Source organism: Ovis aries, chromosome 21 (genome assembly GCF_016772045.2).
Source record: "Ovis aries strain OAR_USU_Benz2616 breed Rambouillet chromosome 21, ARS-UI_Ramb_v3.0, whole genome shotgun sequence".
Lineage (NCBI taxonomy): Eukaryota > Metazoa > Chordata > Mammalia > Artiodactyla > Bovidae > Ovis > Ovis aries.
Window position 1 is genome coordinate 21,916,502 of NC_056074.1, and position 288,358 is coordinate 22,204,859.

The window sequence follows — 288,358 nt, forward strand, 5'->3', positions numbered from 1 at the left end:
GCCCTCCCGGCCCTGGGCTGACTTCCAAAAGACAGTCACGACTTCGAAGTCAGTTTTCGCAATTTGCATTTGAGCCGCCTCCGCCAAGTGCCAGATGCCAGCGCGCTGACGCTTCGGGGCGCACAGACGTCCCGACCCGGGCGGGAGAGAGGAAAGTGCGCAGAGGCGGCGGCGTGCTGCTGCCTGCCGCCCCGAGCCCTGGCTCAGCCCCCCACCCCCGGGTCTGGCCTTTCCCCCGCAGGCCCTCCCCGGCCAAGTGCGCACTCGGTTCCCGCGTGGGGCCGACGTGCGTCAGGCCCTTTGGAGGTGGTTGAAGTGGAGGTTGCAGTGCGTTAGCGGAGGCGCAGCTTTGGCTTCCAACCTCCTCCCCTTCCAGTGGCTAGACCCTGCAGAGGAGGGGCCGCGTGCAGAGGGGAGGGAGAATGCGGAGCGGGGAGACCTAGATGGGTCGATCTGAAGTCGACTGGGGTGTGGAGTGGCGGGCATCAGCCTAGCAGCAGGGCAGGGGTGCGAGGGCTGGGGAGAGCACGGGGCGGGCAGCGCCGAGGAGGGAGCCGCAGTATTAAAATACTCCGGTCCTGCCATTGCGGGCCTCCATCCCCCGCCCTCTGCCGCCGCCTGTTTGGAGTGATAATCTGGCTCTGAGCACCGCCGCCAAGCAGGCCGTAAATCCGCATCCATCAACGCGCAGCCATTCGGTCGGAATTAGCCAGTCACTATGGCCTTAATTACTTTGTCAAAGATGAAAAATAGTAATTGATTTTGCCCTCGATCGCTCTGCTCCCCCTCCTCCTCTTGCAGTTGAGCAAATAAATAGCTATTTTTGAAAACTCGTGTCTACCCAGCGGAATGTGGAGGTGGGGAGGGGGCAGAATTTAGTTAAAAAGAGGCCATCCAGTGGCAGCCCTTGTATCAGTCGCAAGGGGCAAACTGGGACCCAGGCAGGGGAGGACTAGGAGCCCAGCCTTTGGCATTCAAGATGCTGCCTTCAACCGCGCTAGAGGAGGAAAGAAAAGGGAGAGGAAGCGGTGTTTAACTACCCCTGGCTCTGGTGTTAGCCTGGCGCTTGCGGTGCCAGCTTCCTCGCGTCTGCAGGGCAGCAGGTGACAAACAGCTGCCCGGCCAGTTTGACAGAATGGCGAAGAAACTTGCCTAAGGTCAGAGCGCAGAGCCAGAATTTGAGCCGGAGTCAGTGCTGACTCTGGTCCATCGTCTGTATCTGTGTTCAGATGATTTTGCTAGGAGCCACAAAGACCTAAAACTTCTACAGATGACAGGTGCATGGGCTCAATGTGGGTTTCAGGAGACAGTGAGAAAGCTGCAGGAAAGCCGGGCGGTTATTTTCGTCCCTCTTGTCTGCTAGCGCCTGGTTCTACTGGAGTGTTGTTCTGTGTTAAGAATGTGGGTGCTGCCAGACACACTACACCACCTCCTGGCTTCTGTGACCTTGGGGAGGAATTCTCAATCTGTAAAATGACGATAGTAAGAATATGTATTAACCTCCCTAAAGGGTTGTTTGTGGATTAAATGGAAGTATGCCCGTGAAATACCTACCCTGAGGCTGGATGCCTGGTATTCTTTCAATAAGCAAATGGTCATTTTCCAGACTTCAAGAATTATCTGTTTGAAGCCCTTTAGGTTTAACAAATAAATCTTTCTTTGTTTGAAGCCCCTTAGATCTAGTAAATAAACCCAGTTCTTTCTCCCTGATCCAGAAGATTCACTGTTGGTAAACACGCACAGGATAGAAAGCCTAACAAGGGAGATAACCACTGTGCAACGCTTGGCCTCCTCAGTCAGTGGTGTGGTCACGTGACAATCAAGCATTTACCTCATTAAAAGACAATTGAGAGCATCCTGAGAAAGTACTCAAACACAGTGCCTGCTCTGCTCGGAGTGTGTCCTGTTTAGGTGAAGGTACATCTCAACTTACTCAGCAGAACCTTAGATCTCTGTAATCAACTTCACTGTCCAGTTCTCCCTTGAACCTTGGGTATCAGGGGGATGCCAACTAATCAGGGCATGCCTCCCTCACAAAAGCATTTCAGAGGAGCCTGGAAGCAACTAGTCTCTGTGTAAAATGTAGGTCCAAAATAACGAAACTCAGACAGGCAGGACGCTTGTTCCTGAGTCAGCAACAGTGGTCATTTTCAGTTCACTGCAGCAAAACACAGGACAGTGGGCACAGGCGCAGAAGCAGAGAAGTTTAAAACAAGATGCAGAGGACGTTCAAGGTCGTCATAGTCCCATATGTCTGCTTCACAGTGAGGAAACAGAGGTCCAGGGAGGAAAAGAGAGTGTTCAAGGTCACTTGCAAATTAAGAAACAAACTCTAGCATCATCTCTTTTTTTTTAAAGGATAAAAAAAATCCACATTAGATCAACAGTATGTCTAAAGCATGAAATGATTTTGTAGCCTTGAAAAGGATGGTTTAGAGCCATACAGTTGGTTTGGACAGATTCTCATAAATAAGAATGGCAGATACACTAAAGCGTGTATATCATTCCAATGTGTGTGTGTGTGTGTCTGTCTGTCTGTCTGTCTTCCAGTAAAATGTGGAAGCACACACACTATATAGTACCTAGGATTACTGGTGGGCAGTGTGGGCATTGACATGAACAGAGAGGAGAGGGCAAGAGGTAAAAAAAAAAGGAAGAAAAGGAAAAGAGTATACTTTGAAAAAAAATGGTTGTAATGGATCATATGTATAAATTTATGTTAAAATGTATATAAACAAGTTTTAAAAGAAAAAATTCAGTACTAAAACCTACTGCTTTAATTAATGAGACTATTCACCAGGCTACTTTCATTAGGAAGTATTAAGCCTACATCTATTTGACTGTCTTTCTCTAAGGAGTAGAACTCAGAAAAATGAATTCAGTTAATTAAGGATCTCAGCTACCGATATTTGGCTAATCCTCCTTCCTAAAGTCCTGCTGTTTGTCTCCTAGCTCTGCTGGGCTGGAACCAGGGTCTAATCAAAACCTTTAGGGGACATAGTTTTGGAAAATATGATGATTTTCTGCTCACCTACCCCCATTCTTGCAATGTCCATTAAGCTATAAGATAATTTAAACTCAAACAACACTAAACTGAAATTTTCTGATTGCTTATTCCATAATGACATTGATATTTTTCTGAACAACAACATATTCACTTCTTTCCCCTACCTTCCCACAACCACCTGCCCCTCTGCTTTTTTTAAATAATTCCTTTGGTAGACCTGCTTTGTGAAAAGTATGAAAGTGTTAGTCGCTCAGTCATGTCCAACTCTGTTGGATCCTATGGACTGTAGCTCACCAGGCTCCACTGTTCATGGGATTTCCCAGAAAAGAATACTGGAGTGGGTAGCCATTCCCTTCTCCAAGGGATCTTCCTGACCCAGGGATCAAACCGGGGTCTCCTACATTGCAGGCGGATACTTTACCTTCTGAGCCACCAGGGAAGCCCTAAGACCTACTTTAATGGTTGCATATGTTTGGGATAACTACTTAGTAATCAATATCCAAGTTTAAGTCTTCTGTGTTTATTCTGCTCTAAGTTCCCAACCAAAGTTGGGGAAACATGTTTTGAAAGAGACCAGGTCTCAAATATATTCACTATTAGAAAAAGAAATTTTCTAATACATGCAGTAGGCTTCTCTGGTGGCTCAGACAGTAAAGAATCTGCCTGCAATGTGGGGGACTCAGGTTCAATTCCTGGGTCAGGAAGATCTCCTACAGAAGGAAATGGAAACCCACTCTAGTATGCTTGCCTGGAAAATCCCATGGACAGAGGAGTCTGGGGGGCTACAGTCCATGGGTTGCAAAGAGTCAAACACAACTGGGCAACTAACACTTCACTTCAATGAATGGGACAAGAGAACTGACATTTTATTAAATGCTAATAAAGAAGAGTCTTTTTTCTTTCCTCTTGAATGTCCCTATTTCCCCTGGCCTTCTGTTGCTGTCCTAATTAGTGGGGATGGGGGGTGGTGGTGAGATTTGAGTTCAATGTCATGCAAACCTAGCAGGAATTCCCACAAGTAGAGCAGAACAGATGTTGGGAAGCTTTACTGAATAGGCAGTTGATGGAGTTAACTCAAGGCTATTGAGTCAAATCAGAGTAAGGTTCAAAAAGACACAATGGTGAGGACAGTGGCCCAGAAAGTGGGACATTGAAAATTCAAGATCTTTTACACCAGTGGGAGCTGCCAGGCAGCATAGATAGGTTTCTGAACCTTAGATTTTGTCATTTGGTAATGCCCTTGTAAATCAGGCCTAGGGGACATGGACATTGGCACTAAATTTGGTTCTATTGGTTCTAGTAATCTACAGCATTTGATATGGTATGAGATCATATCAAACAATGGCCTGGAAGAGTTCAGCTCAGTCTTGTCTATCTTTGATAGACAACTCAGAGTTAATTAATCATGATGGTAGTTGTCCCCTGGGATGTCACCATTAGGGCTTAGAAATGACCCATGATATGTTTAAAAATAAAGTCGTGGAGTCTGCATTCCACTAAAGAATGTTTCTATGTTCTATTTAAGCCTATTTCTGGGTGGGTTAACATGATATGCTCAGTGGTGTCCGACTCTTTGTGACCCCATGAACTGTAACCTAGCTGGCTCCTCTGTCCATCCATGGGATTTTCCAGGCAAGAGTCCTGGAATGGGTTGGCATTTCCTCCCCCAACAGTGAAAATAGGGCTTTAGAATTAGCTGAGTTAGAAGTTTGAATCCAAGTTAAGCTACTTACTAGCTGTGTGTTCTTGGGCAGTTACTTATCCTTCAAGCCTTGCTTTCCTTTTTAGTAAAATGTAGTAATTAAATGAGATTAAGCATATGAAGATGAACAGAGATCATTGCATCCAAGTACTGCATTTCGACTCTTTTGTTGACCATGATGGCTACTCCATTTCTTCATTCAATATCACAGTTATCCAAGTCTATGCCCCAACCAGTAACACTGAAGAAGCTGAAGTTGAACGGTTTTATGAAGACCTACAAGACCTTTTAGACCTAACACCCAAAAAAGACGTTCTTTTCATTATAGGGGACTGGAATGCAAAAGTAGGAAGTCAAGAAACACCTGGAGCAATAGGCAAATTTGGCCTTGGAATGTGGAATGAAGCAGGGCAAAGACTAATAGAGTTTTGCCAAGAAAATGCACTGGTCATAGCAAACACCCTCTTCCAACAACACAAGAGAAGATTCTACACATGGACATCACCAAATGGTCAACACCGAAATCAGATTGATTATATTCTTTGCAGCCAAAGATGGAGAAGCTCTATACAGTCAACAAAAACAAGACCAGGAGCTGACTGTGGCTCAGATCATGAACTCCTTATTACCAAATTCAGACTCAAATTGAAGAAAGTAGAGAAAACCGCTAGACCATTCAGGTATGACCTAAGTCGAATCCCTTATGATTATACAGTGGAAGTGAGAAATAGATTTAAGGGCCTAGATCTGATAGATAGAGTGCCTGATGAACTATGGAATGAGGTTCATGACATTGTACAGGAGACAGGGGTCAAGACCATCCCCATGGAAAAGAAATGCATCTGAATGCAGAGTTCCAAAGAATAGCAAGGAGAAATAAGAAAGCCTTCCTCAGCAATCAATGCAAAGAAACAGAGGAAAAGAACAGAATGGGAAAGACTAGAGATCTCTTCAAGAAAATTAGAGATACCCAGGGAACATTTCATGCAAAGATGGGCTCAATAAAGGACAGAAATGGTATGGACCTAACAGAAGCAGAAGATATTAAGAAGAGGTGGCAAGAATACGCAGAAGAACTGTACAAAAAAGATCGTCACGACCCAGATAATCATGATGATGTGGTCACTAATCAGAGCCAGACATCATGGAATGTGAAGTCAATTGGGCCTTAGAAAGCATCACTATGAACAAAGCTAGTGGAGGTGATGGAATTCCAGTTGAGCTATTTCAAATCCGGAAAGATGATGCTGTGAAAGTGCTGCACTCAATATGCCAGCAAATTTGGAAAACTCAGCAGTGGCAACAGGACTGGAAAAGGTCCGTTTTTATTCCAATTCCAAAGAAAGGCAATGCCAAGGAATGCTCAAACTACCACAGAATTGCACTCATCTCACATGCTAGTAAAGTAATACTCAAAATTCTCCAAGCAAGGCTTCAGAAATACGTGAACCACAAACTTCCAGATGTTCAAGCTGGTTTTAGAAAAGGCAGAGGAACCAGAGATCAAGTTGCCAACATCCGCTGGATCATGGAAAAAGCAAGAGAGTTCCAGAAAAACATCTATTTCTGCTTCATTGACTATGCCAAAGCCTTTGACTGTGTGGATCACAAGAAACTGTGGACAAATCTGAAAGAGATGGGAATACAGACCACCTGACCTGCCTCTTGAGAAATCTGTATGCAGGTCAGGAACCAACAGTTAGAACTGGACATGGAACAACAGACTGGTTCTAAATAGGAAAAGGAGTACATCAAGGCTGTATATTGTCACCCTGCTTATTTAACTTATACGCAGAGTACATCATGAGAAACGCTGGACTGGAAGAAACACAAGCTGGAATCAAGATTGCCAGGAGAAATATCAATAACCTCAGATATGCAGATGACACCACCCTTATGGCAGAAAGTGAAGAGGAACTAAAAGCCTCTTGATGAAAGTGAAAGAGGAGAGTGAAAAAGTTGGTTTAAAGCTCAACATTCAGAAAACGAAGATTATGGCATCCAGTCCCATCACTTCATGGGAAATAGATGGAGAAACAGTGGAAACAGTGTCAGACTTTATTTTGGGGGGCTCCAAAATCACCTAGATGGTGACTGCAGCCATGCAATTAATAGACACTTACTCCTTGGAAGAAAAGTTATGACCAAACTAGACAGTATATTCAAAAGCAGAGGCATTACTTTGCAGACTAAGGTCCGTCTAGTCAAGGCTATGGTTTTTCCTGTGGTCATGTATGGATGTGAGAGTTGGACTGTGAAGAAGGCTGAGCACCAAAGAATTGATACTTTTGAATTGTGGTGTTGGAGAAGACTCTTGAGAGTCCCTTGGACTGCAAGGAGATCCAACCAGTCCATTCTGAAGGAGATCAGCCCTGGGATTTCTTTGGAAGGAATGATGCTAAAGCTGAAACTCCAGTACTTTGGCCACCTCATGCGAAGAGTTTACTCATTGGAAAAGACTCTGATGCTGGGAGGGATTGGGGGCAGGAGGGGAAGAGGACAACAGAGGATGAGATGGCTGGATGGCATCACGGACTCGATGGACGTGAGTCTGAGTGAACTACAGGAGATGGTGATGGACAGGGAGGCCTGGTGTGCTGCGATTCATGGGGTCCAAAGAGTTAGACCCGACTGAGCGACTGAACTGAACTGAAGCATATGAAAGCTTCTAATACAGTGCTTGGCACAGAGTAAGAGCTCTTCCTACCTTGAGATTGTGGGTTTTGATTGACACTATTCCCCATGAGATGTAGCAAAAAGACTCCTTCCTCTAGAGCTTAATTTTTTAAGCTTGGCTTTATAAAAAGCTTTAAGCCAACTTTTTCTGTCTTTTTGAGAAAGACAGAAAACAAAAAGCAAATAAAAAACAATACCAGAAAAAGCTTAGAAAACAAACAACAAAGCAAAACAGAAAAGGACACCAGAAAAAGCTCATGTCTCCTTAAGACATGATGGGGAGAATACAATTTGGCTAAAAAATCCAGTAAGTGATGGACGTGAGTCTGAGTGAACTCCGGGAGATGGTGATGAATAGGGAGGCCTGGCGTGCTGCAATTCATGGGGTCACAAAGAGTTGGACATGACTGAGCGACTGAATTGAACTGAACACTTCTACTTGTACTGACATAGAGTAGGCCCTTCGTATTTTTGAATGAGTGACTTAAAAATCACAGGATAACCTCTTGATTTCTTATGTCACCTTACGGCATTCTCTAAATCATATTATTCTACATTTTTGCTTTTTCATTTTGTTTTTCTGATTATAAAGATAATACAGGCTCATTACAGAAAATCCAGAAAAGCCCAAAGAACATAAAAGTATATATTCCCCACACCCCAAAATACAGCCTATTAATATTTTTGTATAGGCCTTCTAGACTTTCATGTTATGAAGATTTTGTCTTCAGAAAATTGAGATCATGCCGTTCATGGCAAACAGGTGGAGAAAAAACGGAAACAGGGACAGATTTTATTTCGGGAGGCTCCAAAATCACTGTGGATGGTGATTGCAGCCGTGAAATTAAAAGATGCTTACTCCTTGGGAGACAAGCTATGACAAACCTAGCTTCTGCTGCTGCTGCTAAGTTGCCTCAGTCGTGTCCGACTCTGTGCGACCCCATAGACGGCAGCCCACCAGCCTCCCTCATCCCTGGGATTCTCCAGGCAAGAACACTGGAGTGGGTTGCCATTTCCTTCTCCAATGCATGAAAGTGAAAAGTGAAAGTGAAGTCGCTCAGTCGTGTCCGACTCTTCGCAACCCCATGGACTGTAGCCCACCAGGCTCCTCTGCCCATGGGCTTTTCCAGGCAAGAGTACTGGAGTTGAGTGCCACTGCCTTCTCCACGACAAACCTAGACAGTGTACTAAAAAAGGAGAAACATAATTTTGCCAACTAAGGTTGATCCATATAGTCAAAGCTATGGTTTTTCCAGTAGTCATGTACGGATATGAAAGTTGGACCACAGAGAAGGCTGAGAGCTGAGGAACTGATGCTTTCAAAGTGTGGTACTGGAGAAGATTCTCTTGAGAGTCCCTTGGACTGCAAGGAGATCAAACCAGTCAGTCCTAAAGGAAATCAACCCTGAATACTGATTGGAAGGACTGATGCTGAAGCTGAAACTCCAATACTTTGGCCACCTGATCCGAAGAGCGTACTCACTGGGAAAGACCCTGATGCTGGGAAAGATTGAGGGCAGGAGGAGAAGGGGAAGACAGAAGATGAGAGGGTGATGGCTTCCCAGTAATGGCTGGCATCATTGACTCAACAGACATGAGTTTGTGCAGAGTCTGGGAGATGGTGATGGAGAGGGAAGCCTGGCGTGCTGCAGTCCATGGGGTCACAAACAGCCAGGCACAACTTAGCGACTGAACAATCTGCCTTTTCTCTCACTTATATTGTAGATTTAGCTCTTCCCCATTGCCATGAAATCTATATTACTTTTAATTGCTGCACAGATTTTCATGATATGAATACACTACAATTGAACTAATAAGTAATTATTGTACATTTGAATTGTTTCCAATATTTATTATAAGTAATACTATTTATATATCTATCTATATCTATCTATATATCTATCTATATATCTTTGCTCACAGCTCTAATCTGGATTCTTAGTGCAGATTTCTAAATATGGAATTACAGTTTAAAGGAATTACACATTTTTGAGAACCAGAACCATCTTATCTGGACCAGTTTGATTTTGTTTCATTGATGCTTGCCTCCAGATACAGACATGGAGCTGTGTATGAAAACATAACTGTGCTCTGAGCAGAGAGTGACAGTACTCTGCGTTTTTCTCCATTCGTCTTCCCAGCAATACCCAGCAATCTGTGAACACCTCTGGCTATAAAAAAGCCACAGGAACATAAAGCCTTAGTATGTTTCTGTAAAGACTAAACCAGCTTTCTCTTTAGCATAAAGCATTTTTAAATGGAAAGAATATTACTTGGTAAATACAAATATTTGTAATTATCAGTATGCACGATATACAAATTTTATTAATATAACTCTTAGGACCAAACAAATAAGCCCATCTGTTTACACAGGATTTATAATGACTAAATAGTTGTGAGAAATAACACGTTGTTAAAACGTGCGGGATCAGTGAATGCTTGCTCTGCATTGGAAATGCCTGGTTCAGGGCTCTCCCTGGATTCTGCAGATTCCATGGATGATGACATGGTTTTCCAAGTCATTAACTAGGGCACAGCTTTGGGGCCAAATGAGAAGCAACATCCAAATCATTCTAAGAGCCGGGGTGATTGGTGGAGCTGACAAAGGAAACACGCTCTGTCATTCAGCACTGTGGGAGCATTTGGGGAGTGTGCTTGCCTGTGAAGACTCATGGTTCACTGAGTCCATTGTTTCACAAAGGCCTGGTTTCACTGATAGTAAGAGAAGAGGGTGAACTCTGCCCATACATGGGCTATTTAGGTGACACTGTCAAAGACATTTCCATTGTTTGTTTTTTTTTTTCCTTAGAACTTTATTCTGCCGTTTTTTGGCATACCACACAACTTGCAGGATATCAGTTCACCAAGCAGGAACTGAACGCAAACCATGGCAGTGAAAGCGCCGAATCCTAACCACTAGACCATCAAGGAGCTCCTCTATTCTGCCCACTTTTTTTTTTTTAATAAAAAGCTTTTGTGTATTGCATGAGAGAAAAACATATGCAAAAAGAAGAAAATAAACATCACCCCACCAGGACTCTTTTGCTTGCAAGAGACAGAAACTCAATTCAAAACTAGTTGAAACTCAAGATAACAAAGTAATGTAATGTCCAGGTCAAGGTCAGAGTGGAGTTGACCTCAAGGTGGGCTGAATCCCAGGATGCTCACAGCATGAGGGTTCTCTCTCTAAGTCTTGGAGTCCATCTGTCACATGTTCTCAGACTCAGATTGCAGAAGTCATGCCACCAGAATTCTAGATTTCGTGCTCATGGATTATCATCCAAGGGGAAAGAGACAGCTACATCTGTACCTCAGTTTGGGAAGTTTTCAGAAAAGAGCCTAATAGGTTAGACCCCAAGACAAGGCTTTTGGTGCAGGTAGAGTATTTGGGAAAGAGTACAAGGGAGCACAGATGAGGAGGCAAAGAAAGTTCACCAGATGGGAGAAGAGTCAACAGGGTGTTAATGAGTGAGTTACCACTGTGGGCAACTGGAGCGCAGGTCTGGTGGGTCCCTCAGAGGCACCATATGGAACGTAGGTCAGAATTCTCCCTCCAGGAGACAGGGGAGCCAGGAGGCAATTTGTCCACAGACTCTCATCCCTAATTGGCTGAGGATGGTCCCTGAGGGTGTCAATCCCCAGCACTTGTGAACACTCTGCACTTGGGTTGAGCCGGGTTTCTATAGCACTGGAAAAATGTTCGAGATAGAGAAACGAGAGAGACATGGGTGTCGGAGGTGGGAAGCCGTCAGTATTCTGGGAACTGCCCAGCACTGCTGCAGGTGAGCTCCGAGAAGGGATAGAGCAGTGTGGGTGGATATCAAGAGCACTTTAGTTTGCTGCCCATTGAGACCAGTCACACCAGACACTGATTGGTCCAGGCTTGGTCACACGTCCATTTCTTGGGTGCAGTGAGGCAGCATGCTGACCTCATGGAGGGGGAAGAAATTTCCCACCCACAAAAGGAGGACAATTACAGTTATCGATATAAGTGCAGGAGAGATGACGGACATCATTATAATTATAAAATATATTCACTTCCAAATTTTAATTCTATTATAGGATTATAGCCATTGAATGTCTTAGTAAATATCCTTCTAGATTGTACCTATTTATGCATTTTTCTTTCTAAACTGGAAATATGTCATCTATGTATACTTTCACTTTTTCTTAATAGGATGTAATCCTTTCAATATATAGTGAACACTTTTCTCTATATGAAGATATTGTAGAAATATAAAAAACATATCAGTCAATATATTAAAATTTTTTGTACTAAATTATTTGATTAAAAGTGGAGTTGAAGGATAAATACATGAAATCCCATCCCCAGTAAGCTCTCTACCCAGATGAAGAAGTGTTAGTGGTCAAACTGTATCAGAGGAAGCAATGCTAAAAAAGCACCAATTTTGGAATTATAGGGCTTGGGGTTTGAAGCCTAAATTTTAATATGGCCTTGGTCAATGTATTTAACCTTACAAAACCTCATATCTTAAATTACACATAGTAAAGGCCAAGTATTTAGCCTTTACTAACTTCCCTAACTTTACTAACTTGGGGCTTCCCTGGTGGCTCAGAGAGTAAAGCATCTGCCTGCAATGCGGGAGACCTGGGTTCGATCCCCAGGTCAGGAAGATCCCCCAGAGAAGGAACTGGAAACCCACTCTAGTACTCTTGCCTCGAAAATTCCATGGATGGAGGAACCTGGTAGGCTACAGTCCATTGGATCACAGAGTTGCATACAACTGAGCAACTTCACTTCTCAAAGGCTAAACAAAATGGCAGCTCTTACTATCATCATCTGTAATATAAGGTCCATCACTCCTTACTGATAGCATTGTTCTAAGGCTTGAATTAGGTCATTCAAATAATATGCCCAGAAGAGAGCTAGAGACATAGTTGGTCTTAATCAATGATAATGTGTTGCTGGACCCCTTGGTCTTACTTTAAGGCAGACTTTCCTGCCAGGAAAAGATTCTGGGCACCATAGCAATCAAAGGAGTTGTTGTTCAGTTGCTAAGTTGTGTCTGACTCTGCGACTCCATGGACTGCAGCACACCAGGGTTCCCTGTCCTTCTTCACTATCTCCTGGAGTTTGCTCAGACTCACGTCCATTGAGTTAATAATGCCATCCAACCACTCATCCTCTGTCACCCTCTTCTCCTCATGCCCTCAGTCTTTCTCAGCATCAGGGTCTTTTCCAATGAGTCAACTCTTCGCATCAGGTGGCCAAAGTATTAGGGCTTCAGCTCCAGCATCAGTGTTTCCAATAAATATTCAGGTTTGATTTCTTTTAGGATAGACTGGTTTGACCTCCTTGCAATCCAAAATACTCTCAAGAGACTTATCCAGCACTATAGTTTGAGAGCATCATTCTTTGGTGTTCAGCTTTCTTTTGTGGTCCAACTCTCACATCCGTATATGACCACTGGAAAAACCATAGCTTGACTATATGGACCCTTATTGGTAAAAGGAGTGCGTTATGCATAAAGAACCTTCCAAACTCAAAGATTTTTTACTTGGCTACCGACTCCCCTGAAATTCTACCAACTCAAAGTTCATTTAGGAGCATAACCAAGTTTTTTTTTTTAAACTTTAACATACTCCATGAACAACCAACTACACATTTACATCCTGGTGTAAACTTTATTATAGCGCTTTCCTCCTTACAGCTAGTTGACACCTGCAGTATCCATAAACAATAACCCTTGTTAACAAAGATAGCACTGGACAGACAGTGTTGTACCATAAGCTATCGTAGTGGAGGCCCCAAATAGTATACATATTTGTGCTGTCAGAAGAGAACATGATGTTTCTGATCCTTGTAGCTATTGGAAGAGAGGTATCAGGAGGTGCAAAGATGCCTTAGAAAGGTAAACTTTCTCTCTGGTTTTTCAACTATTTTCAATCTGAGAAAGGTAAACTTTCTGTCTTATTTTTCAACCACTGTCAATCCCATAAAATTACTAATAAGAATGAATGAATTTGTTCCAATTGAATTGAGTTCCAATTTTCCACCTTTTCCCCTAGCTGTGGATGAAAATGCTCTAAATTAGGTCAGATGCCCTGAGTCTAGCACCAGTGAATTGTGCTGCCTCGGATAAATTACACATTTCTCTGAGACTCACTTTCTGCAGTTGGAAGGAGATGATAAATCTTGTTGTGACTAACTCTCAAAGCTGAGATAAAGATCAAATAAGATAATGGAATGGAGCGAGCTAGGTGATTATAAACTACCATGCGATCGTGGGAACCTGAAGCTCTATATTCCAATATTCAAGGGCCTAATGCCCACACCTCTGGGCTGAATCACAGGTGTGTGTGTGTGTGTGTGTGTGTGTGTGTGTTTTGCAGGAGAAGAAAGTGAAAGTGAAAGTTGCTCAGTTGTGTCTGATTGTTTGCAACCCATGGTATAATCCATAGAATTCTCTGGGCCAGAATACTGGAGTTAGGCACAACAAGATTTATTATCTCCTTCCAACTGCAGAAAGTGAGTCTCAGAGAAATGCGTAATTTATCCAAGTGGGTAGCCTTTCCCTTCTCCAGGGGATCCTCCCCAAGCCAGGGATCAAACCCAGGTCTCCCACATTGCAGGTGCATTCTTTATCAGCTGAGCCAACAAGGGAAGCCCAAGAATGCTGGAGTGGGTAGCCTATCCCTTCTCCTGTGGACCTTCCCAATCCAGGAATGGAACTAGGGTCTCCTGCCTTGCAGGTGGATTCTTTACCAACTGAACTATGAGGGAAGCAGAAGGGTGTTTCTTAAACAGGAGCATAATCAAGGTTACTTACCTAAGGAATGGACCATTGTCAGGCCCAGAATGAGAAAAAGATGCCATGAGCTGCGTGAGGCAGTCTGCTAGGTGTATTCCTCTCTCTTCTTTTCCCGTAATAATTAAGTTTAGCTGGGCACATGGCAACCCAGCTAAAGACGGCATATCTAAGGGACTGCCCTGGTGGTCCAGTGGTTAAGAGTTTGCACTTCCAATGCAGAGAGTACAGGGAACTAGTCAGGGAACTTAGATCCCATATACCACGCAGTACAGCCAGAAAAAAAACAGCAACAAAAAGCAAACTGTACCATGTGTTTGTGTGACTGAATCCCTTTGCTGTCCACCTGAAACTGTCAGAACATTGTTAATTAGCTATACTCCAATAAAAAACAAAAAGCTAAAAATAAAAGAAATCCACCCCTCCCCCTCCCACCCGCTGCCATACACAACAGCAACAACAACAAAAAAGAATGTATCTAAGCCTTCCTTATAGCTCGGTGAGCCCTTGTCACTAGCTTCTGGCCAAATGAGATATAAGCTAATGATGGGTGAACCCAGGGTCTTAACTTATAAACCTTGAGCATACGCTCTCCGTTCCTGCTAGGTAAGAGATGATGGCCACCACTTTGCGCCTACAAGGAAGAGCCACATGTTAACGGCAGGGCTGCCCATTAACTTAGCACCCCTTCACTCATGCCTCTACTATGACATAAAGACAAACTCTTATCTAGTTTAAGGTACTGATATTTGGGGTCTGTTAGTTACAGCAGCTCAGACTTTACCCTAACACATTGGACATTCCATACAACATCAACAGGCCCCTGCCCCTAGTGGGAGCAAAAGTCTTTTGTCAGATTGAGGCAGTGTCCATGCAACTGACTGAAGGATTCCTTGCCTCCTTGATTTACTGGATGACCAATGAGACATTTTTCTTGAAAGCCATATCTGTCAGGATGGCCTGCCAAGGTCACATCCACGAGGCAAGCAGCATCTGTCTCAGATTGAAAGGAGAGCCTGAGTCGCCGCCTCTGCTCCTTTATTCTGTGCTGCTGTTGAGCTAGACTCCCAGGGGCAGAGTGGAGTATGTGTTCATTAATTGTATCCACCCATAATGATAATGGGTCTCTGCACGCCTCTCTGCACGCCTGCTAGGATCCAGACAGAGTTTGGTACTTTATATCCATATCATTCCCTGGTAGCTCAGCTGGTAAAGAATCCACCTGCAATGCAGGAGACCCTGGTTTGATTTCTGGGTTGGGATGATCCCCCAGAGAAGGGATAGGCTACCCACTCCAGAATTCTTGGGCTTCCCTTGTGGCTTAGACCATAAAGAATCAGCAATGCGGGAGACATGGGTTTGATCCCTGGGTTGGGAAGATCCCCTGGAGAAGGGAATAGCTACCCACTCCAGTATTCTGGTCTAGAGAATTCCATGGACTGTAATTTATCATCGTTTAAGCTTCCCTGGTTGGTCAGATGATAAAGAGTCTGCCTGCAATGCAGGAGACCCACATTCAATCCCTGGGTGGAGAAGATCCATAGAGAAGGAAATGGCAACCCACTCCAGTATTCCTGCCTGGAGAGTCCCAGGGACGGCAGAGCCTGGTGGGCTGCCGTCTACAGGGTCACACAGAGTTGGACACGACTGAAGCAACGTAGCAGCAGCAGCAGAAGAGTCCTATTTCCTGAAAACCTTCCAATGCCTACAGATAATACTACCAAAAACAAACAAAAAAGCATTTAGGCCTACCTTGATAATCCAAGATAATCTCTCCATCTCAAAACTCTCGATCATATCTGCAAAGTTCTCTCTTTCTCTGTTGTCATATGATAACATCCACAGGTTCCAGGAATTAGACAAGGGCATCTTTTAGGGGAACATCATTCAGCCTACTGTGATTTGTCTTCTGGGCTCCAAAGATGCATGCCTGTCCCACACAGGCAAAATGCATTGACCCCATCCCTACATTCCCCCAAATTTCAACCCATTAAAGCATCAGTGCATCTGAAACTCCCATCTAAATATCATCAATTCAGACTTCCCTGGTGGGCCAGTGATTAAGAATCTGCCTGCCTATGCAGGTGACATGAATTTGGTCACTGGTTCAGGTGTATCCCACATGCTGTGAGGCAAGTGAGCCCATGCACCATACATAACTATTGCCCGCATGCTCTAGCGCCTGTACTCTGCAACAAGAGACACCAAGAGAAGCCACTGCGATGAGAAGCCCTCACAAGGCAACTAGAGTAGCTCCTGCTCACTACAACCAGAGAAAGTCCACGTGCAGCAGTAGCAAAGACCCAGTGCAGCCCAAACTGAATACATAAATAAGTTAATTAAAAATATAAATATCATCAGCTCAAAATTCCCAAATCTCATCATTTAAATCATCTAAATCAAGCATGAGACTCTGTATGATAACATCCTAGGCCAGAATTCCCCTCCATCTGTGAACCTGTGAAATTAGAAAGCCAATCATCTGCTCCCAAAATGGTGGGGTGGACAGTGACAGATATTCCCATTCCAAAGGGAGGAAAGGCAAAGAAGAAAGAGTCAAAACCCAGCAGGGCAAACTCCACTGGGTTTCAAGGCTTGGGGATGATCCTCTGGGTTGGAAGCTCTGTTCTCAGGGCCCATGACTTGAGGCAGGTGCTATTATTATGTTCACTTTACAGATGAGAGAAAGGAGGTGAGGAACCTGGGGAAGATCCTACAGCTGGGGACAGCGGACAAAGGAGACGTTACCAGCAGTCTGACGGCAGGGCCTCCATCCACAGAGGTTCTGCATTTACAGAGGGCCCCAAAAAGGCATGGGCTGTTTGGCTGTTGCAACTTACAAACATTTGCCTAGACATAGAAAGCAGACTTGTGGGTGCAGTGGGGGAAGGAGAGGGTGGGACGAATTAAAAGAGTGGAGACAGATACATTACCATATGTATGGAGAAGAGCCAGCCAGTGGGAATTTGCTATATGACTCAGGGGTGGGAGAGGGTGGGAAGTGGCTGACTCATGCTGATGTGTGGCAGAAATCAACACAATATTGTGAAGCAATTATCCTTCAATTAAAAATATTTTTTTTAACTTAAAAAAAGCCCTGCCTAATTACATAGTCTTTAAAAATGGTTTTGAACTAAGCAAAGCATATGTGGAGCTGTACTTTGCCCTCTCTGCCTAAATACTTTGTTTGCAGCTATCATTTTGACCAAAACCAGGCTTTTCAAACCATGAGAACGTGAATGGGAGACCCCTGACAAAGTGGAGGCAGCTTTGCAATCATCCAGGAACCCTTCCCATACTGGTCATGCATGTTCTGAGTTTTCAGGCTGGTTGATATTGGAGGCTTTCGAGTCAGACCTAGTTTGGGGTCTGACTTTTTAGTTCCCTGACCATAGGTAAGTTATTTCTAACCTCTCTCAGCTTTGATATCTTTTTTTTTTTTTTAAGGTCAAGCCTTTTATTTTTATTTTTTTATTTTTTATTTTTTTACATTTCTTATTTTCCTGATTTTTTTTATATTTATTTATTTTTATTTTTTTTACTTTACAATACTGAATTGGTTTTGCCATACACTAACATGAATCCACCACAGGTGCACATGAGTTCCCAACCCTGAACCCCTCTCCCACTTCCCTGGTTTCATTTTTTGAAAGTGAGGTAATAATGGAAACTACTCCTGGGTTTTCTGGCAATGAATACTGTAATGACATATGGAGTACTTAGCACGATCATTAATAAACATGATCAAGTGCTAATATTATTACTGTCGTTGTCATTTCTCTGTTATGGAATGCTCTCTGGAGCTGACATCCTTCCAGAAGGATAGTTCAAAGTCTCTGGTCCAGAGACTAAAAATCTTTTTTAAATACTTTTTTTTTTTTCTTTTTCCTGGCTATGCTGCACACGTGGCATGGAAGGTCTTAGTTCCCTGACCAGGGATGAACCCAAGCCCCTGCAGTGGAAAAATAGAGTTTTATCGACATGGACCTTGAGGGAAGTCTCTAAAACAGATCTTTAGCAGTGTATTATTCAAAATATCAAAACAGATCTTTAGCTTTAGCAGTGTATTATTCAAAATATCAAATCCCTGTGCCCTTTTCACATTCTTCCTGAAAAACAGTAACTGGAAATATTAAATAAATTCAATTTTCATCCTTTTAGATTTCACGAAAATGTGTCCTTTCCCCACTTCCTCTTCTCTTTCCCTTGGTTCTATGTGTGATAAGGAAAAACACTTTCAGTGAATAAAAAGTTAGCAGACTTGTAAACCGGTCTTCCAATTACTGAGCTTCTATAACAACAACAAAAAAAAGAAGGCATAATAGCTCAAGGTGAGTGGAAAAGAAAGAGATAAGAAAGTAAATTATCATGAAGATCGATGATAGCAGCTTTCTGAAGACCCAGCTAGTACTTTTCCCATCTTACTTGTCAGCAGACATGAGGGGATAAAACTACACGCTCACCACAAAATGCACATATGCAATCATCCTTGCGCTAGATCTTGCTTCACTACTTTTACACAAACACACACACATGCAAACACACACTGCAAAGAATAGCTCGGTCATGTGGTTCCAGCCCAAGTGAAGGTTAAGGATGGACTGAAAGTCCCGAGAGTGGAAATGGCCCTGCTAACAGTGTGAGTGGCAAGAGAAAGCATCCTGAGTCAAAGTGAAAGAAGGAAGATCCTGGGGGAGTGATTATCTGGAATCAGCGTGCTTTGATTCATTGGTATTTTCCACGTTCCGTCTTTGATTACAGACTCCATCTTTAGAAGGCCAGATGTGGACAAGGACAAGGCAAATTGCTAAGGCCCAGCACTGACTGCTGAATAGCTCTTGGCGACTCTACTGACTATCTTCTTGACTAAGTGCATAGCCAGGGGCTTTGTGAGCACACGGGTATTTATCCTTTGAGCCAACTATGGGAATTTTCCTGCAGTAGCCCGCTAGACTAGGTATGACCTAAATCAAATCCCTTATGATTCTACAGTGGAAGTGAGAAATAGATTTAAGGGACTGGATCTAATAGAGTGCCTGATGAACTATGGACAGAGGTTCATGACATTGTACAGGAGACAGGGATCAAGACCATCCCCATGGAAAAGAAATGCAAAAAAGCAAAATGGCCATCTGAGGAGGCCTTACAAATAGCTGTGAAAAGAAAAAAAGTGAAAAGCAAAGGAGAAAAGGAAAGATATAAGCATCTGAATACAGAGTTCCAGAGAATATCAAGGAGAGACAAGAAAGCCTTCCTCAACAATCAATGCAAAGAAATAGAGGAAAAGAACAGAATGGGAAAGACTAGAGATCTCTTCAAGAAAATCAGAGATACCAAGGGAACAATTCATGCAAAGATGGGCTCGATAAAGGACAGAAATTGTATGGACCTAACAGAAGCAGAAGATATTAAGAAGAGGTGGCAAGAATACGCAGAAGAACTGTACAAAAAAGAGCTTTATGACCCAGATAATCATGACAGTGTCATCACTCACCTAGAGCCAGACATCCTGGAATGTGAAGTCAAGTGGGCCTTAGGAAGAATCACTACAAACAAAGCTAGTGGAGGTGATGGAATTCCAGTTGAGCTATTTCAAATCCTGAAAGATGATGCTGTGAAAGTGCTGCACTCAATATGCCAGCAAATTTGGAAAACTCAGCAGTGGCCACAGGACTGGAAAAGGTCAGTTTTCATTCCAATCCCAAAGAAAGGCAATGCCAAGGAATGCTCAAACTACCACACAATTGCACTCACCTCACACGCTAGTAATGTTCAAAATTCTCCAAGCAAGGCTTCAGCAGTACGTGAACCGTGAACTTCCAGATGTTCAAGCTGGTTTTAGAAAAGGCAGAGGAACCAGAGATCAAATTGCCAACATCTGCTGGAGCATCGAAAAAGCAAGAGAGTTCCAGAAAAACATTTCTGCTTTATTGACTACGCCAAAGCCTTTGACTGTGTGGATCACAATAAACTGTGGAAAATTCTTAAAGAGATGGGAATACCAGACCACCTGACCTGCCTCTTGAGAAACCTGTATTCAGGTCAGGAAGCAACAGTTAGAACTGGTCATGGAACAACAGACTGGTTCCAAATAGGAAAAGGAGTACGTCAAGGCTACATATTGTCACCCTGCTTATTTCACTTCTATGCAGAGTTTCATAGGTTGTGGTAGATTGTTGCAGTAATGAACCAGAGTATCTGTGACCTTGTGTAGATCCCTCCCATATTGAGTCTGGGCTCGTTCCCTGAATCTGTGACTTGCTAATGGGACATTTGCAAATGTGAGGCATGCAGAGGCTAGTGTACTGAGTTTTATCCTCTGGTTGCTGGGAACTGGGTGGAGAAGCAAAAGCCAGCATCCTGGATGGTGAGACCACATGGAGGGAGAAGTCAGATCATCCCAGCAGAGCCCAGCACTCAGTCATACCAGCTCCCAGCTGACTGCAAATAAGTGAGCTAGTTAATTCCAACAGAAGATCCACTTACCCGCTGCTGCTGCTGCTAAGTCACTTCAGTCGTATCCAACTCTGTGTGACCCCATAGACAGCAGCCCACCAGGCTCCCCCATCCCTGGGATTCTCCAGGCAAGAACACTGGAATGGGTTGCCATTTCCTTTCCCAATGCATGAAAGTGAAAAGTGAAAGTGAAGTTGCTCAGTCATGTCCGACTCTTTGCTACCCAATGGACTGCAGCCTACCAGGTTCCTCCATTCATAGGATTTTCTAGGCAAGAGTACTGGAGTGGGGTGCCACCGCCTTCTCTGCCACGCACCTGAGCCTAGCCCAAATCACTGACTCACACACTTGTGAGCAAATAAAATGATACTTATTTTAAACTATTAAGTTTTGGGGTGGTTTGTTACAGAAGTGATAGTGATACAGAGGTGTTACATCGAGGTTCTCTTTGGTTCCCTTTGCATTTGTAGATTTCACATATCAAGGCTATGCTGTTTTTGTTCTATGTGTCCCTGCAGGCTAAGCCTTTTTTTTTAGCTCTGTAATACGATTTTAGTGTGGTTTGCTAAAGGAGTAGGCTTCCCTGATAGCTCAATTGGTAAAGAATCCACTTGCAATGCAAGAAGACCCCAGTTCATTTCCTGGGTTGGGAAGATCCCCTGGAGAAGGGATAAATCATATATGTAAATTATATGACATTTAATTGGAAGTCTCCACTCCCACTTCATCAGCCCAACAGGTTATTTATTGAGCATCTAGTAGGTATCAGCAGCAATGGGCACTTGTAATGTGACTTTCACTTAATCTTTACAATAACATTCATTCGTCTCTGTTTTCTTCCTTAAACTGTTATGACCACATCTCAGAGTTAAGTGATTTGCTGGAAGTCAACAATTAGAAAGCAGCATTGTTAGGATTTGTGCCCTCGACTGAGTGTTGACAAAACTCCAATAGTTTTAGTAAACTCTGTTCATCTAGGAAATACACATTAGCAATGCACAGAGTGGGATGAACAGAAGACCCATTGCTGAGTAGACCTGACCCACAGCTGATTAGATATACTGGCTTCCCTTGAGGCTCAGTTGGTAAAGAATCTGCCCACAGTGCAGGAGACCTGCGTTCAATTCCTGGGTAGGGAAGATTCCCCGGAGAAGGAAATGGCAACTTACTCCAGTATTCTTGCCTGGAGAATCCCATGGACGTACAAGACCCATCGCTGAGTAGACCTGACCCATAGCCAACTAGATATGAGAGATGATAGTAACAATGTCTGTGATTCCAGCTCCTACAGATCTGCCTTTAACCCCGTGAGTGCTAAGGGACAGCACCACCAACAAAATGCAACCACAGAGGCCTGGACGTCTTAACTGGGGAAGATGGGGCATTTGCTGCTAAGGGGCTTCCTTGGGGCTCGCTGTCTGTTCTCCTCGGCATGTTCAGATCAAGGCCCCTCCGAGTACCACTGTCAGCGTTGCCTGCAGTCTGCCCTTATTGGGGGAAGATTGGTTGGCGATACTTACAGGGCATTTTCCCAGGGTAAATGGTAGTTCCTGATCGAGCTCCTCAGTGGTGGGTGGGGAGCTAAGCCCTGTGAGGCTCAATATGGTTAATGGCTGTCGAATGGTTAAAACCCCAGGCGTTGCCTGGGAAGTATTCCCAGAAGGCCGCCAAAATGCCTTCAGTGCTCCATGTAAGGGAAATTAAGTGCCGAGAAAAGCGTGTTCAATTTAGATCCATCTGGTTTGTGTTGTTTCTTTTCCTTCTTTTTCTCCAGGAAAGAGACCTATTCAAAGATACTTGTGATCACTCTAATCTGCTAGGAAGCTAGGGTATTGCCAGCCCAGCACAATGAAGAGCAGAGAGAGAAACTGCTCTGGTTCCAGATTAGCAAGGAGACCTCTCTGAGGCGTAGGGATGGGGTTTGAGCTGGGGGCAGTATCAAGCCTGTCTTGCTCACCACTCTAACCTAGTACCTAGCACCAGGTCTGGTCACATAATAGGAACTCCTAGGGGTTGATGTGGACTTCTATAAGCGCATTTTTCAGTGTCACAGTGATTCGAGGCTGCTTCTGGAATTTAGTGGGCAGGGCACAAGAATGTTAGATATCCTTCACAGTGAAGAATTATCCCATACCCAACACAGCTGTCACACGTGCTACTGGACACAGGGAGCTGAAGAACTTGTTCATAGTTCTCTGACTCTGGAATGTAGCTCTGCTTTAAATAATGGATGCAGGACTTCCCTCTGCCAATGCAGGGGACACAGGTTTGATGCCTGGTCTGGGAAGATTCCATACGCTGCCAGGCTACTAAGCCCATGTGCCACAACTACTGGGCCCACGCTCTAAAGCTCACCAACTACCGAAGCCCGAGCACCCTAGCGCCTGTGCACCGCAAGAAGCCACCGCAGTGAGAAGCCTGTGCCCCACAGCGAGGGAGCAGCCTCAGCTCGCCACAGCTGGAGGAAAGCTCGAGCACAGCAACAAAGCCCCAGCGCAGCCGAAAACCCACAAAAATAACTGCTGGGATTTAGAAATGAATCCATCTTTGAAAAATTAGGAGCACAATCCATGTTTTCACAACCTGTATACACTGAATTTTTTTTTAATGGAATTACCGTGTAAATCAAGGGTAAAGTACACTTACAGTATGTAAATCATAACTATTTTTCTTTCTAATTGAAATATAGTTTCAATTAAAAAGAAAAATAGAGAAACACAAAAGACAACATACTGTATGGTTCTATGTGAAACTCTAAAAAAAGAGAAGACAACTAAATTCACTCATTTTACATACTATAAAATCCACTCATTTTTAAAGCGTTAACAATTCAGGCAAGTTTTTAATCAATTCAGTGATTTGCTAAAATTGATAAGTTGGGCTACCATCACCAAAAGGCAATTTCAGAACATTTCCATCCTCCTAAAGTGTTCCCTTTGGTCTCTTTGCAGTCACCCTCAGCCCCAGGAAATCACTGATCTGATTACTGTCTCTATAGAGTTGTCTTCTTTTTTTTTCTTCCCCCAAGTCGTCTTGTCTAAAATTTCACATAAATAGAATCATACAGTATATATAGTCTTTTGCGTTTCTCTTCTTTTACTGAGCATATTTTCTTGAGGGTCATCCATACTGTGCCATGGATCATTATATATAAATAAGGATATAACAGTGATTTTTTTTTAAAATTATGTACACAGGTGGCTTATATGAGTTTCACTTCAGGATTGTAAGGAGGGTATTATAAAGAAAGAGTTTCAGGACTGGTGATTTTAAGGACTTTGACACCCGTGAATTTTTAAATCCTGTCCTCAGAAAGTCTTAATTAGAAGGGTAACTGGTAATCCAGATTTGAATCAAACAGCAAATCTAAGCAATTGTCTTGCACCAGTTGCTTTGATCATCAAACTGTGGCCTACATTCAGATTCAGGCCAGAGTCAGAGAGACTGAGAGGGATAAGCAAACCCATGAGAACCATCATGAAACTTACAGGAAGAGCTTCAGATTCTTTAACTCAACCTGGGTTTCAGCGTGAATAACAGCTCAGACAGGCTGGTGCAAAAGGTCCAACCCTGAGAGAGCCCTGTGGGGGTCTATATTCCACACATCAGAAAGGGAGGGCTGGAAAAGGAGTCGGGGTCGGGGAATAGCCAGACCAGGTCTGGGGGATCCAGGGGGGCCTGGTAATTAGCTGCCTCTTCAGTCAGACATTCTGCAGTCATCTAGAGAAGAGTCTGAGTGGGAGACCCAAGTTTGATCCCTGGGTGGGGACGATCTCCAGGAGAAGGAAATGACCATCCACTTCAGTACTCTTGCCTGAAAAAGAAGCCTGGTGGGCTATAGTCCAGGAGGTCGCAAAGAGTCAGACATGACTTAGCAACTAAACCACCAACACTGAGCCGTGTGGGGGATGGCTGAGATGGAGAACGCGGAGAGCAGAGCTGTGTCCCCTTCCTGCCTCAAGCAGCCCTGGCTCAGGCTTGCCTCTCCTCTAGTTAACCTGACCCACCTTTCCAGCCCGGAAGGCAACACTTATCTGCTGTTACTCCAGAAATGGTGTTAAGGTCTCCCCACCGGCAACCACTCTTGGTAATTTTTCAGAGTATGCCTGTGTTCCTTTACCTCCATGGAGTCCTGGAAGAATACACAGAATGTTCTCCATTCCCTTAGTTTATTGCCGCTTTCTGGGCACTCCTTGTTGCAGGGACTGGAGACAGTAGACTTGCCCTTTGACCTGGCTCTGCACCCAGTCAGGCACTTCTCTCTCTCTCCCGGCAGCCTCGACAGTTAAAGCAGAGATGAGCATTCATTAGAGCAGTAAATCTGACTCCGAGGAGATCAGGCCATGCGACAAGGTAGCTCGAGGGTGGCCTTGGAACCCTCTCTCGACCACCCCTTAAATCTGTGGTAGACAAGGAATCCCAGGGTTGGGCTCAGCCCTTCCCAGGGGGGTCCTCACTGGAAGTGAGGTGTGTGGAGACCCAGATACCTGTATGGAGCTGGCAGTCCCTGCCCAGGCTTGGGCACCAGCCTTCCATATAGCCACAGCAAGCTTCAAAGCTGGACTGGAGTTAAAAGCAGACACACAAGTCCTTTTGTGGGTTTAAGTCCTTTGTTGGGTTTAAGCTTTGGCCTGGGCCTCCTGGGTGAGCAGCAAGAGGTGAGCGGAGAGGCAAGCGCCCTGCAGCCTGGGCTCTGATGCCAGGACAGCCCACGGCAAAGGCTGGCAGCACAATTCCTGTCTCCTGCTGCTCACCACATTCCCAGAGTCATTTTCTGCGTGTTTATGATGGAGGAATCACTGGCTGTGGAACAGTCACTGTGTTGCAAACAAAGCATTATGGTTGGAGGTGAGAGGCAAAACAAACAGCAGGCACTTTAAAATCTGGCTCTTTTAAGGCGTCTGTAGCAAACTTCCCAGGTGTGGGGCGACTGGAGCTCCTGGAGCCCAGCAGGAAGCTGCTGAATTAAAGACATTTGCACAGGAAAGAGTATAGTCAGCCTGGTTTAGACAGAGCAGTGCACATCTAGCTCTGGGAAGCCTGGAGCGTGTGCCTTGCAAGCAAACAGCAGTGCCTGTCTGAGCACTGAGAAAGCTGAATGAAGGGCTTTTAAAAATGAAATGATCATACCCATTGCTGTCAAGAACTAGAGCAAGAAACGGTAAGGTTATTTTTAACTCAGCTATTTGCTCACTGCTGATGAAGCACACGCTTCCTTGCACCCAGGTAGATGTAGACAGACAGCAGTGGAGAGAAAGCTGGGCAGGATGGAGGGAGATTAGGACCACAGGCCTTGGGCCACCGGTCAAGCTGTCTGCATTTGCATCTGACCCCTCAACTTTCTATCTTTGTAACCCTCTGATATTGTTTCTCATCTGAAGCCTCAAAGGGCTTTCATGAGGATTAAATGAGATCCATAGAAAATGCTTCTGTGTGTGTTAGTCGCTCAGTCATGTCTGACCCTTTGCAACCCCACAGATTGTAGCCCACCAGTCTCCTCTGTCCATGAGATTCTCCAGGCAAGAATAGTGGAGTGGGTTGCCATGCCCTCCACTAGGGGATCTTCCCGGCCCAGGGGTTGAACCTGGGTCTCCAGCATTGCAGGCAGATTCTTTATCATCTGAGCGACCAGAAAATGCTTCAGTTCAGTTCAGTCACTCAGTCATGTCCCACCCTTTGCGACCCCATGAACCGCAGCACGCCAGGCCTCCCTGTCCCTCACCAACTCCCAGAGTCCACCCAAAGCCATGACCATTGAGTTGGTGATGCCATCCAACCATCTCATCCTCTGTCGTCCCCTTTTCCTCCTGCCCCCAATCCCTCCCAGCATCAGGGTCTTTCCCAGTGAGTCAGCTCTTTGCATCAGGTGGCCAAAGTATTGGAGTTTCAGCTTCAACGTCAGTCCTTCCAATGAACACCCAGGACTAATCTCCTTTAGGATGGACTGATTGGAACTCCTTGCAGTCCAAGGGACTCTCAAGAGTCTTCTCCAACACCACACTTCAAAAGCATCAATTCTTTGGCACTCAGCTTTCTTCACAATCCAACCCTCACATCCATACATGACCACTGGAAAAACCATAGCCTTGACTAGACAGACCTTTGTTGGCAAAGTAACATCTCTGCTTTTTAATATGCTGTCTAGGTTGGTCATAACTTTCCTTCCAAAGAGTAAGTGTCTTTTAATTTCATGGCTGCAATCACCATCTGCAGTGATTTTGGTGCCCAGAAAAATAGTCAGCCACTATTTCCCCATCTGTTTGCCATGAAGTGATGGGACCAGATGCCATGATCTTAGTTTTCTGAATGTTGAGCCTCAAGCCAACGTTTTCACTCTCCTCTTTCACTTTCATCAAGAGGTTCTTTAGTTCTTCTTCACTTTCTGCCATAAGGGTGGTGTCATCTGCATATCTGAGCTTATTGATATTTTCCCTGGCAATCTTGATTCTAGCTTGTGCTTCTTCCAGCCCAGCATTTCTCATGATGTACTCTGCATGTAAGTTAAATAAGCAGGGTGACAGTATACAGCCTTGATGTACTCCTCTTCCTATTTAGAACCAGTCTGTTATTCCATGTCCAGTTCAATCTGTTGCTTCCTGACCTGCATACAGGTTTCTCAAGAAGCAGGTCAGGTGGTCTGGTAATCCCATCTCTTTCAGAATTTTCGACAGTTTATTGTGATCTACACAGTCAAAGGCTTTGGCATAGTCAATAAAGCAGAAATAGATGTTTAGACCCAGGCAAATGGCAAGTAGCCCACCAAGCATTGGTGACTGTCAATCACGTGACCACTAGTTTGTATACTTGGCAGCTAGCTTGTGAATTATCTAATGCTTACAGAGGTGGGGTCCTGTCATGGACACAGGTGAAGTCACCCACTCTTTCTCCCTTCTTGATGCACTCACATGGCCAGAGACATTCTTTTCCAGTAGGGCCTGGCTCCATTCTAAGATGTGCTTCTCATCCAGAAAATGTTAAATTGGGCAAGATCCAAATGAATCATCATGTCTACACCATTTAGTTTTTTAAGTGTACAATTCAGTGGTTTTTAGCATATTTTCAGAGTTGATTAACTATTACCATAATCTAATTTTGAAACATTTTCATCACACCACCCCACAAAAATGGTACTTGGGAGCAGTCATTTTCTAGTTCCTCTCCCCACCAGCCCCCAGCCTTGGGCAACTATTCATCTACTTCTGTCCCTGTAGACTTGCCTATTCTGAACACTTGATAAAAACAGAATCATATAATATGTAGCTTTTTGTCACTGACTTCTTCACTTAGCCTAATGCTTTCAAGAGTCATCATCACTTTATACCCATCAGAATGGCTATAATAAAAAAGGCAATAACAAGTGTTGGTGATGATGTGGAGAAATGGGGACATTCATACATTGCCAGTGTGAAGTAAAATGTCTCAGCCACTTTTGGAAAAGTTTGGAAGTTCCTCAAAGGATGAACGTAGAGTTACTATAAGCCCTAGCAGTTCCAGTCCTGGTACCTAAGAGAAATGAAGACATACGCCCACACAGAACCTTGTACATGAATATTCACAGCAGCAATATTCATAATAGCCAAAAAGTAGAAACAACCAAATGTCCGTTGACTGACGACTACTCTTTTCATTTTCTTGATGGTGTCCTTTGAAGCACAAAATTTTCAGTTCAGATATAGTCCCAACTTGTCTTTTATCACTTACACACTTTTTGTCATATCTAAGAAATCATTGCCAAATCCAAGATCATGAAAATTTACTCCATTGTTTTCTTCTGGGAATTTTATAGTTTTAGCTTCAACTATTTAATTTAAACCAACAGGGAAACTAAGACCAAGTGAAGGTATGATTTACTCCACATTACACTGCTAGTAAGTGTCAGATAAGTAATTTTTAAAAATAGTTTAATTTTGTACAATCTGAAATCAATATAACTTTAAGACCAAAGAGGGTCTCAAGTCATGTGAAAAAAAAAATCAGAGTCTAAAACCCAATTTATATTCACCCTTAAATAGAATCAACCTTTTATTTGAGGCCAATAATGATAAGAACAGAACCCATTTCTTGAGCAATCAGTCTGGGTCAGGCACTGCGCAACATGTATTCTCTTTCTAATTCTCAAAGCCACATAGTAAGTAAGTGCTATTATTATCCTTATTTTAAAGATGGGGAAATGCATGCTCAGAAAGCTTTTTAAGTAAGCTTTCTTAAAAGTCCCACAGTTAATAGGAGACAGAGCTGGGTTTTAAACTCACGGCTCCTGCTCTTCTCGTAGGGTGTCCTATTAGAAAAACTAATGATTGTTGCTGAAACCCTAATAAGTGGCTTCTAACAAGACAGGAATCTCCTGATAACTTGAACTGGACCCCAACTGTCACGCCCACTCTTTGTCACATCTGCGGTAATTTCTCTTGGTGGGGTTGTGTTGATTTGTGGAGGTGAGAACCCAGACACAACAAGCATTTGGGTTGCCATGAAGTCTTGATCCTTTTCCTTTAAATCCAATTTTCCACTTGGTTTGGCCACGGCAGGAGGATGTCAAATTCTGTGGCAGAGGTCAGTCCTATAAGGTGTTTATCTCTATTTACGTAATTCATTAGAACATTTCATGAGGGGAAAATCCATCTTCCCTGACATGAGTCTTAGGATGAAGAGAAGCAATCCTAGGCTTAGCCGTGCACAGAGGTCTAGGTTTGCAGTTTCAATCAGGCATATTATTTACATGTGGAAATTCCCGGTGGGAAGCTGAAGAACACAACTTAGGAGTGGTCCCCAAGTGGGAAATTGAACAGTACACTGAGCTCCTTTTATTTCCATTTAATTTACCATCGGTATCATTACCATTATTTTCTTAATCATTTCGCTAGCAATGCTGTAACTTGGGACCAAGGTAATTGCAGTCAAATGGGGAAGATGCTTATCTGCAGTATTAGTTAGCAAAGGCTTTCATTCACCTTTTTAGGGATGGGTATTAGTTCTTTCCTTTATTCATGGAGCATAGAGCTGCCTGGAAATGCCAAAGATATTAAGAGCTCCCTGCAGCTTAATGAACTCTGTATTTGGTAGAAGAGAGATTTCTGTAATTTTTAGCTCAGTGCTGCCTGAAAATGTATCACACTACACAGGAAGAGGCTTCCTGAGATGCTAAGAAGCCTGTGTGAAATAGGTCAGGCCTGCCCCACGGTCAGAGCAACGTGGAGTCAATGATCATAACTTTGCCTTCAGTGATCTGACTCTACTATTTGACAGCTGTGTGACTTTGGGCAAGTGGCTTATGCTCTCTGAGTCTCTATTTTCTTGGTACTACTACTTATCTCACAGCTTGTTGGGCAGTAAATGAAGTAAGATGGGTGAAGGCTCAGAGCATTCCTTGGCCCATAACAGGTGTTCATTAAATGCTCTTTCTTTCCTGAGAAAGTGCTGGTGTGGAGGACTTTTCTGCTGAGTCTCAGGATTCTTTGAGAGCCAAAGGCAAGAAAAGTTTTGAGGACTGACTAGATAGGTGGTACCTTTCGGTGGGCAAGAATGAAGATCTTGGAGGGGCCACAGATGTGTTGGTGAGGGGACTTGGTCTCCATACTTACCATTAGATTCCAGGGATCATCTTGGCTGGGGAGCTGGAAACCCCATGGGACCCAGCCCAGCCCACTTCTGCACATCACCCTTGACCTCTCCTCCACGTGCTCCATGCATTCCCCTCCCTGTCCCCTCCCCCATTTCCTCTGATGTGCTAGACATCCCTTCTCAGGGTCTTTGCACAGGCCCTCCCTCAGCCTGGTCTATTCTCGTCCTTCACTCCCTCCACTTGGCTGGAGCCTCCTCATCCCCTTGGTCTTGTCTTCTTTGTCATGTCCTCACTGGACACGCCCCTGACGGGCTCTCATAGATCATCCTGTGCTTCTCAACAGGGCACAGATTGGGTTTGTAGCTAAATGGCTTCTGTTTGTCTGGGGTTTTTCATTTGAAACACCTTCACCACCACCTAGCACTCCGTTACTAGGCATATATCCTGAGAAAATCATAACAGAAAAGGACACATATGCCCCTCCGTTCACTGAAGCAGTGTTTACAATATCCAGGACATGGAAGTAACCTAGATGGCCACTGACAGATGAATGGATAAAGGTATGGTACATCCACACAGTGGAACATTACTCATCCATAAAAGGAGCAAATCTAGAGTCAGTTCTAAGAAGGTAGGTGGACCTACAGCCTATTCTACAGAGTGAAATCAGTCAGAAAGAGAAAAACCAGTATCGTATAGTAACACACATATATGGAATTCAGAAAAATGGTACTGATGAACCTATCTGCAGGGCAGGAAGAGAAACTCAGGCAGAGAGCACAGACTTATGGACACAGCAGGAGAAGGTGGGGTCAACTGAGAGAGTAGCATTGAAACATATACATTCCCACACGTGAAACAGATAGCTAATGGCTATATAGCTATACAGCACATAAAGCTACATAACACAGAGAGCTCTGCCTGGGGCTCTGTGACAGCCTAAAGGAGTGGGATGGGGAGGGGGGTGGGAGGGAGGTTCAAGAGGGAGGGAGCATATGTATATCTATGGTTGATTCATGTTACTGTATGGCAGAAACCAACATAACACTGTAAAGCAATTATTCTCCAACTAAAAATACATGAATTTAAAGTAAAAAAAATACCTTCACCACTAGCCAGTTAGTTCCTTGAAGCCTGGGTCTGGGAGGATTTTCCTACAACATCTCCCCTAGAGGTGTTCAGTCATATTCGTTGAGTGGCTAAGTTCAACATTGGGGAAAATGAAAAGGGGACTTCGATGCTGTTGAACCCTCACAGTCTTGGGCTAAGACTTTTAAGCAAAGGCGGAATGAAATTGTTGATATTAACGGACGCAGTGCCCTTTCCATCCAGCCAGGACTCTCCTAAGTACTTCTGGGCACTATCTTTGTCAGTCTTCATAACCATCCTATCGTTACTGCTCCCTCCATTGTAAAGATGAGGAAACGGGGACATAGATGTATTTCTCAGGTAATGAATGGCTGAGCCATGACTTAGACCTGGACACTCTGGCTGCCCAACACATGCGCTTCACCCCTACATTCTGCTGTTCAACAGGCATTCCTTCTCCCCTAGAATATGTTCTCCTCTAATTCTCCCCTTCCTACCACACCCACACATTTGAGGCCTCAGGTTTGAGGTGAAATAGCCCTTCCTCAGGGAGACGTTCTCACCTCCTGAATTTCCTATCCACAAATCCTGATCGGTTATTTCCTCGCCAATGTCAGGGCATGTCTTGTTTATCTCTAGGCTCTCTGTAGCGCCTAGAACAAAGCTCAGCACACAGTAGGTGCTCAGAAACTTGCTGTCAGTGTGCAGTGCTCCAGTGTTCCCAGAAATCAGCTGTTAATAATACTGTACCCACTTTTGGTGATAGGTCAACACATGTTTAATATGTGTAGGTTTGACCCAACGAGCCCACATCTAGGAATTTATCCTAAGGAGATAATCAAGCAAGTTCAAAAGGATGTGGATGCAGGAATTGTTGACACTGGGAAAAAACTAGGAACAATCTAAGATGGTGATCAACGGGGGACTCGTTGAATAAATTCTGTTCTCGCCATATGATGAAATCCTATGCAGCTATTGAAAAGGATAATATAATACAGGCGATAACACAGAACTTTACCCATGTTATACTGGTGTTTTAAAAAAAAAGCAGACTAACAACTAGTGCCAAAAGACTCCTGCCAGGAGCCATGCTGAGCCCTTTTATACACATTAGCTCATTCAGTCCTCACACTGGTCCTGTGAAGTAGGCTTGTTCTATCATGATCCCTAATTTATAAACCAATGAACTGAAAAGTAACTGGGGAAGCCAGATTTCAGTCCATAGTCATCTTCAGAGCCTGTATTCTCTATTATACTGTCTCCGTGATCCTGTTAAGTAATGCTGCATAAACAGTATGACAAAGACTGCAGGATACCCCTTCACATCCCACTTCTCCACTTCTTAGTAAGACGATTTCTAGCTGGGCACACGGCTGTCAGAGTAAGGACTACATTTCCCAAAGCCCCTTGCAGCTGGGTATAACCATGTAACTTAGTTCTTGACAGTGGGATATAAACAGAAATATTATGCATTCGTTTGGCACTTCTCTCTCTCAGTCTCTCTTCGTTTCTTCCTCTTCCTGCTTTCTAGAATGCAGATGCTGTCCTTTGGACCATGAGGTGGAGGCCATAAACAGTAGAATGAGAAGATGGCGCAAGCCTGTACAACTGACACCAGGGAGGACCTTGCCAGTCCTGAACCACCCACCGAGCGCTGCGCGTGAGAGACGAATGAGCTGCTATCCCAATTCCATCATCGATATTTTGGTTGTCCATCATTCGTAGCTGAGCATAACCTAACGTGTGCACACCCATGTGTGCACACGCCTAAAAACACTCCTGCAAGGATAGCTAAGCATAACCCAACGTGTGTGTGCACATGCCTAAAAACACTCCTGCAAGGATGTCCATCATCATGTTGACAGTGACTGCCTTAGGAGTGCAGGGTTTGTAGTGATTTTTACATTATCTTTACCATTCTCTGGACATATGGGCCACTTCTTACAAAAGCACCACATCAAAGGAAAATATAGCGTGATAACTTCTACCTTCTGCCCTACAGTTTTGGTTCAGTGGCCAAATTCTCACCTGCCCTCAGCCCATTCATAGCACTGTGACTCTGGCTGACAGCTCACCATGACTCTGGGTGACAGCTCACTGTGACTCTGGCTGACAGCTCACCGTGACTCCGGGAGACAGCTCACTGTCACTCTGGGTGACAGCTCTCTGGGGCACACTTCGGTCTTGCCTCTATTGAGGTTCAAGCTTACATGTGCAAAAATGCATTTGCAGTACACCATCATTTTAGGAGGGGGAAGAAATATTAGCTCCATGCCCTCTTCCCCAAAAAGGGAAAGAAAACCAGAAAATCAAGCTAATGTCTCCAAAGAGAAGACAGATGGAAATACGCCTGGAGTTCGTTCATTTATTCAATAAATATTGAGGGAGGGCCTATCTGTGCCAAGGTCTGCTCTAGGTGTAGGGATACAGCAGTGAGCAGGAAGGAGTCTTTGTTGTCATGAGTGCACAGCCTAGAGAAAGGGACAAATGTCACCCAGCGCACACTGAGAGGCCTCCATGTTACTCTGCCATGTCGAGCTGGTCAGTGTTTGAACCCATCTGTTAGTGACAGTTCCACCTTCCAGAAGATCTCAATGTCTCATTGCCTCCTTCAATCCTGGAAAAACCTTTTCTGTGTGCCTAGAAGCTCCAGGTTGTAAACGGAATTTAAAAGGCAAGCAGGATAACCTGTTCTCAAGATTCAGCCAGTCTGATGGGAGTGGCAGCACTAAAAATGGCAGCAGCTGGGCCTCTCCTGGTGGCCCAGTGGTTAAGAATCCACCTTGCAATGCAGGGGACAAGGGTTTGATACCTGATCAGGGAACTAAGATCCCACGTGCTGTGGAGCAACTAAGCCTGAGCACCGCAACTACTGAGCCCCCGAGTCACAGCTAATCTGTGCGCTGCAACATGAGACCCCACATTATGTAGTGAAGAAAATTAATTTAAAAATTAAAACATAAACGGCTGCCACCAAGTCAGACGGGAGTCAGATCTCCCACAGGCCTCTGTCTGGAGATCAAAAGGAGCCCTCCACTTGTCTGGAGAAGGGGCGCCAAGAAGGCTTTGGGGCACAGGGGCTGAGATAAGTTCTGAGAGTGAATGAAGGCCACTGGGCTATGTCTCAGGGCCGGGGAAAATGATTCCACCTGAAGCACAGGCATCAGCGGCAGTATGATGCCTGGGGCCCTTCATCGGCCAGGTATACCAGAAGACTCAGCTAACGTCTGAACGTAGGGTTCCGCCATCCATGAGGTGAACAGATGAGCTGGGCTTCCTAGTCCTGAAGTGTGGCTGGAGTTAAGGGGGAAAAGCAGGGTTGGAGGAGGGGGTCTGCTCAGCTGCTCATCCCCGCCTGGTCCCGCAGACTCATGTGTGAGCCCTACAAGGACAGGCAGAGGCTGGAGGAGTGGTTTTCCTGGGGCTGTGTGAAACCTGGAGACAAGAGGAGCCTGCTGAATGGACAAGCAGTGACCCCGCTGTGGGAGGGGGAGACAGTTTGGCAGTAGCTGTTAAAATGTAAAAACCTTCAAATATCGGGACTCAGTGGTTCTGTTTCTCAATATGTTCCTTAGAGGAGCACCCACACCGGCCTGTGGGGATACCCATAAAGCACGGTGACTCCAGCATTGTCATTTCTACACAAGCAAGACAAAACAGCAACAAATACAGAAGGAGAGGAAGCCGCTTCAGTGCTGGCCTCTAAATAAACCTGTTTGATGTTATGCAGTAATACGCAAAACACTCATGAAACATAAAAATAAAATAAGTTGCATATGTTACTACATTTCAAAAAAAAAAAGAAAAGTGTGGTGGTGTTATGTACCGACATGGAAAAATCCATCACACACACCCATAGGTGAAAAAAAGGGTAAGTTGTGGAATGAAAGAGTATGATACCATCACAGGAAACAGTAATCAATTGTTCCCATAGAAACTGTATAGAAGAGAGCCTGGAAACGTAAATGCCAAATTGACAGCATAAATTTGTGCTGGGGAAAGGGAGACAAGAATCACTGCTGGGGAACCCTTGTCTTTACTGCTCTGCCTTGTTTAGAAAGGCAATGTATTTGTGCATGACTTGTGTAACCTTAAAGATTTTTTTTCAAATATTAAAATATATTAGCAGTTGATGGCTGGCAGGCTCCCTTTTTCCTAGGCTCCAAGGAACAGAATTCCTACTCCATAAATTACAGGATCATCCCAAACCACCCCCTCCCGCAGCATGTGCCTCCCCCGGCTCTGCACTCAGTCCTCTGCCTTCCACGCCCATCCCAGGGGCCAGGCCCTCATCGTCCCCTTTCAAAGATTCCATTACAGTTGTTGGCAGTGCCTTGACATTTGTTCACCCAGAGCTAACTGCAGGGCAATTCTACAATTACAGCGCAGTCTTTTATTTTATTTTTTCAATCAAGAGAAAGGTTGAACTTGTAATGTTAACCTGGTGTAAAAACATTTCAACCCAAAGACTTTGGAAATTGATTTTTGTGGTGAGCAACCTGGGAAACATTTGTTAAAAAGTTGCTCGTGTTTTGAACTATGAACCAGTAAGAGGTGGTGGGGGTGTTCATTGAGCGCAGTGGTTCTCAAAGGGTGGCCCCCAGATCAGCAGCATCTGGGAATCTGTTAGATAAGCACATAGTCAGGCCCCACCCAGACATACAGAATCAGAAACTCAGAGAGGGAAGGCCCAACAATCGGCGTATTAACAGGCCCTCCCAGATGATTCAAGGGCACACCAAGTTTGAGAATCTCTGATTTATACAGTGAGATATAAATGGCCTCTGGGATCGCTGATCTGTGCATCTATGGAGTAATAGCCTGAGCTAAACTCTGCTCACATTTCTACTCTCCTTCAGATCTCAGCGGAATCATCACTTTCCCAGGAAACATTTTCCAGTTCTATGCTTCCATCACCTCCTGTATCACAGGCATATGTTACATTTATTTGTATGCACATTAGATGAATATTTGTCCCTCACTATGTCACACACACACACCCTAACCTACTTGAGACTAGTGTGCCAGGCACATGGCAAGCACTTCACACATCTGTGAATAAATGAATGAATGAACAAATGCTTCATAGAGAGTTTTCTCCTGACTTTTCAATACATTTCAACAAACAGATAATGAAGATCATCACTATTTTGCCTGGCCAGCATTCCCACTGCCAGCCATGAGCCAAGCTCATCACTACACTCACAGGTCAGGTGAGCAGGCTCTCAGTTGACTCCAAGCTCATGTCAGCCTACTTGGTCAATTCCCTTTAACTACTGTATTCACTCAAATTACAGATCACAACGATTAGTATCTGATTAGCATTTTACAATGGCACCCCACTCCAGTACTCTTGCCTGGAAAACCCCATGGACGGAGGAGCCTGGTAGGCTGCAGTTCATAGGGTCGCTAAGAGTTGGACACGACTGAACGACTTCACTTTCACTTTTCACTTTCATGCATTGGAGAAGAAAATGGCAACCCACTCCAGTGTTCTTGGCTAGAGAATCCCAGGGATGGGGGAGCCTGGTGGGCTGCCGTATATGGGGTCGCACAGGGTCGGACATGATTGAAGCGACTTAGCAGCAGAAGCAGCAGCATTTTACAGTTTCCAGAGTGCCTCTACTTAAAATATTAGCAATCATTTATTGGTATCTTTGGTGCCAGGTGCTGAAGTGATTCCTCTGAGTATGCGAGATACTTGTTATTTACTCTATGTCTTCATGGAAGGAGAAAGCCAGAGGTGGAGGGGCCGAAGTAACTGGCACAGAATTTCTCAGCTCTTAAGTGCAGGAATGGGATTTGACCTCTGACTCTGACTGATTCTGTGACCTATGCCCTGTGCTCTCATGTTCTCTACTTATCTCTTATTCACAGATCCTCAGGTATTTGGATTCCATAACTGCTGCTTTAAGGTCACTTCTCCATGTCACTCCTGCTCACAGCATGCAATGAGAAAAAGTGTGTATCCCAGAGAGAAGATGAGCTCTGGACACAGACTGGGTTTAAATCCAAGCTGTGTGAAAGTACAAGTCACTCAGTCGTGTCCGACTCTGTGACGCCATGGACAATCCACGGAATTCTCCAGGCCAGAATACTGAAGTGGGTAGCCTTTCCCTTCTCCAGGGGATCTTCACAACCCAGGGATTGAACCAGGGTCTCCCACATGGCAGGAAGATTCTTTACCAGCTGAGACACAAGAGGAGCCTGAGAATACTGGAGTGGGTAGTCTATCCCTTCTCCAGCGGATCTTCCGAACCTCGGAATTGAACAGGGGTCTCCTGCATTGCAGGCAGATTTTTTACCACTGAGTCACCAGGGAGGCCCCCTCAAATGGCTGCTATGAGAACCAAATGAGGCTCTGTATGTACTGGCATACTTAGCGTAAGCAATAATCAATGCTAACTATATTACTGTATCTACTTCGAGTTCTTTATACATCAACTCTGATCTCTAGACACCTTTCAAGGCTGCATGTAATCTAGGCTCCTCTTTTCCTAACATTTCTCTTTATTCTACAAAGGTTCATCTTTTTGTTCTCCCAGGACAGGGCATATGATAATCATTGCCATTGCCCTATTTCCAATTATAAAATGGGTGGTAAAATGGGTGGATGCACTTTGATAAATAAAATCAAACAAAATTTCCAGATTCCAGCCCCCCACCCACCCAAGAAATAACCTCTATAAAACATCCTTTCTTACTTCTGTGTGTCTATGTTCATGTGTGTAATTGTGCCTAGATTGTGTTCTGAAATCTGGTTTCTTTCACTTAATAATATTGAATAGACATCTTTTTACGTCAGTAAATATTGATCATATCACCATTTATAATAGTTGCATAGTATGGTTTATTAAAATATGTTCTACTGATAGACTGTATTGGATAACTAGTGCTATATAACAATGACTTAAAACAATTATAAGCAATATACATATTCTGTATAAATTATACATATTCTATGTAAATTTCATTTATATATCACATGTCTGCAGGTTGGCTGGAGTTTGGCTGACCTAGCCTGGCCTCAGCTGGGCAACTCTGCTTCCATCTATAGCTGCTCTATTTATAGTTAACAAGGATGGCTCTTCTCCATGTATCTCTTTATCCTCTCTCTGGAGCCAAAGAGCCAACTGAGGAATGCTAGAGAGAATACAAAAATACAGGAAGGAAAGCAGAAACACTTGAAGCCTCTTAAAGTTTAGGCTTAATGTCACTTCTGCCCACATACCATTGATCAAAGCATACCCATGGCCAAGTCCAAAGTCACGGGGTGGGGAAACAGATATTGCTTATAATGATGACATATACAGATGGAGGTGAAGAGGACTAACCATTCAGTCTATCATATAGATAACTAGTATGGTTGTTCAGTTGCTACATTGTGTACGACTCTTTGTGACCCCATGGACTGCACCACGCCAGGTTCCTCTGTCCTTTACTCTCTCTCAGAGTTTGCTCAAACTTATATCCACTGAGTCGGTGATGCTATCTAACCATCTCATCCTCTGCTGCCCCCTTCTCCTGTTGCCTTCAACCTTTCGCAGTATCAGGGCTTTTTCCAATGAGTCAGATCTTCACATCAGGTGGCCAAAGTATTGGAGCTTCAGCTTCAGTATCAGCTCTTCCAATGACTATTCAGGGTTGATTTCCTTTAGGATCGATTGGTTGAATCTCCTTGCAGGCCAAGCGACTCATAGTTTCCAATTTTTTCTTATTATGAGCCACTACCAACCTCTTTGAACATATATTTTTGTTTACGTGTTCAGTTTCTTGTAATAAATTTCTAAAGACAAATTGTTATGTCAAAGTGCACATGCATTTTGAGTACTGACACATATTATCTAATATTATTCCAAAAAGGTTGTATATTCCAAATAATACTGTATAAGGTGCTAATTTTCTCACTTGTGCCACTACTAGGTTTTATCATCTAAAAAAAAAACTTTGCTCTGATAGAGGAAATATGACATCTTAATTTTATTTCATTTCTTTGATGATTAGTGAGGTTAGACATATTTTTATGTTTGTTGGTCTTTTAAATATATATTTTTTGGATGACTTCTTCATGCTCTTTACTTCAATTCACTATTTTTTGAATAAAATCATTTTCACAAAACTAGGATGAAGTCACCACCAGCTTCTCTTAACGCAGCTCTTATGGAATTCTGTATACTGTCACCTCACCACCTTTACTGAGAAGAATGCAATCAGCCAAGTTGGCAAGAAGACAAAGCATTGGAGCGTTCATGCCCTTCATTTGACTGGGAAAAAGTCAGGGATATGAGATAGCTACGGGTCTGAACCTGGAACCAATCCTCTGAAGGGTAACAATTCTTGCTCCTGATGATGCTGACTCAGAAGGAAGAGGCCTACTAAAACTCACTATTTTATTTTTTTTCAAAGGAAGGGAAAATTCCTCTATAACCAGTGTCATGGGATATCTAAATGGTTTTCAGTTAAGGGCATTTTTATTTAAATATATGCACATCTAAAACCACAGTCCCAGTTGGCAGGTTCTAGAAAGAAACTGGTAAAACTCATATCCTTCTAGTGTGGTTAGAAATGCTTTGAACTCAGAAAAGAATGTCAAGAGATGCTTCCTTCCCATCCCTCTGCCTTCTTCCAGATTGCTTGACGGATCTGAGAGTTGGGGAGACCGGAATGACTGGGCTGGAAGCCGAATGGCATGAGAATAACAATACAAGCTTAAACCACACAGCACTTTTTAGATGCCTGGCATTGCTCTAAGAACTTTACCTGTATGTTAACTCATTTAATCTTAACAACCATATGCCATAGGTACTACAGGCAGACCTCATTTTTTTTCCTTCAAAAGTAGAATTTTGTGTGGTTCAGTTATACACATACACATTTATTATTTTTGAAATTATTTTCCATTATAGGCTATTAAAGATATTGACTGTCATTCCCTGTGCTATACAGTAAACCTTTGTTGCTTGTTGCATATCCATTTTCCTAAATTAGAAATCTAGCATTCTATGCATACTAAGTCAAACAAGTGGCATCAAAATGTCATAAATTTTTAGTTAGGCAAAAATTTATAAGTTTTCTAAAATATATTATCATACATATTATTTATATATATATATATATACACACACACACACAAAAGTTTTTCTATTATGCTTGATAAAGGCTTGAGAAAGAACATCTAATAAGAGAGATGGAGAAATTGGAAAACATAAACTAAATGAAATGGGAGCACTGAATATAAAATAGAAAAAGTGAAACAAACTAGATAAAAGTAAAAGGTTCTCATATAGTCCAGTTGTTTTTAAACATGGCTGCTCATTAGAAACATTTCTTGAGCTCTGGAGGAAAAAAGGCAATACCTGGGGCATTTGTACTTTGCAAAGAATTTCAAGATATTTCTGCTATGCATCTGGATTTTTAAAAGTGATTACAAGTTTTTCTATTGAATGATAATTTTGGCGATATAAAATTCTATTATTTTTTCATTGACCAATTATGATACAATGGCACTGAGTAACAGTTACATAATCACAATAGTAAAATCTTTTACTATTTAGTAATAGTATTTTACTATTTACTATCAGTTTTCATGTAGTCAATAGCCAGAAATAAAACAGATAATTACAATTGCAAGCCATGATGGGAACATGATTAACCTGACAATATAAAATAATCACATATAATTTGTGGGGGGCGGTCAAGCAGAGTGATGTGGTGAGGGGAAGCGTGTACACGCACATGGTTTCATCTGCTCAGCCAGTCTATGTCTTTTGGCTGCAGACCTCATTTCATTGCACTTCACTTTATTGTGCTTCGCATATAGTGCTTTTTTTTTTTTTTTTTCCAAACTGAAGGTTTGAGGCAGCCCTGCGCTGAGTAAATCAATGGGTGCCATTTTCCCAACAGTATTTGCTCCCTTCATGTCTCTGGGTGTCACGTTTTGGGTAATTCTCACAATATTTCAAACTTCACTATTATTCTATTTGTTATAGTGGTCTGTGACCAGAGATCTTTGACACTATTCCTTCAACTTGCTGAAGCCTCAGATGATAATTAGCTTTTTTAGCAATAAAGTATTTTTAAAGTATATACATTGTTTTAGACATCATACTGCTAAGTCTCTTCAGTCGTGTCCAACTCTGTGTAACCCCATAGATGGCAGCCCACCATGCTCCCTCGTTCCTGGGATTCTCCAGGCAAGAACACTGGAGTGGGTTGCCATTTCCTTCTCCAAAGCATGAAAGTGAAGAGTGAAAGTGATGTCGCGCAGTCGTGTCCGACTCTTCTCGAACCCATGGACTGCAACCTACCAGGCTCCTCCACCCATGGGATTTTCCAGGCAAGAGTACTGGAGTGGGGTGCCATTGCCTTCTCCGAGACATTATACTATTGCAATCTTAATAGACTACAGTATGGCATAAACATAATTTTTATGCCCTGGGAAACCAAAATATTCATGCAACATGCTTTTATTGCAGTGGTGTGGAACCATACCTGCAGCATATCTGAGATAAGCTTATAATTATTATACCTATTTTATGGCTGAGGAACTGAGACAAGAAAGTTATATTTGCCCAAAGATCCACAACTCGTAAATGATGGAGCCAAGATTCAAACTCAAGTTGTCTGGTTGGCTCGAGTCTATGCTTTAATCAACCTGCTAGATTTTGCCCAAATGCAAAGCCTGTCTCAAGGGGATTCTAAGGAACAGAAAGGAATCTTTGGGTTGGGGTTATCAGGCCTCTTTCCCTTGGCACTTCTTAGGACTCAGTGGTAGATTTTAAAGAAGCAAATTAACCTGGAAGCATTTCCCTAACACATTTGATCCTTTAAAATCTTGTTTCAGGAGACTCTTAAAAACTCATATTCCATAGACCACATGGTGTTAAACACTAGGATAGAGGGTTTTGGGGTCAGACACACGAGGCCACTGGAGCTGGTTGGCATCAGCTCATGAGAGCCAACTGTTAAATTTTCAGGAACTGTGAAAGCCAGTTGTTAAACTCAATCATTTTTAAAAATTAAACTGAATAAAGGGCTTCCTTTGTGGCTCAGCTGGTGAAGAATCTGCCTGCAATGCAGGAGACCTGGGTTCGATCCCTGCGTTGGGAAAATCCCCTGGAGAAGGGAAAAGCTACACACTCCAGTATTCTGGCCTAGGGAATTCCATGGACTGTATAGTCCATGGGGTTACAAAGAGTTGGACACGACTGAGCGACTTTCACTTTACTTTTTACACTTATATAACACAGGTAATGGATACTCAAAATTTACTACTTCCTAATTATTTTATTATACCTTAATCTGTGCTGTTAAGGTTATTTCTGTCTATATGTCTACTTATGTTGTTATATTTACAGGATAGAAATATCTGTGATCTCTTAGGTGTCTCTTCCCATCTCCAAATTCAGTGATGTCATGCTGATAGCTTGAAGTAAGCCATGGAAGAGTATCAGTAAAAAGCAAGAGAATTCCAGAAAAATGTCTACTTCGATTTCATTGACTATGCTAAAGCCTTTGACTGCGTGGGCCATAACAAATTGTGGAAAATTCTTAAAGAGACAGGAATATCAGACCATCTTACCTGTCTCCTGAGAAACCTATATGTGGGTCAAGAAGCAATAGTTAGAACCTTATATGGAACAACTGACTGGTTCAATATTGAGAAAGGAGTATACAATTCTATATATTGTCACCCTGTTTATTTAACTTATATGCAGAGCACATCACACAAAATGTCAGGCTGGATGAGTTATAAGCTGGAATCAAGATTGCCAAGAGAAATATCAAGAACCTCAGGTATGCAGATAATACCACTCAAATGGCAGAAAGCAAAGAGGAACTAAAGACCCTCTTGATGAGGGTGAAAGAAGAGAGTGAAAAAGCTGGCTTAAAATTCAGTATTAAAAAACTAAGATCATGGCATCGAGTCCCATCATTTCATGGCAAATTGAAGAGGAAATGGTGGAAGCAGTGACAGATTTCCTCTTCTTGGGCTCTAAAATCACTGCAGATGGTGGCTGCAGCCATGAAATTAGAAGATGATTGAGTCTTCAAAAGAAGGCTATAATAAATCTAGACAGTGTATTAAAAAGCAGACATCACTTAGCCAGCGAAGATCCATATAGTCAAAGTTATGGTTTTTTCAGTAGTCATGTACGGATGTGAGAGCTGGATCATTAAGAAGGCTGAGTGCCAAAGAATTGATGCTTTCAAATTGTGGTGTTGGAGAAGACTCTTGAGAGTCCCACTGACAGCAAGGAGGTCAAACCAGTCCATCCTAAAAGAAATCAACCCTGAATATTCATTGGAAGGACTGATGCTGAAGCTCCAATACTTTGACCACCTGATGCAAAGAGCCAACTCATTGGAAAAGACCCTGATGCTGGGAAAGACTGAAGGCAGAAGGAGAAAAGGGCGACAGAGGATGAGATGATTGGATGGCATCACCAATTCAATGGACCTGAACTTGGGCAAACTTTACAAACTAGGCCAGGACCATTTCTCTAGGCCATCTAGAGGGTGTGCAAATACACAGATTGGAAATTGTATTTAGTAATGTTTTTTTACTGTCAGGAGCTTTTTAACTTGTCTTGCAAACAAATCTCAACAGGGCAGAGACACCAGGATTTAAGTACAGGCCGCTCTAATTCTCCATGCATCATTCACACCGGAAAGGGAAAGTGCAAGTTGCTCAGTCGTGTCTGACTCTTTGCGACCCCATGGACTGCACAGTCCATGGAATTCTCCAGGCCAGAATCCTGGAGTGGGTAGCCTTTCCCTTCTCCAGGGGATCTTCCCAACCCAGGGATCAAACCGGGGTCCCCTGCATTGCAGGTGGGTTCTTTACCAACTGAGGCGTCAAGGAAGCCCCTGAACAAGGCCAAAAGCCAACCAAAGCGGATGTACTGAACCAGACCCCTGACCCAGACGTCCCAGAAACCATCCTACCTCTCCAGCCCATCCCAGCCTCACTTTCAGAGGGGTCACTAGTTTTGGCTCAATTTTAAAGGTTTTATCACCTAGACGATACATCTATATGACCATACACATTGGTTACAAAATTAAAAACTATAAGAGGTCATCATAAGTAGACTCCATTTTCCCATTCCTCTTCAACTCCACCCCTCCTTCCCAGAACTGACCTATTTTAACTTGCTAAACAATTTGCTTTAAATTTTTGCCATCACTTTTAAATCCTTAAATAATGTAACTGCTTTTTGACACCTCCATTTTAGGCAATATCTGTTACTGTCCTTCTCTACAGTAGGAGAGGACTTAAACCTTCACAGCATCTAGTATTCTTCCTGTGTCCATAACTGATTAAACACTTTACACATAAGCGTTTTTTGGCTTATCCCATTGACACTGGACTGTGTTCTGAGTTACTTCAGCAGAAAAATTTTAGTGTCCGTGCTTTCTTCTCTGCTTTCCTGCACACACTCCTTTCTGCTCCCAGCTTGTGGCTTGTCTTTCTACATTGTGAAGGCTAGGTGGGCTTTTGCGAGATATAACCTGCACAGCCACAGCTGAGATACGAGCTTAAGTAACCACTGTGATCTTCTGGGCTCAACATATTCAGGCCCGTCATCAAATAATGGTCACATATAATGGGAGAAAACAGAGAACATAATTTTGAATTTCCTCAGCTATCTATTTAAGGAAAAAGGCCTTTTTTTCCCTGGATCACAGGAGTTGACTCATTAAACCAAACATCATAGCACAGCATGAGAAGCCAGGGCAGATGAAGGTGTAAGGGGAAGAAATCCTATTAGGGTTCCCAGCAGGAGGGTCCTTGGAGAGACACACACACTAATGAAACAAAGACCTGGGGCTGCATTCACATTCACGCAGACTCAGCTCCAGTCATCGAGGAGGAAAAAAAGTGCTGCTTCCAAAAAGCATTCCAAAGACACTGCTTAAACCACACAAGACCTTTTGTCTTTCTAGGGGTAAACATCCTCTAAGGTAGAGATGGGGACAAAATTTTGACTTAAAAAATTCCTTGCTGTTACTACTGTTATAAACTCTGTAAGGTTTGGAAGAGATACCTGGTCAAAATTTCTCATTAGCTAAAATGTTCCTAATTATTAATGTCATTAGTTTATGTAGCTGTGTGCTGAAGAGATTTTGAGAGTCACTCATAATTGTGTCCTTATTTTCTTAACTATTAATTCCTAATGAAGAAAAACTGTATTGTTTTAGAAATAATTTATTGGATTTTTAAAAATGTTTTAAAAGAAGTTTAAACTACATCTGTGTGCCGTTTCCACACACTTACTGCAACACCAGAATTAGCCTTTGCCAAATCTAAATTATACAAAATTATCTACTTTTTGAAAAGGATCAATATATAAATCAATTACAAACAGTATTAATGTGTATATGTCGATTAAATGATTTATCCATTTGCAAACCCATGGTTCTGTGGGCTCAAAACCATGTGATGGTCACAGGCTCTGAAATTTTATTAAAAAAAATTATTTTTCACTTTACAATACTGTATTGGTTTTGTCATACATCAGCATGAATCTGCCACAGGTGTACATGAGTTCCCAATCCTGAACCCCCTCCCACCTCCCTCCCCATACCATCTCTCTGGGTCATCCCAGTGCACCAGCCCCAAGCATCCTGTATCTTGCATCAAACCTAGACTGGCGATTTCTTACATGTTGTTATACATGTTTCAATGCCATTCTCCCAAATCATCCCACCCTCGCCTTCTCCCACAGAGTCCAAAAGTCTGTTCTATACATCTGTGTCTCTTGCTGTCTCACATACAGGGTTATCATTACCAACTTTCTAAATTCCATATATATGTGTTAGTATACTGTATTGGTGTTTTTCTTTCTGGCTTACTTCACTCCGTATAATCAGCTCGTTTCATCCACCTCATCAGAACTGATTCAAATGTATTCTTTTTAACGGCTGAGTAATACTCCATTGTGTATATGTACCACAGCTTTCTTATCCATTCATCTGCTGATGGACATCTAGGTTGCTTCCATGTCCTGGCTATTATAAACAGTGCTGTGATGAACATTGGAGTACACGTGTCTCTTTCAATTCTGGTTTCCTCGGTGTGTATGCCCAGAAGTGGGATTGCTGGGTCATAAGGCAGTTCTATTTCCAGTTTTTTAAGGAACCTCCACACTGTTCTCCATAGTGGCTGTACTAGTTTGCATTCCCACCAACAGTGTAAGAGGGTTCCCTTTTCTCCACACCCTCTCCAGCATTTATTGCTTGTAGACTTTTGGATCGCAGCCATTCTGACTGGTGTGAAATGGTACCCTCATTGTGGTCTTGATTTGCATTTCTCTGATAATGAGTGATATTAAAACATCCAAGTGGTTGAGAAAAATAAACATTTAAATATGTAAAAATGATATGCAAGGTTTCCTAATTCAGAAAAGCAAAAAATAAATTCATAGATAATAAAATAATTAAGTAGAAGAAACTGGCATCATATCATTGGTTAACTGCAGTAAACCACTCGTCTAGATGATCGGCCAGCTAGATGATGCATTCCTTTGTTTGTTGATCTTAGTTTGCCAATCAGGGATTGAACCCAGGTCACAGCAGTGAAAGTACCAAGTCCTAACCACTGGACCACAAGGGAATTACTTGCATTCATTTTAAAATTCAGCAGATACTTATTGAGCTCCTATCATATGCCAGGGCACAATATAGCAGTTAATAAAATACATAAAAATCCTTTTTCCTCTGGAACTTCCATTTCTGGACTAATTATATTGAATAACAAACTCACACATTGACAGGAATAATTTTTTAATGAAAATAACTTAAAAAAAATAATGACCAGAGTGGTACTCTGTAACATGCTTACAAATCTCTATTATCAGGTTTAGAAGAGCACACAGCTGGATCGTAGTGGCTTCTGCAGGCAGTCTGCTATGATACACTGTTTTGAAGTATATGAAGAAAATATGTGGTATGTGCCTAGACACTCAGTTGTGTCCAACTCTTTGTGACCTCATGGACTGTAGCCCACAAGGCTCCTCTGTCTATGGGATTCTCCAGGCAAGGATACTGGAGTGGGGTGTCATAATTTTCAATACTAAAGCCAAACAGGACCAACAGTTTACCCTTTGAAAGAATATTTGTTAACATTATGCAATTTGGTGCTGGTGGGGGATATACTTTTAGCTCATCGAATGAATCATCTTCCAAGATTAACGTTTTATTATACAGCATCAAAAATCAGTTATTACACCATCATGACTGGTTCACCATATGTGACCTCCAAATATGGTACCTTGGCATAGTATTTCAAGCTGAAGAAATCTGAGAGATGGCACGTGAGGGGAAGAGTCTTCTTTTTTTTTTTTGCTTGTCTGCTTGACTCGTTGCTTCTCAGTAAACAGATGAACTGAAATCCAGTGTCCAACAGAGGCCATTAGAATAAGCATTGATTTGTTCTGGTGATTTGTTTCATCTTCAGGAAGGACTTCCTAGGCTTCCCCTGAAGCAGGTCATAACACCCTCACGTTGAGTTGCGCTCCCAGTGCCCAGAGGAAAGGCACATCCTTATCTCCAAAGACACTGGGATGCCAGGAAGAATAGGCATCAGTCAGGGCTTGCAAAGTGTCCCCGTCTACTAAGCTCAGCTCAGCTTTGTCCTATGACACCTTTCCAAGACTTTCCACTCTTCATTCAGCCTAACATAAAGCCACTTGGGCTTTTTTCTTCTTCAGGTCTTCACTCACTTCCTTGTGAAGCCTTATGTGTCACATAAAAACTTCTATTAGATACATCCATATGCTCTTCTCTTTTGTTACAGAGGTTTCAGTTGAGAACGTCAAGTGGTAGCTGCTGCTGCTAAGTCACTTCAGTCGTGTCTGACTATGTGCGACCCCATAGATGGCAGCCCACCAGGTTCCCCCATCCCTGGGATTCTCCAGGCAAGAACGCTCAAGTGGGTTGGCATTTCCTTCTCCATCAAATGTTAGAGGAAGAGGTTTTCCTTCCTTGTCCCACTTACCTCAGTCTGAAAGAATCAGGAAGCTGTCAAGCCCCTGGTGATGGATATACACTTTCCAAAATTATAACTTTAGCTTAAAAACTGGAAACTAGAAACAAATTGCATCAGTTGTCTTCACTTGAAGTAATGTCACTTTTTTTCTTTCCAGGACAATGTCTGTCATAGTTATTCTTTCCAAGTAAAAACGTTACATTAAAAAAGTGGCCAGATCAGCTTGCAACTCAGTGACACAAATGCTTTCGTGGAGACAGATATTGTTATTGCCATATACAATAAAAGTGCTTTATTAGTATATCATATAGAATCTTACAAGATGAGTACTCAAGATTTAATGAAAAAAAAATTTTTTTTTTAAATCAAGGACACTTTAAATAGAGTATGTGGCAATGAAGAATACAATGACTTAGTATAGTTTGGTGACTTGATCTGTGCTAGAGCCAGCAATTTTACCTGATTGCTTTTGTACCATCGGTATAAATATGAATACAGTGAAAAAGGCAAACAATACCTTAGTACTATTGCAAAAATAGTTTTGATTTCCTGGACTTCCTCTAAGAGGTTTTCAGGAACCATGAGGGGTCCACTGACCACAGTTTGCGAACCAGGGATCGAGGTTTAGACTGCTGTTGATTACCTTAATTTTAAATAACTCACTGATAGACAATCTTTATGTATGTATTTAACTATACTCTAGATGTAAATGAATCTTAACCATATTTCATCATTCTGCGTGGAAAAGTTTACCTTTTCAGGAAGGAAACAGACACAAGATCTTAAAGCAACACAGCTTTGGGTTTTCCCTGGTGGCCCAGTGATTAAGAATCCACCTTCCAACACAGGGACATGGTCTCAATCCCTGGTCCAAGAAGATTTCACATGAGGAGGAGCAACTAAGTCCATGCACCACAACTACTGAGCATGCACACTGCAAGTACTGAAGCCAGCGCACCTACAGCCTACGGTCCACAAGAGAAGCCTGCACTCCGCAACAAAGAGCAGCCCCTGCTCGCTGAAACTACAGAAGGCCCACGGACAGCAACGAAGACCCACTGCAACCAAAAATAAATAAATGAACACATCTTAAAAAAAAAAGCAAACTGGTCTTATCTGATAGCTAGGAAGGGACTTCACATACCTTCCCAGGATGCCTAGTATCTTAGTACAAAAGCAATGCCACATTTTAGGCTAAAACCAAGCAAGGAAGGCATCGAGGAGCCTCAAGTCATGTTGAAAAGCACTCATATAAGGCCATTCCCCCAACTGTCTTTCCTAAGGTTGACAGTTTCGGGCCCTAAGTCTCTTAAAAACCCAGAGGTTAATGAGCTGCATGCGAATTCTTTCTTTTAGGCTCAGAAGTCATTCATTAGCTGACTCTGCTTGAAGCTTGTGGGTAAGGTTCAATCATCTCTAACTGTGAAAATGTGTCCATTTCTCTACTCTTTTTTTAAAACTTTCTACATGAAGCTGATAATCAGCTAGTTTCAACTTAGATTCCTGTTGCAGATCATTAAAGGTTCAGTTTAAGACATCAGTCTCATAAATATTAATAATTTTAGGTACGTCTTGGTCAACCCTTGAAGTCTTCATAAATGGAAGGTCTCCATATTTTAAGAAATAGTCCTTATAAGCTATAACTTATTGTGTCTTCTTTGCCATGGCCATTAGTGAGTCATATGAAGAAATACAATTTCTAAAATATTGCCTATCTCAGGTTCAGTAAAATTTAATTTACTGAAATGAGCAACGTGGTGGAGTTGGCTCTGGCCTGTAGTTCACCAATCCAATAGTAGACAACACTTGACTTCAACTCTATTTTACTTACCTAACCTTTCATAATAGGCTGAAACTCCATGATAGTAACTGCATAAGAGATATGCATTTTGAGATATTTCATTACACAGAAAAAGTCTGAATACTGGGACGTTTAGATTTGCTGCGGTCCAGCAGCTTAATATATGGCCAGCAGAAGCTAAACAGGGCCTCATCCTGTTTTATTTTTTTCTGTTGAAGCTCTTAGCAGCACTGTCACCGTACTTCCTCTGCTTGATAGCATGGGCATGATCAGTGAGATTAGTATAAAGTGATCTCAAATCCATAAGGTCACATAGTACATTCTAAATATTCCATTCTAAGAAGTAATAGGGGTAGAATGCTGAAAAACACAGGTGAATCAGACTATAGATTAAGTGATAAGAAAGAAAAAAACTCAATATTTAAGCAGTATTACTTACTCATCTCCACTGAGAGGAATTATTTCAAAGATATCTGACAGCTCCCTGATTCACTTTGAAGTATGTTCCTAGCATTTAGGGCTACTCACTGGACCACCTTGTCTATGCAATGCTGTACACCCTCAGTTCTGTTTTCTTGGAACACTGATTCCAAAGTGCTCTGTTTAGAAAATACTGCTCTACCAGAGATGACTATTAACCTTGGATGAGCCCCGCACACTATAACATTAGTTTTCACAAAGGACAATAGGAGAAAAATGTATTTTCTTAATGGGAATAAGATTCCTGGGACAGAGCAAACTGCTATCCCTAAATGCCCATCTGCCACAGCGGGAAAGAATGCTGTACTTATCACTATAAAGAGCTATGAAGTAGTTATTTTCTATAGCAGTTTAATGGCTGAAATTCTAACCAAAGAGCTAATATTCAGACTCCTACATCTCAGAAAATGTTTAGGTACACAAATTAGGATGTTCCACCCTGGGGAGGCTACCAGGAGGAGAATATCAAAAGAGACACTGGCTGCAAACCCCCTGAAAATCAAGCAAGACTTTTAATGAGAAATCATTTTTGAGAAGTACTTTTTTAAATAGTAAAAACTACTTGTTAAGAAAGAAAAAAAAAATTAAATGTTTTCCGGTTACTTTAAAAATTTAATGGTAAATCTTCATATATGGTAAATCTGACATATATATACTACCACTAGATAGCTAGTGGGAAGCTGCTATATAACCAGGAGCTCAGCTCGGGGCTCTGTGATGACCCAGATTGGGACAGGGGGCGGAAAGGAGGTTCAGGAGGGAGAAGATAGACATAGAAGATAGACAGACACAGAAGATAGCTGATTCACGTTGTTGTACAGCAGAAACACAAGAGTGTAAAGTAATTATATGCTATTAAAAATTTTTTTAAAGTTAATGGTAAATCTTTTTACTTTTGATCCATCATCCCATTACTCAAATTGTTATATGAAATACCCTAGACAGAAATTTAAAATATTTTGAGCTGTATTAGCAACAGTACACATTTCCAGTAGTGGCCGGAATCCAAACCATGGTGAAAACAAGCTGACTAGTTTGGCTCAGTGAAAAAAGAAACCATGCTTACGAAGAACGAAGACTTACATTAAGGTCTGAAATACCATCGTTTGATGAGGCTATTTTTCCTATTGCTGGAACTCTAGTTTTCTACTGAAGACCAAAAGACAGCTTCTTTTTGATGTATTTTTTGCTAAATAAATATTAAATTCTCTTGTAATCTTCCCACTCACTCACACACTACAGTAGTATCTCATAAGGTTGACAATTCTCAAACTGACATAATGTAGATGCCACCACAGTCTTTGGAAGGGGTCCTTGACTGTATGCTGATGATGATATCACTGAGCAGGGACTAAGTGTTTTCTATGTGCCAGGCATACGGAAGTTGTTGAAATGCATCAGTTGAAATGTATACATTTCAGTAGTTTAAATGTATCAGCTCATGAATTGGCACATTTATGGAGGGAGAGAGAGGTTAAGGAACCTAGGATTACACAGCAAGTAACAGCTGCAGCCAAGGCTTGAACTGGCTCCAGAATTCATGCTTCTCAACACAACACTACGCTGCTTTGTGTGTGTCATCTTGTGAAAATGAACCAGCTGATGAATGGAAATGAACCACGTGATCCACCTCTTCTTAAAATTCCTATTTTCTTAAAAACGATTCCTTTGCTAAGACTTGTTTTAAATGTTTCTAATTTTGTAAACGGCTTTGGTATGTGGAAATGTCACTTTATAATATTAATGGCTGTTGTATATGTTTATTTGAATGTTTTCTGTATTTCAAACTGGGTCAATAATTGTAAATGACACAATTGTGCAGAGTGACAAAAGTATATTAACAGTTACATGTTTAACTTTGTACACAAAACTAGTTTGAAAAAAGTATTAGTAAATAAATACAATATATATCCCAATCTTTCAAATTTTTTTTTGAAATCTAGGGCAGATGTATTGAAACGATTTCCTGGGCAGTAGTAGAAAACTATATGACTGAAGAATATTTGCAAAGAGAGAAGCAGCTAAAAAATGGGAACAGAATTATATACATCAACTAAGCTGTCTTCAAATACAGTCTGTGTGGTCTTTTTTCCACATTTTAGTCCCTTATACTTGCTCTATATTATATCCTGATATTCTAGCAGATACAATTAAAACTATTTCTTAGAAAGGAAATTTTCAATAAAATGTGTAATACCTTGTGTACAGTTACTAGTTTCATAAAACATTATCCAAAGAACAATCAATTACTAGCGTTTAAAATTTATAGTAAGAAAATTATTAAAAACAACAAAAGATTATACCTCTGTTCCAAATTTAGGCCAATTTGAATGACTTTCAATAAAGCTAAACTCAATGCAGGGATTATATTTTGTTAAATCTCACCGGCCAGACTTTGAAGAATGTGATTACAGAGGTGGATCATGAGGATCAGTTCCCTCTGTAGCTAAATTACCAGATTCAAAGATTCAACATCCATGTGTTCACATAAGCTTCCTCCCCTACTGCCCGCCCCTCCCCGACCATAAAAGCTGCAGATTAGTTGGCGCTTTTGTAGCCTTTTCACTGGAGACCATAAGTTTGAGTTGTATTGTTCAATGTGAGGGTCACAATGAGAGAACGTGGATCTTTCTTATTCTTGTGCACTGTGATCTTTCCTTTCAAGGCTTCACCTAAAGAAGAAAGGCAAAAATTGGGTTTCAGAATTCAAGGAATACAGTGTAGCAGAAAAGCAACATGGTACACTTAGAATTGATACTTATTTTTTCTTGTGAGAATGTTTCACTTTTTTTTAACTTAAAAATTTTCAGGACAATTTTATGTTTAATTTTTGAAGAAAGCAGATCTATGGGTGTCAAATGCTTATGAAAAAGCATAACTACAGTGGTCACTGCAGTGTTGGGGACTGTTTATTGGACTCCTCAATATGAGGCCCTGAGGTATGTCCTGGGCATATTATAAAAAAGACATGGTCCCTGACCTCAAAGCATTCACAGTTCAGGGCGAAGAAAATAGAGGTACTGACAATTATCCAACAGGTCTAATAGGGTATGCTGGCACAGAGGACTGGGGATGGTTGGAAGGCAGTAAAAGGCAAGGTTTCACAAGAATTAATTCACATGCTAGTAAGGTAATGCTCAAAATCCTTCAAGCCAGGCTTCACCATTATGTGAACTGAGTATTATCTAGATGTACAAGCTCAATTTAGAAAAGGCAGAGGAACCACAGATCAATTGCCAACATCCGTTAGATCACAAAAAAAGCAAGAGAATTCCAGAAAAATATCTACTTCTGCTTCACTGACTATGCTAAAGCCTTTGACTGTGTAGACCACAGTCATAAACTGGAAATTCTTAAAGAGATGGGAATACCACACCACCATAACTGCCTCCTGAGAAACCTATATGCAGGTCAAGAAGCAACAGTTAGAATCAGAAATGGAGCAATGGACTGGTTCAAAATTGGGAAAGGAGTACGTCAAGGATACATATTGTCACTTATTTCACTTACTTGCAGAGTATCATGCGAAATGCAGGGCTGGAAGCAAAAGCTGGGAAAGATTGCTGGGAGAAATATCAACAACCTTAGATATGCAGATGACATCACCCTTATGGTAGAAAGCAAAGAGGAACTAAAGAGCCTCTTGATGAAAGTGAAAGAAAAGTGTGAAAAAGCTGCCTTAAAACTCAACATTCAAAAAATGAAGATCATGGCATCTGGTCCCATCACTTCATGGCAAATAGATGGGGAAAGAATGGAAGCAGTATCAGACTTTATTTTTTTGGACTCCAAAATCACTGTGGATGGTGACTGCAGCCATGAAATTAAAAAACACTTGCAGCTTGGAAGAAAAGGTATAACAAACCTAGACAGCATATTAAAAAGCAGAGATACTACTTTGCCGACAAAGGTCTCTATAGTCAAAGCTATGGTTTTTCCAGCAATCATGTACGGATGTGAGAGTTGGACCATAAACACTGAGTGTTGAAGAACTGATGCTTTTGAATTGTGGTGCTGGAGAAGACTCTTGAGAGTCCCTTGGACTGCAAGGAGAACAAACCAGTCAATCCTAAAGGAAATTAATCCTGAATACTGATTGGAAGGACTGATGCTGAAGCTCCAATACTTTGGCCACCTGACGCGAAGGACTGACTCCTTGGAAAAAGAAAAGAAAACAGCTACTAAAACTCTCAGAAGGTTTAGCAATCTCAGGACATAAGATCAATACAAAAAATTAATTGCATTTCTATACACGAGCAATGAAGAATGAGAAACTGAAATAAAAAACAATAGCATTTATAGTAGCATTGAAAAAGCATTTAATTCTTGAGATAAATGTAACAACATATATGCATCATTTAGTTATATCAAATTATGAAACACCGCTAAAGATGATCTAAGTAAATGAGACATCTTATTTGTGGATGACACTCAATACTGTTTTAAGATGTCAATTCTCCCCAAAGCAATCTATAGATTCAACAGTCTCAATCAAAATCCCAGCAGGACTGTATCATTTGGGCAGAATTTAAGTTGACTTGAAAACGCATATGCAAATTTAAAGAGCCCAGAATGGTGAGAGAACAGAATAAAGCAGGAGGATTTATATCATCTTACAGTGTCTTACTGGCATAAGAAAAGACACATAGATCAAGGAAACAAAGTTCAGAAACAGACATGCATACATGGTTAATTAATTTCTGGCAAAAGAACCAAGGTAATTAAACAGGAAAAGAAAAGTCTTTTCAAGAAATGATGATGAAACAACCTAATATAAATTTGGAAAAAGATTAATATTACTTTTAAATTCAACATGAAATAGTTTATAATCCTAAATGTACAGGCAAAAATATAAAGCTTTTAGAAGAACCGTATAGGAAAAGCTGTGATGTTAGAGTAGCAAAGATTTCTTAACTTAGGCCACAGTAGCACAAAGTTCAAAAGACCTTAAGAAAATGAAAGGACAAACTAGGATTGAGATAGAAATATCAGCAATGCGTATATCAGACAAACAACTTGTACCTTATTAAGATTCTTATAGCCCAGTAAGATGACAACCCAAACAAAAATTGAGAAAAAGTATCTTAAAGAAACCTCACCGAAGACATACAAATGACCAATGAACAATATGAAAAGATGCTCAACATCATTAGTCATGAGGTAAATGCAAATTAAAAACACAGCTGTCGCTACATACACTTACAACACAATGACATATTAAACCTTATATTAAAATGACTGCCCTTTTATGTAAGTGTCGACAAAGATGTGGAGCAAACAAACCCACAACAGTGTAGGAACCTTGAATAGTATAGTCATTGTGAAAAAGTTTGCCAGCTTCTTATGAAGTTAAGTATTTATTTATCATAAGACCATATAATTCCACTCCTAGATATCTGCCTAGGAGAAATGAAAACATATGTTCACACAAAAACTTTTATAAGAATGTTCATATTAATTTTATCCATAATGGTGCCTAACTGAAAACAATCCAAAAGTCTATCAGCAAGTGAAAGCCTACTTACAGTAAGTCCATACAAAGGAACACTACTTGGCAATAAAAAGGAACAAATGACTGACTCACACATGCACTTTAAAATATGCTAAAAGCAAAGAAGCTGGAGTATGTTCTGTATAACTCTGATATAAAATTCTAAAGAATACTAATGCCTTACTATTATTAATAGTAATATAATACGTAGTGACAGAAAGCAGATCAATGGTTGTCCAGACTGAAAACTGAAGATGGGGATGACTAAATGCACAAGGGATCAACAAGGAAACTTTTTAGGGTGAAGTAAATATTCTATATCTTGAAAGAGATGGGAATACCACACCACTTGACCTGCCTCTTGAGAAACCTGTATACAGGTCAGGAAACAACAGTTAGAACTGGACATGGAACAACAGACTGGTTTCAAATAGGAAAATGAGTACGTCAAGGCTGTATACTGTCACCTTGCTTATTTAACTGATATGCAGAGTACATCATGAGAAACGCTGGGCTGGAGGAAGCACAAGCTGGAATCAAGATTGCTGGGAGAAATATCAATAACCTCAGATATGCAGATGACACCACCCTTATGGCAGAAAGTGAAGAGGAACTAAAGAGCCTCTTGAGGAAAGTGAAAGAGGAGAGTGAAAAAGTTGGTTAAAGCTCAACATTCAGAAAACTAAGATCATGGCATCTGGTCCCATCACTTCATGGGAAATAGATGGGGAAACAGTGGAAACCATGGCTGATTATTTTTCTGGGCTCCAAAATCACTGCAGATGGTGACCGCAGCCATGAAATTAAAAGATGCTTGCTCCTTGGAAGGAAAGTTATGACCAACTTAGGCAGCATATTAAAAAGCAGAGACATTACTTTGCCAACAAAGGTCCATCTAGTCAAGGCTATGATTTTTCCAGTAGTCATGTATGGATGTGAGAGTTGGACTGTGAAGAAAGCTGAACGCCAAAGAACTGATGCTTTTGAACTGTGGTGTTGGAGAAGACTCTTGAGAGTCCCTTGGACTGCAAGGAGATCCAACCAGTCCATCCTAAAGGAAATCAGTCCTGGGTGTTCATTGGAGGGACTGATTTTGAAGCTGAAACTTCAATACTTTGGCCACCTGATGCAGAGAGCTGACTCATTTGAAAAGACCCTGATGCTGGGAAAGATTGAGGGCAGGAGGAGAAGGGGACGACAGAGGATGAGATGGTTGGATGGTATCACTGACACAATGGACATGGGTTTGGGTGAACTCTGGGAGTTGGTGAGGGACAGGGAGGCCTGGCGTGCTGCGGTTCATGGGGTCACAAAGTGTCGGACATGACTGAGCGACTGAACTGAACTGAATAGAGTGGAACATACATTTGCCAAAATTTATTAAACTGTATAAATAAAATGCGTAAATTTTTACTGTATGTAAATACAGAATAAAGTTTTTAAAAATGTGATGGCTTAGGAATAAATTCATAGATAAATGGAATAAAGATTCATTATAGAGATTCAGTAGATTCTAATTGGGGCATTTTACATCACTGAGCAAGAAAGGAGTCAACAGAAATGTATAAACATAGTTACACAATATTTCGTAGTATGGAAAAAAAGTTAGAAACCAAAAGGAAAGAGTTGATGATTTGTTTATACAAAAATGAAACAAATTCTATAAAGCCAGATACTTTAAAAAGGCATAAAATGTGTCCCATTTTTACATTCCAGCCATCTTCACCAAAATTTGGCTGTTATTAGAATCCAAGCAACAACAGATAAAGAACGAAAGAAACCGGTAACAACCAACCACCAGTATCTGACTGCTTTGATTTGCATTCTGGTGATTATCAGTAGTGATGCTATTATTTTAAATGTTTAACCACCATCTAAAAAGATTCTTTGAGCATTTTCTTTAACTCAGTGATTTTCTTGCTGATGTGCCCTAAGGGTAGTTGCTCTTTAAGTGGCTTTAGACACGTTAAAACTTGGCTTGTTTATAAATATCCTAGTTGATCCTTAGTGTAGGGTCAAAAAGGAAATGTTCCCTGGTGCCTATAAAGCAGGTTATCAAATACTGCATTTCAAGTTTAAAAAATATGTTAAAAAAGAATGTATTTAAGAGGTTTATGTATCCCTTAACTTAAAATACAGCTCAACATGTATGAGTAACAGACAATTAAATTTTCACAGAAGAAAAAATTTTCAGCATCAATATTAAATAAAATATTTGAGTAATTAAAAAGTCTTAACACTGTCTTATAAGCTAATATTGTAATTTTTGTGTTTTAAAACAAAAACAAATAACTTGCTGTAATAGTTATTTTGTAACCTTAATTTCAAAATGGAGATGCAAAACAATACTTATTTAAGTTAATTATACAGCACGAAGGGTCACAGTAATAAATCCACAGTCCACACTGCTGCACCCACTTCAATTGTTCAAGCCTGGCTGAAGTGCCAAGGTAACGGCTATAATGCAGTAGAGATAGGAGTAATTAATCAGTGTCAAGCAGATATAAAGTGACTGATGTTGTTAAGTGTGTAAACTGGTGAGAGCTGCACAGGACAGTCTCTATGCAGCTGAGCTGTATCACCTTGTTTTTGTCGTCAGCAGACGGCTATTAGTACATCACAAAGCAGCACTGCAGTTCAATCAAGAACAAAACTGATTTCATTCCAATTCGGTCCTAGTGGTTTTCTCAAATTAGTTTCTTCCAGAGCAATAAAATTTCATTCCCCACAAGGGGGATAAATAAAAATCAGTATTATCACTATCAAAGCTTAGAGTTAAAAAAATGAAAACAAAAAAGGATTCTCCATCACATAAAAGCTTACTAATAACATATAAAGAGAACTAAATAGTATGATTTTAATAGTATTTTTCAAAGCCAAACCACAAGAAAAAAATCTGGATCTTTAAAATAAATACTGTCACGTAGGTTTGTACAATAAAATTGCACATTATTTTTTAAAGAAAAAGGGGGGAAAAAACCACTCTGAATTTAAACTTTAAAAGTGATCTTTAAATCCTTTAAAAGTATTCATTCTGGGAGGCTGGTTTCTAACTCCCACAATGCTGGGAATGCTCAAATGTTGTAGAGTATTTCTTTGGAAACTATTGTTAGAACTATGTTGTGAAAATAACAACAACAAACAAAATCCCACACCAAAGCAAAAACACATTAGGTTCATCATCTTATAGTTACCTTGTGCTGTTGGTCAAATGTAAAATTCCTATTCTAAGAAATTTCCTATTCACACTGTCTTTTTCTTTGCTTTCCAAATATCCTGTCTGCCCCCAATGGTAGATTTTGTTGTTGTTTACTAGATAAGTTGTGTTCAACTCTTTGTGACCCCACCGACTACAGCCTGCCAGGCTCCACTGTCCATGGGATTTCCCAGGCAAGAATACTGGAGTGGGTTGCCATTTCCTTTTCTAAGGGATCTTCCCGACCCAGGGATCAAACCCAGGTCTTCTGCATTGTCAGGTGGATTCTTTACCACTGAGCTGGCAGGGAAGTTCAATGGTAGATTTACCATTACCAAAAAATGACTTATCATTATTCAAAATACTAACATGTACACATACACACACACACAAGTTGCATGGAAAAACTATATAGGTATGATCACAATATCTTGTCAAAAAAAATCTTGTCACATTACTATCTGGACAGTAAAATAAACTTGACATGCACAGCAAACTGTCATGATTAGACGCTTGGCTTTATTTAATTTTTTCTAAAAATTGTACACCATATTAAGTCAAAAAGTAGTTTTTGACTCAAGCTATTTTTCGACTCAACAGTACTCTCCTCAGCCATGCCACAATTTCGGAGAACATCAGAGCTGACAAAATGGGGCAACGAAATACAGCAACGAGATAAATGCCCCTGGCATGTGTCACCCACGGTGATGAAAGGAAGTTATATTTCAATGACAATGCATATTACTGTACTTATTCATTCATTCAGGAGCGTATTTATGACATGCCAAATACTGCACCAGATAAAAAAAGAAGTGAGAAAAGCAAATAACTCATCTATGAGAACCCCGTATCAGAGCACACTGGTATGTTATAACACAGATATACGTATGAATTATCTGGGAGAAAAAATAACAGAACAGTTAACTTTTTAAGACAATGAGGAAAGATGTACAGAAATAAACTGGGTTATAAAGGGAAAAGTGTAATTCATCAAGTGAAAGAGGTCAAAGTAGTTTCCTAGGTAGAAAAGTATCTCAGATAAAGGCAATGAGGAAGAAAAGACAGGAAAACTAGCTAAAAAATGAGCAGTACAGCTGGAGCATATCATGGGCTTCTGTGGGGTTCCGACAGGTCAGGGCTAGAAACGATGAAGAATGGTCAGACTGTAAAGGGTCATGGTAAAGAATCTGGATTCTACCCTGGATATACTGAGGGTCCAGTGAGGGCTTTTTTTAAATTTTAAATTAATTAATTAATTTTAATTGAAGGCTAATTACAATATTGTAGTGGTTTTTGTCATACATTGACATGAATCAGCCATGGGTATACATGTGTTCCCCATTCCTAACCCCCTTCCCATCCCTCAGGGTCATCCCAGTGCAGCAGCCCTGAGCACCCTGTCTCATGCATCAAACCTGGACTGACGACCTATTTCACATATGACAATATACACGTTTCAGTGCTTTTCTCTCAAATCACTGCACCCTGGCCTTAACTTTATTAAGGTGTAGGTTATATATAATAAAACTATAACATGTAAAATTGCAGTTCAATGAGTTTTACTTAATATTTCACTTTTGTAAACTTTCACCTACCTTAAGTATCAAGGTGCTCTCTTATGTTATTATCTAGAAATTTCACAGCTTTAAGCTTTTATGTTTATGTCTATTATCCATTTAAAGTCAGTTTTTATATATTTGGTGTCAGAGAAGAAGAGTCATTATTTTCCTTTATGAATATTCAGCTGTTCTAACACAATTTTCTGAGAAGACTATCCTTTTCCAATTAAATTTATACTGGCCCTCTGAAAAAATTTAATTGACTATACAAAAATGAGGCTATTTCTGCATTTTCTATCACTGTATTAATCTATATATCCATCTTTTATATGTCAATACTATACTGCTTGTGTTAATATAATTTTTAAGTTCAGAATTTATATAGTGTAAGAAGTACAATATGGTTCTTAAAATTGTTTGGCTACAATAGTCTAGATCATTTGTATATAAATTTTAGAATCAGCACATTAATTTCTCTCTTGCTAAATTCACTTACTAGCTCTGTATTTTTTGATAGATTTCCTAGAATTTTCTATGTATACATTATCTATAAATAATAACAGCTTTATTTCTTCCTTCCCAATGGTTTTAATTCTTTTTCGCTTCTTACTGCACTGGCTAAGACTTCCAGTTTAAGAGCGCAGGAGTGCAGACATAAACACTGGTCACAGTGTATTTTCTTTTTACACATCACTGGATTCAATTTGCTACTATTTTGTTGAGGATTTATTTATGAGGGACATTGGTCTGTAGTTTAATTTTCTTGTACCATCTTTGTCTAATTTTTGCTTAGGCTAATAAACAAATGAAAAGATGCTCAACATCACTTATTATTAGAGAAATGCAAATCAAAACCACAATGAAGTATCATCTCACACCAGTCAGAATGGCCATCATCAAAAAGTCTACAAATAACAAATGCTGGAGAAGGTGTGGAGAAAAGGGAACCTTGTTACACTGTTGGTGGCAATGCAAACTGATACAACCACTATGGAGAACAGTACGAAGATTCCTTAAAAAACTAGGAATAACACTACCATATGACCCAGCAATCCCATTTCTGGGCATATACTCTAAGGAAACCAGAACTGAAAAAGACACATGTACCTGAATGTTCAATGCAGCACTATTAGCCATCCATCAGCAGATGAATGGGTAAGTAAGTTGTGGTATATATACACAATGGAATATTACCCAGCCTTTATAAAGGAATGCATTTGAGTCAGTTCTAACAAGGTGGATGAACCTAGAGCCTATTATACAGAGAGAAGTCAGTCAGAAAGAGAAAGACAAATACTGCATATTAACGCATATATACGGAATCTAGAAAGATGGTACCAATGATCCTACATAAATGGCAGCAAAGGAGACCCAGATGTAAAGAAGAGACTATTGGAGTCAGTGGGAAAAGGAGAAGGTGGGATGATTTGAGAGAATAGCATTCAAACATATACATTGTCATATGTAAAATAGATAACCAGTGCGAGTTTGATGCATGAAGCAGGGTACCCGAAACTGGTGCTCTGTGACAACCCAGAGGGATAGGGTAGGGAGGGAGGCAGGATGGGGTTCAGGATGGAGGGAACACATGTATTACCTATGGCCAATTCATGCTGATACATGGAAAAAACCATCACAATACTATACAGTAATTATCCTCCAATTAAAATAAATTCTAAAAAAACAAAACAAAACAGTGTAGGAGTGGAGCAAGTAGACACATGGCCTTGTCTCAAATTTAGTCTTTCTTCATTCAGCGTGATGCTAGCGGTAGGCTGTATGGATGCCATCTGTCAGGATGAGGAAGCTCTCTTTTATTTCTAGTTTGCTATATTTGTCATGAATTGATATTACACTTGGTCAAACTTTTTTTTTCTGCATCCACTGATACGATCATGTAGCTTTTCTTGTTTAGACTGCTAGCATGGTGGACTACATTATATGATTTTAAAATACTGAATCAGCCTTGAATTCTTGAATAAAACCCATCTGGTCACAGTGTATTTTCTTTTTATGCATCATTGGATTTAATTTGCTACTATCTTGTTGAGGATTTATTAATGAGGGACATTGGTCTATAGTTTAATTTCTTATACTATCTTCATCTAATTTTTGATATCAAAGAAATACCGCCCTCACAAAATCAGTTCTTTTCTATTTTCTGGAAGAGACTGTGTAGAGTTGGTGTCATTTCTTTAAGTGGTTGGTTTCTTTCACTCAGGAATATGGGCTTAAGATTCCTCCATGTTTTTTCACAGGTTGATAGCTCATTTCTTTTTAGCACTGAATGAAATTTCATCTTCTAGATGTATGGACCATTTATATTTAATTATCAACATGTTCGATATTGATACAGAGGTCCCTAGAGCTCTTTTTTCTGACTAGCTTCTATCCCAATACTCTGCCCCACAGCTTCTGGCTTCTATTTATCAGCAATACCATCAGAGGCTAATGATTAGTTGAGTAAAAAAAAAATTCTTGTAACTGAGAATGACTATTTTTTCCTTTCTTTGAAATTTTGTTTCCACAAACTTTCCTCAGGTTGTACTCTTTCAGGGGAGCCTATTGGACTTACTATTTAAATGTAAGTACACACAATGGCAATAAAAGAAATACGGAATGTAGATGGTGCCCCAGGGCAACATTAGAATCATGTATCTTCTTCACAGTATTCTGAGAAATCAATTACTCAAAGGATTACTGTGTAAAGAATAGTTAGGACTTCAAAATTTCACTAGATATAAATAATATTGTGTTGCAATTAGGTAGGAGAAAACTCAAAGGCTATCTTAAATCTCTCTCAAGATTAAAACATGAAAGAATTAGTGTTGCCTTTAGAATTCTAGTAGTAAGACAACAAACGGTTACAGCGAGGGAAAAAGCAGTATTTTCAATTTTCCCAAAGTTAATCCAAATAGCAGAGTAAAAAAAAGCAAAGAAACATAAATGAAGATGTCTTTGCTTCATGTCAGTTTTGCTGTGCTATAGCTTTCCAGAGAAAGAGAAAATGACACCATCAAAGTTTTATTTCCATAGCATTACAACCTCAAAGTGAAAGAATGACAACACAGCGCTGCTTTACTCTGATGGTGTTTATTTGCATCTACTAAATTCCTTTATGCTTCAATAGTGAAATCAAAACTATATTACAATTTTATGAAATATTTTAAACATGGAGAATGATATAATAACCACTTGTTCAGTTTTGTCAAATCTTGACATTCTGCACAGTTCCTTCAGTTTTTCAAAGAAAAAGTTCATATATATGGCACTAAAGCCCCTTTCTGCAATCGTATTTCTATCCTCCTCTAGAGGTGACCATGTTGATGAATTCAGTGGTTATCATAAGTGTTGCTTCTTAATCTACTACGTGTGTGTATAGCCTGTTGTTTTACATGTTTTTAAAACTTCATGTAAATCAAACTCATATATTTTAGGAATCCTTCTGCAAATCTTTGCTCAATGTTGCTTTTAAGTGAAGTCACTCAGTCGTGTCCCACTCTTTGTGACCCCGTGGACTGTAGCCTACCAAGCTCCTCTGTCCATGGGATTCTCCAGGCAAGAACAGTGGAGTGGGTTGCCATTTCCTTCTCCAGGGGATCTTCCTGATCCAGGGATCGAACCCGGGTTTTCCACATTGCAGGCAGATGCTTTAACCTCTGAGCCACCAGAGACACACAAATAATCTGATGTTGAGTATCTCTACACTGAAGTTTGGTGTACATTCAGTTTTCCCACAGTCAAGAGGCTTTCAGTGAAGATGGGACAAGACATACATGTAACAAGCAGTTAAAAAAAAAGAAAGATTCCATAATCAAATTCTAACTTTTGGTGTTAAATGTGTAGAAATATAAGAACTATAGGTGCTCATGTAAGTGAACAATCAGTGAGATGTAAAACAAAGGAATGCAGCATCGGATCAGCCTTTAAACACTATGCAAGATCTGAGGAGCTGGACCCAGTGGAAAGCATTCTAAACAAATAGATTTTGAATATAATAACTACTGAATGACAGTCTTTTTAAATTTACACTTTACTTCTATTGGTGATATTTCTGTTTAGTCACTTGGGAAATTAAAATATTTTCTTTTAGTTATAGTTTCAACTTAGTATATACTAGTTAATGCTTAACAAAAAATTTTCTGAATTACTGTGTAGTACTCAACATAAGAGCTACACAATGGCATTGTAACTGGCAGACATCAGATTCAAATAAAAGTTTTCTTTAACTTACTTATGTAATGAAATGATATGCTACCTAAACTTTATGTACATGGTAAACTCTTAAGAACTACTTACCTTAGTATGCTATATTGCTTCAAATACAGCGGGCACAGAAAAAGCGGTTGTAGAATGGATGAATACTGTTCATTTCAGAATGAGTAAGACACCCACCCCTCTTTCTTTCTTACCTGCTTTAACTGAAAATGGCTTTTCCAATAGAAATATTGTTTGTTTCCAGTGTGTTTTGGTGCTCAGTGGGCCCGTAGAAAACACAACCTGCATTGGCAGAGTTCAAAAATGTCTGATGAAGTACAAGACTTTTAATATCACGGTACATTAATTTACTACATCAAATACAAGCTCCAACTACTCACAAAAGCAAAATGCTTATGATCAAATACCTTGGGGCACGAAAATAAAATACTTGCCTAGTTATGAGATAGTTACCTTGTTGTGGCAATTCTTCTCAAAATATATATCGAAGTAGCCAGCAATTGCCTGTTTTTTAAAAAGAAGTAATATAAATAATTATTAAGCTAATCATGTAACAATTGATTTCATGGTCTTTTAAGTCACGGCAAGTAAGAAACCATTTCAAAGATTAGACATTCTTAAACAAATGGCAGGTCACTATTTTCTCTAGAAAAAAAGATGTTAAAAATAAAGTAATGTAACTTGGCTTTCCCCCATATAAACAAGATAATAAGGGTAACAAGGCTAATCAGATACTCAATATGTGTTCAATTAGAGAAATAACAGTGCTGGACCACTGAAAAGTGAGAATCTACATGGAGCGAGGCTCATCCAGCCCCTTACTCATCCAGACTCTCCCACTGAGATGCTGCCATGTGAGTCTCATACAGCCACAGCAGTGTGAGACAGCCCAGGAGAGACCAGTAGAACTAGTACTGAACTAGACTAGCAGAACAGTCAAGACTATAGAAACACAGACAAATAAATCTATGTGATTTTGACATCAAACCACTAAGTTTTGGAGTGGTTTGCTACACAGAAATAAATAACTGACACATACTCTTTTGTACAAACCAGTTCATTTCATTTCTTCTGATTTAATTCATCCAATTTTAAAGCAAAGTAGTATGATTATGTTTGTGATGAGATAAATGAAATTTTTAAATATTATATATTTTGTTTCTGAAAATAAAAATTACACCATTCAAATAAAACTTATGTTTTAGGTATATACTCCCAAAGAAGAAATCTGATGTAACTCTTAAGGTTCACTATAATTGCATAAAAGGCTGCTAGAAGAAATTAATATGTTCAATCAAATATAAATTTTAATTTCTTTTTGTGTAAAATTTAAATGATACCATTCCTTTTTCTTTTACTAGTGGGACAGGCTTGACTCAACCTATTTTAAAACTGGCATTAAATAAAGCTTATAAAGTGTAAAAGTTAGAAACTGATTATCAAAAAGTCATATGAAACTAATTTGTGTACTTTCCTGCTTTTGTTAAAAACGTGGAGTTTTACTGATTCCACAGGGTTAATGCAGATTGAGCCCAAACCAAATTCAGTATTTAACCTTTAGGTTCATTATGCTTCAGATACCAAGAGAGAATCAAAATACTATTTATAATTCTGTCAAACAGAAAAAACCATGTAAGTCTCAGACCAATTCTTAAACTGCGTTCCTGCAGGAGAGAACTCAAAAACAGAACAGCACGCTCTCAAAGAACAGAAATGAGGTTTGAACCACTGCCTGCTGAGACACTGCTGACAGAACTTATGTTCTGACTTTCACTGGACTGACTGCCTGTTAACACCAAACATCAACATGGTCCAGATTAAGTCAGCAAAGAGTCCACAATATCCAGGATACAATGCAATACTACTCAGCATACAAAGTCCAGGAAAATGGAACCAACTGTCAAGAGGAAACAGTCAACAGATGTCAGTGCTGAGATGACCCAGATGCTGAATTATCAGACAAAGACGTAGAGCAGAAGCTATAACTATGCTGGTATGAGTTAACAGCAAAGCCACAACAGAGACACACTGAAATAAATCAAAGAGAAATTCTCAGTGGAGAAACAGAAATGACAAAAAGGGAACCTAAAGGGAATTTCAGAACTGAAAAACACAATTAACTGAAACAAAAAACTTCCTAGGCTGAGTTGCAGAATGGAGAAGACACAGGGGAAAAAGTCAGTGAATTTGAAGTGAAACCAATTGAAAGGAACCAATTTTAAAAAACAAGGGGAAAAGACTGAAATAAAATGCCCAGAGACTAGGGGACCTACGGAGCTAACAGACACCTGACTGGAGGTCTAGACTGAAGAGAAAAATATGATAGAACAGGAAAAAAAAAAAAAAAAAACCCAACACAATTCTATATCCGGAAAAATATCCTTTAGATAATGAAGGATAAAAATATTTCCAAGTGAAGGAAAATTAAAGAATCTATTGACAACAGGCTTTTTAGAAGATATTTTAAAGGAAGTTCTTTAGGCTGACAGGCAATTATACTGGAAGGAAACCTGAAATATCAAAAATAAGAAAACAACAGAAATGATAAATAGTTGGATAACTATAAAACACTATGTTCCTCCTCTGAATTTCTTTGATACCTATGATTATTTAAGGCAAAAAATTGTGACATCATCTGGTGGGGTTTTCAATGTAAGCACACATAAGCACAAAACTCAGTGCAGGGGCTAGAGGGTAGGAGGAAGAATGAAATCTAAACCATAAATAATGTCTATAAAGTCTGCAAATAAAGAAGGCTCTTCAAGCAGCATACACAAGGCAGAACCTTAATATAAGAAAATGTTTAATTTTAGTATCAAAACTAAAAGATAGAGATGAGAGAATATTTGCCATACATATAACAAATGGTCACTGTTCTTTGTACACTCAGTTCAGTTGCTCAGTCGTGTTCAACTCTTGGCGACCTCATGAATTGCCGCACTCCAGGCCTCCCTGTCCATCACCAACTCCCAGAGTTCACCCAAACTCTTGTCCATCGAGTCCGTGATGCCATCCAGCCATCTCATCCTCTGTCGTCCCCTTCTCCTCCTGCCCCCAATCCCTCCCAGCATCAGTCTTTTCCAATGAGTCAGCTCCCTAAGCTACTACAAATTAGGAAAACAGCAATGCATCAAAAGAAGCTAACAAAAGACAAAGCAAGAGAATTACAAAAGAAAAACAAATGATTAATAGACATATTAAAAAAAAGTTTCACCTACTTAGAAAAAAATAAGTAAATTAAGACAACTGGATACAATTTTCTTTGATTGTGTTTTTTAAATGACATTATTCACAGTTGGTGGAGAAAGCAGCATTCATGCTGGGAAAATAAAATGAAATAACTTTTCTACGGAAAATAACTAATACATATTAACAAGAAATCAGATGCAAAATAGCACACATGATATGACTCAATTTATATACAGAAATCCAAAAATAGCAAACTTAATTCATAGTGTTACAAGTCAGAAGAGGAGTTATCCTTGCAACAAGGATAGAAACTGGAAGGGGTTAGAGTTTCTAGTAATATTCTGTTTCGTAAGTTGAATGCTGGGTATATACACCTGAGGGAAAAATCACTTTGTGTAATTCTGTTAAACTATACTTATGACTTGTGTACTTTTCTGTTTTCGTTCACTCAACTAAGATTTTTTACAATGTAATACTGGTTGATCCAGTAATTCAAAACTTCCAAAAAGTTATTCTAAGGAAATTATTAAGTATGCTTGCAAAGATTTAACTATGTCAGTTTTAGCCCAAATTTTCAACAACAGGTAATCAGTTAATAAATCACAAAATCTACAAATAATAGAATACTATTTGGCCATCAAAAGTAAACCTACAGATAAGTATTTACTGATTTGGAAAAAGAGTTGTGGTATACTATTAAGAGAAAAGAATAATATGTATTTATTTGGGGCACTTATTCTGTGTTACACAAATGTGAATATATAACTATCTGGAAAGATTTGACCAAGCTATTGAAAGTAATAGATAGATTTGGAATATCGATATTCTTCATGTTTATCTATCCATTTCTCACAAATATGGAGAACTGTGGTAAGTTATTTTTAATAGGACTTGAGCTAAATAATCCATAGCATTGCATGGAGAGGCATTCAATTCAGCTGTTATCTGATTATTTCCCTTAGTGACTCTCAAAAAAATCTGTCCTCTTTGTACCCCAAAGGCTAGGGCAGTGTCTAACATGTAAAAGGAACTAAACTGATTTAAAGAATGACAAGTTTTACCCAGCTAGTAATTCTAGAAAAATAACATTTTCCAGGGCTTCCCTGGTGACTGAGATGGTAAAGAATCTGCTTGCAATGCAGGAGACCGGGGGTTGATCCCTGGGTCAGGAAGATCCCCTATGAAAGGGAATGGCCACCCACTCCAGTATTCTTGCCTGGAGAATTCCATGGATAGAGGAGCCTGGTGGGCTACAGTCCACAGATCACAAAGAGTCAGGTATGACTGAACGACTAACACACACATTTTCCAATGAGGAGAGTAGCAAAAGTGAAAGTTTAGTCACTCAGTCATGTCCGAAACTTTGCGACCCCATGAACTGTAGACTGACAGGCTCCTCCGTCCATGGGATTTTCCAGGCAAGAGTACTGGAGTGGGTTGCCATTGCATTCTCCAGAGGATCTTCCTGACCCAGGGATCGAACCCAGGTCTTCCACATCGTAGGCAGACACTTTACCGTCTGAGCCACCAGGGAAGTCCCTAAAGTTGCAAGTAGAGAAGAAAAGCTGCAAATGGGAAAGTAACAGCAATAGAAATTACTGAAACCCTCTCTATATGTATATATATTTTATTATAAAATCACTAAAAAATGATAAATTTTATTTGTATTGGTTTGTATTAATTTTTATTGAAGAATAGTTGCTTTACAATGCTATATTTGTTTCTGCTATACAGCAAACTGAAACAGTTACATGTATACATATATCCCCTCTTTTTGGATTTCCATCTCATTTAGGTCTCCACAGAGCACTGAGTAGAGCTCCCTCTGCTATGTAGTACGTTCTTATTAGGTACCTATTTTATACATAGTGTATATACGGGGATGGGCTTTCCAGGTGGCTTAGTGATAAAGAATCTGCCTGCCAGTGCAGGAGATGCAGGTTCAATCCCTGGGATGGGAAGATTCCCCTGGAGTAGGAAATGGCAATTCACACCACTATTCTTGTCTAGATAATTCCATGGACAGAGAAGTCTGTCGGGCTGCAAAGAGTCGGACATGACTGAACAACTGAGCAAGCACACAGTGTATATATTAAAACATTATGAAGACTTCTAAAAATTTTAATAAGTGGGTTCTAGAGGGAGAGGGTTACTTTATAATTATTCTTCAAGTTATACATATGTTGTATCCTCTATGTTACCAAAAATGGAAGTGAAGAAATAAAAACTTCAGTGACCTAATAAAACCTTTCGTGAAAACAACAAATTTGGGCTGAAAAGCAGCTGTTACAACGTTATCAGAAAATGCGACCAGAGTTTGAAATATATAAACTATATGAAGAGAAAGACCTATTTAACTCTGGTTTAAAAAAAAAAACTAAAAACAGGCTGGTAATGTTAATATAACAGAACATTACAGAACTATAATCATGGAGTATAGGTTTTAATGAACACAAGAGGCTGATACACAAGTTTACAAACAGTTAAAAAATAAAAAAGATCTGAGAATATAAAGGCATTTTAGAATTGTCTTTCAATCCCTAAATATAATTTCTATGAAATTTAGTTCTCAAAAAAGAAACTAACCTTCCCGCAGATACCCAAAAATACAGTGAAAGAAATACTGGGTAGTTTAGCATAACCAAAAAACAAATAGTTTATAAACCCAAAGACAAACAAATAAAATAAGAAAGAAAAATAGAAGACATATCTATATCATAGTTCCCTGTGAAGGACATTATAGGATCTCCAACTCTTCATGCAGATCTACCTTCCTAATGATGTTTGCTTAAGGGTAGTGTTAAGATCAGTTCCACGGCAAACATTAAGCAGAAGCATGAGAAGTCAGGAAAAAATTCACCTGGGATTTAAAATCACATGCACATAATGTACTCATCAGAGAACTAAATGGTATTTACCCTCTAATACAAGCAACGCCTAGAATGACACTTTAAGGAAAGAGCTTTTTCTTCTTTTTAATAAAGTGATCCTTGATAATTAAAATAGAGATTAGGAAAAAAGGAAAAAATCCTTAAACTTGAAACATCATATAAACTAGCTGAACTATGATCACTGTTTTTATTTCTGCAAAGATGTTATAAACAGTCAAATATGTCAGATGATTTGGGGACAAAACTATTCATTTCACTGCAGAATATAAACATGCAAATATTTTTCAATTACAGTTTAACCTCCTTGTTACCATCACTTTGACACGATATCTCTAGGTGTTTTAAATGTTAATTTCAATGAACTCTGTGGAAGTCATTCAAACACAAGAACAAACAACCAGCACAGGAAATTGAAAATGATGCCGAACAGGTAATGGCAATAAATAACTGGAGCACATCTTGACATGTGCTTTAAAAAGGTCAGATAGATTGGAAGACCTGGCCACAGAATGAATTTCCCTTTTGTTCCATATATATCTCTAATTAGGGGCAAGGGGAATGCTAAGGAGAGAAATAAGCTTTGAAATTAAGTATCTATAGGAGCTAGGTTAGTTTGCAAAGGCAAGGTCACAATGAAATAAATAAAATTCACTGCCTTATACCACAGGCAGAAAAATACAGGTATAAAGTCACTAAGACTGAGAGAAAGTTAATGGTAATTAAGAACAACAGTAACGACATGAACAGAATGAAAGGAAAATATATGCATACAGTAAATTTCTGGGATAGTTTGATCATGCTTATAATTTGGTGAGAATCTTCCATAATTACTCTGAAGTACATAGGAAAATAATACTGACATGTAGCTTTATTGTGCATCTTAAATATTCCAAAGTATTACAAGAGAGTTTCAGAATGAGCTATTTGTTTCTGCTTTGTGGATTTCACAAATCATCTCATGTGTACATTGAACCATTTAAAAAATCTGTTTTAAGCTACATTTTGTTTTTTCATCCCATACATACAAAGTAGGATATGATACATGCTCATTTGAAGAACAATGACATGGAATAAAAATGAATTGCTTTCTCATGTATTTTAGTGTGACGAGTATTTCTTTAGAGAGGACATATCTTGTGTGTATATAACAGGATGGCAGCCAATGAAGTGAGATCAGGCTAGACCTTATGAGGAAGAAGGAAATTAAAAATTATCATTATCACTATCACCTGCAGGGAGTAATTTATCATTTCTGTTCTTCATTGGTATCATGTTCCAGCAGCGTGTGGTTACAGCAGATACAATTAGGCAGCTGGCCACAGAAATAGGAGGATAATGTGCTTTTGATGGAGTTTATCCAAGCATGGAGATAGAGTGCTTGTAATCCATGCAGCAGAATCACTATAACAAAAATACAGTTCATTTTTTGTTGGAGTATTTCTTTCAAAATCTTAACATGGAATTCAAACACTAACTGATGATGAGTCTGAAGCAAGTAAAGCAAGAGTAAGAAGATAATGCGTAAAAAAGATTATACATTTTAAACTTACATCACTGTCTATAAACCAATCAGATGAAAATACAAATACAGGCCATAAAAAGCTGCTGCATAAAGAGCATGAACTCTGCTGGTGATAACTGGTATTTAAGAAGACATAACCAAGAAAATGAAAACTACATACTACATTATTCTCCCAATATTAACTATAGCTTAAATTATAGGCTCTTCCCTCTTCAATTAATTTTCGATTTCATCCCAGGAGGAAATTTGCATCTTTTCTTTCTTTCATGATTCCTCTAGGGAACAATACACATTAAGTGCCATGTACTTCTCAAGGGGTATCACCAAACTGAGTATCGTTTAGAAATAATCAAGCAATATGGAAAGCATCTAAACAGACAATAGGTCTAAGAATATTTTAAAAGGTACTTTTACTAAAAAAATTCAACATAAATCATTTTTGATCTACTAAAATATTCCCAAAGTACAACTGAAATTCCTTTAAAATTTACCAAGATTGCTCCCTTGTAGTTTACCTACAAAACTACCTACAAAGGCAGTTTTACAGAGCAGAAGGGATCACTGCTTCAGAGACTAAAACATAGGTACTTGAATTCTGACATTTCATAAATCAATAGCTTATATGGCCTTACTCAACACTTCTTCCTAGCTAGAAACACAAGATACTATTAATTTATACAGTCAATGATGTAACTAACCTAACAATATATAAGGTGTGTCATATGTTGATTTGATACACTTACATACCGCAAAACGATTACCACCAGAGCATTAACTAAACCTCCATCATGCCACATGATTATCACTTTTCTTTTTTGCAGTGAGAACATTTAAAATCTACTTTTCATACTCTTCAACTATATAATATAGCATCGTTAACTACGGTATAATCACCTTGATGTACAATGGAGCCCCAGAACTTACTCAACTTCTAACTAGAAGTCTGTACTCTTAACCAACATTTCCCCATTTTTCCCAGTCCTCCACCCACTGGTAACCACCACTCTGTTCTGTTTCGGAATCTGGCCTTTTCATTTAGGTTCTAAGTATAAGAGATATCAAACAGTTATTTGTTTCCTTCTGACTTTTTTCACTTAGCCTAATACCCTCAAGATCCATCCATGCTGTGGTAAATGGCAAGATTTCCTTCTTTTTACAGTGGAATACTCCTCCACTGCATGTGTGTGTATATATAGTGTGCACATGTGCGTATATATAATCTTGTATCTTCTTTATCTAGTCCATTGTACACACCTTGGATGTTTCTATATCTTGACTATTGTGAATGATCAAGACCCTGTTTTCACTTCCTCTGGACATATACCCAGAAGCAGGGTTGCTGGGTCAAATGGCGGTTCTATTTTTAATTTTCTGAGGAACCTCTGCACTGTTTCCTATAGTGGTTGTACCTACTTACATTTCCACTAAAAGTGTACAGAGTTCCCTTTTCTGTATGTCCTTGCCAAGACTTATCTCTCCAATTTCTAAGCGCAAATTCATTTTCCCTATTACATGCTTCACCAATATCATATAGTCTTTTGTGCCTAGCTAATTTTATTATTGTTTTTGACATTCACTTATATGACTGCATATTACCTAAATAGTTATCTGGCTCTAAGACATTTTTGACTATACAATTTATGTATCCAGTCTACTGTTGACAAGTATTAAGTGCCATCTTTATGAACATTCTTTTATGAATGTATCTTGGTGAACTTAAGTACTCAGTGCTGTTGGGTACATACCTAGGAGTGGAACTACTGCTATATGTACATATACCACTTCTGTTCACTTTCATTGCTTCCTGTATTTCTGGACTTCCATCTAGGATCACTTTTTGTTTGCTTTTATTATCTTCATTAATCAGTTTCCTGGGGCAAATTCTTTTTTGTTCACCTGAAATACCTATTTCAGCTCCATTCTTCATTTTTTAAGTTTATTTTTGGTTGTGCTGGGTTTCACTGCTGCATGTGAGCTTCCCCCAGCTGCAGTGAGTGGGGGCTATTCTTTGTTGCAGTGCACAGGCTTCTCACGGAGGCGGCTTCCCTTGTTGCGAAGCACAGGCTCTAGGGGTGCAGGCTTCAGTAGTTGTGTGTGGCACATGGGCTCAGCTGCTCCGTGGCATGTGGGATCTTCCCAGACCAGGGATAGAACCCATGTCTCCTGCACTGGCAGGTGGGTTCCAATCCACTGTTCCACCAGGGAAGCTCTCAGCTTCATTCTTAAAAGTTATTTTCAGTTCAGTTCAGTTCACTCACTTAGTCGTGTCTGACTGTGACCCCATGGACTGCAGCACACCAGGCTTCCCTATCCATCACCAACTCCCATAGCTTCCTCAAACTCATGTCTATCAAGTCATGATGCCATCCAACCATCTCATCCCCTTCTCCGCCTGCTTTCAATCTTTCCCAGCAGCAGGGTCTTTTCCAGTGAGTCCGTTCTTTGCATCAGGTGGCCAAAGTATTGGAGCTTCAGCTTCAGCATCAGTCCTTCCAATGAATATTCAGGACTGATTTCCTTTAGGATTGATTAGTTGGATCTCCTTGCTGTTCAAGGGACTCAAGAGTCTTCTCCAACACCACAGTTCAAAAGTATCACTCTTGGAGCTCAGCTTTCTTTATAGTCCAACTCTCACATTCACACACGACTACTGGAAACATCACAGCTTTGACTAGACGGACCTTTGTTGGCAAAGTTATTTTAGTTGGGTAAAATTCAGGGTTGGCAGTTATTTTCTTTCAGCACAGTGAGGATGTCATCACTGAATTACCTTCTATCTTCCAATTCTATTGTTCCTGCTGAGAAATCCTCTATTTATTGTTCTTTTGAAGATAATTTCAATGTTCTTCTTACAGCCCCACTGAGGCTTTTAAGATGTTCTCTTTGATTTTAGTAGAATGTATCTAGGGATATTCTAGGGAAAGTCTTCTCCCTTTTTAAATTGAAATACAATTCACATTCCATAAAAATTTCCCCATTTAAGTAAACTGTATAATTCAGTTTTTAAAAACTGAGTTGTACAATCACCACCACAATCTAATTTTACATTTTTATCAACCCCAAAGAAACCTTGCATCCATACTGCTCCTTTTATCCTCGGTTCTCAGATTTGCCTAGTATGAACATGTCAGATGAGTGGAATCATAGAACTGGAACATCATATAAATGGAATCCTCTCTCAGCAGGCCTTTTTCACTTAGCATTTTCACTCATTATTTCAGGGTTCATACATTTTGCAGCATGTATCAGGATTTCACTGTTTTCTATTCATTATATGAATATTGAATATTGAATATTTCTATTCAATATTTCATTATATGGCTATACCATGTTTTGTTTATTCATTCTTCAGGTGATGGACATCTGGACTGCTTCCCTTTGTTAGCTGTTAAAAGTAGTGCTGCTATGTACATTCATGAACAAGTATCTGTATGGATGTATGTTTTCATTTCTTAGGGGCATGTATCTAAAAATGGAAGGATTTTTAAAATCATTCCTATTCAAGATATGCTATATTTCTTAAATTGTAGCTCATTGTCTTTCATCTGTTTTGGGAAATTCTCAGCCATTAGCTCTTCAAACAGTTTGAAAATTCTTACCTCTTTTTCCCTTTGGGACCCCCATTTAAACATACAGGAGACTGTTTCTTGTTTCTTCTGTATCTCTTGCCCTTCCCAATGCTGCATTCTGACATCCCTGTGTGTTGTTCTGGATATTTCCTTCTGACATAAAATCTAGTTCAATAATCCTCTCTACACTAGTGATTTAATATTTGCCACTAAACTCATCTTTAGTTGTTTAGAATATCTGTTCAGTTCTTTTTCAAATCTGTTATATTATTTCTTAAATATTCTCAACTCTTTTGTTCAAAATTTTCCATTTTTGTTCTTGAACTTAGTAAGCATAGTTAAAGTCCATATCTGATCTACCTACCATCTGGAGCTGTATTTAAAAAAACACATGTGTACTGATTTGGCTGCACAGTCTCAGTTGTGGCCTGTAGGATCTTTGTTGTGGTGTGACTGCTAGTTGCAGCATGTGGAATCCTAGTGCCCTGAACAGGGATCAAACCCGGGATCCCTCATCGGGAGTGCAAACTCTCGGCCACTGGACCACCAGGAAGTCCCTGGAGCTCTATTTTTATTGCCTGTGTTACCTGGTTCCTGATTATGCTGTCTTGTGTTCTTGTGCAACTGATTACTTTTGATTATGTTCTGACCATTATATATGAAAAACTAGAGAAATCATTCCAGATGTATAAAAACGCCCTTCTGGAAAGAATCTTTTTTCCTGCAAGGAACATGAGGGTGCTGGCAAAAACCAAGGTCATCTTAATCTAATAATGGGGTTTGAGAATTTTTTGGGCCACACAGATGATATGAAGTCGGCCTGAAGCCCTTCCAAGGGCTCATTTACTTCTGTTATTCTCTATTCTTGGGTGCAATCTTTCTGGATTCCAGGGCAAAGCACTGGGGAACTTTTAAATGGCTCCATTTTTGTATTTCTGCCCATGTGAGGCTATCAAAAGGGTTATACAAGTCCGTTAGCTGCTTCCTCTGAAATGGTAAATGCCTACAGGGCAAAAGCAGTCCCAAATGCCAGTCTTGTTTCTTAGGATTTCCTTCTGAGTCTTGGCTTGGTAATGCTTCATTGATTTATCTTTCTGGTACTTTCAAACAGACAGTATTTAGTTTTTTTCCAGCTTTTGAAGTTGGTCTCAGTAAAAGGGTTACTCCATTTCACATAGTCTGCTGTTACAGGAGGCAGATTCATCACTGGACTGTTTTTGGTTTTTTTCCTATCTAAGGTCCGTCATCCTCTAAACTAGCTCCTTCTCACGTGTTGTGTCTCAGTTTAAATGTTACTTTCCCTGAGCAGCCTTCCCTAATTCCGCAGAGATTATAACACACTCATTAAATGTTCCTGTGTTTTCTGTAACAATATTCATTATATTCATAATGCTTCTGTTCGACTGAAAATCCCAACAGGCCCTTTAGGGCAATCTCTCTGCATCTGTGCTTACGTTCCTATATTCACTGCCTAGGCACAATGACCGGGTGTTCAATCTAAACATTTAGTGAAAACAACCGTACAGTTACAAGGGCATGAAATAGCCTGGGATGTTCAGGGACCACAGGAAATTAATAAAGATTTGTTAATTGAGAGAACAATTAAAGAACGAAATCATATAATATGCTCCACTCCTATCAACCTTCAGGAAAAGGAAACTATGATGCTTTACTTCTCTTATCATTTCTTACTTTTTATTCAAAATTGGAATTTGATGTCAACTGCTCTAGAGGAATATTTCTTGATGTCTGTACTAACAAATAATCACTCCCCACTAATTTAGTGCAAACTGTATTATGAAGGCTTTTTGGAAGAAAGTCATGCCTAAGGTAAAACCTTAAATATGAGTGAGTAAGAGTTTGCCAGGTCAAGGGTACCTTTTACATATGCCTGTATCATTAAAACTCTATTACAGGGAATTCCCTGGTGGTCCAGTGGCTAAGACTCTGAGCGCCCAGTGCAGGGGGCCCAGGTTCGATCCCTGGTCAGGGAGCTAGATCCCACATGCTACAACTAAGACCCAGAGCAGCCAAATAAATAAATAAAAATTTAAAAAAAAAAAAAAAAAAAAAAAACTCTATTACAGAGCACCATAGTACAATTATCTGTTTATATGCTGACCTCTCCTACTAAGTGAAGGTCTCTGGCGTCAGCGACTATATTTTCTGTTGCCCTCACGATGCCTAATACAGCATAGAATCCAATACATGCCTGAATAAAAAGTCATCGTGAAAAGGTGTGTGTGTGCTTGCCTGCTTGCCATTTAAGAACTCTTGCAGCCACTGCTTCTTGAGCTTTCTATCTCTTGCTTCCTCACGTCATCAGTTTCTCATGGCTCAATGTCAATGGTTACTGTTTCATTATTATTCCACCTTTCATGCTGCTTTCCAATATTCCATACAAGATATAAGAACTATATGGCCCATTACTTATTCTTTAAATGGCAAAAAATACTATCAATGGTAAGAAAACATTAAATTTAAAAGTTTAAGAACAAAATAGTAGATAAACTGAATTTAAAAAATCAATGCAGAACAAAAAAAAATTAGTTTTCTGACTGCTACAGAGGTTTAAAATCGAAAACTATTAAAACTCATTTTTGTGGCTAGGAGATCAAGCTCTACAAGATATTTCTTGTTTTTACAAACCTTCAGAAGTATAAACTAAGAGATGGAATACTGAAAGAAATCCTGGCAGATAGGAAAGAAAAAGGCGGGGCAGGTAGAAGATGTGATATACTTTAATTTCCAAGAATGAACAGGGCTGTTTTTTCTCTCTTGAAATGTGAACTAAAAAGATGGCTATTACCTTTCCATCTGAGCCCTTCAAAAAAGCATCCAACATCTGAGGTGAGAACTAAAAATCTAGTTAGTAGACATTCAGTTTTTTTTTTTAATTGTGATCTTTGAATACTAAGTGAGACTAGCCCATCCCATATTCATGGGGTTGGATGCTGAATAAAAGGATGAGAAGCAGAGAAGAAAGAAATCAGATTTAAGGCTATGGTACAGTCTTCAGGGACAGCCAGGACTTATCACCTGTTAAAGGAAGGGGTCTGCTGTAATAGTTATGTCACTGCCTTAGTGATCTAGAGGGGAAAGCTGTGACTCTGAAAAACAGCAGGCATTAAAGAGTGATTTTGCTTTGAGAAGCACCTGGTTTGCATAAATGTGGCATTTTGAAAGAATGACTCATTTCTCTAATACATTAGGTATTCAGGGATATGAACAGCTTACAAAGTTTACTGCATATCTTTGGCTGTAAAGAAATTGGTACTGACAGACAAATCAGGACTTCCCAAGTGGCACCAGTGGTAAAGAACCCACTTGCAATGCAGGAGACATAATGAGATGTGGATTCGATGCCTGGGTGGGGAAGGGCCTGGGAGGAGGGCCTGGCAACCCATGCCAGTATTCTTGCCTGGAGAATTCCACAGACAGAGGAGCCTGGTGGGCAACAGTCCAATGGGTTGCAAAGAGTCGGACATAACTGGAGCAACTTAGCACACACGATAGACAAACCAGTGACACTTATTTAATCCTGATGGAGTAAGTAAGTTCAACCTATGAAATCACACTCCCCATAAACAAATGAATAAGCTAAAAATAAATAAACCCTTCTTTAAAAAGATAGGGAAGTGAATGGAAATATTAATCAGATCATTTTATGAGCATTTCTATGTGCCAGACATAGTGGTAAATGCTTTTATGCACCGCCTCATTTCACCCTCAAAATGACACCCAGGAGGTAATTATTGGTATTATAATCTCCTCTTTTCACATAAAAATGTCAAGGTCAGGTGAAGTTAAATGCCTCTTCTAAAGTCATGCTGGAAAAAAAAAAAATCATACTGGTAAACATGGCCCACTGGATTTAAAGTTTGAAGTTTTTAACTGTGGCACTATGTTACCATCGTCTAAACTTTCCTCTTTGATTTACATTATTTTTTAGAAAACTCTATTTTAAGACTGGTCCTTTTCTATCTAGTCTTCTAGAAAAGAGAAAGACTGACTTCAGTTCAGTTCAGTTCAGTCGCTCAGTTGGGTCTGACTCTTTGCGACCCCATGAATCGCAGCACACCAGGCCTCCCTGTCCATCACCATCTCCCAGAGTTCACTCAGACTCAGGTCCATCGAGTCTGTGATAACATCCAGCCATCTCATCCTCGGTCGTCCCCTTATCCTCCTGCCCACAATCCCTCCCAGTATCAGAGTCTTTTCCAATGAGTCAACTCTTCGCATCAGGTGGCCAAAGTACTGGAGCTTCAGCTTTAGCATCATTCCTTCCAAAGAAATCCCAGGGTTGATCTCCTTCAGAATGGACTGGTTGGATCTTCTTGCAGTCCAAGGGACACTCAAGAGTCTTCTCCAACACCACAGTTCAAAAGCATCAATTCTTTGGCGCTCAGCCTTCTTCACAGTCCAACTCTCACATCCATACATGACCACAGGAAAAACCATAGCCTTGACTAGACGGACCTTGGTCGGCAAAGTAATGTCTCTGCTTTTGAATATACTATCTAGGTCAGTCATAACTTTTCTTCCAAGGAGTAAGCGTCTTTTAATTTCATGGCTGCAGTCACCATCTGCAGTGATTCTGGAGCCCCCCAAAATAAAGTCTGACACTGTTTCCACTGTTTCCCCATCTTATTTCCCATGAAGTGATGGAACCGGATGCCATGATCTTCGTTTTCTGAATGTTGAGCTTTAAGCCAACTTTTTCACTCTCCTCTTTCACTTTCATCAAGAGGCTTTTTAGCTCCTCTTCACTTTCTGCCATAAAGGTGGTGTCATCTGCATATAAGGTAAATATTAAGTTCTGAGCCATCTGGTATATAGAACAAAAATTTATTTTTCCAATTCTTGACTCATCTTTCCACAAGAACTGATCTTTCCACATATATATACATATATATATATATATATATATGTCTGGAAACATTGGATGTTTTAGGATTTTTTGAAGACCTGGATGCCAATATTAATGATGGTTTCTGCCAGAACATAAGTCAAAGGGAATTTGAACTGAGAAAATTACTTAGAGGTCATTACTCCAGGGATAACTGCCTCAATCAGAGAGGAAAACACCTGGTCAAACTCATTTATTATCACAACATAACAATGCTAATTGGCAGCCTCTGAGATAAGTCTGGGGAGAACTCCCCTGACATCTCTAATCAAGAGTTCACTAATACTGATTATTTCATTTTTATGCTTATTGCTGTGCTGAAGACAATATTTTAGTCCTGCTTGAGTGTGATTATTTCTCTCATAAATTTATTCTGACCCTGGGCTGACTTCAAGCATGACCCTATACCTATCTAGAATTAAACTGTGATTGTAATGTAGCTTAAGATTTTAACGTTCCATTCTAGTTGTATTTCAGAACTGAGGTTAGAATCCTTCACTCAGTTTCAAGGTTCCTCATTTTGTGGATTTCTGTACTCTGTCTGCGTAGGTTAAATAATGGTTTAATATTGCAGATGATCCCTTCCACTGTTCTACTCAATGAACGTGAAAAGACTTTAATAGGATGCTTTGTCTCTTATTTGAAGGGATTCAAAGTTAATATGAAGTGTGAAAGATAACTTTTTTAAAATTAAGTTTTTATTAATGATATGTTTCCAAGGACAGAGAATGGAAGTAGGTAAGAAGGCAACTAAACATAGAGAATGGGTTTAAGAAATCTAGATTTTAAAAGGTTAAAACCCTCAGGGGTCCAGTTTCCTTCTGTGGCTGGGACGACTGAAAACTAAGAGAGGATTGAGTGGAAATGTCCAAAATTTTTTAGACAATGCATAGGGTACACCTGGATTTTAATCAAATATAAAAAAATGAGAACTAACTAGGATCCCTTCAAATAAGAGACAAAGCATCCTATTACAGTAGAGTCATATATTATATATTGGGTAAGTCACATAAGGAAAAATCTTAAGATAATCAAAATCACTCAGGAAAATCCCTTAAGGTTTTGCACTGGAAAGTGAAATATAAACCAATCTTCAGTATGTTCAAGACAACCAGTTCTCCTGGCAATGGCAAAAATCAACATTTCTTTGGCTGGAATCCAGATGAAGTAGATGGCTTTCAGGGTGTCATGCTGTATCAAAAATACAGTACTCCCCACTTACCTGAAATTTTTCTTTCTTTGGTTATCTGCTACCCAGGAAAGTACTGAATGAAAATTTCCAGAAAGCAACAGTAAGTTTTAAATTTCAAGACCTTCTGAGTAGTGCGACAAAACTTCACGCTTTCTTGCTCCATTTTGCTCAGGCTGACAATCATCCTTCTGTCCACAGTATCACTGCTGTTTACACTACCTACTCATTAATCACTTTAATAGACAACTCAGGATTGTTGAGTAAACCTTACTGTACTTAGTAATAGCCCTGAAGTGCAAGAGTATGATGCAGATAGTTTGAACATTCCCTTATTATGTCTAGTTATAAATTAAAGTTTACCACAGGTATGTATATGTAAGAAAAAACACAGTGTATATAAAAAGTATGGTACGATCCTTGATTTTAGGCGTATCTTAGAATGTGTCCTCTGAGCATGACGGTGACTACTGCAAATACCTTGAGAGACAAGAATCACGTGCAATCCAGCAAGATATTCATACTACTGATAAACTTGCAAACTGAACATAACTGAAGAAAGAACATATGTATTTCCCACCTCAGGCTCATTCTAGGGCACATATTCATTAAGTAAAATGGAGGGTAGTATCATCTGCACTAATTAGACCATTATTTCTCTCATGGACTCTCTTTCTTCTATTTGAATAGTTAATTTGGATTAAGTTCTATTTGACATGATGCTACTCCATTGGATTTGATTATTAAAAAGAAAAAAGAGGAAAAAAAAAAACCTTCTAGAGCCTATTAACCTTGAGAAGTACCACAGGTTAGAAAATACATCCAGTTCAAGAGCAATTTGTGTAATGTTTTTTATTGCTTTTGCTTCCACTATCACATATCATATCTGGATGGAATATGTCACAAGTCTGACTTGACAGAACCAACCATGGAGTGAGTGAGTAAGTGAGTGAATTCGCTCAGTTGTGTCTGACTCTCTGCGACCCCACGGAATAGTTAATTTGGATTAAGTTCTATTTGCACATGATGCTACTCCATTGGATTTGATTATTAAAAAGAAAAAAGAGAAAAAAAAAATTCTAGAGCCTATTAACCTTGAGAAGTACCACAGGTTAGAAAATGCATCCTAGTTCAAGAGCAATTGGTGTAATTTTATAATTGCTATTGCTTCCACTATCATATATCATATCTGGATGGAATATGTCACAAGTCTGACTTGATAGAACCGACCATGGAAGAGTGTCCTAATTTTCAACTGGAAATCACCACTTGGATATCTCAGAGGCATTTCAAATTCAACACACCAATAAATGAGCTTCTTATCCTTACCTCTAAACCTGTTCTTCTTCCAGGTTTCTTTGTCTCACAAAATAGTATTATAATTCTTCAAACAGTAAAAGAGAGAAACCACAGAGTCACCATTGTGACTTCCTTCCTTCATCCCCTCCTATCTATTCCATCCTCAAGTCTGGACATTTTACTTTCTAGGTAGCTCTCAAACACATCCGCTTTTCTCCATCTCCACTAAAGCTATCTTTATGTAAGTCTATTTCTTGTTTGAGGTACTGTGACAGCAGACCCATCAGTTCAGTTCAGTCACTCAGTCATGTCCACCTCTTTGCGGCCCCAGGGACTGCAGCATGCCAGGCTTCTCTGTCTATCACCAACTCTGAGAGCTTACACAAACTCATGTCCATCTTGTCAGTGATGCCATCCAACCATCCCATCCTGTCATCCCCTTCTCCTCCTGCCGTCAATCTTTCCCAGCAGCAGGGTCTTTTCCAATGAGTCCGTTCTTGACATCAGGTGGCCAAAGTATTGGAGCTTCAGCTTCAACATCAGTCCTTCCAACAAATATTCAGGACTGATTTCCTTTAGGATGGACTGGTTTGAACTCCTTGCAGTCCAACGGACTCTCAAGAGTCTTCTCCAACAAGACAGTTCAAAAGCATCAACTCTTTGGTGCTCAGTTTTCTTTATAGTCCAACTCTCACATCCACATATACCCTCTAGTCTCCTAACTGTTCTTCATATTCCATCCATGATCTTTTCAATGTGCCCTTCAGGTCACATTATTCTCTTTAACAAAAACCTCCATTATTTCCCACTGATTTAAGGAAAAGCGTAAACAGCACAGGTGCTAAATGACCTGGACAGCTTACCACTTTTCTTCAAAAGTAGTCTACATCTTCCAGCCACACTGGGCTTCTCTGAGCTCCTTTCGCTCACCAAGTTTCTGACCAAAGGGGGCCCTTTTGTGGTTTGTTCTTTATAAACTTTTTAACCGAAATATATACATGCAAAACTAGAGATGTTTCTTTCAGCTCAATGTAAGAATCATTTATTTTAGAATACAAGAATAAAATATACAACACACATCTAAAAGTGAGGAAATCACTGATAGAGCCCAGTGAACTAAAGACTGTTACCCAGATCAAGATGCAGGGCCTCTATTATTCCCCTTCCAATGATTAAGCTATTTCAAATCCTAAGAGATGATGCTGTTAAAGTGCTATACTCAATATGCCAGCAAATTTGGAAAACTCAGCAGTGGCCACAGGACTGGTAAAGGTCAGTTTTCAGTCCAATCCCAAAGAAAGGCAATGCCAAAGAATGTTCAAACTACCACACACTTGCACTCATCTCACATGCTAGCAGAGTAATGCTCAAAATCCTCCAAGCCAGGCTTCAACAGTACATGAACCAAAAACTGCCAGATGTTCAAGTTGGACTTAGAAAAGGCAGAGGAACTAAAGAACAAATTGCAAACATCTGGATCATAGAAAAAATAAGAGAATTCCAGAAAAATATCTACTTCTGCTTTATTGACTATGCCAAAGACTTTGTGTGGATCACAACAAACTCTGGAAAAGTCTTAAAGAGTTGGGAATACCAGACCACCTGACCTGCCTCCTGAGAAATCTGTATGCAGGTCAAGAAGCAACAGTTAGAACTAGACATGGAACAATGAACTGGTTCCAAATTGGGAAAGGAGTACGTCAAGGCTGTTTACTGTCACCCTGCTTATTTAACTTATATGCAGAGTACATCATGAGAAATGCTGGGCTGGAAGAAGCACAAGCTGGAATCAAGATTGCCGGGGAAAATATCAATAAGCTCAGATATGCAGATGACACCACCCTTATGGCAGAAAGTGAACAGGAACTAAAGGGCCTTTTGATGAAGGAGAAAGAAGAAGAGTGAAAAAGCTGGCTTAAAACTCAACATTCAAAAAACAAGTATCATGGCATCCAGTCCCATCACTTCATGGCAAATAGATAGGGAAAGAATGGAAACAGTGAAAGACTTTATTTTCTTGGACTCCAAAATCACTGCAGACAGTGACTGCAGCCATGAAATTAAAAAGTACTCGTTCCATGGAAGAAAAGCTATGCCAAACAGAGAAAGCCTATTAAAAGCAGAGATATTACTTTGCCAACAAAGGTCCATCTAGTCAAAGCTATGGTTTTTCCAGTAGTCATGTACATATGGGAGAGCTGTACCATAAAGCTGAGCGCTGAAGAACTGATGCTTTTGAATTGTGGCATTGGAGAAAACTCTTGGGAGTCCCTTGGACTGCTAGGAGATCAAAGGAGTCAATCCTAAAGGAAATAAATCATGAATATTCATTGGAAGGACTGATGCTGAAGCTGAAGCTCCAACACTCTGGCCACCTCATGCAAAGAACGGATTCATTGGAAAAGACCCTGCTGCTGGGAAAGCTTGATGGCAGGAGGAGAAGGGGATGACAGGGGATGGGATGGTTGGATGGCATCACCAACTTGACAGACATGAGTCTGAGCAAGCTACAGGAGTTGGTGATGGACAGGGAAGCCTGGTGTGCTGCAGTCCATGGGGTCACAAAGAGTCGGACATGACTGAGTGATTGAACTGAACTGAATCATTAAGTCCTCCCACAAAATGTAACCATTATTCTGATGTTTATCACTATACTAATCTAGCTTTTTATGAAAATTTAAAGACAAAAGCTTTTGTGTATTTGGCTTTCTCCCCTTCTTTTTCATGAATGTTCTATTCATGAAATTCATCCATATCACAGTGTACAGTCAAGATCACATTTTTCTCCCCACTGCTGTATATTACTTCATAAATATACTGCACCATTTATCCATTCTACTACTGATGAATGTCTCGCTTACTCCTAGTCTAGGTATCCAGAAACAATGCTGCAACAGAACTCTTGTACAGGTCTTTTTGGTGAACATATGAACACATCTCTAAGTGTGAAAACGTGAAGCACGTTACAAGCATGTGTTTAGCCTTGGTAGCTATAGCAGAGAGCTGAGTTTTGCAGAAACAGCGTAGGATAGCACCTTTGCCTCTGAGCACCTATCACCTATATACAACAGTGACCAATACTTGGCACATTTGCTTCATATATTCTCCCTCTGCTTCACCTTTTTGACTCAACTATCTTGAAGCAAATAAATGCCCGACACGTTATTTCTCCCTTACCTGTGCACATCTCTAAAAAATGTGAACATTTCCTTATATAACTATAATACCTTTATCACACGTAACTAAATTCTCAATAATTCCTTGGTATTATCTAATATCCACAAAGTGAACTTTACCATCTATCTCCCCCATTGATGCCTCATGAAGAAAAGAGCTGCTTGTTCTGGCTTATTACTATATTCCCAATGCCCAGTAGCCTTTAACACATCCTACTACTCAAAAACCAGTTCATGGAAATATAGAGATTCAACAACATCTAAGCCTAACTCCAAAGGTTCACAGAAAGAGCAGGAAGTTCAGGAAAAGGCTCTAGATTGTATGGTCATTCATTAAAGTAGAAACCTAAAACTGACTGTAGAGGTGGAATCTCATAATTAGAAATGCTCTCCCTCTAAGACATAAAACTTATTTAATGAAGCCTGTTAAGATATATAGCAGATGTCCCATTAAAACCTATGATGCAAGTTCAAGACAAATCTTACTATTTTGAAGCAGTGCAGATGTGTTTTAATAATTAGTTTCTTTAGCTGATTAGCTCTGCTGGGTCAAAATTAGGTCAATTTATACCCAAAAGTACTAAGAACTGATTCAATACCAAGGAATGAGTTTAAAATTAGTAGGCTTCAACTGTCAGGAATTTTTCAAAAGCTTTAAAAGAAGACTTAAAGAATACAATTGCAAAGAAATTGGCTCATTTTGATGTTTCTTCTTAAGCCATTAGAAAAATTTAAAGCTTAATTAAAACATAAAATGAAAACAAGGAGTACCATGAGTACTTCTTGAGAACCATGAAAGTTTGAATGGCAAACGTTTTAAAGTTTCTTTTAATAAGATCTGTATTAGCCTTAAAAAACTGTAACTTAAGACCTGTTCTAAGTATCAGTGCCGCTTAAATATGTTTCTACTGTTTATCAAGTATATCATACTTCTTTAAAATAGAAAAAAAAAAAAAAACACCAGAACTGAGAGGTAACACATAATTCAGTTTCAGTTAACTTTTATTTTCATAAAATTCTACTTTTCCTAACTTAAAATCCTAAATACCTTAACTTTTAAAAAAATTTTTCATTTACTCTTCCTAACTTACAAAGTTAAATAAGCAGACCCAGATCTACCTTCCAGATTTTTAAAGATTTATCTTTAAAAACTCAGGGTGTTTAAAACAAAGCTTTCAGGGACTTTACTTTCTAGTGTGCAAAAGACCCTCTTCTCATTCTGATATAGCTACTACAACAAAACACTGAGTAAATGGAACAACTATATTTTTCAACCATCAAAGTGCTTTGGATACAAGCCATGAAATTAAAAGACACTTAATCTTTGGAAGGAAAGTTATGACCAACCTAGATAACATATTGAAAAGCAGAGATACTACTTTGCCAACAAAGGTCCATCTAGTCAAGGCTATGGTTTTTCCAGTGGTCAGGTATGGATGTCAAAGTTGGACTGTGAAGAAAGCTGAGCACCGAAGAACTGATGCTTTTGAACTGTGGGGTTGGAGAAGACCCTTGAGAGTCCCTTGGACTACAAGGAGATCCAACCAGTCCATTCTAAAGGAGATCATCCCTGGGTGTTCTTTGGAAAGAATGATGCTGAAGCTGAAACTCCAATACTTTGGCCACCTCATCTGAAGAGTTGACTCATTGGAAAAGACTCAGATGCTGGGAGGGATTGGGGGCAGGAGGAAAAGGGGACGACAGAGGATGAGATGGCTGGATGGCATCAGCGCCTCGATGGACATGGGTTTGAGTGAACTCCAGGAGTTGGTGATGGACAGGGAAGCCTGGCATGCTGTGATTCATGGGGTCACAAAGAGTTGGACACGACTGAGCGACTGAACTGAACTGAAGAGGGATTAGCACTTCCTAGTCAAGGAAACAGTTGCTTTCACCTGCGAGCATCTATTCAATGCAGGGGCAAAGAAGCAAAAATGTCACGGCACAGGAACCTTGCTGGGACAAGGAAAAACCAACCAACTTTTAACGGCCAAGTCTGGGGTAGTATGGTGCACTGGATTCTGGAAAATTCTCAAAGGCTTGGCTAGTCCTCTCTGCAAGCTAAGAAAGTTGATGAAGCTGGTGCTTATACTAGAAAGTAGGAAGAGAGAGGTTTTCTTGTGGTGTTTAGATCTCAAAGCCAAAATCATCTGCAACCACACGGTTCACCGGCACCATTAGCCTGGTCTTGCTATTCAGCTCTCTTGTTATTCCACGAACTCTTGTCCAGGAAGATGAGGCAGTTTGTTTCAGGTACCTCAAGAAAATCCATGTATATGAACAATAACCCTGTTTCCAACTAACCCTGAGAGTAAAATATCCTCTTCTCAAACAGAAGGCTCAACTACACTGTTAACTCTTCAAAACTCAAGCTGAAACCCAACCATTACTATGTCTATGGTCAATCAAAAAAAAAAGCACAATGTGAGAATTGTGAGTTATCTTATTTGGGGCAAAATGAGGACTAAAGCCCAGGAGACAGCATCTTAAGACAGCTCTGAGGAACTGCTTTGAAGAAATGGGGTGGGGAGGGTTAGTACACGTCATTTTGGTGAAGGGGGACACGTGCAGTCAAGGACACATTTGGGCAGAGGGTTGCTGCTAGTCACGAGAAAGCTGTTGCTAGCCATGAGGGACAGATGTCTCCTTCAATGATTTTAGTGCTTTTCTAGATAAGAGGGATGCCAAGAAACTGGTCTCATAAAATCTTACCAAAATATCTATCTGTACGCCTCTGTCTTTCCCAGAGCACAGAGGGCATCATTCCACTCTGAACTCTTTTATAGAGTGTTGAAGGTCAGCGACTGCAATGGCTAGTGACCTTGCAGAGGCAGAAGGCAACTGACAATTTTTGACTGGCATCATGAACCATGCCAAACCCAGATCAGAACCTTTCCTCACCCCTCTAATCCCTTGCTCTAAAATGAGAGACCCTTCAAAAATCAGATCTCCTAAACCTTACAAATATCTTGATTTTGTTTTCCTCCCTAAAGTCAGCTCTATTTTGATGGTCTTTCCATGAAGCTGGAATGAGGGAGAGGTCTAATTTTATGCTCAAGACCAAGTAAATTAACTGCAGTGGAATCTAGATCCAATCAAGCTCAACTTCAGATTAGATAAAAGGGATCAGGCCCTCAGAGTAGCTACCAGACAGAGGTAAGTGGAGATCTTTGTAGGTGAAAATATTAGATAAGTCTGTACTATCTTTTAACTTGGGCTGGTCAAAAAGTTAGTTCAGATTTTTCTATGTGATCTTATTTAAAAAACCGGAACAAACTTTTTGGCCAATGCAACACAATGAGTAGCATAAAATACAAAGTTATGAAAAATGAGAAGAAATAGGAAAATCTGACCCACAGTCAAAAGAAACAGCAATAGAAGCAGAATCACAGGCAGCTCATAGAATCACTAAATAGATCTTAAAAGAATTATTATATATATGTTAAGCGATTGAGATAAAAAGATTAACCAAAGTGGTTAGAAAGATGAAATGTAACTCAAAAAAATCAAAATAAGAATGATAGAACTAAAAAAGATGATATTTAAAATGAAAATATTTATTGGTGACCTTAGCAATAGAAAGAATACAGATAAAGAAAAGACTAGCAAATTAAAAATTAGGTGAACAAAAATTATGCCAAAGTCAAGTTATTACATGGCTATCATACCTCAGCTTTTCTGTCGGTCTTTACATCCTTGGAAATAGGATAGGCTTTCTTGTTTAAAATACAAATCTTTTTTTTTTTTTGGGGGGGGGGGGGCAATGAGTTTTTATCTTTCTTTGTCATGAAATCTTGGCTATAAAATCTGATCACCAACTATAATTTTTCCATCAGAAAAATACCTCACTTCTGAGCCCCCAAACTCAGACCACACTATTCATCCCTCTATATTCCTATCTTCACTATTCATACTACAAAATTTTACATTGTTATCAAGATTTTTAAAGTTACATTAAAAACCAAATAGCTCTCAAATGCCACTGAACTCATGCACTTTGATAAAATTCAAAATAAAGACTTTATTGTAAGAGATCATTAAATCCAAAATAAAGGTTACTAAATCCAAATATTTAAAAAGTCTGATTTTTTAAATTTAATCCACTGTTTTATGTTTAACAAGTGCAGTAAAAAAAAAAATTGCTGGAAAATTATTCTTCTTTAAATGAAGTTTAAAGACATATTAAGGAAAGTTTATACAAACTGAACATTATTAGTCCATGCTTTTATAGAGGTAGAATAAAAGAAAACATAATGCTAAAATTAAGGTATAAAAATCATTGCTTTAAGAGATGATGTATTAAATAAAAAATCTTTACATGTCAAAGACATTATTGAGCATGTAATCTGATAAAACCAGCTTAATTATTTTCATTTTTAAGGTATAAACAACTCATTTTTATATGAAGGGAACTATAAGAAGTCATTTAATGTATAGGATTAGGAAAAAGGATGCTTTTCTGTATCTTTATGGAGCTTATTCAGAAAGATATCAATATAAATGCTGCTAGAATACAGAGTAAGAGAATTAACACAATTATATAAATGGCATTAAAAAATAAACCTAAACTCACAAGATAAAACACACTGGTTCTAAATGATATAGCCTTAAATCATTTGCTTCTGAACACCTATGAACTTTCCATGAAAATAATGTTCACTTACTGCAAGGTTAGACAGGCTGATATGATAGCTCGGAGGTCAGTTGCTAACTAAAGCTGCATACCTCATCATAAGACTAAAAGTGATTTGACCTTAACTGTGGATAATACCTTATGATTCAGTAAAAAATGCTCAGGAAACTGCTGTGTATGTGTCACCAGCATTCACTGGAAAATTATCCTTCAGTCATTACAGACAACCAAGACCTAAATCAAACCCTTTACGATTACACAGTGGAAGTGACAAATAGATTCAAGGGATTAGATCTGATAGAGGGCCTGAAGATCTATGGATGGAGGTTCCTGACGTTGTACAGGAGGCAAGGGATCAAGACCATCCTCAAGGAAAAGAAATGCAAAAAGGCTGTCTGAGGAGGCCTTACAAATAGCTGTGAAAAGAAGAGAAGCAAAAAGCAAAGGAGAAAATATCCATCTGAATACCCATCTGAATGCAGAGTTCCAAAGAATAGCAAGGAGAGATAAGAAAGCCTCCTTCAGCAATCAATGCAAAGAAATAGAGGAAAGCAATAGAATGGGAAAGTCTAGAGATCTCTTTAAGAAAATTCGAGATTCCAAGAGAACATTTCATGCAAAGATGGGCTCAATCAAGGACAGAAATGGTATGGCCCTAACAGAAGCAGAAGATATTAAGAAGAGGTGGCAAGGATACACAGAAGAACTGTACAAAAAAGAGCTTCACAACCCAGATAATCATGATGGTGTGATCACCAACATAGAGGCAGACATCTTAGAATATGAAGTCAAGTGGGCCTTAGGAAGCATCATTACGAACAAAGCTAGTGGAGGTGATGGGATTCCAGTTCAGCTAATTCAAATCCTAAAAGATGATGTTGTGAAAGTGCTGCACTCAATATGCCAGCAAATTTGGAAAACTCAGCAGCAGCCACAGGATTGGAAAAGGTCAGTTTTCAGTCTAGTCCCAAAGAAAGGCAATGCCAAAGAATTCAAAATACTGCAAAACTGCACTCATCTCCCACACTAGCATGCTGCTGCTGCAAAGTTGCTTCAGTCGTGTCCGACTCTGTACGACTACATAGATGGCAGCCCACCAGGCTCCACTGTCCCTGGGATTCTCCAAGCAAAAACACTGGAGTGGGTTGCCATTTCCTTCTCCAGTGCATGAAAGTGAAAAGTGAAAGTGAAGTCGCTCAAATGTGTCCGATTCTTTGTGACCCCATGGACTGTAGCCTACCGGGCTCCTCCATCCATGGGATTTTCCAGGCAAGAGTACTGGACTGGACTGCCATTGCCTTCTCCACAACACTAACATAGTAATGCTCAAAATCCTCCAAGCCAGGCTTCAACAGTATGTGGACCGTGAACTTCCAGAGGTTCAAGCTTGTTTTAGAAAAGGCAGAGGAACCAGAGATCAAATTGCCAACATCTGCTGGATCATGGAAAAAGCAAGAGAGTTCCAGAAAAACATCTATTTCTGCTTTACTGACTGTGCCAAAGTCACTGTGTGGACCACAACAAACTGGAAAATACTTAGAGAGATGGGAATACCAGACCACCTGACCTGCCTCCTGAGAAATCTGTATGCAGGTCAAGAAGCACCAGTTAGAACTAGACATGGAACAACAGACTGGTTCCAAATAGGAAAAGGAGTATATCAAGGATGTCTACCGTCACCCTGCTTATTTCACTTCTATGCAGAATACATCATGACAAACACTGGGCTGGATGAAGCACAAGCTGGAATCAAGATTGCTGGGAGAAATATCAATAACCTCAGATACGCAGATGACACCACCCTTATGGCAGAAAGTGAAGAAGAACTAAAGAGTCTCTTGATGAAAGTGGAAGATGAGAGTGAAAAAGTTGGCTTAAAACTCAACATTCAGAAAATTAAGATAATGGCATCTGGTCTCGTCACTTCACGGGAAATAGATGGGGAAACAGTGGAAACAGTGGAAACAGTGACAGACTTTATATTTTGGGGCTCCAAAAGCACTGCAGATTGTGACTGCAGCCAGGATATTAAAAGACACTTGCTCCTTGGAAGGAAAGTTATGACCAACCTAGACAGCATATTAAAAAGCAGAGACATCACTTTGATGACAAGGGTCCATATAGTCTTGTGCTGCAGTCCATGGGGTTGCAAAGAGTCGGACACGACTGAGCGACTGAACTGAAGGCTCAAAACATTTACATACAAATACTGCACCATGCTATATTCCGCAAAACATAAAGTCTGGTAATGCAAAATGTTAAATGGTAAATGTTAAAATGGTAATGCAAAATCAGAAATGCTATCAAATTTCTTTTGTGGTGTGGATATGTGTCTGTGTGTATGCTGGCGGAGGAGACTGCAAAGAAAAGATATTTTCCATTAAAGGCTCTAACAAACTTGAGAAAGCCATCTAAAAGCACTATCAGTTTACAGCACACACGCAATCAAAATTAAATGCAAAGAGGGTGTTCTAAGCATCTAGTTTGAAAAATGCAATTTCCTCCAATGTATTAATTAGGCCACAAATTGAGAATCTCACTAATAAATAAATGGTTATGCATATATTTAAAATGGGCTTAACCACTCAGAGAAATTCTCTTATTTTTTAGCTATGCATTCAGGTTTCAAGCACAAGAAATAGAGTTTAATGTATCTGAAGGTTTGTATTTGGCAATACAAAACTGGGTACTGTTCTCTTCAGTCTAAGAAAGCCATACCTCTTCCTCCCCAGGGTAACTTTCTCAATCTCTTTACCAGGCATTGCTTTTTATTTCCCATATTTTAATTAATTTTTCTGATTATGTAACTGAATAACTAAATTCCAATTAGACACTCATCCTCTTAATACCTTTGTTAATGGATTATTCCCAAGTAACCAGGCAAATAATCTAAAAAGTAGCCTTGAAGACTAGGCTTGCAGAGTAGCTCCAGACACTTGTTAAGTGAAGAGGGTAAGGAGTTGGCACTCCATCAAAGAGCAAATGCTAAATGCCAGGCTGGATGAAGCACAAGCTGGAATCAAGATTGCCAGAGAAATATCAATAACCTCAGATATGCAGATGATACCACCCTTATGGCAGAAAGCAAAGAGGAACAAAAGAGCCTCTTGATGAAGGTGAAAAGGAGAGTGAAATAGCTGGCTTAAAACAACATTCAAAAAACTAAGATTATGGCATCTAGTCCCATCTCCTCATAGCAAATAGATGCGGAAACAATGGAAACAGTGACAGACTATTTTCTTGGGCTCTAGGGTCCATACAATCAAAGTTATGGTTTTTGCAATAGTCTAATACGGATATGAGAGTTGGGCCTAAAGAAGGATAAGCAATGAACAATTGATGCTTTCAAACTGTGCTGTTGGAGAAGGCTCTTGAGAGTCCCTTGGACTGCAAGGAGATCAAACACCCAGGAGATCAGTCCTGGGTGTTCTTTGGAAGGACTGATGCTGAAGCTGAAGCCCCAGTACTCTGGCCACCTGATGTGAAGAGCCAACTCATTGGAAAAGACCCTGATGCTGGGAAAGATTGAAGGCAGGAGGAGAAGGGGATGACAGAGGACGAGAAGGCTGGATGGTATCACTGATGCAATGGACATGAGTTTGAACAAGCTCTGGGAGATGGTGAAGGACAGGGAAGCCTGGTGGCAAAAGTTGGATACAAGTGAGTGACTAAACAACGACAACAAAAGAGCAAAAGATAACTGGAGTAGATATGGGTGGATGGTTGAGATTCACAAACAATGAAAATGCAATACAAGCATTAGGCCACAAAATCTCACTCAAGTCAGGTTCATGTCAGAGTAACATACTTGGAAGGAAAGGAAGGTTTTACAAAATGTACATGATTAATCAAACAACTATAAGCTTACTCTGACAGAGTAAAGAGAAGATTTTTCTAAGATATACTTTTTCTTTGCTGCAAAGAGGATGGGCTATGGGGCTTATTGTATCCTATGAGCCAGTCAGTCCTACCCCTGACGAAGAGCACACTGATCATACACATTCTCTTCCCTCTCCCTCTCAACAACTGCTAGATTACTGGCTAGGAATAAGATTTTCAAACCTGTTTCAAATAGAGAACATGCAACCTCCTGTCTTTCACACCTGGAAGAACTCATTCATAACGTTTCTCAATGTTCCTTTAATAGTTTGTATGATCCCACTATGAAAGTTTCTTTGGGTTAGGAAAGAGTAAGTGTATTTCTCAAGATATTACAGTAATTTATCTTTTTCTTCACCCATAACATGGGAATATTAGTATCCATGTCAGCTAATCATTATGCAAACTAAACGAAATAATGCTTTTAAAGTGATTATCACATTGCCTAACATACAAATGCCTGCTAGATAGTATCATCATCAAAGATAATTTATATTGACTATCTGACCACACAGTATCAGAAGAGTTAGCATAAATGTTGAGTACTAAAATTTTTATCTTCAATACCTGGCAGGCAGCCAATAAATATGATTTGAGACTATACATTCCTCTCAAGGTGAGTTACAGAACTATGTTATTTAGCAGTGTGATCACACACATACGCATCCCTTCCAATCTCCTGCCACTTTCTCTCAAACTCCGGGCCAGTCTCAATCCAGACTTTTACATTAAAATCATTCAGGCAAGCTGGGAATAAAAATGTAATTCTAAATGGTTCTTCATAGATATGGAACTCCAAATGTACAAGGACAAATGCAGCAGCACCTATTTGATACATTATATTTCAACATAAATATTTTCATTACAATCTTTGGATTAAACAGACTACCAGTTTTTTTCCCTTTTTTCATTCTATTTTACTCTTTAAGCATACAAAATAAAACTAAGATCATCAAAGGATAAATACAATTTTTTTTAACATAAAGCTTCTTTCTTGTACTCTATTCCAAATAACAACAGAAATAATTCTATATAGGTATCTCCTGCTTTTCAAAAGTTCACTTTACACCATGTCCCTTTTACAAAAGACCTACATTATTCTGTTTTCCCTAACAGAAATAAATTTGAAGAGGATTTTTGCTTTTACAAAAGAAGGTGAAAAGCAAAAGTAGCATTCAGTGTTTGTTTTGGAGAGTGCCACACTCCTTTCCCAGGATTCACACTAGGCATCTCAGCATCAAGCCACAAGAGTTATGAATTGCATCTACACTTTATATCAATTTAGCTTATGTATCTTTAGCAAGATGTGTTCAAAGGTAACGTTCTTCGCTTTACACCATTTCAGCTTACAAAAAGTTTCACAGAACACTCTACTTTCAGATAGCAAGGGAACCCAGCTTATGTGTTATGATACTTTCTCCAGCCTAACACTTCTGTGGCTAAAAGTATTTTCCAAGACTTTCTGTAACTAGGGTACGACATAATCTGCATTCAGCTATGCGGAGGTGTTGAATGAAGACTTGTAAGGAGGAACTGGACAGCATGGGTCGGGTTGGGGGTGGAGGACAGGAACAGAATGGTAGTGAAGTGGTTATTCATCTGGGGCTGTCAGTGGTGGCTACCTGAGTGGGCCAGGGGTACTGGGGCTTATAAGGCCTGCAGTGGGGAAGATAGCTTTTATAGCAGGCCAGTTCTAAGGTGGTGTGGTTCTATAAGTTGTTTCTGGAAGTTCAAAATGTAGCCTATCCTTTAGCTCTGCCTTTGTGTCTGGAAATCCTCTTATTTTCTTTAGTAAATTATTCCTGCTTAAACAAGCTTATCTGGATTCTGTTGTCACTAAGAACCTTGACCAATACTCAGAAAATAAAAAACATTTCAATGAAACTCAATAAACTCATCTGATAAAGTTCAAAAATATGCACAACTAAAAACAAACACAGTTTTGAGGTCTTCACCAGTTTCATATTTGCTCTACTTTGATTTGTGCGGAGGTCATTGCAAGTAGATTTGAAATAATATTATTTAATAGTAGTGGTAATACAACAAGTAACTTCTAAGAATTACTTTATAGATCAATGGCCATTAATCAAGAGGTCTCTTTTAGACAGTCTCTTCAGCAAGCAGTGTAGGCAAAGTTGGACAGTCACATGTAAATCAATGAAATCAGAACATATTCTCACACCATACTCAAAAACAAACTCAAAACGGCTCAAAGATTTAAACATAAGACATGACCCCATAAAACTAGAAGGGAATGTAGGCAAGATATTCTCTCACATAAACTGTACCACTGTTTTCTTAGGGCAGTCTCCCAAGACAATGGAAGTAAAAGGAAAAATAAACAAATGGGACCTAATCAAACATGAGCTTTTGCACAGCAAACGAAACCATAAGCAAAAGAAAAAATAACCTACAGACTGGGAGAAAATATTTGCAAAGATGACAACCACCACCACCACCACCACCACCAAGGGACTAATATCCAAACTATACAAACAGCTCATGCAACTCAGTAACAAAAAAACCAACTCAATCAAAAAATGGGCAGAAGACCTAAATAAACGACCTAAATAAGGACCTAAATTTCTCCAAAGACGACATACAGATGGCTGACAGGCACATGAAAAGATGCTCAATATCACTAATTATTAGAGGAATGTAAATCAAATTTCAGTCGGTAAAGAGTCTGCCTGCAATGCGGGTGCCCTGGGTTTGATCCCTGGCTTGGGAAGATCCCCTGGAGAAGGAAATGGCAACCCACTCCAGAATTCTTGCCTGGAGAATTCCATGGACAGAGGAGCCTGGTGGGCTACAGTCCATGCGGTCACAAAGAGTCGGACATGACTGAATGACTAACTTTCACTTTTCAAATCAAAACTACAAGGTACCAGCTCACACCAGTCAGAGTGGTCACCATTAAAAATCTAAAAATAACAAATGCTGGAGAGGGTGTGGAGAAAAGGGAATCCTCCTACATTGTTGGGGGCAATGTACATTGGTATAGCTACTATGGAAAGCCTACGGAGGTTGCTAAAAAAACTAAAAATAGAGCTACCATATGATTCAGCAATCCCACTCCTAGGCACTTATCTAGAAAAAATTACAACTCAAAAAGATACACGTACCCCGATGTTTGTAATAGCACTATTCATAGTAACCAAAACATGAAAGCAACCTAAATGTCGACAGATGAATGGATAAAAAAGATGAGGTACAGATATACACAACGGAATACTCCTTAGCCACAGAAAAAGAATGAGATAATGCCATTTGCAGCAACAAGGATGGACCTAGAGATTGTCATACTAACTGAAATAAGTCAGAGGACAAATATCATATGACATCAATTATATGTGGCATCTAAAATATGACACAAATGAAATTACCTACAAAACAGAAACAGACCCGTGGATACAGAGAACAGACTGTGGTTTGGTGTAGTGGGGAGGGATGGAGTGGGTGGTTGGGATTAGCAGACGCAAAGTATTATATACAGAATGGATAAACAACACGGTCCTACCGTATACCACAGGGAACTATATTCAACATCGTATAATAAACCACAAAGAAAAAGAATGTGTATATATGTATAACTGAATCACTCTGCTGTACAGCAGAAATTAACACATTTGTAGATCAACCACACTTCAATAAAATAATTTTTTTAAAAAACGAGGTCATTTTTAACACTCAAGGATTATGAATATCAAAACACAAAGTCTAGGAGTTAAAAGCTGGAGTCTGTAATTTCAACTGACCAAAATAACTTCAGTTTTTATTAATAAAAAGCAGAATTACAAAGTATGGGATAAACAAATGGGAAAAATGAAATTTTGTTTTTCACCAATTAAATACATGAATATAACGGGTGCTTAACAATAATAAGTCTGGGATTTAGATATTTTTTTAAACTATAAAACCAACTTCGATTAAAAAAAAGACTTTCTCATAACATCAAAAAAATAGCTAAAACATTTTTGGATATAAAATAATTATTGGCTCAAAATGAACTGAAAAAACTCTTAAAGAAATCACATAATCTTTTGTACGTTGATCTGAACAAATTATTTAAAAGAATCAGGTTGAAGAGTCAAAGTTTACGTGACCATAATCTGTTTCACAGTTTCTGATGATAGTTTTCAATAAAAATTTTCATTTTGAAGATATAATTAGTATTTTTTAAACCATGTAATTAAATTTTAAAATGACAAAAATATACCTATAATACCTATGTAAATTTATACATTGGTAAGGAAAGGTCTACATTTTGTTAACATTCTGTCTCCTGGTAAAGGTATATACTGTAAACTTAGTGTTAATACACATTTAGAAATTATTTAAGAAAAATTAATATATTTTAGTAATAACATTTCTGGCTACATTGTAGGTGTTTTCTCATATTATATCTCACTAATCTATATAACTAGTCTTCAACACAGAAAGAATAACCATTTTTCTTAAAGCAGTTAATTAGTCTGCAGTACTTATTACCTAGGTAAGCTGAACAAAGAAACTATGGAGTGGCAGAACCAAATGTGAATCTAGATTTGTCTAACTTTTCTAAAGCAACTACTTATTTCTATTAGAGCAGGCTGAATCTTTCAAGACAGGTACGCCATCAGTTTCTTCATTATTTTTCTCACAGGAATATAAAATATTATACCAAATAATCATCTTATTTCCATCTAAATTGAGTGTTAAGAGTCAGTGAGAGGAGCAGGACATTTCACTTTTATCTCTGAAGATAAAGTTGAGTGCTCTCCATTAATTATATGATAAGTAACAGTGAAGAGTTTATACAGAAATATCACTATGTAAACATGGTTTCCTAATACTTTCTCTTCTCAACTTTCTGACATCTACTGACTTATTAAAACAGATCTATTCAACAGACAGATTCGATAGACTGTCAAAGGCAATAGTCTTTTTCATTTATCACAAACCTGGTAATTAATTCATTAGCCTGCCAATCAACCACACTACTAGAGAGATTTGTGAAAGTAGAATGAAACAGCTTACCGTGCACAATGATGTCTCTGTGATTTTTAGGGTAAAATCTGAAGAAAATTCCAAATCTGAAACAGATGTCGTATGACAATCTATATGCTACCCATTAAAAAAACAGTAGAGGGAAGGAAAAATAGTAAAAACAAAATCAGAAACACATAAATTTTTTCTTTTTATGCAAAAAAATTACTATAAACCAATGCTTTGTAAACTTTAATCACCCACACTCTACTTTGGGGATTATTTATAAACTTAAGGGCTACTAGCACTAATATTTAATTACGTCTACTTTAAATCAAATCAGTATTTTTTACTTAGACTGGTTATACGAATAATATATACAAATTATGGCTCTGTTGTGCTAAAGTTTTTTCTAAGATAGATTAAAATACTCTCAAATAAAAAGTGTTTTCCTGTGTTCCAACTAAAATCATTTTGTAAACCACCACTGGTACACATTCGCAATAAATTATGTGTGGTAAATCAATCTTTATTGTAGGAAATGCCAACTTGAAAACACATGCTATTTAAAAGAATAAGGTGTTTTAGAATTCATTTTTGTAAGTGCATTTGAAGTTTGTTAGATATTAAGAACAACCATAACAATTCCAACCAATGAACAAAATCAACTATGAAGATTCACTTCAGGGAAAAAAAATGGCCAAATATTCTTATTTTCCTGTTCTGTCCTAGTTCAAAGTCTTCTCCATTTCACTATGGACAGGAGATGGACTTGGGTACAGCAGTGTGACCAAAGGATGCTGTGCTGTGAAGGCTCTCATTGGCATCTGGCTGACCATGAATAGGTTATAACACAGTGAACACAATTCACACGACTACTTGAGGCATTATTCTATTTTAAACAGCGAGAAAATTTTAAAGAAGCTACACTGTGGTTGCCTTTTATTTATAACAGAATTGGGGAATACAGAACAGGCAACATTTACCTAAACAAACAAAAAGAGAAAGGCTATGTATACTTTTTAAACACCTTTGTTTATCAGTCCTAAATTTTCTATTTCAACTATTTTATTTACCCATAGCATTTTCAGGAATTAAGCCAAGAAATAACTAGAAAGAGAAATTAGCACCACGACATGGGACCCTTCTCTTTCTGTTCTGTCTTAAGATTGAATTGGCTATAACCATACATCCTTTCCTGAGTGGAAGAATCCAAATAAATCCTTTACACTCAGTGTACCAGGGCACTGAACAGTCCTATAGTCATTAACCATGCTATATTTTTTCTTAAAAGCTGAATGCAAGTTTAATCAGCTTGTTTTCTTGTTGAGAAACTTTACATATTAATTTAAGACTTTATCCACTTAAGAAAATTAATGAACTTTTACTGATTATCTGTTGAATACTTTGTGCCAAGAATAATTATTGATACTATGAAAGTAACAGTGTGACTAAAAAGAGACAGTGTTCTGAATTTAACACTAAACAAGCTATATTTATTTAATTATACAATTGAAATAGATAAATTAAGGAGTCTTTCACCAAAACCAACAGTACTATCACTAACTGCAAAATTACTCAACCTATGCAAATGTGACATAGCAAATTGTCAATAAAACTAGAGATTAACATGGTGAAGAATATAAAATTAAAATAGCAGGGTTTTAGTCTCATGGACATAGTCTCTATAATTACTTAATCTGAACAGGCTGGAAGAAATCTGAATGAGAAGTTAAACTGTGTGAAATATATATGAATGAATAACCTGGCTGTAAATAAGAAGCTTACAACTAAGGGGAGGAGGTGGTGGTGAAACAGAAATGACAATACCACAGGACTTTCTGCCTTTACTAAATCAATGATTCAAGCTTTCAGTGTAAGAAACTTTACTGCATAAAGAGAAGTGATTCCAAACGGACAGCACAGTCAACTGGTAAATATTATGACATCAAGTTGCTTTAATTAAAATGAAGAATGATTAGTTTTGAAGACCCATACTTAAAATCAATTCATTAATTTGAAATACTAATCTCATAAATGAAAAATAAGAAAAAGCCACACCATTAAAGAAAATTAGTACAGTACCCACCTTAATACTAAAGGCATCTGAAATAAGTGTCTTTGGATCTAAAATATCCACCACAGCCTCTGGAATGACTGCTTTCTTCATGCAGGACATGTTGAAGCCATAGACGTCATCCCAAAAAGCAATTCTGTCAGCATGCTTATTCATATCACTTACTGCCACAAGGCTGATAGTGCAAATATCAGGGTAGACTGTAACAAATAAAACACCCAACAATTTAGTATTATCTCCCTTTATAACAAAATACAATCATTAAGGCTAAACAGAAATACCAAATCCAAAATAGAGATTACTAGCAATTGATTACTAGCAATGGAGGGTAGGAAGATTAAAATAAGGATTTCAATGATGAGCTCCTATTCAAATTATTTTAAAAGGGTGACACAATCTTGAATTTATTAATATTAAACATGCTGACTGTAAAAAGGTACTAGATTTTTACCTTATATGTTCCTCTGAAATGTGTGAAGACAAGTCATTTCTAAAGATGTTATGTGACATGTAAAGAAAATTATGGGACAGAATTTTATAGTTGTATAGGAGACCAGTTCATATTACCCTCTCTTATTTATTATAAAAGGTAAATATTTAGGAGCACTCAATATGTGCCAATAAGCTACTAATTTACAGACTGTGGATACATGACCCTACTCAAACTTACATTTATACAATTTTGACAAATAAACTGACAATTATTTGTGATGTAATAAATACTAAGAAAGCGGAAGCATAAGGTATTAAGAGACCTACAGAAAAGAAAAAAAAAAAAAAAAACCCAGCTAACTCAGGTTTGTTTATGGCAGGGAAACAAGGATATTATTACAATGAGCGCTGAAGAACAAGCAAGTTTGGAACAGGGAGGGGGAGATAGGTTCTAGATAGGGTGGGCAGTGGGCATCTAGGAGCATAGTACACTCCAACTTGAGAGGAATAAGAAAGGAATACTAAGTTACAAAGGTAAGTAGAAACCAAAAGAAATAAAGCCAGTGCTGAGTAAACCACGTTAATAAACTGGACTTTATTCTGAGAATAAGGATAACCCAGTGAAAAATTTTATATGAAGAAGCACCTGGTCAAATTTTGGTTTCAGAAAAGCCACCTGGAGTGCAATGTGGAGAATAAATGGTAGGAAGCAAGACTTAAGAAAGAGGCACTTGTAATAACTGAGCTGATCTGAGGTAGAGTGACGGCTGTGGGAATGGAGAGGAGGGATACAGTCCAGGGAAGTTTAGGAGGCAGAACTTACAGACTAAGACAGGCTGGCTATGAAAGCGAGAAACAGGGAAGAGGCAAGGATGACACGATTTATACTCAGTGACTGGGCAAACTATGGTACTAATCAGGGGAACAGGGAATAAAATAAGGGCAGATTCAAGAGGACTATGAGAGTTTAATGCTTAGACAAATAGGTAAAAATTCCCAATCACCAGCTGATACATAGGCCTGGAATTCAACAGAGGTGATCTGGATTCAATGCCAAGCGAGTAAGTGTTGAGAGGTAGGGGAATAGTGTGTTCAGAGAAGACTCTTCCTTTTTATTTCCTTAGTTTTGGCTGTGCTGGTTTCCACTGCTGTGTGGCCTTTCCTGTAGTTTCGGAGAACGGGGGCTACTCTCTAGTTGTGGTGCGTGGGCTTCTCACTGCGGGGGCCTCTTTTGTTGCGGAGCATGGGCTCTAGAGCACAGGCTCAGCAGTTGTATGTGGACTTGGTAGCTCCATGGCGCGTACGATCTTCTCGGATAAGGGAATGAACCTGTGTCCTTTGCATTGCCAGGTGGATTCTTTACCACTGAGCCACCAGGGAAGCTGAGAGAAACCCTCTTCTAGTAACAAGTAAAAGTCTGTAACACAAAATTTTTAAAATATTGATGTTCTTTTTTTTGGACTAATAATAAAATTAACTTTGTCCTTCAAATGTCAACATTTAGGAAATTGTATCAACACCTTATTAACTTAGCCTTCAGACTTAAACATCAGAGAAATAACCCTCCTTCCTCCGAACTTTCTTTCCACCGCTGTAGGAATTTTATTATTCAACGAGAGCGGTACTAAATTATCTTCTACATAAAGCCCATGATAAGATGTGTTGACAACAAAGCAACTGCTTCTTCCAAACCTGACATCTGAGATACCCAGAAAAAACCCTGGTGCTCTGATACTGATAAGAAGTTTCCCAAGTCTTGTCTAAAGCAGCGACTGAGTCAGGTATGACAGCTGCACTGGGCTGGAGTCGACTGCTGGGTAACCTGAATTACTTCTATTTTCCTCTTCCTCCACTAACGTGGTAAGCCTCTTGACTGTGTTTAAATTTCTGATTGATATAAATTCTTCAAAGTAAAAGATATGCTACTGCAAATGGTGATTCAGCAAGAGTTATCTGCTACAGGAAAGGTATGCATGTTTAGTTTCCTGAAGTAGGACCTTATGATGAGGAACACTGAAGAAGAAATAGAAGCAACTTTAGATATCCCCTGGAGAAGGAAATGGCATCCCACTCCAGTATTCTTGCCTGGAGAATCCCGTGGACTGAGGAGACTGGTAGGCTACAGTCCATGGGGTCACAAGAACTGGACATGACCTAGCAACTAAACTACCACCAAGTTTACACTTTGTCAGACTGAATATGACCATCACAGAAGCTTTCCAACATTATGTCTTGTAGTTTCACCCTTAAAGAGGAACATAATAGATCAGGGGTCAGCAAACATTTTATATAAAGTGACTGCATTAGGTTTTGTAGGCTATATGGTCTTTACTGAAACTATTCATCTCTGGTGCTATGATGTAAAAGCCCCACAGATAATTATAAATACATGAGCATGGCTACTTTCTAATAAAACTTTATCTACAAAAATAAGCAGGACACTAGGTATCAGTTCAGTTCAGTCCCTCAGTCATGTCCAACTCTTTGCGACCCCATGGACTGCAGTCATGCACGCCAGGCTTCCTTGTTCATCATCACCAATTCCGGAGGCTTGCTCAAACTCATGTCTATCAAGTCAGTAATGCCATCTCATCCCCTGTCGTCCTCTGCTCCTCCCGCTTTTAATCTTTCCCAGCACCAGGGTCTTTTCAAATGACTCAGTTCTTCACATCAGGTGGCCAAAGTATTGGAGTTTCAGCTTCAACATCAGTCCTTCCGATGCATATGCAGGACTGATTTCCTTTAGGATGGACTGGTTGGATCTCCTTGCAGTCCAAGGGACTCTCAACAGTCTTCTCCAACACCACAGTTCAAAAGCATCAATTCTTTGGCGCTCAGCTTTCTTCACAGTTCAACTCTCACACCCATACATGACTATTAGAAACACCATAGCTTTGGCTAGACGGACCTTTGTTGGCAAAGTAACATCTCTGCTTTTTTAACATGCTGTCTAGGTTGGTCATAACTTTTCTTCCAAGAAGCAAGCGTCTTACGGATATTCCTAACACAGATGAGGCAGTGTACATTCAAGCCACTTAACATGGTTCATGTAATGTAGTAATGTAGTAAAGTCGCTCAGTCGTGTCTGACTCTTTGCGGGTCCCATGGACTGTAGCCTATCAAGCTCCTCCATCCATGGGATTTTCCAGGCAAGAGTGCTGGAGTGGATTGCCATTTCCTTCTCCAGGGCCTTCTCCATGGGATCTTCCCGACCCAGGAATCAAACCCGGGTCTCCCGCATTGCAGGCAGACGTTTTACCATCTGAGCCACTTAGAAACAGCATTAAGAAGTAAGGATAACTTTTCCACTGTTTTTATAAGGAAAACCTCAGTTACTACAATTAATTAAAAAGCAATTCTGATATTAGAGAAATGCAAATCAAAACTACAATGAGGTATCACCTCATACCAGTCAGAATGACCACCATTAAAAATTCTACAAATGATAAATCCTGGAGAGGATGTGGAAAGAAGGGAACCCTCTTGCTACTGGTGGGAATATAAATTGATATAGTCACTATGGAGACTCCTTAAACAGCTAGGAACAGAACTACCATATGACACAAAAATCCCACTACTGGGCATATACCCTGAGAAAACCATAACTGAAAGAGATGCATGTACCCAAATGTTTGTGGCAGCACTTTTTACAATAGCCAGGACGTGGAAGTAACCTAGATGTCCACTGACAGATGAATCTTACAGAAATCGTGGTGTGTGTGTGTAATGGAATATTACTCAACTATAAAAAAGAACACATTAGAGTCAGTCCTAATGAGGTGGTTGAACCTAGAGCCTATTATACTGAGTAAAGGAAGTCAGAAAGACATTGTATATTAACGCATGCGTATGAATCTGGAAAGACAGTACTGATGAACCTATCTGCAGGGCAGCTATGGAGACAGAGACACAGGGAACAGATTTGTGGACACAGCTGCGGAAGCAGAGGGTGGGACAAATCGAGAGAACAGCATGGAAACATATCTATCACCATATGTAAAATAGATAGCCAGTGGGAATTTGCTGTGTGACACAGGGAGCTCAACTCAGTGCCCTGGGACAACCCAGAGGGGTGGGATGGAGAGGGAGATGGAAGGGGAGTTGAGGAGGGAGGGGACATATATATATCTGGGGCCAGTTCATGTTGATATATGGCAAAAACCAACACAATACTGTAACGCAATTATCCTCCAATTAAAAAAATTTGCTAACACAATTAGCATATTATAGGAAGTAACAATAACACTTTAAATGTTAAAAAACAATTAAAAATATGTTGGTAATAAGAAGAAACAGACTAAAGAGGAATATGACTTAATTTTTTGAAGTTTATTTTTCAAGCTAATTATCAAATATATTTCACAAAGATATAAAAAATCATGGCCTCTGTATTTGTTAGAATTTAGAAATAAGTTTTTATCTTTCAGTTAGTAAGATCTATGAATATTCATGAAAGACTTGCTATCAGTGCTATAGGTCAATTTGATTCTTTATCCACCTCCTCACAGCTGGCTAACATTTTGGGCCACCTGCCAGCATCCTGACTAACCCTCTACCTTTGCATTCTGATACATTTGTCATCTGATTTTTGTCAGATAGAAGCATAATTGAATAATTATTCCCTCTTGTAGGTGAAATTAACAAAGCACTGACTGGACAAAAGCCTTCTCTTAGCAGACCATTTATAAATTCATGGCTTTGACATCTGTGTCCTTCTCGATTCATTGCCCAGAATTCATTTGTCACTAGAACAGCTCACATGGTGAACAGATAAAGATGGGAAATCCTTTATCCCTTAGAAATGCCTCACAAACTTTTGGACACTAAAGGATAAGACTGAGATGCATGAAGAAACAACTCCTAGTAAACACTAGCATCATTGTTTGTATATAAATAACCAGAGAAGGAAAAGGTTTATAACAAAAAGGAGATAATAAATAAGTCAAAACAGACTGTTCTTTTCACAGTATATGAACCACATAGAGGAAAACTTTAGTGAAATAATAGTCAATGATAAAATGACTGTCACAGATCAAGGAAAATGCACTACTAGGTAACTACGTCATCAAACAATCGCAAGAGTTTTAAAAAACTAATTTATATAATAAGGTTATCTTAAAAATCAACTGTTTATTTAGAAATTGGAACATTTTCTCATCATTAACATAATACTGACTGGGCCCACACTAAAGCTTAGCTAGGCTAAATTGTTGCTGTAATATACACTGAAAAATTATACTAAAAAAGGTAGAAAATGATAGTACTGCAATATCACAGAACAAAACCAAAATAATAAATGTGGGGAAAATGAATCTGAAGATGAGGAAGGACACAGTGAATTATGGAAATACTGAAGGAAACCTCTAAGCACTATGACACAGAGTCAGTGACTGGTCATACTGAGATAAGTTATGGAAAAGTCAAGTACTATACAAAAGGCAGGTGAAGATGCCTAAACTGGCAGCAAACTTTTATAATGTATAAATTTAACGTGAATCTCATGTTTATCAGCCATAACTCAGGAGTGGAATTAACGTTTATTGAGCAACTACTTTATGTCAAGCACCTCATTTAGACTTTTGACTGATTCTATGAAGCTAGATTATAATCTTCATTTTTCAGATAAGGAAACTGAAGTTCAGAGGAATAAAATAACTTGCCCAAATTACTGTTCTTAATCAGATACCTAGGAACTAGTCATCTGATGAAGCAGGGATTTAATTCAAGGTCTGACTGCAAAATTTTGTGCTTTCCATTATTCATGATGCCACATTTTGTGCTTTTCAGATGGAGAAAAAGGAAAGAGGAACTCAAGTGCCCTAATGAGCACCTGTTGGAAAAGAATGAGGAAAGAGAAAAGCATTGAGAAAGATTAAAGATTAATAAAACTTCAGGGCAAAGTGAGGAAAATGGGAACGTTCTGCCTTACCCATGCCATCTGAGTAAAGGAATGAGGTGACAAAGCAAAAAGACACTAAAAAGGAGAGCAACCAAGCAGAAATGGGGGAGGAGTCAATACACTCTAGAGTTCAGCTTGCAAGGGAAAGGCATTCGTAAACCTGGAATTCGTAACAGAGGCGATTTCTTATTAGCATAGACCAAGATTCCAGTGTATGTATCTGCCACTCTGTTCTGCCGCCCTCTTCTGACCTGTGTGTGAGATTTCCTGTTATGAGGCAGATCTGCTTTCTTTTACAGAAGCTGAAAATGAGAAAAAGTTGCTTTCCCTCCTTTGCAAGTTAGGCACGAGTCCATGACTGAGGCTCCACTAATGATACACACCTAAATCTCTGTCTACTTTTCAGAGGCAGCAATGCCTACTATTGTGCACTATCGCTGTTTACTTGCTAAATCACGTCAGACTCTGCGATCCCAGGCACAGTAGCCCTCCAAGGCTCCTCTGTCCATGGGATTACCAGGCAAGAATACTGGAGTGGGCCACCACTTCCTTCTCCAGGGGATCTCTCCGACCCTGGGATCCAACCTGAGTCGCCGGCTAGGAAGGCAGATTCTTTACCAATGAACCACCAAAGGAGTCCACTACTGTGTACATCTTAAATAAATTTGAAAAATAGGATGATTCCCTGAGTTTTTGGTTCAAAAGTATCTGATGTGGTTTTTGGTTCAAAAGTATCTGGAATTTTAATAAAAGGTCCCAGACATTGTGATGGTCTGTCAAGATTGGGAAATAATGACTTAGGAAATGGCTGTCTGAAAACTCTGCTTTGCATAAACAAAGTTCTCAACTTAATAATCCTGACAATTTATAAATTAGAGAAGCAGTATACTGAGAAGGACCTCATAAGGAAGCTGAATTTTGTTCTGACCATATGAGAGGGGAAGAAAACTTTCATTTTCCTTGTAATGAAGGGCAATGAAAATAACATTCTTTTCCAATACCAGAGAAGATGTCTCCTTTAGGGCCTCTACATTTTTATGCAAACTATAATTTTGCAAAACTGTTATCAGTTCTGAGGAAGTTTCAAAACAACAAATTATTTCTTCATGCTCCAACAGTATCAATTAGTCCAATTCTGGAGGATGCCAACTCTGATTATGACTAAAAGTGGAGTCTGCTAGGCTTCTACAGAGAAATTTACTCTTTTCCCTTTTATAATGAGAAGATATTTTGTGGGGGAGATTCTCAGAAACAAACAACTGAAGTATGCCATTCTTAACCAAATTTTCAGACTGTTCATGTATTTTATATACATCACCTTTTCAGTAGCTATGAAGATGGGCATGATTTTGCTACTTAGTGCTAAGCCTTATTTTTATGATTAATTATATGCTTTGCCCAAATTCCCTTTTGTTAGGTATCAATATCATAACTGTTTTTTCTTATTTGCTTGAGTATCTTTTTTTTGTCCTGACTTTTCTATGTAATTTTGTTTTAGGTGTACCATAGAATCAGGGTTTCTCTTGTGTTCCAACCTAAAATTCTTTTTCTTTTATAAATTAGTTTAGTCCATGTACACTACTGATATGAAAAATTTTCTTGTTCCTATCAATGTTACTCTGTATCTGCAGTTTTTGTTTTATTTTGTTTTTCAAGCAGTTCAACTGCACAACCTTTTCCCTTTTTTCTTAAGTATTAATTCTTTTATTTACGAAGTATGCCTTTTTTGTTCTAATAGCTAACTTTACAATTACAACCTTACAGAATATCTTCTGTTTGTCTCTTTTTAATAGTATTTACTAATCTCCTATCACAAGTAATGATAGTTACTGTATTTACTTGGTTCTTCCCCTTTCCTTTCCTCTTCTTAATCACCCAATTATTTTTTAGTTATAGAGCTATATTGATAATACTAACAAAAATTACAGAAATGGCCATAAAGTTAGTACATAGTTTTATTTTTCAAAATAGCTAGAAATCAAATTATATCATGATTCATTTGACCTGATGGAGGTAATACTGCTTCTTTTTTTTTTTTAAGTCAATTCTACTAAGGTAAAATTTACATGCAATAAAACTCACTCTCTTTGCCCTTTTTGATGTATAATCCTATGTGATTTGACAAACACACTAGTTATACAATCACCACCACAATCAAGACACAGACAGGATTGATGACCACAAGCTTCACCATTCAATTTTAATCAACAGTATCATTTTAATATTACCTTTGTAGTACTAAATGTACTTATTATGTTAGTTGTCAATTTTAAGTGACATAAACAGCCAACCCTCAAATTATGAAATAATGAATTCCATAAATTCCTATTAAAGATAAATCTGTGTAAGTATTTTGACACTTTTAGTGTATAAAACATTTGTATCTATGCTTCAATCCTAAAATATACATTGGTTTTCAACTTCCTTGTAAAAATATGCACTGGTCATGATCTAACATTTTCCTGGTTTTCCTCCTGATTTTTTGGTTGGTTGAATGTAAAACCACTACATTTCTGATATACAATTGGTAAACTGATAATAAGCAGAAAGCAGTAAACCCACTTTCAGTAACTTTATAAAACTTAAAAAAAAAATTATTTTTTTTTTTATTTGGCCTCACCACATGGCATGTGGAATCTTAGTTCCCCAATCGAGGACTGAACACAGGCACAAGGCAATGAATGCACCGCGTCCTAACCACTGGACTGCCAGGGAATCCCAACGGAAGTTTCATTAGTGATAACAGCAGAAATGAGCACCTCTACAGTACTGTGGAATTACTTGGTGATTAGGAGAGTGAATACTTCAGTTATTGGCTGACTATGTTTTATAAAGGCCTTGCCATTATATATAAAGTGAGACATAAATTGAACTAAGACTCCTAGAAAAATAAACTGTGGTCCCTCCATGCTTATATAGTCTTCAATAGTCTGTTTTTCATAATTCAGTTATTCTTTCTTAAATCTTTACATTACTAATTGCTTAGTAAATCTTTCGTTAAGGAAAACATAAAACTCTTGTTTGCAATAAAAGAATGAGCATCTAGATGACCGACGATATTCGCTGAAGCATGCTCAAACACACAAGACAGGCTAAACCACTTCATGTTACTCACTTCTGTCTTCTCCTACTTTTTTGATTCTGTTGACAAGTGACATTCAATAGCACCACTGAGGCATCTGAATGCTGACCTCTCTTTAATACACCCCTAGAAAATCTGAGTGCTAAAAGCAGCTATATAAAAATATGGAAAGAGAGATTTATGCGTCTCTACTTTATCCCTCCAATGATGGAAAATAGCTCTGCCACTGTTTCAGCTACAACCTCTTTATTCACATGGCTGTAAGTTCTTAATGAATTTCATCAAGAATTCAATTTAAATGTATTAAGCTGCTGTCAGTCCTTCAGTAAGATCAATGAACACCACTCAGGGAGGTATGGAAACAGTTTTCTGAAATCTTCCCCTGAAACAACTTCAAGGCAAGAATGAGATTCAATAAAATGCACTTTAGTAAAGAAACAACAAGGGACAGTCAATAGAACATGAATACTAGAGTCTGGCAGATCTGTGTTTAGAAAAACAAGTTCAAGGCTTGGATATTTAAACGTACCATCCAGGACGTTTCTAAAATCTCTAAGGGCTGTTGTGACGATTATATGTAATACAATAAATAAAGGCAGACTGTATTATTTGGCAACTAGTAGACAAACAGTAGATAATATTAGTTTTTAGTCATTAAGTATACTTGTCATAAAAAAAAAACCACTGCAATTATTAAAAGATATAGCCAATTATTACAGGTTAAAATACATCTAAAACATTCTAGCCACATTCATGTCACAGATCAGAAACATATCTTGAATTGGTTGCAGAAAATACAGTGATAAAATAAGAGCATTTTGCAAAAGAAAGGCAATCCACTTAAATGTTATCATAAAAAGACCTCAATTGTACTGGAGAATTTTCTGTGCACTTTCTGTTTTGGCCTTACTGATTTTTACTGCCAAAGTAATTTCATAGAACATGAATGGGCTGGAGGCATATGTATGCTCAAATGCTTTATGATATCAGTTCAAAATGTATCCTCCTTTTCATCTACTTTTATATAGCAGTTTTATCAACTATACTCTGACCACAGAAATGACTTACTAATTCTAAAGCTTTGAGAAAGGGAAGGTCCAGGGAAAGGTGAGTGAAGGGAGACAGATGCTATTCAACTCAGTTTTAATGATTCAATGCAATAAACATGTGTTATGTACTATCTATAGTCCAGGAGCTGTAGAGCTCAGTAAAGAGCCAAAGATGAGCAAAACATAATCCTGAGGACACTCTATCTGTATACAGCTGTTTATAGCAGAAAGCCTATAAAACACAATCTCACCAAGTATGCAGATAATGTGAGTGAAAGTTCACTACGGACATGAAAAGGAAGCCTTCCACATTTATTGGGATCTATTTTAAAATACTGACTGGTATGCGGTGCTTTATAAATTTAACAGAAACCAATATTTAAATGTTCTTGTTAAATCACAGGGAAGACAGGTTTATACATTTAGTGAAGCCATGGAAAATTTGCTACCAAAGTAAATGATTTTCAACCTAGTATGAAAAATTGTTTTGGGGAAAAACAACTAAATGTCATAAAAACAAACAAACAAATCAAAAGACTCACGTGTTTACGAGAATACCATTAACTTGGGAGTCCTGCCTATCTTATATTAATATAATGTTCTACTATCAAGAGTACACTAAACAAATGTCTTAAACCTTCCTCTAATGGAAACATCTTTCATCTCTATTGGGAACTTTCTCAGTCATGCATAGTTTATTTGAAATCCAAAGGTTCATTTGGTTCTGCCAGACTAAAATTAGATTACTAAAACTAGAATTTTATACTCACCCGATCCTCCTTTTGCCAAGTATTTGTTCTTTGCATAAAGGACAGAATCTAACATAGACTCAAAGAGAAGAAAATAGCCCTATATAAATAAAAAGGAAAAAATGTTTTCAGAAATGTGCAATATCATCATAAGCAGATAACTTTAAATATCTAGGCTACTATTTCAGCAAAAAATAATTTTTTGACTCTACAATATAATAATAGTCTTCAAAGTTTGAAATTACTTTTTGCAGGAAATTCCCCATGTAATAATTAAATCAAGCAAGGGTACAAAGTGGATCCCGAATGTTTATTACAGTAGAATGTAATGAACCTTCTCCACCTGTGCTTCCACTTCCTAGACTATTGTTTCTTCCCCATTAAAAGCAAAGTTTCACATAGAAATTGCTAATATTATATAACTTCCTGGAATACTGCAGTATGAATCTAGACCAATTGTTCTATTTGCCCCCAGAGAACATTTTTGATTGTCACAACTATTTAGGAGGTAAACATCCTTTACTGATAAACATCTTTTACTGACACAGGATGGCCCCCCAAACAAACAAATGTCTGATCTCAAATGTCTATAGGGCTAAGGCTGAGAAACTGGTCTAGAATATCTTTTCCCGAAGTTATTTTCTGCCCAAAGACAATCTCTTTAGAGAGTTTTTTTTAAAAAAAGACGAGAGGGGACTTTTAATCAAAGAGGTGAGGAAGAGCAGATGCTCTATTCTCCTCAGAGAGATTCATAATGCACAATAGCACATTAACAAGTTCTGAAAAGTGTTACAGTGAAGAGTATGGCATATTTCCCGCTTTTTGACTAGAGACCTTTCTTTTTCTGTGTAACATATATCAACATCTTGCAGAACTCTGCTGTCTGAAACACACTGCGTGAAACTTGGCCCCAGTGCACTTCAGATTCTGGAGAACACCACTGACTACTTCACCAAAAACGGATAATCACAGCACAAATGAAAAGATAACTCACCACTTCAGTAAGTCCCCTACATACGAACCAGTTCCATTCTGAGAGCACGGCTGTAAGTCCGATTTGTAAATCCAACAAAGTTAGCCTAAGTAACAAGCTAACACAACTGGCTATATAGTACTATACTGTAACAGGTTTATAATACATTTCATACAATAAAACATAAAAAAACAAAAAATTAAGAAAACGTTTTTACTCTTACAGTAAAGCAACTTGAAAAGTACAGTAGTACAGTGTGATAGCTGGGCATATTTGAATCTTTCAAAGTTTGCTACTTGAAGGTTCGTATGTAGAGGGCTTACTGTATCGGTGTCACATACACAGCATATTCTAGCAGTATGCTACAGTTTATTATAGAAATGATAAAGTAATTATAAGTGAGAGATCAAAGCCAGTTTCTATTAGTCTTCTTCTGGGACCCATCTCCCAATAGCCCTGAACAGTATGGAAAAGTAAGTCTTCAGTACAGTGCTTATTAGCATATAGTAAACCCTATTATTGCTAATATGGATTTAACTCAGATGACCATTATGTCTACTACTGCGGACAGGAATCTCTTAGAAGAAATGGAGTAGCCATCATGGTCAATAAGAGAGTCCAAAATGCAGTACTTGGATGCAATCTCAAAAACGACAGAATGATCTCTATTCGTTTCCAAGGCAAACCATTCAATATCACAGTAATCCAAGTCTATGTCCCAACCAGTAATGCTGAAGAAGCTGACGTTGAATGGTTCTATGAAGACCTACAGGACCTTTTAGAACACCCAAAAAAGATATCCTTTTCATTATAGGGGACTGGAATGCAAAAATAGGAAGTCAAGAAACACCTGGAATAACAGGCACATTTGGCCTTGGTATACAGAATGAAGCAGGGCAAAGAGTTTTGCCAAGAAAATGCACTGGTCATAGCAAACATCCTCTTCCAACAACACAAGAGAAGGCTCTGCACATGGACATCACCAGATGGTCAACACCGAAATCAGACTGATTATATTCTTTGCAGCCAAAGATGGAGAAGCTCTATACAGTCAACAAAAACAAGACCGGGAGCTGACTGTGGCTCAGATCATGAACTCCTTATTGCCAAACTCAGACTAAATTGAAGAAAGTAGGGAAAACCACTAGAACATTCAGGGATGACCTAAATCAAAGCCTTATGATTATACAGTGGATGTGAGAAATAGATTTAAGGGCCTAGATCTGATAGATAGAGTGCCTGATGAACTATGGACGGAGGTTCATGACATTGTACAGGAGACAGGCATCAAGACCATCCCCATGGAAAAGAAATGCAAAAAAACAAAATGGCTGTCTGAGGAGGACTTACAAATAGCTGTGAAAAGAAGAGAAGCGAAAAGCAAAGGAGTCCAGAAAGAAAAACACCAATACAGTATACTAACACATATATATGGAATTTAGAGAGAAGGTAATGATGAGCCTGCAAGCGAGACAGTAAAAGAGACACAGATGTGTAGAGCGGACTTTTGGGCTCGGAGGGAGAGGGAGAGGGTGGGATGATTTGGGAGAATGGCATTGAAACATGTATGTTATCATGTAAGAAACGAATCACCAGTCTATGTTCGATGCAGGATACAGGGTGCTTGGGGCTGGTGCATGGGGATGATCCAGAGAGATGATAGGGGATGGGAGGTGGGAGGGGGGGTTCATGTTTGGGAACTCATGTACACTCGTGGCAGATTCATGTCAATGTATGGCAAAACCAATACAGTATTGTAAAGTAAAATAAAGCAAAAATAAAAATTAAAAAAAAAAAAAAAGAAAAGAAAAGAAAAGGAGAAAAGGAAACATATAAGTATCCGAATGCAGAGTTCCAAAGAATAGCAAGAAGAGATAAGAAAACCTTCCTTGGTGATCAATGCAAAGAAATAGAGGCAAACAGAATGGGAAAGAAGAGATCTCTTCAAGAAAATTAGAGATACCAAGGGAACATTTCATGCAAGGATGGGCTCAATAAAGGACAGAAATGGTAGGGACCTAACAGAAGCAGAAGATATTAAGGAGAGGTGGCAAGAATACAGAGAAGAACTGTACAAAAAAGATCTTCGAGACCAAGATAATCACAATGGTGTGATCACTCACCTAGAGCCAGACATCCTGGAATGTGAAGTCAAGTAGGCCTTAGAAAGCATCACAATGAACAAAGCTAGTGGAGGTGATGGAATTCCAGTGGAGCTATTTCAAATCCTGAAAGATGATGCTGTGAAAGTGCTGCATTCAGTATGCCAGCAAGTTTGGAAAACTCAGCAGTGGCCACAGGACTGGAAAAGGTCCGTTTTTATTCCAATCCCAAAGAAAGGCAATGCCAAAGAATGCTCAAACTACCACACAATTGCACTCATTTCACACGCTAGTAAAGAAATGCTCAAAATCCTCCAAGCCAGGCTTCAGAAATACGTGAACCGTGAACTTCCTGATGTTCAAGCTGGATTTAGAAAAGGCAGAGGAACCAGAGATCAAATTGCCAACATCTGCTGGAGCATCGAAAAAGCAAGAGAGTTCCAGAAAACATCTATTTCTGCCTCATTGACTATGCCAAAGCCTTTGACTGTGTGGATCATAATAAACTATGGACAATTCTGAAAGAGATAGGAATACCAGACCACCTGACCTGCCTCTTGAGAAACCTGTATGCAGGTCAGGAATCAACAGTTAGAACTGGACATGGAACAACAGACTGGTTCCAAACAGGAAAAAGGAGTATGTCAAGGCTGTATATTGTCACCCTGCTTATTTAACTTATATGCAGAGTACATCATGAGAAACGCTGGACTGGAAGAAGCACAATCTGGAAACAAGATTGCCAGGAGAAACATCAATAACCTCAGATATGCAGATGACACCACCCTTATGGCAGAAAGTGAAGAGGAACTAAAAAGCCTCTTGATGAAAGTGAAAGTGGAGAAAGTAAAAAAGTTGGCTTAAAGCTCAACATTCAGAAAACTTAGATCATGGCATCTGGTCCCATCACTTCATGGCAAATAGATAGGGAAACAGCGGAAACAATGTCAAGACTTTATTTTGGGGGGCTCCAAAATCACTGCAGATGGTGACTGCAGCCATGAAACTAAAAGACGCTTACTCCTTGGAAGAAAAGTTATGACCTACCTAGATAACATGTTGAAAAGCAGAGACATTACTCTGCCAACAAAGGTCCGTCTAATCAAGGCTATGGTTTTTCCAGTAGTCATGTATGGATGTGAGAGTTGGACTGTGAAGAAAGCTGAGCGCCAAAGAATTGATGCTTTTGAACTGTGGTGTTGGAGAAGACTCTTGAGAGTCCCTTGGACCGCAAGGAGCTCCAACTAGTCCATTCGGAAGGAAATCAGCCCTGGGATTTCTTTGGAAGGAATGATGCTAAAGCTGAAACTCCAGTACTTTGGCCACCTCATGCGAAGAGCTGACTCATTGGAAAAGACTCTGATGCTGGGAGGGATTGGGAGCAGGAGGAGAAGGGGACAACAGAGGATGAGATGGCTGGATGGCATCACTGACTTGATGGACGTGAGTCTGAGTGAACTCCGGGAGCTGGTGATGGACAGGGAGGCCTGGCGTGCTGAGATTCATAGGGTCGCAAAGAGTCGGACACGACTGAGTGACTGAATGAATGAATGCTAAAGGTGAACAAATATCAGTGTTACCCTCACTCAGCATTGTGAAACAAAACTGTTTTCATTTGCTCTGTGCACAAATTAAGTGTCTAACAAGATCAATATACAACACAATGAACGATGTTTCAAAGGTTTCTATACAACCAGAAAAATCTGCAAAGCCTGAATCGGTAATTTTCCCAAGAGATTAGCAGCAAATTTAAATTTACAGAAAACACAGTTCTCATGTTTGAATCACTTATAATGGAACCTAATTAAACTGCTGCTATCAACTCTACACTGGCATTTACCTTTTCCCCCCAACTCACTAATTTATTGATAAGAAAGTAACTGCCTACAAAACACAGACTTAGCAACAAAACTCTTATTAATGTGTTTACTTAGGAAAATTAAGGATTTGGACTTCCCTAGTGGCTCAGACAGTAAAGATCTGCCTGCACTAGAGGAGACCCAGGTTCAATCCCTGGGTCCAGAGATCCCCTGGAGAGGGAAATGGCAACCCACTCCAGTATTCTTGCCTGGGAAATCCCATGGACAGAGGAGCCTGGCAGGCTACAGCCCGTGGGGTCTCAAGGAGTTGGACGCAACTGAATATGCGTGCATACATGCATGATAATAACAGTGACAATAACAATGGTATTCTATATCACAGTGCTGTTGCGAGACCTAAATATGTTAATAAATGTAAAAGGGTTTACAGCAGTAAATCTTATCAGTTTAACTAAAAAAAATAAGTACTTAAAATTATATTTGTAAAGGCTTCTGAGATTTTTTAAATTATGTTTAATACATTAGAGAACGAAGGTTTACCAGATTCTTCAGAATCATATAGTATTTACTTAGTGAATGGTCCTTTATTAAAAATCCTTGACTCAGAACTAAAATTCCTTTTCTTTTTTCCCCAGGAGTCACTTTTTTCCAGACTATCCAAGACTATGTATATGTGTGTGCATACAAAAAATAAAAAGACCCTTCTTTAAAATCCTTGAAATTTCTTTGAAATTCATAAACAAAATTTTAAGCCCAATCAAAATAATCTGATCAAGTTGGCCAAATTAGTGCCAATTCAAACTTCAAGGTTCTCAGATTTTTTTCCCCTGAGTTAAAAATGTCAATTTTTCTTAATCCTCTGAAGTTTGGTATTTATACTTAAAAGAATTTCCTATTTATGTCTACTTCCATTCAAAATAAAAAATATCAATAAGCCCTTTTCCACATACCGCAGAATGATTACCCAGAATCCTGATCAAACAATATTAGAAAGCGCTTCTGAGGTTCTAACTATTTGAACAACGTAATTTTCACATCAGAGAAATCAGTACTAGTGAGGTTAAGTGACTTATTTTAGGATATGTAGCTGGAAAAATAACTCTGGACAATCTTCAGATCCCATCATAAACACTGGCTTTAAGATTCAATTCCAAATGCTGCTAACCAAACTCAACCTGAGATAGAGGGCAAGCAAACAAAGGAAGGATAATCATCCCTTGAAGCACGAACATCCTTTCCTAGATGCCACGCCTTTACGTCACAATTTTTAGAGCGAGCCACCATTATTAAGTAGGAGAATTTCTGAAAGCAAACGATCAAATGTTTTTGTTGATACATGTAAAGGATTTAGCACAGTGCCTGGCACAGAGTTAACACATAAAACCTATTAAAGACTATATCACACGACTCTATTTTGGCAGAAGTCATACAGGGTCTGCTACTATGGGATAGAACTGGGCTAAAATGGTAGAAGCAGGTTTTCTTCTTTCCCCATTCCCTTCCCCGCCTTTTTCTCTCTTCATTGGTGTATAATTTTAAACAATACTTTAAATCTATTTAACCTTGGTGTTTTTAATAATTTTGTTTGTTTTGGTTGTGCTAGATGTCCACTGCTGCACTTTTCCCTAGTTACAGCAAGCAGGGTCCACTCTAGCTGCGGTACACGGTCTCACTGTGGTGGCTGTGTTACAGAGCACGGGCTCGGTGGCGGGGCGGGGGTGGGGGTCGCTTCAGTAGTTTCGGATCCCGGGCTCTAGAGCACAGGCTCAAGAGGTGTGGCAAATGGGCCTAACTGCTCTGTGGCATGTGGGATCTTCCCAAACAGGGATCAAACCTCTCTCCAGCACGGGCAGGCGAGCTCCTCACCACTGAGCCACCAGGGAAGACCCTATATCAATTTCTGATAATACCTTTCTTCATTTCTGTAGCAAGATATTTGAATGGACATGAACTTGGGCAAACTCCAGGAGATGGTGAGGGACAGGGAAGCCTGGCTTGCTGCAGTCCATGGGGTCACAAAGAATCGGATTACAACTTGTCAACTGAACAACAGTAAGATATTTCTAGTATAAGTATACGACAAGGGCTCTATTCTGTCAGAGTACTTTTCTAAACTTTATGGTAAAGATCAACTGAACTAGCAAATCAGTAGAACAGCATTTCTTCAAAACAACAATGGATTACACATATTCATATTTAGCCTATCTACTAAATATGCCACATTATTATTATTATGGTCTAATTTTGCAGCTAGTGGGCTCTTAGTTCCCCTATGAGGGATCAAACTTAGGCCCTGGCAGTGAAAACGCCGAGTCCTAACCACTGGCATACGTGCACGCTCAGCTGGGTCTGGCTCTTTGCAAACCCATGGACTGTTTAGTCCACAAGGCTCCTCAGGACATGAGATTATACTGGCAAGAATATTGGACTGGGTTCCCATTTCCTCCTCCAGGGGAATCTGCCTGACCTAGAGATTGAACCTGTGTCTCCTGCACTGGCAGGCGGATTCTTTACCACTGAGCCACCTGGGAAGCCCCTCTAACCACTGGACCACCAGGGAAAACTCAAGCCACATTATTTAATACTTGATGAAGACTGACAATTTTACTAGTCATTTATTTCACTTAGTATCTGGATATCTGTTCAACTACTACCTCCTCAAAAAGGATTTTCTGGATTCTCCATATTAAATATCTTCTTTCCCCACCAAACTCCACCTCTTTATTCTGCTTTGTACTCTATCATGGCACTTTAATGAGAACTGGTTATTTTAAAAAGCTGTTTTGCTTTCTAAAATTAATTTTCAAATGTTAATAGTGGTAAATATCATCACAGTAATATTATGTGGCCTTTATGGAATATCTTATTAAATTCATCCCTAAAGCACGTTATTATTTTCATTCAGTTGACAAGGAAACTAAGGCTTAGAAATGTTAAATAACCTAAAATCATGAGACTTTAAAAAAACAGCTCACAGTTAAAGAAACAGTTGAACAAGTCAAAATCTGAATCCTGGTCCATCTGACTATAGAGGCCAAGTTCTGAGTAACTATTCTATGTTGCTTCTTATTGATTTACCTGAGTAAAAATAAGACTTGGTATTCATATTATATTATGGAGCTTCCCAGGTGGCTCAGTGGTAAAGAATCCCCCTGCCAATACAGGAGATGCAGGTTTGATCCCTAGGTCAGGAAGATCCCCTGGAGAAGGAAATGGCAACAGTGTCCAGTATTCTTGCCTGGAAAATCCCATGGACATAGCAGCTCAGTGGGCTACAGTCCATGGAGTGGCAAAGAGTCAGACATGACTTATCACACACATTTGTATTATATTATACTACGTGTGTAATTAAGGACTCAAGCGTTCTGAAATAAAAAATACCCAGCACATATTAAACAAGATTAGATTTACAACAGGTACCTGATTGATAATATTTCAGAGTGAAAGCTTAGTTGGCAAGTGGCTGTTAGCCAGCATTCACTGTGAAAAATATTACTTTAGAAAATCCATGAATATATGTAGAAACAAAACAATTATTTGTGAGACAAATTAAAATGTCTAGTTAAGTACATTAGCAGATGAAAAGATTCATATACGGACTGCTCGCAGTTACTGTCCTTTCTCTCAACTTTCCACTTTGCTAAACTTCATTTTACTATAGGCTCCCTACATGACAGAATGGGCTTTAATTTCCTGGGAATTGTCCTTGGTTCTGAACCAAGTCATTTATTACTGATATCAGAAGGCTTTGCTCCAAATGCCCTGCTTGTCTGCAGTGTGATTCAGACTGTAATTTCACAGGCTGCTGCCTTACCTGTAGGGGTACCATCTGGAAGAGAATTATACTCTGTACTTTCTCCCATGATGCTCATGGAGCACTCTTCTTCCCAAATTGACATTCATTTTTTAAAATTAAAATTTGCATTTACACTTCAAAAATTAATTACTACAAAAGGAACACACTGGATCAAATCTGGAACTAAAAGAGCCATTAACATTATTCATTGAAATGAATAATGGAACCTTATTTTTAAATGCCTGTTCATGATATCTATTCTTTGAATAGAAAAAATTAATGATAAAAAGAAAGTTGTGATACCTTCAGAATAAGGTGCTTCTCCTGACTCTTTTTTTTTTTCAGTTCAAATAACTGAATTACTGATACACTCTTAGGCAGAATTAACTAGTTAAAAAAGTGAGGCTAGGGGAAAGCAAAAATAAAACAAAAAGCTAATCTGTAGAAAGTCTAGTGACAAACAGGCAATAATATGGATTTAAAGATAAAAATAAAAGATTATTTCAAAAACTAAACAAGCCTATAAAATCTAATCCCAAATTCTTTTTCATATTCTTTTCCATTACAGATTATTACAAGATACTGAATATAGCTCCTTGTGTTATGGACTTCCGAGGTCGCTCAGTGGTAAAGAATACTCCTATCAATGCTGCAGATGCGGGTTCAATCTCTGGGTCTGGAAGACCCCTGGAGGAGAAAATGAACCCATTCCAGGATTCTTGCCTGGAAAACCCCATGGCAGATGAGCCTGGTGGGCTAGTCTATAGGGCTGCAAAAGTCTGACGTGACTGGGCGTGTACATGCGCATATCTTGCATTATACAGGAGGTCCCTGTGGTGTATCTATTTCATTTACAGCAGTGTGTATATGTCAACCCCTTTCCCGTCTGGTAACCATAAGTTTGTTTTCTATGAGTCACTTCTGTTTTGTAAATAAGTTCACTTGCCCCATTTCTTTTTATTTTTTTTTTAATATTTTTATTTTTTTCGGCCTTGCTACGTGGCATATGGGATCTTAGTTCCCTGACCAGGGATTGAACCCGCATCCCCTGCGTTGGAAGCACAGAGTCTTAGCCACTTAATCACCAGGGAAGTCCCCGCCCCATTTCTTTTAGACTGCACATATAAATAGTATCATGATGAGCTGTCTTTACCTGACTTACTTCAGTTACTATGATAATCTCTAGGTTCATCCATGCTGCTGCAAATAGCATTATTATTTTATTCTTTTTTATGGCTAATATCCCATTATGTGTATACACACACACACACACACACAGAGTTTTTTCTTTTTCCATTTATCTGTCAATGGACATTTAGGTTGCTTCCATGACTTGGCTATTATAAACAGTGCTGCTATAAACATTGGGGTACATGTATCTTTTCAAATTAGAATTTTCTCCAGATTTATAAGCCCAAGAGTGGCATAGCTGGATTGTATGGTAACCCTATTTTTAGTTTCCTAAGGAATTTTCCTACTTTTCTCCATAGGGGCTGCACCAATTTCATTCCCACCAACAGTGTAGTAGGGTTCCTTTTTCTCCATACCTTCTCCAGTATTTTTATTTGTAGACTTTCTGATAATGGCCATTCTGATTGGTGTGAGGTGTACTTCATTGTAGTTATGATTTTCATTTCTCTAATAATTAGTAATACTGAGCATTTTTTCATGTGCCTGCTGGCCACTTGTATGCCTTCTTTGGAGAAAGATATATGTGAATTTCTGAAACAATATTCCCAATTCCCCACAGTGATTGAAAAAAATTGTTAATTATAGCTGGATATTCTACTTATAAAAATAAAACAATTACTTGCTAACTCTTTTATTAAAGAGAATTATTGACATATTAAGTTACATTTATATAACAGAGTAGTCATACAATATTCATAAGTGATAGATATTTGAGACTACAGGAAAGATGAACTCTATTAACAGCATGGATTCAAGGCTTGAAGAACAAGATCACATTCTGTTTCCTGCAAAAATGCATTTTAGGAGCTACTGATCCTCTGAGTTCAACATATATGCCAGAAGAAAAAAAACAGACCATCTAGTTAGATGCATCAGTAAGCTAGTTGTCACCTTGAGAGTCATTTGCTAAAGCTATTATAAAGTGAATAAACTGGGAAACAGGAGATAAAACCTATCGTCCAGCCAAAGTGAGGAATAGGAAAGGAAATGATCCTAAATAAAAAAACAGAGACAACCAAATATATCTGCAGAGTAAATATAAACTTAAAATCTCATCTGCTGCCACCTTGTCCCCTCCCTGCCAACCCAGTTTAGAACCATGGTCAAATACGTCATCTCCCCACCCCAACACCATTTCCAATAATTCTTAACATAAGCTAGTCCTCTTGTTAATTCACCACGCTAATTTACAATGTCCAGGTGGCAGGAAAAACTTCAATCATTTAAAAGTAATTCTGCAAAATACTTTGTTGGTAAGACTGAAAAAACAGGAATTCTCATACTACTGTCGGCAAGAAAGCAGAATGGTAAGATAAGTGCTATGAAGAATTTGGTAAAAATTGTTAATACTGTATATGCATTAAGTCTTTGACCCATCAATCCCACCTCCAGGAACATGAAATAAAATGAATAATGTATAAGAATATGCAATACATTATTATTTGTAATAGCAAAAGAATGACAGACATTTCCATGAATGTTAGTTATTTATATTACATTTATCTAGACAATGGAATATTACCCAGCCATAGAAAAGAATGAGGAGTATTTCTCTACAATGATATAGAATGATGGTCAAGATATAATTTTTAATTTTTAATTTTACACAAAGCATAGAACAATACACAGAGTATGTTAACTCTGCATAACACAAGGGTAAAAATGTAAATATATACATATCTAATATTTTAAAAATAAGCCAAAAGCTAAAAAGGAAACAAGAATTTATCTATTAACTAAGGGATAGAAGAATGGAATCACTGAACTTTTCTGTAATTAAAACATAAATTTAAACTAAAAAGAGAAAAAAGCAATTCTTCCAAACTGAGGAGAAAGAAAACAAATACATCTGAAGGTATGTCAAGTTGGTTACATAACCAAAGGAAACTCATTACTTCAAATAACTGTGCTCAGTTGTGTCTGACTCTTTGTGACTCCACAGATTGTACTCGGCCAGGCTCCTCTGTACAAGAAATTTTCCAGGCAAGAATACTGGAGCAGGTTGCCATTTTCTACTCCAGGGATTGAATCCATGTCTCTTGCATCTCCTGCACTGGCAGGCAGATTCTTAACCACTGCATCACCTGGAAAGTCCCCCTCAAGTAACTTTAAAACACAGTATTTAGACTATGTATTTCTCATGAGATATATATTCTAGAACAAAAGAAAATATAAGGAAATCATAAGTGAAGTTATAAAACTTCATTTACAAATTTTATTACTAGTAAAATTCATGTAAAATTTTTGAAACTATTATATAGATATATGATAGAACAAATAAGCAATTATTATTCTAAGAATCAAGATTTTTCTACAGAGATACAGTATAAAATCAAAGAATTAAAAATTCCATAATCTTAAATTGGAAATATCAGTGTAAACTCATGGCTTTTTTTAATATTAAAAAAATAAAGAGACACACGCACCCCAATGTTTATCGCAGCACTGTTTTTAATAGCCAGGACATGGAAGCAACCAGGATGTCCATCAGCAGATGAATGGATAAGAAAGCTGTGGTACATTACTCAACCATTAAAAAGAATACATTTGAATCAGTTCTAATGAGATGGATGAAACTGGAGCTGATTATACAGAGTGAAGTAAGCCAGAAAGAAAAATACCAATACAGTATACTAACACAGACATATGGAATTTAGAAAGATGGTAATGATAACCCTGTATGCGAGACAGCAAAAGAGACACAGATGTATAGAATGGACTTTTGGACTCTGAGGGAGAGGGAGAGGGTGGGATGATTTGGGAAAATGGCATTGAAACATGTATACTATCATGTAAGAAACGAATCACCAGTCTATGTTCGATACAGGATACAGGATGCTTGGGGCTGGTGCATGGGGATGATCCAGAGAGATGATATGGGGTGGGAGGTGGGAGTGGGGTTCAGGATTGGTAACTCATGTACACCTGTGGCAGATTCATGTCAATGTATGGCAAAACCAATACAGTATTGTAAAGTAAAATAAAGTAAAAATAAAAATTTAATTTTAAAAAAATTGCTATATCTGTCTACTAAGAATAACATACAACCAATGACAGTCCAGTAGTAATGAGCACTCCTAGATCCCAGACTGTGATCTCTAGATACTATTTCCCAGTGAAAGAATCAGGATTCTTTGGTTCCTTCCAAGTTTAGGCAGTATAAAGTGACTGTAAAGAGTTTTATACTATCAGAAAGTATAATCTGAAATACAAACATACATTTTTTCTTTTCATCATTATACTGAGGATAACTAGAAATTGTTAAAGGGATTTAAGAGGTTAATTCAAATGCTTATCATTAGCTAAACATGGGCCAATTCAAAAATCAAAATAATAATTACAATGATTCAAAACACATCAAATATGAGTTCATAATGACACTACAAAAAAAAAAACCCTCCAAAAATTCCTTTAGAAAATGCTGCAGAACAATTCATTATTCTAAAAATGTTACATAGAAAATATCCAGCATTTATTGCCCTTTCAACTATAAACTATAGTTCATAACCAAGTATTTGATGAAAGTACTTAGTAACAAAGAACAAATGATAGAATATCACAATTTTGCAATTTCTAATGAAATAATGAATCTAAGAGATCATTTTCAATGAATTCTAAAATCTTTAAGTCAAACACTGATAGGGAAATTTTTTTCCTGTTTGAATTCCAACTAAGATCCTGAGAAGAGAAAAAGGGAGGAAAGGAAGGGGAGAGTGTTCCACCATGACAACCCCACTAAAGCCACATGGAGTAGAGTAAAACGTTGTGATGGGGAAAGTGGTTACTTCTGAGTACTAAATCCGTGACTAGCTTGTATGATTCAGTTTTAGAAGAACTGAAGAATTAAAACAAACAAATCCAATTTTAAAATGGGCAGAAGACCTGAATAGATATTTTTCCAAATAAGACATACAGATGGCTAACAAGCACATGAAAAGATGTTCAATGTTGCTAATTATTAGAGAAATGCAAATCAAAACCACAATGAAATAAACATCACTCACATCTGTTACAATGGCTATCATCAAAAAGTCTACAAATAACAAATGCTGAAGAGGATGTGAAGAAAAGGGAACCCTTCTACACTGTTGCTGGGAATGTACATTGGTACAGCCATTATACAAAACAGACTGGAGGTTCCTTAAATCACAAACAGAACTACCATAAGACCCAGCAATTCCACTCCTAGGTGTATATCCGGAAAAAAACAGAAACACTAAATGAACAGGATACATATACCCCAATGTTCAGAGCAGCACTATTTGTCATACTTCAGACATAGATTGTGAAGGACAGGGAAGCCTGGAGTGCTGCAGTGCATGGGGTTGCAAATATCAGACATGACTTAGAGACTGAACAATAAGACACAGAAGCAATTCAAGTGCCCAGCACTAGATGACTGGCCTAGGAAGATGTGAAACACACACACACGAATATTACTCAGCCATAAATAATAGTGAAACACTGCCATTTGCAGCAACATGAACAGACCTAGAGAACTTTATGCTTAGTGAAATGTCAGAGAAAGACAAATACTATATAATATCATCTATCCGTGGAACCTAAAAAATAGCACAAATGAATGTATATGCACAACAGAAATAGACTCACAAACTTGCGATCACCAAAGAGAGAAAAAGGAAAAGGGACAAATTAGGGGTACAGACTAACCGATACAAATTGTGAAGTGTTAGTCACTGTCAAGTCTGACTCTTTGTGACCCCATGGACTGTAGCCCGCCAGGCTCCTCTGTCCACGGAGTCGTCCAGGCAAGAATACTGGAGTGGGTTGCCATTTCCTTCTCCAGGGGATCTGCCTGAACCAGGGATCGAACTCAGGTCTCCTGCATTGGCAGGCAAATTCTCTACCATATGAGCCACTAGATACATAAGCAACAAGGAAATGCTATATATCAGATAAATTATACCCATTATCTTATAATAACCTGTAATGGAATATAATCTGCAAAAATCATGAATCACCATGCTGAAAGTAACACAATATTATAAATAACACATGTATTGTAAATAGCACAATATTGTAAATCAAACTATCCTTCAATTAAAAATAAAAATCTAGAAGAGGATATAAAAAACGGATGAGTTTAACAGACTGTGAAAAATAACTTCAGAAAAAACCAGGTGGACTGAAAAATTATCCAGAGTGCAGTTCAGAAAGCCAAAACATTAGAAAATATGAAAGAGGTGAAGGGGCATGGAAAATGGAGAAGTCTAATAAATATACAATGGCAATTTTAGAAAGATTCACTAAAACAAGATACAAAAAACTCAAACCATAAAGTCTGATAAATTTGATACACAAAATTAAGAACGTCTATTCATCAAATTACACCAAAAAAAGAGAAAAATGACAAGCCACACACTGCCAACAAATGTAATTGATGGAGAATAATGTATCTGTCAAGACAAGCTAGGTTATTCTGCACTAACAAACACTCAAACAACCAACTAAAACCAAAACAGACTTCTTTCCGATATGACAGATTGACAAGAAACATTGCTTATTATAATCACTCAGGGATCAGGGAAGTCACAGGGCCATATCTAACTTCAAAGGAGACAGAAAGAAACATTCTATTATGTGCCTCAAAATAAAGAGAAGCAAAAGACAGAGTAGGCCAAGTAACAGTTTGATAACTGTAATAATAAACTCTTTCAGAAAATAAAAAGACAAAAGTCACAAACAGAATGATAAGCAAAAGAAATGAACAGAAATTTTACAGAAGACAATGCTGAAATGAGCTATAAGCTCATTTAAACCTGTTGTAGTTTTGATTTCCATTTATCTAATAATGAGCAATCTTGAGCATCTTTTCATGTGTTTATCAGCCATCTGTATGTCTTCTTTAGAGAAATGTCTGTTGAGGTCTTCTGCCCATTTTTTGATTGGGTTGTTTGTTTTTCTGATACTGAACTACATGAGCTGCTTATATATTTTGGAGATTAATCCTCTGTCAACTGCTTCATTTGTAATTATATCCTCTCATTCTGAGGGGTGCCTTTTTATCTTGTTTTTTGCCTTCCTTTGCTGCAATTTTTTTTTAAGAAGTAAAACTCTGCAGATGACATGATGCTATACAGAGAAAAACCTAAACATACTGTCACAAAATTACTAGAGCTAATCAGTGAATACAGTAAAGTCCCAGGATACAAAATCAGTACACAAAAATCCTTTGCATTCCTAGACACTAACAATGAAAAATCAGAAAGAGAAATTAAGGAAATCAACCCACTCACCACTGCAACAACCAAAAAAAGATACCTAGAAGAGCTGGACTATAAAGAAAGCTGAGCGCCGAAGAATTGATGCTTCTGAACTGTGGTGGTGAAGACTCGAGAGTCCCTTTGACAGCAAGGAGATCCTAAAGGAAATCAGTCCTGAATATTCACTGGAAAGACTGATGCTGAAGCTGAAGCTCCAATACTTTGGCCACCTGATGCAAATGACTGACTCCTTGGAAAAGACCCTGATGCTGGGAAAGACTGAAAGTGGAAGAAGGGGACGACAGAGAATGAGATGGTTGGATGGCATCACCAACTTGATGGACATGAGTCTGAGTAAGCTCCGGGAACTGGTGGTGGACAGGGAAGCCCGGAGTACTGCAGCCCATAGGGTCGCAGAGAGTCAGACACAACTGAGTGACTGAACTGAACTGAGGAATAAACCTATCTATGGAGACATAAGAGCTGTATACAGAAAACTATAAGACATGAATGAACAGGTAGAGAGACATACAATGTTCTTGGATTGGAAGAATCAATATTGTGAAAATGACTACTACCCAAACCAGTCTACAGATTCAATGCAATCCCTATCAAATTACAATGGCATTTTTTCACAGAGCTAGAACAAAAATTTACCAATTTGTATGGAAATGCAAAAGACCACAAACATCCAGAGCAACCTTGAGAAAGAAGAATCAAGTTGGTTTTCGTGACTTCAGACTATACTACAAAGCTACAGTCATCAGGAGAGTACGGTACTGGCACAAAACAAAATACAGACCAATGGAACAAGATAGAAAGCCCAGAGATAAATTCACATACCTAGGTGCAACCTGTCTTTGACAAAGGAGGATATATTAAGAATAAGAATATATTATAAGATATAATAAGAATATGTTAAGACAATGGAAAAAACATAGTCTCTTCAATAAGTACTGCTGGGAAAACTGGACAACTACGTGTAAAAGAATTAAATTAGAACATTTCCTAACACCATACACAAAGATAAACTCAAAATGGATTAAAGACCTACAGGTAAGACCAGAAACTATAAAACTATTAGAGAGAAACATAAACAGAACACTCTTGGACATAAATCACAACAAGATCCTCTATGACCCACCTCCTAAGGTAATGAAAATCATGGCTTCTTTAACTTGTCCCTCGAAGTACTAAGAATAGTGCAAGAGAATGAACTGAAATTCCAAGGAATTAGGGAGTACTTAACTAAAATCAGCTCTGTAAGGGCTCAAAAAAGTATGAAAGGTAGGTGTTTTAAGAGGCTGTGAGAATTTTGTATTTCACTCTACAAAAATGATGATGATGCCCCCCCCTTGAAGCTTCATAAAGATATAATTTGTCATTTCTCAATCACATGATTGGGGGTTTTCTAAATCCATGTTGTGAAGCACTGGAGCAAGATTATTTATTATAAACTGGTGGAATTTATATGATTACTCATGGCATGTGAATCAAATATCTGTCCCAGGATAATCCTTAAGTAGAACCACTTCATATTAATTATTATAATAATTATGACTAAGCCAACTCAGTTACATGAAACAGAGCTTGTAATGAACACCCATCTGCTTGCAAATGCAAACTGTTAAATTTTAGGAGCTTACTTTCATTCCCTGGCAAAGGTAAACAGTATTATTGAAAAAAAAATTTTTTTTAATTGTTATACAGTTTTAGAGTTTTTAATCAAAACTAACAAAAACTTCCTGTTCTCTGTCTTATACTGAAAAATTTTTGTAAGGACAGTTGATTCATACTCCTGAGTAACTTATGCCCTTTACCTTCATAATTAAAATAATTTACAACTTATTGAGCAAAATGTTTTTTTTTTTTAAGTAATGCATACAGGACTTAAGCACAAGTAGAATGCAACATGGCACAGGGAATTATGGAGAGCCAAAAACAAATAAACCCAATCCAATCAATCATATATGAACACAGAATCTCTTGGTAACTGCCACTTCCACAACTTTGATGAAAGAGATACAAAACATCTAAAATATATTTCAAAAGCAAAAACTATCCACAATACATAAGTGTTTCAATATAAACACTTTGTTTAAAGGACTAAATATTTTCACTTACATTTGGTCTCAAGCCCCAAAGGGTTAAATTTCTCCTATAGCTTTTAAGATTATAAAACAGCCTCCTCTCTAGAGTAACAAATAAAATGGCTGCAGAGTGTGATCTAAATTTTAATCTAAACAAATATGAAATAAAGGAGAGGCTGGGGAGCGATTAAGAATGCAAGAACACAGGTAAAGATTATAAAACTGGCCTAGTCTTAATTATATTTTTACTGTTTTCATTTTATTCTTAATTCAGAATAAAGAAAAAAATTTAAGAAAAAAAAATACTTACAAACCACAATTTCTGATTCAGTATTCAAGTACTGTAACTATTTCTGTTAATATTTAAAATACTAAAAAAAAAAAAGCCTATTGAATGTATATTTTGTACTTTACCTGAAATAATCATGTAATATTAGTATGCTGCTGCTAAGTCGCTTCAGTCATGTCCGACTCTGTGCGATCCCATAGACCGCAGACCCCAGGCTCCCCCGTCCCTGGGATTCTCCAGGCAAGAACACTGGAGTGGGTTGCCATTTCCTTCTCCAATGCATGAAAAGTGAAAAGGGAAAGGGAAGTCTCTCAGTCGTGTCCGACTCTTCGCGACCCCATGGACTGCAGCCTTCCAGGCTCCTCCACCCATGGGATTTTCCAGGCAAGAGCTTCTAATTTATTTACAGAGCAGCAAACTGATAATTATTCTTGAAATATACATATAACAAATTTTAATATGAAGAAGAATATAAAAAAATCCCAACCCCAATAATCCACATTCATCAGCTGATGTTTGTATTTCTTTGCATTCATTATAGGCAGAGTCAATTAGTAAATACTAGCCATGGAAATAGAGGGTCTTCTGCTTTTACAAAGGGCTCAAAAGCCAAGAGAGAAGCACCAAGTATGTTCTTCCCTCAAGTATTAGTATTCCTGATTTCACATATATTATCATTTCCAGCTTTTATTAACTGAATAATCTACTCAAGCAGCTCATTCTTTAGTTACAGAGTCCTTAAGAGTTTGTACAACTTTCAAAATGAAGTCTTAAGAGTAATCGACAGATCTCACCTCAGGAATTCATCTATGAACTGAAGATGGGGTCTGCAGATGAGAGACTCTTCACGTACCTGGAGTCCCTCCGTGTGTTTTTGACAAGTAATCCTGTGAGGTAATTCGTCTATATGAACATGAGGGCATGTACTGAATTAAACAGATGTCATGATTTGTCACTTTTATACTTCATGGTGCCTGTGAATAAATAGCTGGTCTACCTCAACAGCTTCTCAAGGTAACAACTGAATACCTAATATTTATATTCATATGGTAATATAGTTTCAATAAACTTTTTGTGTTTATTACTGAGAAATATATAGCTTGCTGACTTTTAAAAAAATCACGCCTTTTTTCCCTTAGAATTTTAAAAAACTTAAGCTATTTTTCAAAAGAGAATTAATCATAATCAGAAACTATTGATTTAATGTGGTTGAGTTTCACACTGAATTTTGGCATTGTATATATACTGGCTCATTTCTGTTTGACATAGCAAGAAATGCCAATAATTTTTTTTTTCTTTTATTGGAAGGGATATCTTTATAGGAGCCCGTAGGTTAGTGTTGTCAGGTTTAGCAAATAAAAATATAGGATGCCTAGCAAAATCTGGATTTTAGACATACCTACAGTACGAAATTATTTGTTTTTTTCCAGAAATCCAGATTTCACTAGGTGCCCTGTATCTAGCCATACTACAGTAGGTGCCTTGATAAACCAATTTTTAGACTTTTTAGCCCAGCATAGTCTTGAAAAATTTTAAATAGGGGTTGTTATAAATTGATCAGTCATAGAATTTCCAAGCTGTAAGAGTCTAAGGTAGGTTAGTTTTGATTTATTTGTATAATAAATGAATGCTTACTTCTATGTAAATACAAAAATATATTCTAGCCTTCTCTCTATATGCATATTTATGTATACATGTATGTGTGTATAAAATGTAGATAAAGGGCCAGAGGGCCAGAGTGACAAACTATGGTTGGAGGTTAATGATATGTAAAAGAATTTTTTTGATATTCTGATATTCTGGATATTTCTTAATTTTGGCTACAGTAAGATAAAAATCCTTGACAGTATAATTTTTAAAATAAAAAGACCCTACCTGCTGAGAGACATGAGAGTGAGGTTTAACTAAGGAGTACAAAAGTGAATGGTGAAGGTGAAGTTGCTCAGTCATGTCCGACTCTTTGTGAGACCATGGACTGTAACCTACTAGGCTTCTCCATCCATGGGATTCTCCAGGCAAGAATACTGGAGTGGATTGCCATTTCCTTCTCCAGGGGATCTTCCCAACCCAGGGATCGAACTCGGGTCTCCCGCATTGGAGGCATATGAAGAGTGAGCAAAGAATCTCTATTATTTCAACTTTATCTTTCCATATTTTACCATTTTAGTCTGTTCTCTAGGGTGTAAGGAGAAGGAAATGGCAACCCACTCTAGTACTCTTGCCTGGAGAATCCTGTGGACAGAGGAGCCTGGTGGGCTCCATGGAGTCGCACAGGGTTGGACATGACTGAAGCGACTTAGCATAGCATATTATGTGCCAGAATGTTTTATGAAATTTCCATGTATTAATTCATTTAATCCTCACAAAATCCCTATAAAGTAAGTACAATTGCTGTCTTCATTTTAGAGAGAAGGAAACTGAGGCACAGACAGGTTCAGTAATATACCCAAGGTAACGAACCAAGATGCAGCAAAAGAGCACCAAGAATTCAGGTGTCTGACTCTAGAGCAATAAATATTCTTAACTCTGTTTCATCTGTGCCTTCCTCTGATGTATAGAAAATTATAAATAAGATTGTCTCTGTGGCCAGTGAATTTCTGTCTGGAAAAGTTCTCTTATATACTCTCTCATCATTTACTCATACTGATCCCTTTGACAAATTCTGACCATATCAAGTAAATGCTGGTTCCCAATCTCAGAGAATGGAGAAAGGTTTATGAACAATTAATACTAATATACTGTGAAAGTATATAATAGAAGCTTAAACTAAATTGCAAAGAAAGGGGGAAAGAGATTTATGTGATCAAGGTGCAAAAAGGGAAAGCTGCACAGGTGAGGTGATGTCTGAAATGAGTCGTGCAGAAATTGTGGAAAGTTGCCAGACAGGGAAGGTAGAACACATCAAATGAAATAAGTCAATCTGCTAACACAGATTTCTCTCATCATCAGTATATCCCATTAAAAGACAGATTATTTGTCAAAAATATAAATAATAACATGATTTTAGAAAGAGAAATAAAGGACATTAAAACAACAGTAGTCTCTGTAATCAAAAGAACATATTTTACAATTAATTTTATGCAACAATTTACCTTATTTTTTATTTTGAAGCGTTTATTGGCTTCCCAATGGTAAAGAACATGCCTGCCAATGCAGGACACATGGGCATGGCAACCCACTCCAGTATTCTTGCCTGGAGAATCCCATGGACAGAGGAGCCTGGCAGGCTGCAGTCCAAAGGGGTGCACAGAGTCAGACACGACTGAAGTGATTAAGCAAGCATTTGTTTGTTTAATTATTATCATACTGATTGATTTTAAAAAATACCAGAAGTCGGGCAATGAAAAGATGACTTTTTCTCTGATGGAACAACAAAAAAATAAGAAAAATAAGGGGAAAGATTGACCAGAGAATATAGAGTTGAAAGTTACATCTTACATTCCTTATCTTGAACCACTGGACATTAGATTATGTCTACTTTTAAGTAAACAAAATACATACTAGATATAGACAATTTTATTTTGCTTAAAATTTTCAGAGTAATATACATAAAAGAGAAAAAAAAGACGACTAAAAAAATCCTTAAATTCAGGTCATAAGCATATTTCTTATCAAGGACTGGAAAGGCAAAAATGTACCTATACAATTAAAAATTTGTGTTGCGAATCAATCTCTTATACTTTCCCTAACACTAAGATTAATTTAGCTTATCTAACTTACTAAACTACTTACATAATTATTATTACATCATTTAAGGTAAGAAGAGAAATCAGGAAAGGCCACCTAATCTTCATGGCAGTTGGCTGACATGGCATGGCTTCACTGCCAGACCAAACTAAAAACAACAAAAACATTTCAACAGTTGAAAATGTAACCTATGACACGCTTCACGGCCCAGATTCTACAGCGTAGAATAAACCAAATGACAAGTCATGTTTCTAAGTGATAAAGTCTAAAGTGATAAAATCCTGAAAAGCTATTTACCAACAATAAAGAGTATTAAATGTGAAGGAAAGGTACCCCATTATTGTGGGTGTGGGCAGTACATGCATGCACACTACACAGACACCGGTGCTGGTAAAATGGGATGGGAATGCTGAGAAAATTTTTGGTCATTTCTGTGAAAAGCAAGCCTAGACAGAAAAATCACAAAGGACAATTTGAATGTATATAGTACGTGATCGTGACAATGTAACTTAAAAGTTCACCTAATGTATAATTTTGCTGATGGTCCTGATGACAGAAAATAACACGTCCAAACAAGATTCATCTCTGGCAATTGTATTATGCAGTGCCACGATCTTATCTATGTAAACATTTGTAAGGAGAACATGCTGAACACCTAGATGGCAAACAACAACATCAAATCAGTCTATCTGGGCTTACTGGCTCACAGGACAAGAATCAAGTATGCTTACTTTGAACAGCATTATTAGGCCATCAGAAATGACAGGTCATAAAGAATGGCTCTATTGGTACAACAAAATGTAAAATATGAGAACAGATATTCATAGGCATGCATAGTAACATCTATAGAAATTAAACTTTCTATTTAACCGATAAGAATTTTATCTATTTAGAAATTTCATTCAATAAAAATAAAAATGTAAAAATTAAAGAGAGGCCTAAATATGGAAATTCGTAAATCTAAGAGGCAAGTTTATTAAATGACACGCTAACAACAATTATTTGGATTTTAAAAACACATTCTTATCTGAGAACATCTCGCAAAATAAAAGCAAAGTTCATGAACATCTGCAGACAAAAAAGATATCTAAATTAAGCCATGACACAGTTAGTGGACCATAGTCGAAGCAAACAGATGTACATCTCTACAATATATGACGCCTACATTGCTATATTGGATTACAAGTTCATTAAACATCTGTGTCCAATTCTTCAAGGTACATTCCTTTTTTTTTTTTTTGGTTCTTTCTGGTTCAAAACACTTTAAAAAAGAAAAAAAAAACACTATGCCATAGTTTAAATTTGAATTATTCTAATTTTTGCATCCCTACTGCTGTATGTAAAAAAAAGAAAAAAAAAAAAAAAAAACCCAGAAACTTCCAAAGACAGGATTCTATGCAAGGTATTTTAATTCTAAAATGCTGGTTCAAGAAAACGTGGCTTTAAAAATCACCGTTTAAACAACTTGGGTTTAAGTAGGAATATCTGAAAAAATGTTGGCTGTATTTTAGGAAGCATACTTGCTTCTTGTTTAGTTACGTAATTAGAATTTTCCAGCATCCAGGCTCAGAAATTCTAATATGTGTACCAAAGTTAGGAGAGGATCTAGAATATATTATAAATGATATTGCCAAGCCACAAAGATGACTCTATAACTGCTGTAAGTTACAGTGTCAAATGCTCCCTCTAATGTGTTTAACAAATCTGCTAGACACCAACCTCACTGATGCATACAAGGAAAGGCTGACAGCAAGATAATGCAAACTCTAAAATTACACCTTTGTGAGGAGAAAAAGAAATTTCTTAGCCATCACATGCTGGACACATGTATTTTTTTCCCTTTCTGAAGGGTTTCTGAAAACATCTCGGTTGCAAAGAATGCATCCTTTTCATCTCGGGTTCCAGTGACTCTTGCTTATGTGACTGCCTTCCTGATAGAGGCAGAGATCATTCCTGACCAAACCCCCAAAATAAAAAAGTACTGGAACAAGAGCCCAGGGTCAGGGTCACACAGTGGATGCGGGAATTATGAGAGGTTTGTCAGGTAGGAACTAGAGCCACAAAAGAAACAATTTCTGCCAGCAACACCACCAGAAGCAAAAAAAAGAAAATGCCCTGGCTTCTTCTTTCATAAATCTCCCATTCAGTTCCGTTCAGTTACTCAGTCATGTCCGACTCTTTGTGACCCCATGAATCGCAGCACGCCAGGCCTCCCTGTCCATCACCAACTCCTGGAGTTCACTCAGACTCACGTCCATTGAGTCAGTGATGCCATCCAGCCATCTCATCCTCTGTCGTCCCCTTCTCCTCCTGTCCCCAATCTCTGCTTTTTAATAATGCTATCTAGGTTGGTTATAACTTTCCTTTCAAAGGAGCAAGCGTCTTTTAATTTCATGGCTGCAGTCACCATCTGCAGGGATTTTGGAGCCCCCCAAAATAAAGTCTGACACTGTTTCCACTGTTTCCCCATCTATTTCCCATGAAGTGATGGGACCGGATGCCATGATCTTTGTTTTCTGAATGTTGAGCTTTAAGCCAACTTTTTCACTCTCCACTTTTACTTTCATCAAGAGGCTTTTAGTTCCTCTTCACTTTCTGCCATAAGGGTGGTGTCATCTGCATATCTGAGGTTATTGATATTTCTCCCATTAGATTTCCCAAGCCCAACTGAAGTTGGCTGTCACAGGAGCTGAAGAAAAGCCACCTGCAGTGTTAGCCCATCTCCATCAGACAGCAGAAAACAGAAGGGTGTAAAATGAGTCTTAAGGAAACAAGCCCAAGACCAGCACAGCTTTCAATAAAGCTCACATCATAATCGTGACAATCTCATAAATTCACTCAACCTAGTCAGGTTTTTGTTATTATACCAATCATGGGGTCGCTAAGAGTGAGACACGACTGAGTGACTTCACTTTCACTTTTCACTTTCCTGCATTGGAGAAGGAAATGGCAACCCACTCCAGTGTTCTTGCCTGGAGAATCCCAGGGATGGAGGAGCCTGGTGAGCTGCCATCTATGGGGTCACACAGTTAGACACAACTGAAGCGACTTAGCAGCAGCAGCAACTGGCTCTAAGATTTCAATTTCATATTAATACTTCTCTTGAGAGTCCCTTAGACTGCAAGATCAAACCAGTCCAACCTAAAGGAAATCAGTCCTGAATATTCATTGGAAGGACTGATGATGAAGCTGAAACTCATATACTTTGGCCACCTGATGTGAAGAGCAGACTCACTGGGAAAGACTCTGACACTGGGAAAGACTGAGGGCAGGAGAAGGGGAGGACAGAGGATGAGATGGTTGGATGGCATCACCAACTCAATGGGTATGAGTTTGAGCAAACTCCCGCAGACAGCGAAGGAGGGAAGCCTGGTGTGCTGCAGTCCATGGGGTTGCAAAAAGTCAGACATGACTGAGCGACTGAATGACAATTAATACTTCTAGACAGTGTTTCAAGTTTCAAAGTTCCTGAAACATCAATATCCAGAAGGATAATTCTGGTAGCCTGGTCAAGAACTATCAGCTGGTTAACTGAGGTGACAGGAAGTTTTAGTAAGGTCTTTTTTTAGTTTGCTTATAGTGTAATCTGGGGTAATTTAAAAGATGCATTTCCCAAGAAAAATAAAATGATCCTCAGAGAAATAAGGACTACATTAGGCAACACTTAGTACAAACTACTTAAGCTGCTGTCAGGCAGATGCCTCAAATGCACTTTCCCAAAGCACCTTTCTGTAGTCTTTAAAGAGGTGTTAGGTTTTCAGTTAGATGTAACTAAATTCATTCCTTCTCACTCAATTTTTAAGGGAAATCAGAGTACTGATACATATTACTTTGTTAAGAAGCACAAGAGTATTACGATCAAGAATTGTTAGAAGACAACCTTAGCATGAAAAAACTCAACATACTGTTTTAGATGCAAAAGAGAAACTGCCAATAACAGCGACTGTCACAGGCTCTGAACTGAAATCACGACACTAAATCTAAAAGCGCCCTAATTCTAGCTATTTTGCTAGAATTGTTATTCAAAATTTACAGATAATTATAAAGCAAAACTCAATCTTTCCAAGAAGTTTTGATAAATTCACTTAATTAAAATACAGGTATCAAATACAGTTTCTTTAAAAAAAAACCTTAATACTTTCCAAATAGTTATCCAGAACTACTATATACTTGTCTTAATAGAAGCAGCATATCAACAGGTCAAATCAGTTGACAAATACCATTAATTTTACTTTATAGACACTTTAAATACTCTGACCTTGATTTGTGGTTTCAAAAGCAAACTATAAAGCTATATAATAATATACCTTTATCTCATTATTTTAATAATGCCAATAAATACTATTTTATGTGGTATAGGTGGAGAGGGAAATGGCAACCCACTCCAGTTTTCTTGCCTGGAGAATCCCATGGACGGAGGAGCCTGGTGGGCTACAGTCCACAAGGTCGCAAAGAGTCGGACACGAATGAGCGACTTCACTTCAATAACTCACGGAGAAGGCAATGGCAACCCACTCCAGTACTCTTGCCTGGAAAATCTCATGGACGGAGGAGCCTGGTAGGCTGCAGTCCATGGGGTCGCTAGGAGTCACAACTGAGCGACTTCACTTTCACTTTCACTTTATGTGGTATAGGACACATGACCAAAGAGATCAGAAAGATATGCTATTCAATATGACAACAACAGTAGCAACACCACATTATTTTGACATGAACAGTCTTAGTAAATCCTTAAAGAATCCTTGTAGGCTTTTAGGCAAACATAGTTAGGTCTCAACAAATCTCGAAAGTAGTATTATGACTTTAAAATTTAAAAAGACAATATATTCTCTTCTTAAAAATTACAAATTGCCAGTAAATAAGTGCCACTGCAGAATAAACTACCATAAAAACACTGTAGCTGTTTTTAAAATAATGCTACCATTCTGCCATTTATCAAATATAATAAAATACAGAATACTTGCTACTTTATTCATTGCCTTTAAAAAAAAAATTAATGAAAGTAGTTTTGTGTGCAAACACTTACCATCCATTCAGATATAATAACATCCACTTTTTCTACAGGAAGACGAACTTCTTCAATTTTTCCTTTAATTAGTGTAATAGTATCTTCAAGTTTATTTAATCTGAAAAATGCCATAATGGACAAATTAAAACAAATTCTGAAAACTAGTCAAACTACAAAAATTCTTGGCAACTGTTCTTATTACTTAATAGAACTCAAAGTATGTTTGTTCAAAGTTTTCTTATTCCCCAGCATTACAATCGCTCTTTGGTCACTTCATGAATCCCCAAGAATGTTTGTGGTTAATAACACAATACAGCTGAACCAGTGTTTAAAAGTACAGCATGAAAAGAAACTCAAATGCTATTAAGAATACATGTCAATAAAGTCAAAAATAAAAGTTTTTTAAAAGGACAGGTGGAAACAGACCAGATAACAAAAGTATATTTTAAAGGGAAGTAGTTTGCCATAGCAAAGAGTTAGGGCCAGAAGCTTTAACTCTGAATTCCAGGTCCTCTAGCACTTGTCAGCTAAGTGATTTTCAACAAATCATGTAACATCTCATTGGGCCTGAAATCATATATAAAACAGAAATAGATACCTACCCGAACTATTAACACTTCTCCTAACAGTCTATTATGAGGATGAGATATTTGTGAAAGGTATGTACACATCCTCTAGCACTATGTAACAGCAAGGTATTATCATGAATAACAATATACTGCATGTTACATAAACTTGAAACTTTCCTCCCATCATAAATTATTTAACTTTGTCCAATAGCATTCATTAGATACTTTTATATCCCTGGTCATAAGATTAGCACGTATTTTTCATCCCTTCCCTTTGCAATTTCAAATAAATAACACAGATAATTTCAAAAAGCTAAAATTAAGCTACTAAGTTTGTATATAGTTAAATAAATTTACAGTCTTCAAAGGCTGTATATCTGAATTACAAAAGATTTTTTTCTGCAAACAATGGAGGGATTCTCCTCCTGTAAATTTCACTGAAGTATTACATACATAAAATTAAATGCATTTTTAAGGGTAAATTTTTTTGAACTTTAAAAAAAAAAGAGAGAGACCTGAGTGGCCACCATCATCATATAGATTATTTTATGTAGAATATTACAATTTTCTCAAAAAGATTCATCACTGCCCTTTCCCACAAAACTCTACTATCCACAGATAACTATTAATTTCTTTCTTTTACTACATATTATGATTTGTATTTTGTAGTTTTATATAAACAGATCATATTGAATGTACTCCTTTGTGTCTGGCTTCTTTCAATAAGCGTACTTTTTAGATTCATGCCTATTTTTCTGTATATTAGAAGTTTGATCCCTAGTTACTGTTGAGTAGTATCCTACTGTATAAATAAAACACATTTTGTCTATCCACACATCTGACGATGGATTTCTGGATTTCCACTTTTGGACTACAATGAGTACAGCTGCTACATGTTTATGTATGTACCAGAAGTACTCAGTTAAATGGAAGTGATAGAACTTTTTAAGAAATTGCCAGTTTGTTTCACAAAGTTCATATATGATTTTACATTCTTACAACATGTGAGCATTTCTATTGTTTCACATCCTTGTAAACTTAGTATAGTATCTTTTTAATATTAACTGTGTGGTAAGATCTCATTATGGTTAAAAATTGAACTTTCCTAATGCAAGTCTTTTTTCCATATGCTTACTAGTCATAATCCCCTATTATCTTTTGCTCAAACATTTTAACCATTTAAAAAACTGGACCAGTTGTATTCTTATTTTTGAATTTTAAAAGTTCTTTACATTCCTGGATAAAAACTCTCGAAGAAAATAGTGAATATTTTCTTCCAACCTGTGGCTTTTATTTCTGTAATATGTTTTAAAAGCTAAAGTTTTTAATTTCGATAAAGACCAATTTATCTTTTGCTTTTCATATCCAAGAAATCTTTGCCTACATCAAGTATTTTGACCTATGCTTTCTTCTAAAGTTTTTGTTTCCATTTTGAGTTAATTTTTCCAATATATCATCATGATCTTTTTTCCCATATATAAATATATAATGAAAAAACTTTGTTAGAAAAACTATCATGAGTGATAGCTGCAACTCTATTGAAGAAAAAGTTTCACCAACCCATGGAATTACTTCAGAATCACTGTCAAAAACCAGCTAAGCACAGATGTGTAAGCTTATCTCTGGACTTTCAATTCTGCCCCAAGATTTAGATGCACATCCTTGCACTAATACAACACTTTGTTGATTCTTATACTTTTAAGTCACAAAGTCTGACTGTATATATCCTTTAATTTCATTCTTCTTTTAAAATTCTTTTGGATATTCTAGGCCATTTGTGTTTCCACATGAATTTTAGGATCAGCTCATGGTATCGTTCTGCATTTTTTAGTGTTTATGCTTTGAACATAAACATATTTTGCTAAATTTACCCCTAAATGTTTAATGATTTTTATTGCATTGTAATGGTATGTACTTTTTAAGTTTCAACTTCCAGTTGTTTATGGATAATAACAGAAGCATAATCGATTTTCATCTTTTGACCCTGAATCCCTCTGACTGTTGTAAAGGTTTTAGCTTTAGCACAGTTTTAGCGGCTATTTTACAGATTTCTTAGGATTCTACGTGTACTTGATCATGTCACTTGGGAGTAACGCGTCTTACTTCTTTCAAATCCTTTGTATTTACTGCCATTTATTGCCTTCCTTTAAACGTTATTTATGGCACTTGTTAGATCCCCGGAGACAACGCTGAATAGAATTGGTAAGAGTGGACATTCCTTGTTTTATTTTCAGTTATAAGGTGACAGCATTCATTTACTGTTACTTAAGATACATTTTCTGATGGTCCAGTGGTTAAGAATCCATCTGCCAATACAGTAACATGGGTTTGATCCCTGGTTCGGGAAGATTCCACATGCTGCAGAGCATCTAAACCCATGTGTCATAACTACTGAAGTCAACCTACCTAGAGACTGTAGGCTGCAACTACTGGGCTTGCATGCTGCAAGTACGGAAACCTGTGCACCTAGAGCTTGTCCTCTGCAACAAGAGAAGTCACCTCAATGAGAAGCCCATGCACCACAAGGAAGAGTAACCCCTGCTTGCCACAACCAGGGAAAAGTCCATGTACAGCAACAATGACCCAGTGCAGGCAAAAATAAATATTTAAAATATCCTCAAAAAAAAAAAAAAAAGAAATCAGAAAACATTTCTATTGAGTTATTAGTAAGTTTTGTAGGGAATGGTTCAAATCCTGGTGATCATGAGCATCTTCACAGGCTTTTTCTTTGCAGATTATCACTGCAAAGATAATAGAAAATGTTGAAAGATACCAGAGAAATACATGACAAGGAAATACTGACCAATGTCAGAGGGTACACTGGGGAAGAAGCTGTTAGAACAGTTCATGCACAGTACCTACTGGGGGACATTCATTTCATGGATGAGTTTTCCATTAAATGTGACTTACCATCCTAGCATTGTCTAAAAAGTTGTTAGAAATATTAGCAATACACTTTGATATGCTTTAATTTTCACTGTCTTGTTTGTGTTTTTTACAGAAATACAATCAATTTTTACATACTATGTTTTTGTACTATGAACAATTATATGCCAACAAACTGAACAACCTAGAAGAAATGGACAAGTTTCTAGAAATACATGCCTACCAAAACTAAATCAAGAAGAAATAGATAATTTGAAGAGACCAACCACTAGAAGTGAAATAGAATCTGCAATAATAAAAAATTCCCTGCAAACAAAAGTCCAGGAACAGATCGCTTCACTGAGGAATTCTACCAAACATACAAAAAAGAATTTACATTGATCCTTCTCAAACTCTTCCAAAGACTAAAGTGGAGGGAGCACTCCCAAAGTCATTCTATGAAGCCATCAACACAGTAATATCAAAATCAAAGATAATACTTAATATATATATATGCATGTATATATAATTAGAGGCCAGAATACCTAATATATACATATTTTGGTCTCTAATATCTTTGATGAATTCATCAAAGAAGCCAATATCTTTAATGAATACAGATGCAAAAATTTTCAACAAAGTATTAGTAAACTAAATCCAAAAACACATAAAAAAGATCATACGCCATGATCAAGCTGGATTCATCCCAGGGTCAAAAGATATTTCAACACACTCAAATCAGTCAATGTGATACACCACATCAACAAAAGACAAGACAAAACCACATGATCATCTCAATAGATGGAGAAAAAGCATCTGAAAAAGATTCAACATAACTTCACAATAAAAACTCTTATCAATGTGGTGACAGAGAGAACATATTTCAAATAATAAAAGCCATTTATGAGAAATCTACAGCCAACATATACTCAATGGTGGAAAAGTTGAAAGCCTTCCAACTGACTACAGGAAGAAGACAAGAATGTCCACTCTCATTGCTTCTGTTAAGCATAGTATTCGAAGTCCTAGCCACAGCGATGAAACAAGAAATAAAAGGTATCCAAATTGGAAGGGAAGAGGTAAAACTGTCATGATATACAGATGATATGATACTTAACTCTAAAGCCTTCACACAAAAACTACTAGAACTGATAAACAAATTCAGCAAGGTAGCAGGAGATTAATATACAAAAACCAATTGCATTTCTTTACACTGAAAACAGGAAAAAAAAATCTCTTGAAACTGCATCAAAAAAATAAAATCCTGAGGAATAAACGTGATCAAGGTGACAGACTTACACACTGTGAACTATACAACACTGATAAAGGAAACTGAAGACAATTTAAAAAAAATGGAAGGCTATCCCATGCTCTTGGACTGGAAGAACTAATAGTGTTAAATGGTCATACTACCCAAAGCAAGCCAAAGATTTAATGTGATCCCTATCAAATTACCCATGACATTTTTCAAAGAACTAGACAAATAATTCTAAAATTTATATGGAATCACAAAAGGCTCAGAATTGCCAAAGAAATCCTGAGGGAAAAGAACAAAGCTGGAGTTCCTGAAGTTCAAACTATGCTATAAAGCTACAGCCATCAAAACTACATACTATTGGCACAAAAACCGACATGGGTCAATAGAACCAAAAAGAGCCCCGAAATAAACCACATACCTACAGTCAATGAATCTCTGACATAAGAGGCAAGAATATACAATAGAGAAAAGATAGTCTCTTCAGCAAGTGGTGGTGGGAAAGGTGAGTAACAATATATAAATCAATGAAGTCAGAACACTCCATCACAGCATATATAAAAATGAACTCAAAATGGCTTAAAGACTCAAAGACACGACACCAAAAAATTCCTAGGAGAAAACATAGGCAAAACAATCTCTGACATACATCATAACAATGTTTTCTTAGGTCAATCTTCCAAGGCAACAGAAATAAAAGCAAAAATAAATGGTACCTCATCAACCTTATAACCTTTTGCACAGCAAAGGAAACCATAAATAAAACAGAAAGATCACCTACAGACAGGGAGAAAATATTTGCAATTAATGCAGCAGACAAGGGCTTAATTTCCAGAATATACAAATGCAAAAAAGCAAAATGGCTGTCTGGGGAGGCCTTACAAATAGCTGTGAAAAGAAGAGAGGTGAAAAGCAAAGGAGAAAAGGAAAGATATAAGCATCTGAATGCAGAGTTCCAAAGAATAGCAAGAAGAGATAAGAAAGCCTTCTTCAGTGATCAATGCAAAGAAATAGAGGAAAACAACAGAATGGGAAAGAATAGAGATCTCTTCAAGAAAATTAGAGATACCAAGGGAACATTTCATGCAAAGATGGGCTCAATCAAGGACAGAAATTGTAGGGCCTAACAGAAGCAGAAGATATTAAGAAGAGATGGCAAGAATACACAGAAGAACTGTACAAAAAGGATCTTCATGACCAGGATAATCACGATGGTGTGATCACTCATCTAGAGCCAGACATCTTGGAATGTGAAGTCATGTGGGCCTTAGAAAGCATCACTACGAACAAAGCTAGTGGAGGTGATGGAATTCCAGTAGAGCTATTTCAAATCCTGAAAGATGATGCTGTGAAAGTGCTGTACTCAATATACCAGCAAATTTGGAAAACTCAGCAGTGGCCACAGGACTGGAAAAGGTCCGTTTTCATTCCAATCTCAAAGAAAGGCAATGCCAAAGAATGCTCAAACTACCGCACAATTGCACTCATCTCACACGCTAGTAAAATAATGCTTAAAATTCTCCAAGCTAGGCTTCAGAAATATGTGTACCGTGAACTTCCTGATGTTCAAGCTGGATTTAGAAAAGGCAGAGGAACCAGAGATCAAATTGCCAGCATCTGCTGGGTCATGGAAAAAGCAAGAGTTCCAGAAAAACATTTATTTCTGCTTTATTGACTATGCCAAAGCCTTTGACTCTGTGGGTCACAATAAACTGTGGAAAATTCTGAGAGATGGGAATACCAGACCACCTAACCTGCCTCTTGAGAAATCTGTATGCAGGTCAGGAAGCAAAAGTTAGAACTGGACATGGAACAACAGACTGGTTCCGAACAGGAAAAGGAGTACGTCAAGGCTGTATATTGTCACCCTGCTTATTTAACTTATATGCAGAGTACATCATGAGAAACGCTGGACTGGAAGAAACACAAGCTGGAATCAAGATTTCCAGGAGAAATATCAATAACCTCAGATATGCAGATGACACCACCCTTATGGCAGAAACACAAGCTGGAATCAAGATTGCCAGGAGAAATATCAATAACCTCAGATATGCAGATGACACCACCCTTATGGCAGAAAGTGAAGAGGAACTCAAAAGCCTCTTGATGAAAGAGGAGTGAAAAAGTTGGCTTAAAGCTCAACATTCAGAAAACGAAGATCATGGCATCCGGTCCCATCACTTCATGGGAAATAACATGGGGAAACAGTGGAAACAGTGTCAGACTTTTTTTGGGCTCCAAAATCACTGCAGAGGATGATTGCACCCATGAAATTAAAAGACGCTTACTCCTTGGAAGAAAAGTTATGACCAACCTAGATAGCATATTCAAATGCAGAGACATTACTTTGCCGACTAAGGTCCGTCTAGTCAAGGCTATGGTTTTTCCAGTAGTCATGTATGGATGTGAGAGTTGGACTGTGAAGAAGGCTGAGTGCCGGAGAATTGATACTTATGAACTGTGGTGTTGGAGAAGACTCTTGAGAGTCCCTTGAACTGCAAGAAGATCCAACCAGGCCATTCTGAAGGAGATCAGCCCTGGGATTTCTTTGGAAGGAATGATGCTAAAGCTGAAACTCCAGTACTTTGGCCATCTGATGCGAAGAGTTGACTCACTGGCAAAGACTCTGATGCTGGGATGGATTGGGGCAGGAGGAGAAGGGAATGACAGAGGATGAGATGGCTGGATGACATCACTGACTCGATGGACGCGTGAACTCCGGGAGTTGGTGATGGACAGAGAGGCCTGGTGTGCTGTGATTCATGGGGTCGCAAAGTGTTGGACACGACTGAGCAACTGAACAAACAGCTCATACAATGACCAAAAAAAAAAAAATCAAAAAATAGGCAGAAGACCTAAATAGGCATTTCTCCAAAGAGATACAGATGGTCAACAGGCACTTGAGAAGATGCTCATTATCACTACTAATTAATTATTAGAGAAATATAAATCAAAGCTATAATATTATACTACCTCTCTGATCCAAATGACCACCATTAAAAAGTCTCCAATTAACAAATGCTGAAGAGGATGTGGAGAAATGGGAACCCTCCTATGTTGCCGGTGGGAATGTGAATTGGTGCAGCCACTATGGAAAACATTATGGAGGTTCCTTAAAAATTTAAAAATAGAACTACCATCTGATCCAGTAACTCCACTCTTAGGTAAATATCCAAAAAAACAGAAACATTAATTCAAAAAGATACATTCACCATCATGTTCACAGCAGCACTATATACAAAAGCCAGGACATGGAAGCTACCAAAGTGCCCATCAACAGATCACTGGATTAACAAGATAAGGCAGGGACTTTCCTTATGGTCCAGTGATTAAGAATCTGCCTTGTAATGCAGGCTTGATCCCTGGTCGGGGAACTAAGGTCTCACAAGCCGCAGAGCAACTAAGTCTATGTGCCGCGACGACTGGGCTCTCACACTGTGGAGCCCGTGTGCCACAACTGCTGAAGGTCGAGCATTCTCCAGTCTACGCGCGGCAACTATTGAGCCCTCATGCCACAACCAGAGAGTCTCTGCACTGCAACAAAAGAGCCCATGTGCTGCAACTGAGTCCAGGGGCAGGCAAATAAATAATTTTTTTAAGATCTCACACACACAGAGATATACACAATGAAATATTACCCAGCCATTAAAATATGAAACATGGATGGACCTAGAGCATATTACGCTTAGTGAAATAAGTCAGAGAAAGATACTGTATGACATTCATATGTGGAATCTATAAAGTAACAGAAATGAATGTATACACAAAACAGAAACAGATTCACATAAATAGGATCTGACTTATGGTTACCAAAGGAGAAAGGTGGCATGAGGAGAGGGCAGGAATAAATTAGGAGTTTGGGATTAGCAGATACAAACTTGCTATATATAAAACAGATACAAACAAGGTCCTACTGAATAGCACAGAGAACTATATTCAATAGCTTATAATAAACCATAATGGAAAAGAATACATATATGTATAACTGATCACTCTGCTGTACACCAGGAACTAATACTGCACTGTAAATCATGTCAAATTTAAAAATTATGTATCACATTTAAAAATACATAATAAAATATTAAGCACCTTAATACTTTTACTGCTGTAATAACTTATATATAGTTTATTTCTGATATCTATATTCATAAACATATTACTAGGGAACATGAAAAGTCTTGATCCTCCATTTCTAGTTCTTGTATCTTTCTTTTATTGCCTTGTTCCATTGTCCAGGATCTCCTTTACAGTGTTGAATAGAAGAGATGATGGCAAGTGTCCCTGTCCTATTCCTGAACTTAAACTTCAAAGATTCATCAAGTTGTGGGCTGTAGTTTTTGTTTTTGGAGATACACTGTATCGTGTTATAATACATTCTAATTCTAGTTTGCTAAGAGTTTAATATATAGACTGAAAGGACATGGAATTTTATCAAACTTACTTTCCTGAGATACATCAATAAATTTTTCTGGTTAATTTTCTCAAATTTAACCAAACTTGTATTCCTGGGATAAACTTTATCTTCCAATATATTGCTCAATGGGCTTTCCCGATAGCTCAGAAGGTACAGAATCTGCTTGCAATGTAGGAGACCCGGGCAGGGAAGATCCCCTGGAGAAGGGCATGGCAACCCACTCCAGTATTCTTGCCTGGAGAATTCCATGGACAGAGGAGCCTGGTGGGCTACAGTCCAAGGGGTTGAAAGAGTCAGACACAACTGAGCAACTAAGCACACACTGCTCAATTAAGTTTCCTAACAGTTTGAATAGGATGTTCTCCATATATGTTTGACCTGTAAGTTTTTGTCCTGCCTTAGTAGAGTTCTGGTATAAAGGTTATACTTGGCTTCATATATGGATGCTTCAGTCCTGACAAAGATGACATAGTACAAAGTAGAGGGGAAAATATGGTCTTTGGAACAACTAGGTCATTTTTAAACAGATTAATACTACTATTACTACTGCTACTAAGTTTTAAAAAGCTGGACCACTACCTCATACCACATACAAAAACAATGCCAAGTAGATTACAAATCTAAATATTAAAAAAAAAACTATAAAATTTTACACAAGAATATAGGAAAACACCTTCATAAGGATTTTTACCCAATTCACATATAGTGGTAACCATAAACAATGATACATGAAAACTGAGAATTTCAGTACATCAAAAGATACTTGAAGAGAGTAAAAAAGCAAGATAGAATTTTTTCATTACATAAAGCTTACAAACATTTCAAACACACACACAAAATAAAGACTGTCTACAAATAAATAAGAAAAGGCCCAAGTCAATGGAAACCTGAACAAAAGACATAAACACATACTTCACTGAAAAGGAAATCCAAATGCCAATAATCACAGGAAAAAGTGCTCAGTTACATTGACAATCACAGAAATGCAAATTTAAATTTCAATGAGACACTGCTATACAATCAACTGGAAAAAATTCTTAAAGGTAGGCAATACCAACCCAAACTGTTATATACTGCTGGTAGAAGTATAAATTGGTATTACCACTTTGGAAAACAGTCTGGCAATACCAAGAAAATCTGAAAATATGTATTCCCTAAAGTCTGAACTATTTTGTAAATATATACCCCACAGATGTGTACCAGGCACATGGACAAAAAGGTTCATAACAAAATTGTTCTAAACAGACCTAAATTGGAAAACACAAAAATTCCCGTCAAGAATAGAAAAGATAAATTGGGATATGCTAATCAATACCATTCTATGTAACAATAAACATAAATGAACACTAAAAATAATGTTGAACAAAACAAGCTAGACCAAAATAATGCGTAATAAATGATTAAAGTGAAATATAAAGCAATATCAAGCAAGTGATTACTACAAAAGCCAGGATGGTCATTACCTCAATCAAGCAGGGAGAGCATCTTAATGATAAAGGACAGATGGAGATGGGAGGAAATCTGAAGTGCTGGAAATATTCTCTTTCCTATTACTTATTTGTACTTATGTTACCTCGTAATTTACGTGCTATGTACCTTTTAATATGTGTATTTCACACAAAGTTTAAAAAGGATGCTTATATATCATATTTGAGCTTTTTAAAAGAGGTATTCAATAAAATTCTCTATGATGAAATTGCTGTAGTTGATTACATTTACTGAAATATTTTATTAAGGCTTAACAAGTACAAACACTTCAAAAGAAACAAAGAGCAATCTTCTTAGAAGATCAAAATGTTCCTACTGCCTTAGAAATATTTTCAGGATGCTCATGCTGAAACAAGACATGTCCTGTAAAAGGCCATCTGCTCAGGCTGTTTATTGTCTGCTACAAGTCATAATCCTATCTGCCTCAGTAATTACTTGTTGGAATATAAATACAACTGGAAAGATTAAGATTTCAGGGAATACATAGAAAAAAAGACAAAAGGCCATAATTCCCAGTGATTCTATATTAAAACACTGCAACACAGACGTGATTCACAGAGATAATCCCTTTTACGAGCCTGCTCATCTTAATCACCACCTGATTTTACCATTCATGAAAAAAAAACTATAGATTTTTACTTACTTTTCTTCTCTCAAGAGGCCAATCACTAAACATTACTTTAGCATAAAAGCATTCCAAATGAATTCTATCTCTGAAAACACCTGCTCAAAAACTAGCATAGCTTTAATTTTCAGAAATACAACACCATAATATAAACGGTATGTTAGGTCTCTTAACTAATCCAATAAACACTGAAATTATTTTTCCGAGTGGATATTTTGTTAGAACAATAATCACTATCCTATATTATTTCCTATCTCAGAAGCAGCAATTTAACTTTTATCTCATGATACAGGGACATCATCATGAGTAATTATCTGATACTGGGCTTACAGAGATAAGAGAGAGTCCGTGCACTTAAGAACATGGTCTAAGGCACTGAGAAGGGTAAAGAACACAGGCTTCATAGGAGCTAATATAATAAGACCTTACCTGAGTGACATTTGAGTTTAATCAGAAAAAGAGCATCCAAGACAGAGATATATATGAATATGGGGGTAAAAGAAGGTGCCTCATCTCTGTATGCACAAACTGCCTGTGTGTGTATGTATGTGTGTATGGAAGACAAATCGCAAATTTGAAGAGCTATAAATAGTTTAGTATGATTAGAGCAACAAGAGGCAGTATGTAGTGACAAAGTTGGGAAGTAGTTAGAGGTAATGCTAAGGAGTCTAGTTTTTAGAGGCAATGAGGAGCCATTTCAGGATTTTTAGAGTGAGGAAACAGGATCAAATTTGTAATGTACTTCTGCCCAATGCAATTTTGATAAAAAAAAAAAAGACACAGTCTAGGTTCTAAGGAAGAACATGGTCTAGCAGGGAGACAGACGTGTAAACAGCATAAAGTACCACCAGTGTTCATACAGTGAACACCTTATCAATTAAATGACATTTAAGTTGGTGACAAAACGACTGTAAAATTCACCGAGAAGAATACCTAGGTGATAATTATTTTTTCAAAATGCATACGGGGGTGGGGTGGGGGGAATACCATGATACAAAAATATACAAGGCATTTTATTTTGTTTTCAGTTCACTATGGCACCCAAACATACATGTTTGTCCCATTCCCCAAGCATGCCCAAATGACAATAAAGTAATACAAAATGTAATAAATTGATAAATGCATGGAGATTTTAGATGGTACTATCAAAGAACCAAAGATATAATTCAGTGGAGGAAGAAAGGGCAATCAAATCATTTGGTAAACTTGTGAGGAAGGATCCAGTGCTCACTGCACACACCAGAAGACTAAAGTGTTGCCCAGAGCAGATCTCCCTCTTTTCTTCTGAGGCAGATAACAGAAAACACATAGCAATTACCTTTATTAAGTGTATTTCATGAGCTGTCTCCCTCCCAAATGTATAATTTCTGTTTATAGGCGTGTAGCTAACACTGAGGACATTTACTGTTTAAAGTTAGCAATAGCTTACTTAGCTTCTCATAAAATGGGGGGGGGGGGGAAGGTTAGAGAATAATGCGAATTCAAGCAGAAAGATAATGGGTTTTCATCAAGCTTTGAATATTTCATGTCCTGGGTAGTAAAAACCCATTCACTGATTCAACAAGTATTTAACTGAATACCTGCATGCCTGGTACCCTTCCAGATGGTTTCGCTATGTCCATGAATAAGAGAAAAATCCCTGTCTAACCTTGGGGAGCTGATATTCTAGTAAAGCTTACATTTTCATGTGATAAGTCTTTAAAAAGCCTTACCAAAGTGCTGATAGTGAGATCTCATAGCAGGATCAGAGGTAATTTTTAGTTTTTCCATTTTCCTCTCACATCTTCTCAACACAAAAACATCTGTTTACTCCCTTTCTTCCTTTATTTAAAAGAGACGAGAACTGGTAGGGAAATCAACCTGGCCACACTAACAGAGTAGATGACAGAGAGCCAAATAACTGCATTATGTACAAATGCATTAATTCAGGTAAGCATATAAAAAATACAAGAATGTGAATGAAGGCACAGATTTAAGCTACATCAAAGAGTAGAAGTAGGATGGATTTGAGAAACAGCAAGGATTCTCATGAGGACTCTATCTCCAGTAAGTCTGCTGGTAAAAGAGAAGGCGAGGTCAAGTATCAGCCCCAGGTTTTCAATTTTAACCTGTGAGAAGAGCTAATGCAGGTCTGTTCTCTTCGTTCTTATCTCTGTAACCATGTCAATAACTCTTGATAAAACCCTAAAAACAAAACTCCTGAACATTCTTATATTTACCGGTTAATGATGCTATTCAATTCACCTGAAGATGTGCTGCTGCTGCAGCTAAGTCACTTCAGTCATGTCCAACTGTGCGACCCCATAGATGGTAGCCCACCAGGCTCCTCCATCCCTGGGATTCTCCAGGCAAGAGCACCGGAGCAGGTTGCCATTTCCTTCTCCAATGCATGAAAAGTGAAAAGTAAAGTCACTTAGTCGTGTCTGACTCTTTGCAACCCCATGGACTGCAACCTACCAGGCTCCTCCATTCATGGGATTTTCCAGGGAAGAGTAAAGGAGTGGGGTGCCATTGCATTCTGCGCCTGAAGATGTGAACCAAGACAAATCAGGAGAACAGCATGTGTGAAGTTAACAGGAAGATTCCTGATACGCACCCGGCATCTGACACCACTGCACAATGGCTGATCACACAGCGGCCATGTGCCTATGCCCCCAGTTCTCTTTGAGAACCATAAACTCTTAGGACTCGAATTTCCCTGGGTTGAGGCACCTCTTGACAGTCTCTGAGGTTCACAGCTAGAGGGGAAAGCACATCTTGCGTGACTTTGTGGGAGCCTGTATGTGACCTCTTTACCGATGGGTATCTTTTCTTTGCTGTCCCTGGACTGTATTCTTTGCTATAATAAATCTTAGCAGTGAAGCTGTGAATACAACTTTATACTGAATCATGTGAGTTCTTTCAGTGAATCACTGAACTAGTAGGTAGTCATGGGATCCCCAAGACAGGACCCTTGAGTAGACAGGAAATTGAGGAGGTGGCAAGATGTGAGAAAAACAGAATTTAGTTTCCATGTAAACCACCTTAATCACCTTCATTAGAAGACTTCTGAGCAGCAAATTGTTTTTAACCATTTTTATCCTCATCACTGGTTCAAAGTTTCCTTCAGCTTTCATTTACTCTTTTATTATTTCTATTAAATTTAGAGGACCTCCCTGGTTGTTCAGTGGTTAAGAATATGCCTGCCAGGGCAGGAACAGAGATTCAGACAGAACAGACTTATGGACACACTGGGGGCAGGAGAGGGAGGGACGAACTGAGAGAGTAGCACTGAAATATATACATTACCATGTGTAAAACAGGGAACTAATGGGAAGTTGCTGTATAGCACAAGGGGTTCACCTGGTGCTCTGTGACAACCTAGAGGGGTGGGACGGGGTAGCAGCTGGGAGGGAGGTTCAAGAGCGAGGAGACACGTGTACACCTATGGTTGATGTAGGGAGCAACCAACACAACACTGTAAAGCAGAGTTAACCTCTAATTAAAAAAAAAAAAGAATCCACCTGGCAATGCTGTTAACAAGGGTTTGATCCGTGGTCTGGGAAGATTCCACATGCCACGGAGCACCTAAGCCTGTCCACCACGATAACAGCCCACACTCTATAGAGCCCGCAAGCAACTACTGAAGGAGTGCGCTCTATAAGAGAAGCTACCACAGTAAGAAGCTGCCACCTCAGTGAAGAGTAGCCCCCACTTGCTCCAACTAGAGAAAGCCTGCACGCAGCAACAAAAACCTAGCACAGCTAAAAATAAATAAATGAACAAAAATAAATGAATTTAGAAACAAGATATGACAGAATATCCCTTACTTCAAGAATATATCCTAGTATATTTTGTGATCTTGTTCCAAATCTTATACATACCACCACTATCTTTAAATTCATTGTGTTAAGTTGCTGCTGCTGCTGCTGCTAAGTCACTTCAGTCGTGTCCGACTCTGTGCGACGCCATAGACGGCAGCCCACCAGGCTCCCCTGTCCCTGGGATTCTCCAGGCAAGAACACTGGAGTAGGTTGCCATTTCCTTCTCGTTACTAAGTGCCTAAAAATATTAAGATAAAGCTCCTGTCCTAGAATCTAGAGAACACTTACATGAATATGACTCGGCTCTAGGCATAAAAATGAAACAGATCTGTTTCATTTCTAACAGTATTCTAGGCACAGATAATATAAAAGATTGCATCTTTAAAGTTATACTGAGATTGAAAGTACTGCATTACAGTCACATGACAGATCAACCTTCTCATGAAAACTTTGCAAAAACATCCAAAAATCTGAAGAACGAGCTTTCCACTGCAGAGTCAATGAGAAACCAGAGGCAGTCAGAGTGAAGGTAAATACTACCAGAAGCTACCTCTGCTTCCTGAGGTGAACAGTGCATACGATCGTCTGACAACTAGAGAGCTTTGCTATCCTCAGGACGTTTATGCTTCTGGAATGATTAGTCACCAGAAAGTGAGAGCAAGAAAAAGAAACAATTTCTCATTCCTCCCACGTATTACTTTGAGTCCTATTTGCCCCTACTAATAAAACATCTTTCATTTCTTTAGAAATGCTGTATCTCCTTTTTAAATAAAAGAGATAAAATTATTTTATCATCTTTTTGAGCACCATTCAGGGACTGTTAAGTTGAATATGTTTAAAAGAATATGAAACATGTAATTATTCATCTCTTATGTATGGCAGAAACCAACACAATTCTATAAAACAACTACTGTCCAATTAAAAATAAATATATTTAAAAACAAAACACATCTCTTTCAATCCGTTTGACTTAAAATAGCCAGTGGTAGATTTTGTTGGTTGAAATCTAGTTCCATGACTGGTACAATAAAAATATTTTCCTACCCAAAGGTTGGTGGTGGGGGGAACTATCCATCTTTTAGAATTTAAAGTATCTTGTTATAGGTATAAGCTTAGGGAGGTTTACAGAAATTCTGCTGTGTACAAATTTCTGGCAGCAAAAGAAGCCTCAGAATTGCGAAAGACAATTCACAGCCTGCTAATCAGAAGAGCTGCTTTCACTGATTGATGATGGTTCTAGAAAGATCCAGTGCAATAATAGACAAGTATAGAGAAGCTGAAAGTAAATTTCACGGGAGGAGAGTAAATACATAATAAAGCTGACTAAAGCTCGAAACTTTATGGTATAAAAGAACAGAGATCATGAAACAGAATACAGAAAAGAGAATCAGCATATGTTGGTGGGATAGCGTCAAGAAATGATCATTTCAGAAACATAACCAATCAAATGTAAAGTATTATTGTAGGCACTGGTGCCAAATCAAACATATCACTGTAATTATCTATTAATATTATCATAATTACTACTAACATTTAGTAAGCAGTTACGTATCAACCGGGCTTCTCTGGTGGCTCAGACTATAAAGAATCCACCTGCAATGCAGGAGACCTGGGTTCCTTCCTGGGTTGGTAAGATCCCCTGGAGAAGGGAATAGCTACCCACTGCCGTATTCTGGCCTGGAGAATCCCAAGGACAGAGGAGCCTGGGGTCCGTGGGGTCACATTTGAGTCCGTGGAGTCACAAAGAGTCAGACACGACCAAGTAACTTTCACTTCACTTCACTTACATGTCAGCCACTTTGCGAAGCACTGTAAGTAGATCCAATCTTTACAACAATCTTGTGAGACAGATACTACCATCAACCTCATTTTATAAATGAAGAAACCAGGGTTAAAGAAGTTAAGCAATTTGCCCATCAGCATAGAGCTAGTCAAAAAGCCAGTTAGAAATCAAGTCATATGGTTCTAGATGCTGAGAGCAGTATGCTATTCTGCTTTCTCATCTGGTAGAAAAATGAGCCAGAAAACACTGCAGATATTAACAATAAACTGTTTCATGAAAATTCTTCTATAGATAAATCCACAAACAGAAGAACAGAGGTTACTTCATCCACAGTGTACATTTCAAGTTTCTGAATGGAAAACGACGGAGAGATACTATGAACCCTATGGAAATAGCTATCTTATCTTTTCACGATATAAAAAAGGCAAAGGAAAACATCTTTGAAGAAAAGTATAATGTTGGCTCATCCAAAACAAAAAGGTCTAATATTCAAATGCTATAGGTTCTAAGTAAAGCAAACAACTGGCCACAATAAATATGTGCCCTGTGAGCAGTGCAGTGGAGACACAGCATAGCAGGCTGGCTGTCAGGATCAACTATGGGGTCCAATCCTGGCACTACTACAAATAAGGAAACGAATGTGTTCTCCAGGTCTCAATTTCTTAATCTCTACTAAAAAATAATATTATACTGTTTTTGTACCTACCTCAAAAAAAAATTCAATAGGAAGTACTAAGTTAATGTTAGCAACTTTTATTATTAAGTTGAAGTGCCTAAAACAGAATGCTAAGTCACTTTCAATAAATGCTCTCATGTAAAATTTCTATATATTCCAGCACTAAGTTTTATACACAAAGAATCTGAATATAATGATTGTAAAAATGTATCTCTAAAACGTCACTAGGAATTAGGGCTTCTGTGAAATAAAATGAAAATCAAATGAGTGGTATCACCATCCTTTTCTTCCACAGAGGAATTAAAATGAGAGTACACTGGACCCTCCTGGTGGTGCAGTGGTTAAGAATCTGCCTGCCAGTGCAGGGGACATGGGTTCAATTCCTGGACGGGGAAGATCCCACATACCACGGGGCAACTAAGCCCATGCACCTCACCTACTAAGCCCGAGCTCTAGAGCCTATGAGCACCAACTACAAACCCCAAAAACCTAGAGGCCATGCTCCACAACAAGAGAAGCCACCACACTGAGAAGCCTGCACAACACGACAAAGAGTAGACCCCACTCAATGCAACTCAAGTCGGCACACAGCAACAAAGAACCAGAGCAGCCAAAAATAAATAATTTTTAAAAATTATTCTTAAAAAAGAGAGAGAACATCTAGTCTCATAGAAATCAAAAATGACAATAAATATATAAATGAACATGGGTCTCCCATATTTCTAATAGATCCCTATCTTACATGATCTTACTATCAACAATAAATGTCGTTAATTTATGTAAAACAATCTCTTCTTTGGGATAGTAGTTCTCACACCTGTTTGGAAAGCAAGGCACAAGCAAGAAGAGGGTGCTATTTACAGAACCCGCAAAATGATGTTGTAGTTAATGGTAATAAAAGAACTAAAAAAACTTTTCCAGATTATGGAATTGCACATTCTCCAATATGAAAATAATAACCACCAGTCTCTATCTATGAAAAAATCTAAGCAAGAGCAATGTCATTTTTTCATTAACATTCATTTGGTGCTTGTTAACAGTTAACAGTTGCTAACTTCTGAATACCTACTATATGTCAGGTCAGGCAATATGCCAGAGACTGAGGTGCGTATTTTACTTACAACTTATTTACCTTGCTCACAACCATTAATGACTCCTTGTCATCATTACTTTCATTTTTACAATGAAACAGCTGAGGTTTCAAAGAGGTTAGATAGTTAATTGAAGTTCCAACAATGGGGAAGGGGCAGAGCAAAACTGTCCAACTGAAAACTGTTCGTGTATGTGCTTAGTTGCTCAGTCATGTCCGACTCTTTGTGAACCATGGACTGTAGCCCGCCAGGCTCCTCTGTCCATGGGATTCTCCAGGCAAGAATACTGGAGTGGGTTGCCATGCCCTCCTTCAAGGGATCTTCCCAGGCCAGGGATCAAACCCAGATCTCTTGCACTGCAGATGGTCTCTTAACCTCTGAGCCATGAGGGAAGCCTGAAACTTTGCATGCTTAACCACAACACTACACTCTACACTACGCAATAAAATCTTAAACATTTTATACAATTGTATTTAAATGTTATACGACTCAGAAAAGATCAACATTAATCAATTTTAAGAATAAAATATACACATCAGTGAGAGGACCATTGAAGGATCATTGCCAAGAATGTAATGTAAGCATGGTGAAAGTTGTTTAGAGAGTATACCTTTAATGTTCTCCCTCCAAAAGAGAAATGGTAATTATTGGATTGGCCAAGAAGTTGATTCAGGATTTTCTATAAGATGTGAGGGAAAACCAGAACAAACTTTTTGGCCAACCTAATATTTCATGTGACACAACGGAGGTGTTAACTAACACTATGGTGGTAGATATTATGTTAATATATTAACGTATCAAAGAAATACATTTATAATTTGTTTTCATTAAACTCACACAATGTTATGTGTCAATTACATCTCAATAACCCTCGGGGGAAAAAGAATTGCTGAGAAGCCTGCTATTAAAATTATTTTGGAAATTATTCCTAAGTTGCAAATGTAACATGCTTTGGTTAAGTACACAACTAACAAAATCTAGTTTTATAAGCTGTAATTCAAATAAAGGTCTTCCTACTAGAATATAAGCCAACTGTAAAATCAACCACTGGTCAATTAACCTAACTTAATTCCTCAAAGAGAGGATGTATTTTTAGAGAATAAAATTAAGTTGTAGGGGATAAACTAAATCCACTCTAATCTGTGTGTAGCCATTTTGGACTTCACATTTTAATTTGAGTAGGCACAGGGCTACCAGTACTGTCAAAAGGAAAACGATAACCTTTAGTTTTCTTTTAGCTGAATTGTTATCTGGTAAACAAAATACTACTGATATATTGAATTTTGTAGCATATCTTCTAACATTACCCTATACATCCATGATTTCTAATTTAATATTATTATAATTAGCATATCCACAGTCATAATTGAAAAGAAAACTATATAAAAATAATTCTCAAGAGGAGTGAAAAGATTGTTCATACTTCAAACATGTTTAGGTCAACTTAAAATCTTATTATGCTGGAATGAAATTTTACTAAAAGATAAGGGCCTTAGGTCTGCACTGGACAGCTATTAAAGACAAGAAAATCTACTAATCATCAAATTTAAAAATAATCTTAACTAAAAAAATAATAATAATAATAATCTTAACTGAAGCCTTAAAATGTATTTACCTTATGATATCCATTGCCTGGTAAAGTATTTCAGACTGATCAACTCCAAGAACCTTCTTTGCCCCTGCTTTAGCAGCAAACATAGAAAGAATTCCAGTTCCACAACCAACATCCAAAACTACCTGGTATAATAATAAAAGAAAAAGAACAGATGGTATTGAGAAGGTCTAACACTTTAAATCCTATTCATATATGATGATGTTTCTGGCTAGGAATAGATAACAAAATTTAAACGTTACCAGTCAAACATGGTAATAATTTCTATTTGGGTAAACTGAACATATAATTACATTAAATTATTTTAAATTCATAACTGTTTTTGGCCACAGTTTATTGCAATCATATGCAACAATGTAAATTTAAGAAATGTTTTATATGAAATGAGCAATTCCCACAGACTTACTAGGGAAGTACTCTGTCTTTAATTTAGGTTCAGTAATTCTAAATTTTAACAGAAATAAGCTTTCTCAAGTTTGAATACCAGAAATTAGCCTAAGCAGGACAGTCTGATCCAATACAATTTAGAAATGGTTATAAATGAATCATGGATGTAGAATGTTGTCATACCCACTCCACTTCCTAAGTTTAATATTAAACTCATTTTAATTACAGAGGTACAATAAAAAACAGGCTTTCAGAATTCAGTAACTTGAGAATTTAAGTTTTCAAAAAGATATTATCAATGGTAGAAGCAGTAAGAAGAATGAAATTTAAGATGTTATTGGGGATTGGAATGTAATAATTATTTCTAATCAAGAATTTCATACGGTTCTTCCCAGAATAGTAATAATGAAATCTGCATGGTCCACAGTAAAAAAAAAAAAAAAAAAAAATTACCAAGGAAACACATTAAGCAAAATACTCAGAAACAACCAAGAATAAAGAATAGACAGCAAAAGAGAATAGTAGTGTGATAAAGAAAACTCAAGCACAGAGCAGAGCTTAGGGCAAGGGGAGAGGATACACACACTCTTAGAATTTTAAATAGGTCCATGAAGTGCTTTTCCTAGCAAGAATATTGGAAAGGGTTTCCATTTCCTTTTCCAGGGTTATCTTTCTGACCCAGGGATCAAACCCGTGAGACGTCTCCTGCTTGGCAGGTAGATTCTTTACCACTGCACCACCTGGGGAGCCACTATAAGAAAAACAGAACTAGAATTTATCTATCGTATTGTTCAATCTATAGGGCTTCCCTAGTGGCTCAACAGGAAAGAATCTGCCAGCAATGCAGGAGATGCAGGTTCAATCCCTGGGTTGGGAAGATCTCCTGAAGGAGGAATTGGCAACCCACTCCAGTATGCTTGCCTCAGAAATCCCACAGACAGAGAAGCCTGGTGGGCTATAGTCCATGGGATTGCAAAGAGTCAGACAGGACTGAGCAACTGAGCAATGTTCAATCTATGTAAATCAATCTTTGTAAATAAACTTATTTACAAAACAGAAGCAGGCTCACATGCTTAAAGAACAAACTTATGGTTGCCAGAGCGGGGCGAATTGGGGGAAGAGATAGTTAGGAAGTTTCGGATAGATATGTACACATTGCTTTACTTAAAACGGAAACCAACAAGGACCTACTGTATAGCACAGGGAACTCTGCTCAATGAGACAGCCTGGATGGGAGAGGAATGTGGGAGAGAATGGATACATGTATATGTATGGCCAAGTCCCTTTGCTGTCTACCTGAAACTATCATAATGTTAATTGGCTATACTCCAATATAAAATAAAATTTTTTTAAAAAGAATCTATTACATTGTTCAACAGCTATTTTTTCACTAGGTATTTTTCCACAAGCATAAGATAATCAGCTTGTCTATTTTTTTTTAAGTCTTAGTATTTTTATGGGGACTGAACTAAAATATAAATTTACAGAACACAGACAATTTCAGTTTGTGTTTTCTATTCAGGAACATGGTAAGAATTTCAATTTGTTTTAAGCATCTTTTATGTTCTTTAGGAGTTTGGGATTTTTTAAAAATCTCTTTCATGTAAGTCCTGCACACTTGTTAAATAACATCTGTTCCTATGCATTTTATCTTCGGCACTGTTTACTAGTATAAGGGAAGTCTGTTCCATTACATTTTAAAATATACCAGAACTGACTCCAAAGGAGAGAATCTGAACAGTCTTAATTTCTATTGAAGAAATAAGGTTGTCAAAAGGCTGCTACTCTGTGTCCCCTATCCTCTCTGCCCCTCTTAGAAGGTAGAAGCTGCTTAGGGAGAATGTGACTGTCCCTGACCATAATGTTACCTGTTTGGGTGAGTCAGCACATTTTAATATAACCACTTCACACATTAAGAAAGTTCAAAACTGTAAGATGAACTCTATAAGATACCACTGCAAAACCATTCTTTTAAGTTACAAATAAAATATACTAACCACACCATCAAGTAAATACTGTAACACCGAGCATATATATTTATAGCATGGTTATAGTATATCAACTTGAAATATTACATGGCATGAAATGAAAATAAAATGTAAAAACATATACAACACAACAGTAAGTGATGACTTCCCAGAAACTTTCATTGAAATATTTGCAAAATTAAAAATAAAAGATCAGTGTAGAATTTACCAAGTTTGACAGCACAGTGCTTTGACAATGGTGTTTGGGAATACTGAATATCAACACTCATGCACTGTTTCTGGAAAGACAAGCTGGCAGCACTAACTCCATCCAGGGTAGAACCTTTCTGAACCAGAGAGTCCTCTGCTAGAATTTATCTTATTATTCTATTCCTACATTTATAAAAAGATTTTTAATATTTTATATTTTTACAAGCATTATTTCTAATATAAAAAATTTGAACTTACGGACAATTTACACTGAATTTTTGAGCCATTAAAATAACATTAATAAGCAATTATCTTAGAGAAACTGCTAAGTGACAACAACTAAGTACAGCAGGATATATATCATGTACTCCAATTCAAGTATGTATTCTCTGGTAAAACTACACACGTACATAATTTATATACATATGCATATATATATATATAAAATCTTAATTCTTTCTGAAGGAAAGAGAGCTTTAGAGAAAGAAACAGATTCAGGATCATACAGCTGGTAATTTGTAAAGCTGAAACTCAAACATAGGTCAAGCTGCTTTTTAAAAAGTGCATACTTAAATTATATTTTTAGTTGCATACTAATTATTACATCTAGCTCAGATTTAGGTATTTGGGCGAATAAACTAAAACTTGATAGAACCAAGAAAGAGGGAGAATGATAACAGAATACACTAACATTATTTTTCAAAACAATGAAGGAATGTATATAAAACATTTTAACTGTAGATAATAATCAAAAGCATAAAAAAGGCACCAAACTGTGAATTTCTTCAATGAACTACAAATAGAAATTAATTATGAGTGAGTGAGAACAACATTACGCCACCCAACATTAAATTAAATCTGAGAAACCATATGGCCTCCACAGGAGCTTTGTGAATTAAAACAATATTAAGAAAGGAAAGAAGGAAAGGAAGCAGGAAGGATGGAGGAAGAGGAAAAGAAATTTTAATTTTAATCCCTTTTCTGAAAAATAAATTTCTACCATGCCCTAAACAATATATGATACAGAAGCTAGAGCTGTGATATGAAATTTATCTACCTAATGAAGAAAAATGAAAACAAAAACAATGGTATAAAACTTAAGAAATGTTATTCCATACATTTTTTAAAAGAACTATATTTAAATAATTTCATGCACATGTTCTGTCATGCCACAGAGGACCTATGCATGAAAAATAATGAGAATTAAAATGTCATTAATGAATCTCACCCGAATTATTTTCTCCTTAAATTGCAGTGGCACAGGGTTAAGGGCACTAGACTAGGACTAAAACCTTCAAGTCCTGTTTTTTCAGTTGCCTATTTTAGGACAAGTCTTTAACCTATTGGTTTCAAATTCTTCATGTATTAAATACCTACCATCCCTAGTTACAGGTATATTATACAGCAGAGAGACAACATGTTTGAAAATAGTCTGTAAATTATCAAACACTATTTAAATGTATGGTAGTATATTTTCTACATCTGCACCCATAGTATAATACAAAGAAGAGTATTCCAAATCACATAAAATCTCTAGATTACTATTGTTAATTACGGAGAATTATATCCTGAATATGCTTTAAAGAATTAGAAATTGATACATATTTTACATTATACTCTTAAGAAACCATAAATGCCAAGCAAACCTAACCACACATTGATAAAAGAAAGCATGTTAGCCAAATTCCAATTTATTAATAAGCCCTCTCCTAACTGTGACAGATTTAATCTCTTCAGCAAAAGCAGTAGGTACAATACAAAATAAACTTTATATGTTTTCCATGGTCATGTATTTTGTCCAAAAGTGTATAATATATATGGTATTTCTGTAACAGTTACTATCAAAAAATTAACAGCAGATAATGACTGGGTACAGGTCTATGAACCCAGTAAGATGTGTTTCCTATACATAGAAATATTCATAATTACTCAATTTCCTGATTAATCTTATGATTACAAATACTTTTGTCTTTTCACTATTTTCTTATGTAATACAAGACAAAAGTCTATTCAGAGCATATTGAAAAAGAAACTGCTGCTAAGTCACTTCAGTCATGTCTGACTCTGTGCAACCCCACAGACGGCAGCCCACCAGGCTCCCCCATCTCTGGGATTCTCCAGGCAAGAACACTGGAGTGGGTTGCCATTTTCTGCTCCAATGCATGAAAGTGAAAAGTGAACGTGAAGTCGTTCAGTTGTGTCCGACTCTTAGTGACCCCATGGACTGCAGCCCACCAGGCTCCTTCACCCACAGGATTTTCCAGGCAAGAGTACTGGAGTGGGGTGCCACTGTCTTCTCCGGAAAAAGAAACTACTTTTACTTAAAAAATTCCTACCGCATTGGTATCAAAAAATATTTACAGCATTAATATCAAAAAGTATTTTTAAAATATTTTACAAGATAGTTCAAAGATACTGGTTTTATAAAAACAGAAGTCCTAAAGTTTTAGAACCAGAAAAAAATTTTTTTAATCATTTTATACATGAGGCCCAGAGACTCACCACTGTCTAAATTTATTATGTGGCTGGATCCTGAGTAGCCAGGCAGAACTAGTGACTCCCAGACTAGTACATGTTTAAATTGTACACAACATATTGAGGAAAAAATAAAAACCTAGGCATAATCTAACTAACTTTAAAGCAAAATTTTAATAGTAACATTATTTGCTTCACTGGAAAGTATTTTTTTACATATTAAATAAACTGTTCAAGAATTTTAGGTGCAAATATAAAAACTACTAAAAAAATGATGAGTGCTATAATAATAAATAGAAAGCAAATAAAAAAGCCAACAAAGAACTGATAAAAACTAATATTTAAAAAAATGAAATAATCTGCCTGTTGGGGAATTAGCAAAAACAAAGAAATACACGCCGTCATTACCTTATAGGTAATGCGTTGGCCAAAAGATGTCAGAACCATATAAATTTCACATCTCCAACTCAGCTAAGTCACAAGTTAAACACTGCTCTTAGGAAACAGGTATGGAAAACAAAAAGCCAGTCATATATATATATATGTTATTCCAAGCAACATAAAACTCAGGAAAACAGTCTTTTCAATATATTAAGGTCGTGGGTCACTACTGCAATATCATATAAGGTCTATGAAATAACCTTAGAAAAGTATCTTTTAAATTAAGGGGAACTATGAAAACCTGATGTTACCAGTATACATATTCTTGAAGTAGAAAGTGTGTGTTTATGTTACTCAAGTCGTGTCTGACTCTTTGCAATCCCATGGACTACAGCCCACCAGGCTCCTCTGTCCATAGGATTCTCCAGGCAAGAATGCTGGAGTGGGTTGCCATACCCTTCTTCAGGGGATCTTCCCAACCCAGGGATTGAACCCAGGTCTCCCACACTGCAGGCAGATATTTTACCATGTGAGCCACCTGGGAAGCCCCTCAAGTAGAAAGAGAGGGGGAAAATTTCCAAGCAAAGGTATGCGAGTGGCACAGACAATCATATACTAGACTAAATTAGTGGATTAACTTCCAGGTAGGTGGAACAAATAGAAAACCTGAACTCTTAGGTAACATGCCAATGTAGAGAAGGAGGGAAAGAGAAAGTGAAGAAAAAATGGAAAAATTCACAAGGGAGGAAAAAATATATGACACAAATTTCACACACATACTCATACACACCATGAAGGATCATCTTTGAAATAACCAGAGGCAGTATAAAGACTAATTGTAAAATATTAAGTATCTCATAAAATGGTCTCAAAAAAAGGCACATAAAATAAATTCTATCTGAAAATATTTGACCCTATTTACCAAATGAGTTTTTAAATTAAGTTTTAACTAATTAATGTGAACTAAAATAATAATTAAATGCTTTGATATGGGGTTTATCTTGTACATTTGAAATTAACAAGAATCACAGTAAATCAAAAACATGGTTTAAGAAAAACTTACCTAACTGAGCAAAGTTTAAGTTAAATCACTATAATTAATGAATTTCAATTAAAAAAAGTATAATGAATAACACCAATCAGCATTTCTGTTATCAGTATTCTGCACCACAGATCAGCATCACAAAAGTCTTCCATTAAATAAAGCCAGTATACATAAAATCGGGCTTCCCTGGTAGCTCAGCTGGTTAAGAATCTGCCTGCAATGCAGGAGACCCTGGTTTGATTCCTGGGACAGGAAGATCCCCTTGAGAAGGGATAGGCTATCCACTCCAGTCTTCTTGGGCTTTCCTGGTGGCTCAGACGGTAAAGAATCCGCCTGCAACGCGTGAGATCTAGGTTTGATCCCTGGGTTGGGAAGACCCCCTGGAGGAGAGCGTGGCAAACCACTCCAGTCTTCTTGCCTGGAGAATCTCTGCGGACAGAGGAGCCTGGCGGGCTACAGTCCATGGGGTCGCGAAGAGTGGGACAGGACTGAGTGACTAAGCACAGCACACACATGAAATCAACTGCTGTCACAATGACCTAAGAGGATTTCTGCTACCCGAGATCCACATGAAACATGTAATTCTATAGACTATGCTACTCACCTTGTCTTTGAAGATATGTGGGTTTTGGTATATAAAATCTCGGTAACTTTCTGTTCGTACTTTGTCCTAGGGCAGAGAAAGGAAAATATCACATTATACTTACAAATAAAATTTTTTAAGGAAGATATCTGCTAATTATCACATACGTTTCTACAGCTCCTTTTTGCCTAGAAACCCATGTTTAATCTTTTTTTGCTACAAGAAAATAATAGGGACTTCCCTGCTAGTCCACTGGCTAAGACTTCAAGCTCTCAACGCAGGGGGCTCAGGTTCAATCCCTGGTAGGGGAACTAGATCCCATAAGCCACAACTAAAGATTCCGTGTGGTGAAACTAACACCCAGCACAGCCAAATAAATATTTTTTCAAAAAGAAAATAGGAACAGTAACAGCAACAACACACAAAGAAAACATTTAATAACATCACTGAAAGTCAAATAAGACCTAAGTTCTTAAAAATGTATATATTTTTGTCTTGACGTGCACCATCACTGTAAGACTTCAAGTGATAATTAATACTAATGGGCCTGATTCCCTGTAGTAGAACTAGGTTAAAATATGAGAGAAAAAGGACAAAACAGACAGATGTGAAAATTACAGTTACATAATGAAAACTGAAGGTAAACTGAGTACAGTTTTCCGAGAAAGTCATCGATCAGCACCTACGTGATTTATAATCCTGTTTTGTTTCTAGAACTGTCTGTAGTAGGAAATGATGCTTAAAAGCCTATAAGCCTAAAAGTAAATCATTTGAGCCCTACAGTCCACATTATGAGACTTCCCCACTCCGGAGTCTCACATGATCTGTGACTCAGGCAGGCACTGAACGTTAACATTTATGTTGGTTCCTGAACAGTGCTGATTCCCTTTTAAATCACCTCAGCTGAGACATGTACTGACAGCAACTTAAGCAGTAAGGGCACAGTTGCTAAGGGAGGAAAATGAGTCTGATACAAATATCTCAAATCGGGAATTTTAAATTTCACACTTGGTAAAAAGTAGTTATCAACAAACACTACAACATTTATACCATTCACATCACTGACAAAAAAAACATGTTCATGCCAATATTGGAATTAAAAAAAAAAGATATATATATGTCTTAAATTAGAAGCTGTTTTACAGGGGGAATTCCATAATTAATTCCATGTTTTATGATAGAATTAGTTCTAACTGCTTTACAAACAAAATTTTAAATCAGGTTTATTAAATTTATGTATTTTAAGAATTATTATGAGAATCTAATACTCAAATGAATTTAGACATACTATTAAGTAATTAATTTTACAAATCTTTAAAAAAATACCATTCCATACATTCTTTCTATTTTTATACTCTTCTTACACTATAACCAGTGATTTTTGCTGACACAACAAAACCCACAAAGGGTGAACGTCAGTCAAGAAGGCAGTCACTCAGAAAGCTCTCACCAATCACACTGCTCTCATTTAATCACTAGCACCCCAACTCCTGTCCTTAGTCCATGCACTGCTGCTCAGTTCAACCATAATCCTTCATCCGGCTCTTCCTACACATCCATCTGCTTTCACTCAGATGCTCACCCTGGTGCAATGAAATTCAAAGTATACTAACAAACACAGTGCTTTGGACATAGCAGAGCTTTGATTTAATAAATGAATTTTTGAGAGGAAAATCCACTGAATGTGAAAATCCAAACAAATTAAAGACAAGCCCTTAAACCATTCCTAAAAATTTATTCCAACAAAGGACTAAAACTGTTCAATATAAAATAAGGTAATAAACAAAAATAAAATAATCTTTTGCACTCACCTATTAAAACTAAGAAACACAAAAGAACAAGAGCTTCTTTTGCTTCTCAATATTAAGAAGCAAAATAATCTTTTAAGACTAGTACATGGTGTCATGGAATTATTCCTACAAATATTTTAAAAATTTAAGTATGAGACTAAAGACAACAGAAAAATTATATACTATAAATTTTACTGATATAAGTTAAGCATGTTTTAAAATACAGGCTCATAAAGGTGGACAGAATGCCTGAGTCAACTACAAATACAATGAAGAAAATGAAGTAAAGAAAAATTATTTAATGGTACTATAGTCTAGATAAATGTTCACCAGGATAAACAATGTTTTTCTTGGGGGAAAAAAAAACAGAGAGAGAGAGAGAGAGAGAGAGAGAGATACATCTCAGATTTAAAACATTAGCAACAACTCCTTTCAGAAAGATAAAGTGGTGAAGGATTTTGAAAGTTCATGTCATCTATTCTGCGATCAACTACATCTCTGGAATTCAAAGTTACCTTCATCTTGATTCTGAAAAATAAGATTATAAACTATCCTTATTTATAATCACTAAATAAGGCATATACAAAATAGTGTCATTAAAATACTGTATCTGAGACTAAGCAACAAAAAATCCAAATAATATTTTTATAAAAGCAAGGCCAATTCTAAGCATAAAAGTAAGTCCTGTATGTATGCCTTCTCAATTTAAAATGATCACGTGAGATGATCAATTTTAATGATCTTAAATGTAAAGATCATGTGAGATTCTGGTAGTAACACAACCTTGAACAAATTATATGTGCTAAGAATTGTTTTGATAGGAAACAGAAGAAATATTGTGTGACATAAGGCAATATTTCATATTCGTCCACAGTATATAACTTAGCAAAATATAAAATGGACAGTCTTTTTGAACGAACTATATCCATATTTCCTATGATCCAAGGAGAGGTGGTTACACTGTATATCAGCTAAGGGGGATTAAGGCATGAGAAATTATATTAATAAAAATTCTTAAGTGATTCCAGATCTACAAGTGAGAAGACAGCACTGGGAATTTTCAGCTGGAACTTCTTAATGTACATCAAAAGGACTTACAGATACTCTATCTGGTATGAAATCCTCTAGTTACTGAAATATAGCTACAAGGGTCCAGGAGAAAGATTTGGAAATAAGTCCAAACTGGATTTCCCAGATGACTGAACCGAGAGCACTCAGATGTACTATCTTCTAGGAGTCTCAGTGACTTACCAGTCTGAAAAATCCAATACAATTTCCCTATCAAAAGCATTAAAGGTTCATGGCATTGAAACTGATGGGGTGATTTAAAATGACGAACATGGGCAAAGAAAAACTCCTTTAAAGAAAATATTCTAGACACAATAAAATTAATTTTAACGAGGAAAACGATGTATGTCCGTTTCTTTTAAATAAATGCATCCTGGACTTAAAATAATTTATTACTTATAACTGTTACTTGCAATCCTATGCAACTACCCAAGGAACAACAAAAAGCACAACCAACCACGACAAGTCATTAGTGAAGAAATGACATGACTTTGCATTAAAAGACCCCAAATAATTACAATTACTATTAATCAGCAAACCTCCAACTCTGCAATCCTGCAAAACTGACTCAACAAAATATATACATGTTATTAAATATTCCTGATTGTTTTAAATAGGTGTTTCAAGGAACACAGTCTTCAGGCTTCCATAAAATAAATCAATCTTCTGAGGAAGGATTCAAAAGGGAATTTTTCTTTTGTTGGTTTTAAGAAAGGAAAAAAAAGGTAGTGACATCTAAAATTGACAGATAAACATCGAAAATTTTCAATAATTTTTAAACTCCAACATTTGTTAGCTATTTTCACTTTTACTAAATTAAAAAATTACACTTTGCTTTTTTATAATCTATAATAGATGATAAAATGTATCTATTATACCAGGTACAGCTAGAAATCTACTTATAGTTTATATAAACATTACCATTATAAAAATTAAAACCAACCAAGTTCAAGTATCTAATCTGACTTAGGAAATTCTTTCTATCATTGATTTCAAATGTAAAAAAGTTATGCCATAACTGTGAGAATTATCTACAATAACTTTATACCAAAGAATTATTCTTTGCCTAAACTAATGACAGGACTGCTAATTAAAACACTAATTTCTCCTTTACACATTAAAAGGCAAACATATAATTTATTTCTTCCTATTTAAAAGTTGCTCTTGAGAAGCCTAAAATCATTAGCAATTTTTCCCATTGTCCCATTTTAAGCAAAAGTAATCTCATAATAAAGATTAACAATGATCTTAAGTAGAATTTACAGTAATTCTGATACTTCTATAATCTTTTCAACGTAAGATGAGCTATCAAGTACCAAAAAGATCTAAAAAGCAGTTCTCAAAAAAAGAGAAAAAGGCAGTTCTACCACAGCATGTGTGCTAAGAACCAGTTTCACTCTATCTTTCCTTCAGCATGGACTTGACACATCTGTGCTCTTTTCTAACCTTGAGCATTTCTTCATGTATCCCATAATGCCCGTAGGAGCTGAAATAAACACCATCCTCATCCTCCGGGAGGTCTGCAATGGCAGTGGTAGATGACGGGCAGGCTCTGACATCTGCGTTCATCACAAAATCCTGAGCAAATTGTCTGTAATCAATTTGAAATACACCCTTGAGACAAGTTTATTGGACCATGAAAAAAGGAAAGGCTAGAGGCTGAGAGGCAGAGGTAGGAGGGGAGTGTGGAGTGTGATGAGCCTCTAAATCACGCTTTATCTTAAGCAACAAAAAGCTCCCCCTGCTGGATTTTAAGCAATGGGCATATTCAAACCCAGGTGGAAGTAGCCAACTGCAAGTTATGGCTGTTGATACCTTTCGACCAACAAAATAAGCATACTATGACTCTATTCACTTTTCTACTGTTTCAAAATCTTATTATATCGTGGAAAGGTTATATGAGCAGAAAGCAGATCCAAACTGGAAATTATTTACACACACCAACACCATCCACTTAGCCTCTAAAACTCAGTTCCCTCTCTGATCACAACACATCAGGAACCTATAATGTATACATGGGAAAGAAGTGTAAAGAGGCAGATAGAGTTGTTAGTTACTAGGTTACTCAGCATAAAATATCAGAAAAGGGGAAGGGAAACTACAATTCACTTGACTATTTTTCCTGCTGGACATTCTGGCAAACCATCAAATGGGTTCTCAGGCAGTAGCAGCCAACTTACAAATCTAACAGGTTAAGCTGGAGGTATATATATACTTGACAGAAAGGCAGAATCTCAGACTCTATCTATTCAAGGCCTCCTGAATCAGAATCTGTAGTTTATTGCATTACCCAGGTGATCTGTATACACATAAAATTCTGACAAGTACTAAGCCAGCAGAATGCTAATTTATGCACTGTAGAAAACCATCTTATGGAGCCAGTTTTCTGATTACATACTTCACCATAATTATCATTTGATTCTTTAAAAGCAAATATCTCAACTGTATATTTTCCCCAAGTCTAAAAGTATTCATGCTTATACTTTAAAAAGCCTAGGAGAAGAAAAGTAAAGAGGAGAAAGCTATTAGAAAGAAGGTAATTCAAAAGAAGGTAGCATTAAGGAACAAAAGCACTCAAGAGGAAAACACTCCCGAGAACAATTACCATTAATACAAAGTAATTACATAGAAGTATATGAGAACAGAATTTTATGTTAATTAGTTATAGCCACAATGTACAAAAATACTGCATATCCTCAATATTACTAAAATTAAATATCTACACTGTGCTTTCTAGTACATGAAATATTTTACTGTATTCCACCTTGAACTGTATTATTTGAGGGCTCTAAACCATTAATTTTCTGTAAGATTGATAAACTACTTCATTTTCTGCAGGTCCTCACGTGCTCCAGCCAACGCAGCTTCAGCAGCTAGTGCCCTGGCTTCCATGTGTTTCAGCTTTTCAACAAGAGATGCATTTTCACTGAGCCCATTGGGATATGAGAATGGGACTGACAGCGGTTCATAAAGATCTTCTACATCTAAAAAAAATGAATGGACATTATTTTCAAGCCATCTTATATGTGCACATCTTATATGTGCAACAACAAAGCACATGTACATGTGTTACAAATAAATATATACTAAGTGCCTATTATGCAGCCAACTGAGAAAAACCAGTACATTAAATATTTAATATCCAAATCATTTTGAGTTTATAAAGAACATGCTATTAGTCTAAGTTTTTCACTAGTTGGCTAAACTGAACACACAAACAAACAGTAACTGTACTGAATCAAACCCAGGACAAAGCAAAAAAGTAGAAGGAAAAAAAATGCTAATATTTATTGATTGGGTATCTTCCAAATTCATGTATCACATCTCGTTTCATCTTCAAAACAAACCTAAAATATAAACATTTATCCCTGTTTTAAGACATGGGAAAAATAAATTTCAGAGAAATTGACTAGCCCAAAGTCATAGAGCTGTTTAATGAGTGAACTATGATTCAAACCCATGCCTGCCTTTCTAGCCCATGTCCGGCCATCACAGAAGGCCACCTCTAGTCTCTGGGTCTTTACCTATAGAAAAACAGGTATTACATTTAGCTATTCCTTAAGGACAGCATGGAGGTTAAGGAATTTTCTACATTCACTAAGTTTTTCATCTTGGGTAAGGTGATATGCAATCTATACACTGTCTTAGTGCTGATATTGTTAAATATCCTAATTCCTAATATTATTAAAAATTGAATTAAATTTAATTTCACTATATGTAAATTAGTAACTTCTGCTATAGAAGTTAATGCATGTAAATCATTAATTCTGCAAACAGAAATTAATATACAGAGCTAGTGAGTTGTACAAAACTTCAATGTCCACTGACTAGTCTAATTAACTTTCACATCAACTAAGGCAATAAAAACAATACAGGTATTATACTGTCTCCTCAGAGCAGCACTGAGGGAAACAGGACTTTTTTCCCCCATTCAGTCTTTACTTGCAACAATTCTTTAGAGCTGAGACAAAATACTAAGTTTAACAAATTCACAATAATATTATATAACTTAAAGACTAACGCCTAAATTGAACTTGTCATAAAAGCAGTGCAGGATAATCAGTCTGGCAGAATGCTGACTCTTCGCTATAAAAACTATAGATTCATCCACTATTTAATTCATCCAAAATTAACAATAGCAACAAAACACTGCCAAACTGTTAAAGGATGGTGTACCATTTCTCTACTTCCTACTATAATTCTCATTGTGTATCTTGTCTTCAAAATTCTTTCAACTGTTTGCAAACCACCTTGTTAAAGAACTGAACAAAGAAACTGGCTTGTTTCAGCTAGTTTCTGTGATTTGCTTTCTGCTGCAATAGGTGAGTCACAATAAAAATTTGAAGTATTAATAATACAGTTTTCCCTTGGTATCTGCAAGGGCTCTGTTTCAGGACCTCCCTCAGATACCAAAACCCACAGATGCTCAAGCCCCTGTATAAAATGGCAATTTACACTTAGCACTTTAAATCATCTCTAGACTCCTTATAGTAACTAGTACAATATAAATGCTATACAAATAGTTGTAAATACAATGTAAGTAGTTGGCACTGAGCACCAAATTCAAGTTTTTTTTTAATTTTCTGGAATTTTTTTTCCTGAATATTTTTGATCTTTGGTTGAATCCAAAGATGCAGAACTCCTGCATACAACAGGCCAGTTGCACACAAATAATTATAAATTAAAGGTTAAGTGTATAGCTTTGAAAATGAGAAAGGATTCAGTAAACATTAACATTCATACCTACAGTATATCGAAACAGTCCTAAACCACACTCAGGAAGAACTGCCACATCTACATTCTATCTGAGGAAGTTCAAATCACCTGGACACTCTATCCTGGCTGCTGGAAACTACCACAAAAGATAGTTTATCACGAAGACCTAACAATTATGAGAATAAATCTCACAAAATCTCTCAAAATACATGAAGCCAAAGCTGACAGAATTAATGGTAAAAGCAGAAAATCCTCTAAACACAGTCAGGGATTTAAATACACCTTAATCAACAATTGACGGGCAGATTTTTAAAATTCCAAAAAGACAAAAAATCTGAAGGAAAATACTAGCATGGTGACCCATTTATACAATAATGTGCCCAATAACTATCTTGACACTTGTGAAGATTACTCATCAGTAATTTTGTAGAATGTCCCTCAACCTGGGACTGTCTGATGACTTTTTCATTACTGGAATGAGGTTATACACTTTTGGCAAGAACAACAGAGAAACAACGCTGTCTCCTCAGAGCATTACACAAAGGGGTTCATGATGTCAATATGGTTATTACTGGTGATGTTAACCTTGATCACTCGGTTGTGGTGGGGTCTGGCTTGGTTTTTCCACAAAAGTTAACATCTCCTTTGTAACAGATTTCTTAGGGGAGATACTTTGAACTATGCAAATCCTATCTCACCCACCTAAGTTTTCGCCCACTAATCTTAGCATCCATGGGTGGCTCTTCTCTGCAAGTTACTACTGCAGTACTTGCCTAATGCTTTTCTGTCTTTCTTCTTCAACATTTATTAATAGAAATTCTATGCCAAAGAAAGGCAATGCCAAAGAATGCTCAAACTACCACACAATTGCACTCATCTCACATGCTAGTAAAATAATGCTCAAAATTCTCCAAGCCAGGCTTCAGCAATACGTGAACCGCGAACTTCCTGATGTTCAAGCTGGTTTTAGAAAAGGCAGAAGAACCAGAGATCAAATTGCCAACATCCACTGGATCATGGGAAAAGGAAGAGAGTTCCAGAAAAACATCTATTTCTCTTTATTGACTATGCCAAAGCCTCTGACTGTGTGAATCACAATAAACTGTGGAAAATTCCGAGAGATGGGAATACTAGACCACCTGACCTGCCTCTTGAGAAACCTGTATACAGGTCAGGAAGCAACAGTTAGAACTGGACATGGAACAACAGACTGGTTCCAAATAGGAAAAGGAGTACGTCAAGGTTGTATATTGTCACCCTGCTTATTTAACTTATATGCAGAGTACATCATGAGAAACGCTGGGCTGGAGGAAGCACAAGCTAGAATCAAGATTGCCGGGAGAAATATCAATAACCTCAGATATGCAAATGACATCACCCTTATGGCAGAAAGTGAAGAGGAACAAAAAGTCTCTTGATGAAAGTGAAAGAGGAGAGTGAAAAAGTTGGCTTAAAGCTCAACGTTCAGAAAATGAAGATCATGGCATCTGGTCCCATCACTTCATGGCAAATAGATGGGGAAACAGTGGAAACAGTGGCTGACTATTTTTCTGGGCTCCAGGATCACTGCAGATGGTGACTGCAGCCGTGAAATTAAAAGACGCTTGCTCCTTTGAAAGGAAAGTTATGACCAACCTAGACAGCATTATTAAAAAGCAGAGATATTACTTTGCCAACAAAGGTCCGTCTAGTCAAGGCTATGGTTTTTCCAGTGGTCCTGTACGGATGTGAGAGCTGGACTATAAAGAAGGCTGAACGCTGAAGAATTGATGCTTTTTTGAACTGTGGTGTTGGAGAAGACTCTTGAGAGTCCCTTGGACTGCAAGGAGATCCAACCAGTCCATCCTAAAGATCAGTCCTGGGTGTTCACTGGAGGGACTGTTAAAGCTGAAACTCCAATACTTTAGCCACCTGATGAGAAGAGCTGACTCATTTGAAAAGACCTGATGCTGGGAAAGATTGAGGGCAGGAGAAGGGGACGACAGAGGATGAGATGGTTGGATGGCATCACCAACTCGATGGACATGGGTTTGGGTGGGCTCCAGGAGTTGGTGATGGACAGGGAGGCCTGGCGTGCTGCAGTTCATGGGGTCGCAAAGAGTCGGACACAACTGAGTGACTGAACTGAACGCTGAAGTGGAGATACTTCTTCCCATTTGATTATTCATGTCAGTATGAATTCATGGACATTTATATTATCCTAAGGGTTAAAACCCAACACCGTCATTTTCTGTGTTAATCAAATTCTTCCATTAGTTTTGGCCATTAGGAGCTCCTTCATGTTGGTTTCCTGCATTCTTCAGGTAAGTCTCTTTTCACTTTTTCTTAGGTACTTCCTTACTTTCTGGAACAAGATGTCCCACGTTTATCTTGTATTTTCCCTGCCGTATCACGGAATCAATCACCTCTCTCAGGACCCTTGGCACCTTATATTAATAAAGGATTGTAAATCAAGGTCTGGACATGATGGATGCTCATTGCTACTGACATTTTTCTAGGCCCTTTCAGCAAAGCTAGACAGTATATAAGTATGTATTATACTAACCCACACACATCTATACTTCTGTATCTGTCTATATGCACACACATCTGTATTTCTGTATCTATCTGTCTACATAAGAAATACTGTGAATTTGTACTTCTGATTCTAATCTCTCATCACAAGATTTATTTCATCCTTCAATTCATCCTCCTTCTCCAACAATGAGAAATCTGGCTCTTATCCATTCCAACTTACTTTTTCCATTCTGGCATATATGAAAGTAGTGTCAGAATTGTTAATCCATACCCTCCAAGAAGGGCATCCCATGTGGCCAGTGGTAATGAATCTGCCCACCAATGCAGGAGACATGGGTTCAACCCCCAGGTTGGGAAGATCCCCTGGAGAAGGAAATGGCAACCCACTCCAGTATTCTTTTCTGGAAAATCCCATGGACAGAGGAGCCTGGCAGACTACAGACCATGGGGTCGTAGAGTCGGACATGACAGAGCAACTGAGGACACACATATATACACACATGCACCCTGCAAGAAACCCTTTTCTTTCTGGATTACAGCAGTTCCTTTTATCTGCAGCCTCAGCACAACATCCAGTCAAGGTCTCACATAGTTCTTCTCCTCCCCCCTCTCTGCAGTAGGGTTACACTATTCCTTTGTATTACAGTTCAGTTCACCTGTTAGTGCTTGCATTCCACCTCACACCAACATCACCCTCTTACCCCTTCAGACTCATCATTGCTGATTTAACTACATGAAAGCTACAAAACACATGACTACAGTCCTGAGAGTCAGAGCTGCACAAAGATATGTTCAGTGAAGGTGTCACTCCCTCATCTCTGTTACCTCAGTCTCTGCTCTCTTTCCAGCCTTGTCCCACAAATCCAAGTAAGTAACCAATCTCAATTTCTAGTTTATCCTTCCTATATTTCATTTGCAAAAATGAGCAGACCCATAAGCATCTTCTCAAATCTCTCCTACACGAAGAGTATCATACTAGATATTCTTTTGAGCTTTGCCTTCTTCATTTGACACTACATCTTGGAACTCCCCTAGCAGTCCAATGATTAAGACTCTGTGCTTCCAATGCAGGGGGTGCAGGTTTGATCCCTGTTCAGGGAACTAAGATCCCACATGCCACAGAGAGCAACCAAAAGATTACAAAAAAGAAACGAAAACAACAAAAGAGACAGAATGTCCTGGACAGCATTCTGCACCAGCTCAGTTCATTCTTTTTAATACAGGATTACTGCTCTGTGGTACGGACGTGCCACAGTTTATTCAACCACTCTTCCATATATGGACAGTTAGGATGCTTTCAACATTGTGAAATTGCAATGCTGCAATGAATAATCATGTTTTCTATGTATTTTCAGAGTGCTGGAGGTGTATCTTCAAGACCAATTCTTATGAGAGAAACTGCTGAGTTTAAAAGATCATGTCCAGGTTTGTTAGGTACTGCCAAATCTGATTCTACTAGCAGTGTATGACAGTGCCTCTCTCTTCACAGCCTTGTCAACAGACTGTGCTGTCGTACTGTAAAAATCTTTACCAGTCTAAGAAGTGAGAAATGGTAACTTGCTGTTGGGTTATTTTTATACCTTTTTTTGGTCTACAGTCCAACCACATCTTTCCCCATTGTTCCATCAACTGTTTGATCTTCTGTCCCTTAATTTTTAAGAGGCCTTTTACATGAAAAGGATATTAACCCCTTGTGGAATATGTTTCAAATACTATACCATACTTAAAAAAAAAAACATTGACTAAACTCCATTTTATTCACTCAGATTTCATTAGTCTTTCCCTAATGTCCCCTTTCTGTCCCAAAATTTCACCCAGGACACTACACGTGTTTAGCGCAACCCTTCTTGGCTATGACAGTTTTTCAGGCTTCCCTTGTTTTTATCAACTTGGGCAGTTTTCAGGAGCACTGGCCAGACTCTGTGCAATGTCCCTCACTTTGTGTCTGTCTGATGGCTTTTCATGGTTATACTCAGGTTACTGGTCTGGAGGGAAGACCACTGAAGTAAAGTGTTATTTTCATCACATTGTACAAAGGGCTCATACTACCAACATGACTTATTATTGACGACGCTAACCTTGATTACCTGGCTATGGTAGTGTTTGCCAGGTTTCTCCATCGTATAGTTACTTCTCCCCTCTTACACTATACATTCATCACCTATTTTCTTAGTCATCTTTTTAAATTTAGTTATCTTTATACCCTCAAAAGCCAAAATACAAAGCAGATGCTCAATAAATATTTACTGAAGGGCAGTGGAGATGAAAAGGTCGGTCACCAAGCCAGGAGTCAAGGGGGATGAAGACCTTCTCTTCCATCTCTCTCCACCAACGGCCAGGAGCACAGATCCTTTGTGAGGCTTTTCTGTTTTGGCTGCAGGATCTTAGTTTCCCAACCAGAGACTGAACCTGTGCCCCTTGCAGTGGAAGCATGGAGTCCTGAAGAGGGCCCACCAGGGAAACCCGCAGATCCTTTGAGAGATGCAAACAGTTCACTAGTGAGCACACCCAGTTCAAGGTCCACTTCCTTCCCTAGGCCCTTTAACTGTTCCAAATCTCAGTCATGACTTCTTCATCTAACTCCTTAGAATCTATTTACTGCTGCTGCTAAGTCACTTTAGTCATGTTCGACTCTGTGACGCCATAGACGGCAGTCCACCAGGCTCTCCCATCTCTGGGATTCTCCAGGCAAGAACGCTGGAATGGGTTGCCATTTCCTTCTCCACTGCATTAAAGTGAAAAGTCAAAGTGAAGTCACTCAGTCGTGTCCGACTCTTTGCGACCCCATGGACTGCAGCCTACCAGGCTCCTCCATCCATGGGATTTTCCAGGCAAGAGTACTGGAGTGGGGTGCCATCGCCTTCTCCATCTATTTACTAATAATAACAAATTCTCTGTCATTAAGCACTTATCCTGACAGGTAATACGCTAATATGCATTATCTTTGCAACGATTTTGTAAGACAGGTGTCATTATCTCCTTTTTACAAATTAAAATTAAGGCTGAAAGAAGTTTATATGCCTTTGGAAAGTAAAGAGTTCAATACTGGTCTGCATCCATCATAATCACCACACAGTACTCAGTATCTATTGATCTGAGTAACTGCTTTCTCTTCTGAACTGCCCTATTCTTCCTACTTCGCATGAAACTTACTACATTCCACCATATATTATTAATATAATACAGGACAGTCACTCAAATACAAAACATACCTACTATTAGATTATGGGCTCTCTACAGGAAGGACTCATTTGTTAGGTTTGTACAGAATTTAACATACTACTTTTAACCTGTGAGTGTTCAATTTGAGCTTAGGATGTCATGAAGACCACCTAGTGGGTACTTCGTCATGTATCAAAGAGATCACTCTGGTCACTTCTGAGGAGAAAATAAAATTTAAGAGAGGTTATAAAAACAAGAGAATCAACCTAGGCCTCACCAAATTTTAGAATTAAAGTTGGAAATCTGGCCCAAGTTCTCATTTTACAGATGAAGACTTAAAAACAGAAAGTGTAAGCGCTTTGTCCAGGGTCACTTAGTCCCTGAATCATACTTTAAGGTTCTTACTACAGCATCACACTGCCACACAACTCCTGTTAATGGTAATTCTTAAGGAAAGGAGTGGTTCCCCACAGTTCTCACTTATCAGAGAACTGCTCAAATATATATTGTCAAACTGCTATCTGTGACAGTATGTGTCTATTTAGAACAGTCTTGCTGATCTAAAGACAGCAACCCTCTATGTCACCCAACTGGCACAGAAACATGAAAGAAAGTAATAAATTAAAAAATAACAATAATAAATCATGAACTCCAATAAATTAGATCCATAAAGGACGAATAAGAAGCCAAATGAATTTTCACAAGATTCCAGTTCAGTAAGGAATGAACCAAAGCACAGAGCAAATAACTCAGAAAGAAAGCTACAGTCAAGAAATGAGTGAACCTGCCACAAGGCAGGCTTAAGAGTTAGTGTACATGGGTAAGCCCATGAGAATCTGCATGGAGTCTGCTCTACACCAAAACAACAGCTCTGAAAATTAGATATCTTAAGAAAAGTCAATCATCTGATGATGAGGTAAAAGCAGCAAATATTGCTAAATTTACTTAAATCTAATAAATATTATATCTGATTTATATTTTTAAATTTAGATTTAAAAGTTGTCAATTTGAGTTACATTAAAAATTAGTCTGCCAACTAAAAATTACTCTCTTAAATTTTCCTATGTTTCCAAACATCTTGTACACAATGTTTATCCCAAGCTCATAGCCCTCTCTGGTAATTGTTAGTGTGACTCACTTTTCAAGTGACTTAACTTATCCTACTGAAACCAACTACCCAAAAGGTCTTTCGAGAATCAAGAAGGTAACATATCTCCTGTAAAACCTAACCACTATTCTGCTATAACAAATGACCCTACTTTAAAGTAGATGCCGTATGTTCAGCTTACCAAATTGAAGTAAAAGGTCATCTTCTAATACTGGCTTTAAATATTCTTCTTTCTCCCAAGGCACTGGGTTGTATATGGAATTCATATATTCAACTGTAGGATTCTGGAAGTAAAATCAATTGCATATTTTTTCACTGTACATAATCACACAATCCCCTTACCAAAAGAAAATTAAAAAAGGAAAACATATCTACATTAATACACAATTGCTATTTAAAATGAATCTGTGTTAACCTGGCATTCCATTAACTTGTCTGAATGACTGCTTAATTGTTTCGGTGCACAGTTTTATACTGTTTGGATTTGGGGGAAATGGCAATATAAATATCAACTAACCAGAAGAAAGTGTTTAAAAAAAGAGCAACCAAAGCACTTAAAAACCACACTAGAAATCAGAAATTTCTGATTTTACATAGACTGTATTTTTTATCTGACACTGAATTACTTTGCCACATAATACTGATTCATCTCTCACATGCAATTAAAAATCATACTTGAGTATGGTAAGTATGTATGATACCACACATAAGTATGGTACTTATGTATGTATGTAAGCACCATGTATTTACCTGGTGCTATGCATTGTGCTAGTTCCTAATGTCCAGGATTCCAATATGATGAGTGTCAAATTTAAAACACTTCCTTATATAGCAGCTCTTCATGTTCTCTTAAAAATGGGTGCACTGATAATAATTGCAGTATTTCTTTAGGTTTTAAACGAAACTGTAAATTAAGCTACCATCTTACCTTAAGTCTAATAAAATTTATCAGTTTAATGTATCCATAAAATTCAAGTCCTAAAAGGGAAAAAAAAAAGTCACTTATTTCAACATGAGTTTTGTTTCATTGACTTGCTCCAGTGATGCTTCTCTGGTGAGACAACAGCCATAGATGACAAATTTTTAAATGCCTTCCTTGCATTTCTACAAAACGGGAATTTTTAGAATTCTACTCTTCTCAGAAAAATACCAGTAAGGAAAATTAGGCCCTAGATTTTACCAAGTATTTGGCAGTTGACATGAGAGCCAAATTTTCTAATTTCCCAATTTTTATAGCATCTACCAAACTATCATTTTGCCAAGACACAGAGTATACAAAGTGTACTGGCTTTTACATTAAATTAAATGATACAAATGAAAAAACAATAAGGCTTGTATCTATTCTTATCTTTTCAGAAATGAAGCAGCATTTAAAATAAGGGAGAGCAAATAGCATGTCCAACCAATTATTATTTGTCATGAGAAAGACTGTTATGAGAACATGTGCTGTGCTAAGTCACTTCTCACGTCTGACTCTGCAACCCTACGGACTGCAGCCTTCCAGGTTCCTCTGTCCGTGGGGTTCTCCAGGCAAGAATACTGGAGGGGGTTGCCATGCCCTCCCCCAGGGGATCTTCCCAACCCAGGGATTGAACATGCAGCTTCTGTGCCCCCTGCACTGCAGGCGGATTCTTCACCGCTGAGCCACCAGGAAAGCGCTGGCAAAAGACTGTTACGAGAACATACTGGTATACGAAAGTGTTTCATACGCATAACAACATACAAAACCCCTATTTGATAAGTGAAAACATAAAATTATATTAAGCATGATGCCAATTTTAAAAGGCACATTAGAAATATGAAAAAAAAACAAACAATGAAACAGTACTTTATGTCTTACAAAAATAGTTGCAGTTGAACTTCTGGTTCACAAACATAACTGCATCATATGTGTATCCAAGACCTAAAATCTGCCCATTTGCTATTCTTCAGTAATGTCCTTTCTAGTTATTAGTAAACACAGGGACCAAAAAGTCGATTCTCTACTGAATTAATTTTAGTATCATACTGTAGCTCTTCAATATTTATTTAAAGCAGAAGGCTCTAAGTATGTCTAGATCCAAGTCAGAACAGAATCATCATCTGAACCTCTGGCTACCACCTTAACTTTATCACTCCCTACTTCCATACTCTTACTGAACTCCTTATAAATTCAGTCTCCTATGCCCTGAAGCCTGTGTTGTGCTCTGAGCTGGTACACTGTCTTTTTTCATAATGATCTGCCTCCTTTTCCAAAGTCCACCTATACCCTTATTCTCCCTAGTCTAATATTCCCCCCTTCTCTTAAAATGACTAAAATGCAATCACATGCCAAGAGCGATTTTTTTCCCTTTCTAGCTGTGAAGCCAATTTAAGCTTAAATACAGTGACTCTTATCTAGAAGAATGACTTATTAATATTTCCTCAAAAACCACTTGCCAAAAACACCTTATTTTCATAAACTGTTACTATATGTTTCACTATATTAGACTTGTATAGAAAAAGAAGATGTGGAAAAACATAAAGTTTGAATTTGAATTTCATTACTAAAATTTTATTTATTCTAAAAAATACTTACCATGTTTATGAACCATGTTATCAATACTAAATTGATGTTCTGACTTACAATGTGAAAATGTTTCTTCAGCAGATGTAAATAACCTGAAAAATCAAGCAATAGCTTCATGGAATAGTCCCCTAACAACTCTAAGTACTGATTTCATACTTAATCAGATATAAACTTTTCCCCCTCACTCTACAAGTTTCCAGTTTTACTTCCAATTAATAATAATAAAAACCACCTGTAAAGAGGATCCCAGCACTTCTAAAGAGAATTAGTACTTCTGAGTTCCATTTTACACCTAAAACAAACTGTCCTTTAAAGGTCAAGATTAATTTGCCAAACAACAGTAATTAATTTATCACAAAGCTTTTGAGAGAGAGAAATCCCTTTGATAATCTCTCTCTCAAGACATGAACATTCCCCATGTAAGACTCTTTTTCCCTCAAAGTATCAACTCTTGTTTTCAGAGGCTCTGAACTGGCACAGCTCAAACATCTTTTAGAAATAAAGCATAAAACGTAATTTTATAACTGGCATATTTCCAAAGTGCCATATTTCAAAAAGTGGTCTTATCGTGCTCCACAAGGATTTGCATTACACACACTGGGAGGCCCAAGCTTCTTTATTATGTTATCTGCAAAACTGAAGGATGCACAATGTTAGGAATTGACAACAGAGACACATCTTTATGCTTCGCACATAGGCAGCAGTTTTAAATAAACATTTACCAAGATAGGTTATTTTTGTAGTATTTAAGCAGCCTACCACAAAGAAGTACCTCCCTGATACTCAATAAATATTTTGTGACTAGAGTATATGCACACATCCCTTATTTACCCAAATGAGGCTACATGTGGAAACTGACGAAATCAAGAGAAGCTAATATACCATCAATCAGCACCATGCCCAAATTCAGGGGGCACTAGTAAAACATTTACTAAAGTAATACTAGTCAATGCCAATCAGTCCTCTTTCATCCGCACTTGCCCAGAGAAGCAGCCAAAGTCAAAGCTTGTTGAGATGAAGAGGCAGAATTTTAAACGGAAAGAACACTATTTTGGATATAAGACAAACACTCTGAACAAGTTACTGGTATTGCCATGTCTTTCTCACAAAGCGAAAAAGACATCAATTTCCTTCACCTTCAACAGGTGGGGATCCTCTAACAAAGATGATTCTTTAAATGGTTCAAATGAACTATTTACACCTGAAAAGCTTTTTACTTGTCAAACAAATACAGAAAGAAGAGCTGGAAGGATTCTGAGGGATTAATCTAGTTTAGTGACTCCCAAATTTGTTATTCTTTAGAATCACTTCGGATAGTCTTTGTTAAAAAGCAGATTCCTAGACACTAACCCTGATTTAGAAGGGCGGAGGTGCAAAATTTAGCATGTTATTTTTTTTTCTTAAGAGTTTTAGGTGACAACCAGATTAGGGAACCACAGATCCAGTCCAGAACACTTTTTACACAAGGGGAAACTAAAGGCCGTCGAAGACCAATACTGTAACCTGGCTTCCAGTTCATGGCTCCTCCCTCTGGACAAACCCTCACTCCCAAACACGGGTTCCACATTTCCAGGGCAGCCACTCGGGTTACAGACTCCAGCTGAACCGACCACGAAAACCCACGTGGCTCGGCCACGCTGGGCCAGAGCCTGGCGCTGAGGTGGACGAACCTGTCACAGAAGAGGCAAGGGGTCTGCTGCTCGGCGTGGGGGAGATCCGCATCGTCCTCATCCTCCCAGCTGGCCTCATCTCCGCTGTCCGACAGGCCTGGAGGGTCCTCCTCCTCCGCGGCGCCTAGCACACGCAAACGGTCAGACGGCCTCGGACACCAGTGCTAAACGGGCGCACGAGGGGCAGGGAGGGGAGACGGCTCTGGGCCCGGCCGGCCCTCCCCCCCGCACCTCCCCGTCCCTCTCCGCTGGGCCCCTCCGCCCCGACCGGGGCGCAGGGCGAGAAAGGGGCTCTCACTGGCCCCTCGGCGGCGCGGCCTACACGCTGAGGGTTCGGGGTACCCACCGGTAGTGCCTGACGCTAACGAGCACATGGCTGGGGCGGCCCTGGGAGACCAGCGTGCCTCGGGGCGGGGAACGGCTGGAGCAGCGCGCGCGTAGCCGCCTCAGAGCAACGCCGGCCCGGGAATCCCGGAAGTAACGTGAGCGCGCAGCGGCGCGGTTGCTCGGGGAAACCTCGGGGACGCCAGGAAACGCGAGAGCGCGCGCGCCGGCTCGCGAGCACTTCCGGCCTCAGGTGCGCGGCGTCTTTCGCGTGAGCTGGGGTAGGCGGGGCGAGGGCGGGGTTCTTCCCCGCGCCCCCCTCTCTCCCCGGCCAACGCAGGGAGGACGCAGCGCACGCCGAATGTGCGCGGAAGCCTGGGTTGGGCCTTGCAGCTTGTAGGTAGTTTTTGTGTTCTCCTCGGGCTGCGGCAGGCATTAGCGTTGACGCCCTCGCCTACAGCCCAGAGCCAACAGCGGCTCCACAGCCCTCATTGCTCCCCTAGTTCATCCCTTATTCGAGGGAAGAGCGGCTAGTAGAGGGCGATCTGCTTGCAGCGCCCTCTGGTGGCGGAGGTCAAGCGCAGACCAGAGCCTGGGACTCCACCCTGGTTCAGGCCCCGAGGCGCCTCTGGGGTGCGACTGGGGAAATGGAACTGCAGAGACCATTGAATGGAATGTACCAGGGGCCAAAGCCTGAAGGGCTGTTTTAAGCAGTTTTGTCTGTGAAGTATATGTCCCAAGTTCTAGTACCAGATGTTAGCACTGGGCTTGGCACAAATTTATCCAGTTAAACTGACTGCTGTGGCCTGCCAGGCTCTAATTTTGCCTAACATCTCAACTCATGCCTCCTCCGTGGGCCCCGCTCTCCAGGGACTTCCCTGGTGGCTCAGACGGTGAAGAGTCTGTCTACCTGTGAGAGACCTGGGTTGGACCCCTGGGTCAGGAAGATCCTCTGGAGAAGGAAATGGCAACCCACTCCAGTACTCTTCTCTGGAAAATCTCGTGGGAGGAGGAGCCTGGTAGTCTACAATCCAACACGACTAAGCGACTAAACTTTCACTCCAGCCTTTCATTTGGTGCTACCCATTTTCCCATCTCTATTGTCTGTGATAACAAAGTTCTACTGAAGAGGAGGTACTTTTGTCTTCGCCGGCAAGTCTCAGACCATTTTTCTGAAGTACTTTTCCACTGCCATCCTAGCAGCATCCAGTCAGTTTCTTAGCACCTGCGTGTGTGCTGTCTCTTCAGTCGCCTCCGACTCTTTGCGACCCCATGGACTGTAGCCCACCAGGTTCCTCTGTCCATGGGGATTCTTCAGGCAAGAATACTGGAGTGGGTTGCCATGTCTTTCTCCGGGGGATATTCCAGACCCAGGGATCGAACCCTTGTCTCCTACATTGCAGGTGGGTTCTTTACCACTAGCGCCACCTGGGAAGCCCCTTTTCCTTTCTTTCAGTCTTTAGCCACAGTACTGTTTGAGCATGCGGGAAGGGCCATGTCTCTACTTTCATTTCTCTGGCACATAATATGTGGCCTAACTTATAGTAGCTACTCAATAAATTTGCGGAGTGAACAAAAGAAATCCTTAATGAGAATTCCTTGTATTATTGCTACAGTCTTCTGAAGTTTACTCCTTTTACTGCAACCCCTAGGGGACAGAATCCATCAAATACTAGTTTTAAGGTCCCCTTATATCAGGATGTGCCACTCTGCCTTCCTTAGTCACTCAGTCGTGTCCAACTCTTTGCAAACCCCACGGACTACAGCCTGCCAGGCTCCTCTGTCCATGGAATTATCCAGGCAGGAATACTGGAGTGGGTTGCTGTGCCCTTCTCCAGGGGATCTTCCAAACCCAGGGATTGAACCGTCTCTGGCATTGCAGGCAGATTCTTTAACGTCTGAGCCAGCAGGGAAGCCCAAGAAAACTGGAGTGGGTAGGCTATCCCTTCTCCAGGGCATCTTCCCGACCCATGAATCAAACCCGGGTCTCCTGCATGGCAGGTGGATTGTTTACCAGCTGAGCTACCAGGGAAGCCCATGTTATAGGATACTGCCAGACTATCTGCTGGCTTCGCTAGGTTAGACTTACTGTTCACTGTTTACTGTTGTAAACCCACTGCCTACATGTCTAGTGGCACACAGAAGTGGCACCTATTACTGAATGAACTAATGAATTCAAAGTCATTTGTTAACTGGGCTCATCCAGCTTTTTCCTTCATCCTTCCAACACAGTCTCCAGCAAGGCTTATCTTTCCCATCTGCATAACATTTGGAGGAAAATGTGCTAAATCCCACTAACACCCCAGGTAGCTCAGTGGAGCCACAGGTTTGATCCCTGGATTGGGAAGACCCCCTGCAGAAGGAAATGGCAACCCACTCCAGTATTCTTGCCTGGAACATCCCATGAACAGAGGAGCCTGGCGGGCTACAGTCCATGGAGTTGCATAGGAGTCGGACATGAACAGCGTAAGAGACTGAACAACTCCATGTTAACAGTAATCAAAATAACACCTGGTCTAGAGGAGTGACAGGGTCCGAAGTTTATCTGTCACCACAATGCAGGGAGCAGCTTTTTTCTTTACTCCAAAGATAAAACACAGACCCTCTCCTATCTCCCCGCTTCACTGAGACCCGACAGAAGGTTTGTGGGTAAGGAAATAACAAACAGAATAATTTAAAACTGGGCACTGGGTATAGCTGCTTTTAGAGCCCACCAGCCTCAAGATATCCTCATGGGGTCCCCTCACTTCATGACACACTTCTTGCAGCCCATGCTTGTTATCACCCAAACACACAGACTCTTCAAGAGTTAAGCCCCAAAGGAAACCCACCCTCCATGAAGAAGGAAGATGTTCTACCTCCTTCTTAAAGCCCACGTTCCAAGATCTTATCCCATCCTAAGATATGCCTCTTTCCTAGACGACTGACATTGGGAATATCCAATACCTTCTAAAGACAGACACGTGCATGCACGCGTGCACACTTCCCTTATGGATCAGATGGTAAAGAATCCACCTGCAGTGCGGGAGACCTGGGTTCCATCCCTGGGTTGGGAAGATTCCCTGGAGGAGGGCACAGCAACCCACTCCAGTATTCTAGCCTGGAGAATCCCCGTGGACAGAGGAGCCTGGCGGGCTACAGTCCGTGGAGTCGCAAAGAGTCCAACATGATTGAGCAACTAAGCACAACACACACACACCCATTAAAGGGGATAGCCTTTATCTTCTGGCGTCCACTGAAGCTTGAGATTCACTGCTCGGCTTCCCCCAGCACAGAAGTTAAGACAAATTTCACTGCTACCCTTCGCCCCGTGATGTGTGCTCCTCTTGACTTAACCTTCTGCATCTTCCTTTCCTTCTCCATAGTTTTTAAAGTGAAGCTCTTTGAGACATGTTAACTGGCTATGTGAACACTTTGTGGTTAATCATGAGAGAGACTCTAGACCAACAGAGAAACCCAGATATTTCTATCTTATGCATCCCTGGCATGTACTGATCCAGTAACAACAAATTCCTAGGTGGAATTTCCTGGAAATACACGGATACTGGACCCTCTTGCCGAGTGGCTGAAAACAGAAGCTATGGATTCAGGCTGACTTGGGTTAGAATCCTGGTTCTGCTATTTTCTGGCTTTAGCTTTGGGCCCTTGGGCAAGGCACTTAGCCACAGTGAGCCTCAGTTTCCCCATCTAAGATATGGGGATGATATGAATTATAAGGATTGCTTGGAGGGTTAAAGGACAGACAGCACACATAAAGGCTGGCATTTAGCAATCACCTGATAAATACTAGCTGCTATACTATCACCCCACTGGCCAATACACTGCATATTCCAAATGAAACCTGGGCAATCTAAGGGCACCCACGACTTGTCCGTTCATATTAATTATTTAATTCTCCCATGAGTTATATAAGCTCGGTTACATAATAACTTTTATTATATATCCAAAAGTAGTAAGGCACAACGTTCACTTACACAATGAACACGCAGTCAGCACAGGGTAACTCAGAGACACAAACGTCAACAATTTTAGTTCAGAACTCATCTGCATGATACATAAAGTGTGCACTGCTGCTGTGACTCTGCAGAAAAGCGTTTCAAAGCTGGCCTCTGTGCCAGTGGCATCAGAACATTAAGATTCAAAACAGATTTCTGTGCCCATAACGCAAAAGTTCTGAGTCAGAAAATTCTGACTCAGGCCCTCCTATGAACCTCTTATTTCTGTGCAGAACACCGGACACTAGGCCACCAGAGAGCTGGTGGGTCTCTATTTTTGAAAGGCTCCCCAGGTGATGTCTACTTATGTACAAGCAAGCAAATGTTAGTTGCTCAGTCGTGTCTGACTTTTTACAACCCCATGGACTGTAGCCCGCCAGGTTCCTCTGTCCATGGAATTCTCCAGGCAAGAATACTGGAGTGGGTAGCTATTCCTTTCTCCAGGGATCTTCACCACCCAGGGATTGAACCTGGGGTCTCCCATATTACAAGCAGGTTCTTTACCATCTAAGCCACAAGGTTCGAGCCCCAGGTTCTAAAACGCTGAGGCAGAGCACAATAACTTTTTGACTGGACAAAAACTGAAAACCATAGTTAAAGCACATTTTTTTTTTAGACTCTGAAATTACCAATTATCTGGTAGGTGTTGAGTCTGCCAATAAAAAAAAAAAAAACATTTCTCCAGTGTGGTCATGGCTTGAGAGAGTCATCGGCTTTCCCCAGGTCATGGATGACCTTGTTATCCAGCAGTTCCTTCTTCTTGTCGCTTGGTCTCACCGCGTTGTTCAGCATTGCTCTGACCACAGTTATCACTGGCACAGAGTGCCCACTGGCCCAAGATTCTGGTAAGGAGCCAAAGAACTTCCTAACCAGCCATTCACCTGGGCGAGATTCCTGCCGATCACATAAGAGAACTCTGAAGAGAAAAAGGAAAGCAGGGGAAGAGATGGTAAATTGCATTCAGACCATTGTGTTGTTGCTCAGTCACTAAGTCATGTCCAACTCTTTCCAACCCCGTGGACTGCAGCACACCAGGCTTCCCTGTCCTCCCCTATCTCCCGGAGGCTCAGACCATACAGGATGTTAACTGAACATCCCCAAATTCATGCTAAAGCCCTAACCCCAAGTGAGACATCACCCAACACTAACCCTGATGGTACCTTGATCTTGGACTGGTAACCTCCCATTCTGTGATGTTAGGGCAGCCCAAACACCAATCCAGTGTGAAAACAGTCTTATTTGGGCATGAAGAAGATTCTGAAGAAGGTAGCAAAAGCTACCCAGGAAATTCCAGACTATTCTGAAGGTGGCAGCAACAACCATCTACCCCTTTCTTGAAAGCCCAAAGCTGGGTTCTTCAAGGAAGTGCTCTCCCTCCATACAACTTCTATTCACATCATAGATATCTTATTTGTTAGTCTCTTCAAATGAAAAACCAGCTCCTATAGAATAACCAACTTAAAGGGGTACTCCTAGGCAGCAGGAATACTTACCCAGGCCTAAATATGGAGTAACGATCAAATTTTAACTCTTCAACTCTAGCTTCCACTTCCCCCTGTTAGCAAAAGAAACGTTTAGTATGTAATCAAGACTGACTTGCTGTAATGCTAACAACAAGAGTAACTTGGGGTTTTAAAGACAATCTGCTTCTGCAGGCCTCAATATTTGTAAATATCCTCTTCCAGAGTTTTAGACTCTAGAGTCTGGAAAGTGAAGGAAGAGATGACATGCAGTAGAAAATGAAAAATGATGCACTGAACTATCTCAAAGTCTCTTCTGATGCTAGGGTTCTGAGCCTATCTTCAATACCAGAGATGGCAACTTTTCATTTCATGCTTACCAGATAATCAACAAAGGGGAAGACACTGGGAACTATCTTTCATATCACTCTTGATTACTAAATATATCCCTGCAAAAGAGCAGTCCCTGCAGCTATAAAAAATGCATAACATAATGCATTTAATGCATTTTGGTATTACCTAACATTTTATGTTATTACTGCCAAAAAGCCAAGGTTCCCCAAAGTATATAAAAGACAGAAACAAGCACAAACCTTGACTTGCAGATATAAAAAATTGCTTGACTTATCAGCTCCCTTAGAGGAGAGCAAGTTGAAATGCTTGCACCCTCCAGACTTCGCCAGCTCTGCAGACTTCAGGACATAATCACGATCAACACGGACAAATCCCTCCTAAGGGCAAAAAGAATGAGTTATTTCCAAACAGCTGTGAGTTCGCCTTAAAAATTACTCCTCAGCTTGGGTGGCAGGTAAGCAGTCCTGCGGTGGGGAGGGGAGGGGATCCAAGCAAAATGAACCCGAGTAAAACATGAACGTCAGGCTCAGACCCTGGGAAGGGCTCCGATAAGACGCTCAGGATGGATGTCCCAGCTTCGGTAGCAAGGCCAGACTGTGATGAAAAAACAAGGTCAGTGACACTGAAACACAGACACCGAGCAAATCTGCAAGGAACAAAAGGAACGATAATACTATCAGGCTTGCAAACAGTGTTTAGCCTCACGTTTCTTTGTCTTTAGTCGCTTACAACCTTACCACCCTCCTCCTGTCTCCTCTGTATTTTTCAGTGTTAACTTTAACGTGGGAGTGTCTCAGAAGAATGGCTGTGGACACTATCCAGGCACTATGACAATGAAGTCTATTTAACTTCCAACTTTTATGTATGTTTTACAACATACTTCACATGTTAGTAAGGAGTGCATCTGCAAATTTTTTACTGACAGATGTATAACCAAGGGGGGTTTCCCAGGTGGCTCAGTGTTAAAGAATCTACGTGACAGGCAGGAGACATGGGTTCGATCCCTGGGCTGGGAAGATCCCCTGGAGAAGGCAACAACATGCTCCAGTATTCTTGCTTGGGAAATCCCATGGACAGAGGAGCCTAGTAGCCTACAGTCCATGGGGTCACAAAAGAGCTGAATAAACAACAACATATAATTAAGAATGTTGGGCGACCCCTGATCTAGACTCAGTCCAGTGAGGGTAGCAGTTGGATCTTTCTTAGTTCACATCTCAGCATCTGCACACGACCAGTACATCCAAAAATACTGGAATGAATATAAGTCCAGTGAAAGCAGGAAAAAAGGCAAATCCAACTAGGAAAAAAATAAGAGGCAATCAAAGGAGGAGGGGAGAGGATGGTGTAAACAAGAGAATACGGACTCATTTTTATTTTTAGGGTCTAACTGAAGGACACATGCCTGTATCCAGAAAAGCAAATTCCGTGTAATAGTTTCTTGGGACCACCACAAAGCCAGGCATCTTCAAACTCAGGACAACTGAAAAGAAGTCTAAAGTCCACTGAAGTTGAACTTCACAAGTACCCACGATTATATAATGAAGTTACACATAAGGAGGATTCCAAATCTGAAGGCTGAATTACTGTTCCAATGATTTTTTTTTTGTTGTTTTTAATTAAAAATCTGCTCAAACAGGGGTTCTGTAACCGTCTAGAGGGATGGGATGGGGGGAGATATAGGAGGGAGGTTTGGGAGGGAGGGGACATGGGTGTACCTAAGGTTGCTTCTTGTTGATGCTTGACAACAAAATTCTGTAAAGCAGTTATCCTTCGATTAAGAATAAATAAATTTTAAAAAATCTGCCCTCTCGTAGTTATTGACCCTAAATATATGTATCTTTCATAGGCTAGATAGAAGGCACTTTTGGAAACATCACCACCAACCCCCTCACTGTGGAGACGTGACCACAAGGTCCAGCAATCCAAGAACTCCCGGCTAACAAGTGAGAGAGATGAGAGCAGGATGCAAATTCCTGACTCTCTAAGCAGGGCTTCCCACTTGTACCCATGTTCCTTCTTACCTCACACCATCTCCAGCTAATGACAGGACTAATTCATTGCTGTGGTAGGCAGAATAATGGCCCCTCAAAGATGCCCACATCCTAATCCCCACACCTGTGACTGTGTTAGATGCTGCATGGCCAAGGTGAATGAAGGTTGCAGAATCAACCTATGGCTGCTAATCAGCCTTTCCACTCTCCTCTTTCACCCTCGTCAAGAGGCTCTTTAGTTCCTCTTCACTTCCTGCCATTAAAGTGGTATAGTCTGTGCATCTGATGTTGTTGATGCTTCTCCCAGCAATCTTGATTCCAGCTTGTTATTCACCCTAGCCTGGGCTTTTGCATGATTTACTCTGCATATAAATCAAATAAGTGGGGTGACAATACACAGGCTTAAAGTACTCCTTTCCCAAGTCTGAAACAGTCTTTTGTTTCATGTCCGGTTCTAACTGTTGACCTATATATACAGGATTCTCAGGAGATATGGAAGGTGGTCTGGTATTCCCATCTCTTTAAGAATTTTCCACAGTTTGATGGGGTCGCAAAGAGTTGGGCACGACCTAGCGACTGAACAACAACATTCAGTAACAACAACCTTGATGCTGAAAAAGGTTATCCTGTATTATCCAAGCGGGCCCAATGTAATCACAAGAGTCCTTACAGTGGAAAAGGGTAGCAGAAAAGGAAGCTGGAGTCAGGCATTGTGAGGCTCACTGGATCCCCCATTGCTGGTCTTAAAGATGGAGGAAGGGACCATGAACCCCCATGGCCTCTAGAGCCAGAAACGTCAAGAAATGGATTCTCCCCTAGAGCCTGCAGGAGAGAATGCAGCCCTGTCAACACCTTGATTTTATCTCAGCAAAATCCACATCAGCCTGCTAACCAGAAGATGATAAATTTACATTGTTTTAAGCCACTAACTTTGAGCGAATTTGTTACAGCACCAATAGGAAACTAATACAGAATTCAATTCTAAAACAAGGGGCCCAAGCGAACTTTCCTGACTTTGTATGGCAGTGGATCATAAAAGAAAACATATTCTCAGTATAGGACTGGCTATAAAGTGTTCATATACTAAACATCTTCTGCAACCAGCTCCCAGACCCCAAAACAGAGCATCACTGTTACCCCAAAATCCTGTTTTGTCCTCTCTTCTCATCACTCCCCACAGAGAATCTTTGACCAGGTCCACGACCTGCAGGACAGGTCTGTTGTTCCTTTGCCTTTCCTTTTTTTAGATGATATAACCTTAACTCCTGGCCAGGTATCATCCCCATCTCCTTTTGTGTTGTAGACTTTGAGATTCAATCCTAATACTGGATTTCCATGATAATACTGGAGGTCCATGATTTCCAATAAAATTACCCTGGTGACTAGTGGAATTCCTTTTTGTTGCTGCTGCTGGTTTAGCGCTATTTCTTTGAAGGGTTATTAGAACTATCTCTGTTTAAAAATGTTTCTTCTTTCATCAGCATCTTTAAAAATAAGGGAAAGCTTCAGCCAATCACAAGGCTCTAGACCGACGCCGTGCCTCTCACTTAATCCAGGGCCGGTAAAGGGATAATTTGATTAAACTGAGACCCCAATTTATTTGGCTTTAGTTCTGGATCAACCTCTCCTTAATAGAGTCCTGTCGTCTCCGATTGTTTGATGAAAATTAAAGTGACATAAATACCATGGGACTTTTTTCAATCTGATTAGTCAGCTAAGGCACATCAATAGCACCCCAGCCATCAGCCTCTGGCGTCCCTCCTGTCACCCGCCTGGCGAAGGGCTGGCAAGGGCCCCTTGCGGGACGAGCACCCACGCCGCTGCTGCGACCCCCACGCTTGGCCCGTCAGCCCTGCTCAATGGGCCCTGCTGACAAGGTGCCCATACCTTTCTCCACCGCTGTTCTCTGGACAAAGCGAAATACTGTTTTATTAGCAATCAATGGCTGTTAATCCACAACAATTTCACAAATCCTCTGAGCTCTCAAGCTGATTATAAATACGCATTTTTCCAAGCCCACAAACTGAATTTCACTTCCCCCACCCTGATGCGTGGCCTTTTAGCTGGTGAATGAAACTCAAAAGCAAAGGGGTCAACGGCTTTCAAGGACTTGGAAACCAAACTAAACGCGGATCCCAGCGACTAAGTCAGAGACACCGACACACAGCTGGTTTTCTCTGGAGTGAGGAAGATGTTGTTTATAGACCGAAGGGAGCTATCTTTAAAATCTTATTATTAACACCCTTTCTTATTCTCCAGCAACTCAAATAAAAAAGCAATAGAAAAACAAACTAAAACACGCTACTCCATATCGCAGAAACACAATTTTCAGAAAAACCATATTTCGTTTCCCTAACCATATAGCAGGAAAAAAAAAGACGTCTCTTCTGAGAGCATTAAATCCATTATATTATTGAGTCTTTACAATCCACAGTCGGTGTGTTTTACTCTAAGACAGGAATCAGGGTCCTTCTAGAAAAACGAATTGATTAAATAAATTGCCACTATAAATTTCCTTTTCCAGTACCTGCTCAAAAGAATAAACACAATATACTTATATGACACAGCAGAGAGAGCTTTGAGAGCTCCACAAACATCTAGGGAGACAAATTCTCTAATTACTCTTTAAGTCTTATGACAATCCAAAGCTACTAAGTATTCTTTCTAATCTTTGCCGATGCCTACACACTGGGAACACTGTGCCTTAGGAATAATTCATCCTGACACAGCATTTCAATATTGACTGATATGACAAGCAAGCACCAGGAATGATGCAAAGTCAAGAAGAATCTTTTCCAAGAAGGGAGGCTCTATCATCCCGCAAAGGGTCCACTTGGCCATATTTCTGCTTCCGATTCTTTCTCCTCCACTCCCTTTTCAATCCAACTCTACGAATTAGACTAGAAACCAAAGAGATGCTGACCAACAACGGACAGTATGACCTGAGACCCCATTTGTTCCTGTCCTGGAGAGCACATCTGTACTTCATGTACAGAGTAGGAAGCAAGGTCTTGGTGAGCAAAGGAGCTCTGGAGAGAAAAACAGAATCTTACAGAGATTCCTAAGTCAATCTCCATGTTCTCACACTTTTTTTTTTTTCTCCCATTCGGGGCACTCTTTTCTCTGTGTTTTAAAAGTCAAAGAATTTTGCAGGCCAAATGAGCTGCAGTGGTTACCTCCCTCTCAGCACAGACAAGGAGGCAGTGGTCCACAGGAGCTAACTGGCATACTCAAGGCCCCACAGCCACTCGGTATCCAAACAGACCCTATAATCTGGGTTCCCTGAACCATCTGGGACCTCACCACTTCAGAAGTCCCCTTCTAGACATCAAAGAAAACAGTAGAGGTGACAACAGGGGCTGGCAAACTTTCCCTGTACAAGATGAGATAATAAATATTTATAGGTTTACAACTGTAATTACACAGCTCTGCCATCATCGTGCAAACGTAGCCATTAATCATACATAAAGTATGAGACTATTTCAGTAAAATTTTATTTATGGATACAGAAATTAGAATTCTTTATATCCTCATGTGTCATGACACATTTTTCCTCTTTGAAAATTTTTAACCACTTAAAAATATAAAAACATTCTTAGCTCAAGGGTTATTCAAAAACAGGCAGGCTGTATTCAGCCCACAGCAGTGTGCAAGTGCCGGGTTTAGAAGAGTGTATTATTAGAATCAGAAGCCCAGAGACTTCAATGATGCCTAATAAACATGACAGTAGCTGTGTTAATCACATTAATGGCACCGTTCATTTGATAGACTCCAAAAGCCTGGACTTTGGAATCCTGTGCTGAGCTGGTGAGGAGATAAATGAAAAGATGAAACTACAATAACACCCCCCTCAAACTCACTAACCAAATCCTTCTCTTAATAAGGAGAAAGCACCATTCTCAGTGGCACCTGTGAGTTTTCTGCACTTCACTTACAGCCAATGTAGATCTAGTTTCCAAGTGATATTTCAAACTTCACTGGCACGTAAGTTACATACCAAAGCAATGTGAAGGTCATCTGGGTCAACAGTACCTGGAAAACCAGCAGGTGAGGAGGACTAATACTGCCTAATGCCTCCTGAAAGCAGGCCCAACAAGAAGAAGAGAGTTGGCTGCATCAGAACCCCCCAGGAAGCCTATTAAAAACAGGCTTTCAACCTCAGATTCTGATACAACACATCTGGATTAGGGCCAGGTCATGAAGTCCCTGCATTGATTAGACAACTGTGGTGTGTGAATGTGAAAAGATCAGCATCTCACCAGCTGCTGCTAAAGGAAATGGTTTTCCAAACAGCTCAAGATGGCTAACAGACCCTAGCACCAGTGTCAATAGAAATCTTGGTAGACTGTATTTTATGGCTGTTCATATGTTGAAGGCCTAATCTCCAGTTAATGTGTCCTTGTTTGCAGATGTAATTAGTTCAGATGAGGTCATACTCAGTAGTTGCTCAGTCATGTCCAACTCCTTGCAACTCCATGGACTGTAGCCAGCCAGGCTCCTCTATCCATGGAATTCTGCAGGCAAGAATACTGGAGTGGGTAACTGTACCCTTCTCCAGGGGATACCCTCCAGGAAGCTATACCCTTCTGACCCAGGGACTGAACCCAGGTCTCCCGCATTGCGGGCAGATTCTTTACAGTCTGAGCCACAAGGGAAGCCCCATACTGAGAATGGTTTGACTAGTATTGTTATGAAAAGAATAATTTTGGCCCTGGCCACAGGCAGGTGGCGCTAGTGGTAAGAACCCACCTGCCAATGCAGGAGACATTGACTCGGGTTTGGCCCCTGGGTCAGGAAGATCCCTTGGAGAGGGGCCTGGCAACTCACTCCAGTATTCTTGCCTGGAGAATCCCACGGACTGAGGAGCCTGGCAGGCTATAGTCCATACGGTCGCATAGAGTCAGACAGACTGAAGTGACTTAGCATGCACACACAAGTATGTAGGAAAAACGCCACGAGAAGAGACACAGGGAGAAGTCAGCCATCTGTAGGTCAAAGAGAGAAGCCTGGAAAGTGTCCTTCCTTCCCAGCCCTCAAAACGGACCAACACTGCCAATCTCAGATGTTCAGGCTTCAGGACTGGGAGATAGGAAATTCCTGTTGTTTAAGCCACGGGGGTTATCATTTTTTGTTATGACAGCCCTAGCAAACTAATACAATGAAGGTCAAAGGGAAATAAGCGGACTACTCAGATGACTTCAACACTAGAGATAGAAATCCTGAATTTCTTGAAGTTCCTCTACTGGAAACTCTGGGTACTAGACGAAAATGTGGGCTATTTCAGTTACAAAACAGCTACAGAACAGCACTTAGCTAGCCACCAACTTTGCAAAAGCCATCCAATGACCTTTAAAAAAAAAAAAACAACAGACAGGGTTCCTGACTAGAATACCAGGTGGGGTGAGGCCCCCATCAAACAAGTACCTAGCCACTTGTGAACTGTCACTTCTTTTAAACTGCCTTACGTTATCACAACCTCCAAGCTTTATATTGCATCCAATCTAAATTAGTGTCAAATTAAAAACAAAAAAGACTTTCTGGAGGAAATGTCAGGTTATTTCCTATCACTATCTTCTTAAACTATTTATGCCTTAACTAATTTCTGAGATTATATATTTGGTTTACTAGTCTTTTCCTTACTCATTAGTTACTTTTATCTTTTCGAACTGTTTGGAGAATAAAAGGTATTGAGCAGCCTGTGGGGTGGGGAAAAAACTCCCATCAAAAGAAAAATATTCTAGATCGGGAACACACCCAAATCCTGATTAAAATTGCATTACACAATTTGAATGCAATAAAACAATTTAGACCTTCCCCTGGAGAGCCCTATGAGATTTGCCTTCTGTCATGAAAATCAACCGCTCTATGCCTAATGCAGTGTTTTTTATTTTGCTGAGTCACCACCAAAGTCAGGTTGGCAGTTGAGACCGTGGAACCTGCAGTGTACTAGAACAAAAATTTTTCCATGCTTTTAGAGGACACAAGGCTTGTGACTGTCCCTGGGACAGAAAAGACTGCATGAGCTGCTCAGCAGGAAAATGACCCTTCATAGGAGAGATGATGTGCCAATTCCTGGGGGAGTCAAACTTCTTGATAATCCTCACTTCTCAGCAAAGAACTCAAAAACCAGACTGCTCCTCTGGGCACATGGCAAAACTACAGAAAATCTGGAAATTCATCCCTAATGAAAGCATAAATAGAATTATTCTTTGGATCACCCAAAGAGCCCAGAGAAATACATCTGAGCCTAACTTCTTGGTTGGTATAAATCAATAGTTCTTAACTGTGTGTTCTCTGAATGTTTCTGATGCCTGGGCCTGTTTATAAACCTATGGTAAGCCCGCATGGGACCACTGTTGTCCTGCATATTAACAGACATGTTTAACTCCAGCAAGTAAATTCTGTCAGAGAGATAAACTGTAGTCAAGGTATAAATTAGATAAGATGTACGAATTAACACTTGCCCAGCATCTATATAGTAAGCTTTGATTTCTAACTACATAGTAAAGTTTGACTTCTAGATAGAGGCCGACGCAATTTAGAATGCAATTTATCATTAAAAAGCAAATAAAATGTGTGTGAAGACAGTTCTGCGTCAGTTAAGGCTGAATCACCACAGGGGTTGAATCATCGCTGGAGGCTGAGTCATCATTGGAAGCTAGCTGAATCGTGCCTCTGTTCTGATGTTCTAGCGCAGGAGCTTAAGGCTCTGCATGGAAATAGGTTGAAGCAAATCACTCAAGTAAGAGAGATCAATTTAAGACATTTATAAAGAAACAAAAAAACTTACTCCTAAGAGCATGAGCCAGTTACTTTTACTCAAACCTTAGTCAGAGGATGGAGTGACCACAATATTTGCAAAAGGCAAGACCATGAAATATCTATGATGGGATATGAACTCAAGGATTATGTTGAAGGAAAGATGAATTTATCAGTACTATTCAAAGTATAGCAAATACTAGGGCAGCACATGGAATCTTAAATGTTTAAGTGCTAATATACATTTAAAGCAAAAGGGGGAGCAAAAATAGAATCTTTGACGTGACTGACAAGAGAAAAGGGAAAAGGGTGTATTTCTTCCTTACCGCACCAGCTTTTTTTCTGGTGGTACCCAGGCAACAGAATCCAACATCATGACCTTGAAAGGCAGAAGCGTAGTCATCCAGTTTCTCAAAGTCCACCACTTCTTGATTCTAGACAACAGAGACATAGCTGTATATTACTTGATGTTATTAAAACAAAACAAACAGGAAAAAAATACCCCCTCTAGATTTAAAGAATAAATGAGAGAATATTACTAGAGTCAATTCATTTAACATCACAATTTGCAAGCTCATTTTCTTCCAGAAAAAGCAATAAATCTAAACTTAAACTTAATGTCTACTGTACTTAAATGTCTACAGTACACACAGCTGGACTACAGGTGATCTAGCTCTAAGTCAGGTTCAAATATAATTTTCTCTCTGGAAAAAATAAAAGACCTCTCTGTATATTACCAGGAGAAATACCAATGAGGTATAATGTCAAGGAAGGAAATGGCGTCTGGAATCTCAAAACCCAGGTTTGAGTCTTGGGTTTGCTGCTTACTAGGCATGATAATCATTTTGGCCGAGTTATTCACATGCCTCAGTTCCTTCAGCAATAAAATGTGAAAGATAATCTTTCTGTCTAAACCAGCATTACAATCAGGCAGCAGGTGCTTGACAAAAAGCCATATTCCTAGGTCTCATGCCAGCTCTGCACTTTTGATAAGCACCCTTGCTAATTCTCACACTTATGAATATTCATGACACTCCATCTAACCTTGTAAGTTTGCTTTGAAATTTTAAAAAGGAAAGTTTCAGAAGTTCCCATGATCCAGGAGTTTACATAAAATGTTGCTTTTCCTCTCTTTCAAAAGCATTTCCTGGCACTGTACCCAATGTTGAAGAAAGGAATGCTTACAGAAAGTGCCTGACCAAAAGAAGTGCCAACAGAACTCAACCATCAAAGCACAGAACACCATTTCAGTTTCTAATGGCCAGAAGTGTCTGACTTCGTGGCCCATGAAGTCAGACTATAAAGATCACATATTACCTGCCTAAGTCTGAACAAAGATGTCCATTTAGAACAGAGAAATCCTGAGAGACCAAAAACATATACAAAATGACCTGCAGGAGTCAAGGACATTTATCTGTTAGACAGTTGTTAACTGGAATGTTCCACCTGTGAAACCTGTGCGAACAGTTGGAGAGATCAGAATTACACCACAGTTTAATTTACCGCAGTTTACAAATTACTCCCTTTACAAATTTCCACCAAGCTCAAGCTTCAGCTATTTAGAGGATTAGCACCAGACTGCAATCTGCTGTATCAGTGGGTCAACCAACAAAGCGGACGTGACAGTAAAAGCATGATTCAACTTACAGACACAAGCCTGCAGCCCTGAGAAGTCAGGCAGGGCAAATTCTTGCAGCTGAAAAACTGCACCTCTCAGAGCCAGAAAGTGTTTCCCACTCCACAAACCATCTTCTGATTCACTGACATTAGTATGGAGTGGACAGGTAAACAAAACAAGCAATGGGGTTGAGAAAATTGCCCAAGGTCACAGGACTGTTTTCTCTAGAAGCCATATTGGAGAACCCTGGCAACGTGGCTCTTCTCTTCGTCCCTGGCCTCCCTTTCACCTAGGCTTCACCTTATGGGGGTCTGGACTGAGAGAAGGGTTTTGTTCAAGTGAGGAGGAAGCCCACCTGGACATACAATCCAGCTTCCAGTAAAGCCTCTCACAGACCAATCGTGGTCACACTTCACCTCTTAAAGTGAAGTGAAAGTTGCTCAGTCGTGTCCGACTCTTTGCGACCCCATGGATTATACAGTCCATGGAATTCTCCAGGCCAGAATACTGGAGTGGGTAGCCTTTCCCTTCTCCAGGGGATCTTCCCAACACAGGAACTGAACCAGGGTCTCATGCATTGCAGGCAATGAGCCTTTACCAACTGAGCTTTGAGGGAAGCCCGAACACCTCTTGGGGCCACCGCAAGCAAGCCTTGCAGCAGAAAATACCCTCATCCTGCAGAAACACTGCGGGGACACTTTTGAGTCATAGCTCAAATACTCACCACGTTTTTATAAGCTTCCTCGTCCAACGTGAGCTTCCTCCGGCCAATCAGCGTGACTTTGGAAAACAGGCCCTGTTCCAGAATTTCTTTCAAGAGCACTCTGCCGGTTTCCCCGCTGGCGCCCAGAATAAAGACGGATTTATTCTGCATCCTGAAGTCTTCCCGAAGCTTCGGCAGGGATTCTGTCTCGGCCATGCTGCAGAAATAACATTAACAGGTGCTGTTCTCGGGACGTTGAAGGGGCGGCCGTGCTTCCCCCGTAACAAGGGTGGGTGTGTGGGTTGGTCAGGAGGAAGGTAAGATTCTTCTCCGCAGTCTAGGCCCAGGGGAAAGTGCAGAGTCACCGGCAGGGTGTGGCGCCCTGGCCGTTCCCCACACCTGAGCCAACCCACACCTCAGAAGGGGCTGGAACAGGGGCTGCACCCAGGTGTCACAAATTGCCGGTACCAGGGAGCCCGTGTCCCCGACTCCGGCCCCTCCTTCCTCCAACCACAGGGGGTGCTGAGCCCAGCTCGGTCCCCCAAGCGGAGGGGTTACCTGACGCTGGCCCCCTGCCCCACGTCCTCGGGCTGCAGCAGGAGCAAGGCGGCTACCAGCGCCGCCACCCCCGCCGCAGCCGCGGCGCTCAGAGATGCGGGCCGGGACATCCGGCCATCCCTCCAGCCCCGCGTTCCTCGTCCCCTGGCACGCCTCGCTGGGGCCCCTCCCAGCTCGACGCCTACCCGGACTTCGTCTTCCGGGTGACTTCCGGGTATCGCTGCTCGCCCCGCCCAGAGGGATGGGGCCCGGTGGGGGTCGGAGGGTGCGGCCCACGCGCGCCTTGAGCACGTGGCCGCGCCCATCTGGGTAGAAAGCTCGGAGACCTCTACCTCAATGTCAGGCATCTCTGGACCCCTCTCTCCAGCGTTCTTCCTCACTCCCTGGGCTGAGCTGGCCTGCATCCAAGGCCTCCGGCCAGTAGCCTTGACCTGCGTTTGACCCTTTTCAAAACCTATAATGTCAACTGCGTGTTGAACATCTTCATCTTGAATTCACATCAAAATGTAACCCTTCCCTTCCAGCCTCCCCCAAACAGCAGTAAAACCAGTCTGTTCCTTGCCTCTCTTGGGTGTCACTGTCTGTTCATTTGCACAGTCTTCACCCTTTCCCTCTCAAGTCAGAAATTCGGACTCTCCCCTTTGACTCCTTTGGCAGGTCTTTCCACATTCTAGATTAATCACCAAGGCCTGCCATGCTCTCTGCCTTTCAAATATTTCTCTTATGCAATTCCGGCTCTCACTTTATCTCACCAGTACAACAGGTTTCCCTGCTTAGGTTCTAGATGGTTGAGCCAGAGCAACCTTCTACACCCGTTCCCCTGTACACTCTTCGGAGCCAAGATCCATCGATTAGTAAGTAGTAAAGTCGCTCAGTCGTGTCCGACTCTTTGCGACCCCATGGACTGTAGCCTACCAGGCTTCTCCATCCATGGGATTTTCCAGGTAAGAATACTGCAGTGGGTTGCCATTTCCTTCTCCAGGAGATCTTCCCAACCCAGGGATTGAACCCTGGTCTTCTGGATTGTAGGCACTTTACCATCTAAGCCACCAGGATTAGGACATAGCTATCTACACTGGGCCTGTCCCGGATTTTGGAAGTCCTGGACAGGAGTTAGAATCATAAGCCAGAACCTGTACAACAGAGATAGATTGTGTTGTGGACTTTGGTAATTTTTGGCTGCCCAGCATTCAAATACTAGTCTTATTCTGTGCTGTGCTTAGTCATTCAGTTGTGCCCAACTCTTGGCGACCGCAGAGACGGTAGCCTGTCAGGCTCCTCTGTCCATGGGATTCTCCAGGCAAGAATACTGGAGTGGGTTGCCATTTCCTTCTCCAAGTCTTATTTTAGGGAATTCCAAAATTAATGGGATACAGGGCTCTACCTCCTACTCTAGAAGTCAAGTAAAACATGTTTCTTCTCCCAACTGCCAGGGAGTTATTTTACATGCAGGTGAGACCTAGGCTCAGCCAGTCAGACACTTCTCATCTAGGTTTTTCACTTTGGAAGGTTATACAATGATGCTGTGGGAAGCTGAGAGATAGAGTTTGGTTGGACAGAGCAACTGTATAGAATAAGGGCATCCTGGGATCTGCCAGTGATCTGATGATCTGATTGGTTGCTTCACTTTCTTTAATTCCTGCCCATGTTCAAAGGCTGTTTATTATACTTCCTCTTATTCTTTTCTTTCTTTCCTTTTTTTTTTTTTTTTTGGCAATAGTTTCATTTTCTGCTTTAGCTAACCAGAGCTATCTTCTGTTGCTTGCAACCAAAAACCTTAACTGATACAAGGCGGAGTGTTTCCTTCCCTGCTGGTCTGCCACAGTGTGGGATTCTTCTATTAGAGTTCCTAGAGCTTTTCTGCTAAAAGGCAACTTGAAACCATGCCAGCTAACACTGCCTCAAGAATTCATTAATCAAATCTGTTGCAGAGATGATTAGCATTGTAGTGTTAATTCTCTTTTTTTAAAAAATTGTGCCATAATTAATATACAATAAAATCAGTTAAGTTCAGTTGCTCAGTTGTGTCTGACTCTTTGCAACCCCATGGACTGCAGCATGCCAGGCTTCCCTGTCCATCACCAACTCCCTGAGCGTGCTCAAACTTATGTCCATCGAGTTGGTGATGCCATCTAACCATCTCATCCTCTGTCATCCCCTTCTCCTCCTGCCTTCAATCTTTCCCAGCATCAGGGTCTTTTCCAATGACTCAGCTCTTCACATCGGGTGGCCAAAGTACTGGAGTTTCAGCTTCAGCATCAGTCTTTCCAATGAATATTCAGGACTGATTTCCTTTAGGATGGACTGGTTGGATCTCCTTGCAGTCCAAGGGACTCTCAAGAGTCTTCTCCAACACCACAGTTCAAAAGCATCAATTCTTCGGCATGGATGGAAAAGGTTCTATTCCATGCTTTTAGACAATTGTGTATTCATCTTCACAACTACCACTAGAAACAAGATACAGAACATTTCTGTCACCCCAGAAAGTGCCTTCAATCCCTTCCATCCCAAAGGCAACCATTTTCTAATCTGTCAGTAGGTTAGTTTTGTCTGTTATAGGACTTCATTAAATATAATCATATAGCACATACTCTTTTGTATCTCAAGTTTTTTGCTCAGCGTAATGTTTTTAAGATTCATCTCTATTGTTTGTAGCTCTGTGTTATGACTTTCATGGATCCTATGCACTTCAATGAGCCCCTTCCTTCATAAAAAATAAAATTTATCTCCTATGACTGTGTTGCTATAATGACAAATATAATTATGTAATAAAACATTTTCATCAACCTAAAAGTTCATTTTTTCCTTCTGATTTTAAAAGAAAACATTTTCATGGGCCTGGGCACTGTGCCTACTATGCTAAATGGGTAAATCAACCTTGGTTGCTTCACGTATCAGCAGTTTTGTTCCTTTTTTATTGCTAAGTAATAGTCCATTGGATGAATAGCCCATGACACGTTTAAACATTCTGTTGATGAACATTTGGTCTGTTTCCTGGTTTTGGCTATTATGACTAAGACTTCCATGAACATTTACCTGCTTGTCTTTCTGTGGACACAGGTTTGCATTACTCTTAGCTAAACACCTAGGACAGAAATGACCAAGGATTTCTCCTACCTGCTCTTTTAAAAATTTAGTCATTTCCCTGGATATTACATGGTCTTTCTTGTCTTTAACAATAGAGCTCTGAGTTTTATCAAGCCACATGGCTGACCATTTATATTCTATAGTTCCCAACATCACTTGCAAGTCTCTTTGAACATGTGACAATGTTTTAGCCAATTAGCTGCAACCAGAGACAATATGTGTGCACTCAAATCACATTTTAATAAGAAAACTACCTGCTTTCCCTTCCCTTTCCCTTTTCTCCTTTCCTTATGCCAAGATGTGAATGTGGTATGAGTGAGCCAGCTCTAACCATATGCAGAATGGCAGAGTAAGAAGTTGGAAGCTGAGTCCCTGCATCAATTCATAGAACAGAGCTACCTGCCTACTACCCTGGACTGTTTGCCCACTTCCAGGCTGTGGGATAGGCCAACTTCTGTCACGTTGGAGCCACTATAATGTGTCACAGAAGCTTCATCAGTATTTTGCCTAATATAAGATGCTTTGAGTCAATCATGTCAATGGATACTCACTGGATACTGGATACTGATTCTCTAATGTGAGCTAAATACTGTTCTAGGTACTATAGACTTTTCCAGGATGAATCTGATACAAGATAAATGTACTCTTACCTGAGATGGTAAGTTATGAATACTTGGGGAACTAAAGAAAAGTACAAGTTAACATTATCCAACATCTCCCAAACTTTCATAGGGTGCTGCTGCTGCTGCTAAGTCGCTTCAGTTGTGTCCGACTCTGTGCGACCCCATAGACGGCAGCCCACCAGGCTCCCCCATCCCTGGGATTCTCCAGGCAAGAACACTGGAGTGGGTTGCCATTTCATAGGGTAGCACATGCTAAATGCAAATGAGTGACAAGGGATGGAAACTCAGAAAAAGATAAGCCCGTGACTTTTCTTCTGTGACAGTTGGTGAGCATCAATGCCCTTAGATAAGATGACACAACCTAGACTACTAAGGCAACAGGGCCACAAAATTTCAGAGCAAATAGGAAGGGAAAAGCATAAGGGAGGGAGATAAAGGGAACACAAGAAAGCTGGGGTAGCATGGAAAGGCCCTGGGCCAGAAGACCTGCCTGCCAAGTCCACGTTTGACATTACCTTTGACTTAGATGAAGTTTCTTCATTTATCCTGGCATCCATTTTCTTATGTGTAAAATGGGAACTGTTTTATGATGTTCACTTTCCTCCAAGAAACAGAGACTCACTCATGCTAACTAAAGACAATGAATATTGTAATACCCACGTAGTATGTATGGGAGACAGAATTTCAGAGAAATCTGAAAACAGAATCAGCTGTAGGATCAGGCCTCAGGCAGAATGGAACTAGAAGGTAGTTTTGCATTTAAGTCAGATGTAGAGTCTTTACCATCAGGGATCCAGGTGTCTTCACTTTAGAGCTATATTTTTAGTAACACCTTCATTAAGACTTCTGTTTCAAGCTATTGAAACATCAGCTCAAGATGTTTTGAGCAAAGGAAAAAATATATACTGGATTACATAATAATAAAAAAACCAATTCTGTGTGTGAAGGCCTTGGGAATCACTGAAGTCAGGCGGTCAGCCAGTGAGGCCAAGATTCAGTCCCTCTTCCTCCCTTGGCTCCTCTCTCCTTCTTGCTGGCCTGACTCAGACCTCACAAGGTGACTCAAAGGCGGTGGGCAGGTCCAGCCTATCACCCCCTATTTTAGTCAAGGTTCAAGATGGGAAAGACATGGCACTCAAAATGGGTAATTGAAGGCAAGGGTACTAAATGGATGGTGTTTCAAAGAGCAAAATAGAAGAGGGGTTCAGTTCATCAGAACTGAGACAGAGAGGGCTGTCTTATAGGACACAGTGAGTTTGGAGCAACTGCACAGAAAAGGAATTGAGGGAATAATAGCCCAACTTCACTCCCTTTCACCTTTTTGGTGCAGCTTGTGAGACCTTAGGTCCCACAAGGGAATCCCACAGGGAATCCTCTCCCCCCTCCCTTGATCTCCTGCTGGTACTAATTGGTCAGAAGGCACTTAGACTGTGCAGACCAGTTTTATTCAGGGCACAGAGCCAGGGGCAGGGATGAAGAGAGTGGATTATTCAAGATATCAGTGCATCCTCTGAGATTTAAGTCCAGTGGAAAAGGCCAAATCATAAGCAAAAGTCCCTTCTTAGTCAACTGCATCTCCTTAGTTCTGAGTGAGAAGAACTAAGGAGACCATCCTGACCATCAGTGTAGACAGAGGAATGAAGCCTAGATGAGGTCAACTCCTCATGTCTGAAAGTACCACCTCAAGGAAAGCAGCAATTTGGATTCCTTTCGTTTCTTTTCTTCTCTGATTGCTGTAGCTAGAAAATAGAGGTTACTATTAAAAAAGAAAGAAGAATGGGTTTAAACAGTATTCAAGGTGACCATACTTCTTCCCCATTTATTATCCCATTTATTCATAAATATGTATGCTGGATGACTTTTTTGCAAAGGAGAGCTATAAATAAATGTAGCACTATTAAGATATCTGGTGGGGCACAAAGAATTTAGATTTGGTAAAGGTTAGCTGTTTAGAAGAAAATTTTGCTATATTCTTGTCACAGAACAAATATAGGCATGAACTGTATTCAGCAATTTAGGTGCTGATTTGGTATATTTACCATGTTCTTGACGGTAATTTTTTTCCCCTTTTGGAAGTTGTAGAAGTGAAGAGATGCTGGCATATGTACCCACATGTTTCCTGCTTCCATGCTAATTTTTGTTTCATTTTATAGATAAAAACTGAGTCACATTCCCATTAAATATTTTATGTAAGATCATAGAATTAAAGTCTGATGCCAGGACAAGACCTTGGACACCCAGATCAATGACCAAATGTTTAGTGATTCCAGTGCAATTCTAGAATAGTCTTCAGGAAAGCATAATTTCTCTTGTTTTTAGCTGACTGTCCTATATGTGTTGTATTATTCAGTCCCCTAGCATTTTTAAGAGTGTTCTCTCATTGACCAATGCTAAAGAATAACCTATGCAAAGGCACTGTGGTGGGTGAGAGAATGGCTGGTTTTGAGGGGCCAAAAATCAATATGGCTGAAATGGAAGCATAAACACCTGGAGCAGGGGTGGGGACAGGATAAGCAGGCAGGGCCAGATAGTACCTGACCTCAAAAGATAAACAATCATTTATAATTATTAATTTTAATTTTTAAATTTGGGGAAATGGTTTCTTTTCATTATATTTTTAATGGTTTTCTTCTATTTAAGGTAGCCACATATTACCTGAATTACTAGTAATACATTTATTAGTTGTTGTTCAGTCTCTGAGTCATGTTTGACTCTTTGTGACCTATTAATACATCTAATAAGGTATTTAAAAGTGAGGACATTTTAAAAATATTAAGAATAGATGAATATATAGGATACATGGAATATGATGAATTCAAGAAGGTAATGTCTGAATGGGAAACGTTGGTGAAATACTGGTGTACTGGGCATTTCTCATTTGCCCCTTCATACCGACTTTCTACCCTCTACACCCTTCTCTGTGACGGCAGAGCTGACCTCTAAAGCTTGTAACATTCTGGCTTGTTCTCTAGTTTCTAGTTGGATTTGGCCAATGAGAGGCACTGGTTATCTGAAAAGGGGAAGAGAGTGAGATAAGGGTCTTTATTTCCCCATATCCTTCTCTACAGAGTCACTGGGGTTGGTCTTCTGCCAAGAGGCACAACCCCATCATTCAGATCTCCCTCACAGCTACAGACACCCTCTCCAAGTTCCTGTAACCACCTCCCCGCCACACCTCTTCAGACCCAGCTATTGTTAGCACTGGGGCACAGAACCATTCCCTGTGGATTTTCCTTAACCCTCCCCACACTCTTATAAATCTTCTCTTATTAAATTCTCCTCCACTGTCCCATTTGAATAACTATGTTTTCCTGCCAGAAGTGAAGTGAAGTTGCTCAGTCGTGTCCGACTCTTTGCGACCCCATGGACTTAAATTGAAGAAAGTAGGGAAAACTGCTAGACCATTCAGGTATGACCTAAATCAAATCCCTTATGATTATACAGTGGAAGTGAGATAGATTTAAGGGCCTAGATTTGATAGATAGAGTGCCTGATGAACTATGGAATGAGGTTCGTGACATTGTACAGGAGACAGGGATCAAGACCATCCCCAAGGAAAAGAAATGCAAAAAAGCAAAATGGCTGTCTGGGGAGGCCTTACAAATAGCTGTGAAAAGAAGAGAAATGAAAAGCAAAGGAGAAAAGGAAAGATATAAGCATCTGAATGCAGAGTTCCAGAGAATAGCAAGAAGAGATAAGAAAGCCTTCTTCAGCAATCAATGCAAAGAAATAGAGGAAAAGAACAGAATGGGAAAGACTAGAGATCTCTTCAGGAAAATTAGAGATACCAAGGGAATATTTCATACAAAGATGGGCTCAATAAAGGACAGAAATGGTAGGGATCTAACAGAAGCAGAAGATATTAAGAAGAGGTGGCAAGAATACACAGAAGAACTGTACAAAAAAGATCTTCACGACCAAGATAATCATGATGGTGTGATCACTCACCTAGAGCCAGACATCCTGGAATATGAAGTCAAGTGGGCCTTAGAAAGCATCACTATGAACAAAGCTAGTGGAGGTGATGGAATTCCAGTTGAGCTATTTCAAATCCTGAAAGATGATGCTGTGAAAGTGCTGCACTCAATACGCCAGCAAATTTGGAAAACTCAGCAGTGGCCACAGGACTGGAAAAGGTCCGTTTTCATTTCAATCCCAAAGAAAGGCAATGCCAAAGAATGCTCAAACTACCACACAATTGCACTCATCTCACACGCTAGTAAAGTAATGCTCAAAACTCTCTAAGCCAGGCTTCAGCAATATGTGAACCGTGAACTTCCTGATGTTCAAGCTGGTTTTAGAAAAGGCAGAGGAACCAGAGATCAAATAGCCAACATCCGATGGATCATGGAAAAAGCAAGAGAGTTTCAGAAAAACATCTATTTCTGCTTTATTGACTATGCCAAAGCCTTTGACTGTGTGGATCACAAGAAACTGTGGAAAATTCTGAAAGAGATGGGAATACCAGACCACCTGACCTGCCTCTTGAGAAATCTGTATGCAGGTCAGGAAGCAACAGTTAGAACTGGACACGGAACAACAGACTGGTTCCAAATAGGAAAAGGAGTACATCAAGGCTGTATATTGTCACCCTGCTTATTTAACTTATATGCAGAGTACATCATGAGAAACGCTGGACTGGAAGAAACACAAGCTGGAGTCAAGATTGCCAGGAGAAATATCAATAACCTCAGATACGCAGATGACACCACCCTTACGGCAGAAAGTGAAGAGGAGTTAAAAAGCCTCTTGATGAAAGTGAAAGAGGAGAGTGAAAAAGTTGGCTTAAAGCTCAACATTCAGAAAACGAAGATCATGGCATCTGGTACCATCACTTCATGGGAAATAGATGGGGAAACAGTGTCAGACTTTATTTTGGAGGGCTCCAAAATCACTGCAGATGGTGACTGCAGCCATGAAATTAAAAGACGCTTACTCCTTGGAAGAAAAGTTATGACCAACCTAGATAGCATATTCAAAAGCAGAGACATTACTTTGCCAACAAAGGTCCGTCTAGTCAAGGCTATGGTTTTTCCAGTAGTCATGTATGGATGTGAGAGTTGGACTGTGAAGAAGGCTGAGCGCCAAAGAATTGATGCTTTTGAACTGTGGTGTTGGAGAAGACTCTTGAGAGTCCCTTGGACTGCAAGGAGATCCAACCAGTCCATTCTGAAGGAGATCAGCCCTGGGATTTCTTTGGAAGGAATGATGCTAAAGCTGAAACTCCAGTACGTTGGCCACCTCATGCGAAGAATTGACTCATTGGAAAAGACTCTGATGCTGGGAGGGATTGGGGGCAGGAGGAGAAGGGGACGACAGAGGATGAGATGGCTGGATGGCATCACTGACTCGATGGACATGAATCTGAGTGAAATCCGGGAGTTGGTGATGGAGGGAGGCCTGGCATGCTGCGATTCATGGGGTCACAGTCAGACACGACTGAGCGCCTGAACTGAACTGGACTGTAGCCCACCAGGCTCCTCCGTCCATGGGGTTCTCCAGGCAAGAATACTGGACTGGGTTGCCATTTCCTTCTCCAGGAAATCTTCCCGACCCAGGGATCAAATCCAGGCCTCCAGCATTGTAGGCAGATGCTTTAACCTCTGAGCCACCAAGGAAGCCCTGGTCGTGCCAGAACACTGGTTAACAGGCATGATGTGGTGGAAAGTGTGAACTTTGAAATCAGATGTGAATCTTAGCCACTTAATAGCTTAGCTTATGTGACCTTGGGCAAGTCCAAGTGGATAAGCATGGTATTCATCAACCCAGGAAGACTACCCTGTGAGTTCAGGCACCACATCTATCTCACTGATATAGTCCTGGTTCTTGGGGTAGTGTTTAATACTTATGTTGACTAAAAAAGATGTGCAACTTGAGAGTTGTGAGTTAAGTTTTATTTGGGGCAAAATTAGGACTGCAGCCCAGGAGGCAGCATCTCAGATAGCTCTGAGAGACTGCTCCAAAGCGGCAGTGGGGAAAAGTCTATAAGGTTTTGGTGAAGGGGGAGTTCAACACCATGAAGCACTCATTTTACAAAAGGCTTTTTGTTAGTCATGAGGATCTGATGTCACCATGAAGGGAGTTAGTGCTTCTCTAGATGCAAGGATTGAGATCATAAAATCTGTTCCTAAAAACATCCAACTATCTAAAGACCTGTCCCACCAGCTTCCCTGGAGCACAGAGTGCCTCACTCCATCCTGAACTCCCTCAGGGGTTGCTGAAGGTCAACAGCTAGAGCAGCATGGGGTTCAGTCTCCATAGAGGCAGATGGCAAATGCCTTTGTTGTTCAGTTATTGGCAGTGCTCTTGGTAAGTGCCAATTTGTAGTTGACACTTAGCTGGTACTCATGAAAAACTTTTGTATGATATTTCATCTTTTATGTGACCCCCAAAGGAGAGGAAGGAGTCAACTTGTCAAACATTCTTACTTTGCAGATGGTACCCAAAAATGAGGTATAAATTGTGCAGGTAGTAACGCTCAGATGTGCTCTTTAATGGAAACAATACAGGGAGGGATTAAAAGGGGTGGGGGGTAGGGATTCCCTGATGGTCTACTGGTAAAGAATCCTCCTACCAACGCAAGGGACACAGTTGCGATCACTGGTCCGAGAAGGCCCCACATGCTGCAGGCAACTAAGCCCATGCAGCACAGCTACTGAGCCAGCAAGCCTAGAGCCCACACTCTGCAACAAGAGACACCACCACCATGAGAAGAGTGGCCCCCACAACTAGAGAATAGCCCATGTGCAGCAACGAAGATCCAGCCAAAAGTAAACAAACAATAATTTTTTAATTTTTTTAAGAAAGGAGAAAACACAGAAAGGAACTCATGGGCAAATGGTGCTGTGCTTACACACCATCTGTCCTTACAGGGTTCATCTCCTTCCCCATGTTACCCAAAAGCCAGTTCCCTTCCGAGGGGGAACTTCTGTTGCCATGGCATGTCTTCTTTCCAACAAAGAAGCAACATGAGGGAGAGCACATAAAGGACCCAAGGGTCCCACACAGAAGACAGTGAAGGAGTCCCAGAAAGGCTGAGGGTTTATTTGAGGCACAGAGCCAAATGAACAGGGAAGCCAGAGATGTCATGAACCCTCAAAGTCAAGAAGAGGTAAAGAAATGGTATATTAGTTTCCTACAGCTGCCATAACAAATTCACACTGAGTGGCTTATAACAACACCAGTGTATTCTGTCACAGTTCTGAAGGCTTGAAGTCTGAAATCAAGGTGTTGGTGGGGTCATGTTCCTTCTAGAGGCTCTTTGCTTCTTCCAGCTTCTGGTTTCTTCAGGGATCCCTTGGCTTATGGCTGGGGACACCAGTCTTTGCCTCTGTCTTCACATGGCCTTCTCTTCTGCCTTACAAGGATACTTAAGGCTGGATTTAGGGCCAACCCTGAAAAATACAAAATGATCTCACCTAGAGGTCTGTAACTTAGCTACACTTGTTTTTTTTTTCCAAAACAACAAAACATTTCGAGATTTGAGAATAATGGGAAAATTAAGTAATGGGAATTGGACCCTTATCGGGGTCTTCTGGGAAATTAGAAGCACCGCCCTCTTCTGCAGCTCGACGCTTCTTCAGTTTGGCGATCAATTCTTTCGCTGGATTGAAGACTCCGTTGGTCTGCTGGTCACAGACGTAGCAGCGTGAGGTGGTGCGGAAATGCTGAAGCGCACAGCCCTCGCAGAAATAATGCCTGCATTTGGTGACCACAGGGTTTTGGAAGGTCTGGCGACAGATGAAACACTTGAATGGTAGTTCCTCCTCATCCCTTGCCACTTCATAGTTTTCATCCTCATCGACGCCATAGCGACCTTCGTCGAGCTCGCGTTGGACCTGCCACCCGTGCTTGTAATCTGAGCGGTCATGGAGGAATTTGCAACTGTCTCCGAAGCCGCAAAAGCCGGTCTCTTTGTAGTCCTTACAAATGTCGGGCTGGTAATCCCAGCGCACGGTGGCACGCAGATGCTCGGGAGCTCGAATGGGGCCCTTCCTCGCCATTCCAGAGGAATCACTACCCGCAGACACGTCTTTAGGCCTCATGTATTTCTGATAATTATTCATTCCCCGGTAGATCTTATCATCTTCCTTGCCTCTCAACTCCTCCCGGATCTTCCAGCTGCGCTCAAAGATGGCTTGTGCATCACGCTCCTTCTCCGTGTCTAGCTCGTACACAGCGGTTGCCCCCATGTCCTCCGGCCCAACGGGTTTCGCCGAACGAGTGGACTTATAGACCACGCCGAGACTCTCGGGCTCCTCTACTTCCTCCTCGCTACTCCGGTCCCCGGAAGCCCCCTTCTGTTTACCACCGCCCTGGGTCTTCTGGACCATCGGAGTGTGGATCGCTCGCTTCTTTTCCGGACGTACCACCCTGTTGCCTTCGTCACCGCTGCTGCTGCTGCCGCCACCGCCCCCACCTCCGGACTCTTGGTCGCAGATCTGGCGTTTTCTACGGCCTGCACCCCCCTTTCGTCCAGGCTTTCTAAAAAGAAAGGTGCACACCTGGTCCGTAGTCTTTCCCGGGGAAAGCTGCTCTGCCATTTTAAGAGTCGCGAGCTCTGAAACTGTTGTGGCCTGCTGGGTGGCGCGGGGCTTCTGAGCGTCACTGCATTCGTGCGCTCTGCCACGAGGTGGATGCAAAACAGGTTACGCAAAGAGGACTGTGGGAGCAAGGGGTGCGCGAGAGCGTGCGCGCGCCACTCCTTAGCTACATTTTAAAAGACTCCCCCCGCCCCCGCAATAAGGTCACGCTCACAGGTCCCAGGGGCTAGGGTATGTATATATATACATATATATATATATTTTTTTTTTTTTTTGAGCCACCGTTCAACCTACTGCAAATGGCAGACAAAACAGATGTTAGCCAAATTTTAATCTAAAGATTGATAAGCTCTGCATTTAGTAGATGAAGAAACTGGAAGTAGTGTGCAGAAAAGAGATAAAGATAGAAGAGGGCTTTTGGTTGAAGCTCTTGCCAGAGGGAATGATGGCATGGATCAAAGCAGTCATTGTAGGAAAGAGAAGGTAAAGCATATGAAAGATCTTATAAAAGAACTGTCTACCTTGGTTTATTTGGGAGAAGGAAAGGGCAACCTACTCCAGTATTCTTGCCTGGAGAATTCCATGGACAGAGGTGCCTGGCAGGCTACTGTTCAAAAGGTCAGACATGACTGAGCAACTAATACTTTGGTTTATTTGAAGTTCCCTGTGACAATAGAGAAAGAGAATAGGATTTCAAGTTATAAGACCCAGGTGTAAGCCTCAGCTTGTACACTGACTAGCTGTGTATATTTGGTCCAGTCCTTAGTTTTAGTCTCTGCAGTTATAAACTATGAGTAATGGCAAAACCAGCTTACTGCACAGGCTTATGTGCAAGTTTGGTTTTATTTTTTTATGTGAAAGATTTATTCAAAGTTCAAATTAGACCCTATATGGGAAGGTAGTCTAAGCTGCTAGTTAAATGTACAGGCCATGGTATTGGTCCACTGGGTTTAAAATCCCCACTCTGCCACCAGCTATGTAAATGACCCTGGGCAAGTTCCTTACCTTCTTTTCCTTGGTTTTCCCGGCTGTAAAGTGTGGATGACAGTAGTTAGCTAACTCATGAAGCTTTTGTTGGAGGATTAAAATGAGATGATCCAAATAAAGCACTCAGTATATAGCATATAGTAACCCCTGAATAAATATTACCTTATTATGGAAAAGATCTTTGTCAACATCTAAGTACTACAGCAGTGACTTGTAGTTTTGGCTGTAGATGAGTATCTCTTAAAACTTCAGAAAAATGAAGATGCTTGGGCTTTGCCCTAGACCTATTGAATTGGGATCAGTAGTTTTTAAAGATCCTTTGATGATTGTGCTGCACCCAGAAGAAATTCACCTTGCCTAGACATGTTATTAGGATCCATTTCATAACAATATCCATTAAGAGAAAAAGCATAATCTTCATCTTATTGAGAATATAGAGTAGTCTGAACCAACCTAGGCTTCACTTCCTTTTGTAAAAGTACTTTTATAGCACTTAACGGTATGCTAAGGACCATTAGCTCATTTAATACCTGCAATATGCTTCTGAAGCACGAGTTATTATAGACAAGGAAACTGAGGCACAGAGAGATTAAGCAAATAACCGAAAGTCACACAGTTATAAAGTAGTAGAGCCATCATTGGAACTGTAGTCTTGTGGCTCAGACAATTATAGCAGACAGATTCTCTCAAAGCTATGGTGTCTCTCAAATTATGTAACTTCTCTGCATCTCAGTTTTCTTATCTGTGAATGACAATTATAACACTATTTACTTCCTAGGAGACTTGTGAAAATGAAGCAAGACGCTGCCTTAAAACACGCAGCAGTGTATTTAGTGTTTATTGCTTAACTATTAAGCACTAAATAAAATTCAGTCATTATTATTAATAATTTTGATATCATCATTATTCAGTTTCATGGAAATATAATGCAGGTTCCAGCTAAAGTTTAATAATCTGAAACATCTGAGCCTGTTTAGCCAACTGCTGGGGCAGGACAGCTCGTTTAAGGCAATGTAGAATCTATCACTTGCATTTTTACCTCCTGAGCCTCTATTGCTTTCCAGTGCTCACATGTCAGAGTCCAGTGATGCAGGGGGACATGAAAGGGGGACTTGAAAAGTAGTACCAGTGAACCAGTGAAAACTGCAAGACTTTGATGAATAAGCAGCACTACCTCAGGGGGCCCTTTAAGTCAAGGACAAGTAGATGGACTGCCCTCTTCCAAAGACAGCTTCCTGCAGCTTTAAATTTTTTTAAGGAAATCAGCCTTGACGGATGAGAGAGAGAGAAGGCAGTCCTGCCAGATAACACAAGTCACACATGTTTCCAAAAAACATGTAAGTTCATTTTACAGGTTGTATGAATCTCTAGGAATAAGAGCTGGAGGAAATTCAAACTGGTTAGGTAAATTACTGGAGAAGGCAATGGCAACCAACTCCGGTACTGTTGCCTGGAAAATCCCATGGACGGAGGAGCCTGGTGGGCTGCAGTCCATAGGGTCGCTAGGAGTCGGACACAACTAAGCGACTTCACTTTCACTTTTCACTTTCATGCATTGGAGAGGGAAATGGCAACCCACTCCAGTGTTCTTGCCTGGAGAATCCCAGGGACAGGGGAGCCTAGTGGGCTGCCGTCTATGGGGTCGCACAGACTCGGACACGACTGAAGTGACTTAGCAGTAGCAGTAGATAAATTACAGCCTACCTGGTTAGGTAAAACCAGGTTACACAATATTTTACAATTCCTGACACAAGCACTGATTAGTGTAACATGGAAAGATGGGCGGAAAAGAGTTTAATCTCTAAGAGTGTGTGTGTTGAGTTTTAAGATTGTTTCACTTCTTAACTCCTGGAAGCATCAGCACTTTGGATTAGTTTCCATGACAAAGCACAAGAGGGCGCCAGAGAAGGTGGAAATTTTTCTTTTCCAGGGACCCACTCCAGTGTTAGAAAGTCCTTTCTGATCTCAATATAGGGGTGTTTACTATTAGTTCTTTTCGAGTTTTTTTAAATGAAATAACTATGTGCCTAAGCTTGTTGGCTAATACTTTTGATCAAGGTGAGTAGTTAGCAAATGCAAAGCTAAAATACTTAAGGAGAAAGCAGAGAGTAAAGAAGATTGCTAATGCTGAATCAGTTCAGTTGTGAAATACTTATTAGTTGCTTTCTGTGTGCACGCTGGTTAGATGCTTTGGGTGCCAAGATAAATGAGCCCACAATTTTTCATTGAATTTATTAGTCACATGAGAAGTCAAAATTATCTATAATACTTTACTTTTTCTTATTTGAAACTCTATCCTCTTCACCTATTAATTTCTTCAGAAGGATTCTGTGTAATGGTTAAGCGCAAAGGTTCTAAAATAAAAGTTTTTGCTCTTTCCAGCTATTAACCTCCCTGTGTCCCAGTTTCCTCACTTGTAAAATGAGATGGTTATATCACCCAACTCATTGAGTGTTGTAAAGATTAAATAATACAACCCGTACAAAGTGCTTGGAACCGTGTCATATTTAAGAGCTCGATATTTATGAATTTGTATTCAGATATTACTTGTTCTTGGGAACACAGCTGAAATAATAGACAGAATGATTAGGTCCAAAGGCATTGTTTGATATAACTATGTGGACCAGTAACTTTTTTATTTCTATCACCTGCAACAGAAAGCATCCTGACTGACACAGCAGTTATATTTAATTTCTTGATTTGTGTTAGTTACTGTGCTAAATTTTCTATATCTTATCTATCCTTTTAGTTTTCATAGTAGCTCTATGAGGTAGAGATACGATAGGTACTAATATTATTTCCATTTTACAGATGAGAAAACAGTAAAAACCACTGAGTAACACATCTCAGATCACACAACTAATAAAGACAAGAATCAAGATCTGAATCCATTTCTAGTCTTACTCTTATCATAAAACTGATATTCCCCCAAATGACACAAATATCCTCTGGTATAACACACGTTAAAAAGTTTGACCTCAATCACTTGTGGTTCCATAAGCAACATACTTCCTTGAACTTTCAGTGACTTCTCCTTTTCCTGAGTATTGGCCGTGGTCACTATGAAAAGCTATCTGATTTATCCCTCAAATACCTACTCTGCTGTATACTACTTACTGTCTTGCTAGAATGAACAGTCTATGAAGTAGGACTTTGTTTTGCTCACTGTTATATCCCCAACACCTAGGATGGTACCTGACACAGCACAGATGCTAAATAGATGTTTCCTGAATGAATGAACAAACAAATGTGGGTTGGCTTTCCTTGATCATATTGCACAACTTGGAGAGCAGAATGTTTGAGAACATTACACACTTGGTAGCCCTGGTCAAAAATCCTTGTGTGTTTTTCTATATTGTCATATCGTAGGAGCTAAACACACATACACACACAGAAATTGACTGATAGATATATCAACTCTACCCTAAAAACAAGCTCAGTTCCCTCAGATTCCACAGCAAAATTCTGTGAACACCTGGTTAGTACATTGAAACTGAGTGTAAAAGTTCCTAAACTCTGTTATAGGCTCCATCCCTAAGGGCAAGGCAGGGTCTACATTCTTGCCACTATTGTGATGGAATTGGCCCCAGTATACAGCCTAAAGAAGGAAACAGCAACCCACTCCAGTATTCATGCCTGGAAAATTCCATGGACTGAGGAGCCTGGTGGGCTACAGTCCATGGGGTCGCAAAGAGTCGGACATGACTGAGCGACTTCTCTTCACACAGCCTAAAGCAGCTTCGCTGGTGGCTCAGTGGTAAAGAACCCACCTGACATTGCAAGAGACTTAAAAGGATCAAACTCAGGTTTGATCCCTGGGTTGGGAAGATCCCCTGGAAAGGGCATGACAACCCACTCCAGTATTCTGCCTGGAGAATCCCATGGACAGAGGAGCCTGGTGGGCTACAGTCTGTGGGGTCGCAAAGAGTTGGATGCAACTGAGCATGCACACACAGAACCTAAAAGATCTGGGGTCTCTAACTTGTCCACTAGCGAACCATGTGGCCTTGGACAAATCCTTTAACCTCACTGAAACTTCATTTCCTCCCATGTAAGACAGAAATAATCTCCTAGCTTTTTGTGAGGATTAAATTACATGGTTATGAAAACACTAAAAAATCAAGCAGGATATATAAGGGAGGACAAATTGAATTCATACCTTTCTAGGTAAAAAGTAAAAAAACCCTCATTTGGATGATTAAATTCCTTATATTGATTGGCTTGTGTGGGTAGTATGGGATTTGGCCAAAGACAAATTAGAAACAAGTTCTCAAAATATGATTTGGAAGAAACCAGTTTGGTTGAAATCAAACTGGCTCAGAGGACAATTAGGTCAAAATAATAGTTTGAGGAAAGCAAGTTTCTCAGTTACTATTATTTTTTAATGGTTATTTTGGTTTACTTCGGGAGTCTTTTTACATGTCAGCATTTTTATCAGTTTAAATTTCTCAGAGTTTTTTTTTCTGTTTAAAGTCATTTTAAGGATGCCTTGAATTAGGTTTTTCACTGGTTTGACCGTTTGTCAAATGTGTTTCCTCTCAGATCTGATAACATCGATTATTTATAACTGGGAATTCATAATTGACTAATTATAAAAATGAAATACTGGAACACACACAACTTTGCAGCTCAATAGATATTGCAGTTTCTCTTTCGAATATTTGAGCTCTTGGAAACTGTCCGCTTTGGGGTCTTTTTACCTCTTTCATACAATTTAGTATTAAGAGAGAGCAATGAAGAGGAGAAAATCTTGAGTGCAGGGGAGGAAGTGTTCAGGATTCCAGTGTGGACAAAGACACCATTCTCTGCCAAGAGCCTTCATAAACCTTCATTTAAATTTAAAACAAGCAGGCAAACTCAACTGTTGAAGTGCTAGAGGGAAGATTGAGTGCAAAGAAGGCAGTGAGATTTTAATTGCCTTGATGCTGTAAATGTGGTCAAAAGCACAAGAGGGCAGTGCAGTGCTAAATATCTCAGCATCGACTGCTCGAAATGTACACTGACTTGCGCCTAAACATGGCATTAAGCAAAGGAAAAAAGTCGAACTCATAGAAACGAAAAGTAAACAGGTGTTTATGAGGGGCTGGGAGGTTGGAGGGATGGGGAAGGGTACAAACATTCTGTAAAATGGATATTTTGGGAACACAGGAGTCTTGGGAGGATTATCTAAGACAGTGTATGGGAAGCGCCTGGGACCTAAAAGCTGCAGCATAACTGGTAACTCTTATTATTGCCAAACATTAATTTCATAGTACCTTCCATCTCTGAACAAGTCAAGTAACACACAATCTGATTGCAACAGCCGATAGTTCACTTTGTCCTCATCACGGGTGAAAATTATAATTAGTTTAGCCCTTCCACATTCATTCTCATGCTAAAAAACCATCTAATGATGATAGAGATCAGTATAACTCATTCAAATATAGAAATCAGAGTTCTAACGGAGCCACAGCAGATAAAAATGTCCTATTGTGTATTAAGATGATGTTAAGGAAAAGTTTCTGAGTAGAACCCATCAAGCCAAGAATCTATAATCCAGTTTTTCTTGTCAAATCCCAATACCTGATTCAATAACAATAGTCATGGTAATGACAATAGTCCTTATTTGTCCAGTCAACAAGACTACTAAGCCTTAATTGATGAGAAGAATTCACCTGGGCATCCAACAGTTATTCTGCAAACAATGTCAGTCATGATAAATCACTGTGCTATGGTTAAATCACTCAGCAAATAAATATTGGCTGGTAAGAGTATAGAGAAAAAAGCACCAAGGAATAGAAGGAGTCATGGAAGCCTCCTGGTTCATTAGAGACTATTGCATGAGATTCTAACATTTAATAGCAGTTCAGAAAGATTTCTACCATCACTGCTGACCTGGACAAATCCAGTATTCAATCCAGTTTCATGTGGAATATTACTCAGCCATTAAAAAGAACAAGAGACTGTCATTTGCAGCAACATGGATGGACCTAGAGGTTGTGATACCGAGCAAAGTAAATCAGAAACAGAAAGATGAATACCATACACTATCACTTATACATAGACTCAAAAAGGAGTACAAATGAACTTATTTACAAAATAGAAGTAGAGTCACAGATGTAGAAAACAAACTTATGGTTACTAAAGGATAATGAGGGGTGGGATACATTGGGAGATTGGGACTGACATATACACACTGCTATATATAAAATAGATAACTAGTAAGAACATACTGTATAGCACCGGGAACTATACTCCATACTCTGCAATGGACTATTATGGGAAAAGAATCTTTAAAAAGAGAGTATATGTGTATATGTATAACTGATTCACTTTGTATACACTTGAAATCAACACAACATTGTAAATGAACTCTATTGCAATAAAAATTTTTTTCAAATTTCAGAAAGTACAGTTGGACGCAAGACTGGATAAATACTCCAGACAGTAATTAGTGAGGTGGTATATACAGAATATAGAAAACACCTGTGTACGGGTGTTGAGTTGCTCAGTCATGTCCAACTCTTTGCGACTCCATGAAGTGTAGCCCACCAGGCTCCTCTGTTCACGGAACTTTCCAGGCAAGAATACTGAAGTGGGTAGCCATTTCGTACTCCAGGGGATCTTCCTGACCCAGGGATGGCACTTGTGTCTCCTGCATTGGAAAGCAGATTCTTTACCACTAGGCCACCAGGAAGCCCAGAAAACACCTTAGCTGGAAATTATTCTTGTCCATTCAAGCTGGATTTTCCTTAAATTGTTACTTTTACACTTGGTTACTATTTCTTTCTCAGGGAAATATGTGTACCTTTTTGAACATGGAGGCTGAACTAGCCTGAATAGCTCCTGGAAAAGTTTTTTGTATAAACGAAAGTGAACTCATTTAAAAAAAAGGAGGGGGGAATTCATTTGGGAATTGAAAAGTGGAAAGATTCAGGTTTACTTTCAAATTGTATATAAACAAAAAGAAGAGAGTGAAGTTAGCTGATTATATTTTAAATTTCTTTTGTTAATCTGAAATAATCTATGTATGTGCATTTAAAAATCTTTTAAATTAAAAGACAGAATTCTGTTTTATGGAGTTTCCCAGGTGGCACAGTAGTAAAGAATCTGCCTGCCAGTGCAGGAGATGCTAGAGATGCAGGTTCAATCCCTGGGTCAGGAAATCCCCTGGAGTAGGAAATGGCAACCCACTCCAGTATTCTTGCCTGGTAAAGTCCATAGACAGAGGAGGAGCCTGGTGGGCTACAGTCCATGGGGTCACAAAGAGTTGGACACCACTGAGTGAGTGAGCATGGTTAACATTTTGCTTCATATTCTCTTTGGTACAAATCTAGCTATATGTAAAGAAATCAAATTAAATGAAAACATAGTAATTACATTTTAAAATAAACATGTGCTTGTTGTGTTAAAATAATTACATATGCTGATTAAGAAAAAACATCCAAAATACAAGTATGTATTCAAAGATAATGTATTTTGGTAATAGTTTCACTATGCAAACACAATACAAAATAACCCTCATATCTCCACTCTGAAGATGATTCACCATCTTCTCCAGTAACTTCAAATCCATCTGCTACAATTAGCTCTGCTTGTTAAAAGATTATCCTTCTGTTTTCTAATATGCTACAAAAATGGGATATCAAAATTACTGCCTTAAATGTATTGTGCTTTTGTAAGGAAATGCATGCTATAACTATCGAACTTGCAAGGACTATTATATAGGATTATGCAACAAAAAACAAAACTGTGCTCTTTGTAGGAAAACTAGTGATTTAAATCAAACCTACTCAAATTCAAAGAGAGGCACGGTTATCAGTTGGATAACTGTGGTTAGTGGCCACACGATGAATGACTTCATCTGCAAATCAAATTCCTCAGTTTAATATTGGATGGCCTTTTCCCTTGAAATTGCTTGGAGGGGATCACACGCTTACTACAGAGCCAGCATGAATTCATTTGGCTGGTATTACTCTCTTTTTCCAAGATAAGATGGACTGCATGAGAACATTTGTTCCTTCTATAGTCATGGTTCAAAAGTGGACCTGATTGTTAGTAAAACCTGCCAGTTGTCAGAAACAGATGCTTTAATACGGGTAAGTTATTCTTAACAGTGTAATCAAAACTCTTGGAATGATGATCTGCCCTTGAAATATGGATTCTCAAATTTAAGAGCTGAAGGAGCCTTTAAGTCATTTAGCTCTTCCTGTAGCCTCTGTTCGGATTAGGCTGGAGAGTCTTATGATTTGTAAAACTCTCTAAGGATGAAGATTCTATTCCTATCTTACTAATTGATTCTAAGTGCTTTTTAACACAGATGTCTAAGTCCTTTCCTAGAGTCTAAAGTGAAACTGATATTTTGTGGTCCCCATAAATTTCCAAATGTATATGCCATGCTGTTGTAGAAAGAGTATTGGACTTGGAATAAAAAAACCTGGACTTGACACTCCTTATTTGATCTTTGGCAAGTCCTTTATCCTTTCTGGGGTTCAGTTTCCTCATCTGCAAAGCTAATAATCCTTACCTGTCTCAAAGGAGGTTGGAAGGATCAAATAAGCTAAGACATATAAAAACATGAAATAATTATAAAACTGCAGATTTTATCTCATGTCATGATAATTAGGAAGTTCAGAAAGAAATAAAGATTTAGGGTTTAGATCTTAAATACCTATGCTATTAGGAATCTTGGTTATGTCAGTTCTCAGGCTACCCTAGACATACCACTCTCTTAGGGGCCTGACCGCAGGCTCAAAATCTACAAAATTTCAGCATCCACTGCTCTCAGACTCTTTTCAAACAGTTTACGAACTGCAAGTCATCATACACAATAGACTGTTACAAAAAAGCCAGAGTCACCTGTTTCAGAAAAGCCTGCGGTTAGATTGTCTAATAAGAGCTGGGCTGAGTTTTTTCTTGGAACCCTTAAGGTTTGCTGTTGTTCAGTTGCTAAGTCATGTCCGACTCTTTGTGAACTCATGGACTGTAGCCCACCAGGCTCTCTGTCCATGGGGATTTTCCAGGAGAATACTGGAATTGCTTGCCACTTCCTTCTCCAAGGGATCTTCCTAGATCATGGATCAAATTTATGTCTCCTGCACTGGCAGGCAGATTCTTTACCACCAAGCCACCAGGGAAGCTCATAAAGTTTATCCTTTATGACTCGGTCTAGTTACTGAGGAACTCAACTGTTCAGAGAATCACACGATCCTAACATACTCGCTAGTGTCTCCATTCTGACAAGCAAAGTAGCAAGAAAAGTATCTGCTATTTGCATAGTTGCTTTACAGTTCTCTAAGCTCTTCTATATATTACAAACCAAATATATAATGACTTTCTTCATGGCAGTAATCTCAGGCATTTGAAAGGTGGCAACAAAAAGGAAACAATGAAAGATCATGAATTAAATCACTTAAATATCTTAAAACTATAAAATAAATATACAGATGTATGAGCTGTGGTACTACCATCCATCAGAATGCAAATCTGTGCCATTCACACAAAGGATTTGTGCCCACTCAGCATTTATTTTCTTTCTTTTTCCCCATTCTTAACTTTTTTTCCAGAAAATATCACTTGTTGTCCAGAATATTGGGTTATCCAAAAAGTTTGTTTGGGTTTTTCCTTAAGATATTACAAATGTGTGTGTGTGTGTTTGTGAAGTTGATTTTGTCGTGTCCAGCTCTTTGTAACCCTATGGACTATAGCCCACTAAGCTCCTCTGTCCATGGGATTCTCCAGACAAGAACACTGGAGTGGGTCACATGTCCTCTTCCAGGTATCTTCCCAACCCAGGGATCGGACCAGCATCTCTTACATCTCCTGCATTGGCAGGTGGGTTCTCTACCACTAACACCACCTGGGAATTTGACCAACCCAGTATTTTGTGTGGTACTGGAGAACACTACTCTCTAGTAGAGCTGGAGAAAATAAAAGAAATATTGAAACAAACTATTTAAAAATAATTAAATTCTATGTCTGTAGCACTGAATCTGTTTACATAATGAATATCAGTGTGGGTCCAATTTTCAGAAAAGACTTAAAAGAAGGTGGTGAAACATGAATCCAGTAAGAATAGGGGAAAATTTTTAATTTTCCTAACAGAGGGTCCCTCTGCCTTGATAAGATTCACCTCCATGCATCTGTCTCTAACTGCTTTAAATTAAGCAAAGATTCCAGCTTTTTAAGCTGAGATCATCATCCATAAAATAGGAACAAAACTACAACCTTCTTCATGGGGTGGTGATGACTATCCAATCATATGATGTCTGAAATGAAAGTATTTTTATATCAGTTGGGGTGCATTCAGTTATAAGTAAGAGAAAACCAATTTTAATTTTGGCATACATACTACAAGGAATGTATTCTCTTTCCCAAAGAGAAATACATTACAACTATAGTAGCTCAAGCAAGCTTCAGGCACAGCTTGACTGGGGCTCTAACTTCATTTTTCTCTGACTTTCTCTAATTTTTCCTTCTTTGTGTAATGGCTTTATCCTCAGGCTGGCTTCCAGATTTTTTCAGAGTATGGTTCTGAGACCATCTTCGTCAGACTCTCCTATTGAACCAGAATCTTGGGGTATATGGTAGAGACAGATGTCCAGAAATCTTATGTTTGAACAATATTTCAGATAACTCAGACATGCTAAAAATTAGAAACCAATGGAGAGCCCTGAAAGAGGAAGGCAGAAAGTACACAGTCCTATTCCAGATTTCCCAATCACAGCTTACAGCGATTATAGGGATTCAGCTAACTACTTACTAAAGCGCAAATCCATTCATTCTTATTCCAAAGGCCCTCAGAGAGAAACTGAGGTTTGAGACTCTCTTAACATGATGTTTCACTCAAGACTCTTTGGCCTGTGTCCTTCCCTGCAGACATTTGACACAATACACTACTGTCTTCACAGAGGAATCTACAGAGGGAGAGGCAGACAGAAAGTGAATCCGCAGAGAATATCACTGGGATTTTTTATTGCAGCAATAAAAACAGATTCTGGCTGTATTAGAAAGAAAGGGGAGTTCATTAGCTAGATATTATTAATAGGTAGAGATGATGAGAAGGTGTTTGATCAAATGGTCAAATGAAAATCACAGGTCTGTTCTTTTGCACATGAGATAGAGAATGAAATCTGGCATTTGGGGATTCTGAATTAAAAGCTACTCTCTTCTATGAAGACTATATATGAAAGGGAAGTATCCAGAGAAGAAATAAGAAGTGAGGCCTTCTTACCTATAAGAAGGTAAGACGGAAAAAAAAAAAAATACCTGATTAAAACATGGGCAAAGGAAATAGATATTTCTCCAAAGAAGACATATGCATGGCCACCAGGTACATGAAAAAGTGCTCAGCATCACGAATCAACAGGAAGATGCAGATCAAAACCACAATGAGATATCCCCTTACACCCTACTTGCTGCTGCTGCTAAGTCGCTTCAGTCGTGTCCGACTCTGTGCGACCCCATGGATGGCAACCCACCAGGCTCCCCCGTCCCTGGGATTCTCCAGGCAAGAACACTGGAGTGGGTTGCCATTTCAGGATAGCTATTTAAAAAAAAGGATAAATATTGGCAAGAATGTACAGAAATCAGAACACTTGTACACTGTAGATGGGAGTGTAAAATAATATAGCTCCTATGGAAAACAGTATGGAGAGTCCTCAAAAAAATAAAAATAGAACTACCATGTTTAGCAATTTCACTTCTCCATATTTACTCAAAAAATTGAAATCAGGATCTTAAAGAGGAATCTACTTTCCCATGTTCAATGGAACATTATTTACGATAACCAACATAAGCAAACAACACAAACTGTCCAAAAACAGATGAACTGATAAAGAAAAGGTGGCATATACACACAAAAGAATGTTATTCAGCTTAAAAAAGAAAGAAACCTTACCGTTTACAACAACATGATAAAATTGGGACAAATGATAAGCTAAGTAAGCCAATCCCAGAAAGACAAATACCATAGGATTCCACTAATATAAAAAGTCAAACTTATAGTCAACCTTCTAAAAGCAGAGAGTGGAATGGTGGTTGCCAGGAACTTAAGATGGGGAGTTGGTGTTCAATGGATATAAAGTTTTAATTATGCAAGATGAATAAGTTCTAGAGAACTTCTGGGCAACGTTTGCAACCCCAAGAATACTAGACTGGGTAGCCATTCCCTTCTCTGAGGGATCTTCCCAATCCAGGTATCAAATATGGGTCTCCTGCATTGCAGGCTGAGCCACCAGGGATGTCCATAGCAACATTAAGAAGGCACATCTCACATTAGGCATTCTTACCACAAAAAAGGATGAGGGAACACAAGGAAACTTTTGAAAGTTAAGAATATGCTTATTACCTTGATTATGGGGACAGTATCATGGGTGTATGCTCATATCCAAAGTCATCAAACTGTATACATTAAACATGTGCCTTTTTTGTATATAAATTATATCTAGCCATTTTTTAAAGTTTTGTTACTTTTCCCATATAATTTTTTTTAAAGTTGATATGTTACGATTTCATTTTTATTCAGTTCAAGAATTTTTTTTTTTTTTGGCTGCATGCCATGTGTTGGAATCAGTTTCCCAACCAGGGATCGAACCTGTGGCCCCTGCAGTGGAAGCACAAAGACTTAATCACAGGACCTCCAAGGAAGTCCCAATAAAGTCATTTTTTTTTTTAAGGAATGCGACTAGATGCTGGGTAGCCAAATAATGACAAATGCCTAAAGCATTTGTCTGCACTAAAGATCTCTGCACTAAAGCATTTTCCAGGCAAAACTGAGCCTGCTTCTGGAAAACATCTCCCTGGGTGTTAAAAGTAGATGATACAGGTGGTCAGACAGCACCACCAACGAATACCAAGAAGGAGCCAAAAGAAGTTCCAAATTCATATTCTTCCCATTTATATGACATGCAGGGGCTCTACTGAGCAAGCAAAACCTCTACAGTTCAGGAAAGATCCAGTAGGTAGGGATGGGTGAACATCCTTATAATATTTATGTCTGAGATTCACTTATCTTCAGTGAGATCTAAAATAAGAACTTGAGAGTTTTCAGAGAATCCTAGAAACTCCAATCTGTAAAAAAAAATCATTAGAAATCAAATAGCACACTGGCTTGAAAATATTTTTGCTGCAGACACACTTCGTCAGAGCCTGATAAGGAAAGAAGATAAAAGCGGGGTCACTATGGCTGATTCTTGTTGATGTTTGACAGAAAACAACAAAATTCTGTAAAGCAAGCTCATTAAAAAGTGGGGTACAATTCTAAGCCACCCGTTCAGCTGCCCCTGCTTCATCCACACTCTCCCCACTCCCCAGACAACTCTCTTGAGTCACTCGTGCGATGCTATGAGAGTCACCTATTATTACCAGATAGCTGGCCTAATAAGCCTGTCCTCAAACTCAATGGTTTCTAACAAAGAGCATTTATTTTAAATTATGCAGTTCTACAGAAAGCATGGGGTGTGGCATGGATTAGGTGAAGGAAGGGTAGCTGGTTAGAGTTTAATGGGAGCAAAGAAGGCCCTGCTAGCTTAATATACATTGCAAATTGTTCCACCGATAATGCCCACCTTTGGGTCCTCTGCCATCCCTCCTATTTCTATCACATTCTACAAATTTATAGACTAACTATTCAGTGCTTGACCCTACCTTGGTAATTGAGAAGCAGAATTCAACCAGTGGTGGGAGCTTTTGGCACTAATTTACACTAAAGAATAAATGACTTCTTGGATCTGTTCTCTACATGACTGGTAGGACTTGCAACAGAGAGCACGGATGTCCAAGTAGATGAGAGCTGTGAGAAAGACACTGTTGCATAGAGGTTGTTGTTGTTATTTAGTCGCTCAGTCACATCCGACTCTTTGCGACTCCACGGACTGTAGCCTGCCAGATTCCCCTGTCCGTGGGATTTCCCAGGCAAGAATACTGGAGTGGGTTGCCATTTCCTTCTCCAAGGAATCTTCCCTGACCATCTCCTGCACTGCCAGGCATACTTCACCTCTGAGCCACCTGGGAAGCCCATTGTGTAGAAGGGCAGGACATAAACAGGGTGGCCGAAAGTCAAGTGAGCCTATTTTGCCAAATTCTGTATCTTATACTTTTTTTTTTTTTTAAGATATTTCCCAGGACGTGTAATGCAGAGCTGTATATTCAAATCATGAAATAAACACTTCATTAACTTGTTCATTCATCAAATACCCATGCACCTCCTCTCTCCCAGGCAGCAGGAACTTGTCAGCTGATTGATCTGTCTAGCAAAACAGTGATTCCAAGAGATTATCACCATTTTTCTTCAACCACTACTTTCAAAGGACATTGAAAACACAGATCTGACAGGATAGTTAAAGGGCCAGGCTCTGTGAACTAGAGGGTTTAGTGCAAATATCAGAGATTTCCATTATCATCAGTATCACTGTAGATAGAGGAGGAAGGGGCTTAAAACATGATCCCTGCTTCAGGTTCCAGGAAGATAGAGACTTGGAGGATGATCAAAGCTATTTTTTGATCATGTGATCATTTACTGTATCTCTAGGTACTATGGTAGGTGCTGAGGATACAGCAGTGAATGAGACAGGTGCATTCTGTGTCCTTGTGGAAATAAACTCTAGTGGACTGAGGGTCAAGGGCCATGTGGTGATTGTAATTTCTTTGATTCAATATTTACTGAGTGTTTTCTCTGTACCAGCCCTGTGCTAGACATATAAAGATGAAAAAACAAAGCAAACCAATGACAACCATCCATCCTCGCTTGCCAGGTACTCACAGACACAAAGACAGCAGCTAGGCTGACATGTGAAAATCGCTACTGTCCAAGATGTACTTTAGAGCTCCAGGGTACAGACGAAGTTGCTATTACTTCTAACTGGGGAGAAGGAGTCAGAGAAAACCACAAGGAAGTTTTGACATGGACTGAGCTTGGAAGGACAGAGTAGAGCTCACCAGATGGATCTGTGAGGTTGGGTTAAGATTTCATCCTTAGGGTTAACAATGGGCCATTCAAAATGTTGCTGCTTCTGAAAACACACCAAGAGAAACAGAAACAACTGCAGCAAAGCAGATTTAGGCTTCATTTGATTCATTTACAAGCACAGTTGCTTAAAAATTAGCTTTCCCTCTGATTTTGTTAATATGTCCCCAGAGAGACCACTCCAGTACCAGTCCAGATATTGGGTGGATGTTGACAAGACTGGCTGATGTACTGACTCTTCTATTTATTTCTTTAAACTTTATCTTTCCTACATGTTGTTTACCAATTTGAAAAAAGAGAGAGAGAGGATGGAGAGAGAGTGAGAGGGAGGGAGGAGAGAGAAAGAACGGAGGGGAGGGAGTAAAGGATAGAGGTTGATTCTGGGGGCTCATTCATTTGGAGATTAGAATCTAGTGCAAAAGAGACACTAGTTTTAGAAAGGAACAGCACGGACTGGCACCAAATGAGGTATGAAAAAAAGCATGTGGAAAAGGTGAAAAAAATAACAATCAAGTAAGGGACTGAAAAGCTCTGAGAGGAGTAAGTCAGAGAAGAAAGGTGACAAGCAGCACCTGGTACAGATGACCTAATTCCCCAAACAGCAGGCTAGGCAGTTGTTCTACTTACTAGGAAAAAAGTTAAAAACAGAAAAAAAAAATGTAAAATGTTACTTCTGTGCACATAATCACCTACAGATAAAAACTGCTTCAGCAGAGTGAAAGCAATTAAAAATTGGCAGCTTATAGGGTAGGAGTTGGGAGGGAGGTTTAAGAGGGAGAGGATGAGTGTGTACTTACAGCTGATTCATGTTGTTGTATGGCAGAAACCAGCACAACACTGTAAAGCAATTATCCCCCAATTAAAAAAAAAAACACTGGCAGTTTGCAGAGAAAGAAAATTAAAATTTCACATTTTGTGTGACGTAAGCAGTCCTGCAAACAGGCTCCTCTAAGCCAGCTGAGATTGTGCTCTGGGGGTCGTTGCCTTTAAAGGTCTACCAGGCTCATCTCCTGACGTTCTCTGGAGCCTTAGGCCCAGAGCAATTTCCAACTGCTCTGATTCCTACTTTTCATTCTCTCTGGTTCCATTCGAAAATCTCTTTCAGCCTTTTTTTTTTTTTTTTTGCAAGAAAACAGTGGAAATAAGCTCCTGGGGAAGATGAAGCTATGCTATTTTTGATTGCTATGGCTGAGTCCTAGAAAGTTCCATTCCTTGAAATGTCTGGCTTATAGGCAGCTGCACATGACCTGATTTTCAAATAGAGTCCCAGACCATCCCTTCCCCAGGGGATTTGCCCTTTAAGCTGCACAGCCGACAGGCATCAAATGATACCCATCCCGACGCTGGGAGCCCAGAGAGAATTTTTCCGTTTTGCAGCTGAACCAAACTTCACAAATGCACCAGGGGAAGAACTGGTAAAAGGTTGAGCTGGAATGACTGTCTTCAAATTGGAATACTAATGATGACCTTTAATGAAGCCTGACAGTACAATCTGTTTCTCATTGTTGTTTAAGTGCCGGCTCCCAAGCACACCCTGGTTTTTCAAGGAAGGGACAGACTGGGATAAATGGGCCCTGCTGGTGTGCAGGCCTGAATACAGCTGATCTTTCAGCTGGGATTAAATTAGTTAAAGTGATTCTCTTGGCCACAGAATTCGTCTTTTTATCTGTCATTATTGTATTGTTGATTAATCTCCAGTGGAGGCTAATTGGAATCTGAGCTTTCGGAGGCGAGGGATCTTGGAGTGATTGGGATGAAATTGTCCTCATTTGGAATGGCGAGAACAGGAAGGGTTGTCTTAGTTCCAGACGTGAAATAAGTTTGTTAATTTAAGATCTCCATCAGAAGACTACAACAGCCCAAGGCAAGAACAGTAAGGCAAAATGAACCTATATGGAGAAAGCTTTAGCTGTGTGGGCTTTGCCCCAGATTAATAATCAATAGAATAGTCGCTAAGAAACCTACTATAAGCATGGCTTTGTGCCAGGAAATTAGAGGGACCCATTCATATGCCATGGCTCCTTAAATTGGGTGCACTTTAGTTAATGATCTGCCTGAGTCCCATGCCCTAGAGGAATCTGGAAAAAACTTGAAAACTCATCTAGTTCAAACTCTCATTTTACACATAAGATGGAAGCTATAGTCAGCAGTGATGATGCTCATCAAAGCTAGGGTATTTCTTGAAGTGGGAAAAAGGTGCCAGGTCATGACTGGAAAATCAAGATGTCAGCTGGGTTCAAAGAGAACACCATTTCCCCTTCTTCTCTGAAGGCTGGGATGAAACTGGAAGGATGACCCAAAGAGAGATATTGGAACTGGGAATCCATGAGAAAACAAGACAAGCTGAGACAACTTGCAAGGGAAAAAAAGAACCAACGTTCTGTTTCTATTAGTAAAGGCTTTTTAAGTTGCAAGTGGCAGATATTTGATTATCCTTGGCCTCCATGGCCACTCCAGGGAGGTATATTCTAGTGGAATTCCTATTCTGAAGGCTCTGCTGCTGCTGCTGCTGCTGCTGCTACTGCTGTTAAGTCACTTCAGTCGTGTCCAACTCTGTGTGACCCCATAGACGGCAGCCCACCAGGCTCCCCTGTCCCTGGGATTCTCCAGGCAAGAACACTGGAGTAGGTTGCCATTGCCTTCTCCTCTGAAGGCTCTACTGTTAAGCCATTCTCTCCTATAAGTTTGAATTCTGGCATCTAGGTATTGACCAAAAAAGCTGGTTGACAAGGGGATATACACATAAAAATTTTGACTGATTCACATTGTTGTGTGGCCGAAACCAACACAACACTGTAAAGCAATTTTCCTCCAACTAAAAAAACAAAAAGCTGATTGATTTCAAGACATTATTCTGCAAGCTTCTGACCTCTCTGGCAATAACAACACGTAAAATTGCAGTTGGCTGCTCCCGTTAGTATTCCGTGACCCTGAACTCGGGTCCAAAGTCAGATCTTATCTGTGATCCTTACGTGTAGACATCACCATTGCGGTTTCTGTCTCTTAGCAACAGTCTTCCCAATTTAACGAATTCTCACTCTGATAGTAGGTGACACTTCAGCCTCTGCTAAGCAAAATAAAAGCCTGAGGTAGGAAACAGGTGATGTTTTCTTACCTCCAGGCTGCGTCTCAGTCAATGGCCGTCTCCAACAGAGCCAGTGGGGAGTGCACGACAGGAAGGAAGAGCAGAGCAGGTCTGGCTTCCCTGTTCTATGGTTCTACCCGCATCCCAATATTATTTCCTATTCTGTATTCCATCTCCTTCCTCTTTTTCTTTGTTGTCACTCTTTTGTTTTTGGTTGCACTGGGTCTTCGTTGTTGAGTGTGGGCTTTCTCTAGTTGTAGAGAACAGGTCTACTCCGGGTGCGGTGCACGGGCTTCTCACTGCTGTCGCTTCTCCCGTTGCAGAGCACAGTCTCTAAGTGCCTGGGTTTTGTAGCTGTGGATTCCTCCCGAACTAGGGATCGAACCCATATCCCTCGCATTGGCAGGTGGACTCCTAACCACTGGGCCACCAGGAAAGCCTGGTCCCCTTCCTTTGTTTGTACGGCCTAAAGAGTTGATAAAGGATTCATGTTTTCCAGCTCAGGCAGATACAACCATCTTGAATGGCTGGCCACAGCAAAAAGGGTATCTCAATAATGTGCCTGTGTTGCTCTTGGTGTGTGTCAGAAACTCACAAAGGCTCAGTCCGGAAGCAGCCACCTCCACCATACGAATGTGGGGAAAAGGGTGTCCCTTCTTCGCTGGAACTCACCTGGTAGAGGGTGGGGAGAATCCCAAGCGCTTCACCCTCCTGGGGCCACTTCCGTTGCTGCTGCTGCCACACAGGTGGGGAGAGAGGTCTGCTGTTTCCTTACTGGCTCTTGCCTGGAGTAAGCCAGGGAACATTAAAAGACCTCTGTCCCACAGGATTCTCTCCTACAGGTCCTTGAAAGCATGAACTTTCCTCAAAGCCTTTTACATCTGTATCTACTTGTAGGTTTCAGGGTGCCCCCGAGTCTGGGACAGGCTGTCCAGGAGGGACAAAGGCAGCAACCTAGGAGATCCACAGCCGGCCTGTCCCTCAAGGACTGGCTTCCCTACCCAGTCCTCCTGCTCTGATCCCCCTCGCAGAGTCCTCTGACAGTTGCTTTACACGTCCTACCCACAATTTTTTGTTGTAGTCAGAGAAAGCAATGAGGTGTATTATGCTTATTCCATTCTGACCAAAACCAGAAATCTTCTGTGTTTTTTCATCATGTCCCCATTAGTCTTTGAACACATCTTTGCTTTTGTATTCAATAAGGTGTTCCAGGGTCATCTTATATTCTTCTTGTCCAGCTCTTGAATCAGTCATTTCCCAAGCGTCCTGATTCTGTTTGACAGAGAATGGTATTTAGGAGCCAAGATCTGGGCGCTAGATCGCTATTTGCTGTTGCTACTACTTTTGGGTTTTGCTTCTTCCAGACCCTTTCATGGCTCTTGGGTCCTCTCAGTGATCAGACCTTAAAAGAAGCAGCCATGGTACCACAGATCATAGTGCTACCTGGCTATTTATATATAAGTTTAAAATAATTAAAATTTGATGCCTCGGTTGCAAGAGCTACATTTCAAGTGCTCGACAGTCACATGTGGCTGGTGACAACATTGTCGATATGGAACATTTTGATCGTTGCAGTGCTAGGTAATTTCTGCCCCAAATTTTCTGCATTATTTATTTCAGTTTGCTTATGAAAATGAAGCATAAAACTCAAGTCAAACTTTTTATAACATCGATAAATTAAATATACAAAAAATAGTTATCAAAGGAGAAAGAAGGGAGAGATAAATTAGGGGAAAGGGGGAGGGATTAACCAATACAAACTATTGTACATAAAATAGATAACAAACAAGGATTTACTGTAAAACACAGGGAACTGTAATATCTTAGTCTATAATGGGAAATAATCTTTAAAAATATATACATATAACTCAATCACTTTGCTGTACACCTGAAACTAACATGATCTTGTAACTCAACTATACTTCAATTAAAAAACTAAATATACAACGCCACCTGTAACAAGCATACAAACAACCCAGGATGGGCTTTAGAGCAAAAGAATGAGCAATGCCTTCAAAGTTGCCTTCCAGGCTAGCAGTTTATCTACTTAAAGTCAGTTTTAGCTTTCAAAGAACACCAGAGTTTCTAACAGAAACTTCTCAAGGATTCCGTCCAAGCGGTACTACCAACTAAAATGAGAAATTTTAATTTTCCTTCTCCATCTGTACTTTTTCCACTTAACCAGTGCGGGAGGGAAGGATACTAAGTGAACACACTGTTGATTACAGAAGATGTATTCTATTAAGAGCAGTTTGATGCATAATGCCCTTCCTCACCAGGGGACTGTAGGATGGACTTGGTCTTGATGAGCTGCTGAAGAAGCTAACATGGTTCTCACTATTTTAGCATTTGTACCAAAGTGTCATAAGTCTAGGCCTGCTGAAAATGATTGGTCAGGGAAAAAACAGAGGGAAAAAAATGACATAAAAATTGTGTCAGAGATGAAAGAGGTATATGTCTGTCTGTTCAATAACATCAGTCATGTCCAACTCTAGGGCCTGTAGCCTGCCTGCCTATTCTATCCATGGGATTCTCCAGGCAAGAATACTGAAATTGGTCACCGTGCCCTCCTCCAGGGGATCTTCCAAACCCAGAGATAGAACCCAGGTCTCTTGCGTCTTTTGCATTGCAAGTGGATTCTTTACCGCTGAGCCACTGGGGAAGCCCCCAAAAGGAGGTATATGTGCAATATATATATATATCAATAATATCACATATGTTATTGTATGTATATGTAATATATAATACTATTATAACAACATAATGAAAGGAGATAATGCACATACAGAGTTTAGCATAAGACTCAGCACAAATAGCAAGCACCTGTTACACTTTAGCTATTCTTTTGATTCCCTTTTTTAAAAAAATGAAAGTCTAGTTTCTGAGTGCAAGTATACTTCTCTTCCTCCTTCTCCTCCTATGATGACCAAGAGAAATTCTGTAACTACTTGGCAACCATTTTGGCAAATGTTTTGATTGTATTATCTCATTTAACCCTGAAAACAACCCAGTGGGATAGGTAACATTATTATACTCAGCTCCAGGAAGATTAAATAACTTGCTCAAGATCAGACAGCTTGAAAATCGTAGAGGAAAAATTTTGTGCATGTCATCTGGCTCTCAAACCACAACTCTTAATCCCAGTGTAAGAAATTCTAAACCAAGTTGCGAAATACTTTCACACCAATTTTGTGTGAAAAGGTTCAGAAAATATTGATCTCAAGCTTTGAAGCCTTGTACATCATAAGACACATACTCTCTATACATATAACACGCATACTTTAATATCTAATGAAAAGAGGCTGGGGACATAGATTCACAAACAATGAAGATGATAGCACACACATACAGTCCTCCCTTGGGTGCTCAAGTCTCTCATATAAATGGCATAGTATTTGCATATAACCTACATATATCCTCCTGATACTTTAAATCATCTCTAGGTTACTTATCATTCTCAATACAATGCAAATACTTGGTAATAGTCGCCACTGGTTGGCAAGGTCAAGTTTTGCTCTTTGGAACTGTATGAAAAAATATATTTTGCAATATTTTTGATCTGTGGTTGGTTAAATCTGCAGACTCAGAACCTGCAGATACTGAGGGCAGAGTATACGGTACTTACTTTGTGTCAGACTGTTCTCAGCCCTTTATTAATACTCATCCCATTTTCACAATAACCCTATTAGGTAGGTATTATTATGATGCCCATTTTTCAGAAAAGGAAACCAGGCAGCAAGATTTGGTGCCTCACACAACATCTCACACAACTAGTAAGTTTTGGATGTGGGATTTGAACTCAGATACTCTGATTCCAGAGGCCACAGTATATTGTCCCAAATGCGTGCTATCACATAGCTAGTGACGTCAGTTACTAAAGAAGTGATCCAACCACAACAACCACGGCCACAACTTAAAAATTCCCTAAAACTGAAGCTACAAAGTCTTTAGCTTTATCTTAAGAGAAGCATAAAAATAGAACATTTAAAACAGTAAATCCAGTTGCTGTGGGTTTTCTAGTCCCATAGGCTACCAGGATTCTCCTCCACTCCCACGTTTTCTTGTTTTATTATTTCTTTATCACTTCATATAAACACATACACACACAGCTCCTTCAGAAAAACTCGACCACTATGTTTGTCTTTCTGAATTATTCTGACCCTTCACACTTGAGACTTGTAGCTCCTTGAGTAGCAATATGCCTGAAACAAAAGAGGAGATCAGTTGAAAAACATGAGTGGATTTTCTTAGAAAATTGCATGCTTCCATCACAGGGCTGTTGTGAGGATCAAAGTGGGAATGTGTGTGATCTCGCTTTGAAAATTCTGAAGGCCTTCAGAAATGGAAGGAGTCATTATTATCACCATACTAAAACCAAAACCCTAAGCTCTCTTCCCAAAACAATTCCCGCAATCACAAAATCAATGGGAAGGCCAGGTCTGTGGTTCATGGTTTTTCTTTATATTGTGTCAGACTTCAGAGTTTTTGTGGTTCTCTAGTTGTTAATATTTGTTTCACTGGCATTGCATAAGACTTGCACAAGCTCATGAAGAGTGTATAGTAAGATTCATTTATGAATGGCCCAACAGATGACACTTTTTTTTTCAGGGAAATTTGCATTTGTCATTGCAATAATTGAATTCACTGCTCAACCCACAAGTAAATTCCTCAAAGAAGCCTTTGTGTTGTGCTTGGGATTAAGAGTATTTCTTTCTATCAAAGCAAGGCAAGTTTTGTCTGAAATGAGTTTCTTTTTGCAGCACACACACACAAAAGTAAATTAGAAAAAGATACTAAGATGATCCTTTGGATATGATGACCTCAGTTGAACCAACTTGCCCTGTGGCCCAAGTAAAGTCATACAATTTATCTGGACCTTGGTTTTCCTCATGACAAAATGGGGAGGGTGAACTAGGATTCTGCGATCTAACTCTTATTTTATGATTCTTCCCTTCTGATGTGCCCGAAAGATTAAATGTGGTGCATCTAGGACCTAACGATTGATAAACCTTAATGTTCCAGAAGGAAAAATGAGACTTATTCCAACTTCATTCTAATCAAAATACATTGTATCCCTCAGTTTATAGTTAACAGTGTTTCACATCTATTATTTCATTCGATCCTTGCCATAAGCCTTTGCAGTAGCAATTTTTATTCAATTTTATAGATGATGATGGATTTGAAACTTAAAGGGAGTGGTTCAGTGTCGCTTCCAGAATTCCACATTTAATGAATGGTGAGCCCATTCATATAGGTCTGAAGTAGTGTAATTTCTACTAGTCTATGATGCTTGATTATTAATTATAGGAAGAGAATTTTACACTGTCCCTATGGATTACAAATGTTGGTATTGAAAATTATGCTGGTGATCCATATCTTTTCTCATGAAATGATAGTAAGAAACTAGTTGAGCCAGAAAGTTTGAAATCCTATTAGGTCTATTTCATAAACACTGTAAATGTAAATTACAAAAAAAACCTAAATACTATATCTTGACATTCATTCATCCATGATTTCTTTCATAAATTCAGCACATATTTTTCAAGTGTCTATGATTGCTAGGCATAGTGTTAGGAGGCATACTTAATAAGGCCAAACTCCTGCTCTCATAAAATGTATAACTTAACAGAAAAAAAATAAGCGTTGTCATGAGTGTTCAGCTAGGAAACGGTTAGGGTGCTGTAGTAGCATACAAAACAAGCTTGTGACAATCTGCAACAGTTAGAAAAGACTTCCCAAAGGATGTAGGGTTTAAACTGAGAACTGGAGGAGGAAGAGACTCCTGATGATACAAACGGTGACAGAGAAGTTCCATCTGGAAGAAAGAATACCTGCAAAGGCAATCTTGCTTTTATTTTTGTAAAGTTATTGCATCTTTTTAAAACATGTTTCTAAGATTTTAAAAGTACAAAAATAATATAAGTATGTTGTGCCACATAAAATAACATAAAGGTCTATAAATGATAAAGTTAAAAGACTTCCCTGGTGGTGTAGTGGTTAAGACTGCTCGCTCCCAGCGCAGAGGGTACAGGTTCCATCCCTGATGGAGGGAGCTCTGTATGCCATGCAGCTCAGCCAAAAACAACAGAATGGATAAACAACAAAGTCTTACCGTATGGCACAGGGAACTATATCCAATCTCCAGGATAAACCATAATGGAAAAGAATGTTTAAAAAAATGTACATATGTGTATAACTGAGTCACTTGTTGTATAGCAGAAATTAACAAACATTATAAATCAGCTATACTTCAATTTAAAAAGATAATGGAACACCCTTTAAAAAAGAATAAGTTAATATTCTCTTTATCTCCACTCTCCTTCCATTTCTACCCAGCCAACATGAATTACTTTTATGTGGAATCTTCCTCTTCCTCTCTATGAAACAATTAATATATAGCTAAATTGCTTCATAATGCTTGGACCCAGACAGGATGGTATTATGTGTGTGTTGGTTGGTTGAAGTCACAAGCCAAGAACAGCTAGTTGCTGTGACCCAGATGTGGCTGTTATAACTGCTTCCGTGATTTTCATCTTTTTTATGGATGCAAGAACATCTGATTGATTGTATAGTGAAAGTCAGGAATGGATTTTTCACAGGTGAAATGAGTAGCTTTTTAGCATCATAGAGGTTAAAATACCCTCTTATTGGTGAAATTGGTGGTATTCAATTGTATATGGCTTATCCAAAGTCTTTTAGAGACACTGCATTTCCTTGTATGGACAGAGATTAAGACTCCAGCAAGGTCTGCAGCCTTCTCCCTTAGGGATGGTGTCTGAGGCCTGATCCTAAAGGGTACTGTCCAGTGTGTTCTGGGGGGATTTCTGATGACCCAAAAGACCATAAAGAGAACAGAATCCCAGCCCTGCAGTATTGTCCCATCAGGCTCAAGGGAACCTGCTGTGCAAGACAGTGAGTAAAGCAACTAGAGGGCTTAACTAAGCTTCCAGAACTAGCGATAGGCCTTGTTTATGCTTGTTTGCTAAAAGTGTTTATTTATGCAGCAGAATTGAGTCAGACACTTGCTTTTACTATAGCCCAGTAGTGAGATTATCGGAGACTAACTACCTTTACCTGCCTGGAACTATTAAGAAGTTAGTATTGACTTCTTAGACCGATATGCCCCTAAGAGTGGTACATGTCTAAGCTGACTTAGATAAGTTCAAAATACATATAGATAGACACACATACACACACACGTGTAAAGTTTTAAAAAGTAAAAATATGGCATGCCATATTCATTTCTGTTTTTTACTAAATACATCATGGTTCACCTGGGTTAAAGGATAAAGGCAATCTACTTTTTTTAGAGGCTGAAAAATAGTCTATAGAATAGACACACTCACTTATTTGACCATTCACCATATACCACTATTATTGAATATTTCCAATTTTATTTCAGTTTTGTTTTTATGATGATAAGTATTGTTATAACAAACACCCTTGAACTTCAAATCTTATTCTTGTTTTTGTTTCTGTGGAATGTATTTTTTAAAAGTAGGATTGTCAGGCCAAATGCAATTCTAACATATAAAAATGAAGAATATTTTAATAGATATTGCCAGACTGCTTTCCCAAAGGTTACAGTAATGGACAAATTTCCATACTCCATAAATTTATGGGAATGCTGGTTCTCTAGCATCTTCTCCAATTCACAACAGTATTGTTCTTTTTATTCTTTGTCAATTTTATGGGTCAAAATGGTACGTCATTGTTATTATATTTGGCATCTTCCTGACTATTAAGGTTAAGCCTTTTTTCCTTCTGTTTTGAGACTTTGGGATTTCCTCTTATGTGAATTTCCTGTTCATATCATTTGGTAAATTTTAAGGTACCTTTTAAAATGTTTAGTCTGGTAGAAATATTGGTTTTGTTTGCCATACATTTCATATTTTTTCTAAGCTACTACTTGCTTTTGATTTTGTCATGGTGTATTTTGCCATGTTAAAAAAAAAAAAACATTTCTTTTCCTTCATGGCTTCCTAGTTTCCTGTGATGAAGATGGTCTCCCATATAACAGGTTTCCTTCAAATATTTTTCAAATTTTTCCAATTTATTTTAAAATGTTGAAATATTTAATCCACCTGTAATTCTTACATAAGATACGAATTAAGGGGTCTTTTTCTTCTGAGAGGAGAGCAAATACCATTTATAAAATGGAATGTCTATGTTTACTGAAATAGAATGCTATGTCTCATATGATAAGCTCTCAAATGCACTGTATCTTTTTTTTTTTTTAGATTTTTCTATTTGACTCCAACACTGCAGTTTTCCTTTTCTATGTGCTTGCCAATGCTCTGTTGTTAGAACAGAGAGTTGGTTGTCGTTAGAACAGACTTATGGTAAATTTTGCTTTCCTTGGTTAGCTGTTGTTTATTGATAAAAATAAGTTAATCAAGTGAAAAAGCAAATTATTGAAAGCTTATTATTCGTAAGGTGAAAAAACCAAGTGGAAACAGGCAATAAAATCAGTTTTACCTAACCAAGCAACTTCAGAAACCCCCTTTACTTCCCTCAACTTCAGTTTGCTTATTTGTAAAATGGGCATTTATAATTATCACCTACTCCACAGGTTCATTGTAAGGAGCTAAATAAATCAGACAGAGAAAACAGCTTGTAAATTCTAAAGCGTGTTACAAACGCCAGTTATTGTTGCTTACATATGTTGTAATACGTGTGACCCCCTATTTCTTTATGGACTATTTCTGAGTATGTAAGCAGAATGACATTTATAAATCATGAACCTACTCTGGTTTCTCCACTCAAAATAGAGGAACAGCCTACAAGGCCTTAAAAATCACATGTGTTTTCAAAGTCCTGGCCAATTAATTGGGAAGAACTATAGAAAACAAATGGAGATGATGAACAATGCACTGTGGAAAAGCTGCCTCCCCAAATCCCCAGGTTAAATAGACTTAAGCAGCATCCTACGTTGCAGCCTTCTCTGGGGAGGACTCTAAGAGGATCATTGCCCCATGGCAGGCTGGGTAAAGGGTGAAAGGTTAACAGGCCAATCCCAGGACAAGGTGTTGGCCCAAACGAGGTGTTTGAAACATTTGTTGAAGGATTTAGTCTGCTGAGTTCTTTATTTCCAACAGCAAAAGTATTTAGGGAACAAAACAAGACTTTTGTGTGGAAGAATTCGGGAAATTTAGTTAGGTCCTCTCTTCTCCAAGGGAACCAAAAAGATTAAAAAGTTTCCCCGTATTTTGAGGACACTATTACAGATAAACAGACACAAGTGCACGCGCGCGCGCGCGCGCACACACACACACACACACACACACACACACACACACACAAGCTCATTTGTGTTCTGAGAACTAACATCATGCTGGCAAGACTCCTTGTTCAATAACTTTTATTTGGAATTACTTTTCCTGAGAGCAAACAGAAGCACCAAGAATACAAGTGGTTGCCTGATACCCTGACATCTAAACGCTTTAATAGCTCTTTTAAGAGCAATGAATTTTTCAGTAAAAACTAGGTTTGAGGCAAGGGCAGGTAAGAAGGGAACAATTTCAGAGTATGAGGAAAGAAACTCATTGGACGCCTGCCCTCCCCTCACCCTCTAACCCTACACATTCCAAGGCCAGAAAAATTGTCCTCAGTCATGCATCGAAGTCCTTAAACATTGGCTTTGGCCAAATTGTTATTCAAAAGCACTTCTGTAGGAATGAGATCAGGAACCTGGAAAATGACATTTTGAAGGGAGAAAACAGTATTTCTTCAGATGTTTGTACAACATACTCTGAAAAGGCCTCTGGTCAAATTTATCTGGAACCAGAATGTGCATATCACCTTTCTGAATTTTGAAGATGTTAGCAGTGATGGAATGCAAAGGATCACACAGCAAATTCATATGAACTTGGCACCAAACAGGTAGGAGTTCAGCTTGATTTTACAATGATAGGCCAGAAAATTTGTAAAACCAAAGTGACTGTACGAGAAACTAATTCCAAACCCTATAAACTACAAATTTTAACCATATGGATCTGGAAGAAAGGTACATTTGTGGGGAGAGGGTTGCCGGAAGCATTAGTGGCAATCAATGCATAGAAGGAATTGCAAATAGAACTTGGTTATATCCCTTTTTCTCCTTGCCTTAATTAAAAGAAAGGGTAGAATATAAAATCATTTTTTTGCTATGATAACAAGTGTGTTATAATTGTGTATGCTTGTGGGCCAACTTTGAGAGGCACCATGAAAAAATAATAAAAACAGTGTAGTATGGGGATTAGAGGTCATTTCGTCTCTCTCTCTCCCTCCCTCTTGGCTTTTTAGTATGTTACAATATTCCTTGGAAAATAAGTAACAGTTAAAAAAATTAACAAGTCCAACTTATTGTAAGATTATCCCCAGGAGGATAAAAGATACTTCTTCCCATAATGGGCAGATAAATTTGCTATTTGCCAGAGGAGATACGCAGATGACACCACCCTTATGGCAGAAAGCAAAGAGGAACTAAAGAGCCTCTTGATGAAGGTGAAAGAGGAGAGTGAAAAAGCTGGCTTTATAAATTCAACATTCAAAACATGAAAATCATGACATCCGGTCCCATCACTTCATGGCAAATAGATGGGGGAACAATGGAAAGAGTGGCAGACTTTATTTTTTGGGCTCCAAAATCACTGGGGATGGTGACTGCAGCCATGAAATTAAAAGATGCTTGCTCCTTGGAAGAAAAGCTATGACAAACCTAGACCGCGTATTAAAGAGCAGAGACATTACTTTGCCAACAAAGGTCCGTCTAGTCAAAGCTATGGTTTTTCCAATAGTCATTATGGATGTGAGAGTTGGACCATAAAGAAGATTGAGTGCTGAAGAATTGATGCTTTTGAACTGTGGTGTTGGAGAAGACTGTTGAGTGTCCCTTGGACTGCAAGGAGATCCAACCAGTCCATCCTAAAGGAGATCAGTCCTGAATATTCATTGGGAGGACTGATGGTGAAGTTGAAACTCCAATTGAAGTTGAACTTTTGGCCACCTGATGCAAAGAACTGAGCCATTGGCAAAGGCCCTGATGTTGGGAAAGATTGAAGGCAGGAGGAGAAGGGGACGACAGAGGATGAGATGGTTGCATGGCATCACTGAATCGATGGACATGAGTTTGAGCAAGCTCCAGGAGTTGGTGATGGACAGGGAAGCCTGGCGTGCTGCAGTCCATGGTGTCACAAAGAGTCGGACAAGACGGAGTGACTGAACTGAGAAGAGAAAGTTTGTAGAAAATCAAGTTATAACAGGTTTTGTTATAAAGCTATGTGTTTTGAAAGGCCTGGCCAACTTACTAGGAGGAGCTATAACATAAGTGTTTTTTCCCGCATAAAAGAAAATTAGAGAAATTTAAAATTACAGATGTAAAATTTTCTAAGCCTGATTTGCTCATTACACAAACCCTTCTATTCTTTCTGTGTATGCCAAAGATGACTTGCATCTCAAAAACCCTCGTCCAAAGAGGATCCTCACAAAGCACTGAGAAGTCCCCAGTTTTGCCCTGTTAGAAGAGTGAACCTCCTCTGGCAGTGTTCTCAAGTTCACACTGCTGTGAGGACCACAAAGAGAGCATAAATATGGGGACTGTGGGAGTGTAAGACATAAGGGAATGGTGGGGCCTGGAATAATCTGAACATCAAATTCAACTCCTAGGTGGGCAAACAAGGCTCCTGTCTGCTTCTGCAGCTTCACAATCTGTCCCTTGCCCCCATCGCTGCACTCTGGGGCACACATCTCAAATCCAGACATACTGACCTTCTTGCAGAAACCCAAGCAAATATTCTCTTAACCTCACACAGTCTGTTTGGCCTTCCCTTTCCATCATCTTCATTAGGAAAACTCTTACCCATTCTCCAAGACAAATGGTAATATTCTTTTAGACCAGTGGTTCTCAAACTTCTTGGTCTCCAGACTCCTGGACACTCTTACCAATTACTGGGAACTCCAAAGGTTTTTGTTGATGAAGGTTATTATTTCTTGATATTTACAGTATTCGAAAACTAAAAAGTTTTAAAAATATTTATTAGCTTATTAAAAACTAATTATATGTTTTATAAAAAATAACCATTTTCCAAAACAAAACATATTTGGTACGCTTTTTGCAAGTCCCTTTAGTGTCTAGGTTAGTAAAAGACAGCTGAATTCTCATCTCTGCCTTGGCATTGAATCTGTTTAAATAAATATGTTGTTTTTGGTTGAAGTATATGAAGAATATCTGGTCTCACAGATATGTAGTTGGGGAAAAAGTGAGTATTTTAGTAACCTTTGCGGATAACTGGATTTTATTCTTGACATTATGCTCAAACTGGACAAACAATGATTTCTGAAAGGTTAGTTGCCATGTGGAATTTGAAACCATGTCAAAGGAATTCTCATACTGCGTTAAATTAAAATCTCAGTCCACCTGACATTCTGAATGGATCTTTTATCCATGTCTGATTTTGTAACACTAGCATTGGTCATTTGAAAAATATTGGTTCACTAAGGTAAGCAGATCTTCCAAATGTTGATGCATTTCATTACATAATATTGAAACACTGTTGTCATTAATCTTACCACTAATCTTACTGAGAAAGCCTTTTTTATTGGGATATGTCAAGCTCATGATGCGGGGGGCGGAGGCGGGGCTGAGATACAGTTTTTAAAACTTTATCATCACCAAGAAGTACTGTCAATTGTTTCCCTTGAAATGTCAGGCCCACTTCATTCATTTGCAAGAAAATACTCTTTCAAGTAAAAATTGTGTTTCACCAGAAAAGCAGTCCGTTCAGCTCACAGGTTGAACAATCACACAATGCTTTGCCTTGAGGTCATCATCATGCTTTGGTATGAAGAACGCTTTATATATTACTTCCCAGGTCACTACACAGAATGTTAAAAACACGTACTCAAGGGCCAAAATTTGACAATATTAATAATTTGAACTCCTTCCTCAAGGAAATCCATAAAGGAACCTGGAATTTTTTTTTTTTTCCCTGCAAGTGTGCAGTCGTGAAGAAAGCCGATACTAGCAGAGCCAGACCTTCATTCACAGTAAGCCTCCAGTTTTATCACCACTGTTTTTGCACCATCAGTGCAAATGTCAACCAACATAGTGGGAAAAAGGGAGATAGTAGCTTAGAATACTGTGGAAATAGTTTTGATCTCAAAGACCCCCTCCGAGAGCTATTGCACAAAACTGTAAGTAATATGAGGGCGCGGCCTATGTCCAGCGGTGTGCTGAAGTCAGGTGGTACTGGCTTGCAAGAGCTCATGGTTAACTTTTCAGGAATTTTTGCAAGCAGATTGACATCACATTGGCTGTGTGACTATCAGCCAGAGTAGGAATGTTTAATCCACAGAAACCATCAGACATTACAAATCCAGGTCCTTATGGAGAATTGATTGTTAACTGTCTACCAAACACCACTCTCTGTGTGCCTAGTTCTTTGTAAATCAATGTCTTACATTGTTCTTGCCACACATAGGTATTTAATGAAAATCTGTTAAATAAATCAGTTAATCTATTGATGCTACCTTCTCCAGGAGGTTGTCCCAGATTCTCCAGGCAGTCAGTCTCTCCCTGTGTTCTGTTTAACATCCTTACACTGGTTATGCATGCGTGTACATGCATGCTCAGTTGCTTCAGTCGTGTCCAGTTCTTTGTGACCCTGTGAACTGTAGCCCACCAGGCTCCTCTGTCCATGGGATTCTCCAGGCAAGAATACTGGAGTGGGTTGCCATGACATCCTTCAGGGGATCTTCCTGACCCAGAGATCAAACCCACATCTCTTGGGTCTCCTGTATTGGTGGGACATGGCATACAGGATCTTAGTTCCTCAACCAGAGATGGAACCTGGGTCCCCTGACATTCAATGAGATAGAAAGATTATAAGACGTCTCACATCTGTTCATGCCAGGCTTTTCTGCCAGATGAATTATTGAAACAAAACCAAAACACTTTGATTTCCTGAGCTTTGGGGATTTCAGAATTGCAGAGAAGGAGTGTGGACCATTTTAGACTTTGGGTTGGCAGAGATGGGCATCTGACCCTGTCTGGTAGTGACCTCTTCAAGGAAACCATCCAGCTGAAGCCAGTCGTCCTCAGATTCCCGTCCTTAGCTGCATGTTCTGCAGACAGGCTGTACAGGACTACAGGGCACACCCCTCTGCAGATGGGAAACTGAGTCATGGTGTCGAGCCACCAAGGAAAAAATAAGATGGGCTAGGTACAACTCCCAGATAGCATCTGCCTGATAGAGTCTGGAAAGCCAGTAACAAGTGATGAATCATGTTGGTAAAATCCCCTCTCACTGCTTCACAGCTGTCTCTCAGGCCCTTCCCGCCTGTGGGGGAGGAAGAAAAGCTCCTCCTGGAGGCCACTCTTACGTTGCTGGGTATGCCTAAACACCCAATGGCCGGATTTATTAACTTCATATCTTTAGTAGGCCTTCACGTCAGACCCACCGCAGGCCTAAAGGTGGCTCCTGGTGGGCCCCCAGCAGGAGGACAAACGTTGAGGCTAAGAGTGCAAGCTAGCATGAATAGGCCTAAATTAGGCCGGGCCTAATAACCCGTTTACTAACACCTGTATTAGTCCTCCAGCACTCGGGGCGAACCGCTGTCAGACAAGCTGTAATCCCATAAGCTTTTCATTTGCATACCCCTCATTAGCTGATGAAAACTTGCAGAAGGCAGGTTTCTGCAGCTGGTGGGCCCATTCCTTCACACCGCCTGCCTGGGTGGTTTTGGTAATGAAGTCATGTGAGTGGATGTGAGGTTTATATGTATGGAAGGGATTAAGAGTATTAGAATGTGTGTGAGCTGATGTTGCCATATTCTCTGTACCGGAGCCCAGTAATTGGATGGGAGGAGAAACGGCAGACCCATTAGTTTTGTCTGTTTACTCAGGAGCAGGGTGCTGGAGATTCAATTTTGCTTCCTTGGGTCCCTTGGCTTTGTGAAGCGGGCCTGCTTTGTCTCCTCTGCCCCCAGCACCTCCAGACCCCAGCCCTGCTAAGGCGATTCAGCCACAAAGGAGAGAGGTCGGTGCCTAGAGGTCTGGGGAAGAGAAAATGCAGCCCCGACTCAAGTACTACTTGAAGGCAGCCCCATCCCGCCTCACCCAATCCTGGGAGAGCGAGCGAGAGATAATTGAAATTTATCAACACTTCTGAGGCCTTTTTTGATTATTTTATTAGTTCTCCACATTTGGGATTAACCATCCTCAGCATCAAAGGCACCGCAGCCTCCTTATTTGGGAAATGAATGGTACGACATTTCAGAGACTTAGCAAAAGCAATTGTTGTATTTGCCGGGTTTGCATAATTTTAATAGACAAAAAATAACATGAAGGAAAAAAAAAATCATTTCCTGTGCTGTTTGTACAGCTGGAGACAGAGCTCCTTGTGCTCGGTGATGTCAGAGAGGCACCATTGTTTTGCCCCTCACGCCGACAATGCGGTCCCACTAGGGTTGTTCACAAAACTGGACCAGGCAATTCTGCAAACTTTGAAGCTGAACATTGTTTCTGAAATGTATTGGGCGCCACAGATAGAATGATGTTTATTCATCAGCAGGGCTGAGAACTGACTCCCACCGGCAAAGAGCGAAGAAGGGAGGTGTGGATGAGCATGAGGCCAGAGCTTGAAGCCAGAGAAGACGGGGTGGGGGGGGGGGGTTGGGGAATGTGGACTGGGGAATTTTCTTCCTGAAAAATATTGGAGAAGTACAGGAGAACGCTTCAACTCAGACCCTGTGAAGGTTTATGTTATACTTGTAGTTTTCTTTATTAAAAGTTACAGCCTTGACCCCCTCCAAATATTCTGATGTGAAAACTTTATCACTCGCGGAAATATTCCATTTCAATCGAGTTTACATTTTTAAATGAACTTAATGAAGGAAAAAAAGTGCACCAAATGCAAGTCTGAGTTAGATCATTTGCAGGATTTTTAGAGAGATCAAGGCATTCAAGTGAGACTCCCATAGGCAAAAGAGAAACTGCAGTGCCAGTTGTCATCAAAGGTTTCCCTCAGTAAAATCCAACCTTTAAATACAAAGCAAACAAAACACCAAGTCAATAAGCCAGAAAGCACATTTATGTGTTTGACCAATCAGTAAAAGACAAATTTTGCCATTTCTACCTTCCTTTGTCTTTATGATTTTAATTACTTTTTCCATTTCTGTTAAAACAATTGGATCCCCTGTGCTTGACACTCAATACAGTTAACATTTTTGAGTCCCTACTCTCTGCTGTGTTTAACGCAGGGTTAGAAAGAAACAAAGCGTGCAAAATTTCAACCAGTACCCTGTATTACCAGTGGGCAATTAAGGAAATCTGGTTAGGAAGGTGGTGAGGGAAACAAGAGGAGAAGTCTTATCCTGGCTTCTACAATGATTCTTAATGACAGATTCATCAAATGTCAACCTTGAAGATCCTCAAATCCAATCATGCAACCAGTACCCTAAAATCCCCTTTACTCAAGATTCAATAGACCTCCTTATCTGTTCCAAGCATTTTGGACCTATCATCTTCTTCAGTTTTTGTAATTCTGATTTATAACTTGATTACAAATTACAGTTTTTGTAATTCTGATCTTCTAGTCACTTTGCTGCAGTCCATGGGTCGAAAGAGTCGGACACGACTGGGCGACTGAACCGACTGAAGCCACTTTGCATTCCTCTCAAGTTTATCTTTGCTATAGTCCTCATGGGGAAAGAATTGACCATTTTTTGAGCACCTGCTTACACAGCAGGCTTCCCTGGTGACTCAGATGGTAAAGAATCTGCCTGACAGTGCAGGAGATGTAAGACACAGGGGTTTGATCCCTGGGTCGGACGATCCCCTGAAGAAGGGACTGGCTACCCACTCCAGTATACAGAGGCTCAGAGAGGCTAAGCCATGGTCCCAAGGACATACAGCCTTTAAGCAGATCAGCCTAATTACTACTCCAAACCTAGTGGCTTAAAACAATAGCCATTTTCTTCTTTCTTATGGTTCTATGGCTTGGCTGGGAGTTCTGCTGACCTGGCTGGCATAGCTGGGCTGGGTCATCTAGGATGGTCTCCCTCACAGGGCTGGGCCTCAGCTGGGATGGCTAGGACAGCTGGTCCTCCCTCTGCTCATCCATCAGGAGGCTGATGGGGACTTGTTCAGACAGAGGCAGCTTTTCAAGAGAGTGAGAACAGAGGCTGCAAGACTTACTGAGGTCGAGGCTTAGACCTTATGGTCACTTCCCTGCACTCTACTGTTCAAAGCAAGACACAAGTCCAGACCAGGCTTACCAGGTGGGTAAACAGATTCTGCCTCTTGATAAGAGGAGTTGTAAAGAACCTGGGGCCATTTGCAATTGAACTTATGGTCTGAGGTTTCGACTGAGTGGATATATACAAAGCAGTTAGAATACTGCCTGATACAGACTCTGCACAATATAAATCTCAGTTATTATTATTATTGTTGTTTTTAACCCATATGTTACACTGCCTATCTCTATAATTACTAATGTTTATTATGTGCTAAGGCCTGAGTGAGTGAGTGAGTGAAGTCGCTCAGTCGTGTCTGACTCTTTGCGACCCCATGGGCTGTAGCAGGCTTCTCCATCCATGGGATTTTCCAAGCAAGAATACTGCAGTGGATTGCCATTTCCTTCTCCAGGAGATCTTCCCAACCCAGGGATTGAACCCGGGTCTCCCGCATTGCAGGCAGATGCTTTACCCTCTGAGCCACCAGGGAACATTTAAAACAAGAAACTGGATGGGAAAGATTTAATATTTATTTACCACCCATTTATGTAGGCTCTGTGCTGGGTACTTTACATTTTCACTTAATTCTTATAAGAATCCAGTAAGGTAGGTATTCTTCTCTGTGGTTAGGTAACTAGGGGCTTCCCTGGTGGCTCAATCAGTAAAAGAATCTGCCTGTAATGCAGGAGACAGCCTATCAATGCAGAAGACCCAAGTTCAATCCCTGGGTCAAAAAGATCCCCTGGAGAAGGAAATGGCAACCCACTCCAGTATTCTTGCCTGGAGAATCCCATGGACAGAGGAGCCTGGTGGGCTGTACACTCCATGGGATCACAAAGGGTCAGACACAACTGAGTGACTAAATCACCACCACTACCATCACAGGTAACTAAGGAGAATAAGACACGGATCCCTTTTCTCAGAAAGGTCACGTCCTACTCTGGAAGACATTACCTAAATGTGGCTTTTGGTTATTTCACAAAACACTCATTAAACATGTTATTAACTCACTGGAGCTCAACAGCATTTTTGTCAACACTGTGAAGCCGCTGAAGACAACGGTGTGCAGAGAAGGTACGCATCGGAAAGGCCACAGCCAGGCTGGAGAAGAGTCTGGACCAGGGCTGGGGTCTTTGGCCACTCCACTGCAGGCTTCTCCATGATACCCCCTGATGTCTCACTTATTTAAATCAGCCAGTGTCAGGCGAAGAAGAAAAAGATCTCCAGAAACTAATAGGAAAACCTTGACCAGATGAAGGCAGAACAGCCAAATGCGGCACAAGCCAGCCAGCCTGGAACATGCCAGCCCCATCACAACACTTACAGCTGTTGTGCTTGTGTTTAGTCGCTCAGTCGTGTCTGACTCTCTGCAACCCCATGGCCTGTAGCCCACCAGGCTCCTCTGTCCATGGGGATTCTCCAGGCAAGAATACTAGAGTAGGCTGCCATTTCCTTCTCCAACAGCTGTTGGCTGAAATCATTTTGGATGTGGTGGGCCTAGGAAGCAGGTACGGCAACATGAACCTGGAACTTCCATGGCCTTCTCAGGACTAGGGTTGTGGAGCCCAGTTCATGAACGGAAACCATTCCACAGACGGCTTGATTTGTGATCAGCTCACAGATACAAAGCATTCATCAAAGACTAGGATGGTCATTATCTGAACAATTTTGGAAAACTAGGGATCCTCCACTTCATTTAGGATTGCCACAGATCCTGGTCAAGACCAGACTGGCATACATGGTTCCCTTTACACATTGGAGGGGACCGACATAACCCTTCAGAGAAAGCAGAGTCCAGCAGACTCTGGTGACACTGCCATGCACTGGGCAAGCCCTTCACTTGGTGGGCCTTGAATGCCTCATCAGTGAGAAGAGCAGCTGTATTAGTGTGAGGTGCGGAACACATGGTAAATTCTTAACTGGTGATGGATGAACTGATAGTATTGGAGTAAGGAACCCAGGCATGTTCAAAGCCTGTCCTGCAATCACCACTTTGATGGAAGATAAACACATGAGGAACAAGGGCTGAATGGAAACCAAAGTTCCATTTTTGAGTTGGCTGCTTGCACACCCTGCTCCTGAGTTCTGGCAAAATGATGGTGGAGCACACAGTTTTAGCTTGCGGACTACGGAGAGCCTTCCCACTCTCCTCTGAAATTTAAATCTCAGCATCGTCTACCCTCTGGTGGATTCATGGGGGTGGGAGGTCAAAGAAAGGAAGAAGAAAGAAGTTGGCCAGATTTGGAAAGAGAGAGAGAAAATGGGAGAGAGAGAGAGGAAACAGGAGCCAGATGAGGAGGTGTGGGGAGAGGGAAAGAGAGGTGACCAGGCATACTTGCCGTGACAGCTCTGGGTGGATCTGCTCACCACACAGGTACGAGGAGATGCTAGCTGCTTTGTAACACGGTGACCTTGTCTACTGATAACCATGACCCAGTCCACGTTTTAGATTCTCATTATTCATATTAGCAACTCCTCTTCCTGCGCTATGGGTACTAGACGGTGAGTGGAGGTAGGGGCAGCGTTGGGATACAAGGTCGAAGACTAACCTACCTGGTGGCACTTAGCATACCTTAAGCATAATTGCAGTCTTGTCATCGCTGCTGTCGTTCCATCTCTATGCTTGTGTTTTCACTATTAGTGAAAAGGAAATTGAATAGTGAGGGTTAAGGTTTCTTTCAGCTCTGAATTAACGATAGTAATACTTCAAAAAAAGAAAAGACTGATAAATAAAAACCTATCAGTCCAAACTCATTGGTTTCCAATGATACATTGGGAGACAGTGGGCCATAAAAATAAAGCCCGAAGAGACAGTCATACTTGGGCATATTATTTAACCCCTCTGAATTTTAGATTCCTTATCTGTAAATAATGATAACTATTTCCCAACCTTGGGAGAATTAAGGAGCTAATGTAAAGTAAAGCCTTGTTAAGCAGACAGAGATAGATATCCTATGATATCGCTTATTTGCAGAATCTAAAAAGATTGATATAAATGAACTTATTTACAAAACAGAAACAGATTCACAGACTTAGAGAAGGAACATATGAGCAGGTAGCAGGGGAAAGGGTGGGGGAAGGGATAGGTAGGGACTTCGGGATTGACATGTACACACTGCTATATTTAAAACAGATAACCAACAAGGGCCTATTGTATAGCATAGGGAACTCTACTCAATGTTCTGTAATAACCTAAGTGGAAAAAGAATTTGAAAAAGAATAGATACATGTATATATATATCTGAATCACTTTGCTGTACAGTTGAAACTAACACAACATTGTTAATCAACTATACACCAATATACAAGTTTTTAAAATTGTTTTAACAATCAAAACTAAAACACAGCCTTATATGTAGTCAGGGTCTAGAAATGGTAGATCATTATTACTGAAAATAGGATATAAGAATCTACTTTTTCATCCGTTCTGACCTGTATTATGCTATTCCACGAACTGCTGTGTTTGCAGCTTTAATTTTATCACGCCTCACTCACAACTCCACTGCCACTCCATATCCCCACAGGGCAGGTCCGAGTGGAGCTTTGCAATTGAAGTGGCATCAGATTCCGATTCAGGGAGAACCAGAGATGAATCTAGGCTCTGTCGCTTTACAATTTTGTGACTTGGGACAAATAATTTTCTCTGGACTGCTTCCACGCCCAGATAATAATTCTGTGACCAAACTTTTAGCTGTTGACCCTAGTCTACATTCACTCCCTTATTATCATCACACACTGCTTAAAATGTACTTAAAAGACTACATTCCCCAGCTTCCTTTGCAGCTAGTCATGGTCACATGACTCAATTTTGGCCAACAAGATATAGCTAGGAGTATTACCTGGCATTTCATTCATCTCTCCTATTTCTAAGAACAAAGCCATAATAGCTGGAACTCAAAAAACTCTGTGGCCCCTAGAGATAATTGAACAGAGACCAGAAGGAGTCTAAATCCTGAGAAAATGGGATTCCAGTACCAGCTCTGTAGTGACTACCTCTGAACATCTCTTAAGAATAATTAAAAATAACCAAACTTGTTTAATCTTATTCCGAGTTTTCTATCACCTGTAGCCAAACCTACGTAAGATAATGAATGAAAGTACTCAGTATTTTGTAGGCATTCAACAATTTTAGTTTATTTCTCTTATCTTCCCTATCAAGTCCATTCTTGTTACTGCAGTCAAAGAGCCTTTTAAAATTCAAATTATTAAGCAACAAATTTCATAGATGTACTCAGTTATCCCCGTTGCAAAGTCATTAACTGGCTTATGATGAAGATCAAATGAAATATTTCTGTAAAAGTAATTTGTATGTTGTAAATTCTACCTAAGTGGGAGGCATCAAGACCCTTCGCACTCTGGCCACACCTCTCTGATCAGCCTTATTCTAGCTTTCTTCTCCTGTCTATCCTAACCCCTCCTTCCACATACTTCATTTTCCAGCTATATCCCAAACTGAGCACCTCCTACATTAGTCGCAAAATTTTTAATTGGTGACAGAGAAGAATAAGCGCAGACCCCAGGCATATCCGGAGACAAGCCTGAAACAGCTTTATAGAAAAGTCCAAAATTTCTTGGAAGTATTAGATTTTATTTAAAAAAAAATTTAAAATTTTCATTCTCCTTCACAATATCCTCCTATTTCCATTAGCAAAATTATACAGTTTAAATCACTCAACCTTGAGTAGTTCGTGACATTGGGAATTCTCCAGATCCAGATCCAAGAAGGAAGCCCAAATCTGTCACAGCTCTGTGCTTTTGGTGCTATTTTTTCTGCCAGAAACACCTTTCCTTGAACTTGGCCCTCCCAGCCTCCTCTGTAAAAGTATTCTTGATAGCTTTAAGTGGATTTAATTTCCAGCAAGCTGTCCATTGCTCCACTATAGCACTTAAGAGATGATACTTAAACTTGCTTTGGGAGTGGGCTGTCTAAAGTGAACGGGCTGACTCCTTCGTTAGCCTACAATATGCTCCAGGAAAATGCCTGCTCTCTTGTGCCACCATCCCCATTAGGGCCTAGCACTGTGCCTAGCCCCCAAGAGGTGCTCAGTAAAGGCCAGATAGAATAAATAAATGTCCAACAAATAAATCAAAGGATAGAAGCAACTTTGTGGACCTTAACCTCAGATTTCACCCACCATGCACTGTCCAGTTTGGCCTGGGTCAAGGCCAGTGGTGACCTCTTCCATGGATGTGGCTCACTACACTTCTAAACCGGATCCTGAACCCTACTATGTGTACAATGGAAACACAAAAGCAACCACCTTCAACGCAAGTCAGTCCAGCCAGGAAATCCACTGCCAATGTCCCAATGGTCTCCAAAATGTCAATACTATTGAGTTTGACGCTAAGCCTCGCACACCCCCACATGATCAAATGCCCGTTTGCTTTATGTTTTGTCTGGTCTGTCAGCACCATTTACTGCTGAGCAGGTCCCTTATCTTTATTGATCACTTAATTTATCTTTTCTTAACTTCCCTTGCACCGTCTGGTGCCGTGTGTCCGTCTGTTGAGGCTGTCATGACTGGTTTGCTCTTGACATAATAGGGGCAGCAGGTGGTGTGACTAAGTCGACCCTTGGCAGAATGGAGGATCATTCCTAGTCCCTGTCTCAACCTGCCAGTGCGTCTACACCCTCCCAGCTGTTCCACATTAAAGCAGTCAACTGTGACTTTACAGTCCGAGTTTTACACAACTGTTTTACAAACCGGGAAGAAGGTCTTTTGTCGCAAATCCTTTGTCAGGCAGTAGAATAGGGGTGTGGGGAGCCAGTTCCGAGACTCGAGACTCGGTGCATTTTAATGACTATGCAGATAGATGCATATTGCTTTGCTTTAGTGTGGGTTGATGGTGGAAGGCTGGCTGGGAAGAGAGAGGCCAGCTGACTCCTTGCTCTTGGGACGATTTAGCAAGAGGAGCAACTGTTGTTTTAACACTAATTTCAACTTCAAACAGACAGACTCTCTACTCTATGAAAGTCTTCATTCTTCTTATAAAGTGAAAATAAGGGCAGTTATTTAGAGCCTTATGTCTAAGAGTCAGTACCCTGGGGGCAAGTGCTGCCCTAATGAGAAAACAGCAAGAGAATTATGCCTTTGGGATATAAAAGTCAAGTGTCCTTATGATTTAGGGCTTGTAATCACATGTGAGAAGAAATGAGACAAAGTGAAAAAAAAGCGTAGAGTTTTGAGTCAGACAGATCCAGACTCTAAAGTTAAGTGACTTTTGACATAGCTCTCTAGTAACAATATAGTATATTGAAATTCTTATTTCCATTTGCAGCCAATCAGGGGTTAATTTCCAAATTAGTTGCCATTCTAACAGAGTACGCAAGTCAATAAAAAAAATGCAATCAAAAAATAGGCAGAAGATCTAAATAAACATTTCTTCAAAGAAGACATACAAAGGGTCAACAGCACATGAAACAATTCTCAATATCACTAATTATTTGGGAAATGCAAATCAAAACCATAATGAGGTATCACCCATTGGTCAAATGGTTATCATCAAAAAGTCTACAAGTAATAAACCATAGAAAGGGTGTAGAGAAAAGGGAATCCTCCTACACTGTTAGTAGAAATATAAATTGGTAATTGTAAAATGGAGAACAATATGGAGCTGACTTAAAAAACTAAAAATAGATATGAATATAGATATAAATATGATCCGGTAATCCCACTTCTGGGCATACATCCCAAAAAGGTGCAAACTCTAATTCAAAAAGAAACATGCACTTTAATGTTCACTGAAGCACTGTTTACAACAGCCAAGACATGGAAGCAACCTAAGTTTCTATTGATGGATGATTGGGTAAGATGCATTATCCAGTCTCACACACACCCACCCACCCACCCACCCACACACCCACACACACACACACACACACACACACACACACACACACACACACACACTGGAATATTACTCAGCCATAAAAAGAATGAAATAATGCCATTTGCAGCAACATTGATGATCCTAAAGAGTATCATAATAAGTGAAGTAAGACAAATATAAAAAGTGAAGACATAGGCTATAACTTATATGTGGAATCTAAAAAATGACATAAATGAATTTATTTACAAAACAGAAACAGCCTTACAGACATAGAAAATAAACTTATAGTTACTAAAGAGGAAAGAGAAGTGGAGGGGGGAAAAATTAGGGGTATGGGATTAACAGATACACACTGCTATACATAAAATAGATAAGCAGTGAGAATTTACTGTATAGCACATGTGTGCGTGCTAAGTCACTTCAGCTGTGTCCAACTCTTTGCAACCCTACGGACTGTAGCCCACCAGGCTTCTCTGTCCATGGGATTCTCCAGGCAAGCATACTGGAGTGGGTTGCCATGTCCTTCTCCAGGGGATCGTCCCAACCCAGAGTATGAACCAGGGTCTACTGCATTGCAGGCAGATTCTTTACTACTGAGCCACCTGGGAAGCCCCACTGTATAGCACAGAAAACCATATTCTATATCTTGTAATAACCTATTATGGAAAATAATCTGAACATATATATTTATATATTCAGATTATTTTCCATAATGGAATCACTTTGCTGTACAGCTGAAACTAACACAACATTGTAAACCAATTATTCTTCAATAAAAATTCTTATTTCTGATCTATTTCTGTCTGATTCCTTACAGCAACTTTTCTCTCCTGGGTGGTGTGCACTGTTAAAGACTGCTGTTTCCAGAAGACCTATCTTTTTCTTTTTAAGATAGATATCTTTGATATGACATGTATCTGTTAACTAGAAGTTGATTAAGCAAAACCTTCAAATAACTAAAATCCACACTCCCTGTCTCTACACATACATATATACCTGCATTTTAGTTAGAAGTGATAAGGCAGGAAAAGATGATAAACTTATTGTGAAAGGGTATATTAGAGTAAAAAAATCTTTCATTCTCTCTTGTTAATACTAACCAGCTGTAACCAGCTGGATGAGTTTAGGCTTATCACTTAAGCACTGTGAGCTGAGTTGGGAAACCATTAAAAGTAGTTTATCTGTATGTGAATTGGAGAAGTGGATGGTAACGGGGGCAGTAAAAGAAGAGTGAGGTTTATGATCTCTTTCTCCTTTATATAGGTCCGCAGAATGGCAATTTCTACTTTCTTTTTAGGTATCAGAATGGCACTGGTAGCCTTTCCTCTCAATGACCCCTAATTAAGGTAGGAGATGTCTAGTGTCTGACTCCTTACAGCAACTTTTCTCTCCTGGGTGGTGTGCAGGGTTAAAGACTGCTATTTCCAGAAGACCTTTTTCTTTTCTATTGTCTAGCCGAAAGCTCACAGGTGCAGTATTCTCCTTCCAGCCTTCATGTCTTTATCAGGGGTGGGGGGGTGGTTGGTGAGAAAACCTGAGTTAGAACCCAAGTCCTGTCTTCTAAGGCAATGATACTCAAATGTGACCTGCTGACCAGCGTGTTTATAACTGACCCATGATAAGTAATGCAGACACTGTCATTAGTATCTAGAAATCTGTCAATCCATGAAGCAAGCCTGCTTTTCACATTAAAAACTAAATACTGATGTAGCCAAGAGGTAAATGTATATATAACATTAAGTGTTTATATTGGAAAACAAGTCCTTTAATTAATAATCTAAGATTCCATCTTATGAGACTAAGAAAACAAGATCAAATTAAAACCAAATCAAAGGACATAAAAAGATAATAGGAGAAATCAATAAAATAACAGAGATAATCAATGAAGTCAAAAGTGATTCTTTGAAAAGAGCAATAAAATTGATAAAACTCTAGCCATGCTGGTCAGGAAAAAAGGAGGCAGACATAAATTACCAATATTAGTTAAGAAAGAGAAGATCAATATGTAGAATGCTCACAATTTAAAAGAATAATAAGATACTATCATAAACATGCCAATAAAGATTTTGATAGCTTAGATGAAACTGATTCCTTTAAAGACATAAACTACTCAAGAAGAAATAGATAATCTGAATTGTCCTTATTTATTAAAGCAACTGAATTTACTGCCAAAAACTATCCCACAAGCCGTAATTCAACTCTAGATGGGTTGACTGACAAATTCTACCAAACATTTAAGGAAGAAATATGCCAATTTTATACAAACTCTTACATAACTTACAGGGTTTCCCTTGTAGCTCAGCTGGTAAAGAATGTGGGAAACCTGGGTTTGATCCCTGGGTTGGGAAGATCCCCTGGAGAAGGGAAAGGCTACCCACTCCAGTATTCTGGCCTGGAGAATTCCTTGGCCTGAATAGTCCATAGGGTCTCAAAGAGTCAAACATGACTGAGCAACTTTCACTTTGACATAACATAGAAGAGGAGAAAGTATTTCTGAAGTCATTTTATGAGGCCAGCATGACCTTGGCAGCAAATCCAGAAAAGACATTGCAGGAAAAACAAACAGATATTTCGCATGAAAACTAACAGAGAAATACATAACAAAATTTTATCAAATTGAATCCATTAATATATAAAATATTATATATCATGATTAAATAGAGCTCATTCCAAAAATGGAAATTTGATTCCACATTTGAAAGTTAATCAATCATGTCAATGGACTAAAAATGAAATGGTCTATGGGCAAATCAAGATGCAAAACAAAAGCATTTGTCATAATCCACATCTATTCATGCTAATATTTTCAGCAAATTATAACTAGAAGAGAACCTTGTCAACTTTATAAAGGCCATCTATGAAAAACCTATAGCTAACATTATACTCATCTCATAAGCTGGCAAAGTAATGCTCAAAATTCTCCAAGTCAGGCTTCAACAGTATGTGAACCATGAAATTCCAGATGTTCAAGGTGGATTTACAAAAGACAGAGGAACCAGTGATCAAACGGCCAACATCTGTTGGATCCATAGAAAAAGGAAGAGAATTCCAGAAAAACATCTATTTCTTCTTTATTGATTACACCAAAGCCTTTGGCTGTGTAGATCACAACAAACTGCAGAAAATTCTTCAAGAGATGGGAATACCAGACTACCTTACCTGCCTCCTGAGAAATCTGTATGCAGGTCAGGAAGCAATAGTTAGAACTGGACATGGAAAAACAGACTGGTTCCAAATTGGGACAGGAGTACATCAAGGCTATATATTATCACCCTGCTTATTTAACTTCTATGCAGAATATATCATGTGAAATGTTGGGCTGGATGAAGCACAACCTGGAATCAAGATTGCTGGGAGAAATATCAATAACCTCAGATACTGCAGATGATACCACCTTTATGGCAGAAGGTGAAGAGGAACTAAAGAGCCTGTTGATGAAAGTGAAAGAAGAAAGTGAAAAAGCTGGCTTAAAACTCAACATTCAAAAAACTAAGATCATGGCATCCAGTCCCATCACTTCATGGGAAATAGACGGGGAAACAATGGAAACAGTGACAGACTTTATTTTCTTGGGCTCCAAAATCACTGCAGATGGTGACTGCAGCCATGAAATTAAAAGACAGTTGCTCCTTAGAAGAAAAGCTATGACCAACCTAGACAGCATATAATTTTGCCAACAAAGGTCCATCTAGTCAAAGCTATGGTTTTTCCAGTAGTCATGTATGGATGTGAGAGTTGGACTGTGAAGAAGGCTGAGCGCCAAAGAATTGATGCTTTTGAACTACGTTGTTGGAGAAGACTCTTGAGAGTCCCTTGGACTGCAAGGAGATCAAACCAGTCAATCTTAAAGGAAATCAGTCCTGAATATTCATTGGAAGGACTGATGCTGAAGCTTAAATTCCAATACTTTGGCCAGCTGATGTGAAGAACTGACTCATTGGCAAAGGTCCTGATGCTGAGAAAGATTGAAGGCAGAAGGAGAAGGGGATGACACAGGATGAGAAGGTTGGATGGCATCACCAACTCGATGGACATGAGTTTGAGTAAACTCTGGGAGTGGACAGGGAAGCCTGGCGTGCTGCGATTCACGGGGTCGCAAAGAGTCGGACAGGACTGAGTGACTGAACTGAACTGAACATTATACTTACTGGTAAGAAACTGAGTATTCGCCTCACTAAAATCATGTAGAAGGTAAGGATGTTTGCTCTCGCTCCTCTTATTCAACATTGACTGTAGCCAATGTAACAATGCAAGAAAGAGAAAAAAAGGCAAACAATTCTAATGAACTAAATCCGTCTTTACTGCATCATGACCATCTAAGTAGAAAATCACATGGAATCTTTTTTTTTTTTAAGTGCTACTAGAAGTAATCAGTGAGTTTAGCAAGGTCAATATACAAAAATTGTTTATAATTCTGAAGTGAAGTGAAGTGAAAATCACTCAGTTGTGTCTGATGCTTTATGACCCCATGGACTATATAGTCCAAGGAATTCTCCAGGCCAGAATACTGGAGTGGGTAGCCTTTCCCTTCTCCAGAGATCTTCCTAACCCAGGGATTGAACCCAGGTCTCCTGCATTGCAAGCAGATTCTTTACCAGCTGAGCCGAAGGGAAGCCCAAGAATACTGGAGTGTGTAGCCTATCCCTTCTCCAGCAGATCTTCCTGACCTAGGAATTGAACCGTGGTCTCCTGCATTGTAGGCAGGTTCTTTACCAGCTGAGCCACAAGGGAAGCCCAAGAATACTGGAGTGGGTAGCCTAGCCCTTCTCCAGCAGATCTTCCTTACCCAGGAATTGAACTGTGGTCTCCTGCATTGCAGGCAGATTCTTTACCAACTGAGCTATGATACTAGCAATAAAAAAATTAGAAATTAATTCTTAAATTCATTTGCAATAGCACTGAAAAGCATGAAATACTTATTGATAAATTTAGCCAAATATGTTTAAAAATTGTATGCTAAAAACTATAAAACACTGGTAAGAGAAATTTAACAAAAAACATGAAACATAAAAGAAAAAATAGATAATATGGACTTAATATAAAATTAAAATTTCTGTTCTTTAAAAGACGTTATTAAGAAAATGAAACATGAAACCATAGACTGTAAGAAAGAAAATATTTGCCAAAAAAATTTTTGCGTGAGTAAAACTATGGCTGATTCATGCTGATGTTTTGTAGAAATCAACACAAAACTGTAAAGCAATTATCCTTCAAATAAAAATAAATAAAAAGGAAAAAAATACATTTATTAAGTTCAAAAAATTTTATAAACAATTTGTATACAGAATGTCTAAAGATCTCTTTATAATTTCATGATAAGAAAGAAAATTTTCATTTGTAAAAATTCGAACACACACATCACAAAAGAAGAAATCTAGATGGCTAATCAGCACAGGCAAACATGCTAACATCATCAGTTACTGCACGCATGCTCTGTCACTCAGTCATGTCTGACTCATTGTGACCCCTGGAGCCCACCCAGCTCCTCTGTCCATGGGATTATCCTGGCGAGAATACCGGAGGAGATTGCCATTTCCTCCTCTGGGGGAATCTTCCCAACCCAGAGGCTGAAGTCCCATCTCCTGCATTGGCAGGTGGATTCTTTACCACGGTGCCACCTGGGAAGTGGTATGTAAATTATATCTCAATTAACCTGACTTAGATAAATAAGAAAAGAAAATACATACACATATATATATATAAGTATACAAATACTTATACAGAAGGAGAGGAGGGCATCAGAGGATGAGATGGCTGGATGGCATCACTGATGCAATGTACATGAACTTGGGCAAACTTCACCTGGCATGTTCCATAGGGTCACAAAGAGTCAGACATGATTGGGTGTTGATATATATAATGTTCACTTAAAGTGTCCATATATGTATCAAATGTGGGGAATTGCTATTTCACTCATAATTTTAAATTTTGTTATAATTCACAAGGAGAAAAATTATGAGTGTGATATTGATTCTATATATTGATTGCCTATAGGCACACTTTCAATGAATTATACATACAGTTTTATAGTATTTTTTTAACCTTTGTTATTTGTTTTATTATATTAATGGAAATGTAATTTTTATCTGTTGAATCTAATAAACATTGCAATTTGTGTTTTGTATATCTTTGCTTTCTTCATTGCGTTTGTCTGGTAATTCATTTTTATTGCATTTGGCTAATTAATGAGTTTATTATTGAATAGGAATAAAGAAAAGGAAAAACTGGTTCTTCAACACAGATAGTTACAGAAGCGCTATTAAGGGGACTTCCCTGGTAGTCCAGTCGTTAAGAATTTGACTGCCAATGTAGTGGACACAGGTTCGATCCCTGGTCTAGAAAGTTCCCATGTGCCTCAGAGCAACTAAGCCCGTGTGCCACAACTACTGAGGCCATGCACCTCAACTCCTGAAGCCTGTGTGCCTAGAGCCTGTGCTCTACAAGAGAAGCCACCACAACGAGACGCCCTTGCATCACAATGAAAGAGTAGTCCCTGCTTGCCACAACTAGAGGAAGCTTGTGCACGGCAACAAGGACCTAGCGCAGCCAAGAAAGAAAAAGCACTATTAAGGCAGGTGTAGAGGCCCGTGCGTGTATGTGCATGTGTGCGTGTGTGCATTAGTCGTTTCCCTTGTAACTGGTTTGAATCACTGTCCATCTGCAGATTCAAGCTCCTCTCCATAACAAGCAGCAATTCTAATAATCCACTGAGTCTTAAGTACAAAATCATTTCCCAGTATAGCTCTCCTGGCAATCTGTGACTATTTCTCAACTCTTTCTGAAATTGGAGAGGAAGAGATATGATCAGCTATCTCAAATCCCAACATAAAGATCCTTCCAATTTTAAAATCCTAAAATTTGATTGGGAGTTTATTTAAAACAAAGCTTAGGGTGTTTGCCAGGGTCACTGCACAGAGAAGTCTCCTCAACCTAGCCCTTTTCACCAAGCCTAGATACTTTCCCTCAACTCAGTCAATGGTAACAGATACCTGCTCTCTATAGGGCCCCTACTCAGCCCTGTAATAGAAAAGATGAGCAAGGCAGAGTCTGTCCCCTCAAGCGATTTATAGTTCATCTTATAATAACAATTGCTCTTCACAATGTTAATCCCAAAGCCTCTCTGCGTGCATGCTAAGTTGTGTCTGACTCTTTGCAACCCATGGACTGTAGCCCACCAGGATCCTCTGTCCATGGGGTTTTCCAGGCAAGAATACCGCTGTGGGTTGCCATCTCCTCCTCCAGGGGATCTTCCAGACCTAGGGATTAAACCCACATCTCCTGCATTGGCAAGCAAATTCTTTACACTGAGTCACCTGGGAAGCCAATCCCAAAGTCAGTAAAATCCAGAATTATCAGGAAACATTCAATTGTGTTTTCTTCCTTAGGTAACAAAGTAGTGCCAGAAATGTTAGAGAAATTATATGATTACAATAATCACAATCAATAGCTCGTCCCTTAAATTTCAGTAAAGCAAGAATTAATTCTTACCCAAACACCAAATTCCTCAGAGTTTTAACTCCTATTGATTAAGGCTTTCACTGCCCACTTGAAACTGTTATCCAAGAAGGATAGAATCTCTGTTCCCAAAAGGGAATAATTAGTTTGATATTGACCACCTGACCTGCCTCTTGAGAAAGAGGACCTGTATGCAGGTCAGGAAGCAACAGTTAGAACTGGACATGGAACAACAGACTGGTTCCAAATAGGAAAAGGAGTACGTCAAGGCTGTCTATTGTCACCCTGCTTATTTAACTTATATGCAGAGTACATCATGAGAAACGCTGGGCTGGAAGAAGCACAAGCTGGAATCAAGATTGTCGGGAAAATATCAATAACCTCAGATATGCAGATGACACCATCCTTATGGCAGAAAGTGAAGAGGAACTAAAAAGCCTCTTGATGAAAGTGAAAGAGGAGAGTGAAAAAGTTGGCTTAAAGCTCAACATTCAGAAAACGAAGATCATGGTATCTGGTCCCATCACTTCATGGCAAATAGATGGGGAAACAGTAGAAACAGCGGCTGACTTTATTTTTCTGGGCTTCAAGATCACTGCAGATGGTGACTGCAGCCATGAAATTAAAAGACGCTTGCTCCTTGGAAGGAAAGTTATGACCAACCTAGACAGCATATTAAAAAGCAGAGACAGTACTTTGCCAACAAAGTTCCATCTAGTCAAGGCTATGGTTTTCCAGTGGTCATGTATAGATGCGAGAGTTGGACTGTGAAGAAGGCTGAGGGCCGAAGAATTGATGCTTTTGAACTATGGTGTTGGAGAAGATTCTTGAGAGTCCCTTGGACTGCAAGGAGATCCAACCAGTCCATCCTAAAGTAGATCAGTCCTGGGTGTTCATTGGAAGGACTGATCTTGAAGCTGAAACTCCAATACTTTGGCCACCTGATGCGAAGAGCTGACTCATTGGAAAAGACCCTGATGCTGGGAAAGATTGAGGGCAGGAGGAGAAGGGGACGACAGAGGATGAGATGGTTGGATGGCATCACCGACTCGATGGACATGGGTTTGGGTGGACTCCAGGAGTTGGTGATGGACAGGGAGGCCTGGCGTGCTGTGGTTCATGAGGTCGCAAAGAGTCAGACGCAACTGAGGGACTGAACTGATTGATACACCCTTGTTTTTTCCCATTGTCTTGGCTTTTTTGATCAAAATGTTTCTGTACTTTCTTGCTTGTTTATAGATTTTTCTATTGAGATAATAGCCGTAGCCCCACTGCTTTATTGCTATTTTCAAGTAGTGGAATGCAAGGTTTATACAGAAATCCTAATTTCCAGGTTTTTCCTCTGCTGAAATGTGAAGGTCGGGACCTTAAAAGATAATGATCTAAATGGCTCTCATTTTGAAGCTAACAGTTTAAAACCCAACTATTTGTAAAGAAGTTCTTTCTAGAATTTGCCCTCACTCCCTGGAAAAGATTTGACTTTCCTAATGAGCCATGTACCTCCATTTGCTATAAAATAGAAATTCTGTAATTTATCCTGTTTTCTTTTGGCTTAAGCTAAATAACTATGTCTCTAGATATCAATTACTCAACTGTTCCCCTATATGATTTTTTCACTTCTCTTTTAACCTGTCTTGCAACTTTAATCTGCCTCAAAACTTCTGTGGAAGTTAGCAGGCATACAGCACTCAAAAGTAAACATTAAATTAATAATGGCAGTTTAAGAATGGATTCTATTAATTCCTTCCTCTCCATTCACTACTAGTTGTATAATAACCAGATTTTGAGGTATTTCAAGTGCCTAGATTTATTTCTTTTGGTGAAATCCATCTATTGATGCAATCAGGTAGAAATACTTATTAAGGTAAATTAGATATTATTTATTCTTTCTCTAAAAAATCAGAAATAACTGACTAGGTTTTTGAAGAAGATAATTTTTTAAACAAAAAATTTAAAAATTTGCAAGCAACTAAATCTAGGCAGTAAGTAATAGCACTCCCCAAGAAAATACTACTATAAAAATTTGAAATTATTCTTTAAGAGCAAACCAATAAAATAATATTCAAGATATTTGAACAACATGGATAATAAGCAACATGTTTTCTTAAAGACAGCATCAAAAATTTTAACCTATAACCAAAATCTGGAGTTCAGGTTTACCTCTGAATACAATCTCATCAAGGGTGATCATGTTTCCAGTATCTCTTTACACCTCGGTAATAAAATAATGTGAGCGGACACTGGAAATGTCTGTCTGCCATCCCATTCTGAAAGTTGGTCTTTCACTAAAATATCTTCAGTTAAAAGTTCTCCAGTTGGTATTATTTACTGTGGTCAGGCGACCAGAGAGCGGGGTCCCTCACCTCAGGGTTGGGGTGTAAATTAGAGAGAAGGCATAAGTGAACTGAGTTTGGTGGTCATTTGAGATCCTGATGGACATTTGTCTGCCTCACAAAAGCCCCCTACAATTGGGCTCAATTTGTCACCACTGACAGCTTCTGCTCTAAAGAGGCCCAGATCTGGAGTGGCACAGATGTTAACAGTTTTTCTCTTTCCTCAGTTTGGACCACAGGTACAAAATTCACAGAGTTGATAGTTCTAAGCAACCTGCAAGACCTCAAATATACACCTTTTCCTCTCTCTTTTCAGAGCTCACTGATGTTGGTCCGATCAGTTTCCTCAGTGCGAAAGCCATCGCCAGAGCCAGCCAGCAGGAGACCGACAGGCACACAATAATTTCATGAAGCATTGCTGCTGCTGCTGCTGCTGCTGCTAAGTCGAGTCAGTCGTGTCTGACTCTGTGCGACCCCACAGATGGCAGCCCACCAGGCTCCCCCATCCCTGGGATTCTCTAGGCAAGAACACTGGAGTGGGTTGCCATTTCCTTCTCCAATGCATGGAAGGACTCTAAAAAACACACACTGAAAGGGCATCTGCACACCAGCCTCTAAGCTTTTAGAAGGCAGAGCCCAGCCTCACTCACTGCTGTACCCTCCCACAGGGTTCAACGGGGTGGACCACGCAACAGTCCCTCCGTAAAGGTTACACAGAATTGACAGAGGACCTTGACATGTGGCCTTAATGAGCCCATTTCACTTAAGTCTCCCTTACACTGATTTCAAAGAAGTTCCAATTTGTAACCAGACATCTACAGCAGGGGCCATCAGAAGGTACAATCGCAGTGGATTCTTGCGGCAAAAGCCATCCAACTCCTGTGTGTTTTGTCTGTTCCCAGAAAAATGACTGAGGAAAACAAAAATTTTTGTGCAGGCACCTTGCAGTGAGTACAGTTTTCATATAATTGTCTTTAAGAGTAATTGAATCTGTCTTTTAACAACTCACAAATTATCTCCTGACAACTTGAAATAATAGACTTTTTTGTTAAAAGGAAAAGCCTGTGGAGACCAAAGGTTAAACAGGTCTTTTCATCATGATAAATCACTGGTTAATGAGGTCACTATTGTTGGGTATTACGACCATTCCCTTTAATGCCATTACCTCCCGGTTGTAAAGCTGACACTACCAATGGGCTGCATTCTTTGAACTTTTCCACAATATTGACCGGCTTTTCTGAGCAGATGTTCCTTGGATGTGATTGCAAGAGGTGCTACAATTCTCAGTCAAGGAAGCAGCTTCAGGCAAAAGCTTATGGAAACCAGACGGCCGAGGCTTTGGCAGAGACGAGGTAAGAAGGAGCAGGAGAAAGGAGCACAAGTTTTAATTCTGTGATAATAACATCAATTTGCCCTCAGGTACCTGAGGTGATATTATGTGGCAACTAGCACCAAAGAGCTTAATGAATGGTTATTCATTAGAAATAAGGTGAAAAGCGCAATTAATACTTGGATTTCTCCTTATACAATAGCACACATCTTCTCAAGTTGATCCTTACACAAATTCTCTATGTTCCATTTATTAATACTACTTTTAGATGCGGAGACCGAGAACCTTAGAGAATTCCTTTTTCTAGGTCTTGCAGATACTAGGTGATAAGGAATTGTTGACACCAATCTCATGCTCGCTCATATACACGGCCATTGACACCAGAAGAAGAAATTAACTAATGACACATTAGACTGCGCTAAGTATTAATAGTCACTTCAGATGTTTCTTTTAGAAACAACAATTCCACAAGTTGTTCTTCGTTTGCACTCAATGACTGAACAGAAACAGAACTATATAATTTTTACAATAGAAAGATTTTAGAAAGATTGTAATTCCCAATTACATAGGGGACAGAGGCCCAGAGGCAAGTAACTTAGCAATTCTCATAGCCAGATGATGAAGCCAGATGAAAATATTATGAATGTCATATTTGCAGCAGCATTCTTAGAGCAGAATTGCTTCAGGGCACATTCACAATTTTTTAATCACAAAATCTTCCTTCCTTAATTTTTTCTTGTTGCTGCATTGTGTTGTTTTGTTTGCCTGAATTAAAAATGAAAAATGGAATTAATAAATCAGATATACTGCTAATATGAAATCATGTATCATGCCTTCCAAATACACATTGTTACTATTATGTAGGCAGGACACAGATATTTTGGCATGAACTGTACATTTATTAACATCTGCTACCCACTGCCTTTGTGAAAAAAAAAAAAAGGAAATTGAAGTCATTGCCATCACTGGAGAGCTAGCAGACATTCAGTTGAAAAAAATGTGTATGAATTTGTACCATTCCTGTTTCATAAAATTTTGAAGCATTGGAATAACTTGAATGTTTTACTTTTTGAGTTATTGAGAAAGAACTTTTCTCATAAGGGAATAAATCCAGAATCACTGATGTTTGCTACTTTTTCCCCCCTCACAGTAAGTAATGACATCTACAACATTAGCCAAGCTTTGCTACTTCAGTCGGTTTTTTTACATTTTTCACATGCTTTAAACTGTTTATTTTATTTTGGAATATAGCCAATTAACAATGTAGTGATGGTTTCAGGTGCATAGCAGAGTGACTCAGCCATGCATATACATGTATCCATTCTCCCCCAACTCCCCTCCCCTCCCCTCCAGGCAGCCACATGAGTCCAGCCATCATGGTTTGGGTTGGCATCACTTTTGAGGGCTACTGATGAGATTTAGAGAGGATTAAAAAAGAGACTCTAAAAGATGGAGAGGCAAGAGAACAGCAGCATATTGGATGTTCATTAAGGGCAAAGACTATATTCACTTTTGTATGTAGCAGATAGAAGGCATTCAATCCATGTTTGTTGAATTAACTGAATAGGTACAAATGCACAAAATCATAAATGAATACTTCATATATACTCTATAGATAATGGTTTAATTTTTATACTTCAGGCTTCCTTTTCCAAAGCTGGCTTACTTCAAATATTTAATTTATTATCACAACTTCCAACTGTCAGTCAGGTGGGGAATTATTTTGTCTCTTTTGACAGATGAGGAAATAGAGCCACTGAACAGGAAGCAAACTATATAAAAAAGGAAATACTGATTTCAACTGAATCATGCTCCATGTTTGCAAAATTATAAGAGGGAAGCCATCCAAAATAAAACTGACAGATTTAACACAGGAAGAGGCAATCTTGGTTGGGTGCGTTCCTGCAAAGAGGGAAAGGTTTCCATTTGGGGGGAACAACAACAACAAAAGAGTCAAAAATCTTCCCTCTCACACAACGAAGGATAAAATGTGGTATTGAAACAGGAAATTAATCTCCCCAGTGCTTTGTCTTTGTACTGTCAAAGACTCTGATATGGGGGGAAATTCTAGATGTCTGGAATCCCATATCAAATCCCTAATAATGAGCTGTTTTGCACTTTTTTTTTTTTTTGAGAACTGCAACCCTGGATCTACAGGGGGGATTAGGCAAACCTTCATTAGTAGGGCTTAATTTCCAAACCTAAACTCAGAGTAGGCCTAGGCCACATTCACATGAAATTAAAAAAAAAAAAAAAAAACCAAGAAGTCAGGCACACTTCAGGATGTTTTGAAATACATGGGTATTAAGTCCTGTCTTGGTAAAACAAATATTCCGCTTAATTTCATTTTTCACCACATTCAGGTATCATACAGAGTCTGAATTGGAGACTAAACCTATTCTCTCACTTTAAGGGATTATAGTGTTTCAATAATCAAATGAACTTAAATAAGAACACGGGTCTGGTCAGTGAACAGAGAAATAATGAGAGGATGACAGTCAACGTTTTACTTGAACTCACCACAATGTTGTACTGTGCTACCTTTAGCTAGCATAGTTATTCTCATTTTAGATGAGGAAAATCAGATGCTGATGAGTGAAATGAGAGGGGAGCATGTAACATTACGAGGGAAACAGTCTTGCCCCTCTGTTTCTATGATTCGGGGACTTTTTTCCTTTTGACAGCTCACTGCAGTGGTCAGCTGTATGGCGGTTATAATGTCTGCAGTGGTTTAAAAAACTTCAATATAATCTTGTGATAGAGAAGATGGGTCAGATAGCTTAAAGTGTGTAACTCCAGGGGTGGTGAGCTCACGTCTAGAACGTATACTGCCCAGGAGCAGTTGGCTAGTGCTATCTCAGAAAAGATACATCTCAGAGGAGGCCAGGTCATTCCTGATCGACAACTCATATGCTGCTAATTGGAATACAGGCTGTCAAAAAGGGATATTATTAGTGAAACTAGTATCCTGTTAAATAGAATAAATGTTAGAAAATGGGTATGCATTCAACATAAAGGGATGGGCAAAAATAGTTTAGGGTCTCTCTCCATCTTTGTATGAACAAGGTATAAGAATCCACTGGGGGACTTCCTTAGCAGTCCAGTGGTTGGGACTCTGAGCTTCCAATGCAGGTGACACAGGTTTGATCCCTGGCTGGGGAATTAAGATCCCACATGTTGTGTGGTGCAGCCAAAAATAAAATAAAAGGCACATGCCATCTGGGAAAAGAGCATCTAAAAAAAAAGAGAATCCACTGAGGCACTGAGAAGTCTGTCTTCAAGGAGAACTAGGAGACAGCTACACAATCCATCAAGCATTCCTGGACTCACCCCTGTGACCACTTAGTATCCACCTTCAGCCATACTGTAGCCCCAATCTATAGATTAAGTTCTGATCTTCAAATTCCGAATCAAAAAGATTCAAGGAACCTTAGTCTGAAGTTTGGAGTTTAAGCATCATCAACTTTCCCACATGTCTGGGGTTGACTTTGGCTGGCCAAGGTTTTGACAACTTGGCTTTTTCTTCTTCCTGGGGACTCTGTAATATGATCACAACTTGGCTGCTTGGGTAAGGATCCTCCTCAACAGTCATTCCAAACCCAGAGTTTGGGTCCTGCTCTTGAAATACAGGTTCCAGCCAGAAAAGTACAATCTCCATAAGTTTGCCCAAGACAGTCCTGGTTAATTCCTACTGACACAGTGTCATTATTGTGTAAGTATTAACAGCACTCCAATTCCCTCTTAGAAGTGTCCTGGTTTGCATAAGAAATTATTTGTTCACTCTACCCTTGAGAGAAGAAAACCTTGTCTTCTTCAGCATTATATTCCTGGGGCTTGGCAGGGAGATGGGGTTCAATGTGTATCAGCTGAAAGTGAAAGTCACTCGGTCGTGTCAGACTCTTTGTGACCCCATGGACTATAAGTTCAAGGAATTCTCCATGCCAGAATATTGAAGTGGGTAGCCTTTCCCTTCTCCAGGGGATCTCGCCAACCCAGGGATCAAACCCAGGTCTCCCGCATTACAGGCGGATTCTTTACCAGCTCAGCCACAAGGGAAGCCCAAGAATACTGGAGTGGATAGCCTATCCCTTCTCCCTTCTCCAGGGGATCTTCCTGATCCAGGAATTGAACCAGGCTTTCCTGCATTGCAGGCGGATTCTTTACCAACTGAGCTATCAGGGAAGCCCCCATGAGGATTCTCCAGGCAAGAATACTAGAGACGGTTGCCATGCCCTCCTCCAGGGGATCCTCCCAACCCAGGGATCAAACCCAGGTCTACCGTATTGCGGGCAGATTCTTTATCAGCTGAGCCACAAGGGAAACCCGTGTATAGGCTGAAGGAGTGAGTTAAGTAAAGGAAGGACTATGTCACAGTGTGTTACCTGGGGCCAGTCTTCCCTGATATTACTACTGCTTAAGACTTGCAAACACCACTTGCATTGACTTTCAAATACATTCTTACATTTTCTGCAGCCACTTAAATCAGGCCAACTAGAAGCATCTTCTACTGGCCAAAGCTAGGAAAATCTGAATATCAATGAGAGTAACAACATCAATGGGTTGAACACATTAAATAAGATAAAGCTCATAATTAAAAGTGATAATCAAAAGATTCCAAAATAAAACTTCACTTGTGATTTTTGGAATACCTGAGGAACCAATTCATCATTTAAAAACTAATACACATGGACTTCTCTGGTGGCACACTGGATAAGAATGCACCTGCCAATGCAGGGGACACAGGTTCGATCCCTGTTCCAGAAAGATTCCACACGCTGTGGAGCAACTAAGCCTGTGTGTCACAACTACCAGAGCCCATAGCCCTAGAGCCTGGACTCTGCAGCAAGAGAACCCGCCACGCTGAGAAGCACATGAGCCACAAGAGTAGTTCCCACTCTCCGCAACTAGAGAAAGTCTGGACGCAGCGATGAACACGCAGCACAGCCAAAAGTAAGTAAATAAATACCGCAGTGTGTACATGTCAAAAAACAAACAAACAAACAAAAAAAAACCTAATACAGAAAGGGGAAGAATTAAGCACTGAGCCTGCCTTTCTTATACAGCCTGCCTTTCTAACTACACCTCACTGTAGGTCATCAGCTCCTGAGGGGACGTTTGGCTTTATGATAGGACACCAGCTAATAACCAATGAGTGAATGAGGTATTTAGAATATCAGCATTTTCCAGCTTCTAAGGTTCTCAAATGGAGCAACTGACCTTCAGTAGACAATTGGCAATGTCTGAAGACAGTTCTGGTTGTCACAACTGGGGAAGAGATGCGTATAGCATCTTGTGAATAGACACCAGGGAGGCTGCTAAACATCTAAAAACACCCAAGACGGTCCCCCGCAATAAAGGATTATTTGGCTCAAAATGTCAACAGTGCTAAGGATGAGAAATCCTGAAGTAGACAATAATCCTTAGTGGTTGCAAATATTAGAGACAAGCAGACACTGTGTCCCTTGTGAGAGGCATATACAAAGCCTCCTATACAGCATCATGCAAGAAAAATCAGCCTTGCCTCTGAGTAAACCTCTAGTTCAGGGGCTCTAGTAGGCATTCAAATCCCCAAGTGGGCTTGTGAAAACACAGATTTCTGGGACCCTCAACTGAAGTTGCTGATTGGATAGGTCTGGGTAGGTTCGAGAGTCGGTATTTACAACAGGTTCCGAGGTGTTGGCCCTGCTGGCCCAGGCTCACACTCCAAAATATAAGTTTCAGTTTACAAGAAATACAGAAGGTAGGAAAACATCTTAACTCATTATAATATTCATCCATCATACTCTTTATTATACTATTAGAGTTCATTATAATATTCTCTTCTGACCTAGGGGTGGGGGGCTTATCTAACAGTGTCATATCGTTTTGTCTTTTCATACTGTTCATGAGGTTCTCACAGCAAGAATACTGACTACTTTTTGTTAGAATTCTTCACAATGACCTATCAGTCTTGGGTGGCCCTGCATGGCATGGCTCATAGCTTCATTGAGCTTCACAAGTCCCTTTGCCATGACAAGGCTATGATCCATAAAGGGGTGTCCAATATGCTATGGGGAAGAGCGGAGGGCAATCACTAATAGCTCCAGAAAGAATAAAGTGGCTGGGCCAAATGATGCTCAGTTGCAGACGCGTCTGGTGGTGACAGTGAAGTCTGATGCTGTAAAGAACAATATTGCATAGGAACCTGGAATGTTAGGTCCATGAATCAAGGTAAATTGAACATCATCAAGTATGGGATGGCATGAGAACATCGACATCTTGGGAGTCAGTGAACTAAAATGGACGGGAATAGGCAAATTTAATTCAGTTGACAATTATATCTACTACTAGGGACAAGAATCCCTTAGAATAAATGCAATAACCTTCATAGTCAACAAAAGAGTCCAAAATGCAGTACTTGAGTACAACCTCAAAAATGAAAGAATGATCTCTGTTCGTTTCCAAGGCAAATCATTCAATATCACAGTAATCCAAGTCTATACCCGAACCACTAATGCTGAAGAAGCTGAAGTGGAACAGTTCTATGAAGATCTACCTTCTAGAACTCACACCAAAAAAAGATGTCCTTTTCAGCATAAGGGACTGGAATGCAAAAGTAGGAAATCAAGAGGCTCCTGGCGTAACAGGCAAGTTTGGCCTTGGAGTACAAATGAAGCAGGGCAAAGGCTAACAGAGTTTTGCCAAGAGAACACACTGGTCATAGAAAACACCCTCTTCCAACAACAGACAACTCTACACATGGACATCATCAGATGGTCAATACTGAAATTAGGTTGATTATATTCTTTGTGGCTGAAGATGGAGAAGCTCTATACAATCAGCATAAACAAGACCGGGAGTTGACTGTGGCTCAGATCATGAACTCCTTATTGCAAAATTCAGACTTAAATTGAAAAAAGTAGGGAAAATCACTAGGCCATTCAGGTATGACCTAAGTCAAATCCCTTATGATGATATAGTGGAAGTCACAAATATATTCAAGGGATTGGATCTGATAGACGGAGTGCCTGAAGAACTATGGATAGAGTTTCGTAACATTGTACAGGAGGCAGTGATCAAAACCATCCCCAAGAAAAAAGAAATGCAAAAAAGAAAAATGGTTGTCTGAGGAGGACTTATAAAGAGTTGATAAAAGAAGAGAAGTGAGGCAAAGGAGAAAAGGAAAGATATGCCCAACTGAATGCAGAGTTCCAAAGAATAACAAGGAGAGATAAGAAAGCCTTCCTAGGCGATCAGTGCAAACAAATAGAGGAAAACAATAGAATGGGAAAGACTAGAGACCTCTTCAAGAAAATTAGAAATACCAAGGGAACATTTCATGCAAAATGGGCTCGATAAAGGACAGAAATGGTATGGACCTAACAGAAGCAGAAGAAGTTAAGAAGAGGTGGCAAGAATACAAAGATGAACTATACAAAAGAGATCTTCATGACCCAGATAATCATGATGGTGTGATCACTCACCTAGAGCCAGACATCCTGGAGTGTGAAGTCAAGTGGACCTTAGGAAGCATCACTGTGAACAAAGTTAGTGGAGTTGATGGAATTCCAGCTGAGCTATTTCAAATCCTAAAAGATGATGCTATTAAAGTGCTGCACTTAATATGCCAAACTCAGCAGTGGCCACAGGACTGGAAAAGGTCAGCTTTCACTCCAATTCCAAAGAAAGGCAATGCCAAGGAATGTTCAAACTGCTGCATAATTGTACTCATTTCACACATTAGCAAAGTAATGCTCAAAATTCTCCAAGCTAGGCTTTAACAGTACATGAACTGAGAACTTCCAGATGTTCAAGCTAGATTTAGGAAAGGCAGAGGAACCAGAGATCAAATTGCCACCATCTCTTGGATCGTAGAAAAAGAAAGAGAATTCTAGAAAAACGTCTACTTTTGCTTCATTGACTACACTAAAGCCTTTGTGTGGATCACAACAAACTGTGGAAAATTCTTAAAGAAATGGGAATACCAGACCACCTTACCTGCCTCCTTTTGTTTTGCTTTTTTAATATTAAAGATATTCTCTTTTATTCTAAGAAAGTTACAAAAATTTCTCTGGAAACTAAATTTGTAATTGTCGATTCTGTGTCCATCTTAGTGTCCTTACCTGGCGGAGAGAGTGCCTCCCAGACACAGCCCCTTGAAGGCTATAGCAACCTTCTGTAGGTCTTGGGCAGTCCTAAGCTATATTTATGAAATGACACAAAATGACTATCACACAAGACACCCTGGGAACTCAAGGATAGTATCACTGGGGTTGACCGGAAGGAAAGACCACCTCCTTCCTGGTGTAAGAAATCAGGGATGGCTGCATGGAAGAGGAAGGGTCAGTTGATTCAGAACCTGAAGCGAATGCATAAGATTTTGACAGCTGGAGATGCAGTAGATAAGACAGACAAATGAGAAGTCAATCACTGCAATAGATGCAATGGGGCAAGGTCGAAACTGGTGAGCTCAGCATCTGCTCAGAGGCTGGCAGGAGCATGGGAGCCCAGGAAACTTGTAGGAGATGTAAGGAAGTTGGAGACACATTGTGAAGAAAGGAGAGTGCTCAGCAGATGATGGGTCATAAGTGTCTTTTGCTTTTTCAAAAGACTTGCCTTATTTTGGAAGCCTCACCCACATAGCTGTCTTGTGTACGTCTAGTTCGTGCAGGTTCTTTTCTACTTCCTTTGCTTTTGATGATACTGCAGACAATTCCCCTCTCCCTCTAATGTGGACAATTCTCTCCTCCAATAGGTCAGTGTATTCTTTCATTTCCACAAAGACAGCCCGCTGCAACACTACCCCCAGATGCACGAGGTCCCAGGTTGAAGAACAAACTACAGAGATGGCCAGGCCAGGCAGGCTCTGTCAAGCTCTCCACTGCCTTGCACGCATTCCTGCCCAAGGCTGCCCCAAGGCTGTGCGCCTCACTGAGGAAAATGGCTGTGACCCCTCAGCTCCTTTATTAGGTTTCCAAGTGAAAGAAATAATTTGGTTAAAAAAATGCTCATTTCATGTACACTAATTAGCATAGAATTGCTCTTTTGTCTCAGCTGCTACGGAGAACAACGGCGCTGAGACTCCTGGCTGGGGAGACAGTCCCTCTCCCTTCTTGCACAGCGGTTCAGGTCACTCCACACAAAGATCCCAGGGAGCCAGGATCAGCCAGACTTCCTAAACACCAAGAAGGGACCCCTGGCCTCAGCCTGCTTCATCTCTAGGTGAAAATATAAAACATGGACAGGACAGAAAGCATTCCTCTCCAAAGTGCAATTTCTACCTCCCTTCAACCCCAGAACCTTAAGACATGGGCGATTTTACTCACTCATTTTCTCTCTTATTATTTATGCAGTGGCTACTGCATAAGTCCTGATTGGCCTTGACTCTTAGCATCTGAGAAAGAGACGAGAAAGCAAATCAATGCTTTTTCCAAGAAGAACTTGGAAGGAATTACCAGCCCTATAATGCTGAAATCTAAGTATATGTGTGTGTGTGTGTACAAATATGGGCTTCCCTGGTGGCTCAGTTGGTAAAGAATCTGCTTGCAATGTGGGAGACCTGGGTTCGATCCCTGGGTTGGGAAGATTCCCCTGGAGAAGGGAAAGGCTACACCCTCCAGTATTCTGGCCTGGAGAATCCCATGGACTGTATAGTCCATGAGGTTGCAAAGAGTTGGACACGACTGAGCGACTTTCAATTCATTGTATACATATATATGTGTGTGAATATATATATTTGATTCTGAAGTATGTACTTTCCTACATTTTAATATCTCCTAAATAGGCAGATTAACAGTGCAAAATTATAAATGGCAGGAATTTTTCTTTCTTGGTGGCACATGAAACTGTGTGTTTAATAACTGAGAATATCTTGGATTGGATTTAAAAACCAGTAAAAGTCAATGACAGACTGTTCATGTTTGGGAACGCATGTACACCCGTGGTGGATTCATGTCAATGTATAGCAAAACCAATACAGTATTGTAAAGTAAAATAAAGTAAAAATAAAAATTTTTTTAAAAATTAAAAAAAAAAAGAAATTGATTAAAAAAAAAAATCCTCGTATTGACAAGCTCTACGCATCTCAAAGGAATTTCCCTTCTCATTCCAGTCCTCCAAAGAACAGTTTTCCGGGAGACAGAATTCTGTTTTATCAATCTGAAAATGAGATCGTGTATCTCAAATTCCCTAAGACTACTGGTTCCTAGCAAAACTGCAAGGAGACAGAATCAACTTTAGGCAGACAGAGCTGGTTCTAACTTCCATTTCTGGTACTCACTATTCTTTCCTTTTTGAAGCTTCACTTACTTGCTCTATAAAATATTGATGACAACATTTCTTTCCTAGAAATGAGAAAAAGCCTGGCATGTAGGAGATGCTCCGAAAAAGCTTCTTATCCATTAATACAGTTATTTGTGATACTCGATACATAACTGCCCAGAAGTTCATGCAATCTGCAAAACACGCCAATCAGATATGAAACTGGTAGCTTAAAGCAAGGTCACACGGCTGGTGAAAGAGATGGAGCTGGGGGTTCAGTCTAGTGTTCTCTTTTCTATCCAACAGCCAACTCTGTCAAAATTCTCATCACAGACCCCAAGACCTGCACTCTGGATCCTAAAGAGTTCCAACCCACTCAAAAAGCAAACAAACAAATCCAGAGAGTGACATGAAAATGGCTAGGCTCTTCAGAAGACATTGACTGATTCTAGTGAGCATCTGTGTGAATTATCATGTCAAAAATGCAGGGGTCATAACGAGCTCTGATAGGATCCGATGCCTGTGACCCCCTCCCCTGACATCCTTTGGGGGCCACCAGTCCTGGCCCGACACAGCTGCTCTGCTACCCCAGTTCGCAGCTATATTGACACAGCCATTTTCATGGTAGGCCTGTTGTAAATTTGTTGTTACATGGTGCGTCTGCCCCAAATTGCACGGTGTACGTAAATTTTTGTGTGTGTGGCGGGGCTGGCACGGGGGTTGGGGGGGTACCGGGGCTGAATGGAGCGTGTGATGAGCAACCCGCAGGAGACCTAACCCTGATAAATTGTTTACTTGTTAGCGATGGGGCTCAAGAGTGGGCCGGGGGCTGCAGGCTCAGCGGGACAGACGTAGAAGGTGGACCCACGCCAATTACCAGCCATTGTGGCGTCCCACCCTGTGATTGACACCAATGTCTCCCCTCTCACCATGGGTCCTTTTACTCTCCCAGACCCAACACAAGCCCCACTGTGCTAATACCATGGTGTCTTCAATTTCCTCTGCTGCCAGCAAAAATTAACCTAGGCCTGCAGCCTGTGGAAGACCTAAGGCCTCTGTTTTATCATGCATTTTCCCCCAGTTTTTCAAGGATGAGTTAAAAAATAGAGGTTGCTAAGGCCAGTTGGGCAACAAAGGAAGCAAAGGGACAAACATTATCTTTGGATGACTGACTTCAAAGTTAATGATCTTCCCCACTGAATTGTGCCCTCCGCTCCTCAATGAGGTCTTTGCCATCAGATAAAGAAGCGCCTCTTTAATCCACTAACACTTCTTTGTCCCTTTGTGGCAAAATGATCATTTCATCAGTTTCGGGTACTCTCTGCCGGGAGAGGTTTTTTTTTTTTTTTTTAGCCTGAGTGATTCAGAGCAGGAGGGACAGAGAAGGGTATTTCTCTACTTCATTTTTCCTCAAGTGACGGCTGAATAACTATGCAAAAAAATTAAGGCATAATGACCCAGCAACAGTGACAAAACCTAATTAGTCACGGAGGCCACTGGGTAATGAGCCGCAAAACCCGGCTCTTGAGTGTGTAATAACTGTATTTTTCTCCATTTCTTCCCCTTTAGTCACAGCCTTGTGTGGCATTTTTAACAAACTAAAATGGCACCAGATGCAACAGGGTTCAGACATTTTAACTTGAATTAAGAAACCATATGTTCCGATAAGTCATGGTCTCTTCTTTCCCACAGACTGGGTGCTCCATCTGCGAGGCAACACCCTGATGGCCCATGGTGAGTGAGCACCCCACGAACACGATGAGGGGTTGGGGTTGGGAGTGGGGTCTCCAGAACCCTTGCTATAGACAGCGGTTCTGACTCCCACCAGCATCCTGGATATTCCAGATATGGGGCCCAGATTGTTCTCTGAGCACACTAAGACTGAGAAGCTTGATGAGGAGAGCAGATGGGAAGGGGTTCTGTGTCCAAATAATAGAGTCTGGAATGCTGAGAATTGCCTTTAACCCTGGTGGCTCAGGTGGGAAAGTACCGCTTGCAATGTAGGAGACCCAGGTTCAATCCCTGGGTTGGGAAGATCCCCTGGAGGAGAGACTGGCAATCCACTCCAGTATTCTTGCCTAGAGAATCCCATGGACAGAGAAGCCTGGTGGGCTACAGTCCATGGGGTCGCAAAGAGCCGGACATGACGGAACAGCTAAGCATGCATTTATGACTGTGTTATCCACTTTTGGGTGATTCAAGACACACATTAGCCAAATCTGAGGCTCCCATGAGCCTTGAGAAGTAGGATGGTCCTCGTCTCCTCCATCCTTTTGAGATGAAGCAACCAAGGAGCAGCGAGCTTAGGACACTGCCCATGATCACAGTCAGGAGTGCAGGCATCAAGCTTTGGAGCCACATCTGCGATCATTATCCCAGTGGATTTCCTATGTTTATTGTCATTATTATTGTTGTCAGCAGTAATTTCCCTTTGCAGTTAGAACATTTTTTAAAGGGTGGGAAGTTTACATAGCATAGTTTGGCATGATCTCTGTCTTCAACCCTCACTCAGATCCAGAGTCAGTTAGGTAACAGGTCAGTAATAAACAATGCTTATTTGGAGCGGGGCATCATCAGGGGTGTGCCCTTGGCCCTGGTCTGATTTTATTTTATTTTTCCACAGTATTTGTTAATAGTTTATTTATTGAGAGACTATTTCTCACCCCAGATAGTCATAGTTTCATAGTTCAGGGACACAGGAAAGTGACAAACTTCCAAGGAACTCAACCCAAAGAAATTCTTTATATTCCAAATCACTTTGCACTCTGAAAGATACCAGCCTTCTTCATCTCCTCAAAATCTTTCATGGAATCGTAATTTCTGTAGAAGTCTGCATATGCCTTCTTTCTTTTTTCAGCCACAGCAAACTTACAGAAAGCTGCAAACCCCAGGGAGACCATGAATGCTCCAACAATATGAAATTGCAGATGTTTGGCCACCAGGCCATGCATCTGAGGTTTTGCCAAAGTAGTGGACATGGCAGTTTTTCTTCTTGACGGCTCAACCGCGACGTCCTCTCAGGCTGATGGAGAAATGGACCCCTGGTCTGACTTTAATGTGAGATGCTTCCAAACCCCATCCAGGCAGGCGCTGCCCCACAGGGTTAACTTTCATTTCTCCTCTGCCTCGGTGAAGATCATCTTACTTCTGGACGTCACCAACTTTGGGGCTGAGACTGGGCTTAGAAATAACAGGCATTATGATCTTTGCTCTGAGCCACAGAAAGGCTGACTTTTCTTTTGTTCCTCCCCATACCCAGCAGACCAAGAAAAGAACCTTCACGAGATGAATCCAGCTCCCCCTAGATTTCAATAAGGATCTTATCTCCACCTGAGCCTCTGGCTGGGGAATCACATAAGGGGACTCTCAAATGAGGAGTCCCACGTGGAATACAGAGTATAGAATTCACCAGAAGACACAGACACAGGTTTGGAAAAAATTCCCTCCTTGGGGAATTTTAAAATTTCATGCAGTTAAAAAAAAAAAAACAAACAACCCAAGCTGCAAATGTCTTCCTATAACAGGAACAATGCATGATATGAAAACATACACAAAAACAGAAAAACCAGATTATCCAACTCGAGGGTTTATATAACACGTGTTATATTTTAATTCTCCATATAATTCTGACACAGCAAAGGCCTGGTGTCTGGGACTGTGTAAATGTGACAGCTCTCTGCTTCTCTAATCCAAGAGCAGCTGCATAAGGCAAAATAAGAATGTGGCGACCCCTGCTCAAAAATTCTCAAGGATTTCAAGACAGAGCATTAAATGAGGTGCGGGCTCTTCCACGCCTTGGGTCCTGTGTGACTGCACAGGTCACATACTCATGGAACCAGCCCCGGAAAGCAAAGCTCACGCATCAGCGTCCAGGTCGCAAAGGCACATATGAGACAACCGCGAACAGTTGGGCCTAGAAGGCCGCCTTGCATTATCCCGACTTCTCACTCAGAGCGGTTCAAAGCGGACTCTTTTTCCTCTAAACTTTGAACTTCAGAAAGCCTACTTTAGCATCTCAGAAGTACTGTATGTAAAATAGGGAGTTTCTCCTTGCAGACAATGCCATTTCTTCTTGACTCTTCTCTGGACTTTCATCTATTCTAGTCCCCGGCAAGCTTGGCTGCTCTGTTCATTGGGCCTTTTCCTGCACTCCAGTCATTATCCTCTTTTTATATACTGCACTTCGTGCCCTTGTGAACCTGTTGAAAAATAGTGAAAGAGAGCTGAAAAGTACCACTGGCTCCTAAAAATAGTGCTGAGGAGGAGGCAGAAAGGGGGAACTCCGGTTTTATTCAGTGCTAAAGATAACACCACCAGAGTGATAGACTCCTCCGAATTGTCTGTCCCCACCGCCCATTGTCCCCCCCGGGCACTGAATGAGCCTCTTAGCAGCTCTTGAGGGCCTGTCACAGGTAGGCACCCAACAGAGATAATTCCCAGCCTATGCTTGACTGCTTCTTTATAGACACTCACTCATGGTTCTGAAAGGCCTCAGACACTGTTGAATAAACTCCTACTCGCTTCCATAACCTTTTTCTCCCGCTGAATTTTCCGGGGATGTGAGCAGCTTCCCAGCCTCGCCAGAGGATGCTTCTGAATGCACTCCTGTTCTGAATCAAAGTCTGACAGCCAAGCCCCTTTCCTAAACAAGAGAAGAAAACAGGGGCATCGGTCCCCAGGAGGAATCTCTGCGCTTTCTTCTTCAGGTGAAGGCCAGCTCCCAGAGGCTCTGGCCTTCTTCCTGCTCTTCTCATGGGTTTATTTAGTTAGGTTGCAGGAGACCTGTTTGTTTGTTTTTTTTTTTTAATAAAGGAAAAAAGCCTCCGTTATCTGAGTCCTCTCTCTTTTGGTTTTGAAAATGAAGTGCATGCCTATGGGACATGCTGGGGGCTGTTTGTCCTCAGAATGTCCTGGAAGAGCACCACACTGGCTGTGAATCCAAGATCCACCATTTATTAATGTGTAGGGCCTTGGGCAAGTCACTTGCCTGTCACAGTCATCTATAAAGTAGGGCTAATAACAACCTCTCTCATAGGCTCCTTTCTATCCAAGGTTCAAATAGATCATGTATGTAAAGTGTTTTCCATGGTGCCCAGAGAATTCAATAAGTGTTAGTTTTTATTACTATACTATTACTGTTTTTCTTTTGTTATTCTTCTGATTTGCAGACTCTTAAAGGCCCTTTGAGGCCAGTCTTTGGCTGCTGAAGACTTGTCTTCTGGCCTCTGACTGACCACCTGCCATCCAGATCTTTCTAAGCTGGCTTCTCAGTGAAGGAGACATGACCTCCTCCTTATTACTTTTAATTCATCTCTCTCTGTGTGTTCTAAACTTTGGGGGCTTTATTTATTTTTGGCTGTGCTGAGTCTTCATTGCTGCTATTGGGCTTTCTCTAGTAGCGGCAAATGGGAGCTACTCTCCCTTGTGGTTCGAGGGCCTCTCACAGCGGTGGCTTCTCTCCTTGTGGCACACAAGCTCTAGGCTCATGGGTTTTGGCAGTTGTAGAGCACAGGCTTAGCGGTTGCAGCTCTTGGGCTTGGCTGTTCTGTGGCATGTGGGATTTTCCTGGACCAGGGATTGAACCTGTGTCCCCTGCACTGGCTGGCAGGTGGATTCCTAATCACTGGTCCACCAGGGAAGTCCACTTTTCATCTGTCTCTTGAAACACCCTAGGTAGACACATTTTGTTATATGTCCTCATTCAAATGGAAGTGAATATTCCCCATGACTTCATAGGCCTCTTTTAAGATCACTGAGGCATGAGAGCACTTAGGAAAAGTATTATATAAGACTCTGTATTGCTGTTCTTTTTATCCTTTGTTCACCTTTTACTTTATTGTGTGAAATAAACAAAACAAATGCTTTGCTGCCTCCCTACCAGAAAGATAGAGAGATCCTTTTAGAGATTTCTCATTTAGAGGAAAATGAGGCCAAAAGTGGGGGCAATCTCCTTTCCTCTTCTCATTCCCCCAGCATTTCCTCTGGAACATCTTTGGCACAAAATGCAAACTTCAAGGCGACCCATCTCTGAGGTCTTTGTTTTGAAATATCAGGTGCAGCAACACTCCTTTGCTGAAACCACAAGGTTTTGATCCACACGCTGATTGGTGTGTGCTGGTGCTGGTTTAGCCACTCAGTTGTGTCTGACTCTCGAGACCCCCTGGACTGTAGCCCGTCAGGCTTCTCTGTCCGTGGAACTCTCCAGGCCTGAATACTGGAGTGCATTGCCATTTACTTCTCCAGGGGATCTTCCCAACGCAGGGATCAAACCTGGGTCTCCTACACTGCAGGCAGATTCTTAATCGAAACTTCTAAAATCAAGAGAGCTAGAGGCTAGGAAGGAGACTCCCTCACGGAACATGTGAGCACTCTTTCTCTTAACAAGAAGAAAGGCATTTGTGTCCTGTTCGAGTTGGTCCCCCTTTAGGATCAGCACAAGGCTCTCTGAGGTAAAGTCCTGGGGGAAATTGTTCAAAGGGAATCCCACCCCAATTTTAACCCACACCAGAGAACCCATCACTCTGAGACATCTTTCCTGTCAGCAGGACTGCTTGTGAGTAGTCACTTACTCACTCAGCTGTCTACTGAACACCTACTCTGTGCCCGGTCCTCTGCAATATGCACATGTGTGTACACTAAGCTGCTCAGTCGTACCCGACTCTTAGCGACTCTATGGACTGTAGCCCACCAGACTCCTCTGTCCATGGAATTTTCCAGGCAGGAATACTGGAGTGGGTAGCCATTCCCTTCTCCAGGGGATCTTCCCATCCCAGGGATGGAACCCGTGCCTTTTATGTCTCCTGTACTGGCAGGAGGGTTCTTTACCACTAGTCCCATCTGGGAAGCCGCTCTTCCTGTTGAGGCCTGGTAGAGGCCATGACTAAAATAGGCCGGAGCAAGCATCCCGGAAACAGCTGAGACACTGCCCAGGCGGGATCAAAATTACCCCGCCGGTGACAGGAGGACTCAGCCTGTCAGCATGCTCCCCGTAGCCTGGTCTGTGCCAATCGGGATGAGGATAGGAATCTCCTAAGAAAGCCCGCACGTGCAAAAATCTAGCCAGTTAGTAGATGCAGAGAAGCCCTTGTAACCAATCCAACCTTGCCAATTCCCTGTCTTTGTCCTAAACCTATAAACACTGCTGTAAGCCAGGGCTCAGGGCTCTGGCTCTGTTCCACTGTGTTGGATGTGGCTGGGGCCCTAGCTCGAGCTAGTAATAAATTCCCTTTTTGCGTTTGCATTGCCGTGGATGTCTTGTTCTCTCAGTTCTGGGGATTTGGACCTTGGCATAACACTTCCATGTATGGGGATATGGAAATGAGTCAATAAAAGATCCGCATGGCCAAGAACTCACCCTCAGAGTAGGATAAGCAGAGTACATACAAAGAACTCTAAGACATGATTTTAAAAACCCACTGTGCTACAACA

The 288,358-nt window shown here is 39.7% G+C and overlaps 4 protein-coding genes across 8 annotated transcripts; all 4 read right to left on the reverse strand.

Annotated features, from left to right (window-relative positions):
* Nucleotides 1-48,515: 48,515 nt before the first annotated feature.
* Nucleotides 48,516-186,970, reverse strand: PRMT3 (protein arginine methyltransferase 3). 3 transcript variants are annotated; one of them, XM_004019444.5, is made up of 16 exons: nucleotides 186,844-186,970; nucleotides 186,498-186,621; nucleotides 184,837-184,919; nucleotides 183,208-183,257; nucleotides 182,461-182,563; nucleotides 173,601-173,760; nucleotides 172,223-172,367; nucleotides 167,940-168,005; nucleotides 160,874-160,995; nucleotides 140,708-140,807; nucleotides 113,531-113,609; nucleotides 102,311-102,498; nucleotides 100,273-100,359; nucleotides 65,451-65,501; nucleotides 65,192-65,279; nucleotides 48,516-53,205 (listed from the first exon to the last, which is right to left on the reverse strand). In XM_004019444.5, exons 1-16 carry the CDS (start codon nucleotides 186,869-186,871, stop codon nucleotides 53,096-53,098), a joined length of 1,584 nt encoding a protein of 527 aa, XP_004019493.2. In that variant the 5' UTR covers nucleotides 186,872-186,970; the 3' UTR covers nucleotides 48,516-53,095. The 3 variants fall into 3 exon arrangements, with proteins under 3 accessions (XP_004019493.2, XP_011957155.2, XP_060259954.1); XM_012101765.4 differs by lacking the exons at nucleotides 184,837-184,919; nucleotides 186,844-186,970 and having other exon boundaries at nucleotides 186,498-186,619; XM_060403971.1 differs by lacking the exons at nucleotides 48,516-53,205; nucleotides 65,192-65,279; nucleotides 65,451-65,501 and adding an exon at nucleotides 69,843-80,962.
* Nucleotides 186,971-190,735: 3,765 nt separating this feature from the next.
* HTATIP2 (HIV-1 Tat interactive protein 2) lies at nucleotides 190,736-204,760 on the reverse strand. 3 transcript variants are annotated; one of them, XM_042237715.1, is made up of 6 exons: nucleotides 204,592-204,760; nucleotides 203,723-203,918; nucleotides 201,707-201,814; nucleotides 192,870-193,007; nucleotides 192,310-192,371; nucleotides 190,736-191,732 (listed from the first exon to the last, which is right to left on the reverse strand). In XM_042237715.1, exons 2-6 carry the CDS (start codon nucleotides 203,915-203,917, stop codon nucleotides 191,507-191,509), a joined length of 729 nt encoding a protein of 242 aa, XP_042093649.1. In that variant the 5' UTR covers nucleotide 203,918; nucleotides 204,592-204,760; the 3' UTR covers nucleotides 190,736-191,506. The 3 variants fall into 3 exon arrangements, with proteins under 3 accessions (XP_042093649.1, XP_042093648.1, XP_004019496.3); XM_042237714.1 differs by lacking the exon at nucleotides 204,592-204,760 and adding an exon at nucleotides 204,445-204,471; XM_004019447.4 differs by lacking the exon at nucleotides 204,592-204,760 and adding an exon at nucleotides 204,260-204,414.
* A 10,708-nt stretch (nucleotides 204,761-215,468) lies between these two features.
* On the reverse strand, nucleotides 215,469-216,557 carry LOC121817538 (E3 ubiquitin-protein ligase RNF113A-like). The gene has a single exon (XM_042238002.2). The coding sequence runs from the start codon at nucleotides 216,510-216,512 to the stop codon at nucleotides 215,469-215,471; it is 1,044 nt and encodes a 347-aa protein (XP_042093936.1). The 5' UTR covers nucleotides 216,513-216,557.
* Nucleotides 216,558-283,555: 66,998 nt separating this feature from the next.
* LOC121817503 (cytochrome c oxidase subunit 6C-like) lies at nucleotides 283,556-283,970 on the reverse strand. The gene has a single exon (XM_042237847.2). It carries the CDS (start codon nucleotides 283,906-283,908, stop codon nucleotides 283,684-283,686), a length of 225 nt encoding a protein of 74 aa, XP_042093781.1. The 5' UTR covers nucleotides 283,909-283,970; the 3' UTR covers nucleotides 283,556-283,683.
* Between the last annotated feature and the right edge of the window lie 4,388 nt (nucleotides 283,971-288,358).

Excerpts from the sequence above, each read along its gene's own strand:
- PRMT3 (XM_004019444.5), bottom strand. The coding sequence starts at position 186,871 with ATGTGCTCGTTAGCGTCAGGCACTACCG. Across the intron at positions 140,808-160,873 it reads CAGGCAATGGATATCATAAG|ATTAAATAAACTTGAAGATA; the intron begins GTAAATACATTT and ends GGCATTTTTCAG. Across the intron at positions 53,206-65,191 it reads GCCATTTTCAGTTAAAGCAG|GTGAAGCCTTGAAAGGAAAG; the intron begins GTAAGAAAGAAA and ends TTTCTTCTTTAG.
- HTATIP2 (XM_004019447.4), bottom strand. The coding sequence starts at position 204,369 with ATGTCCCGGCCCGCATCTCTGAGCGCCGCGGCTGCGGCGGGGGTGGCG. Across the intron at positions 201,815-203,722 it reads AGGAAGCTTATAAAAACGTG|AATCAAGAAGTGGTGGACTT; the intron begins GTGAGTATTTGA and ends TCTGTTGTCTAG. Across the intron at positions 192,372-192,869 it reads TTTTATATCTGCAAGTCAAG|GGGGAAGTGGAAGCTAGAGT; the intron begins GTTTGTGCTTGT and ends TTTTGCTAACAG.
- LOC121817538 (XM_042238002.2), bottom strand. The coding sequence starts at position 216,512 with ATGGCAGAGCAGCTTTCCCCGGGAAAGACTACGGACCAGGTGTGCACC.
- LOC121817503 (XM_042237847.2), bottom strand. The coding sequence starts at position 283,908 with ATGTCCACTACTTTGGCAAAACCTCAGATGCATGGCCTGGTGGCCAAA.